Source organism: Tenrec ecaudatus, chromosome X (genome assembly GCF_050624435.1).
Source record: "Tenrec ecaudatus isolate mTenEca1 chromosome X, mTenEca1.hap1, whole genome shotgun sequence".
Lineage (NCBI taxonomy): Eukaryota > Metazoa > Chordata > Mammalia > Afrosoricida > Tenrecidae > Tenrec > Tenrec ecaudatus.
This window is the reverse complement of record NC_134548.1, coordinates 128065307-128353664: the sequence shown is the minus strand read 5'-3', so window position 1 is coordinate 128353664 and position 288358 is coordinate 128065307. Positions and strand designations below refer to the sequence as shown.

The 288358-nt window shown below is 40.8% G+C and overlaps 1 protein-coding gene, 3 non-coding genes and 1 pseudogene across 4 annotated transcripts; 4 read left to right on the top strand and 1 right to left on the bottom strand.

The window, feature by feature from the left end:
- The first annotated feature begins 139200 nt into the window (after positions 1-139200).
- WDR44 (WD repeat domain 44) lies at positions 139201-237053 on the top strand. Its single transcript, XM_075538518.1, has 20 exons — positions 139201-139697; positions 177155-177188; positions 186216-186290; positions 188123-188753; positions 189463-189593; positions 192515-192610; positions 193920-194056; positions 195992-196075; positions 201654-201760; positions 203597-203748; positions 207361-207499; positions 210773-210837; positions 219668-219781; positions 225691-225813; positions 227898-228089; positions 228269-228370; positions 228596-228711; positions 230019-230146; positions 230529-230663; positions 235985-237053. The coding sequence occupies exons 1-20, from the start codon at positions 139615-139617 to the stop codon at positions 236077-236079; spliced, it is 2739 nt and encodes a 912-aa protein (XP_075394633.1). The 5' UTR covers positions 139201-139614; the 3' UTR covers positions 236080-237053.
- LOC142435269 (U7 small nuclear RNA) lies at positions 156870-156930 on the bottom strand. The gene has a single exon (XR_012781362.1). It is a non-coding gene; the product is annotated as a U7 small nuclear RNA (small nuclear RNA).
- On the top strand, positions 175875-176042 carry LOC142435515 (U1 spliceosomal RNA). Its single transcript, XR_012781558.1, has one exon. It is a non-coding gene; the product is annotated as a U1 spliceosomal RNA (small nuclear RNA).
- On the top strand, positions 182441-183034 carry LOC142434126 (signal recognition particle 19 kDa protein pseudogene; annotated as a pseudogene).
- A 27829-nt stretch (positions 237054-264882) lies between the features above and the next one.
- Positions 264883-264989, top strand: LOC142435192 (U6 spliceosomal RNA). Its single transcript, XR_012781297.1, has one exon. It is a non-coding gene; the product is annotated as a U6 spliceosomal RNA (small nuclear RNA).
- Positions 264990-288358: the final 23369 nt, after the last annotated feature.

Here is a 288358-nt window from a genome sequence, read left to right as displayed (position 1 = left end):
AGAGTTGACCCAATGGCTGCGGGTTCGGTTTGGGTTTGAGATGTCAGGAGAAATTATATAGCATTTCTGATCCTCAGGTTTCTCACTAAAAATTCCTCATTACACCTCAGGGTTTCTGTGATGATCAAATAAAAGATGTTGAAAATACTTAGCATCGCCTTGCTAAAGTAATGACATTTCATCGACGCTTGGTGATAGCAATAATTATCATTGTCAACACATTTAGGTGCTCTCAACCATGTCTCTAGTAGAGAGGAGTGTTTCCTTTGCCTATATCCCTACTCGTCGTAATCCAATTATTAATTATCATTACAAAGTAGAGTTAATAAAGAGAATTCTTTCAGACTGAAGTGAGCTAACCACATTCCTCCTTGCGATTAGAAACACTTCCCAAATTGTGTTTCCCACCCCCCAATAATGCCCCTGAAATGATACCATGGGTGCGATTTTTTTAAGTGGTACGTAAACAGTTACTTATTTCCAAAGGAAATAAATACTCATATAATTTAATGCAGGTGGTACTTAATACACAATTCTTTCAGCGAGTCAACAAAAGAGCAAACTGTTAGTTTTTCACAGGCATGCGCATCAAGTCGCTTACTGGGCCTCATGCATGTGGCTCTTACCTCCCATATTTTATCTGTTTTAGTGCTCTCCTCTCTCGACCATGGGCCATTGGAAGAGTCTGGCAGCACAAACACATGGAAAAATGCTTAATGAAGCGCATATGTGCAGACCCTGCACTCTGCTCTGAGAGGTGGAGGGGAAAGACTTGGCATCACTTGCTCATGCACTTGGGCAGCTGTAGGGCTGGACCAGTGCCGTCCCGATTCCCCACTGAAACGAAGGACGCAAACTCTGTTTTCAAGAAAATAATGCCTAGCACTTTTGCCAAACAGTTGTCTCCAAACAGTACCCTCCCTACAGAACACTAATAATTTTGAATCTAGGAGTCAGTGGCCTTTGGAAAGGTTACCTGTGTGCCTGTGTGATGTTTAACCTTTCTCATTTTAAGCCACCAGTACTGTGGTCATTTACTTGGGCTTGAAAGGGCAAGGCCTGACATTTGGTCTTTGGTGGACTGAGCAGGCCGCTTGTAAGCTTAAAGGTTTTGCCTAGTGAGATCAGGTTTTTTCACAGAGGCTATTTGCAACTTCATGCTCTGCCTCACAGAATTCTCAGTGTTTGCCTTTGCTCTGCAGTGGGCCTAGCAACTCAACGTTTGTTCCTCAGTAACTCAGAAAACAGAAGATCTTAGGGTTGAGGTCTTCTCCCCCCTCCCCCCACCCCAGCAGCTGTTATGAACAGTTCATTTTCACTAAGGGTGCTTATAAGCCATCTGAATGACAAAACATCAGTCTTTGGGGAGCGACAGAACACCCCACCACCTTGTCAATGGCCAATGTTTTCTTTCATTCTCTTCCTGGTTGGGGGAAAAATAGACACATACACACATATTTGACAATAAGCTTGCGAAATGCATTTTCTATGGATTTGTGGAAATAAATATCTCATTCAGTTGGGGAAATTAAACTTGTTGGGCTTGCACTGCAGCTTGGCAGGCCTCTTGTTGACTCCCTTGTGGCTTTCTTAGAACAGTTGCTCTAAATCCAAACTGTTTCCACGACGCTCAAGTCCCAGTCCTCCCCCAGCTGTCCCTCCTTCACAGAGATGACCTCATCACCTTTTCGCTGCAAACATTGCGGCCATGAAGGCTCCCTGGTTCCCCTTCTTCCTCCAAACCACACAGCGTGTGTTGTGTTCGTCTGTACTCGCCCACAACCCTTCTGTCTCGAGGAAAGAGGTGGCTCTCTTGATCCCATCCCTCCTCACTCCTAAGAGAAATCAATTCATCCATCGTCTATTTTCACTGGCTCCTTCCCCGTGGTCTCTAAACGTAACACAACGCTCCTCGGACTTTGACCCAAACTGCCAGTGTAGGAAAGGAAGTCAAAAGGATCGCCACTGGAGTGCCGGTCCCCACATGCCTGAGTTTATTCCCAACCAAATGTATTCAAACAGGTGCCCACAGCCAAGATGGCTGCAAACAAGTTCTCTCCATCATCCACTTGTCTTTAGTCTCTTTGGGGGGGGGGGGGCCTTCCAGAAAATGCCCAAGCGTTCAAAGCAGTGGCTTCCAGGGGGACCTGCTGGGCCCGTTCCATTCAGTAGATGATGGTGGCTGTGTGTGAGGATCCCAAAGAAGTCCACTGTAGAGATTGTCTCGAAGGACACGGGATGATGATGGGGACGTACTGGGAAAATATTTTCAGAAAATGGAAAACTGAAGTGGCAAAAAAAAAAAAAAAAGCCAGCAAAGAGACACTGCACAATTGGGGTGAGCCCATCATTGACCATGCACCACTTTGTGCTCCAAGGGTAGCAAGGGCGGTCCTATAAGACTTTCATTGGGAAATTTTACCCCATTCTCCCCACGTCCCTAATCTTGTCCTTCAGGTTTGCAAAGACTATTTCAAAGGAATACAATGTGAGTCCCTGTAGGATGCCCAAACTGCCACTTGGACATGCTGCTAATGGATGAGCGCAGCATTCTTCTGGACACACACTGCCTTTGGACGTGTGTGCAGATCGAGATGGAGGATCTGTCAATGAGCAGCCATTTTCATAAGCAACTTGAGATTACTATACATTGGCCCCTTTTATATTTTCTTAGCTTTGCAAGACATATCTTAATTCTGCAGGCATAGTTCTGCCGTACCCAATGAGGGTTGTTGAACTTTGTGCCCTGTATCTTATCTTCATTGTTTTCTTAGACAGGATTAAGTCTCTGATGTTTCTTAATATGTTTAAGCAAACACCTCATGTGTTTTCATTTAAAAAACTTTCCCATATGTGAATATTCTCCCTATCTCAATAGTGTTATAAATTCTATATCAGTGACTAGTTTAAGGACACTATTATTGGTATTACCAAAGACCTCATGGAGGTTACTTCTATTATTTCTCAAAAAAGTGATAATGCTGCCACCAAAGTGGAACGAGGATATACATATTAGATCTGTGAATGGATTTTGAGCTCACATTTAACCATAAGCCCTAAGCAAAGAACAATCTATTATGATGTGGCCATGCTCAATACTTGCCCTCAAGAAGGGATCACTGAAGATATGGGTGCTACAGCAAAGTGTGGTGAAGAAACTAGATGGTGCCCGGCTATTAAAAATAATAGCATCTGGGGTCTTAAAATCTTGTCTTAAAACATGCAGCCATCTAAGTGAGGTGCCATCTAAGTCCACACGGAAGAACACCAGTCAGTGTGAACCAATTATAATAAAAAATAAAATCCAAAATCAGAAGAGGGACATCTATCTGAGCTTAAATTCTGAGCACCCACTTTGCAGAAGGCTAAGGAAGACAAGAAAACCCAAAATCTATTTGCAGATCCTTAATCCACAGGAATTAAGCCCCCATTGAACTCCTTCGTACCGTTGAGCAGGGGTGTGAAAAGCTTGCCCTTGGCGACCCTATATAGATTTCTGAGGCTGTAAATCTTCATGAGAGCAGATAGCCTCATCATCCCCCCAAGGTGCAGCTCATTGGTTTGAACTGGGGAACTTTGGGTTAGCAAAACTTACCTGACAGCACCACCAGGACTCTGTTGAAATTACAAAGATAAATGGTTAATGCATCCTACTCGCAAATAAAGCTCAGTCTAGTATAGTGATATGACAATAAGTAAATTGAACACTGTTGGAAATTGATAAATGTCTTGAAAGGCGTCCAGATAAAATATATTAGGATTTCTAGCTACGGAGTGACCATTTTTGCCCTGTAGAATCAAAGCAAGCTTTGTGACAATAGCATTTGAGTAGCCCTTGGACACATGAATCCTTGTGCAGTCTAAACTGATCAAGGACTTAGCTGCAACCAAAAGGTTGGTGCTTTGAATCTTATTAAAGGCACCTTGACCAAAAAGCCAGGTGATCAACTGAAGATTTAGCTGCTGATAACTCTATGGAACACGACGTGAAGAGTGTGATTAATGCCATTGAATACTATGTGTAGAAACTCTCGAATTGGTGCATTTTTGCATATTCTCAACAACAAAAAAATATTTCTTAAATTGGGGTAAAAACTATGGGCGATATGTATTTATTACAAAGCCTTCCCAGCAGATGGCAGGAAAGGGCCATTTTCAAACAATCAACATATTACAACAACTTGCTGACAGGTGGAAGCAAAGTCTCTTGAGGAAGAGGCATCCTTTTCTAATTCACACCAGGATGGCATGTGGGCTCGTGATGATCCTGACGGAGGATGTGCAAAAGGGACAAACATGGAGCGTCAACATGACATAGAGAATACATCCATGTGACTACAGCTTGAGATGCATGCGCAAACACAGCGGGAAAAAGTTGGGAAAGTGGGCTCTGCCCAGATTAACACTTGAGTATCAATACAAGAATGTTGGAATGGGTTCAAATGGTGTCCAGAAGTTTCCTTGGGAGCATCATATAATGTAGTTTTGAAAGGCAAGGCCCTGCAAAGTGGAGCATCCATTCAAAGGCGATTGGTCTTCGAATGTAGGCAGGCGCATCCCAAGCTACGTGCTCAGACACTCTCTTTCTTCTGGATTTTAGTGACAACAATGGGCAGGTACAGAGCAGAAGCAGAGTGACATGCAGAGTTTATTTGAGGTCTACCATTTCTCTATCACTCTGACTCTTCTGTTCCCCTGACCTCAAACATCCAGGATGGAAAACTTACAGTCCTGAACACCTGCTCTTTCCTTTTCTTGCCAATTACTTCCCAGTATACATTTTTCCCTTGTGCCATTTTCTCCTCCTCCTCCTCCTCCTCCTCCTCCTCCTCCTCCTCCTTCTTCTTCTCCTCCTCCTCCTCCTCCTCCTCCTCCTCCTCCTCCTCCTCCTTCATAAGAAAAGCTGGATGTTTGGCTGAGCATATGAGTCCTTTCACTCAGCTATAGGACAATATTCTCAGCTTTCCTTGCATGCAACTAAGTTTTGGTTAATGAAACCCAAGTTAAATGACAACTCGAAGAAGTCCGGAACATACAAGTAATGGCTGGAATTCTAGTGTCCATCCTAGACCATAAAGACACATACCCTAGAAATGGCTGGCAACTAGAAAAAGTCTAAATCTCTGAACAGTTCATGGAACTGCCTGCTATAGTATCCCTGGACTGCCTTTCTTAGTTAAGCCTTCCTTATTGGGGTTTTTCCTCTTGTTTGCATTGAAGATCATCCTAACAGATGTAGACCAGAGTACTGTATATAATTGAGTATAAGCCAACCCGAATATCAGTCAAGGCAACTAACGACCACAAAAGCTGCATTAAAATGTGATGAAAACTCGACTTATACATGAGTATATATGGTATAGTTCTATATTTTAGGAAACATGTTAGAATAGTTTCCCCACTTGGAACAACTCAGAAAGCACTATTCTGATAAAGTTCCACTGGCAAGAGATTTTAATGAAAGCTACCCATAGAAACTAGAGCTAGAAAAGAGTCATTTGGTACCCTGGCAATTATCAGCTACATTAGCAGGAATCACACTCATCATCACCAGAAAACTGCTCCCCAACAGATGTTATAATATAATAGCACTGTGTTATGATTATACCTTGAAGTCATTTTCTTATAATTTTTAATCCAATATGCATGATAGGCACATGAGCTGCATAGGAGGCAAGTAAGTTAATGTTTATGTTATTGCTGGTGTCAGGAATAAATTGATTCTTATGGTCATAGGATTTCTCCAGCGGCTTCTCTCATGTTTCCCCAAGCAGCTTAGTAATCCCAGCCCTCACTTCCATGACTCCTCAGAATGGGCCTGACCCTGCACTGTGAGTCACTGGCAAACCAGAGGTTGCCTCAGAGCCCTCAACACAACCAATCGAAATTATGCACGCTAGCTTTCTTCTTTTCAAATATAACTTTCCATTTGGACAAATCAAGCACCAAAAAGAATTTCCAAAGCGTTTTACAAGACTGTTCAAGACTCAGACCAAGAGACTGCTCAAGGCCCAGATCAAGGGGAAAAAAATTAGGAGAGGGGGGTAATTTTTATTTTAGCTTGCTTTGAAGTAAGAGGAAAATGTACTGACCTAAATAATATTTTTATGAGATGGGTCATTGTGTCAGTATTTACAGCCCTTCAAACCCTATTTAATTTTCCCATGCCTCATCTGCAAAGCATCTTGTCCAAGATCACATACCAAATCAGTGACACCGTCATAATGAGGCCTCTAGAGCTTGCTTCCCAGTTTCATCTTTGAAATAAGCCAAGTGACAGAAGAAAGGGGAAAACTGGGTCAGAGAAAGAAAGCTGGCCTGGAAACTCTGTGTTTCAAAATCAGGCCAATGACACAATGACATTTTCAACTAAACAGAAAAATAAACTGGTGCCCTAACATCTTTGTCAAGGATGGAGAGAGGGACACATTACAACGGTAAAAAGGGTAAAATTGCAAACCTGCCGTCTTTGGAAACCTTTTATCTGATGAAGCTCCATCCTTGGTTAAATTCTAGTAGAGTTAGAGAAACTAGCATGTTAAATAACAAAGGAGCACATGCAAAACAAGCGTGTAGCTTCCTCATCATCTAAAGTGCTTTCCAGCCCTTTCTTCTCTTGCCTCCCTTGCTTTAGATTCTAAGTCTGTACTCTGTGTCCGCCAACCTGGATGACTGTCGACAATCACATAAATGTATAGTGCTCCATTCATAATTTTTGAACCTTGGCTGACCACAGAGTCGAGGTGATCCATTTTGCTGGTTCTTTTAACTTTTGTTCCCTCTATACTTTATTCTCTCTCTGGTCCTTACTATTTCTATTGCATTCCCCTTGCAATCTTTCATCTCTATCTTCTTTCTGCACACACACACACACACACACACACACACACACACACACACGAAGCAGGAACCCAGAGTGCCCCAGTGCTTTCCCTGTCCCATGTGGGGGATATGGAAAAAGTCCAATTTTTCTGATTTCTGGGACCCAAAGGAAGTACTGTGGGAGGGGGAAATATGATGATATACTCAAGTAACGTTATTCACGAGATAACTGACTAAAGTCAAGGAAAAGTTGTTCGCACTGCCGAGAGGATGTCTAATTGCCTCAGCTTCTCCGACAGCAGTAGCTGATCCGAAATGAGCACGTGACTCTTTCTCCTTTCTTATCCAAACTGGTTCCTCCATACCAACCATAGCGCCCTCTCTGGCGAGCCGATGCAAGATTTCTGGCTGCCCCACATCATGGGTAGCTCATCCCTGCGTGCCAGTGTGTGAAGAAGGCTGCCGAGAAACTCATACACTGCAGTGTCACCAGGTGTCCAGAAAAAGGGGAAGAGATACATACGGCCTATCAAGACCCTGCTTGACACTTCCCAGTCCTGAGCCACCCCAATAGCCGCAGAGCAGAAACCTGAATAGTGGTCTCCTACGCACAAGTCAAGAGCCCTGGGGCCGTTGTGGGTTACATGTCGCACTGCTAACCACCAGACCAACCCATTCAATCCCAAGAGTCACTGTGCAGGAGAAAGATGGGGCTTTCTGCTCCTCAAAAGATTTGCAGCCTCAGACACCCACAGGAGCTGTTCTACTCTGTCCCTCTGGGTCGCTTTGAGACAGAGTAGACGTGACGGCAGTTCGTAGTTTCAGTTGGTATAACCCAAAACTCATGGGCTCTGGACCCTAAGTGGGGTCAGGGGAACTTGCCCTCCAACTCAGGTCCACCCCGAATTCGTCACCGGCAGACCTTGGGAAAGAGCAAACTTGCTCACCCTGAGTGGGGGGTTATTCCTTCTTGTTCACAGCTGCTCACCACCCCCATCACCTTCCCCATTTGTTGAAGTCATGGATGCCTGCTCTCATCTGAGCTCTGGGCCTCTGCCCACACGTGTTCATTGACCAATGTCAATACGTGCATTTGCCTCCAATTTTGGTGACATGTACGGCTCCCCTCCAAGACAAAGGTTTCGAATCTTATCCAGTTTAAGGGTTTGCTTATTTTGTTCGTTTGTGCTTCTGAAATTTAAATACAGTTCCTTTGTTTTAATTATAAAAGTGCCACATGCTCACTGTAAAAGACAAAAACGAGCAGCCAACTAAAAGAAGCCTCTAAAAGAAAACCATTTAGGTCCATAATCCATTTGAGTTTGGGTTTTTTGTTTAGTTTTGTTTTTTGCTTCACATTTGTCTACATGTAGAAATCCAATATTCCCAGCAGCCTTTATTAGAGACTTGATAAAATGTTTCCTCAAAGAGGACATTTAAATGGATAACAACATATGTAAAGAGATTCACTGCCATTATCCATTATAGAGATACAAATCAAAACCACAATGAGATATAACTTCACCCCACTAGGATGGCTACAATTTAAAATAATAATGATAGAAAATAACAAATGTTGGCAGAATTGGAGAATTCGGAACTCATCTCCATCCTTGTGGGAAATGAAACATGGTACAGCTCTTATGGAAAACAGTGTATCGGTTCTTTAAAGAACCAAAAATAGAGCTATCATATCAAAAAGACGTGAAAGCAGAAGACTCAACCAGGGACATGCATACCCATGTCCGTTGTGGCACCATTCACAATAATCAAATGGTAGAAACCATCTAAAATGCTCATCAACAGATGACTAGATACATATAGACATGCAATAGGCTACTATTCAGGAGAAACAACGTCTTGATGCATGCTATAATACAAATATTAATATAATAATAAGTAATATAAATAATAATACAAATGGAGCTGGAAGACCTTATGCTGAGTGAGATAAGTCAATTACCAAAGGACAAATGTTGTGTAATCTCACTGACATAAAAAGCCCAAAAGAGGTAACAGAGAGGGAAGAAAGGAAGAAAGGAGGGGGTTAATGAAACTATCACATCGATCAAAGTTTCCATAGAAGAATCCTGAGCAAAAGGGGAGGAAAAACACAACAGAACATTACATTCTCTTGGACTCCAGTGTTCTGAGATAATACTTACACATTAAGCCAAGAATATGTGTAGGAACCAAAGGACTCCAACAACTGGAAACCATCGGCGGTATCTTAGGAGCTGGCGAGTTTCTGTGAATGAGGGGCGAGCAAGGCCGAAAACAAAGGGAAGATGGTTGCACAGCTTGAAGAAGGGCCTCCGTGTCACCGACTGGCACACATAGAAACTCGTTAATTGGCATAGGGTTTGCTTTGCCTGTTCTCAACACACAAATAAAAATAGGGCTGCTTTCAATGTACCAAGACGGCAGTCCGTTTTAAGTCTTTTTTTAAAAACTCCCTCTCCATCTATCTACAAGTGGTAAAAAGTTGAAGTTTAGCCTGCTTGTGATTTTCAAATAAGGGGATGCCTCCACCTTCTGGTCAAATTTTGAAGTACACCACAGAAAATCAACTCTGAACCTCATTTTCCATTCACTGTCCAGTCACATAATGGTTTGGTTTGTTGGTTGGTTGGTTGGTTGGTTGGTTGGTTGGTTGGTTGGTTGGTTGGTTGGTTGGTTGGTTGGTTGGCTGGTTGGTTTTTGTAAAGAATTGTCCTGCTGAAAACTCATAGGGGAAAGGAGGTAAAAATATGCAGATCACGACATTCAAAATACTATAAATCATCTTGCATAATATGTTCAAAATATCAATGTGGACAAAGTTAAGTTAAAATTAGCTTGGTCATTGGACTTGGTTCTGGATAGGAAGTGACACCAAATGCAGTAAAACAACAAATAAGAGTACTAGAGTCCTGTCTTCTTGATACCAAACACGAAACATAATAATAAAAACCCAACTCACAGCCATCTTGTCAATTCTGACCCATCGCAACCCTATAGAACAGTGGTTCCCAACGTTCCTAATGCCCCGACCCTCATGTAGTGGTGACCCCCAACCATGAAATTGTTTTCCTTGCTACTTCATCACTGTCATTTTGCTACTGTTATGAATCAGGCCACCCCTGTGAAAGGGCCGTTCGACCCCCAAAGGGGTCTAGACTCACAGGTTGAAAACTGCTGCTATAGACCCAGTAAAACTGCCCCAAGACTATGAACATTTGACATTGTAAAAAGCTTCCTCTTTCTCTTGTGGAGCTGCCAGTGGTTTTAAACTGCTAAACTTTGGTTCACTCACTTTGCCACTGAGCATCTACTAGGTACTATGTGCCAGACACCTATGGTATTGAATTGATTTTTGATTCATAGCAACATTACAGAACAAGATAAAGCTGCCCCTGTGAGTTTCTGAGATGGTAACTCTATACTGGAGCAGAGAGCCTCTTCTTTCTCTGTTGGAGCTGCTGGAGGGTTTGAACTGCTGAGCTTGTGATTAGCAGCTCAGTCCATAACCCACTACATCATCAGGGCTCCTTATGTAGTAAAACCAGTGAAAACTTCAAGTATGTTCTACTCATAGAGAGCAATAGAAAAGGGCACCTATTAAAGGCGGGAAATTTGCAAGACCCAGAAAAGCCATGGATCTCCAGCGCTCATGTTTCGTTGCATAACGAATTTGATCTGCACACAACTCTTTAGGGTAGAGGGGCCCCTGTGGTGTAGTGGTAACTAATTGAGATGCTAATTCCAAGGTCAGCAGTTTGAAACTACCAGCCACCCTGTGGGAGAAAGATGGGGCTTTCTACTCTACCAGAACCCCATAAGGGCAGTTCTAGCCTTTTCTGTATGGGTGCTATGAATTGGAATCGACTCGATGGCAGTGAGTTTGGGGTTTGGGCTACAGAGTAGAGAGTATCATTTTCTAGATAAAGAACCTAAAGTTTGGGGCAATTAAGTGGACTGTTCAAGACCTTGCATCTAAGTGGCCTCTCTAGAGATCATATTTTATTTAGTTGCGCTTAAAGGAAATGACTTGCGGTCATGGTCTTGTCCACAGGCATTCTCAAAATAGTCAAAGTCAAGACAAGGCCTCAGTTTCTATTTCTCTAGTCACAGATGTAGAACCCAGTGGCTTACCTCGCATGGTCCCTCCCTCCTCTGGCACTGACCGTGAGGGTGAGTTATAAAGTTGTGTAACAGAAAGCTTCGGCTTTGTGTCACTTCACCAGTTATGTCATGCCTTCGACTCCTCCCAGTACCACTCCCCACTCTAAGTCCCCTCGAACATGATCCATTTAAAATCACGTAAAAAATGGCATCCTTTTTAAAATCACCACAGTGAATACAATCTACATTACAATTGTGCCTAAAATAAATATTTTTTCCAAAATTCTGTCTCCTGTGTTACTTTTTTTAATGTTTTGGCAAATGCTGTATGGGTTTGGCTCTGTTTTTTACAGTTTGAGCATGCACTTTTCTTCATGAAAAACCTTAAATGGTATTCTCATGCATTTTTAATGTTGATGTCAATGTTGATATCGAATTCTATTATTGGTACCTTCTTCAAATTCTATTGTGGGAAAAAGAAGTGGGCTGTCTTTTTCTGTAAAGATTTGCACTCTCAGATACACTATATGTGTCTAAGGGCCGTATGAACTGAAATGGACTCACTGGGAGTAGGTTTGAACTACTGGTTTACTTAAGTGTGTGATGGGGGTGTCAATATTGATACCACAGTGTGGTAGTTACATTATCTGGTGTCAATTGGGGACGTAGAGGGGTGGAGTGTACTCAGGAATTCCTGTATTTCTTCCTTGAAGATGGAAGACACACTCTCTCTCTCTTCACTCCCTGGAAGATACTCTACTGACAAGACATATGGAACTACGCGAGTGCCCTTAGCTGGAGAAGCCACGTGGAGACCCTTGCCAGTGCTGAGATGCTTACACCGTCACTGAATCCAAAGACATTCTGCCTACTGGCCTGTGATCGTCATGAGTGTCATTGCATGTGTTTTGTGAGTCTACGAAGGACCTTATAGATTGGTATCAGAGATATGGGTTAATATCGGACTTAATGGTCATGGACTGGACTGGGTTGGGATATTTTCTCAATATTCAATTGCTCTTGCATATAAATCTCTTTCTTATACACATATGCGTGCTTATGAATTTGTTTCTCTAGTCTACCCAGACTAACACACATGGTCAAATTCCTTTAAGGAAAATACACTGTTTTATTCCTTCATCCAACACAAATGTATTAAAGCCTTTTGTACTTACTCTCTGGAAATCCAGCAATGAAGAAATCAAATATGGTCCCCATTCTCACAGAGCTTTAGAGAACTCACTATTCACATTAGAAAGAGAGAAGACGATTTTCCCCCAAGGTCGACTTCTCAATCTAGTTCTAAATATAGTATCTTCAAACAAGAGTTTCCAGCATGCATACCCCCTTCCAACTAGTAGGCCAAGAAGAAAAAGGACAACCTTTGTAATTTTACGGACAGAAAAGAAGATCTCTGAATATTACAATAGTGGGGAAATAAGATTATATTTGCCATTCAAAAAGTACCAGAAGAAATCTTCCTCACACTGCCCAAACAAGGAAATTAAACTGGACAAAGGGCTGCTCTGGAAGGCAACCTACCATGACCATGTTACCTTAGGAATTGGGGTTTCTTGTGATGCTGTAAACAATCAGGAAGTAGCTGACTTGACATAAATGAGAACCTAGGAGAAATTCTTCCTTACCTTTCTGAGTCCATCTTCCTTGTCCAAGGAGTCCTAGTGGGTTTGAACGGTTGCCCTTTCAGTTAGCAGATGATTGCTTTGACCATTAGGCAACCAGGACTCCTTGGAAAAGTCACATGAAGGTGAACCCCCAGCCACTCCATGGGAAAGATAAATGGCAATGTGCTTGCATAAGGATTCCTGGTATTGTTGTTAAACGGATGCATTTGAGTCGGTTCCAGAGTTCCACGGAAGGAACCCCTGCCTGCTCCTGCACCAGCCTCTCAACTGTTGTGATGTTTGAGCCTCGTGTTGGAGCCACTGTGTCAACCTTGCCTACACCAATGACTTGGGTCAAATGCACTTAGTTTTAGTCCTCATAGTGATACCTTTGCTTCTGAACACTGTAAAGAAGTCTTTTGCTACAGATTTTCTCAATGTAACATGTCCTTTGATTGCCTTATGCGGCTTCTATGGGTGTTGGTTAGGAGCCAAGTAGAAGGAAAGCGTTGACAACTTCAATATTGTCACTGATCATAATGTACTTCATGGAGCCAGTTGTAAGGATTTTTGTTTTCTTTGTGCTGAACTGTAAACCATACTGAAGGTTGTGGTCTTTGAGCTTCATTGCCGTTTCAATGCCTCTTCACTTTCTGCGAACTGTGTGCCATCTGTCTATCACAGGTGGTCAATGAGTCTTTCTCCAATCCTAATGTCATGTTCTTCTTCACATAGTCTAGATCCTTGGATTATTTGTTCAGCAAATCTATTGGGTCAGTATGGTGAGAGGACACAACCGTGATACACATCTCCCGGTTTTAAACCATTCAGTGTTCGCGTGGTCTGTTTGTCCAACCGACTTGTGGCCCATGTACAATTTCCACATAAGTACCATTAAATGTGCTGGTATCTCTGTGCTTCTCAATGTTATTCATAGTCTTCTGTGATCTGCACAGCCAAGTGCTTTACATAGACAATAGCACACAAGTACGCATCATTTTTTGCATTCTCTGCTTTTGGCCAAGATTCATGTGACACACTTACCCTCATGAAGGCATCACTAAAGATATGGTTGCTACAGCAAAATGTGAAGAAACCAGATGGTGACCTGTTGTCAGAAAGAATCGCGTCTGGGGTTTGAAAACAAACAGCCATCTAAGTGAGGTGATAGCTAAGTCCACGCAGAAGAAGCACAGCAGGCGATGCGGACCAAGGATGGTAAGTGACAATATCCGAGGCAGGAGGAAGGAACGGTATTTTGAGTTTGCAGAAAGTTATGGGTGAACTTGGTTATGGGTGAGCAGAGGATATAAAACAGATGCTTACAGTGAAAGCCCAAAATCGATTTGCAGGGTCCTCACTTGGATTAAGCCTCTGTGAATTCCTTCTCAACATTGACCAGGGATGGGAATAGTCTTGCTACCACACAGGGTGCATTGGAAATGCAGATGTAGTTAGGTTAAAATTTAACACCTTATCATTTGTTCTCCCTTTGGACCCATCTTAAATTTATTCTAGTTTTTATTATTTTCTGTTACCTTTTCAATTGCAGTTTTTTTCCTATTTTTATTTGGTTATTGTTATTGGGGTTTTGCTTTGCTTTGTTTTTGTATGCTTTTCTGTACTGGAATCCAGAATAGGCAAATGTACAGAGACATTAATGGCATTAATAGTTCCTTGGGGAAGTGGTAGGACAAAAAAGAATCAAATGCTGTGTCACTCACTGTGGTGGTGATTGCACAGCCACTTTTAATATGTTTAAGTTATTGAATGGTATGATGTGTGAATTATATGTCAATACCAAGGTCAAAATTGGACCGTGAAAAGATGCCTCTGACATTGATAATGACAGCCCTCATTTCTCATCCTCTTCTGAATCCAGCTTGATTTTCTGGCAGTTCCCTGTCCATGTATGACTGCAACCATCTTGTAAGCATCTTCAGAAAAGCATAAAGATCGCAGTCTTGGAAACGATAGGTTGGAATTCCACTCTGTCCTGTGAGTCGGCCTGGACCAAATGGCAATGAATTCAAATTAAATGCTTGAACAACACCTAAATCGTCGAGTCTGGGTGCATCTCAGCAATTCAACAGTTTTCTCAGCCTCGTTCCTCTGTACTTCCCTTTTATGATTCAACGTCTTTCTACTCCCCTTCTCTTCTCACATTTCCTGGCGATGTCTGCAATTCTTAATTCCATATTAAACAAACTTCACTCCTAAGTTTTCACTTCTCTGTTTTGCTCTTCCTACTTCCTGTTGCTAATTGAAAGCTGTCTCTACCCTGCAACACTACTTCACATAGAGTCAAATCAGAGCTGGTGGGGCTTCCACTGGTCCAGGGAGAGGGTGAAAGACAGCTATGTCAATATTCTCCTTATACCCCGCCCACACTCACAGCATTTTCCAAACGAGGGGTCAGCAAAATTCGTCTTTACAGGACCACATAGTAAACAGTTCAGCCTTGGCAAGCCATACTGTCTCTTCCACAACTACTTAGCTCTGCTGTTGCAATGTGATGGGGAGCCCTGGTGGTGTAGTGGTTAAGTGTTGGGCTGTGATCTGAATGGTGGGCAGTTCAGAAGCTCCCAGGGAGAAAGGCTTGCCTTTCTATTCCCATGAAGTTATAGTCTTGGAAACCCATAGAGGGTCACTGAATCAGCGTTGACTCAATGGCAGTGAGTTTAGTTTTGGATTGCAACCATAGAACATATTTAAACAAATAGGTATAGCTGTGTTCGAATACACTTGATTTACAAAAAGAGGTGGCGAGACATGATTTGACCTGTGGATAGGTTATTGACCTCTATTCTAAATAATTAGTTTTTGACATGCACAGTGGCATCACTAAGATGGGTGTCACTCAGTGCTCATGGCGTCACTCTGCTCTGGACAGCCATCTGTAGCAGACCATCCAGGGTCTTCTATAATGTTTGTGATCAATTTAAATATAGAAAAGTATGTGATAAATGTTGAGATAGTTAGTTTATTGTGGCAACTTTGCCAATAAGCACATGTGGGGTTAATTAAAGGGCAGAGAGAGCAATGGCTCAGTGAACATCCCTTTTTGTCTCTTGCTCTTTGCTCATTGGACCAGTGTGTGGCTGCCTTGCTTGTTCTGTGCTGTGCCTCAATTTGCAAGCTACACTACCTGTGGGACACTTAACCCGTGGAATGTGTTGCTGTAATTTGAGATTCTTTCAAGACCTGCTTCACCATGCTACTGGAAGGTACATCTCTTGAGCAGGGGACTGTAGAACCCTGTCATGTGGCTGACTGTTGATGACCTGCCTTGATGTTTGCTGCCTGTGGCTGGATAGCCTGAATTACTCTACAGAGGACTACCTGGCAGCCCTCAAGACTTGAAGGACTGCCAGTGTACTAGCTGTCTCACGGAAGTGAGTTGCACTGAGCCACTTGTACTTCATTATAGATTAATTAAATGTTTATTTCTTTTTTAATCATTTTATTGGGAATTCATACAATTCTGATCACAATCCTTACATCCATCCATGGTGTCAAGCACATTTGTACATTTGTTCGCATCATCATTCTCAAAACATTTGCCTTCTACTTGAGCCCTTGGTTTCAGCTTCTCATTTTCCCCCTTCCTCCCCATTCCCCCCTCCCTCATGAACCCTTGATAATTTATAAATTATTATTTTGTCATATCTTACACGTCCAAAGTCTCCCTTCACCCACTTTTCTGTTGTCTATCCCCCAGGGAGGAAGTTATATGTAGATCCTTATAATAGGTTCCCCCTTTCTACCCCACCTTCCCTCCACCCTCGAGGTATCGCCACTCTCACCACTGTTCCTGAAGGGATCATCTCCTCTGGATTCCCTGAGTTTCCAGTTCCTATCTGTACCAATGTACATTCTCTGGTCTAGTCAGATTTGTAAGGTAGAATTGGGATCATGATAGTGGGAGGGGGAGGAAGCATTTAGGAACTAAAGGAAAGTTGTATGTTTCGTCGTTGATACCCTGCACCCTGACTGGTTTGTCTACTCTCTATAACCCCTCTGTAAGGGGATGAACAGTTGCCTACAGATGGACTTTGGGTATCCACTCTGCACTCCTCATTTACAATGATATGATTTTTTTTGTTCTATAATTCCAGATACCTGATCCCTTGGACACCTCATGGTCACACAGGCTGGAAGGAAATGGAGGAAAGAACTAGGAGGCAAAGGGTATTTATAGAAGTCTAAATACAGCCATGTACATATGTAAATATGTTTATATAGGATGGTGGGGAAATAGATCTACGTGCATATATTTATAAGTTTAGTATTAAGGCAGCAGATGGACATTGAACCTCGACTCAAGTACTTCCTCAATGCAAGAACACTTTGTTCTATTAAACTGGCATTCCATGATGCACACCTTCCCAACACAATCGCTGGAGACCAATGTGTGCATAAGCAAATGTGAAGAAAGCTGATGGTGCCAGGCTATCAAAAGATATAGAGCCTGGGTCTTAAAGGCTTAAAGATAAAAAAAGCAGCCATCTAGCTGAGAAGCAACAAAGCCCACATGGAAGAAGCACACCAGCCTGTGTGAATGGTTTATTTCTTATGCTTGATTATATATATATATATATATATATATATATATATATATATATATATATATATAATATACACACACAATTATTAGTGTCCTGGTATTTGGTATGCATCCATTGATCTGGCTAATACCTTCTTCTCAATACCAGTCTAGAGAGACCACCAGAAGCAGTTTGCCTTCAGTTGGCTAGGGCAAAAATATACCTTCACAATCTCCTTTAGGGGTACACCAACTCTTCTGCCCTGTGCCTTACTTTAGTCCGAAGGGACCTTGAACGTCTGTCTATTCCACAAAATGTCACACTGGTCCATTATATTGATGACATTATGCTGATTGGACCCACTAAGGAGGATGTGTCAAAGACTCTAGATTCATTGGTACAATATCTGCATAGAAGAGGTTGGAAAATTAACCCAACGAAGATTCAGGTACCCTCAGTAAAATTTCTAGGGGTCCAGTGGTGTGGGGCATGTCGACATATTCCTACTAAAGTGAAGGATAAGCTATTGCATGTAGCGCCCCCAACGACTAAAAAAGAGGCACAACGCCAAGTGGGCATCTTCCGATTTTGGAGGCAACATATACCACACTTGGGTGTTTTACTTCGACCTATTTATCAAGTGACACGAAAAGCCTCCAATTTTGAGTAGGACCCAGAACAAGAGAAGGCTCTTCACCAGGTTCAGGCTGCCATGCTAGCTGCTTTGCCACTGGGACAATATGATCCAGCTGACCCAATGGTGCTAGAGGTGTCAGTTGTAGATAAAGATGCAGTATGGAGTCTTTGGCAGACCCCTATTGGTGAATCACAGCGTAAACCTTTGGGATTTTGGAGTAAAGCCCTGCAATCCTCTACAGACAACTACTCCCCCATTGAAAACAGCTGTTGGCCTATTACTGGGCCTTGATGGAGACTGAACGCCTCACCATGGGCCACCAAGTCACCATGAGGCCTGAACTACCTATCATGAACTGGGTATTGTCTGACCCACGTAATCATAAAGTTGGACGTGCGCAGCAACACTCCGTTGTTAAGTGGAAGTGGTATATACGAGATCGGGCCAAAGCAGGACCTGAAGGGACAAGTAAGCTGCATGAAGAAGTGGTCCAAATGCCCACAGTCTCCACTCCTGTCACATTGCTTCCTTTCTCCAAGTCTGCACCTATGGCCTCCTGGGGAGTTTCTTACCATACTTTAACTGAAGACCAAAAAAGTCATGCTTGGTTTACGGATGGCTCTGCACAAAATGCAGGTGCCACTCGTAAGTGGACAGCAGCAGCACTACAGCCCCTTTCTGGGATCTCCCTAAAGGACAGTGGTGAAGGGAAATCTTCCCAATGGGCAGAACTTCGAGCAGTGCACCTGGCCGTTCAGTTTACCTACAAAGATAAATGGCCAAATTTGAGACTGTATACTGATTTAGGGACTGTGGCTAATGGCTTGGCTGGATGGTCAGGGAATTGAAAAGAACATGATTAGAAAATTGGTGACAAGGAGGTGCGGGGAAGAGGTTTGTCGATGGACCTCTCTGAATGGGCCAAGAACGTAAAGCTAATCATGTCTCATGTGAACGCTCACCAAAAGGTTACCTCTGAAGAAGAGGACATTAGCAATCAAGTGGATAAGATGACACACACTGTGGAGACTGGTCCTCCTCTTTCCTCTGCCATTCCTGTTATCCCAATGGATACATGAACAAAATGGACATGGTGGCAGGGATGGAGGTTATGCATGGGCTCAGCAGCATGGACTTCCACTCACCAAGACTGACTTGGCCATTTCCACTGCTGAGTGCCCCATTTGTCAGCAGCAGAAACCAACATTAAGTCCAAGATATGAGACCATTCCTCAGGGAGGTCAACCAGCATCTTGGTGGCAGGTTGATTACATAGGACCACTGCCATCATGGAGGGGGAAGCATTTTGTTCTGACTGGAATAGACACCTACTCTGGATATGGATTTACCTTCCCTCTTCGCAATACTTCTGCCAAAACTACCATTCATGGACTTACAGAATGCCTCATCCACCGGCATGGCATCCCACATAGCATTGCTTCAGATCAAAGAACTCACTTCACAGCAAATGAAGTACAGCAATGGGCCCATGCCCATGGAATCCACTGGCCATATGTTCCTCATCATCCTGAAGCAGCTGGCTTGATAGAACGATGAAATGGGCTCCTAAAGACACAATTATGGTGCCAACTAGGTGGCAGCAACTTGTGGGGCTGGGGCAATGTTCACCAGGAAGCTGTATATGCTCTAAAGCAGTGGCCAATATATGGTGCTATGTCTACAATAGCCAGAATTCATGGGTCCAGGAACCAAGGGGTGGAAACTGGAGTGGCACCATTCTTTATTACTCCTAGTTATCCACTTGCAGCATTTTTGCTTCCTGTCCCAGCAAACCTGTGTTCCTCAGGCCTGGAGGTCCTGGTCCCAAAGGAAGGAACTCTCCCACCTGGAAACACAGAATGGATTCCACTGAACTGGCTATTGAGAATGCTCCCTGGTCACTTTGGGTTTCTCATGCCTTTGGATCAACAGGTCAGGAAGGGTGTCACTGTACAGAGTGGTGTGATTGATCCTGACTAACAAGGAGAAATTGAACTGGTGTTACATAATGGAAGTAAAGAAGAATATGTCTGGAATCCAGGAGATCCCATAGGCCAACTCTTAGTGCTAACATGCCCTGTGATTAAAATAAATTGCAAGTTACAGCAACCCAATCCTGACAGGATGTCTAATGACCCAGACCCCTCAGAAATGCAGGTCTGGGTCACCCCACAAGGCACAAAACCATAGCCAGATGAGTTGCTTGCTGAGGGCAAAGGTAATACAGAATGGGTAGTAGAAGAAGGTAGATCTATCTATCAGTTAAGACCATGTGATCAGTGGCAAAAGTAAGGGTTGTAATGTTCAGTGTATTTTCTTTACATGTGCTTATTGTATATATTTCCTTTGTTTGTGTATGATATATCAGATACAATTGGACCCAGTGTGCTTTCATTTATATGTATGATTGATGTTTGATGATAAGTATAAGTGTGATTTCATTAATTTCCAGAAATTATATATGGCTAAAGAATTGTGTATGGGTGCCAAGTTGGCAAGGGGTGGATTGAGGTAATTAGTTTATTGTGCCAACCTGGCTGATAAACACGTGTGGGATTAATTGAAGGGCGGAGAGATAAATGGCTCGACAAGCCTTGTCTTTCTTATCTCTTGCTCTTTGATCATCGGACCAATGGTCGGCTGCCCTGCTTGTTCTGTGCCTCAATTTGAAATCTACACTACCTGAGGGACATCTAACTCATGGACTATGTCACTGTAATTTGAGGTTCCTTCAAGACCTGCTTCGCTACACCATTGGAATTTACATCTCTTGAACTGGGGACTGTCGAACCCTGTCATCTGGCTGACTGTTCGTGACCTGCCTTGCTGTTTGCTGCCTGTGCCCGGATAGCCTGAATTGCTCTACAGAGGACTACTTAGCAGCACTCAAGACTTGAAGTTGTGTCTCACAACTGTCTCATGGTTGTGAGTTGCAATGAACCATTTGTACTGCTTTATATTTAATTGTTTATTTCTTATGTTATATATCTATCTATCTATATATATATATAATTATTAGCATTGTGGTTTTGTTTCTCTAGAGAACCCTGTCTAACACAAATATAATAAATTGCTAAAATGTTCTACTTCTTAGACTACATGAATCTTAACAAAATTGTCTTATAAAATATTTCTACATTTAACTACGTTTTTAATATGAGTGGGAAACAATTTGTATTTTTCTTCTTATCTTCCTTTCATTATTACATCATTCTCAAAAAAGTCATTGATATAAGTTCACATATTAAATACCACAATATTGTAGCCCAAACACCAGAAAATTGGACAAAATGAGCAACTATCAAGACAACAGTAGCAACAAAAAAAAGTTCATGTTTATAGCATGTGTGGGATATACAGATGAGATGTGATTTGAAGAGTCATTGTACTTAGGCAGCTGTAGTCAGACCACTTTAGTAGGTTCATAAAGTACATTAGGATTCAGGTTTATCCTTGTAGATATATTAGTACATGTAAACTTGGCTTACAAAAGATGTTTATGTTATTCAAACTAACTATAGGGGTATTTTTATTTTTAAGTATTTTTACTAAAAACAATATATTTCTCTTGAAACACTGCACAAATTGAATAGATAGGCATTTTATTGTCATGCCTTCAGGCAATGTTACCTAGTGCAATGTGCCCCTAACCCCTACCACATGGGTGACTGCAATAGGCCCACAAAAGAATTCTCTTTATTAAAAACTACACTGACTCTCTCCCAGCTATTTTTCCTTCCTCTTATGATGTGCCCTACTGCTTGTCCACTCTCATTTATCAAGAACTCTGGCATGGGGTCACTATCCCCCTCTCCCCCCATCATGACCCTGGATGATTTCCAAATCCGTAGGATGATCACCTTTTTTTCCAAGTGTCTTGGCTTCTTCAATTCCAAAGACATTCACCCCCATTCCATTTTAGCAATCCATTCTTTTAAGAAACAATCAACCTTTAATGTCTTCAAATCACTACTTCACTCTGACCACAATTCATCCTACAGGTTTTTCAACTCTGCACTCCTCGGTAAGTCTTCTCTATGACCTGACACCTCTCCATTCTCTCCTAGGTAGTCAGCCCCCACCTGTTCTCCCTTTTTCCAAACCAGGCCAAACATCATTCTACTCTCTTGCTAGCATCCTCAAACCCTGTGGGATACAAAAGACTTTTTCCCAGCTTTGTCTCCCCCAAAGATAAGTCAAACATTAGAGGCTGTTTGCCAGCATATGGTAGGAGATAAGATGCATTCTGCCTTCAGATTACTGTCTGGTCCCAACACAGGTGGAGCCAATTGCCTGCTGTTAAGGACAATGTAGGTGTGGCTCACATCTTACTGGTAAGGATAGGAGAGCCAGAGAAATGGTCAAACCTGCTCAATCACATCCAAAGTTAGGCTGCCATCCTGAATCTAGGATCCGGCCATCTTGTCACATGTATACCCCCCAATCCCTGCCCTTCCTATTGTGTGTATGTCCCTAGTTCATCCCCCACTCATTACTCAATTGGCTATAGTACAACCCTTTCCTGTGATGCATGTCTTTACCTGTAATTAGGGGGTTTGCACGCCCCCCCACAGATATATAAGCCTTGGTTAGTAATAAAGAGGCTCTCCGCTTTCCCTGTCCTCTCTCCCCCAGTCCTCACTCCTCTGTTCCTGCTCCCCTTGTCCTGCTTCGCCTCCTCCTCTCTCCTTCCCTCCAGTCTCCTATCTCCACATGGACTACCAAGTGGGGCTGAAGTGAGCATGCTACCATGAAATGTGTCTGACTCCTTCACTTACTCTCTCTTCTCTTTCTCCTTATTCTCTATGATTTTATTATAATCTATCTATCTTTTTAACCATACAATTGCACCTATTGAACCCACAATTAGTTGTGAGGGGCTGGCCTTTCCCCCACAAAACCCCTTGATCTCTTGTTCTACCACTGTAGTTCTGTGACTCCCAGACTATATCCTACTCCTGAATCAAATCCGTTTTCTGGCTTCTATGATTCTTTAGTCAAATTGCTGAACTTTACCAGCTATTTGGACTTTACCACTGTATAATCGGAGTTGCTTTATACGCATGATTTGAGGCCTTAACTTGCCCCGCATAACCTACAGTCCATCATTTGTAATGTTGTTTCTCCCTCATCATATTCACTTTAGACAAAGCAAAAAGGTGCTATAAAAAATTTCAGCATTAGACACCAGACAGATCTCTGTTTTAAATCTAGCTCCACTCATACCCTCCCTCAATACAAAAACACTTTGTTCTAACAACCTGGCATTCTGTGATGCTCACCTTCCCGACACAATCCTTGAAGACAAAATGGGTGCATAAGCAAATGTGGTGAAGAAAGCGGATGGTGCCCGGCTATTAAAAGATATAGTGTCTGGGGTCTTAAAGGATTGAAGATAAACAAGCAACCATCCAGCAGAGAAACAACAAGCTTTCATGGAAGAAGCACTCCAGCCTGTGCGATCATGAGGTGTCATCAGGACCAGGTAACAGGTATCAGAAGACCTCTAACAATCAAACAAACAAACCATATGGTTAAGAATGAGGGGGGAGAGTGAAGAGGATGATGTAGGACATGAAAATAAAAATCTGTAACTTATCAAGGGTTCATAAGGGAGAGAGTGTAGGGGAAAATGAGGAGCTGATATCAAGGGCTCAAGCAGAAAAAAATGCTTTAAAAGGGATGATGGCAACATATGTACAAATGTGTTTGACACAATGGGTGAATGTACAGATTGTAATAATAGATTTAGAAGGCCCCAATGAAAGTATTTAATAATAAAAAAGAGTGAGGGAGGTCGGAGCAGAAACCCTAAACCCATCTGGTGACAATGGCATACCCTCACAGAGAGGTCACAGGGAAGGGATGAGTCAACCAGGGCACAGTAAAGCACCAATGAAACACACAATATCCCTCTGGTTCCTTGCGGCTTCCTCAACCCCCACCACCATGACCCCAGTAATGTCTCTAACTTCAGACTAGACTGGAGCATGTACACAGGTGTAGATAAGAGATAAGAGTTTACGGACACACGCAACCCAAGAGCAGAAATGGGAATAGCGATACCAGATGGGTAGGGAGAAGGTGGGGAGGGGAAGAATGGGAACCGATCATAATGATCGACACACAACTACACACCCACTCTCCTGGGGAAAGAACAACGGAAACCATGGGGAAGGTTTTTGTGGTCTTTGTCAGACATTAAAATAATAATAATTTCTGATCTATCAAGGGGTCACGGTGGGGGAGGGAGCAGGAAAAAGAGGAGCTGCTACCAAGGGCTCAATAGAAAGTAATTATCTAGAAAAGAATGATGGCAACATATGTGAAAATATGCCTGATACAATTGATGTATGCATTGTAATAAGACTTGTAAGAGGCCTCAATAAAATGATCAAAAATAAATAAATAGATAAATCAAGCTCCACTATTTACTAAATATATGGTTTTAAGGAACTTATTTAGCCTTTTTCAATTCAGTCTTTTCACCAGAAAATAATTGCAATAGTGTCTAATTATAGGTTAAATAAAATCACATATTCAAGCAATTGTTAGAGAATATTAAAGATGTCATGGACTGCCAGACAGGAGAAAGATGAAGTTACCTGCTTCTGTAAATATTTACTGCCTTAGACGCCCTATATAGGGTTCCCTGCTACAGAAGTAACTCGATTACAGTGGGTTTGGTTTGGTTTGGTTTACTGTGAACTGCTCGAAGAACAACTCTCTTTTGGAAGAAGTACAGCTAGAATACTCCTTAATAACAAGCATGACCAGTTTTTGTGTCATGTACTTTGGACATTGTGGCAGTAAGATTTTATGTCAACTTGATTTCATATGAAAGTCGAGAGGTGGAGGAATTACTGAAGTCCAAATGAATGCTAAGCATGCTACTGGGACAAGAGGAAAGTAAAACGAAATAGAGGAAAGAACTAGGAGGCAAAGAATATTTATATAGGTCTAAATACAGGCATGTATATATGTGTATATATTTATATATGATGATGGGGAAATATATATGTTTGCATACATTTATAGGTTTCGTATTAATGTGGCAGATGGACATTGGGCCTCCACTCAAGTACTCTCTCAATGCAAGAACACTTTGTTCTATTAAAGTGGCATTCCATGATGCTTACCTTCCCAACACGATCACTGAAGACAAAGCGTGTGCATAAGCAAATGTGGTGACGAAAGCTGGTGGTGCCCGGCTATCAAAAGATATAGCATCTGGGGCCTTAAAAGCTTGAAGGTAAACAAGCAGCCATCTAGCACAGAAGCAACAAAGCCCACATGGATGAAGCACATCAGCCTGTGTGATCACGAGATGTCGATGGGATCAGGTGTCGGCATTAAACAACTAAAAATCATATCATTATGAATGAAGGGGGAGTGCAGACTGGCGACCCAAAGCCCATCTGTGGGCAACTTGACATTCCCTTACAGGAGAGTCGCGGGGAGGAGATGAGCCAGTCAGGGTGCAGTGTAGCAATGATGAAACATACAACGTAACTCTAGTATTTTAAAGCTTTCTCTCCCCCCTCCCACCCCCACTATCATGATCCCAATTCTACCTTAAAAACCCAGTTAGATTGGAGGATGTAGAGTGGTACAGACAGGAACTGGAAACACAGGGAATCCAGGATGGATGAACCCCTCAGGACCAGTGATGAGAGTGGCAACACCGGGAGGGTGGAGGAGGAACCGATTACAAGGATCTACATATAACCTCCTCCCTGGGGGATGGACAACAGAAAAGCGGGTGACAGGAGACATCGGCCCATGTAAGACATGACAATAATAATAAAATACTTTATAAACTATCAAGGATTTGTGAGGGGAGGGCAGAGAGGGAGGGGGCAAAATGAGGAGCTGATACCAAAGGCTCAAGTAGAAAGCAAATGTCTTGAGAATGATGGTGACAACAAATGTACAAATGTGCTTGACACAATGGATGTATGTATGAATTGTGACGAGTTGTATGAGCCCCCCCAATAAAATGATTTAAAAAGAAAAAAAGAAAGTGCAGAGGTAAATAAAATTTATCACTCGGGTCACAGTCTGATGATGCCTCCTTGAGGGTGGGACCTCTTTATGAGGAAGAAACTGGGAGCCTCTCCCTCACCTTCATCCTTGGTGGCACTCGGTGTCTGCCTCCAGGGGTTGCCCCATGTTCATCATTTCCTTCTAAAGCCTTACTAGAAGCACATTTAACACCCACATTTCTAACAACATTCTGTTGCTGCTACCGTATATATTCTTTAAGGAAGTGGTTCTCAACCTTCCTAATGCCGTGACCCTTTAATACAGTGACTCATGTTGTGGTGACCCCAACCATAAAATTATTTTCATTGCTACTTCATAGCTGTAATTTAGCTACTGCTATGAATCAGGTGAGCCCTGTGAAAGCATCGTTCGAACCCAAAAGGGGCCGTGTCTAAGGTGATAGAGTGTTTTCTCTAAAGCTCTCTTTACTTCCTTCTGAATCCTCATCAAAATAACCTGTAACATCCTTAATTCTACCAGCAGTCTCTTTAACACAATCTAGGCTTTTATTGTTTAAAAACAATGACAAAATCCACTGTCATTGAGTAGATTTTGACTCACAGCAAACCTAAGGGACAGAGTAGAATTGCTGCTTACAGTTTCTGAGACAACAAACCTTTAGAATAGACTACCTCATCTTTCTGCCAAGGTGGGTTTGAACTGCTTTCTTTCTGGTTAGTAGCCCAAGGTTTTATCCACAGTGACACCAGTGTTCGCCTGTCACGCTTAGGCACCTTAAAATTCTTGCAGCCCTAATCTACCCAATTCCAAATTCGCTTCCACAGCAGAAAACCCATCAGCTTAGACTGAAGAGGGCAGAGAAAGAAGAACACCATTTGCCTGTTGGAATTCCACAGACAGGACACAGGTCAGAGCAACATCTTTTATCCTCCAAGACAAGAAAAGGACCATCCCCGGAGCGTCCCAAAGATGAACAGAAAGATTGGAAGGAACATGGGAAGCAGGTCCTTCTCAGTTACAAATGGTAAGGCCACAGTCTCCTAGGTTTCAAAGAATTGAATCTTTGCCAAATCAGTTCCAAAGGGTGGAGTTGCCAGGGGGCTGGAGTTACCACGCAAAGCTGAAGAGGAGGGGCTGTCATGATCAAGAGGCAGAAGAACTGAGCTCGCTAGGATTAAGAGGCAGGATCACCACTCAGATGAACTAGGAAAATGGGGCCACCTAAAGCAGAGGGAGCAGAGGACATGAGCAACAAAATTTAAGGCCAGAGCTATGGGTCTCCACCCCGAATCTAGAGGGCACAACAGAGTCTGGAGGGTGTGGTCATTACCCAGCCAGTTTCAGAATACACAGAATTCTTTTTAAGCCTCGAGAACAAATATGATTGGTTCTACTGGCTTCGCACTTGTTCGGTGCCAGTAATCCGTTCTTTATCTTGATTCTCTCAGGCGTGGTGGATATGTCCTCTTCCACGATGCTGCCTTGGAAACAGACAACGTGTAATCTAGATTGCCCTGGTTCACAGCTGAAGAGGAACTTTCCCTAGAATAGAATACACTGAACATTTGACCCATATGTAATATTGATAATTCAGAAGATGAGATTGTGGATTTACAGTTTCCTGAAGACTCTGGGGATGATATGATGGGGTAAATGTATTCTTCATGTGGCCAGAACATGAGTTTTGGAAGACCCAAGGACAAAATATTATGGAATGAATTGTCCCCCTAAATATGTGTTGTCAATCTTAACTTTTGTGGCTATGGTTACCTTGCCATTTGGGAGTGGGTTGTGTTTCTTATGTTAATGAGACAGGATTCCTGTAAAGTGTGTCTTGATTCAATCTCTTGAAATACAATGGATTAAATGCAAGCTAAATAGTGGAGATTTAAATCTTTTAAAAATAAAACCTCACTCCCATTGGGGTGATTCTCCCTCATAGCGACCTTTGAGACAGGGTAGAACTGCCCCTGTGGGTAGCTGGAGCAGTAAATGTTTTTAACAATTTTATTGGCATATAATTCACATATCATACAATTCAATAGTTCAGTCACATCAAGAAGAGTTATAAAATCATCCTCATAATTATTTTAAAACATTTTTCATAATTATTAGTTCTTCATTTCCCTTCAACCTCCCCTACCATACTTCCAAGGAACCATTAATCCTGTTACAGATATTTACAATTTAAGCTCTGATAGCAGTTTCTCCTTTAGATTTAGATTATATTTTCACAATCATTGGATTACACAGGCTGGCGTGCTTCTCCTTTTTTAAAAAAAATATTTTATTGGGGACTCTTACAGCTATAAAAACAATCCGGACGTCAATTGTATCAAGCATATTTGTACATATGCTGCCATCATTATTTTCTAAGCATTTACTTTCTATTTGAACCCTTGGTATCAGCTCCTCTTTTTTCCCTCCCTCCCCCTCATCCACCTTCATGACACCGTGATAGATTAAAAATTGTGCTTCTTCTATGTGTCCTTAGTTGATGCCTCACTTAGATGGCAGCTTGTTTAAAAACAAGCTTTTGAGACCGCAGATGCTATTCTTTCTGATAGCTGGATACCAGTTAGTTTCTCCACACTTTGCAATAGCACCCATGTCTTCAGTAATCTCTTCCTGAGAGCGAGCATCAAGCAGGGCTATATCATAAGAACTAATTGTTCTTAGATTGGGGCTACAATTAAGTGCAAGTTCAAAATCCATTCACGCATAGATGGTTTGCCTATGTCTCTGGTCCCCCCTGGCATCATTGTCATCACTTCCCCTGCCATCAAGTCAACGCTGACTCGTGGGTTGCAAACTTTTATAGCAGAAAGCCTCAAGTCATCTTTCTCCCATGGAGCAGCTGGGGGTTGAAACACTGACCTTGTGGTTAGCAGCCCAATGCAAAACTCACTAGGGCAGTAGGTCTCCCTGAAAGCACAAATGAGAAAAATCGAAAAGTCAAGCCCCATGAAGATCACCCAGGAGCAGAATCTGAAAGAGACAAGGATCTTCCTCTGGAGCCTATAAATGAAAAAAAAATTCCCTAGAGTTAGCTCTCTGAATATAGACTTCTAGCCTCCTAGGTTGTGAGAAATAAACTCCTGTTTGTTAAAGTCACCCATTTATGGTAGTTCTGTAATTGCAGGACCAGGTAACAAGGACAGCTTCCAAACCAGAAATAAAGAGAATATAGAAAAATGTACTAATACAGAAAAGTTGGACAAAGGAACAGATGAAGAGAGAAATAAAAGGAAATGGTTGGTAAACAGAACAGGAACTAAAAATAATCAAATTGTAGAAATTTCAAGTATGTATATGATAACACTTTTAATATGAATTTTAAGAGCCAATACTACTTGTTTATAGGTAACTAAATAATAAATGTATAATTTACAATCCTTGTTATCTACAAAAAAGAATGGAAATTTTATCAAGGAAGGAAATATAAATAATCCTAAATCCATACACTTGCTTATATTTTCAAAATCCGTTTTTTTAAGATAAAACAAAACATGCCATTTACATTTTAAAAGGTGGGTGCTAGGTACCCAGGTATTCATTCTATTCTACTCTTTTCTCATATTTGAAATCTTTCACAATTAAAAATTAGTTTAAAAAGAAAGAAAATCAAGGCATAAAAATCATGTATAGGCGTATTTTATATAAATAAAATGACATATCTATGTTTGGATAAGAATGTAAAAATATCTGGAAAATATGTATATACTTAACTATGAACAGTGCTAGTCTTTAGACTCCGGATGGTTGAACTAAAATCTACTTCCAGCTCTGTGATTGAGGATAAGGCAAAAAGTATTACTACAAAATCATAGAAACCTTTATTAAACAAAGAAACAAATTGTACATATCTTCCACGTAGGTCATGAGGGCGACGTTTCCATCTCTCTAATCCTACTCCGAATAATCCTCACTCTTCAATTTACACCACACCAAAATTATAGCTACAGCATTCTCGAATATCCCAAATTGTGTTCCTTTGACATGTTCTTTGAGTTTGGGGAATAAAAGGAAGTTTGAGAAAGCAAGATATCAGTTGTCGCATGGTGGCAAAAGGTTTCCCGGTGAAATTTGCAAAGGACAGCACTTGCTCATGATGGAAAAATATTCCTCTTATTACCTTTCCTGGTCTTTTTTTTTTCACCAATGCAGGTTCCAATTGTCTTAAAACTTTGTCTAATAAGCCTCCAAGATCGTCTTGCATCCTTCAAGAAAAATCTGTCAATAGTACCCCTTTGCAATCTCCAAAAGCAACCCCAATAATCTTCTTGAAGGTAACGGCTCCAGTAAGATCTCCTCAGAAGCTACTGCTGACTAGATCTTCCTCTCTGGATTACATTCATGGATCCAAGATTCACCCCTAATTACAGTCCATTCCATAAATCATCTTCATTAGCTTTGATCTTGCTTAAAAGATGGATAGATCAGCTATTTTAACTAGATGGTCTGCACACAAGAATTTTGGTACCCTTGGAGATAAAAGCTTGCTAAAGCCAAGAAATCCACTTGAAAATTGAAAAAGCTATCTCCTAAATTCTGTTGCTGTCACATCAGTAGTAATTCTTTTCTTTCTTTTTTTTTAATTAAAAAGTTATTTTATTGGGTGCTTTTACAACTCGTACAACAATCCATACATCAATTGTATCAAGCATATTTGTACTTATGTTGCCATCAGTCTTTTCTAGACATTTACTTTCTATTGACCCCTTCGTAACAGCTCCTCTTTTTCCCCTCCCTGCCCCAACCTTGTTACCCCTTAATAAATTATAAATTATTATTTTTTTCATATCTTACATCGGATCACTATCACCCTTCCGCCACGGTTTATGTTGTTCATCCCCCTGGAGGAGGGGGACATGTGGTTTTGTGCCGATCATTGCTATCTGGTTCCCCCCTCCTCCCTTATCTTCCCCCTACCATTCTGATATCACTACTCTCATTCCTGTTCCTGGATTCCCATTGGCTACAGATGGGTGTTGGGTCTCTGCTGTACCCCCACCCCCTCATTCTCAACAATATGGTGTTTGTTGGTTTGCTTCTTTGTGTGTTATGAGTTTTCTGATGTCTGTTTCCCGGTCCTGACAACACCTCGTGATCTCACTGGCTTATGTGTTTCTTCTATGTGGGCTTGTTGCTTCTCTGCTAGATAGGCCCTCATTTAACTTCAAGCCTTTAAGACCCCAGATGCTATATCTTTTAATAGCCAGGCACCATCATCTTTCTTCACATTTTCTTATCACCCATTTTGTCTTCAGAAATTGTGCAGGGAGGGTTAGCGTCAATGAAAGTGTTCTTGCACTTCAATGGTAATTCAAAAGTTTTACCACTAATGTCTGGATTTCAGCCATATTTTGTTCATTCTTGCAGGTAAATGAACTTCCCTCTCTGAGTTCATCTTTCATTAATATACCTGATTCATCTAAAAACTGTTCTTTAATATGAGGCAGCAGTCTCATACATTTGTTGTTGCAAAATTTCAATTATTTTGGAAAGGTGTCCACTTGAATTTTGTTTAAATTTTCATACTAGCCCTGACCTCAATATTTTTTCCGTTGCATAAAAACTACCCCCCTTTTTGTAAAGGCACCCTAACCAAGCTAAGACAGGGTATTGAAAGAAATTGTCAGCATCTATTCACTGAGACGATACAGAAAAATGTAGAAACACATTCTGTTTGAAATAAACTCATGCATCTATGAACTAGAACCTTAGCAGAAATACTTCCTGACTTACCCTGATAGATTGCTGCTTTTTGTTTTGTTTTCTACTATACATACATTACTGTTATGAGCAGAAACAATAACCGAGTTTTATTCTTCGAAAGTAAGGACAATGAAAGAACAGGGAGTCTGAGCACAACTGTGGTCTATATTAACACAGGTGAACAAAAACACTAGATCAGCACAACTCAAAGCAACAATAATTAAAATCAAGGAAAAATACTGCTTCCAGAATTGAGTATTATGCTGCATTTCATCAAAATGTTGCGAGGAGCTATTAACAAGCTGATGCAAAAGATAGATATTGTCTTGTATTCTTGTAAAACATTTCCATTATTAAAACAGGTAAAAATGAACAAATGAGATGATATGATTATGACTAAAAGGATATCTGTGCTGTCCTGTGGCAGCTGGTCTTAAAGATTAGGCCATTTCTGGGCAGTAATTAGATAATGCTGGCTTTGTTGATTTGCAGTAGAAGGTTAATCCAGGCAGTATGTAGTGACAACAAAGCTGTGATGCTGTTGGCATGGTAACAAAATGCTTGAAAGCCTGAAACAATCCTCTTGCCTGTGTCTCATGCCAGTAGCATGGTTCATTTCTTGTACAGGGGATCGCTTTGTTACTTTCCAGTATAAAAATCAGCATAAATTATTAATGAATATAGAACATCATGCAAATTGTGTGTAGAGGGTTAAATTCAAAGTGGAAATCATAATTCCAAAGATACAGGATAATCATACTCTTTCAGTATTATGTGGCAGCATCATTGTGAACATGTTTTATAATATGTACCCATGATTGGGCTCATTATCTTTAATGGAAATGGAGACTTGCCATAACCATAGCTCATAATCCGGTTGCTGAGCTGGAAATGAATCATATGCTAACTGTTAGTAAAGAACAAAGGGGGAAAAAAGATTTTTCCTTAATGTCAAATGTGTGGGGCTTTCCCAACATAGGTAATGGATTTCTTATTAAAAAATTTTAAAAGCCCACTGGCTAAACATTTAGAAATCATTTTAGATCAATAATTTTCCAAAGCGAATGTGAAAATTACCCAAAATGGCCCCTCAAAAACACAGGACAGAATAAGGTTTTGAACCTCTAAATGAATGCCTTGATTCACATGTAGGATAAGTACCGTATATATTCGTGTATAAGGCGAGTTTTTCAGCACACAAAAATGTGCTGAAAAACTGGGGTTTGGCTTATACACGGATCAGTGGTACCCCAGCAAGGTGTAACACCTCGCTGCCCCCCACCCGAGGTAATGGGGATGAGCGCCCATTATCCGGTGGGTGATTGCCATTTCTCTGCTGTTCATTCAAAGTCCCGCTGACACTGCAGGGCTTTGAATGTTTGTTTACGCACATCTAACCAATCAGAGCCGTCCTATGATGTGTATCTTTGAATAAGCCTTTTAAAGATCGTGTGCAAAGGATGTGGCATGAATGGATGTCATTTGGTCAAGCCTGACTAACAAAGGGAGGAAATCTCATGAAGCCTGACATAGAGTTAATAGCAAAGTGGGTTCGAGATGCATGGGGAGACATTCCAGAAGACATGGTGTGACGTGCCTTCCAGAAATGTAGTATTAGTAATGCTATGGATGGCAGTTAAGACTGCGCTTTGTATGAAAATGACAGCAGTGATGGTGATGACAGCGATCTCAGTGAGGACAGCGTCTGTGATGACCTCACACTAGCTGAAGCTCTGCATTGGGATACGGATGATGATGAGGAATGCAGTTTTGAAGGATTTTAACTCTTTACATTTTAGCTTGCTTGTTGATTGAGCTCAGGGAATAGTACTCTTAAGGTATCATTGTTGAAAGCTTATTGTTTTAGTTAAACCTATTTTCCATTAACTGTGCTGGTTTCCTAATGTTAAATGACTTGTCCTTTTATTTATGTTTTTATTTAAATACATTACCCCACTGATGTCTCAATTTTTAGTAATTTTATTTTCATTTGTTTTGATTATTGAAACTCACCAATAGCTTCTGCATTTTCCACCCTAGGCTTATACTTGAGTCAATCAGTTTTTCTGGTTTCCCAGGTTATAATTAGGTACCTCGGCTTATACTCAGGTCGGCTTATATTCGAGTATATACGGTAGTCTCTGTTGATGTCCTGCATCTTATGCAAGAACTGCTACCAAATTAAAAGTGCTGAGAAATGTGGTAGTACTGATATTCCTCAATTTTCTACAGCTAGCTAGATGTCAGGTTGCTTTTATGAAAGACTACCTTCCTACTGTTTTCTCTTCTTGTTTGATTCAATCAAGTCAGTTCCAACTGATAGCAACCCTATGCAGCACTGCCTAGTCCTGCACCATCCTCATAATTGTTATGTTCTCAACCATTGCTGCAGCCACTGTGTCAATCTACCTCCTTGACGGTCTTCCTCTTAGTCCACCACCCTTCTCTTTTACCAAGGATGATATCCTGGGGCTGGTGTCCAAAGTACATTAGACAAAGTCTGGTCATTCTCATTTCTAAGGAACATTCAGGCTATACTTCTTCCAAGACAAATCTATTTGTTCTTTTGGCAGTCGATAGTATTTTCAATATTCTTCACCAGCACCATCATTCAAATTCACTGATTCATCTGCAGTCTTCCTTACTTATCGGTCAACTTTCTCATGCACAGAAGGCAATTGCAAACACCATAGTGTGGGTCAGGCGCAACTAGTCCTCAAAGGGACATCCTTGCTCTTCAACACTTTAAAGAGATCTTATGCAGCTGATTGACCCAATGCAATATAGCCTTTGATCTCTTGACTGCTGCTCCCGTGAGCATGGATTGTGAATCTAAGCAAAATGTAATCCTTGACTACAGCAATCTTTTCTATATTAATTGTGATGTCTGCTGACCCTGTGCTGATTTTGGTTTGTTTACATAGAGATATATTCCATACTGAAGGCTGAAGTTCTTGATCTACGCCAGCAAATGCTTCAAGTCTTCCTTGAATCCACAAGCAAGATTGTGTCATCTGCATACCATGGGTTGTTAATAAGACTTCCTCCAATCCTGATGACACAGTCTTCTTCATATATTCCAGTTTCCCCGATGATTTTGTCAGCAAATGGATTGTGTAAGTATGGTGAAAGAATCCAACCCTGATGTTGGCCTTTCCTGGTTTAAAATCCCACAGTATTCCCTTGTACTATTCAAAGACTCCCTCTTGGTCCATATAAAGTTATCTCCATGAGCACATTGAAGTGTTTTGGACTTCCCATTGTGTTCTATGCAGGGCACACTTTTTATGACCCATACAGTTGAGTGCCTTTGTAAAGTTGATGGCACACAAGTAAACATCGTTCCAGTAGTCTCTGCTTTCAGTCAAGATCCATCTGATATGAGCAATGATATCTCTCTTGCCATGTCCTCTTCTGAATCTGGCTGAAATTACTGGAACTTCCTTCTCCATGTACTGCTGCAATCATTGTTTGAATTATCTTTGGCAACATTTTACTTGCATGTGATATTGTTTGGTCTTTTCACTCTTGTCTTTTCTAATGACCTTTTGCTTTCTTTATGCATGATGTTATAGATGTCATCCCACAGCTTCTTGGGTCTTGTATCATGAGAACTCAATATGTCAAATTTGTTTTTGAAAGGTACTAAAAATTCAGGCAAGATAGACTCCAGGTCATATTTTGGCTCTTTCTTACTTGTTTTGATTTTCTTCTACTCAAGCTGAACTTACATAAGACCAATTGATGGTCTGATCCACAGTCAGCACCTAGCCTTGTTTTGGCTGCAGATATTGTGCTTCTCCATCATCTCTTCCCACCGATATAGTCAAATTGATTGCTTTGTACTCTATCTGGTGGGACCCATGTGGACAATTGCTGTCTATGTTGTTAAAAAATGTATTTGTGGTGAAGAAGTTATGTGTCTTTTAATAATCTATCTTGTAATCTCCAGCTTCACTTCTATCACCAAGGCTATATTTTCAACTCCTCTTCCTTCCTCTTTGTTGCCAAATTTTTCATTCCAATTTTCAACAATTATTAATGTAACTTGATTGCATGTTTGACCAATTTCAGATGTTGACAGAATTCTTCAATTTCTTCATCACTAGCTTTAGTGGTTGGTTCATAAGTTTGAATGATGACTGTATTAACTGGATTTATTTGTATGCATATAGATGTGGTCCTATCACAGACAGCCTTCTACTTAAGCGAGATTTTGAAATGCTCTTTTCGTTGATGAATGCAATGCCATTCCTCTGGTACATCAGTTGGTTTTCTGCTTCAAAATGGCAAACACCAGTACATTTCAGCCCACTAATACCTAGGATATCAATCTTCCTATGTCCCCTTTCATGTTTTCACCAACCAAAAGAAATCTGAAGAGGATTTTTTTTCCTTTTTAAAAAGGAGCAAAGTGACAGTATAATTCAGCATTTGTATTGCAGCGTGTAAAGCGCAAAAGTGGAGTCGACAAGCTCCTTCCCTTGGGACTACACTGGGCATCTCAGCATCAAGCCACTAGAGCTGGGAACTGTGTCCGTGAACACTATATGGTAGTGTGATTTTAGGTTTTCGGTGTTATTTGGTATAACTTGGTTGATTAATTTTGAAGACTAGAAGTGCTCAAAATTTTTCCAATGTAAACTAATGGTAAATGCTCCTTCATGTCACACAATTTCAGTTTATGAAGTTTTATAGAAAATGCTCTAGTTTCAAGAAAAAAAGACATTCTTTACTTTCAGATAGCAGAAGAAACCTATATTTGTTAAAATTTTAAATGTTTATCATCTTTGACATGACCTTTCTTCTTTGAGAGAATTATTTTACAGAACACCATAAAAGCACAAAAAGTATGCAGTATAATATTGTATGTATTATTTTTGTAATGTCTAAGGACTGATAGCAATTAAAATGCTCCTATGTGCACACAACAAAATGCAATATATGTGTGTGTGTTTGTGTGTGTGTGTGTGTGTATATATATATATATATATATATATATATATATATATATATATCCTATAAACCAAACACACTGCCATTGAGTAGATGCTGACACATAGTGATCCCCAGTGAATTCCAAATGTTAGTCTGGGTACTTTAGAAAACAAATCCACATAAACTCATATGTATAAGAGAGAGTTTTATATAAAGGGAAAGTTCACATCAAGAAAACATCCCAACCCAGTGCTGCCCAAGCCCACAAGTCCAACATTAAGCCACATGTCTGACACCAATCCACAAAGTCCTCCTCCATCTCACAAAACACATGCAATGATGCCGACTGCAGGAGGAAAGTCAAGTTAGTGTACGTGTAAGCATCTCAGCACTGGCAGGGGTCTCCACACGGGTGTTCCAGCACCCAGGCTGCATCAGGTAGGTCCATGTGGCTTCTCCTCAGGGATGTCTTGCAGGACAGGAAGTGAGCCTTATCAGTTGAAGCAGGGAACTGGCTAAGGCAGCTGCACCGTGATGCGATCATCAGAAAGCAAGAGACCCGAGAACTCGAAAGGAGAGGCTCACCGAGCCATTTACTTCTCCGCCCTTCAATTAACCCCATATATGTTTATCAGCCAGGTTGGCACAATAAACTAACTAAATAACCAAGACTATAACTGTTAACAGGAGTAGAAAGACTAGTCTCTCTCCAGCAGAATTTCTGGTGGTTTCAAACTGCCCACCATGTGGATCTCAGCCCAACTTGCAACCACTATACCACAAGGGCTCCTTATATGTTACTTATACAGATACCAGAATGGAAAGCATTCCACGAAATATTGTGATACAAATATGCTGCAATAAGATATGGAACCATACTCAGGTCAGTGTTTCAAATACATATGGAAATTGTTATCTGTACAGAGGAAAGGAAAATCAGATGAATGTGGAGTAAACTGTTGACAATGGGGCTATGGAAGATTGTACTTCTTTAGCTAATGTATTCCAGTATTGTTTGAATAGTTTAAAATGCATATATTAATTGTTTTAAACATGGAAATTAAATTTATTGGACTGATAAGACTGAGTCTTTGTACACAAGCAGGCACAAAAACATTTTGAGCATTTTGACTTACATCAAATTGTTCAAAATTTTATCTAGAAATAGACTAGATTTTACAGACATGATTTTTGTTTAATCATAAGGAAATAACTATATCAGTAGGTTAGGTAGATCATACATTGTTTTATCTACATGACATTTACTATGTTAAATTAAAATATTATCTTTTAGAAAAGCATTTAAATGCATAAACTTTGAAGTATTTACAATTTTGCTATTCATTTTTTTAAGTTTTATTGGCATTTCATTCACATATTTAACTCAATAGCTAACCATAATAAAAAGAGTTGTACAATCTTTACCACAATCAATTTTAGAACATCTTCTTCTTCCTTGTACTCATTGTTATTTGGGTTTTTTTTTTCAATAGTGGCAAAAATATACAGAACAAAACATTCTCTAATTTAAAAACCTCTACATGTATAATTCAGTGCCTTTGATTAAACTCTACATGCTGTGTAACCATTATTGATATCCTTTTACAAATTGCTCCACTACCATTAACATAAACTCAATGCCCCCTAAGCAAAGCCTCTTCCTCCTTAACCCATGATAATCACTGGTCACGTTTAGTTTCTTTTTTTCCTTTTTAGTAATGTTCTTGACATAAAATTTACATAGCATACACTTCTATAGTTTAGTCGCTTTTTAAGAGAGTTGAATATACATTATCACAATCAGTTCCAGTGCTCCCTTCCCCCTCCAGCATTCATTCCCCTCAACCTCTACACACATCCCTCCCCCATTAACCATTGCATCAGCTTTTTATCTTTATGCTTCTACTATGTCCATGCTTCTTAAACTGGGATACCTAACAGAAACAATTAAAATATGAAACAAAACAGAAAGATGAAAATAATAATATAAAGATAAAAATAAACAGTAAGAAATGACTATCAATAATATTTAAGAAGCCAGAGAATAAATTTCTGTCAAATAATGAGCAAAAAATATTTAAGCCTAGAACAAATTCAGGTTGGTTCAAGAGAGAGGTCAAATGACCATATTATACTGTACTTTGAACCACCATAATCAAGTTTACAAAAATCTCTGTCTAAAATGGGTGCATAAGCAAATATGGTGAAGAAAGCTGATGGTGCCCAGCTATCAAACTATATAGCATCTGGGGTCTTAAAGACTTGAAGTTAAACAAGCAACCATCTAACATGAAAGCAACTAAGCCCACATGGAAGAAGCACACCAGCCTGTATGATCATGAGGTGTCAATAGGATCAGGTATCAAAAGATCCCAAAAAAACATCTATATCTATATGCATTAGGTGAGTTAGAGTGGAGAACTAAAACCCATCTGTAGACAATTGGGCATACCCCTACTGAAGGGTTACAAGGAAGGGCAATTCAACCAGAGTGCAGTATAGCACCAACAAACACACATAATTCTTCTATTTCCTGAATGCTTCCTCCCACCCAACCCCGACTACTGTGGGATTGCAAAGAGACTCCCCCCCCCTTTGTCTCCCCCAAAGATATGCCAAACATTAGAGGCTATGTGCAAGCACATGGTGGGAGGACAGATACTTAGAGATATCATACCTGAAGGCATTAGGTCGCTGCCTGGTCCCACCACAGGTGGGACCCACTCCCTGCTGTTAAGGACACTGGGTTCCTTCTCCCTAAAGGCTTGAAGCTATCAGTCTGCTCCACTGTAGGTGGGGTTCACACCCTACTGATAATGGTTTCCATTGAGAGCCAGAGAACAGGTCAAACCTGCTCAGTGACATCCAATGTTAGGCTGTTATCCTGAATCTAGGATCCCCCCATCTTGTCACATGTATACCCCAATCCCTCCCCTTCCTATTGTGTGTATTCCCCTAGATTGACCCCCTCTCATTACTGTATTACCTATAGTACAACCCCTTCCTGTGATGTATGTCTTTACCTGTAATTAGGGGACTTGCATGCGCCCCCCCCCAAAGATATATAAGCCTGGGTTAGAAATAAAGAGCTCCATCCTCCCCCTCTTCTCTCTCCCTGGCTCTCTCCCCTGTCCTCTCTCCCAGTCCTCTCTCCCCTAATCGCGTGTCCCCTCTACCCCTGTCCTTCCCCTCCTTGCCTTCCTCTCTCCTGCCCACTCAGCCACGCTGTTCACAGACCTGGCTGTTGAGATCATGGTTATCCAGGAGGTGAGCATGCTACCATGAAATTTGTCTGACTCCATTATTTCAATCTCTCTCCTATCTCTCATATTCTTATGACTTTATATGTATATATATATATGTAACTGTACAATTGCGCCTATTGAACCCACAATTAGTTGTGGGGGGCTGGCCTTCCTCCACACACTACCATGACCCAGTCTTACTTTACAAATCTGGCTAGACCGGTGTACACACATTAGTACAGATAAGAGCTTTCGACACATGAAATTCAGGACAGATAAAACCCTCAGGAACAGTAGTGGGAGTAGCAATATCATGAGGGTAGGGTATGGTGGGGGGGTGGGGAGAAGTGGGAGAAAGGGGGAACCCATCACAAGTTTGTATATATACTGCACCCACAGGGGGTCAAATAACAGAAATATGGATGTTTAAAGGAAACAACGAGGAGTGTAAGACATGAAATAACAACAATGAAATATAAATGATCAAGGATTCACGGGTGGGGGCGGGGAGGAGGCAGGGGGGAAATGAAGAGCTGATACCAAGGTCTCAAGTAGAAAGAAAATGTTTCAGAAATGTGATGATGACATGTACAAATGAACTTAATACATTTGAATGATGGATTACCATAAGATTTGTAAGAGGCCCTCATTAATATGATTTTTTAAAATCTCTCTGAGAAGCAACTAAGTCCACATGGAAGAAATATACCAGCCTGTGTGATCAGGAGGTGTCGATGGGATCAGGAATCAGGCATCAAAGACCCAGAATAAAAATTCATATCTTTGTGAATGAGGGGGAGTGCAGAGTGCAGACCCAAAGACCATTGGTAGACAATTGCGCATCCCCCTACAGAAAGGTCACAAGGAAGAGACAAACCAGAGCATGTACACTGGTACATATAAGAGCTGGAAACAGGAAATCCAGGAGAGATAAACCCCTCAGGAACAATGATGAGAGTATCCATACCAGGAGGGGAAGGGGAAGGTGCGGGGAGAAAAGGGAAACCAATCACAATGATCTACATGTAACCCCCTCCCAGGGGGGTGGACAACAGAAAAGTGGGTGAAGGGAGACATAGGTCAGTATAAGACATGAAATAATAATAATTTATAAATTACTAAGGGTTCATGAGGGAGGGAGGGAAAAAAACGTGAAGCTGATCCCAAGGGCGCAAGTAGAAAGAAAATGTTTTGAAAATGATGATGGCAATGAATGTACAAAAGTGCTGGACACAATGTATAGATGTATGGATTGTGATAAAAGTTGTACGAGCCCCCAATAAAATGATTTTTTTAAAGAATAAACCCCAAATCAGAAGGAGGGAACGGTATCAGAGCTGAAATTGTGAGCAGCGGGTTTCCAGAAGGCTGTGATGACAGTGAACGCCCAACATCTCTGCGTCGGGTTCACACGTGGACTAAAGCTCCGGTGAATGCCCTCTGACCATAGCCAAAGGATGTGAACAGCCTTGCTAAGTGACACAGAGCATTGTCAACCCAATGATGGTAGAGGACGTTAGGTTAAAATGTAATCTCTTATCATTGGAGCTTTCTTTTGACCCGTTTTAAAGTTGCTTCGATTCTTAATATTTTCTGCTTGCTCCCTGATGGAGGTTTTTCTGTTTTCTAGTCATTGTTGACAGCTTTGTTTGTTTGCTTTCTGTTTGTATTTTTCTGATTTTCTGTATGTGAAGTCCAGGGTGGGTAAATCTATAGAGAGAGTACCTAGATAGGGGCACAAGAGGGGAGGATGGGGGGAAATCGGGAGCTAACAAAATTATGAGTATGAGAAGAAAATGTTCTGAAATTGATTGTGGTGATGATTGCACAAATCCTCATATGATCAAACTATTATACTGTATGGTATGTGAAGTATATGCCAATAAAACTGATTTTTCTTTAAATCTCAGCCCAATAGTAAAGCTGTTCAAATTCCTCTCCCGTGGCTCCTCTGGCAGAGGGAATCTGCCAGAACTGGATCTGACTCGACGGTCTGCAGATGTATTTTAGGCTCCCACTGACCTCCATTGCCTTCTACAAATGGGATGTTCGCAATTTCAGCTCTGATACTTTTCCCTTCGTCGTATTTGGATTTTGTATTGTTACCTTTGGATCACACAGGCTGCTGTGCTTCTTCCGTGTGGACTTGGTTGACACCTCACTTAGATGGCTGCTTCTTTGAACAAAAAAAACCTTTAAGATCCCAGATGCTATTCTGATTGAGAGTCTGGCACCATCTGCTTTTTTCACCATACTTTGCTCTAGCACCCATATCTTCAGTGGTCTCTGCATGAAGAGGAGTATGGAGCAGCGACACATTATAAGAACTAACTGTTCTTGGATTGGGGCTAGAATTAAATGGGAGCCGAGAATCCATCTGCTTGCCCACTGGCTTAGCGGTCATATGACAAAAACCAACATGAACAACAACAAAAAAGAAAAACATTTTCAATCGTCCCGTGAGATACAAGGCAATTTCATTGATAATATCAATATTTTATCCAATAGCATAGAATTTAAGGTATTGTTGATATGAGAAGTCTATGCAAACGTAGTCCAACTGTGAGCTGAAATCCATGAGTTGTTGTTTTGTACAGATTGATTTCTTAATTGAATGACCTCTGTTTCCACAAAGATATCTAGAGGAAAGTTTTCTGTAATATTCCTTACAAGGGGAGATCCTTGCCTATCAGATTCATATCTGTCATATTAATGCAAGGGGAGCATTGAAATGCTACTATATAGAGGCTCTGTTTTCCTTTTCATTGGACACCCACTAAACCAAGGGTCCCACCCAAGGTCGAACAACTGCCATTTCCACAGTCTTGGGGTGGCCATCCTTTGCTTCCTCTATCATCAGGGAATTTCAGTCCCAAGTTCAAGAGCTATAGGTAGTTTTGAGATAGGGGCCAGTACATTCCGTCGGGTTTCCATGTCAAGTCCTTGCAGTGTGGCCCTTGGGATCACATGTTCCCCGGAAGGTTAGCGACTAAGGTCATCAAAGTGCTTCGACCATGGCGTGGTACACTGAGGATTGGGTAGATACTTATTCTACCCAAGAACATTGAGCCAGATTTCAATAAACCCGTTTTTATAACTTGCCTTATAAAAATACAGAGGAAAATCACAAAATGAAAATAGAGAATCAACCATCAACACTTATTAAAATCAAGTCTATTCTGACTCAGGGACCCCACAGAGCAGGGTCAAACTTCCCCTGTGGGTTTCTGAGACTTTAACTATTTACGGGGGTAGAAAGCCTGGTGCTCTTCTGTGGAGAGGCTGATAACCACAGAGCGTATGAAAAGAACTATTATGTCATTATGCAGTCAGCTCCATACAAATAATTTTGCAAACCTGGGTCAAATGGATGATTGCCTAAGAAATTTTTAATCACTAAAAATTACTCAAGAAGAGATTGAAAATTAACCAGTTTAAAAAAGAATTCAAAAATTGTGTTTTAAAAAAAGACCCCCCCCAAAAGCATGAGGCCCAGAAGTTTCAGATAAATTCTGCCAGACTTTCAAGCAATGGAAAACCCAAATGTTATTTCAATTTTCAACTGTTCCATTTCACAGAGAATTCAAATGGTGTTTTTCAACTTTCAAAGAAAGCCATCGATCAATCCTACTTGAGAAAATAATGCAAAAATTCCTTATGAATATAAGTAAATAGAATTATATAGTCCATTGAAAATATCTGATCAACTGGGTTATTTTCTGAACGACAAATATAATTTGGTGTCAGAAAATCCATTAATAAACTTCACTGTGTGAACACATAAGAGAAAAATAATATCATTTTATAGATGCTAAAAATATATATTTCATGAAATTCAGCATCCATTGCTGATTTTAAAATACTCTTCACAGAAGAGGACTAGATATACACTTGTCTAATATTATGTCATTTAAAACTTTTGGTACTGGTCCATAAATAGCTAGACAGACATAGTTATGAAACAGTGCCCAGTCCAGAAATAGAGCCAAATATATATGGGACTTTGAGTAACAGTCACATTTCAAATCAGTGGAGGAAATGATTTTATCCAACAAATGGTGTAACGACAACTGGTTAAACATTTGGGGAAAATATAGGCCAGATTCCCAGCACATTCCCTGAATAAATTCCAGATAGGATTAAAGTGGTTTTTCAAACAAAACTTATTAGAAAATATTAAGTGGACATATTTATGAACTTGAGAATAGGAAGATCCACAAAATGCAGAAGCCATAAGGAAAATGTTAATATATGTCACATTAAGAATTCAAATTTTCTATTGAATATTCTATGTATATCCCACTGCAATAAAAAATACTAAAAAATTTTAGTTTTCTGCAGGGAAAAATATTTCTTATCCAAAATAATTTTAAATGGCTCTAAGAATGAAAAATAACCTGGGATTTTTTTAAGATCTTTTTTTACAGCTCTTATAACAATCCATACATCAATTGTATCAAGCATATTGGTACATATGTTGCTATCACTATTTTCTAAGCATTTACATTCTATTTTAGCTTTTGATATCAGCTCTTCTTTTTACCCTACCTCCCCTCATGCCCTCATGATCCCTTGATAAATTATAAGTTATTATTATTTTTATATCTTACATCAACTGCTGTTTCCCTTCTCCTATGGTTTCTTTTCCCCCTCCTCTCCCCTCCCCCCACCGTTCCCCTCCCCTCCTGGTATCGCTACTCCCATTTCTGTTCCTGGGGTTTATCTGACCTGGGTTCCATCTGTCCTAAGCTCTTAGTGTGCATACTCCGGCCGAGCCCTCAGTGAAAAGCAGTATTAGGGTCACAATAGTGGGGGTTGAGAAAGCTTCAAGGCACCAGAGGAATACTGTGGGTCTCATGGGTACTACATTGCACCCTGGTTAACTCATCCCTTCCTTGTGACCCTTCTGTTAGGAGATAACCCATTGTTTACAGATGGGTTTCGGGTCTCTGCTCCAACCCCTTCATTCTCAACAATATGTTTGTTTGTTTGTGGTCTTCTGTTGCCTGTTATCTGATCCCACTGACACCTCATGATGGCACAGGCTGGTTGGTGTGCTCCTTCATGTGGGCTTGTTGCTTCCCTGCTAGATGGCTGCTTGTTTCACTTCAAGACTTTAAGACAACCTGGGGATATTTTTTAATAATCCTGAATTGAAGTAACATTTTCGAAATAGAACGCAAAATCCAGAAGCTATAAAAGAAAAGATCGACAAATTTTCGTTGATAGAATTTTAAAGGTCTGCATGGCAAAAACACTGCAAACAAAGTCAAAGACAAGCTGGACAGATAATGGCCATTCATAGAATGCTGAAACTATTTTGAGCATTTTGATGGACTTAGATCAAAAATACAAAGTCTTCAAATAATTGTGGAAAATGGATTTAAGCAATGAGAATTTTTTCCCCCATAAAACTTTGAAGCTTCTTTGTGTAAGTAAAAACTGATAGAAGATCCAGGATTTTTTGTCTTCTTTATGATAAAGTGAAATGGTATATTGTAAAACTCAGTATCATTGTCCTATACCATAGATAAAGGACTAATCTCCTTAGTACATAAAGAAGGTCAATACTAAAATGGCAAAATATATGAACTGACGTTCATAGAAAAGAGATATATATTGTTTTTAGAATGTGAAAATTACTGAGATGAAAGAAATGCACACTAAAATTAGGTGGGTGTTTTTTTTCAACCTATCAGATTTTCAAATATTCAAATGTTTAGTAACACTACTTTCGACCAGGATATGGAAAAATAGTATTTCCCACGAGTGTGGAAGTTGGTGCAACCAGCATGGAAATAAATGTAGCAATATCTATCAAAATTAAATTGACCCAGTATTTATATTTCAGGAAACGTATTCTACCTTTATATTCTTATATTTGCAAAATGACATATACCAAGAAACATTTTGTGCCAGGCAACACTGCCGCAATAAATGAAGATAAAAAGAAAGATAGTTGGATCACTGATCCACGCATGGCAACAGCTATTATCAAGTCAAATGGTGCCTTGCCTTGGAGCAATCTGTTGTCAACGGCCTCTTTCAAGTTCTTAAATTTAAGAATGTCACTTTAATGACTAAGATGAACTTGACTCAAACCATTATAGTTTTCAATCAGCTCATCTGTACACAAAGGTAGTGACTAAGGAAGACAAAAGAACAATTTACATATTCAATCGTAGTGTTGACAAAGCATATTAGCTATATCACAGACTCACAGGAGAAAGGAGCCATCAATCTTAGAGAAAAAACGACCAGAAAGTGCCTGAGAAGAGAGAATGACAATTCTTTGGCTTACATACTTTGAATCCATCATCGGGAGCAGCTAGTTCACAGAAAAGGACACCGTGCTTGGCAAAGTAGAGGATCAGCGAAAACACAGTGACTGCGGCAGTAGGCGCAGGCCCCAACCATCCCAATGGTAGGTGTAGTCGCCATTAGTTAGAGGTTACTCAAAGGCATTTAACAAGACAGGAATATTTGCTGAAGTATTTTCACAATAACAACGATTGGAAACAGCTGACAGCTCGTCAAATAGAGGACAAAAATAAAAGATCCGTCATTGAAGTGCTCAGCTGGGCGTCTTGACATTGGCAATTAGAACCCAGCTGTTGGTGGCAGAAAGATGTGGCGTTCTGCTTCTGTACAGATTCACAGCCTTGGGAACCCTGTCCTAGAGCTCCATGAGTCAGGGTCAATGAGTTTGGGGTTTGGACACGCTTTTACTGGTGATCTCTGGGAAAAATACATGAAACATGTTAGCAGTAGCACGTTCTGAGAACAGGAACTATGGAACTGGGCACCACGGTTCAGGAAAGGATTTGCTTCTCACTGCACACTCTTGCATTGCTTCGCTTCTATCTTCATTGTTATTTTGTTTATTTAATAAACACAGAGAAATTACTAGATGCAAAGTCATGTGAATTTTCCTAATATTAACTCGTGCATTTTTCATGACAACTTTATGAATGTAGACATTAGCATTGTTGTTGTTGTTATTATTATTATTACTTTACGGTCTAGGGACATCAATTACATTCTTGAAGTTGCACAAACATTGTCACCTTCCCTTTCGGAGTTGTTCCTCACTCTTTAATGTAAATTCCAGGTTCCTATCGAATTGTTCAAGTTTTTCTTGTTGTCAATTTGATGCCATATAAGTAATTGTTAAAAGAGCATAATGCTGAACCCAGATATTCTTTATTTGATAAACTAGACTATTCTTTGACTCTAAGAAGATCTCAAGGAAATTCTGTATTTAAGGATTGTCTCAGGGCAATAGTTTCAGGGGTTCATCTACTCTCCGTGGCTCCAGAAAGTCTACAGTCGATGACAGCTTGAAATCTTATTCTTCATTTCCCTGTTTTTGACCAAGATACTTCTGAGGAATCTTCTATCAAACTATTCAGGAATGGTAGCTGGGCATCCTTCGGTTCTTCTGGTTTCCTGTCAAGAGAGTCAGCAGTTCATTCAGGCAATTGGGCACCCATTCCATAGCCTCTTCCTCTTCTGGGCTCTCCTTCGGTTGCTCCAGGTGAATAGAAACCAGTTTCATTTTAACTGCTGTTTTGGTATAAAGAAGCATATAATCAAGGATAAGTAGACATAATATATGTTCATTATTTCAACAGTTTATTGGCATATAACTCACAGACCATACAATAGTTTTATCACATGAAGAAGAGTCGTGCAATCAGTTCTAGAACATTTTCATTTTTTTCTTCATTCTTGTACTCATCATTATTAGCTCCTTATTTCCTTCCAACCTCCACTGTCATAAACCTCAGGACCTAATTTTTTCTCTTTTTTTACATTTTATTAGGGGCTCATACAACTCTTATCACAATCCATACATATACATACATCAATTGTATAAAGCACATCCGTACATTCTTTGCCCTAATCATTTTCAAAGCATTTGCTCTCCACTTAAGCCCTTTGCATCAGGTCCTCTTTTTTTTACCCCTCCCTCCCCGCTCCCCCCTCCCTCATGAGCCCTTGATAATTTATAGATTGTTATTTTGTCACATCTTTCCCTATCCGGAGTCTCCCTCCCCCACCTTCTCTGCCTTCCATCTCCCAGGGAGGAGGTCACACGTGGACCCCTGTAATCAGTTCCCCCTTTCCAACCCACTCACCCTCTTCTCTTCCAGAATCACCCCTCACACCCCTGGTCCTGAAGGTATCATCCACCCTGGATTCCCTGTGCCTCCAGCCCCCATATGCACCAGTGCACTGCCCTATCCAGTTCTTCAAGGTAGAATTCCGATCATGGTAGTTGGGGCGAGGAAGCATCCAGGATCTGGAGGAAAGCTGTGTTCTTCATTGGTACTACATCGCACCCTGACTGACCCATCTCCTCTCCTAAACCCCTCTATGAGGGGATCTCCAGCAAATGGGCTTTGGGTCTCCACTCTGCACTTCCCCCTTCATTCACTATGGTATATATATATATATTTGGCATGATGCCTTATACCTGGTCCCTTTGGCACCTCATGATCACACAGGCTGGTGTGCTTCTTCCATGTGGGCTTTATTGCTTCTGAGCTTAAGGACCTATTAATTAAATTACTGTCTCAACACATTTACCTACCCTGGATTTCATATACAGAAAAAATGCTTTTCAACTAACAGTACTAATACGGCGAAAGAGATACAAATCTCATTTGAAAAGAAAGCAGGAAGTATTAACATCTAAAATGGATCACGAGGGAGAACCAGTGATCGGGTGCTAGATGGGAGCCTCACCGCGTCTACAGTGATCGACTTTGCCATGCATTCTGCATGACAGCAACGCTAGTCACATCCCTGGCCTGTGGTCAGAGCGGATTCACCAGAGACTTCCACGTGTATTTCCCTTTCACAGGTTTTATTCATGAAGGAACTTTAAAATGGATCAGAAGGGAGAGCAAAATGTTCATTAATTTGCTTTTTTATTAAAGTCCAATTAAAACACTTCTATGGGGCCTCCAAAAGTATAACCAGCACCAGGCACTGAGCTTAATGGAAAAAGTGGTTCTGCAGGCATAGAAAGGCTAAGTAATTTGCCCAAAGTCATGCAGCCAGTAAGTGGTAGAGCTGGGACTGGAACCCAGGCAGTGTGACTTCAGAATCTGTGCTGTCAACCTCTGTACTAGTTGTTAGCTCCTATCAATTGGTCCTGATTTCATGCTTCAGAATAGAAGTGCTCCGTAGAGCTTTCTTGACTGCAATCTATTCAGACGAGCAGATCACTAAGCCGAAGTCCTGCGGAGCTGCTGTATGGCGTTTAAACTGCCACTTTTGGAATAGTTGCTGATTGCAAATGCCATGTGCCATCCAGACTCACGAATCACAGGGGAGAAAGTTGGTAGCTGTACATGTGCTGACATGGCATTACTTATAAGATATATTGCTGTGTGGAAAAAAACCATTGTGGCAAATAGCATGCAAGACATGTGTTTTTCCAATTTACACTCGTGCATACACACCTACCCACACAGTTCTGTAGCAGACTAAGAGGTTGAGGACCTGATACACTTTTCATCGTCGGGTCCTTTGCGCTGTTGGATTCTTGTAAATGATGAGTACAAATTACTTTCTAAAGTCAAAATTTGGCTTAAAAATAACCTAGCTGTCACATTAGAAGTGAGCATTCTTTGACCGAAACCAGATTAGGAAACAAATAATGTACAGAACTTATTAGGAAAATCCGTCAATAGCATGCCATTCAGGAAATGGGGGCTTCGATAAGAGTTCCTACACTAATCCCTGTGTCCTTTCAACCAAACCTCCTAGCAGCCTTTTTTCATTCTCTTTGTAGAGATGAGGAGACTAAGGCCTGAACACGGTTAAGGGAGTAAAGACATCTCAAAGAAAGGAACCCTGCCGTGAGGCTGCGTTGACACTGTCACAGTGACACTGGACTCAAGCAGAGCTACTAAGGGTGATGCAGAACAGGACAAAGTCACAGGAGTGAGAACCAACTCCACAGCAACTGGACACAACAACGATTTACAACTACTCAGTCAATGAATACTATATCTTTGTACTTCCATGTAGCGCTTTCGAGGTGTCCCTGCTAAATTCCATCACATTAGCCCATAGGACCAGTGAGCTCAGCCCATTTCGTACCATAATTCTGGCATCCAATGCATTCATCTCTATGACACTCTTCAATCTGTCAAGGATGCTTTCCATTTGTACATACAAGTTTGGGATGAAAACATTTAACACAAGATAGGGCTTAACCAGACTCCTCATGGTAGGACAACGGAGTCCTTCAGGATTAATTATAACAATTCATCTCTTTGATTCCTCATTACCAAGCCAACAATCATTCCATTCGCATCCTACCTTTCCTTTTCCATAAGATATCTGGAAATACAAAGGTTTTGCTACAAAGAGTCCAGAATGTTATTTGCTTGCTACCCTGAAACCCTTTTCATAAAATTAATAAGGGATTGGTTCCTTTACCAAGTTTTTCAGTTTTCTGAATTTTACAAACTTTCCAGGTCCCCCAACCTTTAACATAAACTTTCAGAAAGAGCCTCTGATTTTTTTTTTACTCCCAAGCCTAACCATTTGAACAGGATATTTGAAAAAGCAGAGACATCCAGCCATTTCCTCCCTGGAATCAACCCACTGCCACCCAAAATAGCCCAGACACTTGAACACAGCAGCTGGCAGAAGGCTGTCTCTAACCAAAAAAGGGGGAGAGAGGGGAAGGGAGTTAAGTGCATGCCACAGGGAACTAAAGAAGCATTCGTCATAAAAACCACTTGCTCTATTTCTTTCATTTTTTTTTAGGGTGCTCGAGTCTCTACAGCTAGATGCCCCAGAGGCCAGAGCTTTATTAGAGGTGAGCTTATACTCCCTGGCTCGTGTGGCCAGCATGCTCATGCCAGGATTTACACGAAGGCAGTTTAATTTAAAGGCATACAAAGAAACATTAACACGTCAACCAAGTTATGCATAGACAGGAGGGAAGGATGAGACTGGGAACATGAAGAAACTGTTAAGCTTGCAGGTGACTGTTTTGGGCAGCCTTTGCCAGGGAGCAAAGGGTAAAGTGTCAGTTTTATCTCAGATGTAAAGACAGACCCACAGTGTTTTAATCAGCTCCCTGGAATGGGCCATGAAATGTGTTGGTCCTATCCTATTTGCCTAAGAACCACACAGCTTTTACCCCTACCTCTCCACGCGTGTTTTTATTTTAAACCAAAGTCAAATTCATATGGGTCTGTATTCACTTCAACAGCACATTATAACAATAGGAAGCGTCAGTCATTTTTTTTCAACAAAGATGCAAACAATAAGTAAGAAAAATTCATCCATAGCATGCAAAACACTAAACAAAAATTATTTCAGGTGGCCATCCTGTTTTGCAGATGAGTTTTAGGTTTCCATTACACTACACAACCATTCACAATTGGGTTATTACAATTTAGCTTTGGATACCTTTTCCTTTAACACATCAGAACCGCACAGGTTGGTGTGCTTCTTCCATGTGGACAGTTGATTCCTTGCGAGATTACTGCTTCTTTGCATACAAGCCTTTCGAACTCCAGACACTATTCTGATCGATAGTCGGGTAACATCTGCTGTCTTCACCACATTCCCTTATGCACCCTTATCTTCAGTGATCATTTTAAGAAGGTGAGTATCATGTGAGGCAATATTAGCAGAACAAACCTTTCTTGAATTGAAGAACTCAAAGTCCATCCACTTATGGAACATGCATCTTCAAAATTGCTTGCTCTATTTCTTGCTAACACAAGCTGTAGACAAAGTGTTGCAGAAGAACATATTTTCTGAGTTTCTCCATGGTCACACACTACAACATTGATCGTTCACATAGATAATGCTAACTTCACACATTTGATATGTTTCTAAAAAGTTATAGTAAAGTAAAATATACTGAACAAGGACTTCGTTTTCACATTGACTTATCCTACCAAATTGTACCTACATTGTCCTGGAAAAAAATTGTCCCTTGAATACTTAAAACAAAAAACTTACATATGCAGTAGTCCCTTTGACTACATGCTTTGGTTAAAAAAATTGTGATTGACACTACAAATAATAAAATATTGTATTAAAAAGTCAGAATAGAATGACTGAAAGCAAAGACATAATGTAATGATAGCGATGTTGTTAATAAGATTACTTGGCAAACATTTTCTCACATATTGTTTCACTAGTGAAAGCTCAATTTTTTTACCATGTCTAATATTTCCCCCTTTTCTTTATTTTTGTTTTCTCTACATTTATTTTATGTTTTATTCTCATATCCTTCACACATCATACAATTTAATCATTCAACAATATTATGAAGAGTTGTGAAACCATCACCATAATCAATTTCAGAATATTTTCTTCTGGTACTCATTCTTAGCTCCGCATCTCCCTCCATCCCCTGTCACAGCCCTAAGAAAATAGTAACCCAGGTACTGTCTCAATAGATCTACTTATCCCAGATTTCTTATACAGAAAATCAAATCAAACACATACAGGAAGCAAAAATAAGAGACAAAACAAAACAGCAAAACCTCAGTCGAAAAGAAAGCAAAAAATATTAAAAACTTAAAGAACTTTAAAATGAGTCAGAAGGTAGATCAAATGATAAGGTGCTACATTGTAGCCTAACTACATTTGCCATAATTGATTGTCAACACTCTCTGTCTGATATCAAGGCCATTCCACGTCCAGGGACTGTGGTCAGTGGGGATTCACTGGGGGCTAAATTCATATGTGGACCGATCAAATGGCTTTTGGACTTCCACCGTCATTCATAGCTTTCTGCAAATTGGGCATTCACAATTTAAACTCGGATACCATTCTCTCCTTCAGATTTGGGTTTCGTTATTTATAATACTTGGATCATACCAGCTGGTGTGCTTCTGTCATGTGGACTTAGTTGACAACTCACTTAGAAGGTAGCTTGTTTGAAGGCAAGACTTTTGGATCCCAAAATCTGTTCTTTTGGATAGCTGGACATAATTTGGTTTCTTCACCACACTTTGCTCTAGCACCACTATCTTCAGAGATCTCTTGATGAGGTCAAGTATAAGTAGGGATAATTGTTTTTAGATTAAAGGTAGAATTAAGTATGACCCCAGAATCTACTCACATATCTATGGTTTAATATGTCTCTAGCTTACTTTACATTATCATTTCATGACCGAACATTATAAATCATCTCCCTAGGGCATAAGATAACTCTAGTGATCATACCATTAATTTAGCCAATGGTATAGATTTTAAAACATTGTTGAGAGCCAAGAGTTATATAAGTATAGGCCAGCTTCTGACACCAATACATGAATTGTTCAATAGTACAGATAAAACTCATGGAACTGACTGTGGCAGCAATTATATAATTCTGCTTGACATAATTGAACTATGGGATGTATTAACTCCCAATTAATAAAGATTTTTAAGGCAAAACCCTTAAGTTACTGGGCACAACTTAAACAAACAATGAGGATTGGTGGCGGGGGATAGACACGTTGCCTGTGCATTACCATAGAGAAGGCATAGGGAGAGAAAGGCTGCTTTCCTGAGGCTTATCTGAGGTTCATAGGTACACTTATTAGGAACACAATAGAACAATACTCTTAAGCCTCAGCTCTCATGTGTGTGTCCCACTGCCGTTGATTCTATACAGGGTTTCTGAGTTTGACTAGCTAATTAAAAATTCTCACACAGCTAAAAATAACTATCCTAATCATATATTACACTTGGTAGAGCATTATTCCGACTTAGTATGCTAATGTACCCAATTCACACTTTCAGATTCTTGTTTTTATAATTGAGAAGCCATCTTAGAAATTCTATTTTCTGTAATAATAATCTCGACTATTTTAATCAATTTATTGGGAGATCTTACAGATATTACAACAATTCATAATTCAATTAGATCGAGCATAATTGAATAATTGCTGCCACCATCAGTTTCAAAACATTTTTTTTCTTCTTGAACTTTAATATCAGCTCCCCTTTATCTTCTCCTTCCCCCACCCTACCCCCAGGAACCCTTAATATACATGTAATATACATATTACATACATATCATATCTTACACCATCTAACATATCCATTCACCTATAATTCTGTTATTCATTACCCTCAAGTGGGGTTTGTTGTAGTTACATAATCTGTTGTCAACTTGAGACTTAAGAATGAAGGGGTGGAGGTTAGTCTGTCACTCAGGCTTGATGACCTCATTTGGAGGTGCTAAGAAGCTTGCTGGAGGCAGGACACACAATCACTCCCTATCAAGAGATTCTTGTTGACAAGCCACATGGAGTCAGAGCCCTGGAGCCAGAGGAGCCATGTGAAGACCCACGCTGGAGATAGAACATGTATACTGGTACCGATAAGAACTCGCAACACAGGGAATCCAGGACAAATAAACCCCTCAGGACCAATAAAGGGAGTATCAATACTAGGAGGGAAAGGGACTTGGGGGAGCAAAGGGGAACCTATCCTTATTGGCTCGCCACTCACCTCCCCCTGCCTGTTCCTCTTCCTGCTCCCTATCAGTTGCATTGCTGTCTCCTTGGGCTTGCTTATCCTATCTTATATAGATAGGCACCAAAAGGAAAATAGAGAGACTATACAAAGAGTTTCAAGCCTAACTGTTGTCCTGACCCAGAATAGATACATATCTCTGAATAATCTTGGCTCTTTCATGAGGCATGTACTAGTAAGTATACACTAGAAAATTCACCTGCATTTTAATTGTCTCTGTTTTACCCACAGGGTTTGGGGTTTTGATTTTTTTCCCCCAAAATAATTGCTCTTCCCTATGTTGTGGTTGTTGTGAGATGCCATTGAGTCAGTTCCAACTCATAGTGACCTTGTGTACAACAGAACAAAACACTCCCGGGCCTGCACCGTCCTCCATCCTTGTTACAGCCACTGTTTCAATGCACTCTGTTGAGGACCTCCCTCTTTTTCTCTTCCCAATAGTTTCTCAAAGTCTCTTTTGAGGAACACCCCCCTGATTGTCACAAAACCAGTCCTACATTGATTCCCCCACACTATATGCAGATTGTCTATTTTTTCCTCTCACTCCTGAATAAATAAATCTTTCTTCCACATCCCAAACCAGTTTCCGCTTTTATGCTGTTTCTCTTGATTTAGGGGTGGCAACAATGATTATTTCTGGCATTAGTCATGGTCTTCCAGAGAATAAATAGCAGGACTATAATTCATGCTTTACTGCAATTGGTAAATCAGGCAAGTGAAAAGCAGCAGAAGCCCATAATTTAAATTCTCTTTGGATTGTTAATCTAAGACTCTGACATTTGAATTAGGATAAGTAATATATGGTTAAAATTAAACCATGAAGCAAGCCTATATAAATTACTATAAAATCTAACTCTATCTAGCAGAAACTCATAAATTTAGGATTTAGATCGAAAGATATTCTTTTTTCTTTTTAATTTTATTTTATTGGGGGCTCTTACAGCTCTTATCACAATCCATACATATATCCATTTTGTCACACACATCTGTACATATGTTGTCACCATCTTTTTCAAAACATTGTCTTTCTACTTGAGCCCTTGGTATCAGCTCCTCATCTTTTTCCTCCCTCCACCCTCTGTCACACCCCCATGAACCCTTGATAATTTATAAATTCTCTTTTTTTTCATGTCTTACACTGACTGCTGTCATTCAGGATGCAGTATAGCACCAACAAAACACACAACTTTCCTCTACTTCTTGAATGCTTCCTCCACCCCCCCACCACCACCACCCCTCAGTCCACTATCATGACCTCAATTCTACCTTACAAATCTTGATAGACCAGAACATGTACACTGGTACAGATAAGAACTCACAATGCAGGGAATCCAAGACCAATAAACCCCTCAGGACCAATAAAGAGAGTAGCAATACTAGGAGGGTAAGGGAGTGGGGGAGCAAGAGGGAACTGATCACAATCATCAACGTATGGCACCCCTCTTAGGGGGATGAACAACTGAAATATATTCTTAATCCATAATAATAACACTTGAGTACTATAGTGTATATCATGTTAAATAGATGTATATTTTGTTTTCATTTATATTGCCTGTTACATAGATCAGAACATTCTGATTTTTTAAGCCAATAATCTGCAGTTGATTATTTATTGCTCTGAAAACATATTTTCCCATTTAACAAAATTCCACAATACATTTTTAGGTTACCAGATCTACACTCCACTTATTCTAAAAAGCAGGAATTTTATCAATACTTTTCATAGCTTTGATTTAAGTCTAGGTATTTTCTTTCCCCGTCCCTCTTTTTTCCTTTCATGTCTACTTTCTAAGAATCATAGATTAAATGAAATTGCATGAGATTGAAAAGTAGTTAATACAGAGAATAATTACCAGACTGTTTCAGGTGACAATGGATGGTAGTCTTTGATTATGTATCCTCAAATTTCATATCAAGGAATGCCCCACTGGAGTGGAAGTCACTGTTTCTCCTTTCTGATACCACTCTCCTCCTCTCCTGGTTCCCTTTCGTCTGGTACTATATACTCTACCACTTCCTAGTCTCTCTTCCACTCAGTCACAGTGCCACATCACCTACGTTCTGATTGGCAAATAGAAAGGGGGGTGGGAAGAGATGCTACTAAAGAGAAAAGGGGGATACTCTTGAACATGTGCCTTGTATTCGACACCGCGCCTAGCGTTTCATATATGTCATCTCACAATAGCCCTACAAAATTTGAGCTAATTCTACATAGGACAGAAAAGGAAACTGAGGTGAAAAGACCTTAATAAATGTGTCTAGTGCTTACACAGCTAGAAAAAAAATCCTACTGGGAGCACGAGAAGTGGGAAAACTTAAGGAAAGGTAAATTCTTCTCACCTTACTCATTATTTCCTCTTTGTATCGCTCAACCTTAGGGCTCATCTTCATGATGACAAGAGTATCAGTTACATTAAATTATAACATTTGATTTTATCTAAGCTGATGTCACAATGTAGGTTCAGACATAAATGATGGAATGGGAAGATTTAGGGATTTTCATTTTCAGAGATATGGAAAAGTATATTGCCTTGAAATATGCTACAAAATAACTAGAAAATGTGTAGTTTGCTAAAAAGAAACCTAATTGATTTATAACATAACTCACCCAGTAAAGTAATATCGGAAATCTCTAAAGGTCATACATAGCAAATAATAATAGTAACGTTGACAGCAAGACAGTGAGTGGAAGCTAGTTCTCAGGTGCCCTGGCTACTTTTGCTCAACTAGAATCAGCATTCAAAGAGACATTAAATGAGAGTTTTCATATTTCATGACTGTCACAAATGATAAAATTCAAAAAGCACGAATCATAAGCAAGATTTTTTAAAGAAAGAAACCCCACACTTAAATATATTACAGTTAAAGACCAAAACAAACACAATAGTTTAAGGCAGCTAGAGAAAGAAGAGAGATTATCCATGAAGTAGAAACATTTAAGCATGCATTAGGCATCTCTACAGCATTGAGGAAAAGCCAGAACAGGATGAAATAATATGTTCAAGTGCTGAGAGAAAATAACTGTCAATCTGGAATTGCACAATCAGTAAAGCTGTCAATCAAGAACAGGTGTAGTATGAAGACATCTTCAGGCAAATGATTAAAACTTGCACCCAAGAGTCCACATGAAAGGAAATTCTAGTGAACGTCCTCCAGAAAGAAAGAAAATGAACCCAAAAGGATTGAAATTCAAGCAGAAATGACTTGAAAGGAAATTAGTAAGCATGTGGCCAAAAGGATATTAGTAAATTTGTAGTCAACGCCAAATAACAAATGATTATCTGAGACAGTAATGACAGTGTCTGAATTGGATTAGGCAACAACAATATGCAAAATAGGGAAAGAGGTTGAGTAAAGTTAAAGCATCCTTACCTTCTTGTGTTGCAGACTCCAGGAAAACATGGCCACCAGATTGCGCCCCCTAACGAGAACTCTGCCTGTCACAGCCAAAATCCAATAGGGAAGGGCCTGCCTTCTGGGAAATCAAATGCTCGACCTGAATTCTCAGTGCTCCGAGATTATGTTTTATTGTTTTATTGTTTTATTTTTAACACACCCCTACCCCCACAAACTCAGAGCTCAGCATAGCAGCAAATCTCTGAGGCTCCCCCTCCCCAAATTTGGCAATCCACCAATGCATGGGACGCATCTCTTCCCAACCTCCCCCTAATTAGAAGCCCTCTCTCACCTAGAGCTCCCATTCCCCCTAACTTTATGACTCTGAGAGCCCTGCATGGAAGTTGGATCAGATGGTGTGGCATGGTGTGGCATTGACATAGAGTTCGGTTCCGCATGACTAATCAGCTACCTGTGAGCCGGGATGCATAGTAGCTAGTTTCTGGGGGTCCCCCTCCCCGAGTTCAGCAACCCATTTGTGTATGGACTCACCTCCCCTGATTAGAAGGTCCTCTCACCTCGCCAACCCCGCCCCCCCACCCCTGGCACACCTGCATAGAGATGGGAGAATGTGGTGTACACAGAATTGCCATACTAGCTAATCATTCTGTGAGAGTCAGGATGCTAACTGACACAAAATGTGAGGCCCTTTGTTATACAAGAACATTGATCTTCAGCACACACCTTATAGCATGTAGTGCGCCAATAAGTGACCCTGGTAGATTATCAGATACACTCTCCACCTACCCAACCCACCACTACCTCAAGACCCCGCTTTCCCTCTATCAATGAGACATGTTTTCACACAAGTTAACACGTACTAGTGCACCTTATGAAATCCTCTTTTTCAATTCATTAAAAAGTGCTATATTTAATCAGAAGACCACCTATTATTAATGCCATCACTTAAACGCTTCTCTCGTGCTCCTAGCACCCTTATATACTGCACACCCAACTCTCCACTTGATCCTCATCCTCATAAAATATATTTCCAACCCCTTTCTGATCTTTCAACTCTAACCCAAAGAGCCAACCATCACCCCCCACATGCAATCCAGAATCCCACACACCACCTACAGCTAGACCACCATGCAGCACTAACAACAGCCAACACTAGTAACCACACAAAATCAGGATAAACAAAAGCCAACAGCTAAAGATTACCCAAACCCAACAGAAAACACAGGGAAAAGAAAGCCTAGGACCACCAGAAAGAGAATACAGGATAATGGTGATTAGGACATCCATCCTGAAAACAGAGGAAGCAGGCCAGAAGCTAAACAATGAGATAACAGAAATAAAAAGCTCGGTACAAGAACTGAGCAACAGAATGGAAGAAAAGGCAAATCGAATCACTGAACTTGAAGATAACCACACAGACTACATCCAAGGAGAGAAAAAAAATCAACAAATAAAGGAAAAGAATATGAAGAAAGCCTGAGGATGATGTGGGAGAAAATGAAGAGAAAAAAATATACAATCACAACCATAGCCCAATTTAAAAAAATAGAGAACAACAAATAGTGGAGAGGGTTTGGAGAAAATAGAACTCTCATACACTACTAGTGAGTTTGTAAATATCTACAACACTGTGGAAAGTGGTATGGAAATCCCTGAAACAACTGGCAATAGAAATACCATACAACTCAGCAATACCACTACTGGGTATTCTGGTAGTCTGGGATGACTACAGAAACAAATTTATAGAATTTCATATGTGTATTGAGAAAGCTTTATGTCAAAGAGCAATTGTATATTGAGAAAACATCCCAGCCCAGTCTAGATCAAGCCATAAGTCCAATATTAGCCCATATGCTCGATACTAGTCCATAAATTCCTATTTAGACTCACGCAGCACATGCCATGATGCTGAATGCAGGAAGATCACAGGCCAGTGGGTAGATGGTCTTGTGCATCCAGGGACAATGAAAGCTTCTCAATTCTGATGCAGGTCTCCACGTGTCTCCTCCAACTCTCCTAGTATCTCAACAGCAGGAAAGGGAAGGCAGAGAGAGTGTGTCTGCCCTCCAGTGAGCTATTTATCTCCTTTGCACTTCCAAATGAGGTCATCAAGCTGCGACCTGATTGACAGCCTAGACTCCACCTCTTCACTCAAGTTGACAGAAGATTATTTAACTGCCAAATGTATCCCCCCCTCCCCACACAAAAAAAGAGACAGGTCAAGAACAAATGTATTCTATCCCATGTTCATTGCAGCATAGTTTACAATGCAGGAAGTTGGGAAGACGACCATTTAGTGACTCCCATGTCCTACCAGAGTGATAAGCAATACCGAGGGGAAATCAAGTCCAGAGGGAGGAAGGGAAGCATACATGTCTTAGAGAAGTCGAGTGCATTTCTGTTGGTAGAAAAGGGAGAAAACCAAACTCCTAGCCTAGCGCCTGGGGGGGGGGGGGGGACGCAGAATGACTAACAACACTTTTACAGACCTCAAGGAGATAGCATGCATGGGACTGTGCTCCCAATAGGACAGGTTGGTCCAAGTTTCTGTACACCCCCTAGGGACCCAGACTATTGACCACAGAATACTGGGACATTAAACCCTGGATCTTCAAGGTTCAAAACATACTCTAAAGGCCTACTAGAGGGATGCAATGTGGAAATCCCATTAGGTGAACTGGGTTGTACCTCAAACACACCTGCAACTTGAGGCATGAAATCACATGGTGTGTGAAGAAGCAGAGGACAGCTAAACCAAGAGTACTGATCTGTTGGCAGGGGGACTATCATTGACTTACAACTCCAATGCCCTACTTGCTGCATTAAGATATGTAGTACTCTGGCAGACCTGTGTCTGACATGGTCAGTGAATATTATTCTAAGTTTTGCTTGACCACCAACTCCCATTGTTTGCATGACTTGTACCCAGTTACTGAAGGACTGAATCTGTGCGAGTCAATGTATTGTGATTTCTACTTAGCCCTCTCTCAATAGTGCTTTTTATACAATACCAGGGGCTAAATCAATGACACTATAAGCAGAAAGCCCTTATACTGCAGGGAGATGATCGATAAGATTCTCTACAATAAATTAACGAAGATGACTCTAAGGTGAACCAGAGGGAAACAGAAAACATGGGTTTTGAATGCATTTTGTGCTCGCACTTAATCCTAGCTCCAATTTAAGAACAATTTGTTTTTAATTTATGACTCTGCTCAAAATGCACCTCATGAAGAAAACACAGAAGATCTGGGGACTACAATAAAGTATGGTGATGAAATTAGATGGTGCCTGAGGGTGTGGGAGGTGTGGGAGACCCACCCAAGTTTATCATGTAGTTGTTTGCCAAAAAATAGAGGAGGAAACCCTTAACTTTTGCTCTTGGATTTAAGTCAAAGTACTATGAAGAAATTGTGTAAAATCAGTGTGTGAAATTCAATGTTGTTTTTCTTGGTCAGTGACTTTAAAGAAATTGAATAAGTTTTACTGTGTGTGTGTGTGTGTGTGTGTGTGTGTGTGTGTGTGTGTGTGTGTGTGTTTGCTGGTTGTTTTCCTTTTCTAAACTACTTTTCTATGCCCACTTAAAGTATGCTTCTATATATTGGCTATTACAGTATTTTTTAATAAATCATTTTTGGGGCTCATATAACTCTTATCACAATCCATACATACATCAATTGAGTAAAGCACACTTATATATTCATTGCCCTCATCATTCTCAAAAATCACCTTCCATTTGGGTTCCTGGAATCAGCTCATTTTCCTTTTTTCCCTCCCCCTCCCTCCCCGCTCCCCCCTCCCTCATGAACACTTAATAATTAATAAATTATTTTTTTTTCTTATCTTACACTGCCGGGCTCTCCCATCACCCACTTTCCTGTTGCCCATCCCCCAGAGAGGAGGTTATATGTAGATCCCCAAGATTGGTTCCCTCTTTCTACACCCCCTTCCCTCCTGATATCGCCACTCTCACCGCTGGTCCTGAGGGGTTCATCTGTCCTAGATTCCCTGTGTTTCCAGATCCCATCTGTACCGCTGTGCATCCTCTGGTCTAACCAGGATTGCAAGGTAGAATTGGGATCATGATAACTGGTGGGGAGGAAGCGTTTAAGAACTTGAGGAAATTTTGACTTTCATTACTGCTACACTGAACCCTGAGTGACTCATCTTCTCCCCACTACCCCTCTGCAAGGGATGTCCAGTTGTCTACAGATGGGCACTGGGTCCCCATCACACACTCCCCTCATTCACGATGATATGATTTTTCCTCTGCCTTTGTTGCTTGAAACCTGGTCCCCTTGTCCCTGTATGATCACCTATGCTGGTGTGCTGCTTCCGTGTGGGATTTGTTGCTTCTGGGCTAGATGGTCGCTTATTTACTTTCAAGCCTTTAAGTCCCCAGATGCTGTATCTCTCAGTAGCCGGGCACCATCAGCCTTCTTCACCACACTTACTTATGCACACATTCATCTTCAGCGTTTATGTGGGGAAGGTGATCACACAATGGTGGTTTGTGTTATTTGGTGTCTGCTACCAGATCCCTTAAACACCTCATGTTCACTTAGGCTGGCTATTACAGTATTTTAAAAGGTGTTTGAGATATTTCTTTAGCTATGTACAGTCCAACAAGAGGATGTGTTGTATGATTCAAAAGGACAACCAGCATTTCTTAATTCCTTATTGATATTTAAAAACCAAGCATGTACTGCATGAAGACATCACGGCCTTTTACTCTTCTCTTAAATAAACTCCAAGGTGACTGGAGTTATAAAGCCAAAAAAAGAAAAAAGGTTGCAGCAGCTAAGCAAATGCTGAATCAAGAAAAAGAGCATTTGAGTAATAGACTTTTCCCCCTCCTGTCCACACCCCTTTTCCTCCTGACTCAGCTACAGCGAAAGAACACCATCATTTGGGCTCTCGGGGAGAAATTCCATTTCTGGATCTGGAAAGAACAGGACACATTTTGCTGGTGTGTCACTTTTAGCCTGTCTGGTGCTGCCTGAAGGAATGGCACAGGGCAAACCTGGACATTTCCCCTGCCTAAGGGCTCCTGAGGGGCCAAGAAGGGAGAAGGAAGTAATGACTAGAGTCGGTGGCTGACTGCCCTTATAGATGCTCTTATAGACTGCCCTTATAGATATAGTGTTAATTGGAGCATAAAATTAACTCCTAAATGCTGAAGATGGCAACACTTTGTCTCACATACATCAGACACGCTATCAGGAAAGACCAGTCCCTGGAGAAGGACATCATAATGTTAAAGGAGAGGGGCACCGAAGAAGAGGAAGGCCCTCAAGGAAATGGAATGAAACACTGGCTGCAGCAGTGGACTCAAACACAACAACTGTGAGACTGGCGCAGCACCGAGCCGAACTTAAAAAAAAATAAAGACACTCATGAACATAGTGAAAACACCTACTCTACAGAAGACAAAATAGAGTACTGAGATCTCCTATAATCGCCCATAATTGCAACATTTATGTACAACAAAAAACGTCTTCAAAAGAGTAAAAAGAGAATCTACAGATCAGGGGATGGGGAGATTGGCAATAAAAATAGGATAAAAGGCTAATCTCAAAAATCTATAGAAAACGGCAACACCTAAATGAAAAGAACACAAGTAATCTATTTTTAATGGGCACATGATATGAATAGACAGTTAACTGAAGATGATATCAATGTGGCCAACAATCATATAAAGAAATTCGCTCAATCATTAGCTATAAGAGAAATGCAAATTAAACAATGATGACATACCACACCACACCGGCATTGATGGCAAAATCAAATGAAAAAAAACCTGCAAATAATAAATGGTGAAGAGACTGGAACATTCATACCCTGCTGGTGGAACTGAAGAATTGTACAGCCACTGGGGCAAAAAAAAAAGACTATGGCGCTTCCTTAAACAAACCCAAATAAAAATAGCATACAACCCTGTGATCTCTCTTCCTGATATATGCCCCCTGTGGTAGTTACATGATCTGTTGTCAATTTGAGACCTAAGAGTGAAAGGGTAGAGTTTAGCCTGTCAATCAGATCACAGTTTGATGACCTCATTTGTAGGCGCTAAGGAGCTAAACAGCTTGCTGGATGCAGGACACAGGCTCACTCCCTGCAAGCTGCAAGACATTACTGAAAATGACCCTGATGGAGTGACACTGAGGCAGCCAAAGCCCAGAGCTGCAGGAGCCAAGTGGAGACCCATCCCAACACTGAGATGCTTCCACTGCTACTGGATCCACAAGACTTTCCACCCACTGGCCTTTGATCTTCCTGCATCCAGCATCATTGCACGTGTTTTGTGAGTATGAAGAGGAATTTATAGATTGATATCGGACATATGGGCTAATGTCAGACTTATGGACTTGATCTGGACTGGGCTGGAATGTTTTCTCAATATTCAATTGGTCTTGTATTGTATATAGAGCTCTTTCTTATAGAAATATGAGTGTCTCTGGATTTGTTTCTCTAGTCTACCCAGACTAACACCCTCCCCTCCCAAAAAATAAAGAACAAAACACCAATAGATGAATGCACAACCTTGTTTATTGCAGAGCTATTTACAATAGCAAAAAAGATGGAAACAAGCAAAAAGCCCATCTGTAGAAAAAGGGATAAATGGTACATATCATTTATCTATGGTACATACATACAGTGGAAGAGTTTACCACCCATATTTACAAGTAATGAAGGATGACACTGAATCTACAGCTCTGGGAGAGGGACATATCTGATCAGAGCACACGGGAGCAGATGAAGGGGGAGGAGGAGAGAGTGGAGCACATCCTGGCCCACCAGACCTTGAGGACAATATTCCCGATTAGAGCAGCCAGTCCACAGAGAGGACCACATGGCCAGTCCAACTATGAGACACAATGTCCCTCACTGACCCATAGCCCTACCGGTGACACAGTATGGGAATTGTGACTGATCTGATCCTGCCACACCGAGGCAAAACACTAAGGGGGTGCAACAGAACAGCAAGAGAATGGAGCGACGAGGTCCCCAGGGAATGCCGAAGGTGGACTTTGGGGCCAGGGCTTGGTGCCCAAACAGTCTGGACTGGAAAACACTCTTAAAGGCCAACAAACAGTCCTTGAACTATCTACAAGCATTTCTTTCTTGTTGTGTTTTGTTTTTTGTCATTGGATTGTTGTTGTTTTGTTGTACATTGTTGCTTGGTTTTGCTCTGTCTTATTTTTTTGCATGTTATTATCTCTGCAGGTCTTCCTAAAGAAGATAGGCTGAATGAACAATCTGGAGGAGAAAACAACGGGAGCAACAGTTTCGGGGGGACATGGGATAAGGGGAGGTGGGGAGAAAGGTGTTAACAAACCCAGGGACAAGGGAACAACAAGTGATCCAAATCGGTGGTGAGGAGAGTGTAGGAGGCCTGGTAGGGTGTGATCAAGGGTAATGTAACCAAGAGGAATTACTGAAACCCAAATGAAGACTGGGCACGTTAGTGGGACAAGAAGAAAGTCAAAGGAAATAGAGGAAAGACCTAAGAGGCAAAGGGCATTTATAGAGGTCTAAATAAAGGCATGTATATATGCAAATACAATTATATATGAGGATGGGGAAATAGATCTATGTGCACATATTTATAGGTTTAGTATTAAAGTAGCAGAAGAACATTGTTGCAACTCCCTCAATGCAACAATAATTTCTTCTATTAAATGGGCATTCTATGATGTTCCCCTGCCCGACACAACCACTGAAGACAAAGTGGGTGAATAAACAAATGTGGCGAAGAATGCTGATTGTCCCTGGCTATCAAAAGATATAGTATTTGGGGTCTTAAAAGCTTGAAGGTAAACAAGCGGCCATTTAGCTGAGAAGCAACAAAGCCCACATGGAGGAAGCACACCAGCCTACATGATCATGAGGTGCCAAAGGGATCAGTTATCAGGTATCAAGAACAAATAATCATATCTTTGTGTGCTCACCTCCATGATATGATCGCTGAAGACAAATGATTGCATAAGCAAATGTGGTGAAGAATGTTGATAGTACCCGGCTATCAAAAGATATAGTGTCTGAGGTTTTTAAGACTTGAAGGTAAACAAGTGGCCATCTAGCTCAGAAGAAACGAATCCCACATGGAAGAAATACACCAGCCTGTGCAATCACGTGGTATTGAAGGGATCAGGTATCAGGCATCATCAGAGCAAAAAATCATATCATAGTGAATGAGGGGAGGAGTGTGGAGTGGAGACCCAAAGCCCATTTGTAGGCTACTGGACATACCCTTACAGAGACCACTATTTTTAAAGAGAAGGTTCTCACAATGAGAGAAACATCATTATTTGAGGGTTACAAGATGGATTGGCACAGTAGCTGCAACAATGGACTCAAACATAAGAACAATTGTGAGGATGGGGAAGAATTAGGCAGTGTTTCATTCTGCTGTACATAGAGTTTCTAGGAATAGGAACATGCTCAGTGTTATCTAACAACAACAACAACAACAACCGTTTACAAATAGTACTCTCCATCCTACTGTGGGGAGTAATGACTGGGGTCTTAATAGCTCCTGAGTGGCCACTTGTAACCATTCGTCTTGCCCTACTACTAGATATAAAAAGTAATGCAATATTAAAGATACATAGAAACAATTAATCCAATGGACTAATGGACAACAGAAACATTCGTCTCTACAACCCTCAGATAAGAACTAGATGGCACCTGGCTACTACTACCTCTGTGAAAAGGATTAAATTACAATGACCTTTAGAGTGGGAGAAAAATGTGTTTATTAATCAGAGACTGGTGGAACTCCTGACTATGGCTCTGGAACGGAACTCACCCTTCTGTGTTAGAATAAGTAGCCATTTAAGATCCAAAAGGAAGCATTTACCCAAGGACAGTGATTTAGGAAACATGGGGAAGAAGTGGGACAAGCAATGGTACATTGAGGGAATTGAAGTGGAAGAGTTTAACAAAAATGTATATAAGTTGTTGAATAGAAAACTCTTGTTTTACTCTGTAAGTCCTCACCTAAACAACACAAAAAAATTTTTAAAACAAAACATACAGCTGCAGCCGTACATCAACATGGATCTGGTAGAAATTCAAGTGAGATTCCAAAAAGGTTGCGGTACTAGAGCTATTATTGTTGGTGTCAGATGGACATTGGCTGAAATCAGAAAACACTAGAAACATGGATATCTGTGTTTTGTTGACTATGCACATGCATCCAACTACATACGTCATATCAAGTGATAAAAATCTGAGAAAGAACAGAAATTCCAGAATACTTAATTGTGCTTATACAGACCTAGTACATTTAAAACGAAGAAGAAGAGCTTGTACCTAAGTCAAGAGCCAATAATTCAGAGACAACAAGGAAACATGGCATGGTTTAAAATTAGAAAAGGTGGGCATCAGTGCCCTATTCTTTTTTCATACTTATTCAATCTGTATGCTGAGAGGTAATCTAAGACACATAAGGAATGGAGAAAGATTCATTAACAATGTATGATAGCATATGACATAACCTTGCTTGCTGAAAGTGTAGAGGACTTCCCTATGGCTTACACCTTCCCATAAGGCCACCAAAACCCCTCACAACTGGAGCAATAAGTAACATTGTGATAAATGGAGATAATGCTGAAGTTGTCAAGGATTTCATTTTACTTGGATCCACCACCAATGCCTAAGGAAGCAGCAGCCAAGAAATCAAACATGGTGCATTGAGGAAATCTAATGCAAAAGACCTCTTCGAAGTGTAAAACAAAAAGAGCAACGATGTCACTTTGAAGATTACAGTTCCCCTGACCAAGCTATGATTATTTTCAACCGCCTCAGATGCGTGCTAAAGCTAGACAATGAAAAAGGAAGACCAAAGAAGAATGGAAAAACGTGTGATACTGTGTTGGCCAAGAATATTAGATATACCAAGAACTGATAGAAGAATGAACACATTTATCTTGTAAGAAGTAAAACCAGAATGCTCTTTAGGAGAAGGGATGAAGAGAATCCTCTCTCTCTCTCTTTTTAATCATTTCATTGGGGGCTCATACAACTCTTATCAAAATCCATAAATGCAGCCATTGTGTTAAGCACATTTATACATTTGTTGCCATAATCATTTTCAAAACATTTTCTTTCTATTCGATCCCTTGGTATCAGCTCCTTATTTTTCCCCTCTGTCCCCCACCCTCCTTCCCTCCCTCCCTCATGAACCCTTGATAATTTTTAAATTATTATTTTTTATGTCTTACACTGATCAATGTCACCCTTCCCCCACTTTTCTGTTATACGTAGATCGTTGTGATTGGCACTCCCTTTCTCTCCCCACCTTCCCCTTCCCCTCCTGGTTTGGCTACTCTCAATATTTGTTCTGAGGGGTTTATCTGTCCTGGATTCCCTGTATTTCCAGCGCTTATCTGTGGCAGCATACATGCTCTGGTCTAGCCGCATTTGTAAGGTAGAATTGCGGTCATGATAGTGGGCGGGAGAAAGCATTCAAGAACTAGAGGAAAGTTGTATGTTCCAACAGTGCTATGCTACACCCTGACTTACTGGTCTCTTCCTTGTGACCATTATGTAAGGTGATGTCCAATTGTATACACATAGGTTTGGGGTCTCCACTCCATACTCCCCCTCATTCACAATGATGCGGTTTTTTGTTCTGAGTCTTTGATACCTGATCCTATGGGCACCTCATAGTCACACAGGCTGGTGTGATTCTTCCATGTGGACTTTATTGCTTCTCAGCTAGATGGCTGCTTGTTTATCGTCAAGCCTTTAAGACCCCAGATGCTATATCTTTTGATAGCCGGGCACCATCGGCATTCTTAACCACAATTACTTATACACCCATTTTGCCTTCAGCTAGCTTGTTATGAAGCTGAGCATCACAGAATGCCAGGTCATTAAAACGAAGTGTTCTTTCGTTGAAGAACTACTTGAGTAGAAGCACAATGTTCACCTGCTACCTTAATACTAAACCTGTAAATATATGTATATAGGTCTATTTTCCTATCATCATGTATAAGTATATTTACATATATGCATGCCTGTGTTTAGACCTCTATAAATGCCCTTTGCGTCCTATTTCTTTTCTCTGTTTCCTTTTACTTTCCTCCTTTTCAAAAATCATGTTCAGCCTTCATTCGGGTTTCAGTAATTCCTTTCAGTTTCAGTGCCCTTGATCAAGCCCTTCTATGCCTTCTCGCCATCAATTTCAGATCACTAGTTGTTCACCTGCCCCTGGGTTGGTTGACACCCCCTTTTTTTCCCCCACCTCCCCCTCTCCCATGTCCCCCGCGAATGATTGGTCCCATTATTTTCTCCTCCTGATTGTTTATCCCATCTATCTCGTCTAGATAAACAAGAAAGATAATTGTCATTTATTTTGAACATTTAAATAAACAGGAGTAATTCCTAGGAAGAAAGCACTCAGCTGAGTAGAGGACCTGCAAATCAGAGAAAGAATCCAACGAGATGGATTGACCCAGTGGCTACAGCAATAAGCTCAAACATAGCAATGGGTTTGAGGGTGGAGCAGGGCCAGGCAAAGTTTCACTCTATTGTACATGGAGTTGTCATATACATAGAAGCCAAGGGGGCAGTACCTAACAACAATAGCAACAGACATGCCCTCCAAGAAATGCTAAAATAAATGCTGGACATTTAATCGAAAGGACACTAAACAGTCACTGACAGCTATATACTAGAGTCATCAAATATTTCATTGAAAAATTCCATGATCAAATTGGCTAAGTGACTTTCCCCAAGTAGTAGCTCAACTAGAAAGTAGCTGGCCAAGGTTCAAATCTTATGTCTTTTTTTATTCTGCAATTCCACTCTCTTTCTATTCCATCATGTTGTAAAAAATGTGTTCATAAGGGTGGCTAATAAAAAATGGTACTTTAAAAAAAGAAAAAAGAAAAATCCATTATCTTTTTTTTCCATTTTCCAAGGAACTTTTTGAAGTGGCCTCATAAAAATAATATCACCAATAAAGGCAATTTCATGATCCAGTTTCACTATATATTAGAGTTGGAAGTCTGTTTATTGTATTTCACATTATTTAAAGATGAATGCAGACAATGTAATTATAAATCTCTGTTACTGGACATGTAATGTATAAAGATACAATTTTTGTCAAGCATACTAGAAATGGAAGAGTGGTACAGGAATAGAATTTTAGTATATTTTGAAATTAATTTCAACTAAATTTCATAAATATTGGAAGCCAAATATGATGGACAAGTTAAAAAAGTATTTCTACAAAGTCATAGAAATTTTATTAAGCAAAAATATCTAAAATGTGATGACAGCATTTTTTTATTAACAAATTATTTTGCTGCGGGCTCTTACAGCTCTTATAACAATCCATATACCAATTGTGTCAAGCCCATTTGTACATACGTTGCCCTCATCATTTTTAAAACACTTTCTTTCTACTGGAGCCCATGGTATCAGACCCTTTTTCCCTCCCTCCCCTGCCCTCCCACCCTCACGAACCCTTGATAAATTAGAAATTATTACTATTTTCATACCTTACACCATTCGCTGTCTCCCTTCACCCACCTTTCTGCTGTTCGTCCAGAGTGTGTGTGTTGGGGGGGAGTAGTTATAGGTCGTTCCCCTTTTCTCCCCCTTTTCCCCTCACCTTCCACCTACCTTCATGATATCACTACTCTCATTTCTGATCCTGAGGGGTTTGTCTGTCCTGGATTCCATTTGTCAAGAGCTTTTATCTGTATCAGTGTACATGATCCTTTCTAGCTAGATTTGCAATGTAAAATTGGGGTCAAGATAGTGGGGGGGGGGCTGGCATTAAAGAACCAGAGGAATGTTATGGGTTTTCTCGGTGCTATATGGCACCCTGGCTGATTTGTTCCTTACTCTGTGAAGGGATTTACAATTTTCTACAGATGGGTTTTGGGTCTCCACTCTGACCCCATTCGTTCACAATGATATGTTTGTTTGTTTGCTTGTTTGTTTGTTTGTTTGTTTCAGGGCTCCTGATGCCTGATATTTGATCTTGTTGACACCTCATGATCGCACGGGTTGGTGTGCTGCTTCCATGTGTGGATGACATTAGCTCTTAATGGATCTTCTGTCTAGATCCATACACTTCTGAAGGCAGTGTTTCCATCTTTCTCATCAATCCCCAAAGAATGCTGCACTCTTTGATTAGACCATGGCAAGCCATCAGTTTGGCCTACTAGGGGGGCTCAGATGGCATTCCTTTTTAATGTTCTTTGAATTTGGGAATAAAGAATAGTTTGAAGGGGTAAGATCAGGGCTGTGGAGTGCATGAGGTAAAGTTTTCCAACAGCAATCTTGTAAGACAACCCTTGTTGCTCTTGAAGAATGAACAGGTACATGGTTGTGATGGGCAAAAAAATCAAAACAAAACCAACTTCTGTACAACTTCCCACACCTTTTTCTCATCGACAGTTTTCAATTGTATTAAAACTTCTTCCAATTAAGTCTTCATGTTCATCTTGGGTCGTTTGAAGAAATATATCAATAGCACCCCATTGGACTTAAGGCTGAAACTCCATAGTGTGAGAAGCAGATGACTACTAGCCCAAGGACATAGCACATTGCTTACAACCTCTTGCCTTGAGGGTGCACAATGAATGGTGTCCTGAAACTACAATACTTAATATGTAAAGGAATTCTTTGCTTCCTTATGACGTGTATTAATCTGGTAGGTGTGGCTCTGCTGTTGTGAGTGAACACTATTGGAAGATTTGCCCTATCACCAACCCCCATTGTCTGTGTAAGTAGTGTCCAGTCACTTAAGAGTTCAACCTGTATAAGTTAACAATGCATGTACTGTAGTTCATAGCTGGCCTATACTGGTATAATTTCTTTTTCTCAACAGTGTTTTAAATTCTATTCCACCAGCTAACAATACCAGTGCATAGTGGTTATGCATTGACCTGTTAACCACAAGGTCAGGAGTTCAAAAGCCATCAGCCAACTCTGCTAGGGAATGCAGAGGCTTTCTATTTGTGTGAAGAACTGCAGGCTCAGAGACTCACAGGGGCAGATCTACCTTGCTCTATACAACCAATATGAGTCAGCACTGAGTGATAGTTGTGGAATTGATGCCCCTGACAGATGATTTATAATGTACCATAAAATGACAGGAACCAAAGATGCATGAGTGGATTTGGGCCTTGCACTTACTTCTACCGCTGATCTAAGAACAATTGGTTCTTATTACAAGGCCTTGCTTGATGTTCACCCTCATGAAGAAATTATTGAAGATATGAGTCAGTTCTATAGAAAAATGTGATGAAGAAACTAGATGATGTCTGGCTATCAGTAATAATAGAGTGTCTGGGGGCCTTAAAGGCTTGTTTTCAAACAAGCAGCCATCTAAGTGAGATGTCGACTAAGTCCACATAGACGAAGCACAGCAGCCTGTGTGATCCAAGGATTGTAAACTATATAATCCAAACTAATACACCTTACTATCAGAGCTTAAACTGTTGATGCCAGGTTTGCAGAAGGCTATAGGTGATAGTGGAAGCCTAAAATCCGTTTACGGGGTCCACACTTGGATTAAGCCTCTGGTGAATACCCTCCGATCATAGTTGAGGGTTGTCAATAGCCCTGTTATCAGGCAGAGACCATTGCAAAGTCGATTGTGGAAGACATCCTTAGGTCAAAATGTAATGTTTGCTCTCCCTTTTAACCCATTTCCAGTTTTGTTTTGCTCTGTTAAATAGCAAAGGGGAAGTTCAAGTGACTAAAGTCCCTATTAAGTCCCCTCTGACCATGGACCAAGGACGTGAACAGCCTTGCTATCATTCAGAATACACTGGAAAGGGGGTTGTTGCAGATACAGTTAAGTTAAAGCTCAGCAACCTTTCATCTGATCTTCCTCTGAGCCATGTAAATTTGCTCTAGTCTTTAATATTTTCGGCTTTATTGTCAATTGAGATTTTTATATGTTTGACTTTGTTATTGTTATACTTTTTTATTTAAAAAATGTTTTCCTCTTTAGTAAATCCAGGATGGGTAAACCTATAGAGACAGTAACTGGGTTAATGGTTCCTTGAGGATATGGAATGTGATGTTGGGGGGAAATGGGGAGCTAATAACAAGGAGTACAAGAATGAAGAAAATGTTCTAAAATTATTGTAGTGATGATTGTACAACTCTTCTTGATGTGATTTGACTATTGAATTGTATGGTATATGAATTATATGCCAATGGTTTGTAATAAATAAATGTTTACTGTTATAAAATAGTACCCCTTTGAAAGGAGCCTAGATGTCTTAAAGACTTGAAGGTAAATAAGCAGCCATCTAGTTCAAAAGCACAAAGCCCTCATGGAAGCACACCAGCCTGTGTGATCACGAGGTGCTGAAGGAATCAGGTATCAGGTATCAAAGAATAAAATATCATATCATTGAGACTGAGGGACAGGGCGGAGTGGGGACCCAAAGACCATTTGTAAGCAACTAGACATCCCCTTACAGAAGGGTCATCGGGAGGAGGCGAGCCAGTCAAGGTGCAGTGTAGCAATGATGAAACATACAATTTTCCTCCAGTTCCTAAATGCTTCCTACCCCCTCCCCACCATCATGATCCCAATTCTACCGTACAAATCCAGTTAGACCTGAGGATGGACACTGGTACAGATAGGAACTGGAAACACAGGGAATCAAGGGTGGATGATCCCTTCAGGACAAGTGGTGAGAGTGGTGATACCGGGAGGGTGGAGGGAAGGTAGGGTAGAAAGGGAGAACCAATTACAAGGACCTACATATAACCTCCTCCCTGGGGGACAGACAACAGAAAAGTGGGTGAAGGGAGACGTTGGACAGTAGAAGACATGACAAAATAATAATAATTTATAAAATATCAAGGATTTAGGAGAGGGGAGTGGTGAGGGAGGGGGAAAATGAGGAGCTGATACCAAGGACTCAAGTAGAAAGCAAATATTTTGGGAATGATGGTGGAAACAAATGTACAAATGTGCTTAACACAATGGATGGATGGATTATGATTTTAGTGGGAGTTCTATCCAGATTATCAGGCAAAAGAAAAAGAAAATAAACAAAGGCATCTAGATCAGAAAGGAAGAGTTACTTTATTCTTATTTTCAAATGGAAATATCCTATATATAGAATATTCCATTTTTTTCATAAGAAAACTGCCAGAGCTAATAAATCATTTTGGCAAGGTGGCAGAGTCCAAGGTCACCACACAGACACTAACATTCTGAAAAGAAAATTAAGGAACCAACTTTATTCACAATAGCATATAAAAGAATAAATTACAAAAAAAAGAATAAAATACCTAAGAATAATTTCACTTTATTTATTGCGCACTGAAATAAGTTAGAGAAGGGATGAATAACTGGAAAACATTCTGTGTTCATCGATTGTTAAGAAAACAGTGTTAAGGTGTCGACACTACTTAAAGTGATTACAGACAACACAATCCCTACCAGAATTTCAAAGGCCCCTTTTCCTTATAATTTTTTTTCCTGAAAGTATATTTCTGCTGTGTAGCAGAACATACAGCAATTCAATGTCTACAATTTAAGAATTTCTACAGGTCCAATTTAATGACACTGATTACACCCTTCAAATTATGCAACCATTCGCCCCCTCCTTTTCCAAAAGGATCCTTCCACATTCCCTACTCTAATCTTAAAGTAGCTGTTTTTAAGTTTACCCCTTATAGATAATCCTTGAAAGACCGCAATGCAGACATTTTTTATTAGCTGAACTAAACTCTTGCTTGATGTTCAAGCTGAACTGAAGGTATTAGTGGAAAGCAAGGCTCCAGAACTTGGCAGAATACCAAATGAAGTGTTTCAACAAACGGATGAAGCACTGAAAATATTCCTCTAGACTAAGAAATTTGAAAAGCAGCTACACGGTCAACTAACAGGAAGAGGTCTATATTTCTGACCATTCCAAAAACAGGTGACCCAACAGCATGCAGAAATTGTCCAACAACATTATTAATGTCATATGCAAGTAAAAATCTGCTGAGGATAAATCAGAAACAGTTGCAGCAGTACCTTGACAGAAAGCGGTCAGAAATTCAAGCCAGATTCAGAAGAGGACATGACATGTGGGATATCATTGCTGATGTTGTATGACTCTTGGCTCAAAGCAGAGAATACCAAAAAGAGGTTTACCTTTATTTTGTTGGCTTTGCAAAGGCCTTTGATTGTGTGAATCATTACACACTATACATAACATTAAACAGAATGGGTTTTGACCAGGGGCAAACCCTGATTTTTGATTTATAATGATAATTTGCATTGGTTAAGAGTAGAAATTTTATTTTCAGAAATGAAAAAGTCCATCCTCAATTTTACATTGAATTACACGGAGCCTGGGATAGGCAGTACGATGTTGGGGGTGGGGGGCGGGGGGAAGAGAGTAAAATGAGAGGACTCAAGCTTCTCTCTCTACCTTCTTTCCCCTTACTTTTTATTGTAAATTTGGTAAATTTTAACACAGCAGATCAGTTTTCCATTCAACAGTTCATACCCATTTTGCAATCCTCACATTATAACATCCCTTAACTCACTTCTGTGTGTTTCCCCATTCCAGTCCTCCTACTATCCTAATGCCTCTGAATTTTGCCCTTAAGTAAATGTGACCCTTAAATCTCTTGCGGCCAATCTATTATTTGGCTGAAAACTGAGCCATGGAAGTGTTAAGAGTCATAGTCTTGGGAGTCTCACCATTCTCTCTGAGTAAGGCTGGTCCTTCCTACGATTGTGAGTCCTGTTCCACATATTTATCCCACTCTGTCCAGGACCTTTTAATGTGATCCCTTTCAGAGCAGATGATACGAGGAGCTGACACCATCTATTTCTTCTAGTCTCAGGATTGTGGAGACTGATGTCTGTGTGGTCCATTAGTTCATTGAACGAATTGCTTCCATGGCTCTTCACTTTTCACTTCCCTACTTTAAAACCAACATTATAAAATTATCCTTATTCGAATATGATATGATCCTATATGAGGGAGCTTCCAAAAGTTTGTAGAAAATTAGAATAGAAAGATAATAATTTTTGACAAATTTTTTGAAACCCCTTATATAGAGAAAATACCCAAGAGGTAAATATACCCAAAAATCTGCAAGTAAACTTCTAGTACAAGGTCAACAACAACAAAAATTAGCTGGATTTTTATACACAAGCAATAAGAATTCTGGAAGGAAAAAGAGAAACCATTTCATTTACAATAGCATCTAATAGAATAAAATACTTTGGAATAAATTCAACCACAGATGTGAAGGACTTACACAACGAAAAGTATAAAAACCTGCTGAAAGAGATTAAAGAAGATAAATTAAAATGTACCCCATGTTAATGAATTGTACAACCTAATATTATTAAGGTGTCAATACTACTAAAAGTGATCTCTAGATTCAACATAGCCCCCATCAAGATTCCAACAGCTTTCGTTAAAGAAAAACTAATCCTTAACTTCATATGAAATGCAAAGAGGTCCCAAATAGCAAAAGTAATATTGAAAGAGTAGAAGAAAGCAGGGGGGAGGGGAAAAGAGAATATTATATAGCTATAGTAATCAAAACAACCTACTACTGATACAGCAATAAGTACACATATGACTGGAGTAGAATTGATAATACAGAAATAAGCCCAAAAAGTAACTCAAAGAGTGCTACCACTATGGTTCCAGTTCCCAAATTCCAAACTTATTCCATTAAAAATGCTGGATTATATTTCTGAGATATGTAGATAGCTACAGACAAGTTCTACCAATAATACAACGCTCTCAGGGTCATTGGGGCCACCTCAGGAAAATAGGTCCAGTCTAAACAGTGACTTCCAAGGGGGTCGATTTGACCAATTAAGTTCAAGGAAGAGAGGTCAGTTATGGGGACCATTTCAGGTGATTCCAAAAGAATAATGTAAGAAAAAATTACCTCAAAGGAGACAGGATGATCACAAGGTATTATGAGGGAAAAGTTTTAAGAAAATCAAAAATTATATTGTTGTGCAAAAAGCCAGGAAATTGTTGAGGAAATCATATGGGTGTGGGGGCATGTCTGACCTCTGGCTACACAAAGAAGAGAGAGAATTGAACTCCACATCAGCCCAAGGCCAGTTACCACAAGGCAGATGTCAGACATGCCTCCACATTCCATTCTTTATTCTGACACTAACAACCATGATACCCACACCCTCACACACACACCCAAATACCCGACTTCTCTGCTCGGTTCAATAATTCATTGCAGTGGCCATAAAGAACTCACAGACAATACTTCTGATTGAGGGAATTATTAGTGTCCCTGTCAGGTAATCATTGGACTGCTGACCACAAGGTTAGTGGTTCAAAACTACCAGTCACTCCCTGGGAGACGGATTCTGCTCTCTAGTCTCATAAAGATTTATAGACTTAAAACCCCTTTATAGGATTGCTAGGAGACAGAATCCAACTTGATGGCAATGGGCAGTACAAATGTTAAGGACATAGTTGTTTTGTCTGAAACACTCTTCTCTACCATGCTAACAGGCATGTCTTGGCAGGCATGTCTTTCTCTCGTCTTCGGCTTCTCAACCATGTGCTCCCTTGGCCTCTGCTTTGTTCCATGGGTCAGGAAGCCAGTCACTTTGGCTCATGGTCTCAGTGCTATTCCTCTGCTCTTCCTCATGCGTTCTGCAGACTCCACTGCTCTGGCTCATGATCTAGGTGCTTTGGTCTCTGCTGCCTCTGCCACTTCAGACAGGGATCTCAAATGTGCTTTGCTGATGATTCTTCTTTCTTTGTGGCCATGGGATTCCCTCTCTTCCAGCTGCTTTTTTTTCCCCGCTTCCTGCTTCTGAAATGCTTAACTTACATACCTCGTGGAATAGAAAAACCAACTAGTCCCCTTTATTAGTGTTTCACACACCCTATTTGCATGGTCCCACTCAGTCATTTAGTGGGAGTTACAGAGGCATGGATAGAAGGGCCATACCAAGTCATTTCCCTTCCCCACAGTTATATCTAGGATTAGTTTTTCTCCATTATGACAATGCACCTGCTTGTTCTTCAAGGGCAATAAGAGCTCTCCTACAAGAATGTCATTAGGAAGCCTAACCCCATCCACCTTATCGCCAAGGTCTTGCCCCTACAAATTTCTTTTTGTTCGCTAAGTTAAAAAAAAACCCTTTGAAAGGAAAACAATCTTGAGTCCCTTGAAGAGGCCACGTTGGTTTGTCACGGGGTAAATCTAAGAGTAGAATGCTATAGGGAAGAGTTAGAGATGGAAACCCCACCTTCAGAAGTCCCCAGACCTAGATGGAGGATGTGCTGAGAAACAATACTTTGCATGTTTATATTTTTGTTTCATAAAGGTTTCTGTGATTTTGCAGCAATGTTTTTATGCTTATCCTGTTATCTGTTGCCAATGGGTATCACTTCCCATACTCCATCAACCAAACCAAATCCATGATGTTGACTCTATTCCAACTCATAGCAACTCTACAGGTCAAAATAGAACTTCCCTTTGAGGTTTCCACGAGCCTTGGTGGCACCTAGTGATTATATGTTGAACTGATAACCATAAAGCCAGCAGTTCAAAACCACCAGCCACTCCTCCAATGAAAAATGGGCCTTTCTACTACTATAAACTGTAACAGTCCCAGAATCCCACATGGACAGTGCTTCCCTGTACTAAAAGGTCTCTATAAGTAGGCATAGCTCGATAGCAGTGACCTTGACTATAAGGTTTCCCAGGCTAAAATCTTTATGGCCTTGGTAGAAAGACATGACAGTTTGCTTCCGTGAAGATTTATTGGTCATAAACCACTCCCTGCACATTAACTGCCACAATCTGTTCCCTGCGCCTACCCAGAAAAGTATATTCTTGAAAGCTTAGAAGTGCAAAGGGCTAAGACATCTCCAAGATGCTGGATAAAGTATCAACTATCTTGGTGTGGAAACTCCCCTGAAATATTAAGAATGCCAACCAATTACTGGAGTTCCCCCAGTTTTCCACTCTAATACTAACAGATCTAACAAATCTTCAGAATGGGACCTTTCACCGAGTCACTAGCTGCTGAAAGTCTTATTTATTTCTCTCTTTACTCGCTCAACTTGATGGCAGTGAGTTTTTGGACCCTAAACTAACATGTTCTTCAATTTTTATAACCAATCTCTAGTTCTACAGAGAAAGCCATTTAATTACACATTTTAAAAAAACAGCTAATACTTTACTCTGTACCTATCTCTTTAGGAATGTGACTTTTGTTTGGAGTTAAGAACATATTGTGTACACAGGAATTATTGTCTTTTGGGTGTAACTGCAGGACTTCAAATTTCTCAAATCCCTTTGATGCTAAGATAGCAAGACCAATGGCTAAAGCAACTAGACAAATCAGAAAAGTCTGCTTTTTACAAATAAGAAGGGTAGTATTTGTAGAGCTATTTGAGTCTTACATTCTATATAGGCTGGACCACTTAGCAGGCAACTTTTATAAAGATGGGAAATCAATTGAAGTATAGATACTTTTTTCATATAACAAAAATCTAACTGTTGCATTGTGTAAAATATTTCCATGAGTAGAATTCAATACTAAATACAATTATACATGCATAGAGTCTCATTCCCATCTTTTCCTTTCATTGTGTTCTCAACAAGTTTTTTATTGCGATAAATATATTTAATCATTTTATGAGGGATTCATACAATCCTTATCACAATCCATACATACATCAATTGTGTAAAGCACATTTGTACATTCATTGCCTCACCATTCTCAAAACATTTGCTCTCCACCTAAGCCCCTGGCATCAGCTCCTCATTTTCCCCTCCTCCCCACTCCCCCTTCCCTCATGAACCCTTGATAATTTATAAATTATTATTTTGTCATATCTTGCACTGTCCCACGTCTCCCTTCACCCACTTTTCTGTTGTCCGTCCTCCAGGAAGGAGGTTATATGTAGATCCATGTAATCGGTTCCCCTTTCTACCCCACCTTCCCTCTACCCTCCAGGTATCACCACTCTCAGCACTGGTCCTGAGGGGATCATCCGCCCTGGATTCCCTGTGTTTCCAGTTCCTATCTGTACCAGTGTACATCCTCTGGTCTAGCCAGATTTGTAAGGCAGAATTGGGATCATGATAGTGTGTGGGGAGGGGGGAGGAGGAACATTTAGGAACTAGAGAGGAAAGTTGTGTGTTTCATCTTTGCTACATCGCACCCTGACTGACTCATCTCATCCCTGAGACCCTTCTGTAAGGGGATGCCCAGTGGCCTACAAATGGGCTTTGGATGCCCACTCTGCACTCCCCCCCTCATTCACAGTGATATGATTTGTTCTCATGATGCCTGATCCCTTCGACACCTTATGAGCGCACAGACTGGTGTGCTTCCTCCATGTAGGCTTTGTTGCTTCTCAGCTACACAGCCGATTGTTTCCCTCAAGCATTTAAGACCACACACACTATATCTTTTGATAACCGGCCACCATCAGCTTTCTTCATCACATTTGCTTATTCACTCACTTTGTCTTCAGGGATTGTGTCGGGAAGGTGAACATCATGGAATGCCAGTTTAATAGAACAAAGTGTTCTTGCCTTGAGGGAGTACTTCAGTAGAGGCCCAATGTCCATCTGTTACCTTAATACTAAACCTATAAATATATGCACATAGATCTCTTTCCCCATCCCCATATATAAATATATTTGCATATGTACATGCCTTTATTTAGACCTCTATAAATGCCCTTTGCCTCCTAGCTCTTTCCTCTATTTCCCTTGAATTTCCTCTTGTCCCACTAACATGCTCAGTCTTCTTTTGGGTTTCAGTAATTCTTCTTGATTGCATTACCCTTGATCACGCCCTACCAGGCCTCCTACACTCTCCTCACCACCGATTTGGATCACTTGTTGTTCCCTTGTCCCTGGGTTTGTTAACACCACTACCTTTCCCCCCACCTCGCCTTATCCCATGTACCGGGGAACTGTTGCTCCCGTTGTTTTCTCCTCCAGATTGTTCATCCAACCTATCTTATTTAGACAGACCTGCAGAGATAATAACATGCACAAAATGAAGACATATATGTTCATATATAGATAAACGTACAAAATATTTCGAGGGAAAATTCATTACACTATTCATGATGATTACCTCTCTAAGGAAAATATAAGTGTGGAGCAGATGAAGGAAAACTAAACGTTTAAAATGTTAACTTCTGTTTATTTGTATGAGTCTATAATCTCTATAGGCATATATCCAGAGATTCCTTGGGAATTTTTAATACACAATTTTATTTTTGAGTATTCATGAGAAATTTATACCAAAATATGTACTTGATAGTATACAAATGAATATAGCTTTGACTGAGACCTCTTTTAAACAGAGAGGATGACGGGAACGGGCTAAAGCCGAGCTATGAACTACGTTAACCCCCTCCCCAGAAGAAGGCGATACAAAGGACAACACTGAAGATATAGCCCAGGGAGAGAGGTGGGTCTGTCCAGACCACACAGGAGCTAAGAGTAGGAGGAGGAGGAGAGACAGAAAGAGAGAGAGAGAGAGAGAGAGAGAGAGAGAGAGAGAGAGAGAGAGAGAGAGAGAGAGAACCACATCATAGCCCACTTAGCCCCAGGGAAGACATCCATGCTCAAAGCAGCCATAAGGCAGGCCCTACCATGAGTCCAAATGTTCCCTCACAGAAACATAGTGCTATTGGGTACAGAACTGGAAACATTATGTGGAAAGTGTACCTGGTCCACCCCATGCACAGTGGGGTAAAACTTGAAGGGAGTGTAACTGGGCAGCAAGGAGAGCAAAGCAACCAAGTCCCCAAGGAATCCTGAAAACAGACTTTTCTTGGGGACAGGGCTAAGTACCTCATCAGACTTGATTGGAAAACATACATAGGGTCTGCAGACAGACCTGGAACTATGTATTGTTTTTTGTTCTCCTGTTCTCCTTTCCTTGCTTGCTTGCTTGTTTGTTGTATTAGGTTTTGTTTTTGTTTTCCTCTTTCTTTTGCCCCATATCTACCTACGTAAGATAGGCAGGATAAACAATCCTGTGGAGAAAACTACAGGACCAGCAGTTCCAGGAGGACCTGAGAGAGGAGGGATGGGGAGGGGGAGTAGGAAGCAAACAAACTCAGAGATGAGGGAACAACAAGAGATCTAAAATTGATGGTGAGGAGGGCATATAATGCTGGGTAGAGCTTGATCAAGAGCAATGTATCTGAGAGGAAATACTGAGAGCTGAATGGAGGGTGAGCATTATAAATCTGGCTAGATCGGAGAACACACATTGGTACAGATAAGAGCTCTCAACACCGGGAATGCAGGAAAAATAAGCCTCTCAGGAACAGTAATGGGAGTAGTGATATCATGAGGGTAGGGGGTGGTCAGGGAGAGAGAAAGGTGAGGAAAAGGGAACCCATCACATGATTGGATATATAGCCACCCCACCTAACCCCCCGAAAAAGGGATGAATAACGAAAATGTGGGTGAAGGGACACAAAGGACAGTGTAAGATATGACATAGCAATCACAATATGTAATTGATCAAGGATACAGGAGGGTGGGAGGGAGGGAGAGGGGGTGAAAGAGGAACTTATATCAAGGGCTCAAGCAGAAAGTATTTTGGAAATGATGGGGACAACATATGTACAAATATGCTTGATACAGTTAATATATGGAATGCTATAAGAGCTGTAAGAACCCCCAATAAAATGATGGGAAAAATAAATAACCACAGTAAAAAGGGGGAAAAAAGAGTAATCCAGATGACTTTTTTCAAAGCTGCCTATGGATAGTATGAGATCACAATTATATTCACAAAATCATACATCACTGACTCCACTTCCATCTGCTCTATATAAGTTATAAATAGCCCTTCTCAAGTTCTTCCTGAATATTTCTGGGAATAAGTACCCAGAGGGCGCCTCCCATATGTTCTCGAAATGAAATCCTCTTTGCTGCTATGTAGTGCCTGCCATCTTCCTCCAGGAATGAAGTCTCCAGCTCCTGTCATCACCAAGAGTGGCTAGTCTGCTACCAACAATGCCCATTAATGCGGCAAGAGCTGATGTCTCTGCTTGTCAAAGACACTGACGTATCACGGTAAACAAAGCAACTGCGCTCAACCATGCCACTGCCAGTATTACCAGCATCTTGATGTTGCTCTTGCCCTTTCCTTAGCCCACATCCAATCCATCCATAAATCCTGTGAGTTCTCCATGTAAAGCAAATCTCAATTATACTGACTCCTAAATTCACTCTCATCTCACAGGCCAAAGCAACTACCTCTTACAAATGGTATTGCAAATACTTTACTATGTGTGTTCCTATTTCCATTCTTCTTCCCCTCCAATTCATTTTCCTCAATAGTAAATAGGAATGATATTTTCAAATATAAATTAGGTCTTACCATTCCCCTGCTTAAAACTTCTCAGTGCCTCTCAGCCACATAAAATCCAGACTCTACCGTGGCTTACTAGGTTCTACATGATTTTACCCCTGACTTCCTCTAGAACAATCTCGTGTGCCCTTCGTTCCTATTCATTAAATACGCTTTATCCACACCAGACTCCTTTCTGTTCCTGAACCATGCGAAGCTTACTCTTGTCTTGTTCATTGTGTTCAAGTCAACTCAGACTTAATGGAGACCTTATATATAAAAGAACAAAATGTTGCACAGTCAGGCATCATCTTCATGATCTTTGTTATTATTGAGTCCATTGCTTCACCTACTGCGTCAATCCATATCACTAAAGGGCACCCTTGCCAGTGGCTCGGTCTGCCTAGATACTCTGTAGATGGGTTGGGGGTTCCCACTGTCCTCCATGGAATTCTTCAAATTTGGGTGTTTGTAATTTTAGCTCTGATACTTTTCTCTTCACCAAATTTGAATTTTGTAATTGCCAGCTTTATATCACACAAGCTGGTAAGCTTCTGTGTGAACTTAGTTGGGTACTAGTTTACATGGCTATTTGTTTGAATACAAGCCTTTAAGACCCCAGACACTATTTTGATTGATAGCTGGGCACCATCTGCTTTCTTCCCTACATTTTGCTTTAGCTCCCTTCTCTTCAGTGATCATTCATGAAATTGAGTAGCAAGCAGGGCCAAGATGTAAGAACTAAATGTTCTTGAATTAGAGCTGGTATTTATTGGGGGCCCAGAACGCATTCCTGCATCTGTGCTTTTTAAAATTTTCTGTCACTTGGAAATTAACCCATATGTCATATCATTCCCTAGTTCAGTCGTGTCAAACATAATTATGCAATTTCTTCTATAATCAGTCTCTAGACATATTTTTTTTTTCTTCCGGCACAGTCACGCTTTAGAATAAGTTCTTTGACAGAGGGCTCCTTCATTCCTCATATCAAGAGATTCCTGGAGGGTCAATTTCAAGCCAACGAGTAACTGTTTTAACAGAAATCCTGATTGCTCTCTGGTTAAGGAACTCAGTTACTAACCAAAAGGTCTTGTACTCATGGGAGAAAGATATGGCTATCACTTTTGTAAAAATTTCTTTGGAAACACGTTGGGGCCGTGATTCTCTGTACTATAAGGTAACTCAGGAACCCTGGTGATTTAGTAGCTACTTGTTGAGCTGCAATATGAAAGATCAGTAGTTCAAAACCACCAGCCACTCTGCCAGACAAAAACAGGGATTTTTGCTCTCACAAACAGTTACGCTCTAGGAAAAACACGGGGAAGTTCTGCCCTGTCCTACAGGATCCCTATGAGTCAACAATGACTCAATGGCAGTGAATTTGATTTTTTTTTGTGTGGTTTGGCGGGGGTGGAGGGTTTATAAAGTCATTAGGAGTTGGAATTGATTAGTGAGTTTGTTATGAGGTTGGAATGGTTTTAGCTCAAGCTGGGACCCTTGCTGCCTAAGTTTGACACCATCCACTAAATTTAATTTTCAATGAAATATTATTTCAATAAACCTAGTGCTCTGAATATTCATTTCATGATCACATTAACAAAGATGAGGCACTTTTGAAAGATGTAATATGTGCTTGCTGTCACTAGAGGGCTGTCAGGTAAGGTAAGCAAAAGAGGGAAAAAGAGAGAAAATCTACAGGCTTTCAGAGGAGTTGTTTACTCCCACGACTCCTATCGTTTTGATATTCTACTGACAGCCTGGCCACTTTTCAAATCTCCAACCCTGTATCCTCAAGTGCATCCTAGAAATTTCTTTGGAAATATCCACCACTTCACATTTAACTGGACGCTAAATTCCAACACATGACTCTCAACACTGACTTTCCTCTCTGACTTCCATTTCTCAGTGATATTTCCCTTATCCCAGAACCCAAACTAAAAACTCTGTGCCTTCTTTAGCTGTGTGCCCCCTTCCTTGTGTATCCAATCAGATTTCCTTACACCCATTTTTGTTCTGTTTTAGCCCCCTTGCCATGGTCTTAGTCAAGACCTATAGGACTTCTCACCTTGATTACTACAATAACTTCCTAATGGGTCTGTCTGATCCAGACTGGCATCATACATGTCTTTCTCAGCATTGCTACCAGAGTGACCATTGAAAAACAAAAAGCTGATAACTACCATGGAATTCTTCTGCATAAAATCCTTCAACATATCACGTGAATGTTGTTGTTGTTAGGTGCCATCCAGTCTGCTCCAACTCATGGTGATCCTACGTACAATCTGGTCCAGCACTATCCTCACAATCATTGCTGTGAAACCATTTCATTACTGGTCTTCCTCTTTTTGGATGACTCACTACTTTACCAAGCACGATGACCTTCTCTGGAGACAAGTTCCTCCAGATAACATGTTCAGGTGTATTAGATAAAATCTTGGAATCACCACTTCTAAGGAGCATTCTTCCAAGACAGATGTGTTCATTCTTCTGGTAATCCAGGATACAGTCAATATTCTTTGAAAGCACTATAATTCAAATGCATCAGTTCTTGTTCAGTATTCTTCATTCAATGCCCAGCTTTAACATGCATTTGAGGCAAGTGAAAACATCCTGGCTTGGGCCAGGCAAACCTTACTGCTCAAAGTGACATGTCTGCTTTTGTAACAGAGGTGCCCAAGGCATTGCATTGTTTGAGTTCTTGACTGTTCTTTCCATGAGTATAAATTATAAAGTCAAGTAGAATGATATCCTTTACCACTTCAAATGATTCTCCATTTATTATAATGCTTCTTATTGCCCATTTGTGTGGAATTTTGTTTCCATTCTGTTGCTATCTAATTCATACTGTAGGCTGTAATCTTTGATCTCCATAAACAAGTTATACTCATAGCAGAGGTTGCTAATGACCTTTCCTCTAAGCCTGATACCAGCAATATTCTTCATATAATCCAGCCTCTCGGGTTACTTTCTCAGCATACTGATTGAATAAGTATGTTGAAAGGATGCAACCATGACCACACCTTTCCTGATTTTAAACCACACTTGTTCTGCTCAAATAACTTCCTCTTGATCTATGTACAGGTTCTGGGTGAGCACAACTAAGTGTTCTCGAAATCCTATTCTATTCATTGCTAATGATACATTGTTGTGATCCACTCAGTTGAATGCTTTTGCATAGTCAATAAAGCACAGGCAAATATCTTTCTGGTATTTTCTGTTTTCAGTCAAGATTCATTTAATATCAGCAATAATACCCTTTTACCATGTCCTTTCCTGAATCCAACTTGAATATCTAGTAGTTCCCCATCAATGTACTGCTGCAATAATTTTTTATTAATCACCAACAATATTTTATTTACATGTGATATTAATAATAGTGTTCCATAAATTCCATATTTTGTTGATGTGTTTTGAATGGCCACAAATAAGATCTCTTTCAGTAAGTTAGTCAATTTCTTGGCATAAACGAGTCAGTACTTCTATCTGTTGTTGAACCATATCAATTGATCGTGAATTCCTGAACCTTGTTCACACCAATGCCTTCAGTGCAGGTTGTACTTTTTTCTTCAATATCATTTTTTGGATATTTTCTCTCTTCTAGACGCTGAGGTCATAAGAGAAGAAACCACATCTTGTTCGAATTTGGAGCTGTAATACCTGCTGAGAGTTCCCTGGTAGGCACAAATGATTAAACAGGTTGGCAGTTTACACCCACCCAGAGTAGCCTCCAAAGACAAGTTGCTTCTAAAAGGTCACAGCGTTGAAAATCCTGTGGAACAGTTCCATGATGCGTTCGTTCATGGGGTCACCATGAGTTCGAATTGACAGGATGGCAACGAAAAGGAACAAGCTGTTGAGAATCGAGGACACCCATTGCAGAATGAATGAATGAATCCTACCAGTAATAGAAATTCAAGTTTCCATGAATATGTTTAACCTATCTTAATTATATGTAGTTCTTTTTGAGAATATATGATGTAGAACTTTATAAGAACTTCATAATTATCTTGCTGATTAGACTAAATATTGTCACCGGTAGTGTAAAAGAACATGTTTGTCTTCACTGACATAAAGCTCAAACTGTTCACAAATATTCTCACAATCACTTTAGCTTCCTGCAACTATCAATTAATAAAACTCTTCAGAAGCTATTTATATTATTAGCTATCCCTGGTTTCTGAGGATGAATTTACTCTTGGCATGCAACCACATACCAAAGCCTTGTGGTAGATACAGAGTGCAATCAATCCACCTAAATTTTTCCTTTTTTAAATAGAACTCGATCCTGAGACCAAGGACAATTTATCCCCAGAAGAGCTTCCCTAGATGGCTCCATTCCACTATCGCATCCTTTTTTTTAGTATATGTGCTGCCGAAGCGAGCACTATCACATTCTTAGCAACAGCTGCTTAGCTAAAAAGTCCTGAGGGTAGCTCAGCTAGCCTAGTCCAAACAACTTGAAGACATTGCTAGGATTACAAGCGAGATCATTGGGAGACCATAGAAATAGAGTCCACCTGTTTTTGCCCTTCCACAACAAAGGAGACACCAGAATACGCCAGGCTTTTTTGGAAGGCGGCCAGTCATTTTCACTCAGCATTCCACATAGTGGAACAACAGTTTGAAGCTCTCTGGCCATGGTGGAAAGTGAAGACCTAACCTGAATTGAAGACGTACATCAGCACGCAGAGGTTCTACCCTGTCCTATTGGGTCTCTATGAGTCGCAATAGACTTGATGGCTGTGAGTTTGGTCTTGGGTTGTTACGCTGCTTTGGCAGGGGTGTCTTGTTAAAAGGCCTTTATCTTCAACAAATTTTACCTAGTTCACCTTGATGCACATATATATTCCTGATCGAGGACCACGATTGATGTTGTTAGATGCCGTTGAGTCAGTTCAACCCATGTACAACAGAATAAACCCCTGCCTAATCCTGTTCCATCCTCATGCGAGCCCATTGTCACAGCCACTGTATCAGCCCGTCTCCTTGTGGGCCATGCTTTTTTTCATTGCCCCTCTACTTTACCAAGCATGATGGCCTTCTCCAGGGACCGGTCTCTCCTGACAGCATGTTCACAATATGTGAGAGGAAATACCACTATCTTTGCTTCTGAAAAGCTGTCTGGCTCAACTCTTCCAAGACAGATTGGTTTGTTCTTTTGACAGTCCATGGTACTTTCAATACTCTTCACCAGTGCCAAAATTCAACTGGATTCCAGTTTGAAGCCTTCATTTTTCTAATAATCTTCCCATCTTTCACACCTTTGTCTCACGTTGTTAGGAGACACTCATCTCTGGGAAATGCACAAAGTGCTTGGTAAAGTAGAAGGTCGCTGAGAAAGAGCAAGCCCCTCATGGACAGGGATTGACCCAGTGGCTGCAACAACAGGTACAGCAGTCCAATGCCCTTCTAAGGATGGCACCGAATTAGGCAGGTTGTTGTCCTGTGATACCTGGAGTCACTGTGAGTCAAAACTGACTTGATGCCATCTAACAACGATAACATTTCCACCTTCCATCCTGATATTTTACGATAAAGATTTTAACTTCCTTTACTCCCCTCTAAAGGGTTAAACTCCTTTGTTATCTGGTCTTCAACAGACATGTTTTGTTTGAAGGTTTTTTTAGACTTTGGATTGAAACAGCACTAACTTCCTGACCACCTCTCATCACCCACTTGGCTAGTTTCCCTCGGGCTACTCCTAGGATGTCCTGTTTTTCTCTATCTCCTCCCTGCGAGTGATAGAGGCTCTGCTCTCACACTGTGCCTAGCCCCTGCCCCAGATAACATCCTGAGTTGTCTGCAGTTTGTGTCGCCTTTTTCCAGACTCTCTTCCTGGTTCCTGCAATTTCTAGCTCTCCCAGGCTTCTCCAAGCCCTAACACTGGACATCCAAAGGTTTTCTGTCTCCCCTTTTCTTTCCAAATATTACTCCATATCCCTCACTCGCACAGCTCATGGTAACCACTAATCTTTGTCCTGATAGTTTGATCTACTGTAGATTTTTAGTATGTGGTTGTTAGTTAACATCAAGTCGATTCTCACTTAGGAAACCCCATGCACGCAGAATAGAACCCCATCAGATTATCAAAGTGTCATCAAGTACTTGCAAGATACCTTTACACGGATATGAACCATCAACTGTTTGACTAATAGTTCAGAACTTAACTGTTTGGTTCACTCAGTGATCACATAATATTTATCCTTTTGTGCCTGACTTAAGCCACTTAGTATAATATTTTCAAAGTTCATATAAGTCATGGTATGCATCAGGACTTCATTTCCCTTTATGGCTAAATAATACAGCCTTGTACGGATTATAGGGTCGGTATGAGTCAGCACTGATTCTATGGCATTGATTTTTGTTTGTTTGTTTGTTTTGTATTAATTATACACAGGGTTTCTGTGAGTCAGACAACTTGATAGCACCTAACAACATAGATATACCATAGTTTGCTCCTCTGTTACTTTGTTGATGGGTGATTGTTTCCATCCTTTGGCTACTGTGAATAGTGTTACAATGAACATTGGTGTGTACATGTGTCTGTTGGAGATGTTTTCAATTCATTTAGGTATATGCTTGTATCCAGGAGTGAAATTTCTGGGTTATAAGTCAATTTTTGCACCAGTGGCTGCAGCATTTTACATTCCCACCAACAATACTTATTATTTTTGTTTTTGTTTTGTTTTTTAATAACAATATCCTGGTGGGCATGAAGTGGTATCTAATTGTGGTTTGTTTCCATTTCTCTAATATCTAATAAAGTTGTAAATTTTGTGAATCTTCTTTAGAAATGTTTTTCTAATTATTTACTCCTTTTAAAATTGATGTTTGGCTTTCAGTTGTTGAGTTATAGGAACTCTTCACATAACTTGAAAGAGTTATATAATGTATTACGTATCAAATGTAAAAAACAGAACTCAAAGTCACTGCCATTGAGTTGATTCTGACTCACAGTGACTCACAGTGACCCTACCGACAAGCATAGAACTGCTCGCCTATGGGTGTCTGAGGCTCTTTATAGGAATACAAAGCCATATCTTTCACTGAATAATTCAAATACATAGGTGCCAAATATTTACTCTTAATCTGCAAATCGTCTCTTCTTCATTTGCCTGATAAAATACTTTATTAGCCCAGAGCTTTTTTTCTAAGAATTTTATTTCTTTTTTTTTTTTTTTTTTTTTTTAACAATTTATTAGGGGCTCATACAACTCTTATCACAGTCCATGCATATACATACATCAATTGTATAAAGCACATCTGTACATTCTTTGCCCTAATCATTTTCTCTTGTTTTCTCTTCTTTTCTTTTTTTTTTCTTTTTTTATTTTTTACATTTTTTTTTCTTCTTTTACATTTTATTAGCGACTCCAACAACTCTTACCACAATCCATACATATACATACATCAATTGTACAAAGCACACCCATACACTCCCTGTCCCAATCACTCTCAAGGCATTTGCTCTTCACCTAAGCCCCTTGCATCAGGTCCTCCTTTTTTTTTTCCCCCCCCCCTCCCTCCCTTTTCCCCCCTCCCTCATATGCCCTTGGTAATTTATACCTCGTTATTTTGTGATATCTTGCCCTATTCGGGGTCTCCCTTCCCCCCTTCTCTGCTGTCTCTCTCCCAGGGAAGAGGTCACATGTGGCTCCTTGTAATCAGTTCCCCCTTTCCAACCCACTCACCCTCCACTCTCCCAGCATCGTCCCTCACGCCCTTGGTCCTGGAGGTATCATCCACCCTGGATTCCCTGTATCTCCAACCCTCCTATGTACCAGTGTACAGCCTCTGTCCTATCCAACCCTGCAAGGTAGAATTCGGATCATGGTAGTTGGGGGGAGGAAGCATCCAGGATCTGGGGGAAAGCTGTGTTCTTCATCGATACTACCTCACACCCTAATTAACCCATCTCCTCTCCTAAGCCCCTCTGTGAGGGGATCTCCATTGGCTGACACTTGGGCCTTGGGTCTCCACTCTGCACTTCCCCCTTCATTTAATATAATATATATACACATACATATATACATATACACATAAATACACATAAATACACACACTTATATCTTTTTTTTTTTTTTTTGCATGATGCCTTATATCTGGTCCCTTGGGCACCTCGTGATCGCACTGGCCGGTGTGCTTCTTCCATGTGGGCTTATTTGTTTCTGAGCGAGATGGCCGCTTGTTCACCTTCAAGCCTTTAAGACCCCAGACACTATCTCTTTTGATAGCCGGGCACCATCAGCTTTCTTCACCACATTCGCTTATGCACCCATTTGTCTTCAGCGATCCTATCATGGAGGTGTGCAGTCAATGATATGATTTTTTGTTCTTTGATGCCTGGTAACTGATCCCTTTGGGACCACTCGATCACACAGGCTGGTGTGTTCTTCCATGTGGACTTTGTTGCTTCTGAGCTAGATGGCCGCTTGTTTATCTTCAAGCCTTTAAGACCCCAGTCACTATCTCTTTTGATAGCCGGGCACCATCAGCTTTCTTCACCACATTTACTTGTTCACCCATGTTGGCTCCAGCTGTTGTGTCGGGAGAGTGAGCATCATAGAGTTCCAATTTAATAAAAGAAGGTATTCATGCATAGAGGGAGTGTTTGAGTAGAGGCCCAAGGTCCTTCTGCCACCTTAATACTTGACCTATAAATATAGACACAAAGATCTATTTCCCCAACCTCCTATATATATTTGCATGTACATGTCGTTGTCTAGACCTCCATGAATGCCCTTTGACTTCTAGCTCTTTCCTCCATCTCCCTTGACTTTCCTCCTGCCCTACTACCATGCTTCATTGCCACCTGGGCTAGAGTATACCTCTTCTCTAAGCAACCTTACCCTTGATCATTTCCCACCAGGCCTGCCACTCCCCCTTCTCTACCCTTTGGGGTCCCATGTTTTTCACTTGTCCCTGGGTTTGTTAACACCACTTCCTTACCCCCCCTCCCCCCACCCCAAGTCCCCCCGGAACTGTCGGTCCCGTTGTTTTTCCTCCAGATAGTTCATCCAGCCTGTCCTATTCAGACAGACCTGTGGAGTCACTAACATGCACGAAAACTAGACAGAGGAACACAAAGCAACAGTATATAACCAGACAGCAAAACAACCAAAACAAACCACTGAAAAAGAACAGAACAATACAGTTCGCAAGAGAAAAGCTTGTAGTTAGTTCAGGGATCTTTGCTGGCCCTTAGGAGCGTTTTCCAGTCCAGTCTGTTGGGGCACCACGCCCTGACCCCAAAGTCCACTTTCAGCATTCCCTGGGGACCTTGCCACTCCATTCCCTTGCTGTTCCGCTGCACTCCCCCAGTGCATTGCCTCGGTGTGGTGGGATCAGGTCAGGTGCAATTCCCACACTGTGTCTCCGGTTCTGTCCCCTGTATCGCCCTTAGTCACTGAGGGGCATCATGTCTCATAGTAGGGCCAGCCATGTTGTTCTCTCTGTGGACTGGCTGCTCTACTCAGGAACCTCATCCTCACGGCCTGGTGGGCCAGGCTGTGCTCCACTCTCTCCTCCTGCCCCTTCATCTGCTCCCGTGTGCTCTGATCAAATATGTCCATCTCCCATAGCTGCAGGGTCAATGTCGTCCTTTGGAACAAGTTCTTTTCGGGGGAGGGGCAGGAATCCACTTAATTTATGGTGCTGGGGCCTGCCTCCCAGACCTCTCCACCGGTTCCGTCCTCCACGCCGGGATAATGCATTCACACCTTGCGACACTGGGTTGAAGTCTGGTCCCACTTTCCCTGTGGAGATATAAACAATACCCTCCCCTTGGGTGGATTAATGCCCCATTTCTGTCATGCTGATTGTACTTACCTCAGGGGACTCATGTTGTACCTGTCCCTTTGGGACTGGCTTACCTCGCTTAGCATAATTCCTTCCAGCTCTTCCCATGAAATAACATGTTTCATGTGCTCATCGGTGCTTTTCAGTGCTGCATAATACTCCATTGTGTGTATGTGCCAAAGTTTGCTAATCCACTCGTCTATCGATGGAAACTTAGGCTGTTTCCAAGTCTTTGCTATTGTGAATTGTGCCGCAATAAACATTGGAGCGCATATGACTGGTCGTGTTTTATTTGCTGCTTCAACCGGGTATATGCCCAGTAGAGGGATGGCTGGGTCGTAAGGTAGATCAATTTCCATTTTCTTTAGGTATCGCCAGATTGCTTTCCACAGTGTCTGTACAAATCTGCACGACCACCAGCAGTGGAGGAGGGTTCCTATTTCACCACAGCCCCTCCAACACTTGTTGCTCTCTGATTTACTGATCTGGGCTAGCCTCAGGGGTGTTAGGTGGTATCTCATGGTTGTTTTGATTTGCATTTCTCTTATGGCAAGGGACTTCGAGCACTTTCTCATATATTTATTGGCCATATTGATCTCCTCTCTAGTGAAAGTTCTTCTCATTTCTTTTGCCCACTTCCTTAGGGGGTTAACTGTTTTCCTCTTTTTGCAGGTCATGATGGTGTTGTAGATTTTAGTAATGAGCCCTTTGTCTGACGTGTCATTACTAAAAATCTTCTCCCAGTCTGTGGGTTGCCTTGTCACCCTCTTGGCAAAGTCTTTCGAGGTGCACAGGTGTTTTATTCTTATTAGATCCCATTTGTCGATTTCCAGATCACCTGTGTGTGTCCCCTTCCCTGTTGCAGTGAGCCTATGTGCTCCCTGGGCCAGTGCTCTGAGATTAGTCCCGATTCCTTCCTTAATGGTCCTGATGGTTTGGGGTTTGACTTCTAGATCTGTGATCCACCTTGAGTGTATTCTTGTGCATGGGGTGAGGTAGACGTCTTGTTTCAACTTTCTACATGTGGATATCCATTGTTTCCAGCACCACTTATTAAAGAGGGCATCTGCTTCCCACTTGACGTTTTTGGGACCCTTGTCGAAGATCAGTTGTCTATATGCTGATGATTTTACTCCTGGGCTTTCTATTCTTTTCCACTGGTCTGAGTGTCTATCATTGTGCCAGTACCATGCTGTTTTGACCACTGTAGCTGTGTAGTAGGCATTAAAATCAGGCAGGGCGAGTCCTCCAATTGTGTCCTTCTTCTTGAGGAGTTCTCTGCTAATTCTGGGTTTCTTCCCTCTCCATATGAAGTTGGTGGTCAGTTTTTCCAATTCTTTGAAGAAGGTTGATGGTAATTGGATTGGTATAGCATTGAACTTGTAGAGTGCTTTAGGAAGAACTGTCATCTTTACTATGTTCAGCCTACCTAACCATGAGCAGGGGAGCTTCATCCATTTGTGAAGGTCACTTTTGGTTTCCTGTAATAGGGTTTTATAATTATGCTTATATAGGTCTTTAGTATTTTTTGTTAAGTATATTCCTAGGTATTTCAGTTTGTTCTTGGCTACTGTGAAGGGTACTTCCCTCTTAATCGCCTCTTCCATGGCCCTGTCCGATGTGTATAGAAACCCTACCGACTTCTGTTTATTGATCTTGTATCCTGCTACCCTTCCGTATTCCTCTATTGCTGTAAGTATTCCAACTGTGGAATTTTGGGGGTCTTCAATGTATAGGATCATGTCATCTGCAAATAACGATAGTTTCACCTCCTCCTCTCCCAACTGGATCCCTTTGATGTCCTTCCGCTGTCTTATGTTGTTAGCCAGAACCTCCAAAACGATATTGAATAGAAGAGGGGACAGGGGGCATCCTTGTCTTGTACCCTTTTTCAGTGGTATTGTTCTTGTCTTTTCTCCATTGACTATGATGTTGGCTGTTGGTCTTTCATAGATAGCTTGTATGAGCTTGAGGAACTTACCTTCCAATCCTATCTTCATGAGTGTTTTGATTAGGAATGGATGCTGGATGTTGTCAAATGCTTTTTCTGCATCTATGGATATTATCATATGGTTTTTATCCTTTTTCTTCTCAATATGGTGTATGATATTGATGGATTTTCGGGTGTTAAACCATCCCTGCATCGCTGGGATGAATCCTACTTGGTCGTGGTGAATGATATGTTTGATGTTCCTTTGTATTCTATTGGCCAATATTTTGTTAAGGATTTTTGCATCTATGTTCATTAGAGATATTGGTCTATAATTCTCTACACTTGTGGGGTCTTTTCCCTGTTTGGGTATCAAAGTAATGCTGGCTTCGTAAAATGAGTTTGGGAGCTTGCCGTTCTTTTCTATGTTCTGGAATACTTTGTGGAGGATCGGTGTCAGCTCTTCCCTGAATGTTTGGTAAAATTCTGCTGTGTAGCCATCTGGCCCTGGGGCCTTTTTCCTTGGTAGGTTTTTGATGACACTCTCTATTTCTTCCTTCGCTATGGGTTTGTTGAGGTTCTTGATCTCTGTCTCAGATAATCTAGGGATAGATTGTTTTTCTAAATATTTATCCATGTCTTCCAGGTTTCTGAATTCATTAGAATACAAACCTTCATAGTACTTTGTGATTATCCTTTTTATCTCATTGGGGTCTGTTGTTATTGCCCCCGATTCATCTCTTATCCTGGCTATTGATGATTGTTCCTTTCTATCTTTGGTAAGCTTTGCCAGGGGAGTGTCAATTTTATTAATTCGTTCATAAAACCAGCTTCTAGTTGCGTTAATCCTTTGCATTGTTCTTTTGTCTTCCCACTGGTTTAACTCCGCCCTGATTTTTATTATTTCTTTTCTCTTGCTATTGGAGGGGTAGTTCTGTTGACTCTGTTCTAGTTGTTGGAGGTTTTGTGTTAACATATCTGTCATACGCCTTTCTTCCTTTTTCATGTATGCATTCAGTGATATCAAGCTACCTCTGATGACTGCCTTTGCAGTGTCCCATAAGTTTTGATATGTTGTATGCTCGTTCTCATTAGTTTCTAGAAATTTCCTGATATCCTCTCTGATCTGGACCTTAACCCATTCATGTCGCAGGAGATCGTTGTTTATTCTCCAATTGGTGACCCTTGCTTTTCTGGGTGCCCTCCTATTAATCTCCAGCTTTATGGCATGGTGGTCTGAGAAAGACGTCTGGATAATATCTATGTGTTTGAATTTACTCAGGCTGGCCTTGTGCCCCAGCATGTGATCTATTCTTGAGAAAGATCCGTGTGGATTGGAGAAGAATGTGAAACCTTTTGCTTTTGGATGAAAGGCTCTATAGATGTCTATCAGGCCCTGTTGTCTAATTACATTGTTTAGCTCTCTGGCCTCTTTGCTGAGCTTCTTTCCCTGTGACCTGTCTTTCTCTGATAGTGGAGTGTTGAAGTCCCCCACTATTATTGTTGTTTCCGTGATTTCTTCTGTCATTTTTTTAATAGTTTGTTTGACGAAATTTGCCGCACCATTATTAGGTGCGTAAATATTCAGTATGCTTATTGCTTCCTGGTTTACTGAGCCTTTGAGCATTATGTAATGTCCCTCTTTGTCTCTTTTTATGTTTTGGATCTTGAGATCCATTTTGTCGGAGATTAAGATAGCCACTCCTGCCTTCCTGGAGTTACCATTTGCTTGGTAAACTTTCTTCCAGCCCTTTATTCTCAGCATATGCTTGTCTGCTTGCTTAAGGTGTGTCTCTTGCAGGCAGCAGATTGATGGGTTATGTTTTCTAATCCAATCCTCCAGCCTCTTTCTTTTAACATATGAATTGAGCCCATTTGTATTCAAAGTGATTATTACAATCTCTGGCTTCATGGTTGCCATATTCTGTTTTGTGTTTTGGGTCTTTGCCTATCTTCCTTCATATCAGTGTACTGCGCTTGAGTGGAGGGTTTCTATCCTGTCCTCTTTTCCATCTGAGACCGTGTTGTCCTGGTGCGTGTTGCTGGCATGTTGGCTTCTAGATGGAGATGGGCTATATGGTGGTCTCCTGGAGGTTCTAGTTGGAGCTTGATCCTCTGGCCATAGTGAGTCAGCCAAATATTTACTCTTAATCTGCAAATCGTCTCTTCTTCATTTGCCTGATAAAATACTTTATTAGCCCAGAGCTTTTTTTCTAAGAATTTTATTTCTAACACTTTCATGGTTGTAATTCTTATATGGAGGTCATGGATCCATTTTGGGTTAACTTTCATATATGGTGTGAGGTGGGGATCCAAATTCACTCTTTTGCTTGTGGAAATTTGGTTCTCCCTGGACAATTTACTGAAAAGACGATTCTTTCCCCCACTGAATGAACTTGGTACTCTTGTTGAGAACCAATGGACTACAAAAGTGTGCCGTAGTTTATTTCTGTATCTCAATTCTGTTCCACTAGTCTACATCCCTATCTCTATAACAGGACCATGGAGTTTTGATTACTATCGCTTTCTTCTGCTTGATATTTGAGAAGTGTGAATCCTTCTACTTTATTCTTCTTCAACAGTGCTTTGGCTATTTGGGACCGTTTGCGATCCTATACCTTTTGGAAGATTGGATATTCCATTCCTGCAAATGAGAGTGATTGAAATTTTAATAAGGATTGAATTCATAATTCAGTTTAAGGAGAATTGACATCTTAACTATATTAACTCTCCCAATCAATGAACATAGAATGTCCATTCATTTGTTTAGGTCTCCTTTAATTTGTCTCAGCAATACATTATAGTTTTCCATAGTCAAGTTTAACCCCTCCATGGTTAAATTTATTCCTAGGTATATTGTTCTTTTATACGCAAGCGTACACAGAATTGTTCCTTTATCTTATTTCAGAATAGTCACCACTGAAGTAGGGGAAGCGGACTGGTTTTTATGTCCTGATCTTTTACTTGGCCACTCTGCTGAGTCCACATGTTAGCTCTAGTAGATTTCATGTGCATTCTTAGGGACTTTAAACGAGGGGCTACCTACCCCCAAAAAAATGCTCATTTGTTTTTTGTTTTGTTTTTTAACGTGAGCAGGATAGTGCATTAGCATTTCATTCCACTGGGTCAGACTGTTAATCAAGCTTTCTATTTAGATCAGTGGTTCTCAACCTTCCTTATATCATGACCCTTACACTTCCTCATGTTGTGGTGACCCCCTAGCCATAAAATTATTTTTGTTGCTACTTCATAACCATAATTTTGCTATTGTTATGAATCGGGCGATCCCTGTAAGAGGGTCATTCAACCCCCAAAGGGGACGTGAACCACAGGTTAAGAATTGCTGGTTTAGAGGATCTGAAAAGATTGTGTAACAGTGTGTGACCAAAAAGGCCTGATTAGTGGCAGACAGAGAACTGGTTTGGCCACCACACCAATGCACTTGTTCATTCATACAGCCATCTTGGTGTGCCAGTTTTTGGCAAAACTCTTACCCCATGCACCTGACTCACCTGACCTCTCTCAGTGCGACTTCTCTTTGTTTCCGAGAATGAAGAGAACATGAAAGGACATTGATTTGATAGCATAGAAAAGGTGAAGAACAAAATGAGGGAGGTGTTGTCAGCTATCCAAACAAATGAGTTTGAAAAGTGTTTCCAAGGATGGAGTCACAGATGTGACAAATGTATTATGTGTACTGAAGAGCATTTTGAAGGTGATAAGGTTGTTTTGTTTAATTTTTTTATTTAAATACATAGCTTTGGGAGGGGAATTATGGTTTTTTGGTTTGTTTGTTTGTATGTTTGCTTTGAATATACATATGAGCATAGTATCTGCAAATAGATACCTTTACTTTGTCATTTATGATATCGATGTCTTTTATTTATTTTCCATTTGTGTTTAGGTGCTATTAAGCTGATTCTAACTCACAGCAACCTTCTGAACGACCCCACAAATTACTGCTCAGTCCTGCACCATCCTCATAGTCATTGCTGTCTGAGCCCATTGTTGTTGGCATTAGATCAATCCATTTTGCCAAGTGTCTTCCCTGACTGAAATTCTTCCTCTTTTTTTTTAAGTCAAATGCTTTCTTGAGTGTAGCTATCTGGAGTACTGTAGAACATATATTACCTGTAGATTCAAAGAGGAGCAAGCCACATTGTCCTCATTGTCAAATGTGTCAGGCTCCCGCCTGTGTGATCATGAGGTGTTGAAGAGATCAGGTATCAGGCATCAAAGAACAAAAGCTCACCTTCCCAATACAATCGCTGAAGACAAATGGGTGCATCACCAAATGTGGTGGAGGAAGCTGATGGTGCCCAGCTAACAAAAGATATAGTGTCTGGGGTCGTAAAGGCTTGAAGATAAACAAGCAGCCATCTAGCTGAGAAGCAGCAAAGCCCACATGGAAGAAGCACACCAGCCTGTGTGATCATGAGGTGTGTAAAGGATCAGGTATCAGGCATCAAGGAACAAAAAATCAGCATTGTCAACGGGGGTGGGGTGCAAATTGGCGACCCAAAGCCCATCTGTGGGCAAGTGGGCATCCCCTTAGAGAACGGTCTCGGGAGGATACAAGACAGTCAGGGTGCAATGTAGCAACGATGAAACATACAACTTTCCTGTAGTTCTTAAATGCTTCCTCACCCCCCCCCCCTCACTATCATGATCCCAATTCTACCTTACAAATTTGACTAGACCAGAGAGGATACAGATAGGAATTGGAAATACAGGGAATTCAGGACAGATGAAACCCTCATGACCAGTGATGAGAGTAGTTATACCGGGAGGGTGGAGCAAAGGTGGGATAGAAAGGGTGAGCCGATTATAAAGATCTACATATAACATCCTCTCTGGGGGACAGACACCAGAAAGGTGGGTGAAGAGAGATGTTGGACAGTGTAAGATATGACAAAATAATGATAATTTATAAATTATGAAGGGTTCATGATAGGGGGAGCAGAGAGGGAAGGAATAAAATGAGCAGCTGATACCAAGGGCTCAAGTAGAAAGCAAATGTTTTGAGAATGATGATGGCAAGAAATGTACAAATGTGCTTGACACAATGGATGTATCTATGGATTTCAATTATAGTTGTATGAACCCCCAATAAAATGATTTTTTAAATGTTTCAGGCTCAGCATGCATAATAAAAATTAATGAAGTTTCATAAGAGTAATATGTTTTCTGAAAAGATTCTACAATTTAGAGTAAGATCTTAATCACACAAAAGGGAAAATTGTTCACGTTTTTTTGAACCTGCATTTTACACAGGCATGCAGGATTTTAATTTTTTAAAATAATTTTGTTTGTAGAAGATTCCCAGGGCCCCTGTTCCTCTTTTTTTTTAAATGACCCTCCACTTTCCCAAGCATGATGTCCTTTTCCAGGGGTTGGTCCCTCCTGATAACATGTTGAAGCCCACAGCAGTCCTCAAATTGGCATTGCCATTTTAAAGAGGTCTTGTGCAGCAGATTTGCCCAATGCAATATATCATTTGATTTGACTGCTGCTTCAGTGAGTGTTGATCAAAGACCCCAGTAAAATAACATCCTTTAAATCGTTAACGTTTTCTCAGTTCATGTCAACGTTGCATATTGGTCGGGTTATGAGGATTTCCACTATAAGATACAATGGTAGTGGGCATTCTTGTCTTATTCTTGATCTTGAGGGTAAAGATTTCAGGTTTTCACCATTGATTATTATATCAGCTGGGGTTTTTCCTAAATGACCTTTGCCAGATGAAAGAATTTCCATTCTGCTTATAGCTTGTTAAGTGATGTTTTCACAAAAGGATGTTGTCAAATGCCTTTTCTGCATTGATTGAGATGATCATATGGCCCTTTTCCTTCATTTTATTAGTGTGGTACATTATATTGATTTCCCACCTTCTGTCAATCTGTTGTGCTGGGGAGGGTTGTGTTTTTCTGTGATGTTGAAAACTAAGCTTCCAGTGTTTCGAATACCAGCAGAGTCACCCGCGCAGAACAAGTTTCAGCAGAGCTTTCAGAGAAAGAACAGACTAGGAAGACAGGGTCGGCAATCCCCTTCTGCCAGAGTAGCCACAGAACACATCTTGAACTGCAGCGGAACATTGTCTGATGTAGTGTCAGCAGCACTATGAAAGACAAGCATTTTACTTGGATCCACAATCAGTGCTCATGGAAGGAACAGTCCATAAATCAAACGATATAGTGCCGTGGGCAAATAGGTTACCCAGGACCTCTGTAACATGTTAAAAAAAATCAAAGATGCCACTTTTTGAGGACTAAGGTGTGCCTGTTCCAGGCCACAGTATTTTCTTTCTTTCTTTCTCTCTTGTTTTCATTAAATGCATGTTTACTTTAGAAAGCATAACTTGCACAGTGTAAATCTAGACAAAAATCATACACTACTTTTTCAAAGATGTTTTCAGTGCCCTCTTCCCTCTCTGTGTTGGTAGAGAGGCTCTACGCCTGCTCACCCCCAGCCAAGTTGGTGTTTTTAGGCTTTTTTTTAGGCATCTAAACAAAGGCTATGCCAAACCCTGTATTTTCCACTATTAAAACTCTCCCAATCTAATGGCCTATTCATTCGATTATTTCATTCTTTGTCATGTATAAATGGCTGGTCAGGAAATGAATCCCTGCTGTTGCATGAGAAAGTTAATCTGTTACAGTTTTCAGGTAACTTGACGACTTGACTCAGTTAACTTTCAGAAAGTGGACTCCAGATGTGTGCTGGGCGCATTCAAGCAGAGGCTTACTGGCGTTGGTGAGCCAGATTCCCTGACCCGCCCTTAATTGGCACAGGGTGTGGCCAGATAACAGTTCTTCCAGAATTCCACCCTCTATCCACCTGACTTAGTGGTTAAGCTTTGGGCTGCTAGAAGAAAGATGGGGCTTTCTGTTCCTGTTAAGAGTTTCAGTCTTGGAAACTCACAGGACAATTCTACCCTGTCCTATGGGGTCGTTATGCATTGGCATCGGCTCCATGGCAGGGAGTTTGATTTCTTTCTTTCTTTCTTTTTAATCCATCTAGGAAAAAGACAAATCTGAAATCTTAGAACCATCCATAGGATTTTCAATTGCCTCGTATGCATGTGAAATCTGAGTGATAAATAAAGAAGACAAAAAAGAATCCATGGGTCTGATATATTGCATTGGTCAAGAATATTGAAAGAACCCAGAAGAACAAACAAACCTGTCTTGGAGGAAGCCCAGTCAGGAAACTACTTAGACTCAAGGATGGCAAGACTTCGTCTCACGTACTTCAGACATGTTAAAAGAAGACACCAGTCGCTGGAAAAGGACATCATGCTTGGTAAAGTGGAAGGTCACTGAAAAAGAGGAAGGCTGTCAACATGATAAACTGACATAGTGGGCTACAACAATGGGCTGACGCATAGTGACAACTGTGAAGATGGCACAGGTCTGGGCAGTGATTTGATCTGTTGTACATTGGGTCACTATGAGTCAGAACTGATACAACAGGCCCTAAAAACAATATCATCACTCTGATTCATTTTCACATATTTCATTCTCTAAGTAAATGTCATTTGGTAGATAACACACCCAAAACACATCTTATTTCTTGGAGTCTTGATGTTTGTGCCTGCTCCTGGGGTTTTAGGGGCTGTTGATCCAGAACCCTGCATTGCATGGACCACACTAGCTCTAGTTTCTTAGATATGGTATGCTACTGTATTTTCAGCTATTATGTTATGCTAATTTACCAATTTAGCATCCTAATTTTAAACTTTAGAAAAATTCATACCTACAAATTACAGTATAAGATTGAAAAGGTAAGAATATTTTTCAAAGTATTGACTAATTTACAAAGAAAGCTGTATATGTACCCATAGTGGCTATTTGTTTACTTATTTAGCTAAGGTCAAGTGGTTCGAACCCCCCAATCCCTCTGCCGCCTTTAAAAGATTAAAGGTTTGGAAACCCCAAGGTGCAATTTGTTTTCTTTCCTTTAGAGTCTCTATGAGTTCGAATCCACTAGAAAATAGAAGGTTTTCCTTTTTGCTCTGCGAGGCTGTGCAGTATACCCAGAGTGCAAATTCTGAAAGAAATTGAAAAGGCGCATAAGTGGAAGATGTGAGGGCAATTGAGAGCATCAAACATGTAAGACTTCATAGAAATTTTCATAAATATTTTGCAGCTCTAAAGATTTTGTCTACAAATTATACAGTAAACATTTCAGAACACATTTTCATATATAGATATCAGTGAATAATTCATGCTAAATGTTTTAGAAGTGTGATAGACTCCAAGATATTTTATTGGAAAAATTTAAACTTTTGTTTTAAGAGTTTCTGGTCCAGGTGGAGAAATTGTACCATCTTATAACAAGGCTGGAACATTTTAATTTTAATAAGAGTTTTAAATCTGACAGAGCTATTTGGGGTTTCAGAACATTTGAATCTCTATTTATTATACTACACTCACAGCAACCCTATAGGACAGAGTAGAAATTCTGTGGGTTTCTGAGGCTGTAAATCTTCATAGGAGCAGAAAGCCTCATCTACTGAGCTCAAAAAGCTGACTTCCTAGTTAGCCATCAAGCACATATGTCATCAGGGTTCCTCAGCTACTGTACTAAAACCCCAAACCAAGCCCACCACCATTAAGTTGATGCCAACTCATAGCAATTCAAATGTATAGTAACTCTCATTTATGGCCCTCTTTTTAATTAAAAGAATATTTTATTGGGGGCTCTTATAGCTCTTCTAACAATCCGGACATCAATTGTATCAAGCATATTTGTACATATGTTATCATCATTATTTTCTAGACATTTACTTTGTATTGAGCTATTGGTATCGGCTCCTCTGTTTTCCTTCCTTCCCCCCTCACCCTCGTAACCCCTTGAATAATGATAAATTATTGTTATTTTCATATCTTACACTGACCAATGTCTCCCTTCCCCCATGGTTTCTGTTGTTCATCCCCCAGGGGTGAGGATGGTTATGTGTCGATCATTGTGATCATTTCCCCCTTCCTCCCCACCTCTCCCCAATTCCCCCTACCCTTCTGGTATTGCTACTCCCATTCCTGTTCCTCGATTCTGTGTGTCATGAGCTGTTATCTCTTATCTGTACCTGTTTGGCCCCTTTATAAGCTAACAAATTAAAACTACAGTTGGATTTGGCGAGAATTTTTGTATTTATATTCAAAAAGGTTTGCAGTTTCTATCTCTCTCTCTCTTTCAATCTCACTCTCTCTGCCTCTTTATCTGGTTTTAGTATCTGAGTAAAATTGGTCTCATAAAAATTTTGAAGTGTTCCTTCCTTCCTTCCTTCCCATACTTTTTGAAACATTTGAGACTAATTAGTGCCAATTCTTTTTTTAATCATTTTATTTGGGGCTCATACAACTCTTATCACAATCCATAAATACAGCTATTGTGTCAAGCACATTTGTACATTTGTTGTCATCATCATTTTCAAAACATTTTCTTTCTACTTGAGCCCTTGGTATCCACTCCTCAATTTTTCCCTCCCTCCCAGACCCTCCCTACCTCGTGAACCCTTGGTGATTTATAAATTATTATTATTTTGTCATGTCTTACACTAACTCATGTCTCCCTTCACCCACTTTTCTGTCGTCCATCCCCCTGAGAGGGGTTGTAGGTAGATCATTGTGATCTGTTCCCCTATCTACCCCCATCTTCCCCTTACCCTCGTGGTATGAGGGGTGTATCTGCCCTGGATTCCCTGTGTTTCCAGCTCTTATCTGCACCATTTACATGCTCTGGTCTAGCTAGATTTGTAAGGTAGAATTGGGGTCATGATACTGAGGGGGGGCATCAAAGTTCTAGAGGAGAGTTGTATGTTTCATCGGTGCTATACTGCGCACTAGATGGTTTGTTTCCTTCCCCCAGCCCTTCTGTAAGGGGATGTCCAGTTGCCTACAGATGAGCTTTGGGTCTCCCCTCTGCACTCTCCCTCATTAACAATGATATGATTTTTTTGTTCTTTGATGCCTGATCCCTGATCCCTCCGACACCTCATGATCATACAGGCTGGTGTGCTTCTTCCATGTGGGCTTTGTTGCCTCTGAGAGAGATGGCCACTTGTTTATCCTCAAGTCTTTAAGACCCCAGACTATCTTTTGATAGCTGGGCACCATCAGCTTTTTAGCCACATTTGCTTATGCACCCGCTTTGTCTTCAGTGATCATGTTGGGAAGGTGAGCATCATGGAATACCAGTTTAATAGAACAAAGTGTTCTTGCATTGAGGGAGTACTTCAATAGAGTCCCAATGTCCATCTTCTGCCTTAATACTAAACCTCTAAATATATGCACATAGACAGATAGTTATTGACAATTATATCTTCTTGATAAATTGATCCTCTTATCATTATGTAACTTTCTTCTTAGTCTCTATAGGAGATTTTAATTAAAATCTATTTATCCTAATTTTCATATAGCTACATCATCTTTCTTTTAATTTTCATTGGCATGAAGTATTAATATATACAAAACCATTTGTCATTTCAGCCACCTTTGCAGATAAAATTCGGTGGCATTGATTACATTTCTCATGTTGTATACTCATCACCTCTATATTTTTCAAATTACTCCATGATCATTAATAGAAACTCAGAGCCTCCTCATTTTCCATCTCCCATCCATGCTGACCACGCATAAACTCTACATATTTATCCTAGATAGTTCATAAAAGTGAGATGTGTACATAAATATATATTTGTCCTTTGTGACTGACTTATTTCACTCAAAATAATGTTTTCATGTTATAACAAATGCTAGAACTTCACTTCTCTTTATGGCTGAAATAATATTGCATTGTATCATAGCTCACATTTTGTTTATCCATTCATCTGTTGATGGACATTCAGGCTACTCTCACCTTTTTACTTTTGGCAATAGTATTTACTGAACATGGGTTTGTCTGTGTTTCTGATTTCACTTGTTTTGGATGAGGATTCTAGTTTCTCCACATCCTCACTGTGTTAGTCTGAGTTGACTAGAGAAACAAATCCAGAGACACTCATATGTGTGTAAAAGAGAGTTTTATATCAAAGAGAATTGTATATTAAGAAAACAGCCCAGCCCAGCCCTGATCACATCCATAAATCTGATATTAGCCCATATGTCCGATATGAGTCCATAAATTCTTCTTCAGACCCACACAAGACATGCAATGACACCGAATAGAGGAAGATCACAGGCCAGTTGTTGGAAAGTCTTGTGGATCCAGTGGTAGTGGAAGCATCTCAGTGCTTGTGTGGGTCTCTATGTGGCTCCGTCAGCTCCAGGGCTCTGACTTAATCAGTGTAACTTCATGTGGCTTGTCATCAGGAATGTCTTACAGAGAAATTGTGTCTGGCCTCCAGTGAGCTACTTATCTCCGTTGCACCTCCAAATGAGGTTATCAAGTTGAGACCTGATTCTTCAAGTTGATAGAATATGTAACTGCATCACTCATCAACATGTGCTATTTTCCTTTTTTAGTTATTTTTTATCATTCGGCATTTTAGTAGAGCTGTAGTTCCTCACTGTCATTTTGATTTGCAGCCTGCTGCTATGCTGATTAACAGATTTTAGTGGTGTTTCCAAACACTTGAGCAGGGAGGGAGGACAAACAATGAGGAGCTGATACCAAGGGTTCAGGTAGAAAGCAAATGTTTTGAGAATGATGAGGGAAACCAATGTACAAAATTGCTTGACACAATGGATGTATGTATGGATTATGAAAAGAGTTGTACGAGCCCCCAATAAAATGATTTTTTTTAAAGATGAACTAAGAAAAAAGGCCTGGTGACCTACTTCCAAAATATCAGCCATGAACTCCTTATAGATCCAAAGGTCCAATCTGCAACTGGTTATAGGGATGGCACAGGACTAGGTGACAGTAGTCTCACTAGGGTTGATGGCATCCAGTTCAGTAACAGGGTGGGGCCAGATAGTAACCTCCCTCATTAGTGGAGTGCCCAGCCCTATCATGCTCCTTTCCCATTGACCAAGGCAGGGACCGCCTTCTCCACCCAATGGTGGGGTAATGGGCAGCACCAACCCTAGTGATGCCACTTCCTCAGCAGCTGGAGCCTCCCCCTTGGCTTCCTCAGCAGCTGGAGCCTCTCGCTGTAGCACCAGCTTGCCTGCCACCATAGATCCTGGAACTATTTTGGTGTCACCCCTTTTCACAGTGTCAGGAGGGAGTCTGCACACCTCTCTCTAATGATACCACTACTGGCAGAATGTCATTGCAACTTACATAATGTTTTCCAGGACTCAGAGTCAAGTCAATGGCAGCCAACAGCAACAATGACTAAAAGGGTAGTCAGCAACAACTAATGATCTTGAGCATCTTCTCATGTCCCTGTCGGCTACTTGCATATTTCTGGTAAAATGTCTAATTAATGAAGTGTTTGTTATAACTTTTCCATTTCTTCACTTCCAACATATTTGTATATTTTGAGTTAAAATGAGTCTCTATTAGGGAACGTATTGTTGGTCTTTTTAAAAATCTATCCACCCATCTGTGTTATTCAATTCAAAACTTCAATTAATCCACATTTAAATAATTATAGACAAAGCAGAACTTACTTCCATAAATTTGTTATTTGCTTTTACTGTCTATTTTGTCTTGTATTTCTTTGAATACTGCACTTTTATAGGTTTAGTTAGTGTTTTTAGGTGAATCAAGTTTATTACTTCATCATCTCCTTTTGTATGTATTTTAAAAGTACTTTTATTTGTGGCTACCACGGGGATTATATTTACTATCTTAAATTTATGAAACCCTAGTTTAATTTGATACCAAATATAATAATATAGAACAACACTGATTCTTTTTAAAAAAAAACATTTTATTAGGGGCTCATACAACTCTTATCACAATCCATGCATATACATACATCAATTGTATAAAGCACATCTGTACATTCTTTGCCCTGATCATTTTCTTTCTTTTTTTTTCTTTTTCTTTTTTTACATTTTATTAGGGGCTCATACAACTCTTATCTCAATCCACACATATACATACATCAATTTTATAAAGCACATCCATACATTCTTTGCCCTAATCACTCTCAAAGCATTTGCTCTCCACGTAAGCCCTTGGCATCAGGTCCTCTTTTTTTCCCCTCCCTCCCCGCTCCCCCCTCCCTCATGAGCCTTTGATAATCCACAGATTGGTATTTTGTCATATCTTGCCTTATCCAGAGTCTCCCTCCCCCCCCCCTTCTCTGCCATCCATCTCCCAGGGAGGAGGTCACATGTGGATCCTTTTAATCAGTTCCCCCTTTCCAACCCACTCACCCTCCACTCTCCCAGCCTCACCCCTCACACCCCTGGTCCTGAAGGCATCGTCCACCCTGGATTCCCTGTGCCTCCAGCTCCCATATACACCAGTGTACAATTTCTGCCCTATCCAGTCCTGCAAGGTAGAATTTGGATCATGGTAGTTGGGTGGAGGAAGCATCCAGGATCTGGGGGAAAGCTGTGTTCTTCATCGGTACTACATCGCACCCTGACTGACCCGTCTCCTCTCCTAAACCCCTCTGTGAGGGGATCTCCAGTGGTCGACACTTGGGCCTCGGGTCTTCGGGTCTCCACTCTGCACTTTCCCCTTCATTCACTATGATATATATATATATATATATATATATATATATATATATATTCTTTTTTTTGTTGTTGCATGATGCCTTATACCTGGTCCCTTTGGCACCTCGTGATCGCACCGGCTGATGTGCTTCTTCCATGTGGGCTTTATTGCTTCTCAGCTAGATGGCCGCTTGTTCACCTTCAAGCTTTTAAGACCCCAGATACTATCTCTTTTGATAGCCGGGCACCATCAGCTTTCTTCACCACATTTGCTTATGCACCCGATTGTCTTTGGCGATCGTATCATGGAGGTGTGCAGCCAACGATATGATTTTTTGTTCTTTGATGCCTGATAACTGATCCCTTCGGGACCACGCGATCACACAGGTTGGTGTGTTCTTCCATGTGGGCTTTATTGCTTCTGAGCTAGATGGCCGCTTGTTTATCTTCAAGCCTTTAAGACCCCAGTCACTATCTCTTTTGATAGCCAGTCACCATCAGCTTTCTTCACCACATTTACTTGTTCACCCGCTTTGGCTCCAGCCGTTGTGTCAGGAGAGTGAGCATCATAGAGTGCCAATTTAATAAAAGAAAGTATTCATGCGTTGAGTGAGTGCTTGAGTAGAGGCCCAAGGTCCTTCTGCCACCTTAATACTAAACCTATAAATGTAGACACTTAGATCTATTTCCCCATCCTCATATATATATTTGCATGTACATGTCTTTGTCTGAACCTCCATAAATGCCCCTTGACTCCCAGCTCCTTCCTCCATCTCCCTTGACTTTCCTCCTGCCCCACTACCATGCTCCGTCCCCACCTGGGTTACAGCTATACCTCTTCTCTACACAACCTTACCCTTGATCATTCCCCACCAGGCCTGCCACTCCCCCCTCACCACCATTTTGGGTCCCATGTTGTTCCCTTGTCCCTGACAACACTGCTTCTACACTGCTCCTCCATCCCCTTTATATTGTTAATGTCATGCATTTTCTATTTACACATCATGTGCTCAAAACCATATATTTGTAATTATTATTTATTCTCTGTCTTTTATATCACATACAACAAAACAAATATAGCAACTGCCTTAGTTATCTAGTGCCACTGTGCAGAAATACCAAAAGTGGATGACTTAACAAACAGAAACTTACTTTCCCACAGTTGAGAAGGCTCAAAGTACAAATTCAAGCACCGGCCATGAAAGAAGGCTTTCTGCGTTGACTCTAGGGCAGTGGTTCTCAACTGCTTAATGCAGTTCCTCATGTTGTGGTGACCCCCCAACCACAAAGTTATTTTCGTTGCTACTTCATAATTGTAATTTTGTTACTGTTATGAATCTTAATGTAAACAGCTGATATGCAGGATGTATTTTCATTGTTACAAATTGAACATAATTAAATGTAATTAAAGCATAGTGATTAATCATAAAACAATGTGTAATTATATATTGTGAAATATTTATGTGTTTTCCAATAGGCAACCCCTGTGAAAGGGTTGTTCAACCCCCAAAGTGGTCGTGATCCACAGGTTGAGAACCGCTGCTCTAGTGGAAGGTTCTTGTATCCTCTCCACATCTGGAGGCGCTGATGCCACTTGTAAATTTCTATGTATCTTGGTATCAATCTTCCCCCATGTCTAGGACGTTCTCAGAGCTCTTCCTGGCTCTTCTTTCTTGGTGATACTCTGTTCTCTGCTCACTTGTTCAAGCTCGTTTATATCTCAAAAGAGATTGACTGAAAATACACTGTAATCCTGTATATTGTATCCTGCCTCATTAAACATAACTGCCTAAAATCCCGCCTCATTAAATATAACTGCTATAATCCCGCCTCATTACTGTCATAGATATTCACAGGTTTCCCCGATGAATCTAGTTTTAAAACCACTGCAGTAGTTGGAATCGACATCATGGCAGTGAGTTTGTTTTGTAGTTTTAGCAGTAAGAGATGCTGATTACGTGACTTTGCTTCCTCAGTTGTCAGTGTCTTGACTGGTCATCAGGCAAAGCACCCACACTCGTCAGTGCAAAGCTCTTTATCTTCAAATTTCTGAAGAGAGCAATAAGTATTTGCTGAGAAGGACGAAATCAGAACTCGAATGTGAAGAACTAAATAGCTATTCACATAGGTGTGTGGGCTCACAAATACACACATAAACATACACCTTGCTTGCTCTTTAACTTGAATAGAATTGGATACAGAAACTCTAAGGGTCTCTAGATATTTTAATATCAATCTCCAAATTCTCCTTTCTAAGAAATGAGCCCTGGGTAGATTCTTCTTCCTGTTTCTGAAGACCAGCTACATCTCTGAAGGTGCTAATACCCTATTCTCACTGAACTGAGAGACTAAATTCTTGCTTTTAGGATGCTTATTAGGAACCCTGTAACTTTCTCTAATTATCAATAATTAATTGATTTTTGGTGATTTTTATTTCCTTCCAATATATTCTTCAAAATTCTGGCTACAGGCTACATTAGCTCATTATAATTGACAATATTTTCAGTTAATGCCTAATCTAATGCTTCAAAAATCTAGGGCTGGCTAAGAAGGAAGGGTGTAATGAAAATCACCTGCGTACATAGTTTTTTCAAGTGACACAACCTGTGCTCCCTGTAATAACTGGATTCTCTCATTTTTAAAGCACCATTCTCTAAAGTGAAACTACCGTGGCAGTATTTTAAATATCTCTTGTTGGGGAAAATCATTTCTGGCATGGAGTCTAAACTGACCCATAACACACTTCCCCTTAAAATCATAAACATCCTCCACTGCCATCCCAACACGTAACCCTGGGGCAGCATCAGCTCAAGATCCAAACAAAACTCAAATTCACCACTATAGAGTCGATGCTGACACATAATGACCCTATGAGGGCAGGGTAGATGCCTTTCTGGGTTCCAGGACTAGAAATCTGACCAGAGTAGCAAGCTCTTCCTCTCGAGGAGCAGCTGGTGGTTTTCAAATTGCTGTCCTTGCAGCTCACAGACCAATGCATAACCCTCTGTGCCATCAGTGTTTCTTCGGCCCCCACACACCCTTATTTTCCAAGACACAAAACCTAGTAACAACATTGCTCTACCACAATGGCCTAATCAACACCGTCTATTAGGCAGTGATTCTATCCAGTCCATTTTCCACTTTTGCCCAAGATACCTCCTTCATGAAAATCTCATAAACACTTACTCCACCTGTATGAATCTTATCTAACAGAATTGACTTGAAATAATCTGGCAAAGAAGCCTCCAAAGAAATGTCTCCTGCTCTGGAAAATCTTATCAAATAAATGATGACAATGGAGAGAGGAATTACATCCTTAATACATCCTTCTAAAGGGATAGTGAGAGTCAATAAGTATCACATGAAATCACCTTGAGTCAGAATCAACTTGATGGGAAACTACACCACCACCAAAGATATGTCAGCAATAGCCCAGAGGGAAATAGAAGCTATGATTTGTCTTGGGACTTGTGAAAAGTGACCCTAAATGTTTGGGATCAAGCCCAAAAAGAGGGAGAGAGACTGCATATACTTCCTATATATAGAAGCCGAGAGACTGCAAAAGTAATCTGAAGCCAATCTGAGAGACGTTATTAGTTTATTTGCCTTAGGGAACTTACAGGCAGGGAAAGCAGTACGGCATCAAGCAGTGACCAGCTGGGCAGGAAAGGATCTGCTAGGAGAGTCATTGAAAGTGCTCTTTTTATACTAGGTAATAAACAGCTTTGCCCAACTACTGAAACTATTAACACCATGACATTAGATACCCGAAACTCATTGTTAGTATGCTGTTACTGTGTACACCTGACTGTGTCTTTCTGCTTTGGCTAAGCAGAGGGAGGTAAGTTGGGGGCCACAATAGGAATGGCTGTTTAGCTGAAGTGAGGCCATTGTGGAACATTAGCTAGTTTTCCCATACTAAGGAATAGTTTTAGTGGGCCACAAGTTCAATGGTTCAAGCCCAGGAGGCACATCATGGAAGAAAGATGAGGCTGTTCTCCTAAAGATTTTTGTCTCCGAATTCTTAAGCATTTTTCCTCTGTCCTATGGAGCCACTAAAAATCAGAAACTACTTGATGGCGATGGGTCATGTGCAAGGGACAAAGGAGACAAAATCTGGGACCCAAGCAAAGTTAGAAGTTGAATCTAGCACACACTATCCTACTCCTGTGTTAAAATCAGACCCCCAAAAGGCAGAACTGTTCTTGGACAAAGAGGAGGATGCACTACCCACAGGGATATTTGAGAGGACTTCAAAATATTCATAGAAAAATGAAATAAAAATATAATGCTAAATTTCCACAAACTCTTTGACACCCTCTCCTATGTGCTTGTCCTGGTTTTACCTCTAGGCAGAGGGACAATTGAAGAGGGGAAAGTGGTGTCATGGCTAAAGTGCTTGACTGCTAACTGAGAAGTCAGCCATTTGAAACTACCAATAGCTCCATGGGAGAAAAAATGTGCCACCCTGCTTTTGTAAAGATTTATGTTCTGGGAAATCATTTGGGCCATTCTCTGTCCTATAGAGTCACTCTGAGAGAATCAACTCAGTGATGGTGGATATAAATTTTGTGACCTCAGTCATCTAAATGTCTATTCATGCAGGTCTGGCACCAGAATTCACACACCTTGCATGGCCTAAACAACTCACACCAGAGCTTAGCTTAAAGTTAAGTAGGATTCCGACATGACTCGCAGGAGCAAATGCAACCATTCTTTGGAGAAACGCACTTTAAATCCAAGCCTCAAAGAGAAAACTTCAATTAATATACTCTCACCGATAAGTACTACCATGAAGATAAAGAACATATGAAATACAGTCAAAGAGACATGGAGGGTACTATGAGAAGGACCAACACACATCTAATGGGAGTTTCAGAAGGAGATATTAAAGAAAACAGGAGAGAGACGATGCCTAATAGATAATGGTTAAGACTTTCCCAAAGTTAATGAAAGGCACAATTCCATATGTAATTAGCATACGAAAGGAAAATGGATGCACTTGAATGATGGTTTTGGCAAAGACTATTGAAAGTACCATGACCTGCCAAAAGAACCCACAGATCTGTCTTGGAAGATGGACAGTCAGAATGTTCCTAAGAGCCAACGATGGTGAGACTTCATCTCACACACTTTGGACATGTCAGAAGACTAGTCCCTGGAGAAGGACAGAATGCTTGCAAAAACAGGGGGGCAGCAAAAAAGAGGAAGGTCATGGACAAGATGGATCGACACAATGGCTGTAACCACGGGCTCAAAGAGAAGAGCAATTGTGAGGATGGCCCAGGACTGGGCAGGGTTTCGTTCTAGTGTGCACAGGGTTGCTATGAGTCAGAACCAACTTGCTGGGACCTAACAACAGGCACCTCATCTCTTTCCAAATGCACAATTCATCTTGCTGCTAGCAGAGTCTGAGCAATGAGACTATTGGGAGTCTCAACTGTACATTTGGGTCACAGAAGTCAGATTCCAGGTACAGGTTACTGAAGCTCTAAGTCAGAACTCAAAGCAATAGATAAGATGACAGGAATAAGAAGCTAAGCACAGAACTGAGCCACACTACTTTTTTTATCCCGATGCCTCGCTCAGAGTCTGGCATATCCATTGCCAGCAAGTCAATTTCAACTCACAGCAACCCCATAAGGTTTCTGGAACTGCACATCTTTACAGGAGCATACAGACTCCTCTTTCTCCTGAGGCAGAGGATGGTGGGTTAGAACTATCAGCCTCGCAGTTAGTAACTCTGCTTCTGCTTGGTGCATAGTAAATCCCATAATAGACACCTGTTGAATGAATAAATGGATGATCAAGCAACCAACTTGAGACAAAGTAATTATACTAGAAGTCCATTAGTAAGCTTGACATTGAAACAAAACCAAACTCTAAACGCAAGCAGGCTTGAAGAGTGAGGAAAGAAGCAGGGATTCCGTCCCCACGATCACATATTAGGGTTGGAAGTATTTTTGCAGATGGGGTGGATTTGAGAGTGTTGGTGGGTGTAATTGTAATTGTGTGCTTTCGTGTGCAAATACATGGCTAGGATGTGTTGAGTATGTGTGAAGCTAGGGATTTTTTCATATCTTAAATACATGAAAGTTTATTTTTTTAATTCACCTTTTCTTCTCTTTTACCATGTTGTATGTACCTTAATACTTACTCCCATATTACTTTTTTCCCCGCAAGTGTACTCTCAAGAACTTCTCCATAGAGAAAATGGAATTTGTTGATATATTACTTTTGTGCTATCATGACCTTTGAGTCTTAACCAGGAAAGGGGGGATAAGGATATTTGCCCTGTGTTAGTTTGCTACTGATATATAATAGGTGACTACAAGTATGGTGGCTGAAAACAATGCTCATTTATTAGCTCACAGTTCTATAGGTCTGAGTCTGGACACATCACAACTATGGTTTTCGCCCAAAACTAAGACACAGCTGTTCTCATCTGAAATTTGAGGTCCTCCTGCAAGTTCATTCCGGTTGTTTGAAGAATTGAGTTTCCTATAAACCAAAAGACTGAGGTCTCCATTTCCTTGATGGTTGGCAGCCCTCAGCTCCTAGAGGCCACTCATATTCCATATCACCTAATCCCTGTAGGAATTTTATAACACAGCTGTTTTCTTTCTTCAAGGTAAACCTGAGTGCACATCTCTGACTGCCTCTTCCTTACCAGTCATAGAAAACTTTCTGATTTTTAGAGTTCATTAGACTAGGTCATGTCTATCTGTATCATCTTACTAGCTTATTATATGCTGAATAGGGACTTTAATTACATCTGTAAAATTCCTTCGTAGCAGAACCTAGATTAGTGTTGGATTGAATGTCTGGAAATCTTGGGAACCATCTTAGAAAATCAATCCTGCCTACCACAACTTCTGTAGTTGAGATATACCCACTTAGACCCAGAATGCTATTTTCTTTAAACTCAAACCCAACCCACTGTCTTCAAGTCAATTTAGATTCATAGTGACCCTATATAGGATTTCCAAGGCTGCAAAACTTCACGGGAGCAGATAGGCTCGTCTTTTTCCCACTGAGTAGTTGGGGTATTTGAACTACTGGACTTGAGGTTTAGCTGTCTAATACTTACCTAGGGATCTATTTACATTCCTCCTTCTTCCCTAAACCTTCTGACCTTGGGCCTAGGACAAATGTAGTCCTTTTGATCTCAAATGGTTGATAATTCTAAGAAGTGCATATCTCCCCAGTGTGATTGTTCCCTCTATAGACCGGTCTATTGTTTAGGGGAAAATAGGGCCATGGGGTGTGCTCATTTCCAGACCTGAAGGATGGCTAAGGGCCATAGTCTCGTGTGTTCCACAAGTCCCTAACCCACCAGTAAGCCTGATCTTCTTCATAATTTTGAGGCTTGAGGCTTTAAAAATAATAATAATTTAAGGAGACCATTTAGTAAGTCTTAAAAGAGACAAAGATGAGGGAGACCATTAGCACCAGGCTAAAATGGCATCTAAGGATTAAAGTTGGGATTCTAGTTAAATAAGACATGGAACAAAGGAAACTGACACAAATTCATGATTGGTTGAAGATCGATACATCAGAATTACAGATGAGACTACAGCAGCAGGAATAAGACCATGATTGGGACACATACATTATGTTGGTGAGAAGGGCTTACAAGATTAGTCCAGAAACTTCAGACTAAAGCCATCACGGTGAGACGGAGAGCATGACACAGGATTATGCAAACCCCTGAACTGCCCTCAGTATGGTTGCCTCCATATGATTTTGAGCTTTGGTCCACATTTTTATCCCACTTTATCCAGGATTTTTTAATGTGATTCCTTTCAGAGCAGTAGATAGTGAGAGCTGGGCACCACTTAGTTCTTCTGGTCTCAGAGTTGTAGAAATTGGAGTTCACTTGGTCCATTGGACTAATTGTTGCCATATGTCTTCAATATCCATCACTCTTCTTTCTTCCAGACAGGGAACAACTAATAATTCCATCTGAGATGGTTGCGTGAGCTGTTAAGACCCTCGTTGTTGCTCAGGACAGTCAGATGTAGACTATTTTCTGTGAACTATGCTATGCCAATCCACTATGGTCCGGAGGCTTCAGGCCCAGTGATTCAAGGTGTTTGGTTGTGTCTAAGAAGTGTTCATAACATTGTCCCCTGTATGCTCCACCACAATCATGGATACATTGCAGCAAACATATCCATTTTCAGAAAATACGCAAATATCCTCTGTCAAAACTATATATATTCTTAAATATACTCCCTCTATCCCTCCCTATTCTGCCTGTATGCCTATCTATGTATTTATTCAGAGTTCACCATTTTTTTAAGATCATCTTATTGGAGGCTCTACAGCTCTTATAACAATCCATACATCAATTGTATCAAGCATATTTGTACATATGTTGCCATCATTAATTTGTAAGCATTTACTTTTGATTTGCGCCCTTAGTAGCAGCTCCTCTTTTTTCCCTCCCTCCCCCACTCACCCTTGTGACCCTTTGTTAAATTATTATTATTATTTTCATATCTTACACTGACCGATGCCTCCCTTCCCCCATGGTTTCTGTTGTTCGCCCCCCTCCCTGTGGGGCGGGTTATGTGCCAATCATTGTGATCAGTTCCCCTTTCCTCCCCTCTTCTCTTCACCTTACCACTACCCCTCTAGTATTGCTACTCCCATTTCTGTTCCTGAGGGGGTTTATCTGACCTGGATTCTGTGTGTTGCAAGCTCTTTTCTGTATCATTGTACAGGTTGCGGTCTAGCCCAAAGTGGAAGGCAAGACTGGGCTCATGATATTATGGGGTGAGGAAGCCTCAATGAACCAGAGGAATATTGTGTGTTTCATCGGTGCTATACTGCGCCTTGGTTGACTCATTCCTTCCTTGTGATCCTTCCATGAGGGGATGTCCTATTGTCTTCAGAGGTGTCTGGGGTCTCTGCACCAACTCCCCTCATTCTCAACAATATGGCTTGTTTGTTTGTATGTTTATTTGTTTGGGGGTCTTCTGATGCCTGTTTCCTGATCCCTTTGAAACCTCATGATCACATTGTGTGCTTGTTCTATGTGGGCTTATTGCTTCTCTACTGATTGGCCCTCTGTTTAACGTCAAGCCTTTAAGATCCCAAACCTTATATCTTTTTCCACCACATTTGTTTGTGCACTCATTTTGTATTCAGTGATTGTGCTGGGTGCATCACAGAATGCCAGGTTGTTAGTACAAAGTGTTCTTGCATCCAGGGAGGACTTGAGAAGAAGCCTAGAGTCCATCACTACCTAAAGTATTGCCACATAAATATGTGTACATAGGCTAATATCTTTATTTTTATGAATTAATATATTTACATATGCACGCACCTATGTTTATACCTCTATCCAGAGCTTTGTTTCCTAGATCTTTCCTCTGTTTCTCTTTACCGTCCTCCTGTCCCACCAACACGCTTGACCTTCTTCTAGACAATTCCTAGAATTCCTCTTAGTAATTCCTCTCAGCTAGCTTGCTATTGCTTTAACACCCTCAGGATCTCTACATCCTCATTGTTGATTTTAATTCCATAGTTGTTCCCCTGTATGTAACCCTGTTTGCTCACTGCTCCCTTCCTCTGCCTCTTCCACACCCCAAGTCCCTCTGGAACCATTTTCCCATTGCTTTCTCTTTGGCCTTACTTCCCATGCCTATCTTATATAGGTAGGCAAACCAACAATAGTGGAAATAAAACAAACAGAAAACAAAAGATTGAATAAAAAACAAAAGGGAAAAATGTAACTAGCATGAAAAACCGAACAAACATGCATAAGTTCAAGTCTGTCCCCTGACCTTTATGACTCTCTCCCCACCAGTCCTGGGGCATTCTGGGAACTTCCCCTACTAGCCTGAAGTCTATTTTGGGGGCTCCTCAGATGCTTTGTGGCTTTTCTTTGCTCCCATTGCTGATCTGTGATGTTCCCTTCTTGGTTTGCTCCACTGTGGGGGGACCAGACTGGACTCACTACCCGCCATGTGTCTTCAGGATTGTTCTCTGTCCTGGTTTGCTCCTGCAAGGGGACATCATGTCTCAAGCTGTCGTCAGCCCTACAGTCCTCTCTGTGCCTTAGCAGCTCTGTGCAAACACATCCTAGTTCGCCATTCTTGAAGGATTGTGCAAATAACAGTATTTACCTCTGCTGCCTTTAACTCCATGTCTTCTCCTGCTCCACCGTTTTTCGCTGACCTACCTCTTGGTGTATATTATCTTCTCCTTCATCCAAGCTAACACGTGTCTGTTCTCCTAGTCAACATTTTTTAAATTATATGTTAAAAAATGGTCTCGGTAAATAGTAAGTTTGGGAAAGTTTGTAGAAGGAATTCATGCATCAGATATGAGGTATAAGCTAGTGACCTTTGCAGTTCCCTTCTAATTGTAAAATTCCATGAAATTCAAATTGTTACTGTTGCATGTGCATGTTTGTCTACATGTGTACCCCTGATAATTGATGTTTCTATATGAATGTTTGCCACTTGATTGATTTGAGCAGTTAAAACACATATATAAGGATGCCATCAAGAGAAACAAAAAATGATCTCTTTTCTTCTGATCAGGAGGTAAATTTTTGAAACAATGCTCATCTGTCATAGTTCATCTCTCTTTAGATAAAGTCATGTATACTACTTATTACTTTGAAAAATATGGTTGTTCTATATTACATAGAATCCCTATAAGTTTCACATCAATTCACCATTTCACACTTGCTTTAAAATTTCCAAGGTGTCAGACCTGCAGTGGAGAAAATGTCACTGATTTGCTTTGTAGGAATTTTTCCAACCTCACCTTTTTTTTTAACATTTTATTAGGGGCTCATACAACTCTTATCACAATCCATACATATACATACATCAATTGTATAAAGCACATCTGTACATTCTTTGCCCTCATCATTTTCAAAGCATTTGCTCTCCACTTAAGCCCTTTGCATCAGGTCCTCTTTTTTCCCCTCCCTCCCCACTCCCCCATCCCTCATGAGCCCTTGATAATTTATAGATTGTTATTTTGTCATATCTTGCCCTATCTGGAGTCTCCATTCACCCCCTTCTCTGCTGTCCGTCTCCCATGGAGGAGGTCACATGTAGATTCTTGTAATCGGTTCCCCCTTTCCAACCCACTCACACTCTAGTCTCCCAGTATCGTCCCTCACACCCCTGGTCCTGAAGGTATCGTCCACCCTGGATTCCCTGTGCCTCCAGCTCCTATATGCACCAGTGTATAACCTCTGCTCTATCCAGGCTTGCAAGGTAGAATTCGGATCATGGTAGTTGGGGCGAGGAAGCATCCAGGATCTGGGAGAAAGCTGTATGAGGGGATCTCTAGTGGCCGACAAATGGGTTTTGGGTCTCCACTCTGCACTTCCCCCCCTCATTCACTATGGTAAGTTTTTTTTTCTGATGATGCCTTATACCTGATCCCTTTGGCACCTCATGATCTCACAGGCTGGTGTGCTTCTTCCATGTGGGCTTTGTTGCTTCTGAGATAAATGGCCACTTGTTCACCTTCAAGCCTTTAAGACCCCAGACACTATCTCTTTTGTAGCACTTGTGAAGCAAATTCAGAAGCTACGTGCTTGCATTACCTGCTTTAGGCCAAAACGCATAGTCATGCACTGTGTTAGAAATAAATTCCAGGTCTTAATTTTGTATACACATTTAAATTATATATGGTTGGCAATAAATTTTCTTTTAATATTCTCCCCTTGTTTACAAAATAACACATCTCCACTATAGGGAATTAAATAGTTACAACAGATTTCCCATCTTGGAATCCAAGGAGCACTTCTACCCAATCTCACCGGGTTGCCATGTGTTGGAATCAACTCAACAGCAGTTGGTTTTACATGAAAGTGTAAATAAGACACACATCTCTTATTATTTTATTCAACAACCAAAGACAATTATCATCATCAACTCTTTGTGAACATTCTTTCAGAAGTCTTTATGCTTATGTACACATATAGTTAGACTATAATTTTACATAAATAAGATTATACGACACATATTTTGTAATCCATTTTTTAAGTTTTTTATTTAGTCATTTTATTGGGGGCTCATACAATTCTTATCACAATCCATACATCCATCCATTGTGTCAAGAACATATGTACATTTGTTTCCACCATCATTTTCAAAACATTTGCCTTCTACTTAAGCCCTTAATATCGGTTGCTCATTTTCCCCCTCCCTCCTCACTCCTCCTACCTCATGAACCCTTCATAATTCATAAATTATTATTACTTTGTCATCTATTACACTGTCCGATGTCTGCCCCTGCCTTCTTCTCTGCTGTCCCTCTCCCAGGGAGGAGGCTCTACGTAGATTCTTGTAATCAGTACCTCCTTTCTACCCCACATTCTCTCCACCCTCCAGGCATTGCCATTCTCACCACTGGTCCTGAAGGATTAATCTCTCCTGGATTCCCTGTGTTTCCAGTTGTTATCTGTGCCTATGTACACCCTCTGGTCTAGCCAGATTTGTAAGGTAGAATTGGGGTCATGATAGTGGGGGTGGGGTGGGGAAGCATTTAAGAACCAGAGGAAAGTTATGTTCCATCGTTGCTACCCTGAAAACTGGTTCATCTCCTCCCCACAACCCTTCATTAAGGGGTGTCCCATTTGCTACCAATGGGCTTTGAGTCTCCACTCTGCACTCACCCACATTTACACTGATATGATTTTTTGTTCCTTGATGCTTGATACCTGATCCCTTCGACAGCTCGTGGTCACACAGGCTGGTGTGTTTCTTCCATGTGGGCGTTGTTGCTTCTGAGCTAGATGGCCACTTGCTTATCTTTGAGCCTTTTAAGACCCCAGATGCTATATCTTTTGATAGCTGGGAACCATCAGCTTTCTTCACCACATTTGCTTATGCACACGTTTGTCTTCATTGATCATATCAGGGAGGTGGGCACCCACTGATATGGTTTTTAGTTCCTTCATGTCTGATAACTGGTCCCTTCTGTACCTAGTGGTCAGACAGGCTGGTGTGTTTCTTCCATGTGGGCTTTGATGCTTCTCAGCTAGATGGCTGCTTGTTTATCTTCAAGCCTTTAAGCCCCCAGATGCTATATCGTTTGATAGCCAGGCACAATTAGCTTTCTTCACCACACTTGCTTATGCACACGTTTGTCTTCAGGGATCATATCAGGAAGGTGGGCAGCCACTGATGTGATTTTTAGTTCTTTGATGTCTAATAACTGGTCCCTTCTACACCTCGTGGTCAGCAAAGATGGTGTGCTTCTTCCATGTGGGCTTTGATGCTTCTCAGCTAGATGGTGGCTTGTTTATCTTCAAGCCTTTAAGAGCCCAGACGCTATATCTTTTGATAGCCGGGCACCATCAGCTTTCTTCACATTTGCTTATGCACACATTTTTCTTCAGCAATCGTGTCAGGAAGGTGTGCATCCTCGATTGCCAATTTAATAGAACAAAGTGTTCTTGCAATGAGTAAGTGCTTCAGTAGAGGCCCAATGTCCATCTGCTGCCTTGTACTTAACCTATAAATATATGCACTTAGATCTGTTTCCCCACACTCATATAAATTTATTTACATATGTACATTCCAGTCTTTGGACTTCGATAAATACCCTTTGTCACCTAGTTCTTTCCTCTATTTCCTTTTACTTTCCTCTTGTCCCACTATCATGCTCAGCCTTCATTTGGGTTTCAGTAATTTCTCTCGGTTACCTTGCCCTTGCTGAATCCCTACCAAGTCTCCCACACCCTCCTTGCTACTGATTTTGGATCACTTATTGCTCCCCTGTCCCTGGGTCGGTCAGCACCACCTCCTTGACCCCTCCTCCCCCTTTCCCATGTCCCCTGGAACCATTTATCCCATTGTTTTCTCCTCCAGAGTATTCATCCAGTCTATCTTATCTAGATAAATCTGTAGAGATAATAATATGCACCAAAAATCAAGTCATAGCAAGATAGGCAATGAGTGAGAACAGAGCTATGACAACAAAAAAGGAAACCAATTACCAATAGAAGAATAAAGTAATTAAAAGAAAAAAATTTTAAAAGAAAGAAAAACCTATAAAAAGATCAAGGTCTGATTTTTTATCTCTAGGCGTGTAATATCCATTTTCAATGAACATGTGAGATCTTGTTATATCCCTGGATCCAGAGACTCACCCTCTTAGTAATTTGTGTAAGGCCGTTGCTTGGACAAACAAACCATGCATCACATACCCCATGTGGTCCTAATGAGGTAGTTAATTATGGTAATTTTTCCCTACGTCATGTAGGGTGGGAATTAGGTGACTCAGGTTTGCTAAATGAGTGTTCATTATACTCTTAGATAGCAGAATTTCATAAGCCCAATGGACATACTCTGAGATTTAATACATCTACCTTGAGAGAGAGAACAATTCTTCCTTTGGGACTGAGCTCTATTAGAACATTATAAACTGAAATTGTCTGCAGCACCTTCCCTGACTATGAGAAGGAATGTGCTTGAGTAGGAAAATTGAAACCAAAGCACAGAGGGAAGCAAAGATAAGAGATGGACCAAGAGAGTATTGCTGTCTCTTGAGCCCCGAATCTAGCCATGCTGGGATTATCTAGATTACAAATAATTCTGCTATAAGGTAACATACATATTCCTAAAAATGAGTCCACTGTGCACAGTTGTGCAAGAAAACACATAGGACTATCGGGGAAGATGGGATTGGAGGACAACATTCAAAAACTTGATCTGTTCATACAATTTAGCAATCGCAATCCTAGATCTATACTCCCAAAGAATTGAAAGCATGGATGAAAACAGAAACCTGTACAATGGAACAGTACTCAGCCATTAAGAGAAAACAAATCCTGGTATACGAAGTCTATTAGCAGGTGAAATTGAGTCAATTCCAATTAATGGTGGCCATATATATGTCAGAGTGTAACTGGGATCCACAAGTTTTTCAGTGGCTGATTGTACTGTTGATTGTCAGGGCTTTCTTCCAAAGTACCTCAATTAAAACTTCTGGTCTGAAGCCAAGGGCATTAAACATTTGCAAACACACCCAAGCATTCCTTACACATGATAAATATGGGGGAAATACATCAATACCACATTAGACGTCACGCTTTATTTTATTTTTTTTAAGGCCTGAAGTTTGCTTGTGGAATTGGTGTTGGAAGGGTTACAGCTTATGGGGCAATGTGAAGGAGTCCTGGTGGTGCAGTGGCTGTGAACTGAATGGTCTCAGGTTGGAGAAAGATGTACAGTCTTGGAGACCTAAGGGGGCTAACTTTCCTGTAGGGTCCTTATGAGTTGGAATTAACTCCAAGGAAATGGATTTGGATTTGGTACCCTGGTGGCTTGGTGCCAAAGGTTGGCAGTTTGAGTGGGAGAAAGATGTGACAGTGGCTTCCTTTAAAATTATTCTTGGGGCAGTTCTACCTGGGCCTACAGTATTGCTATAAATCAGAATCAACTTAAAGACAATGGGTTTGGGATAGGGAAAGGAACGTTATCTGAAATTGTATGAAAGGCCGCCACAAGAGATGTGGATGGGTGTAACTCATCGCACACAATGGTTAAAGTAGTTGGTAGATGCTTAAAGTACAAGTGTTGTAGTAACACAATTTCATATCAACTTAATAAAAGAATGAAGGGGTGGAGTTTAACCTGTCAATTAGGTCACAGCTTGAAGATGTCTTCTTGTAGCCGTGCTCTAATCATGAGGATTCTGGGAACTCCCTCTCTTTCTCCCTGGAGATGGGAGGCACTCTCTCTCTGCCTTGGTCTTCCTAATGACAAGCCACAAAGAGCCACACTGATGGCAGCCAGAGCCCTGGAGATGCTTCCACCACCACTGGATCCACAAGACTTTCCACCCACTGCCCTGCGATCTTCCAGCATTCAGCATCATTGCATGTGCTGTGTGATGCTGAAGAGGAATCCATGGGTTAATATAGAACTTGTAGGTTAATGTTGAACCTATGGACTTGATATGGACTGTGCTGGGTTGTTTTATTGATGCATAATTACTTCTTGATATAAAGTTCTTTCTTACATATATATGAGTGTCAATGAATTTGTTTCTCTAGTCAACCTGGTCTAACACAATGAGTGTGTATGCATTTCTTGTATTATATTTTAAAACAGTTTTATTGGCATGTCATTCACACATCAGACCATTTAATAGTTCGATCACATCAAGAAGAGTTATACAATCATCTCCACAATCAATTTTAGAGCATCTTCTTACAGAGTGGGATGTCTTTGGGGCATTTATTAGCAGCCCTGAAAGAACTGTAACATGTCCTGATTGAATAACTCTCTGCTGAGAATTTCTCACCTGTTAGGTTCTTTAATAAAGTCTTTAAACATGAATGTTGTCCGTGAGTTCTGTGTGATAATTGCAAAGCATTATAGAACTAGTAGCTGAAAATAGAGGATGTTACATGTGATACAATGGACTTGAACAGTACTGTACAGCTACATAATGTTCACTACACATAGCAAAACATTGTAAATCCCAGGTTGTCTTTTCTACGTCTCTTAATTCATTTATAGACTCCCTTTTCTACTTAAGGTTCTCACGAGCTCAGGAATTAAGACTTTATTTTAATATCAATATAAGCAAACCATCATGTTTTGCCTGACCACAAACTTCAATTGTTTGTACAAATAGAGTCAAGTCACATAAGGATTTGTTCTGAGAATAATCCATTTATTGCATTATGTAGTCCGCCTACACTTGGACAATCTTCCTTTCTCGCTAGTGTTTTGAAATTAGTACCATGGGCTAATCAATGACACTTTAAACAGAAAACTCTTATGCTCCAAGGAGATGGCCGAGAAGATTCTCTACCATAAATTAACAAGTATGTCTCTAGGGTGAACCAGAAGCAGATAGAAACATAGATTCAGGAATGCATTTGAAGCTCACACATAATCCTAGTTCAAATCTAAGAAAAATTCGTACAGCATGGCCCTGCTTGATACTTGCCTTCAGGAAGGAAACACAGAAGATATGGGTGCTAGAGAAAATGTGGTGAGGAAATTGGCTGGTGGCTGGCTATCAGAAAGAATAGCATCTGGGGTCCTAAAGGCTTGTTGCTAAACAAGCAACCATCTAAGCTTGAAATATGGTGAGGGTGTTTTTATTTTCAGCTTTCTAATTCTAGGGTCTTTGCAAAATAGAGCATTATAATGAAACGTACAAAGACCTGGAGTTCATGGCAATATTGTTTCTCCTACATTTAAAATATATGCCCTGAGTTTTCACTTTAGTTCTTATTTTTAATAAAAGGTGATATGCATTAGTATTCTTGTTGAAATCATAAGTGATTACCCTTGAGGTTGGGGCAAATTGGCCACAAGTTTATGACCCGGGTGTGTTATTCTTGCCACAAGAAGAGAGGGAGCATCTCATAGTAAAGTTTTTCCCATATAATGGCTGTGACTTATAACCTTTGGAACAAAAAATAGACTTGAGACTATAAAAAACAGGAAGTCATACCAGCATAACGATCTTCCTTTGCCTCAGAACTGTGTATTGTTTATCATTATTGGGAATGAGCCAGGTAAGAAAAGACCATATCATCATTTCTCTCTATACAAGTGATTTTGTAGCTTTATATAGTTCTATTGTGAAACTAATTAAGCAAACTTTAAATTTATTGTACTGTCAATACTGGAGTAACCTAGAAAATAGTATCCCATGAACCAAAGATTGCCAAAATTTTTCTGTAAATGGCCTGACTTGAAGGTCATGCAATCCCTGTCCCAACTACATATTTCTGTGGCAAAAGTAGCCATACATAATACAGAAGCCAATAGACATTGCAATGATTACAAGTGCCATGTGATTACATAAGTAGATATGTCTGCATTGGAATATATGTGTATAAGAAGGCACATGTGACTATAGGTGTATCTGTAGCAACATGCTTATGTACATTGTATATATTTATAGGAAAGTAAAAACATATCGCTACTGTGAGTTCCAGTTCATATACACACGAATGCCTTTAAAAAACCTGTTTTAACATGTCTCGGGAATCAGTTGACCGCTGTAAACAAGTTTCTCTCAGTATGAGTCGGAATCAACTTGATAGAAGTGAGTTTTAGACTGATTCTGTTCATTCAAACAGTAGCTTCCAGTGGGATCTGTTGGGTCAGTTAAATTCAAAGCAGACAATTTACGGAGAAGTGGGCTATAGAGACAGTTTTTTGAAATCTGCAATAGATTTTCTCAAAGTACACAGGACGATTACAAAGGTATATTAGGAAGATATTGTAAGAAATCGAAAAATGCATTGGTGGAAAAAAATGTCAGGAAACAGATGCCAAGGAAGGTCTTCCATCATGGCAATGGACCTGCTGGTTCTTCTGCTGTCCTAAGATAATTTTGTTAGAAAACCTTATTCCATCAAGCCCACTGCCCTAGCCTTGCCCCTGTAGACTTATTTTTTCTCCAAATTCAAAGAATGTTTAAAAGAAAGAGGATTTGAGTACTTCAAGAATGTCAAAATGACTTTTTGATGTACTGAATTCTTCAGATAAGGGTCAAAAAAATTGGGAAAATTTCCATCCGAAGTGTATAGACCTAGATGGAGGATGTGTTTTTTAAAACACACAGGATTCCAGAAGACATTGATTCAGAATCGTTGGAGACAAAATGGGTACACACCAAATGTGGTGAAAAATAGAGGATGGTTCCCGGCTATCAAAAGATACAGCATTGTGGTCTTAAAGACTTCAAGTCAAACAAGTGGCCATCTAGCAGAGAAGCAACAAGCCCACATGAAGGAGCACACCAGCCTGTCCAATCATAAGGTGTCGATGGGATCTGGTAACAGGAATCAGAGAACCAAAACAAACAAATAAGCAAACAAACAAAAGCATACTGTTGAGAACAAAGGGGGATCAGAGCAGAGACCAAAAACTCATTGGTACATCCCCTCACACAAGGGTCACAAGGAAGGGATGAGTCAACCAGGGCGCAGTACAGCACTGATGAAACACAAAATTCTTCTGGTTCCTTGAGGCTTCCTCACTAACATACCTCACTATCATGACCCCAGTTCTGCCTTTCAGTGTGGCCTAGACCAGAGAATGTGCACAGGTACAGATAAGGGATAAGAGCCCACAGCACACGGAATCAAGGAACAGGAATGGGAGTACTGATACCAGGAGATGAAAAAAAGGTGGGAAGAGAAGGGGAGGAAGGGGGAACCGATTGCAATGATCCACACATAACCACACACACAAACACACCAGGTCAACGAACAATAGAAACTGTGAGAGAAGGGAGACAGCAGTCGGTGAAAGATATGAAAATAATAACAATTTAATATATCAAGGGGTCATGGGGGTGGGAGTGGGGAGGGAGGGAAAAAAGAGGAGCCAATACCAAGAGCTCAATTGAAAGCAAATGTTTAGAAAATAATGATGGCAACATATGTGAAAATATGCTTGATACAATTGATGTATAGATTGTTATAAGAGCTTCCAATACATGGATCTTTTAATTAAAAACATATTTTAAACACACGCGTATAGACATTAGCTTTACTTTTTGATATTTTTGTTTAAGAAAGGTTTTGCTAATTTTGCAGCCATACTTTCTTTTTTACTCACTGTTACATAATAAACCACACGAGGGTACAGTTAATTAATTAAACACGTCACAGGATTGGTTGATTGGGTTTGAAGGCTTTGGACCAGTCTTGTGGGACAATTCAGTCAATTGGCATAACATGGTTCATAAAGATAATGTTCTACATCCTCGTTCAAAGAGTAGTGACTGGGGTCTTAAAAGTTCAAGAGTTGCCATCTGTGATATAACTATTGGTCTCTGCTTGTCTGGAACAAAAGAGAATGAGAGAAGTCAAAGGAGAATATAGCCTACAAGACTAATAGCTCACATGAATCATGGCCTCATCCAGCTTGAGGTAATAAAAATTAGATAGTGCTCAAGTACCACCACCTAACAGTTTTGACCAGGGACACAGTAGAAGGTTCAAGATGGAAAGGGGGGAAATGTAGAACAAAACTCAAATTCCTAATAAAGAATAGAATTACTGGATAGAGATTGGAAGAATCCTTGAGACTACCACCCATAGATACCCTTTGGCTTATAAAATAAAAAAACATTACCCATGAGTACAATACACCCTCGAAAAAAACTTTATGAGAGCAAATGGTCAACATTTACCCTCAGACAAAAATGCCTAGCTGAAGGAAGGCAGAGAAGCTAGATTGATGGATCCTGAACAAAACACAATGGGCATAGTGGGAGTGTTGACACATTATAGAAAGTGTAACCAATGTCATGAAACAATTGCACAAAAGTTTTGTTGCATGGGAACCTAATTTGTAAACTTACACCCCAAAAAGTACTTTTTAAAAATCACTTTATTTGGGACTCATACAGCTCTTATCACAATCCATATATACATCCAATGTGTCAAGCACATCTGTACATATGTTGCCATCAAGAATTTCAAAACATTTTCTTTCTACTTGAGCCCTTGATGTCAGCTCATTTCCCCCCTCCCTCATGAATCCTTGTTCATTTATCTTTTTTTTTTCATGTCCTACTTGGGACATGGGAGGGGATTATACGTAGATCATTGTGATCACTTCCCCTGCTCCCCCCACCTTCCCTTTCACCTTCTGGTATCACTACTCTCATTAGTCCTGAGGGGTTTATCTGTCCTGGATTCCCTGTGTTTCCAGGTGTTATCTCTACCTGATACATGCTGTGATCTAAACAGATTTGTAAGGTAGATCGTGGGTGGGAAGAAGCATTAAAGAACTAGAGGAAAGTTGTATATGTTTCATCGGTGCTATACTGCACCCTGACTGGCTCATCTCTTCCTTGTGGCCCCTCTGTAAGGGGATGTCCAATGGTCTGCTGATGGGTTTTGGGTCTCCACTCCATGCTCCCCATCATTCACATTGATAGAAATTTTTGTTCTGGGTTTTTAATGCTTGATACCTTATCAATCGACTCCTCAATATCACACCGGCTAGTATGCTTCTTCCATGTGGGCTTTGTTGCTTCTCAGCCAAATGGCCAAGCTTTTAAGACCCCAAATGCTATATCTTTTCATAGCTGGGCAACATCAGCTTTTTCACCACATTTGTTTTGTTTATGCACCCATTTTGTCTTCGGCTATCATATCAAGAAGATGAGCATCACAGAATACCAGGTTATTAGAACAAAGTGTTCCTGCATTGAGGGAGTACTTGAGTAGAGGCCTGGTGTCCACCTGCTACCTTGATACTTAACATATAAATATAGGTACGTAGCTCTATTTCCCTATCATTGTATATGAATATATTTATATATGTACATGCCTGTATTTAGACCTCTGTAAATGTCCTTTGCCTCCTAGTTCTTTCCTCTATTTCCTTTTACTTTCTTCTTGTCCCACTATCATGCTTGGCCTTCATTTGGGTTTCAGCAATTCCTCTCAGCTACAGTGCCCTGATCAAGCCCCACCAGGCATCCTATGCCCCCCTCACCATCAATTTTAGATCACTTGTTGTGCCTTTGTCCCTAGGTTTGTTGAAACACCCCTTTTTCCCCCACCTGCCCCTCTCCCATGTCCCCCTATAATAATTGTTCCCCATTGTTTGATCCTCCAGATTGTTTATATGACCTATTTTATCTAGATAGACATGCAGAGATAATAATAAGCACAGAAAGAAGACAGAGCAGAACACAACAAAGAAAAAGAGCAAAAACAACAGCAACAAAAAATGACAAAAAGAAAAAGCCTATAGTTTATTTGTTGATCTTCAGTCCGATGGGGTGCCGTGCCCTGCCCCCAAGGCCTATTTTTAGTATTCAAAAAAGTTCTGTTTTTGTTTTTAATTAAAAGAGACAAGCATATCTATGTTCTGATAAAAAAAAACTTTTTCAGATAAAATTTTAAAAAAACAAAGAACAGCCTGCAGGATATGTCCCCACAGCCGTAAATCACCCACCTCTGGCCTTGCATTGATATTTATCAATGTTGGGGTTCTGTTGTTTTTTAATGGAACTTTGGGTCAATCTCTGGAGACTGAGTGAAATAGGAGGCGGCCCGAATCTGAACAAGCCCTGCTCCATCTAGAATAGCTTCATTTTTGAAATGAACTTTCAAGGGGGTGATGCACCCAAATGGTTGGTGGTTTTATGGAAGACGGGCCTGGTGAACTGCTTCCGTAAAAAGTGCAAGCAAGAGCAATTCTACCTTGCAACACCATATTGAAGTAAAAAGTTCCATTACTAAGGAGGAAAGCTTGCAAACTACTTCTGTGTACCAAATCTACATCTAAGATCTGCAGTTTTAAAATAAAAGAACAGGTGGTTCAAGCTAAAGAAAATCTATTGTGAGATCCTTAAAAGCGATGGGAGATATGAAAATGTGTTTGGATATGTTCGGCAATTCACTTTCACGTACAATTAATAACCACATTTATATTCACAAGGAGATTCTAGACCATTTAGGTGCATTAAAATGATACCATTGGAAATACAGAGGTGTTTTAAAGAGTTTGTGGATAAAAGGAATTAAAAGATAATAGAATTTTTCTATGACTTTTTTGAGCCTCCCTCATAAACTTTACTATAGCTCTTGTAAACACATCTACATTTAAGAGAATAAATACATGCTTCTTCTATGTGGGCTTTGTTGCTTCTCAGCCAAATGGCCAAGCTTTTAAGCCCCTGATGCTGTATCTTTTCATAGCCGGGCAACATCAGCTTTCTTCACCACATTTGTTTTGTTTATGCACCCAAATCAAACTCAATTAAGGTCCCAGAGACTACTCTCTTTTATTTATACTAAGATTTTTTAATATATACTAAGATTTTGTTGCAAGTAATATTAGCTGACATAAACAACTCATTGGCCAAGATTTAAAATACGACAGAATGTTGCACGTATGTATGAATTAACCCTGTTTTATTCTTAACTGACATTAACTGTGAAATTCTTCATCAAATTAAAAAAATGTTTAAGTTTTCATGCCAATTGAATTTAGGCTTTTTTCTAATTATTACACTTAAGGCACCTTAAAAGGTTCGAGAGGCAGATTATAGACAAGAATCAAGTTGTCTTCTTCACCTTTGAACTGCCCTCAGCACCTAGAACATTGTGTGAATGAGTGAATCATAGAGTAACTAGATTTCACGCTTGGCATTTAAAAATATTTTTAAAGTTTAACATACAACTAGTTAATACTGCTGCTAAATATGGAAAGTTAATCTTTTTTTTGTTTGGTTGGTTTTTGAAAGGAATTTGTATGTCACTAACGAATCTAAGTCCAATCATATCATTGTAAATGATGGGGAGTGTGGAGTGGAGACCCAAAGCCCATCTGTAGGCAATTGGACATCCCCTTACAGAAGGGTCACAAGGAAGAGATGAGCCAGTCAGGGTTCAGTATAGCACCAACGAAACATACAACTTTCCTCTAGTTCTTTAATGCCCCCCCCTCACTATCATGACCCCAATTCTACCTTACAAATCTGGCTAGAGCAGAGCATGTACACTGGTACAGATAACATCTCAAAACACAAGGAATCCAGGACAGATAAACCCCTCAGGACCAATACTGAAAGTGGTGATACCAGGAGGGGAAGGGGAAGGTGGGTGGGGAGAAATTGGGAGCCGATCACAATGATCTACATATAACCACTTCCCAGCGAGATGGACAGCAGAAAAGTGGGTGAAGGAAAACATCAGTCAGTGTAAAACATAAAAAAAAAATAATCATTTATAAATTACCAAGGTTTCATGAGGGAGGGAGGAGAAAAATGAGGAGCTGATACCAAGGACTCAGGTAGAAAGAAAATGTTTTGAAAATGGTGATGACAACAAAAGTACAAATGTGCTTGCACAATGGATGGTTGGATGGATTGTGTTAAGAGCTGTATGAGCCCCCAATAAAATGATTTTTTAAAAAAGAATGGACATCTTTTTCAGTTTTACTTTTCCTCCTTATATATGCACTCACACCAGTGTTTAGATCTGATGGGTAAGCAATCCACGGGGTTTCTAACGCTGTAGCCCTTCTCTCTTTTTCTCTCTCTGAAAGTTAATCTTTGAGGAGGTAGTAAGAGTTTAAACGCGGCTAATTTATATCGCATCTCTTCCTGTAATCCACAAGAACAGAAGGCTTCTTCCCTGTGGCTGTTTGCCAACTGAGTACATTTCCACTTGGAGCAACCCTTTGTGACAGTAGAATGACTCCATGGGGGTTCCTAGGCGATGATCTTTGCGGGAGCAGATTGCTAGGTCTTTTCTTCCATGAGCAACCAACCGGTCAGTTTGTAGCTGCGCCCCTAAACCATTGCACCACATGGATCCTTTCCGACCCACTCAGCCCACACACAAAGTCCCCCAAACCCAAACCCACTGCCAAGTAGATTCTGACTGATAACCACTGCCCCTTTGGCTTTCTAAGACTTTGCATTTGCACGGGAACAGACAGCCTCATCTTTTTCACGCAGAGCAAGTGTGAGACAGATTAAGGAGAAGGCTGGATTCCTCCCCCGTTTGCAAGTTCAGATGACTTGGAAGGATTTCTTCAAGCCGACATGTATGGGCTCAATCATATGCCACATCCAGTTAGCATTTTAACCTGCTGCATATTACAATAGCCTCTGTCGTTTCCAATTTTTACCCCAACCCCATCCCTGCCATAATAATAATGTGTTTTATGTCCACACCCTCGCTCTGCAGCAGTCACACATTTGACCAGCTGAAATAAGCCCTAAGAACAGGAGCAGACCAGATACCCGTGACCTCAGGTTGAACCCCCAAACAAAGAACACCTGAGCAGAGGACTTGAACCTGAGGAACTAACTGACTGGCACATGCATATCATCCCCTAATAAGTGATGACAGTCTGCCAAAACTCCTTTACCTATGACTCAAGTGTTGAAGTAGCATGGTAGGTTAGCCTGTGGTCAGCAATTCAAAACCACCAGCAGTTCAGTGGGAGAAAGACAAGGCTTTCTATTTGTGCAAAGAGTTAGCACAACAGCAACAACCAAAACTCACTCCCCAGGAAGTTTGGTCATCAGTTCTGGGGAGAACTGCTCCTGTGGGTTTCCAATAGTGTAGTCTTTATAGGAGGAGAAAGCCTCTACTTTCTCCCCTGGAGAAGCTGGTGGTTGGCATCTGCTGACCTGGGGCAAGTGGCCCAATGCGCAGCCCACTTCTCCACCAGGGCTTCTTGTAAAGAGTTAGTCTTGAAAACACACAGGGGCAGTTCTACCCTGTCATAGGGTCACTCTGGGTCAGAATCCACTAGAAGACAGTGAGTTTGAGTTGTGTGAACAATTTATTACCACAATCCTACCAACGTAGACCCAATTCCCAGGATTTTCCACTTCTGTTCATGAATAAGCATAAGGTTTTTCCTACTTCAAAAAAACACAAAAAAACCTCACTGCCATCAAACTGATTCAACTCATATCAGTCCAATGAGATCTTCCCACCCAAACTCCCTAAAATTTTCTTTTCCTTTTGTGTTATTCTGGGCAGCATAGAAAAACAAATCCACAGAAACTCATACGTATATAAGAGAGAGTTTTATATAAAGGGTAAATGTACATCAAGAAAGCATCCCAATTCAGTGCTGTCCAAGCCCATAAATCCAACATTAGTCCATATGTCTGATACTGATCTACAAAACCCTCCTCAATCTCACAAAGCACAAGCCATGATGCCAAGGCAGGAGGAAAGCTAAATCAGTGGGCGTGTAAGCATTTCAGCGCTGGCAGGGTGTCTCCAGGGCTGCTCCAGCACCCAGGCTGCATCAGGGTAGATGCATGCGGCTTCTCCTCGGGGATGTCTTGCAGGAAGTGAGCCTTGCCAGCTAAAGCAGCTGCACACTGGCTCAAACATCAGAGAACAAGAGACCAGAGAACAAGAAAGGTGAGGCTCACCGAGCCATTTATCTCTCCGCCCTTCAATGAATCCCATATGTGTTTATCAGCCAAGTTGGCACAATAAACCTTAACTGTCTCACCTTTGTTCAGCCAGACTTTGGTCTGCGTTGCCTGAGGGTCCCTGCCAGTGTCTCCTTGAGGTACTACTCTCTGTGTAGTTGTTAGGTGCCAGGGAGTTCATTCCAACCCAAAGCCACCCACCTACCAGATTGAAACACTGCCCAGTCCTCTACTATCTCCACAATGGTTCCTCTACTTGATCGCGTGGTTGCAGCCAGGATTACAATCCACCACTTAGAGGGCCTTCCGTTGTTTTGCTGCCCTCTGCTTTACCAAGCCTGCTGTCCTTCTGCAGGGACTGGTCTCTCCTGACAACATATCCAAGGTATGTATGACAAAGTCTAACCCTCCTTGCCTCGAAGGAGCACTCTGGCAGTACTTCTTTCAAGATTTGTTCATCCTTCTGGCACTCCATGGTACTTTCAGTATTCTCCCGAACCACAATTAAAGTGCATGAATTCTTCTTCATTCTTCCTTATTCAATGTCCAACTTTCACTTGCAATAGGAGGTGAATGAAAATACCATGGCTTGGGTGAGGCACATTTTATTCCTCAAAGGAACATCTTTGTTTTTCAACATTTTTGTTTTTAAATGAGGTATTCTTGTATTTCCTGTTAGCTTCCCAGGATTTACTATTTACCAGAATGTAGATCCTTTGCAATGATTTAAACAAGTTTTAAATCCTCTAGTGGTTCGCAACCTTCCGAATGCCGCAATCCTTTACTACAGTTCCTATGTTGTGGTGACCCCCCCAACCATAACATTATTTTCGTTGCTACTTCATCACTGACATTTTGCTACTGTTATGCACCGGGTGACCGCTGGAAAAGGATCGTTCAGCCCCCAAAGGGGTTGCGACCCACAGGTTGAGAACCGCTGCTCTAGCCAGTTCATTATACATTCAAATAGTTATAAAGGGTGTACATTCCGGTAAATTGTAGACCCTGAGACTTTAAAATTCAAGTCTTCAAATTGCTTTTTACAATACATCCAACAAACGATACCTGTAACAAGTGAATAATGACCGCCAAACATTTAAATAACACAGGAAAGAAAAATTGGAACCCTTCAGCACTTTAAAGAAGTCTCGTGCAGCAGATTTACCCAGTGTGATGCGTCTTTGATTGCCTGACTGCTGCTTCCATGAGCACTGGCTATGATCTAAGCAAGACAAAATCCCTGATATCAATCTTTTCTTCACATATCATGATGTTACTTATGACTGGCCCAGTTGTGAGGATTTTGGTCTTCTTTATAAGGAGTTGTAATTGAAATAAATGAACAAATCCTCGATGTTTATCAGCAAGTGCTTCAAATCCTCCTCACGTTCAGCAAGCAATGTTATGTCGTCTGCCTATCACAGGTTGTTAATAAGCTTTCCTCCAATCCTGATGCCACATTCTTCTTCATATCACCCAGCTTCTTTGATGTTTTGCTCAGCATGGAGATGTAGTAAATATAGTGAGAAGCTACTACTCAGAGACACACCTTTTCTGATTTTAAACCATACTATATTCCCTTGTCCTGTTCCCACAATTGCTTTTTTTAAAAAACAATTTGTCATTCATCCACATTTCATAAAATTCAATAGTTCAATCATATCAAGATGAATTATACAATATTTACCACTATCAATTTTAGAACATTTTATTCTTCCTTACACTCACTGCTATTTGTGTAATTTTTTTTCAATTTTTCCAAAAGTATACATAATAAAGCATTCTCCAATTCAACAATTTCCAAATGTATATTTCAGTGCCATTGATTACACTCCATGTTGTACAACCATTATTGATATCAGACTATAATGCTGTTTTTAAATACTTTTATTGGGGGCTCTTACATCTCTTATCACAATCCATACATTCCTCCAATGTGTCAAGCACATTTGCACACATGCCGCCATCATAATTTTCAAAGCATTCTCTTCCCACTTGAGCCGCTGATATCAGCTCCCCAATTCTTTCCCCCCCCCTACCCTCCCTCACGAACCCTTGACAAATTATAGATTATTTTTTCCATGTCTTACATCGTCCTCCGTCACCTGTCACCCACTTTTCCTGGGAGACGGTTGTAGATTGATCCTTGTGATCGATTCCCCCCTTTCCCACAACTGCTTCTTGATCTATGTACATGTTCTGCATGAGCACAATGAAGTGTTCTGGGATTCCCAGTCTTCTCGAGGCTAGCCCTAGTTTGTTATGAGGAAATGTCTTGTCACAGTCAATGAAACACAAGGAAATATCTTTATGGTATTCTCTGCTTTGAACCCGAATCCATCGGGCATCAGCAATGATATCCCTTGTTACATGTCCTCCTCTGAATCTGGCCTGAACATCTGGCAGCAACTTGTCAATGTCTAGCTGAAAACATTGTTAGATGCTCTTCAGCAACATTATACTTGCATGTGCTATTAATGGTACTGTTCTATAAAATGAGCATTCTGCTGGGCCACCTTTCTTTGTAATGTGTACAAATACCTTTCATTCAGTTGGCCAAGAAGCTGTCTTCCAAATTTCCTGGCATAAACAAATAAATACTTCCGGTGCTTCAGCAGCTTGTTGAAACATTTCAATTGGTATTCAATCAATTCCTGGAGCCTTGTTTTTGGCTCATGTTTTCAGTGCAGCTTGAACTTCTTCCTTCAGGACCATTGGTTCTTGCTCATATGCAGGGCTGCTTAGCTGATTCGACCTTTCTTTAAAAATAAGAACCTAGCCCACTACCAAGAGTCACTTCTGACTCGGCAGCTCTATGGGGCATGCTCTTGTCTCCACTTCAGTGTTTTCCTTCCACTACCATTCTGATAATGGAGACTATGCAAATGGCCTGAGATGATGTCAGAGTGAGAAACAAATGTACTTCTTGATCAGAAGGAGAGTTGGTATCAGTTTGTAAGTTAATGAGGCATATGATTCTAAGATACAGTGGTTCTCAACCTTCCTAATGTGGCAGCCCTTGAATACATTTACTCATGCTGTGGTGACCCCCCCCCCCCAACCATAAAATTATTTTTGTTGCGACTTCATAACTGTAATTTTGCTACTGTTATGAATTTGGCGACCCCTGTGAAAGGGTCTTTTGACTCCCAAAGGGGTTGCAACTTGAGAACAGCTGCTCTAATACATCTTTTTTGTTTGCGGGCATGAGAAGATTGACTTCCTGCCTCGTGATTCTTAACTGAGCAAGGGAAAGAACCTCATCTGTAGGGTTTGAACCACTGACATTTACAGTTGGCAGCTGGATGTGTAACCCATGCCACCAGGAATTCTTTGGCTTCTTATTAAAAAAAAAAACACCTCACTGCCAACCAGGGGATTTCTATTCATAGAGACCCAATAGGACAGGGTAGAACTGCCACCATTTATTTCCTAGACTGTTACCCTTCTTTAAAAAGCATTTTATTGGGGGCTCGTACAGCTCTTATCACAATCCATACATCCATCCATTGTGTCAGGCACATTTGCACATTTGTTGCCATCATCATTCTCAAAACATTTGCCTTCTGCTTGAGCCCTTGCTATCAGCTCCTCATATTTCCTCTCCCTTCCCACTCGCCCATCTCCTCTGAACCCTAGACTGTAACTCTTTATGGGAATAGAAAGCCCCTTCTTTTTTCCCAGTGGCGTTTGGTTTCGAACTGCTGACCTTATTTACATTCAGGAGCCCAATGTGTAACCACTACACCACCAGGTCTCCTCGGTTCCTTATATCTTTATTAAAAACAAAATCAGAAACCTAGCCACTGCCATGAGTCAGCACTCACTCGGAAAAGATTTATGGAACATGCCTGTCTCCCCACTTCAGGGTTTTCTGCGGCCATTCTGATCATGGAAGCTATGCAAATGGCCTGAGATGATGTCAGTGTGAGAAACATGTAATTTGTGATCACAAGGAGAGTTAGTACAGTTTTAAAGCCAATGATGCATTAGGAAAGAACCTCTAGCTAATTTTTAAAAGTATCTTTCGATTTACATCAAGGAACACTGAGTTGCGGAAGGTCAAAATGAAGTTACTGTATGTTAGCGTGGGCACTGCTGCCTGCGTAGTACATACCACATAAATCCAAACCCAAACTCACAGCCATCTAGTTGATTCCAATTCATAGTGCCCCCATGGAACAGGGTAGCACTGCCCTTGAGGTTTCCCTGACTGGTGGTTGCACTGCTGACCTATCAAGTTAGTAGCCCAACACTTAACCACTATGAGTAGAAAGTGTTATCTCTCTCCCACAGGTGGTTTCAAACTACGAACGTTGTGGTTAGCAGTCCACGCCTAAACACTATGATCAGGGTAACTTAGTGGGAAAATTCCATTTCTTTTTAATTTTATTTCCCCACAAACTTCTCCCCCCCACCCCCCACAAACTTCTTAAAGCCTTCTCATATTTACCATTTGACTTACTCCCATCTTGGGCATTAAGAATTTCTCGCACATGAAATATGAGCTGTGACATATATTTGTAGGAAAAAAGTAGCCAGTAACAAATCCATCTTTACTCCATGGAAGTACCACATTCCGGACATATCTCTTAAGGACCCCGCCCTCTGGCCCATAGGATTATGTCTAGAGATCTCAATTAGAGATCTTGTAGTACACAAGCTAGTTATTTATGTAACGCCAGAGGTGGTGGCCCTGCCTCTGCCCTCGGGTGGGTATTCCGGGCTCAGATAAATTAAGAAGAAGTAAATACAAATCAAACGGCCACTGCAACATTTACTTATATATAAAGGAGGGGGGCAGTGAGCAACAATAAACACAAAATCTTCAAATGCTTCTCTTCGGAACTGTAAAGTCGGGTAATGCACTCCAAAGAACCCTACCCAACTACGAGGGCACCCTCAGAGCCAAGTTACCACGTTGCTCCTGCGCAAACTCTAGACTCCTCCCTTATGGAGGCGCACCACCTCCCTGCCCGGCTACTTCCGGCTTCGAACACCCTCCCCGCGCTTGCGCTGTTCGGATAGGCTTCTGGGGCAAAAGTAATCCGAGTGGGGCCTCTCTGGGACTGCCCCCGCCTCGCCCCTAGCCACGCCCCCTCCGTACCCCCCGCTGAAATCTCGCGATGATAGGTACTCGTCGCTATTTTGCGGGCAGGCAGCTCTCCCAGCAGCTGTAATTGCTGCTGCGGGAGAAATTGGAGCTGCCGTCCCCAGCGCTCCCGCCCTCCCCCACTGAGAAGAGCCACCGCCTCTGCGAGCGCTCGCACCACACACCTATCTCCAGGAGCCGCGGCGGCAGCGGCAAGAGCAGCAGTCCCCAGACCCACGGCCGGTCTCCCCAAGTGGACGCTCAGCCGGTCCATCCCGCAGCCCGGCGGCTGAGGCGGCCCCCTTGTCCCTCACCGGCTTTACACTCCAGATCTGCTGCTGCCTCCTCATCCTTGCTCGGGAGCCGCCTCCCCACGGGCTCGCCGGGGTGGAGGACGACCCGGAGGAGACGAGAGTCACCCTCCCTCCAGGCGGCGCCGGCCCCCTCACCCGCGGGTGTGTCTTCTTATAAATGGCGTCGGAGAGCGACACGGAGGAATTCTTTGATGCCCCTGCCCCTGAAGATGTGCACCTAGGGGGCGGCTACCCCGTAGGGTAAGTAGCAGGAGTGATGGCCCAGAAGGCGAGCATCCCAGTTCCCCGGCTTTTCCCGCGACTCACACCTCTCAGTCCCCGACGCTCCCCCCCCCCCCCGGCCCAGTTACCCTCAGACACCGCGAAAGCCCAAGAAGGAGGCGCGAAAGAAGGGGGTCGCCCTCCTGGAGTAGGCGCGTCTCCTACCCACTCCCAGCGCCTCTCTCTAGACTTGCCCGGTTCTCTGCGAGGTGGGACAGCTTCGGTGCTTGAGAGCTCGCGACGTGTATTCATTGGGTCCACGTCTTTCAAACATCCTTCTGGGCCCCTGGAACTGCCCTAGATGACGGTGGCGGGGGTTTCTTGCACTTGACTTTTTTTTCTGTCTTTCTCCATCGTCGTCTTCCTTTCCCCACTGAGTTACCTAGTCCTCCCGAGATAGCTGTCAACGCTCCCGGATTTGCGGTGCTCGTTTCCTTGCACAGGAGAAACAGCGGAGGAAAGGTGGGGTGGTTGAGTATGGAAAGTCCCCTAGTTTATGGGCTCAGGACAGGGGCAGTGTTATGAAGAGTGCAAGAGTGCCTTCCCTCAGGGCCCCGGAAATGGAAGCTGGGTCCGAAATGGGCCGCGGGACCTCTGGGTGCACTGGTCGCGCGACTCCGGACAGCCCAGCAAGTGCTGAGTAATCTGGCGGTTGGAAGGCAGGAGAGCCACCGCACCAGGGTGCTTTTCTCGAAATGGGCCAGATGTTTTGGTGGGGGGGGGGATTTTGAGTCAGCAGTACAGTTAGTTTGGACTGCTTCGCTTGACCAGGATGTCCACTGACCCACTCTTTCACTTTTCAAAGTTGCGCTTAGGGCGAAAGCAATTTCGACGCCCTTTAAGGGAGGGCTTGTGTGGAGCCACAGGCTAGGACATGCCTTCGCAGGCTGGTCACACTAGGGCATGGATCAGATAGATGTGGAGGTTAGTGGAAGGCTCTGGTAGGGTTCCAGTTTAACCAACTGCCTTGGATCCTCCTGCTGCCAGATGAAGGAAGAGGCCCCCCCTCCCCCGTTAGTTGCTATGTAAATTGGCCCTACATTCTAGAAGGATTCAGCCAAGTGATGCTAGTCAAGTCATAAAGACAAGGGTATGAATAGATTACTGGAGGAGGGAGGGAGGGAGGGTGTGTGTGTGTGTGTGTGTGTGTGTGTGTGTATCTGTGTGTGTATCTTGCCACACGAACCTTATCATTTTTTTGTGGGATTTGGGGCTAGTGTTGAAACCACTTTTGGGAAAAATATATGGGAGTCTGTTTCCCTACAGTCTTGGAAAATCGCCGTGAGTTGGGATAAACTTGATGGTAGTGGGTTGGGTTGGGTTTTGGTGAGACTACTTTGGGCAGTCTGGAGATGGCACTGAATCTGCTTCGATTTCATTATCAGACATGTTCCTTGTTTGATGGTAAACCCACCCTTTTGAGCTGTTGAGTCTATCCTGACTCATAACAGCTGCCCTATAGGACAGAGTGGAACTGCCCTATCGGGTTTGGGGGGTGATAGTAGATAGAATATGTATTTGGACTTAAGTGTGGCTTCCCTTCAAGTGAACTTTTGTTTTTTGTGGTTTTGAGAACTCTCAAAGTAATGAACTGGCAATTCAGGTTCCATGATTGAACTTGTGTGTGTGTGTGTGTGTGTGTGTGTGTGTGTGTGTGTTTGGGGGGTGGGGGACAAAGTAGCATAATCCTTTACTTGCTGTAGTTGATTTAGAGCAGGGTTTCTCAACCTGTGGGTTGCGACCCCCTTTGAGGCTCAAATGACCTTTTCACAGGTGTCGCCTGATTCATAGCAGTAGCAAAATTACAGATATGAAGTAGCAATGAAAATAAATTTATGGGGGGGCCACCATAACATGAGGAACTATATTAAAGGGTAACATTGTCATTAGGAAGGTTGAGAATCACTGATTTAGAGCAACTTAGAATCTTTTTCATCAAGTAAAAGAAGTGTAAGTCTGAAGGACACTTAATCTGTGTGTGAACGCCCTCATCCATACCTGCCACAGAGAAAGAGCAGAAAAGTCGACTGCTTGATCTTTCTCCTTCCTCCCTTGGAATTAGCAAATTTGTTAACTTTACCCGTTGCTTAGTTTGAGAGGAAGTACCCAGAACTTGGAGCTATTTAACTTTATCTAAACTAGATGAGTCATTTTGATAGAATTGAGAGAGTCACTTGTTCCCCATTGGGAAGTACTTTGATCCTTTGATATACTGGGTGAAAAGTTACAGAAAGAGAAAAAGTCTGTTGGGACCCAGCTTTCGAATTTTAACTCTCAGTTGTCCAAACACTGAGCATTCTGAGGTCTGTGGATAAAACTCCAGTGGCAATTGGTGGCTTGCAGGGATCCATGGTGTATTATGAGGGACCAGAACTAACAGGGCTGAGAGGGAAGAAAAAAGTTGGGGTCTTCTACATTTTCCCCTCTCATTCCTGATCCATAGGTTTGCTTATTTACATAAGGTATAGTAAGAAGACTTGATTGGGCAATTAGCAGCCACCTGGAAATGCTGCAAGAAATCTTGATTTGTGAAAACTGGCTGTCACTAGATATTTGGTTATCTGGAGTGTCACACCATATAAACTCCCAAGAGGTTAATAGACTAAATCTGGGCACTTTAAGAAATGTTTAAAAAAATAAAAGAAATGTTTCTTACTATTGTGTTTTCAAGAATACAAAGACCATTTCACCAAAGCCCATGACATTGAGTTCAGCAGTTGAATTCTTTCTTATTTTATTAGTCTGCAGAATGCAGATACATAATCCATTTCCTAAAACTGATTGATATTGATTTCTTGCATTTCTGCCCCAAGGGTGTCTTCAACCATGTATTCTACTTTTTTCAAGCAAATTTAGTAAGTAAAAAAAAAAAATCAGCGCCTCCCCCTTTTGTAGAGACTTTCCATTCTAATATAGCCTAACTTTTCTCAGAAGCAAGTCATTTCCTTTTCCCCAGCTTTACTATGTAAATCACAATTTTCATACTTTTACTTTGTTTGATTTTTAAAGGTGAGGTTTCCTTAGTTTTCTGTTCACTTATACCTGTGAGGAACCTTAGCCTCACAGAGGTTAAGCGAGTTTTCCTGGGACATACAGCTTGTAAGTGGCAGACCTGAGATTTGAAACTTTCTCTTAGGACTCCTCCGTAGTAATTTTTTCTAGGTCCATCATAGCTACCCCACACTGGGGAAGGGGTTGGGGGACCCTTCGCCCAGGTTCTCTGAAGTAAAATGCTGTCCACACCAATCTGCTGAATTGACTATAGGTGTCTAGTTAAAACCCATAGCCGAACTTTTTCTTTCCTTTGGTTGGAAATCCCTAAATTTCTTTCAGTGATTGTATATTTTTGTTTTATTGGGTAGGGGTTTTCTAAGATCCTGGTATGTTACCACTAGAAAGGGACACGAGGCATAAAGTCTTTCCTAGAATATGGTGGCGAAGACTAAAGCCCAGAGAGGGAAAGTGAATGGCTTGGCCAATCAGGGCACAACACATTAATGGCAAGAGAGCCGAGACTAGAACCCAGTGCAGTCTCCGGGTACGGAGATTGTTTCTGCTGGGGTGCTGTCCTTTGATAGAGCAGGAAATGGAGGAGGAAGAACTGTGGTGTAGTGAAAAAGAGTTGTGGACAGTGAGTCATTTCATTTCCTGCTCTTTAAATTGAGATGACACTTAGAACTCCCCCAACTTGAAAAGTCTGTTTTATTGAGGTTTTATAGTATGCTTTTATCGATAAGCTAGAAGTTATTGGGACATCTTCCCAGGATTTCATTTGACTTGGTAATTTACCAAACTTGATGGGTTTTGATGCATAGTTCAAAGAGTCACACATTTGAAATTAAGTATTTACTGAATCAATTATCTATGGGATAAATGCCTCTGTTAAGTAGTGTGTATTATGCATATACATACAGTTGTCACCTAAAACGTATTATTAAATAAAAATTACATTCTGGTGTGTGTGTGTGTGTGTGTGTGTGTGTGTGTGTGTGTGTGTTTCAGTGTCAGACATTTTTTAAGGTTTTAGGGAAAAAAAGGCTAGCATTGTAAAATTCTTAGAGATGGAAGTGATAAGAGATGAGTTTGCCTAGCCTTCCATTTAAGTGGTTTAGAGAAACCTAGGGTCAGAGAGGGGAAGTGGCACATTGCTGATTAGTTGCAGACTCGAAACTAGAGCCCATGTCTTCTGATTCCTCATTTATGTTAGGTTGCCATGTCAGTGGGTAGAGGGGGTATTACTTAATATTCTTCCTATAGGTTTCTGGTACTTACCCTGTTTCGTGGGCTCCTATTCCGAAAATTCCTGCTCCTATCGTATTTGTTTCTCAGTGCTTTGCCACCGGAGAACATTGACTCTGTGAAAGGGCCCTAACTTTTGCCCTCTACTTTCCCCCAAGTCAGGGTGGGAAAAAAAGGTAGCAAAATAGCTGATCTAAGAATAGTGGCTAGTCTCATGTTGTTATGCTATGCTATGTTATGTGAATTTCACAACTTTAAAAGTGTCACCTGCTGTCTACCAGGTGTAGATTGAAGTAATTGCAAAAGCATATACCTTGATTTTAAGTCATGGGGGCTGAGATCAAACTGTCTTAGAGAATTATTTTAGTCTACAAAGCAAAAGAAAAAGTGCGTAGTTGCTTTTGTTGGAAACTCAGCTTCTCACTTCAATTAGCAGAAAATATTTCTCTCTGAAGTGAAGGTTGATACACTTTTAATTTTTTTAAATGTGTGCAAAAGGTTATTTTAGGGAAAAGATCTTTAAAAATGAGTGTTTGCTCTCAGGTTGGCATTTAATTAAGCTAGATTGTATTTAATTGCTATTGTTTTTTGGATTGGTGGGAAAACATTTATAAGTGCAGTTTTATTGCCCCCAACTAACATTGAGCAGTAGGAAAAACTCTTCCACATATTAACTAATAAATCCAAGCTCTGAACTGTTGATTTAAGGAGATAAAATAACCGGTAGTGATATGTCAGTTTAAGGGCTTAATCTAAATCTTTACAACTTTTACTGTAAATTGAAAACTATACTGATTTTGTAATAACCTAACTTAATAAGATAGGGTTGATAAAATTTTATCTGTTTAAATGTCTAAACGAACCTGGTGGTTTTCACATATTGAAGTTAATTAATGGTGTTATTTAATAGGAAATGATTTTTAATTATTGGCATTTTCGACTTACTGTATAGGCTTATTAGCTTTACACCACACTCCATGTGTTCTTTTCAGTTTATTCTTTTGCTTTTGCCAATAAGTCAGGTGAAGTTGCCAGGCAAGCTCCCAGAAGAGACTGTTTCCATATTCTCCTGCAGTCTGGTAGATCCTGTCGAGGGCAGCAGTGGTGTTGTAGTGGAGGTAATGGTGAGGAGAAGGACGATGAGGTCCTGGAGGTTAGAAGAGGTGGAAGGTAGCCCCAGCATGGAGTACAGAGTTTTAAGACAACTGTGATAAGGTAAATCACATCATTTAATATTGTCTTAGATGCACACCTACATATATGCAGTGTGAATTAACTCGCTCCTGTTAGAAACTAATAATCTTTAATACCACAAACAAAATTTTAAAGTACCATGTTTTTTTGCAAACTCTGCAACCCATAGATTTTTCCTATTCCAGTGTTAGTTTTTGTCTCTTAAGACTGAATGCATTGTATCACTAATATCCAACAACTATCCCTTTGTAATAGTAGCAACTAGAATACATTTCAAGATCAAGAATGACCATTCAACAAATATATTTGCAGAGGTCATTTTAGACTTTATATCATCCAGAACCACCACTAATCTGGCAGTTTGTCATACTCTGGTGACTTGTGTGTTGCTGTGACGCTGGAGGCTGTGCCATCAGTATTTCAAATGCCAACAGGATCACCTAACAAGCTTCAGTGGTGCTTCCAGAATAAGACAGTCTAGTTAGGATAAATTGGTAAACTACTTCTGTCATGATAGAAACAGATCAGTGAAAAATGAAATGGAGAACTCAGAAATTAACACATTCATCTATGGACAACTGATATTGGACAAGGGATCAAAGTCCATTAAAGGGATAGAAGCAAACTCTTAAATAATAAACGCTGGCAAAACTAGTCATCAACCAATAGAAAAATGAAATTGGATCCATATATAAAACTTAAATCAAAATGGATCAAAGACCTACATGTTAAACATTAAAAGTATAAATGCCCAGGGGGAATATTATGCAACCTAATCTTTCATAAAAATGAGGATAACCAAAAACATTACAACAGGTGTACACATAGAAGACAAAATAGGCAAATAGAATGTCATGAAAATTAAAAACTTGCTCATCAAAAACAGGACTTTGTTAAAAGAATAAACAGACCAAGAAAACACAAAGGTTTCGATGAGCACCTTGAAAAGATAAGTAAAATATTTCAATGAAATGTGCAAAGACCTGGAGTTAGAAAACCAAAATGGAAGAACACACTTTAGCATTTAGCAAGCTAGAATAAGGGAAGGAAAGAATTCAAACCTCAAGATTCAATAGTTAAGGGTTTTGTTGGGGAAATCTCATAGCAACCCTATAGAACAGAGAACTGCCTCTTCAGGTTTCTAAGACTTTAAAATGTTTGCAGAAACAAGACAGCCCCTTCTTTCTCGGCAGAGTGACTGCTGGCTTCAAACCACTGGCTTTGTGTTTAGCAGCTCAATGCATAACCACTGTGCTATAAATGCATTATAAATCACATTTGATTTAGTAGAAGTGGGTTTGGATTTTGTTTGAGTTCATTTTGGTTATGAGCAACATATTGAATACACAGGAAACATCAAAAGAAGATGGAAGGAGTACAAAGAATCACTGCACGATAAGGAATAGGTGGATATTCTACTGTTTCAGGAGTCGTAGCATATGATCGATAACTGAAAGAAGAGTAAGTCCAGGCTGCACTAAAGCCATTATTGAAAGCGGAGCCTGCAGGGATGGAGATTGAGATGAAGTGCTCACTCATCTCTCCCAAGAAATTCCAAAGAAACATACCAGCTACCTGCAAAACAAATGGGAGACATTCGTATTTGTGCCTATTCCAAGGGAAACTGATCCAACAGAATGTGAAATTATCATGCATTGTTATGAAAAGCACATGCAAGTAAAATTTTACTGATGCCTTCGTCTTCCAAATTGGAAGTGGTTGATCTATCAGTAATTATGCCAATATTGATATTATTTTCATACGTGACAATAACAAGTCATTTAGTTTTATAAAACCAAAGTAGAATTATACTCATAAGACATTGTATGTGTGTTTTTGGGGGGGGGGCAGACCAATTTGGAAATACTCTATTCTGTGTCAAACTGAAATGACAGGTGGTTTGACTGTTTTTCTCAACCTAATGCTACCCCTTTCACTCCAAGCTTTCCCCTTCCTGCTTTATCTAGTGGCATTAGTATAGAGAACCCAAGGGTTTATTGGTTAATTGATAGAATGAGACTACAACTGAGAAAGGGACAACAGGAATGAAACATACCAAGGGAGGGGACTTCTGGGAGAAGGGAAAGAATGATTAAATTGAATATAGTGACCACTTTGGTAAATGAATGGAACCTTGGTAGACTGCTAACTACAAGATTGGTTGTTCACCAAGCCAGGTCCTCCGTAGGAGAAAGAGGCTATCTGCTCCCCTAAGGATTTCCAGCCCTCCTAACCCTGCATAGGGTCCCCAGGAGTCAGACTCAACTCAATGGCAGTGGGTTTGTATTTTTGGTGGTAAACCCATAGAGAGTTACACTCTTGTAAACAGGCAGCTTTATCCTGCCCTGTAGCTTCCTTATAGACAGGATAGAACTGCCCATTTTTTTTGGAAGTCAGCTGGGAGGCGTATCACTCAGATTAATGTCTTACAGGTGAGCAGAATGAATTAAGTGGGTAATGGGTTGATAAAGCTATTAACTGAATGAATGTGAGTAGATTTCTTAAAGTGTTTTCATATTAGCATATCATGTTGGTTGGATTGTCTTAGATGTTAAGGTTAGTGACTGAGCTCCAGCTCCTTTTCTTTTAAGTGAACTAAATACTATTACCTCGATTTTGTTTCGGGTTCATTCGTACCACTTGGTTTATTGAATTTTAACCTTCGCTTTATTTTGCAGTGTACGGATGTCCACAGTTTATGTATAGCAGTGACAACAGGTTGAGGTTGGGATGGCGCAAGATCTCATGGTGTTCTATTCTCATAATTTCTTCCACTTCCCCCTAAATCCACCCCACCCCCATCACTTCCTATAAGGGAATGAGGAGGGAGAAAAGGGGAAAGGGCAGTTGTTTGGATTTATGGGACTTTGTAACCTAGCGAGGTGGTGCTAGTTATCCTGCGATCATAACAATCCCTTGTCACCAACTTTTTTGAAGGATGAATGAGTTCACTGTAAGTGCTATAGTATGTATACACAGGTGATAATGCCAAAATTAAAGTTTGAGCCATTAGTCTTCAAAGTGCTTTTGCTCAAATTATCCTTTCTAATTACTCAGTAGTTCTATGAAATAGGACCATTTCTGTGAATTAGCTATGGAAGTTACTACACTAATTTTTTAAAGACGAAAACCTGGCAACTCAGAAAAGGTAAGGACTTGCACACACTCAGTAATAGGTGGGCTGAAGGCTAAAAATTCCCACTATGTTATAACTAGGCGAATGGTCTTGAATGAAGATTTAAAACATTCCATTTCTTTGTGTTCTAAATGAAGGACATTTTGTGATGCTATGTTTTAAATGTGAGTCATTTAAGTGTAAATGAAGATAGCTAGACCATTTGAGTGTATTTAACATAGTCCGGAAAACTGTGAAAAACAAAAAGCAAGAAAACTTACAGTGTGGCCTCTAGTCACCCTTCAGGCCAGGAAATGAATTTACCCCCAAGGCTCAATTTTCTGAAGAAAGATTGACAGGGTTTACTAGGAGAACAATAGCAGTAGGGAGGTATATAACCCTTAGAACAATCAACCATTGGAGATCAAAAGAGCTGCATTTGCCTGGGGACAAAGTTCAGGCCTGAGGGTTAGGAATGAGAGAAGTGGAAATGAGAAACAGGGAGTGGAAATACCATACTTGATGCTACTTGTGAGGGCTGGAATCCCTGCCGTGGGAGATAAACTGTGTGAATTGTTGAATGGAAAATAAAATGAAAACAAGTATTTATTATGCGCAGCTTTTTGTTTCTTTTTCTTTTCTTGCCATGGACTTCATTTATCTTAAAATTTAATCGTTCAATCATATTAAGATTTGTGTAATCTTCACCACAATTTCAGAACATTTTCTTCTCATACTCATTTTAGCTACCCATGCCCCTATCCAGTTCCTCTTTCTTTAAATCTACCTAGCTTGGATTTCATATATAGAAAATCATGCAAAGCAAACCATAAAACCCCCAACAACAATGACTACCCAGAACATAGGAAAACCTCAATCAAAGAGAAAGTAAAAAAATATATATTAAAAATGGGAACATCTTTAAAATGGGCCAACAGGAAGATCAAATGGTAGGATATTCTATTTTAACCTAACTACATCTGCCATAATCGACTTAACAATGCTCTCTGTATGATACCAGGACTATTCCTATCCCTCCACGGACTAGGCTTTTCTGTTTATGCTGTGTGATGAAATTGATTAAGACATAATAACCAAATCAGAGGATGACCTTGCCTACTGACAGAGCGGGAATCCCAGATACTACTTTGCTGCTAAGGGAAAAGCCCTCAGGAAGTGAGCACTGCCGCTTGGTCCTCTGTGCCTCATTAAAAAAAAAATCTATAACCCAAGTTTTTTTTCTTCGTTAATTGTTTATAGATTGTTCTAATTTCTTTAGTTTGGCTCTAGTAGTATGTTGTGAGTTTTTTTCTTTGGGAATAATTCTGGTTCAGTTTTCTTGGCCACTAGCCACTAACTGAATGAAAACACAGTGTTTTGTTCTTTATTCTTTCTGTCTTATAGTCACAATGATTGCATGGGGTCATTATTAACATTTTCTACCTAATCAGACATTTTTGTCTATCAAATTAACAGGAAGAAATGCATTACTAATAGCTAGGTAATTAGAAAAGTCACACTATCAGTAATTAGTATTTAAGATGTAAATAAGATTGAATAATGTCATTGAAAAATAACAGGTGTTAAATTTGGAACTACAGAATGTTTTGTGAAACATATTGCTATGTAATTTAAGATTTTTTGGAACAGTTAGCAATCTCTGACATTTAATAAAAATATAAAAATCAAAATTCGAGTACATAAGATAATGGAAATATGGTTTATAACTTAAGGTTATGTAATATTGAATTTTACTGAAATATGCTCAGCTTTCTATTATTCACAAGATTGAATGAGAACATTAATAATTTAAGGCTACCAATTATACCAAAATATCAGTTCAGTCCTTAGTTTACAACTTCATTTCCCACCAAACCTTTTCATAAAGATAAGGACCGTTTTTATATATGGCGCCCTGGCGGGGTGGTGTAGTGGTGCATGTTGGGCTGCGATTCGCATGGGCATCAGTTCAAAACCATCAGCAGCTCCGCTGGAGAAGGACTGGGCTTTCTACTCCTGTAAAAAGTTAAAGTCTGAAACTCACGGGGGTCACTGAATAAGCATTGACCCAATGGCAGTGAGTGAAATATCCATGCGTGCCTGCATGTTGTGAGTACACGTTTGCCGAATACTTCCTGCAGAAGATGTTGTGTGCTATCAAGTTAATTCCACCTCTCAGCCACCCCGTGTGACAGAGTAGAACTTGCCATATAGTCTATAATCTCAGTGGAAACAAACTGCCTCATTTTTTTTTTGCCACATCCTTCTTCCACAGGGCAACTAGTGGGTTCAAACAACTGACTTTTGTTAGCATATGAAGGCTTAACCACCTAGGCAACTTAGGTACAAGAAATATTTTTAATAAAGAAAAATAACTGAATACATTTTTGCACATCTGCTAATCTTTGGTACTAAGCAATGAGGAATCTCACCGTCTGATTAATCAGTTCACTGATACTAGGAACAGTTGATTTTCATTTGTAAATGGAGGGATGTTGTGGCAGGGCCAGTCCTTAGGGCTCTTAATTTTTATTTATACTTGACTTTAGGAATTATTGACACTTACTTATTAAGATTAGTTCACTGGATGTTCTAGATAACTTTCAAAATCCCATTCACCTATTAATTTGATAAAGCTCTTATAATGTGGCCCAATACTTTAATTTTTACAAAGTAACTTACAGTGTGATTTAGAAAGATTATATTAGATGTTAACTTCTCAAAAGCAAAATACTAAACTCACTGCAATCGAGTTGATGCTGACTCATAGCTACCCTGTAGGACAGGGTAGAACTGCCCCTGTACGAACCAGCATACATTTAATTATCTATATTTTTAATCGTTTTACTATGGGATCATACAAATCTTATCACAATCCACACATACATCAGTTGTGTAAAGCACATCTGTACATTCATTGCCCTCATCATTGTTCTGCAAACATTTACTCTCCACCTAAGCCCCTGACATCAGCTCCTCATTTTCCCCTTCCTCCCCAGTCCCCCCTCCCTCATGAGCCCTTGATAATTTATAAATTATTATTTTGTCATATCTTGCCCTGTCCGACGTCTCCCTTCACGCATTTTTCTGTTGTCCGCTCTGCAGGGAGGAGGTTATATGTATAGGTCCTTGTAATCTGTTCCCCCTTTCCACTCCACCCTCCTGGTAGCGCGACTCTTACGCATTATCATTAATAGCACATGCAAGTGCTCTTACCACTGGTCCTGAAGGGATCATCCGCCCTGCATTCCCTGTGTTTCCAGCTCCTATCTGTACCAGTGTACATCCTCTGGTCTAGCCAGAATTGTAAGGTAGAATTGGAATCATGATAGTGGGGGAGGGGGAAGCATTTAGTGATCATCGTTAGTGATCTATTTTTGTCTGGGTTTCATAGAAATCACTTCTTTTACAGGTAATGGAAGTGATTTTTATAGTAACTCACTTGAGAAAATTGGAGCATCATGATAGTTGGAATCAATGTTTCAGTATAGGTATTTATTGAGCGGCTGTAAATATGCAAAGTAGAATGTTTTTAGTGTGGAATTCTTGAGTGCTTCCAGGGAGCTGATTTATTTTCTTGTCAATAGATTGACAAGGCATTCTTTTAAGACTGGTAGCTACATCTGTTACATAGTTTTTGAAAATCATGTTATCATTTTACACAAGGGAGAATTACGTAAGGGCAGGGCCTACTCTTTAGTTTGCAATTATCTTATATGTGAACAGATTTATATTTTATGATAAAGTTTCCTTGATTTTTTCTAAAGACCATTTTTTAATGTTCCCACAAAACCTACTTTCACCAAAGTACAGTACAACCCTTGTGCTAAATTTTCTTAAAATCTATTTTTATTAATATCATTTATCAAATAGTTATTAGGCATGTTTTGAGTATAGTCTGCTTCTTAGTATTTATAATTTTTATGTACTTTCACAGGATAATAAAAGCAGTAGCCCATGTCTTGATTCAGTTAATTCCCTATTAGATAATTGTAACTATAACATTAGCTTTTTGTTAATCTTGTTAATGAGCTATATTACCATTTATCTAGGGATTTGAGTGATTTCTATTTCATCCTAAGGAGCGCTGGCAAGCATAATGTGTTACACATTGGGCTCGTAACTGAATGATCAGCTTCCATAAGATTCCCAGCATCAGAAACCCACAGGGGCAGTTCTACATCCTATAGGGTTGCCCTGAGTTGAGTTCTACTCAGCTTGATTACCATGAGCTTTTGTTAGTACTCAGTGGAAACACGCAATTTGAGGATGTACTAGGAAAATTCCACATCTTTCTCCTGCATAGTGGAGGATGTATTCAAACTGCTCACCTTGGATTAGCAACAAGTGCTTCATCACTGTGTCAGTAGGACTCTATGGTAATGTTGTTGTTAGGTGCCTGACTTACAGTGACCCTATTTACCACAGAATATAACATTGCCTTCTCCTGCACTGCCCTTACAATCTTTGCTGCCATGTTTGAATCTACTGTTACAGCCGCTGTATCGATCCATCTTGCTGAGGGTCTCCTCTTTTTTGGTAACACCTACTTTAACAAGAATGATGTTCTTCTCCAGGGACTGATCCCTCTTAATTCAGAGGCTCTCTAAAGTACATGAGACAAAGTCTCAATATCCTTGCTTCTAAGACGCAGTCTGGCTTTACTTCCAAGTCAGATGTTTGCGCTTATGGAATTTCATAGTATTCTTAGTCAGCATTCTTCACCAACACGATAATGCATAGTCATGTCAATTTTTATTCCTTATTCATGGTGTGAGTCAGACGCACCTTAGTATTCAAAGTGACATCTTTGCTTTTTAAAAACACTTTTAAAAGGTTTTTACAGATTTACCCAATGCAACATGTTCATTAATTTCTCGATTGCTGGTTCCATAGGCATTGATTGTGGATTGAAATAAAATGAAATTTGTGACGACTTCAATATTTTCTCTCTTTGTCATGATGTTGCTTATTGATCTGGTTGTAAGGATTTTTGTTTTCTTTATACCAAGTTGAGTTGCAATCCAAACCACGGATCTTCATCAGCAAGTGCTTCATTTCCTCACTGTGAGTAAGCAAGGTGTGTTAGACAGGATTCTCTTGAGAAACAAAACCAGATTGCTAATCATTTTATATATATTTATACAGATAGATATATAACATAAGAAATAACAGTTAATTAAATTATAAAGCAGTACAAATGGCTCAGTGCAACTCATTCCTGTGAGACACTGGCAGTCCTTCAAGTCTTGAGGACCGCCAGGTAGTCCTTTGTAGAGAAATTCAGGCTATCCAGGTACAGGCAGCAAACAGCAAGGCGGGTCACCAACAGTCAGCCCAGATGACAGGGTCCGACAGTCCCCAGCTCAAGAGATGTAGATTCCAATGGTGTGGCCAAGCAGGTCTTTAAGGAACCTCAAATTACAGCGACACAGTCCACGGGTTAGGTGTCCCACAGGTAGTGTAGCTTGCAAATTGAGGCAAAGAACAAGCAAGGCAGCTGCTGCACACTGATCCAATGATCAAAGAGCAAGAGACAAGAAAGGCGAGGCTTCCTGAGCCATTAATCTCTCTGCACTTCAATTAATCCCTCATGTGTTTTTCACCCAGGTTGGCACAATAAACTAATTACCTCACAAGGTTATCCACATATCATGTAGGTTATTAATGAGCCTTCCGCCAATCCCGATGCTACATTCTTCATAAAGTCTTCTCAAATGGTTTGCACAGATTGAACAAGTATGGTGAAAGGATATAATCCTTATACACACTTTCCCTGTTTTAAAATCACACAGTATTCCCATGATCTGTTTGAACAGCTACATCTTAGTGTATGTACAGGATCTGTGTGAATATAATGAAGGGTTGGAGCATTCTTATTCTTTGTAGTACTATGCAAGCTTTGTTATGACCCCCACAGGTGAAATGCCTTTATGTAGTCTACAAACCACAGGTATTCTTTATGGTATTCTCTGCTTTTAGCCAAGGTTCATCCGACTTCTTTGTCTTCTCTGACTCCTGGAGTATTCCAACCCATAGCAACTGGCTAGGGTAAAGTAGAACTGCCCCTGTGTTTCTGACACTAAATCTTTACGGAAACAGAAAGCCTTATCTTCCCCCTGCAGAGCTGCCTATAGTTACAAACTGCTGGTCTTGTGGTCAGCAGCCCAAGTTGTAAACCTCCATGCCACCAGGGCTCCTTTGGTAGTAGCTAACTGTAGGACTATGAGGATGGGCGTTGTACTAGTACACATGAATTGCAAGACCAATTCATTTAAATACTGCCGTTTTTTTCAGTTGCAGTTCTCTTCAGGGCTTGAAGGTGTCTCTTGGCTTTCTAGCCTTTCTGGGGAGTTTTCAAACCTAGTACATATGTAATCTGGTGAAGTTTTCCAAAAGAATATGACTAAGTCACAGAATCCGTGGACAAGGGGGATTCACAGTGATCACAGAACAAGAATTTTTCAACAAACTTTTTGAAGCCTCCTAAAGATTTCAACTGCAGTTGAAATAACTAGCTACTGCGTACCAAGTGTTTAAAACTATACAGAATTAGAGCAGAATTTTTTTAAAAGAATAAACCAGTGTCATGGTCTCTGTTTGAACTATTTGAATTTTGTTCAATCTTGGACTGTGTGGTGTGTGTGGGTGTGTGTGTGAGAGAGAGAGGCAGAGGGAGAGAGTTGTTGCTGCCGCCGCCACCTAAGCTAAGTGAGGAAAATCTTTATGCTGGTGTTTTCAGAGCCCCAGAAACCTTCTGATCCACAGTGTAGACTTAGTACCCTAGTGTTGCCTTAGTTTGCCACCAGATCTTCCCATTTCAGCTTGCTTGGCATTAGAAATCAAGACCCTTTAATTAATTACCTGCTTCCTTTACTGACTGGCTAAAGCCTTAACTCTGCTCATATCTCACTTTTAGGGTCCTGAGAATCCTGCACTTTTTCGTACAGGCAAATCGTTCTTTGATTTGCTGTCTTGATCCAGTCATTAGTTATGCTCATTGTTATAGTTTCCTTATAGCAAAGTCAGAAAGAGGAAGGGGGGTGGTTGTTAGGTGCCATCCATTCAGTTCCAACTCAACTCAGAGTGACCCTACACACAACACAACAAAACACTGATCGGTCCTGTGCTGTCTTCACAATTAATGTCATTGTTTAAGTTCATTGTTGCAGCCACTGTGTCAATCCATCTTGTTGAGGGCCTTCCTCATTTCCTCTGCCCTTGGACTTTAATCAAGCCTGATATCCTTTTCTAGGGATTGCTCTTTCCTGTTAACTTTTCCAATATGTAATATAAAAACTCACCATCCTTGCTTGTAAGGAGAACTCTGGCCATACTTATCCTAAGATAAATTTCTTTGTCCTTTTGATGGTTCATAGTACTTTCAGTATTTGATCCTTCTTTTTTTATTTAATGTCCAACTTTAATGTGCATATGAGGCAATTAAAAATACTGCACTTACTCTCACTTACTCTCACTCTCATTCACTCACTCACTCTCTCACTCTCTCACTCACGCTCACTCTCTCACTCTCACTCACTCTCTAACTCTCTCTCACTCACTCTCTCACTCACCCTCTCACTCACTCTCTAACTCTCTCACTCACACTTACTCTCTCACTCACTCACTCACTCTCCCACTCTCTGTCTCACTCACAAACTCAGTCTCTCACTCTTTCACTCACTAACTCACTTACTCACTCTCACTCTCAATCACTTACCCTCTCACTCTCTCACTCACTCTCACTGTCTCACTCTCTCACTCACTAACTCACTCTCACTCACTAACTCACTCAGTAACTCACTCTCTCATTAAAAAAAATACCATGGCTTGGATCCGGTGCACCTTATTTCTCAAAGTAACGTCCTGTATTTTCAGTATTCTAAAGTCTTGTGCAGCAGATTCACTGGATTCATTTGATCTCTTGACTCTGCTTCTATGAGCGTTGATTATGCATTCAAGCAAGACAAAATCCTTGATAACTAAAGCCTTTTCTCTATTTATCATGATGCCACCGACTGTAAGGATTTTGGTTGTCTTTACAATGAGTTGTAATCCATACTGAAGGCTGTAGCCTTTGATCTTTTATCAGCAAGTGCTTCAAGTTCTCCTCATTTTCAGCAAGCAAGATTGTGTCAACCTCATATCACAGGTAGTGAGCCTTAAACAAAGTCAAGCTGTAAGGTAAGTCTTTGGTTAAGCAGACCAACTGCATTCTAACTGACTCAACTGTATACTCCTTCTATGGCATTGTGACCCTTTTCCTCTTTAGAAGCCTATTAGGAAACTTTGCAACCTGATTAGATTTTTTCCCCCAGTGGAGTCAATCACCTTCTTATCTTGGTGCCTAAAAAAACATGTTCAAAAGAGTCACTCATCTTACTTAAAATAAGAAAAGAGGCCTTTGTCAGTTCATTTTCTGTATGATACCTAGTGATTTTTGTCTATTTTCATGCAGTATAACAAGAAGTCTGCAAATGGTGATGTTCAAGTATGAGAGAACCATTGCTGTAGTGTTGAATCCAATTTACAGTTACCCTACGGGACAATGCAGAACTGCCTCATAGGGTTCCTATGGCTGTATTCTTTTTTTTTTTTTGGGGGGGGGGTTTCCGGGAAGACCAGAAAACCTGCTAGACAAATTCTAAAAGAGCTGTAGCACTTTCTATGGCTGTAATCTTTACAGATGTCTACTGCCACATCGTTTTTCCAAAGAGTTCAATTTTCTTACTTTCTTTTTTTTTTTAATGAACCATTTTATCAGGAGCTCTTATAAAAATCAATACATGATGGGGGGGCTGATACCAAGGGCTCAAGTAGAAAGAAAATGTTTTGAAAATGATGATGGCAACATGATGTGCAAAGGTGCCTGACACAATGGACATATGTGTGGATTGTGTTAAGAGCTGTAAGAGTCCCCAATAAAATGATTTTTGAAAAAAAAAGGAAATAAACAGGGCAACCCCTTCCCTTTTGAACAATTTTTTTTAATTTTAAAAGAAAGAGTAATAAAAAAATCAATATATCAGTTGTATCAAGCACATTTGTACATATGTTGCCATCATCCTTTTTTTTAGAGTGGTTTTCTCATTTTTTTGTAAACATTTTATTAGGGGCTCATACAACTCATCACAATGCATACATATGCATATATCAATTGTATAAAGCACATCCGTACATTCTTTGCCCTAATCATTTTCAAAGCATTTGATCTCCACTTAAGCCCTTGGCATCAGGTTCTCTTTTTTTATTCTCCTCCCTCCCCGCTCCCCTGTCCTTCAAGAGCCCTTGATAATTTATAGATTGTTATTTTGTCATATCTTGCCCTATCCTGCGTCTCCCTTCGCCTCCTTCTCTATTGTCTGTCCCCCAGGGAGGAGGTCACAGCCATCATCCTTTTCAAAACAGTTTATTTCTACTTGAGCCCTTGGTATTAGCTCATCTTTTTTCCCTACCCCCACCCTCCCATCCTCCTGACTCCTCAAGACATTATAAATTATGATTATTTTCATATTGTACACTGTTCTCTGTCTCCCTTCACCCATGTTTCTGTTGTTCGTTACCCCCCCCGGGGGGGTAATATGTCAATCATTGCAATAGGTTCCCCCTCCTCCCCCTATCCTCATGGTATCACTACTCCCATTATTGTTCCTGGGGGGTTTATCTGTCCTTGATTGAGTGTGTGGAGAGCCCTTATCTATACCAGTGTACATACTCCAATCTAGCCAGATTTGTAATATAGAACTGGGATCATGATAGGTGAGGAGAGGGGAGGCATTAAAGAACTAGAGGAATGTGTGTTTCATTGGTGTTATACTGTACCCTAGCCGGCTTGTCCCTTCCTTTTGACCCTTCTGTGAGGGGATGTTCAATTGTGGACAGATGGGCTTTGGGTCTCCACACCAACCCCCCTCGTTCACATGGATATAGTTGTTTGTTTTGGGTCTTCTGGTCCCTGATCCCATTGACACCTCATGATCACATAGGTTGGTGTGCCTCATCCATGTGGGCTTTGTTGCCTCCCTGCTACATGGCTGGTTGTTTAACTTCAAGCCCAGCTGCCCTGCAGGAGAAAGATGGAGCATTCTGTTCCCATAAATAGTTGCAGTCTCCGAAACACACAGGGGACAGTTCTACCCTGTTCTGTAATATTGTCAGCATTGACTTGATGGGAATGAGTTTATTCTTTGAGTTCCTGGTTTTTTAGTTGAGTACAAAACAGGTGATTAGTGCAGATGATTCTGTTTGTGGATCCCTCCCTATTTTTCTGATGGAAGGCTCCACGATTGTGTATGCACGTTTTCCAGGTTACGCCCCTCCCCCCAAGCTCAAGAAGCAGAATGATCTGTTTATAGCTCATAAGTGAGAAGTTAGATGGAGGATGACCTATGAGAGCTAGCTGTTAGAAACAAGAGAAGCCCGATGTTTTCCTTTTAAAAGTCGATTTGAACACTTACAGTGTGATTTTAAGCCTTACTACCCTAAAGTCATAACATATGAACTGTGAAGATTTGAGTTTAAGATTAGAAAGGGTGATCCAAACATTACCTGGAAAGAAACCACTTGCTAAAAGTGCTGGAAAAACAAGATAGAGTCCTTCTGTTGTCTCCCATGTGAATGCCTGATTTGAAATCATAGGATGTTGCAGCTAGCAAGGAAAGCAGTGTTTATGTCTGGGGACTCTAATCCGTGTTAACTTTTATTTGTTGCCCTTTAGGTTCAGGAACTATTAGTACTAGATGTTGTGGGAGGACCTGCGAGCAGCATGCATTGATAAGAATTGAGAAGCAAATTCTATCTCAGATTGCAAAAGCCTCATCAGCCTTTTTTTTTTTCAGCCTTTTTTTTAAATATAAGAAATACCCAATTTGAAATATTTCTAACAGTCTTTTTATAAAATGAGGCGAGTATCCCAAAATGAAGATCTCTGTTGGCGTAGTGGTTATATGTTGGGCTGCTCACTGCAAGGGGAGCAGTTTAAAACTACCAGCCACTCTTTGGGGGAAGGAGGATGCTTTCAACTCCTCTAAAGAGCTCCAGTCTCAGAAACACACGGAGGCAGTTCGACCCTGCCCTGTAGGGTCTCCATGCCTTGCCATTGATTCGGCGGCAGTCAGTTTGTTTTGTTTTTATCCTAAAATATATTGGTAGGTGTCGTAACTGAGTCATTTTTTAAAACTATCACTTTAATTAGGGTTTAGCTAGAAAGTTGTTGTTCATCTTTATTTAATGTATATAGATTCACTTCATTTTTAACTCATTGAAGAAAATTTCATTAAAATGTCTTTGATAAATAATGATATTAAAGTATTTGCATGCTAGAGATTTACCCATTTGTTGCGATAGCCATTTCGTTTGTTTTAAGACAATATAATGAAACTTTTAATTCACCTTCCTACTCTATACTGAGCATTTTAGGTACATGTACCTAATACCATATTTATAGTATTTGCATTTAGGCAAAACATAAATGTTCTATCTGGAAAAGCTTTGGCTGAAAACCCACATGCATTTCCGCTACCCTCACCCCCACCCCCATCTGTGAACTCTACTGAATATGTAGATGCGATGTTTATACAGGGACAACAGCCATGCATTTCTTCCCACTTTGTTTTTTTATCACACACTAGCAGCTAATAAGGTTAATTATTCACCTAATTAACTTGAGCATGAGGACAGGGTTGCCAGATAAAATACAATGTGCCCTGTTACATTTCAGTTTCAGATAAACATACTAAAAGTGTACCCCATCAGTTACCTGAAATTGGAATTTAACTGGGGGGCTTGAGATGTGGAGTTGCTCAACCTGGAAGCCCTATAAGAGGATTAGTGGGTATGGGCCCAATAGTGAGATTTAAGTGAATCGAAGAGGCGTGTCAGTAAATGGAGTGTTGACACAGATTGGAATACTAAGATCGTGAATGCAGCGTGTGTGGTTTTACAGCCCAACACCTTTTCATTCAGTGAAAACTCAGAAATGGAACAACTTAACAATATGTTTGTAGGGGTGCATGTATTATACAACTATTTTTTCTATAACAAAGTAAGGAACAATACAATTTAGGATAGCAGTTACCTGTGAGGAGCGGGCAGATCTTTATCATGTAAGTATGAAGCATAATTGGAAGAGTATCCAATTGCAGTGATATGGTGCGCCACAGTTCATTTTCTTATTTCCTTCACAATTGCATATCTATGATAAACTACATATGTTCTTTTGCACATATCATTCTTTGTGGTTAAATTAATAAAATAGAATTTCAATAAGAATAATGTTCTGTATGCAGTTTCATCTTATGTAGTTTTCAAAATTAAATCAAAATCTTAAGGTCAAGAGACATTCACCAAATTTACAAAGATCCAACGCAAACCAAACCAAACTCACTGCCATGGAGTCGATGCCTACTCACACAGTTAGAGCTGCCCTGGCTGGTGGCTGAGGTTGTAAATCAGTTTCCCCAAAGGGACTGGCACTGCCCCGCCCCCGGGGGGTGCATTAGAATGATGGAGGCACTACAAAAGCAGTTACTACCTACACTTTTTTTTTTTTACTACCTACACTTTATCCTGGATTATGTAACAAAAGCTTTTCATTGATGGTGAGTGCTGACTAAATTTTTGTCCTGGAAAGAGGTGACCGTGAGCCAAATAAGTTTGGGAACCTATGCTGGAAATCTTTTTTTTCCATTTTATTAGGAGCTCTTACAGATATTATAATAATCCATAGTTTAATTATATCAACCATAATTATATAATTGCTGGCACAATCATTTTCTTTCTTCTTGAACTATTTGATATCAATTCCCCTTTAGCCCCCGCTTCCCAGGAATCTGTGTGTGTGTTTGTATCTTACACTATCGAATGTATCCATTCACCTACCACTCTTTTATTCGTTCTCCTAGAGTGGGGATGGGGGTTATATAGTCATCTTTGCTATCAGTCCCCTCCCCCCTCTTTCCATGCCCTCAGGGAATCATTCCCCTTACTATTTCTAAAGGGTTTATCTATCTTGGATTTCATGCATAAAACAATCTTAATGATACAAATTAACATACTCAGGTCTAACAAGATTAATGGGGTAAAACGAAGATCACAATAACAAGGGGAGGAAATGTTAAAGAACTAAAGGATAGTTATATGTTTCATCAGTGCTATACTACACCCTGGATATATCATCCCTTCCATGTGGTCCTTCTGTGAGGGACTAGACTGTCCAATTATCTTACAGGTGGATTTTTGGTCTCCACTTTGCCTGTGTTCCTTCACATCAATTTGATTACGTGTTTTCAACTTCTGATACCTATTCCCGTCGGCACCTCATGATCACACAGGCTTGTGTGCTTCTTCCCTGTAGACTTTGTTGCTTCCCTGCTAGATGGCCCCTTGTTTATCTTCAAGCTTTTAAGACCCCCCAGACGTATTTTTAAATACCCAGGCACCATCAGCTTTCTTCACATTTGTTTATGCAACACGAAAGCTGATGGTCTTTGGGCCTCTACCTAAATCTTACCTCAGTACAAGATCGGTTTGTTCTAATAATGTGATCATGTGTGCTACTCATCTTCCCAACGTGATCACTGCAGGCAACATGGGTGCATATGCTGTAATTCTTTACAGAAGCGAAGCAACTCCGAGGTTCAAACTGCTGACCTTGTGGCTAGCAGCCCAACACAGAGTCATCCGAACCACCATGGCTCCTGCACTAAGATCAGGACACGTCATCGATAGATTCTAGGTTGATTGACATGCTTATTGGAAACCATCTAAAATAAATTTTTCATTTTTATTTGCTTTTCTCGGTGACAAAGCTTCGTTTTAATCTTCACTTAGAAAAATCTCTGACAGTTAAAATGTACTATATGCCAAATAGAGAGAAATAAAAAGCAGCTAGGTTGTGCACAGAGGTTTAATTAGATCATAGGTTCCTAAAACTTACTAAAATTACTTACTAAAAATTACTGTGAATCCCTCTGGCCAAACCTTTTGTATTATAGCCCATAGTCCAGAACGAAGTGGCATTACCTGTGTTTGCAGCCCTCTCAATTGCTCCCAGGGGAGCAGTTTTGCCCACCTTGGGAAACACTGGATTTTATAAAGTGGCCTAGTAAGTATAAATTTCAGGATCCTTAGAACAAAACAAAATCACAAGGGGTTCTGCTCTCCTTGATTATTATTATTTTTAAAATTTAACACATGCAAGTGGGTTTCCAGCTAGCTCTGCCATGAAAGGATGACTTGAACAGAGTAGAATGACCATCAGGAAACATAACGAAGCACTTGCAGTTTCCTTCTTGCCGGTTACCGTCAGGTTAGCATCAGCTCCTGGCAATCTCATGGAGGTCAGAGTAGAACTGCATTGTCAATGGCTGGTTCTGCAGAAGTAGATTGCCAAGTCTTTCTTCAAGGTGCCTCTGAGTGGACTCACACCTACAACCCTGCAGTTGGCAGCCAGCCCTTTAACTGCAGAATGCCTGCAGTTCTCTGTAGCCTAGTATAACTGTATACTGTAGAAATCACTGGACGGGCTCTTTCAGGAAGCCTTTCCCATTATCCATGCCTTCACTTACACACTTACTTGCGGCTACCCCTTCTCATGCTGCCAGGATATCATGATCACATGTTGGCATCTCTCCTGGAAATGGCCCCCCCTTGTGTTGGGCTAATTTATTCACGTATTTGCCTTACCCTGGGATTGTGACCTCTTTGCAGGCACAGGTTGAGTCTTTTTTTCAGCACCTGACAGTACCTGGCACATGATAAGCAACCAGTAAGTATCTGTTAACTGAAGGAAGGGCTCCCCTAACCCAGCTCTCTCCCTCGTTTCACAGGTGTGGAAACAGGTTTGGAGAGATTGTAGCTTTAGAAATACTAATTCTTAGAAACAAGCAATATCAGGTCATCTGTTCCAAACGTACACAATATCCCTGTTAAGATGTCATTCAATTTTTGCTTGAAGACTCTGTGAGGAAAATAACTCATTCTCATTTCTAAACTCCCATTACTGAGATCATTGGGCTCAATCAAAGTCTTTCTTCTTGTCATTTCTACTCTGAGTTCTGTTTCTACCATATGATAACTCAAAAACGAGGGGCAGCTACTTTTCTTCCTTAACTTCTCCAGCATGGCCATCCTTAGTTCTTTATATCTTTCCACTAAGTTTCTAGAACATTCCCTACGTTTGTGTCTCTTGAGTCTACCCTGGATTATCAGTGTTTCTTTTAAAATACAATTTCCCAAATAGTACCTAGCATTTTTAAGTGTGCTCTTACCTGTGAGCAATAGAGTTTACCATGCTCCTTGCTGTGAACATAAACGTTTTGTTAATGCAGTGTAAAATCACAATGACCTCTTTGGAAGCTGTGTCAAGAGTCTTTAAGTCATCAACAAAAATACTGAAGTATTCTTATGCATGGTTTGCTAGTTAAGCCTTTATCTCCCCTGTCATTCACATTTAATTGCATGTATCCCTACTATATATAATGGCACGTCACAAAGTTCATGGAAACAAATGGAATAGAACATAACCGCGTGCTTCCACAGAACTTTCTGCAACCCCCTTGCATTTCATTCTGCTAAGATGTTGTAGCCTGTATAAATATTTTTGGGTCCAGTCCACCAATTATATACCCTACTCCTCCAAACAGCATGTCACCTGAAAATTTGCAAGACATTAGTAAGAACATCGAGTAGGCTAGAGCACTAGGGAAGTTATTTCCTTCTCTTTTATTTCATGGCATTCTTAATTAGTACGCCTTCCTTAGGAAATATTGCTAAACCAGTTCCAAACCCACCTGAGTCTTCTAGTCTAAATCTCTGTTGTCTACAGGACTATCTTAAGAGAGTTATCAAAGTTTCTGCTGCAATCCAGATATTGTACAGTATTTCCTTTTATATCATAAAAATAAATTGAGTTCATCTTTCATCATTTGCTCTCTCTAATTTCTCCTATCCCTTAAGAGTATCTTTCCCTTTGCCCCCGGCTTGTAAACTATTTAACAGTGTTTAAGAATTTTGTTTGAAATTGACACCAAGTGAGTTTGTAGTTTGTGGCATCAACCTGTTTTTCGGTGCATATAGTTGGAAATACTCTTATATTAGAACTTTTCATTACAGTATCCTCTTCCAATGTGTGAGGGGACTTCAAAAAATCCATTGGAAAATCCCACTATCTATTAATTTCCACAAACTTTTTGAAGTCCCCTCACATATCAGTGTTTTCAGTACCGCATCCTCGTCCATCCATTCTTCCTGATTCTTCAAAGGCTTCAGATAGGGATTGAGCCATCTCATCTATAACTTCTCAGAGTGCTCAGGAAGAATGAACTCATTTATAATCCTTAGGTGCTTTGATCGCCTTGAATGCTTTGAGTTTCCATTTCCTCATTCCACAGTTTGTTTTCCCCTTTCTGATAGGACTGTTGGTAATCCTAATCTTAATTGGGAAAAACACAACAAAAACTATTTGAAACAGCCTTTTACCCTAGACTATTTGAACTCAAATCACAGCCCTGCATTTTCTTTTTGTTCCTGTCATGAATATAAATTAACGCGTTGTCTGTTGGTTTCTGAAAGTGCACTTTGCACCTTTCTCATACCATTCTTTCATGTTTTGGCAATTTGCCTTGGATAGGTACTCATTCTGTCCCTCCAAACTTTCCTGCGTTTCTTTAAAAATTATTCTTTATGGGCAGAGATTGTCAGCAGCAGCTTCAGGATTCAAACACAGGTCTCCTGATTCTAGCTCATATTCTTTCTCTGTAGCAAAATTTACACACCTTCTACTTCCTGATTGATTTTGTTTCCCTTTTACTCTCTGGGATCCCCAACCCTCCCCTGAGAGGTTTGCAGTATTTTTCGATAAATGCAGGATTTATTAAGTGGCCAAAGTTTCACTTAATTGCCGGAGTACTCATGCGAAACCATGAAGGGACATTAGAACTATTAAAGTAAATTGAGAGTCTGCAGATTTAAATCCTAGTCTTAAAGTGGGCCTTTTGATCTTAGCATAAAATCCAAGTGGGTGGGCCCCATGTCTTTCTTGTTTACTACAATCCATGTCCAGCACTTCGCCTAGTGCGCATTAACTGAACAGGTTACTTGAACCTTCTTTGGCACCATTTTCCATACACTTCAGTCTAAATAATTTTAAGGTGCCTTCAAACGTGTACAATTTTGTGTTTTAAACTGAGTTTCTTTATCCTTTTAGGATTTTTGAAAACATAATTACATGGCATTTCTTCAACAATAACAAAACAAATTCACTGCCATTTAGTCGATCCCAACTCATAGCAACCCTATAAGAGAGGGTGGAATTGCCTCTGTGAGTTTCCAAGACTCTTAACTATTTACGGGAGTAGAAAGCACTGTCTTTCTCGCAAGGATCCAATAGTAGTTTCAAACTGCCACACGTGCAGCTCACTGCCCAGTGTGTAGATGACCTCAAAGGTGGGATCCTCTAACATCTGTGGCAGAGAGAATCCACTGTGCTTCTGCTCTGTCCAAATTGCAAGTACTGTGAATTCTGTTAGACCAGTTTTTGTTTCTGCAAAGTAGGTTAATGTCATTGACAATACCAAATTAGAGCTGGGATTAGAGTTGTTTAATCGGGTTCATTAAACTTTGTTTGCTTGTTTATTCATTTGTATTGCTGAAAGTGTATTGAATGCAGTACTCTGTCTGATGTTAGAGTTTGTAAAGGGTCTAGATAATGCTTTTGGTTGACCCTGGGTGGACATCTTTTTTACTTGGGTTCAAATTCCTGTGCCTAGCAACCAGCTGAGAGCTCTGGAGGCATAGTAGTTATGCATTGGGCTTCCAACCACAAGGTCAACAGTTCAAAAGTGCCAACCTGCTGAGGAAACATGAGACTTTCTACTCCCATAAACAGCTAACATGTTCAGAAACCCACAAGGGGCAGTTCTAACCTGCCCTATAGGGTCACTGTGAGTCATAATTGACCTTCTGGCAATGAATTTGTTTTAGGAACCTGCCTTTAGGAATAACGATAACTGTATTAGCCATGAGAATTTTGGCTCAGGTATCGAAAGGTTGCCACTGAATCAGGTCAGCATTTAAAAATAAATCTTATATCATCCTACAAAATTACCAGAGTAACATTTTTAAATCACATAAATGTATGGAAACAGTATTGTTCAGATAGCAAAATTACATGAATATTGCAGGTTAGTACCTTAGCTGCAAAAGGAAAGCTATTATAGTTACAATGCTAGATGAATTAGGTGCTGGAGAAAGCATTAAACACATACACCTTTATATTTCAACATGAGCATTGTTAGCATAAACGCAATATTAAATGGTACATAAAAGGACATTTCTTATAGAAAACAGGATTTAATAGATTAATTTTTTCTAATATTATAAAGTGATATTCTGGAAATTCCCTGTATAGCCAAAACTTAAGTAAAAGCCACACTAAAGTATTTTCATATTGATCTCCACGTCCCGTGCATGTGTATTTTAAGTAGAATAACCAATACTTAGTTTTGAAGCTGTTTCATGAAACTTGTTTGTCATTCGTTGATTTCAGAAAATGCAACGTGTTTGTAATTAGTATTATGTTTGGGGTGAGAGAGCATGATTTGTTAAGCAAGGATTTTAACCCTTACAGGTTTTATGTTACTTTCTATTAACTTTTCTTTTCAATAGTTCAATCATATTAAGAAGGGTTATGCAATCATCACCACAATCAATTTTAGAACCTTTTCTTCTTTCTTGTACTTGTAGTTAGCTTCCCATTTTCTCCCCACCTCCCTGCTATATTCCTAGGAGGTTACTAATCTAGCTACTATCTCTATAGCTTTACCTATCTTGGATTTCGTATACCAAAAATATATACAAAACAAAACACATTTATTATTTAATTAAGTTTTGTTAATCAGGTATTTAAATACAGTAGCATTGTTTGCTTGAAAAGTATCCTATGATAAATTCTTTTTAAAAGAAAATTGAACTTTTGAAATTCATAGTTTGATTGGCTAGGTTTTCTTTAAAGTGGAATGTACCACCTAATATATCACCTTAAACATACTGGTATACTTGGAGATTTTCTTAAAGTATTTCCACTTGTGTGGGGTTTTAAAGTATTGTTATATGTCGGCACGTGGACTTTTTTTGAGAAAGAAATGCTACCTTAGCCTGTAAAAGGGAGGAATCTAATTTTTATGTAGATACCTAGAAATCATTTTGAAGGAATATTTAACTTACCATAATGTTACTGTGTGTGTGTGTGTGTGTGTGTGTGCCAAATTAGGAACACGTTTCCTATAATCTCTCTCAAAGGGTATGAGATGTAGATCATTAACCATGGCATAAGTTATATCTTGACTCCCAGACTAATGAAAGTCCTTAGAATATCCTAAAATTATTGAAACTCTTAAAAACCCTTGCAGCTAGCTTCTAGGATTGTCAAGAGTAAAACCGAATTTTCTTGACCCATTTTCTCCAACTATTCCCAAACTTGAACATGAATAGTTGGTTTCTTTAGGCATCCAAACACTCGAAAAATATAATATTCTCTCTACTTTGAAGTTAGAGAACAAGTTAAAGAATAGAGTTGAGTGGTTGTCTGGGGTTACCAAAGATTAGTAACACCTCACTTATCTGGCAGGCATTACTTTGGTAATGACAATTTTCAGATACAGCAGAAAATAAGAAGTAAGCCCTTAAAAGTTTTTGAGCAAACCCCCCCCCCCAGAAAAACCCATTAAAAAAAATAAAAGTCCGCATTACAGTCATGGCCATAACTCATTGGGAGACCCTTACTCACCTAGTCTTTCTTTATTATATACTTTCTTTACTATAAAATGCCCTTTTTTTGATCATCTGGTTTGCCATCAAGGCAGAGTGTGAGAAAGGGAGAGGGAGGAAAGCTCCTAAAAGCTGACTCACGGCCAGCAGTCAAAAGTGATTACTTAAAATGAGGAAATGCACAGTCCAAGTGTAGGAGCCAAGGGGCCTTTAGTGTGAAGATAGAAACCCCTGTGCTCTAAGATCCCCTGAAAGCACCATCATATTAAAATACAGTATAATACTTGAGCATAATAATTACGGAGTCATTAAAAGGAGGGAAAGTATATACACCTTGTTTAAGAAGGATCTCTGGTGGTGCAGCCAATTAAGCACTGGGCTGATAATCACATGACGGACAGTTCAAGCCTAGCAGCCAATCTATGGGAGAAAAGAGATGCAATCTGCTCCTATAAAATAAACCCTATCGATGGGTTGCAATACATCAGGTGAATGTCTAAGAATATGGTGACAAGGGAAAGATTACTGAAGTCACAAAACTTATTACCCTGTTAATGCACTTATTTACAGGTTGCTTTTGAAGTTTTAAATTAAAAATAGTTAAAATATTTCCAAAAGTTTGCCTGTCAAAGAGAACCTTAATCTGTCATCTGGAAACTTGACATATGAGCAACAACATTTCATTCCCAGGCAGTGCCAAATCAATTAGGTGTTAATTGTAGTTGTTAAAGGTAGGTTTGAAATTCAGCCTTTAGTTTAATCAGTACAATCTAACTCAAAAAGCAGCCCTGATCACCTCTACTTTGATGTGTATTCCCAGTACCACTTACACCAATGTTGTAACCATCATGATTTAAGAAATAAGCCCTTAAAAGTCTTTCTGATCCAGAAATGAAGCTATATTATTGAAAGTTGGTGAAGAGAGTGGACGCTGGAGTCAGACTGTCTGGTATCAAATTCTGGCTCTATTATTTACTAGCTTTGAAATCTAAATTAAAGCCATGTGCTGCATGATACGCATGCATCTGTTCAGGCACTGTGTGGCCCCCTATATGTCCTTATGATCCCATAAAGTCCTAAAAGAGTTCCAACAGCCTGAATGGGACACCACAAACACAGCAGCTTCCTGTATGTTGCATGCCACTTAAATCCAAAGCTACTGTGCTGCCAAGTGTTTATAATGGTGCAGTGCATCCATCACTGGTAATATGAGGGATTACCAAGAAAAAAAAAGGAAAAAAGCTCCACTGAGCAGAACTTTCCTAGTACCCATTCTTCCTGCTAGGTGAACATTGAGCAATTCCCTCTGAGTTTATGCACCCAGCGGTGTCACCTGGGAAGGTTCTCTCTGGTCACAGTGAATTTCTTCCTAAAAGCAATTTCACTCAAGCCTCATTTTTTGCGATGGCCGATTTAAGAGAAGAGCATGAGGCTGTGAAATTGTGTTTCCTGTTCAGGAAAAAATGCCATAGAAACTGTTGTGATATTGAACACAGCATACAAGGAGAGCACTGTGAGAAAAATTCAAGTGTATGAGTAGTTTTCTCGTTAAAAAAAATAAGAAAGGAACAATTCACTTTATCCTAAGAAACAGTAAATCATTATGTAAATAGGCTCCTATTTACCTAATGATTTACTTATATAAATATTTATATAACAATGACCATACTTTATTAACATACTTATGCAGGCTTCAAACCTGAGTATCTTTTGTTCGTTTTTTGTTTAACAACATCACCAATTTGTTAATGCAGGCATGATCCCCTCTTAATCACTTTTTTCATTTGTTGGTTCTTTTTTTTTATGTTATCTGTTAAAATGGGCTCCAGTTGAACAATCTGTAGTGTGTCTTCCTTGTGCTCCCGAAATAGTTCTTAGGCTCTCTGGTAGTTACATAATCTGATGTCAGTTTGGGATTTAAGGGGATTAAAAGTGAAGGGGTAGAATCTAAGTCTGTTAATCGAATCATAGCCAATGAGCCGTCTGTGTGGGCACGGCATTCTGGGAAATTCAGTATTCCTTCCTGGAGGTGAGAGACACTTCTCACTCTCTCCCTTGGAGACTCTCTACTGACAAGGCTCACTCCCTGCGAGACATTTCTGAGGAGAAGCCACATGAAGCCACTCTGATGCAGCCAGAGCTCTGGGAGCTAGAGGAACCACATGGAGACCCCTGACAGCGCTGAAATGCTTGCAACACCACTGGATCCACAAGACTTCCAACCCACTGACCTGTGATCTTCCTGCATTCGGCATCATTGTATGTGTTTCTTGAGTCTGAAGAGGCCTTTATAGATTGGTATCAGACATATGGGCTAATATCGGACTTAGGGACTTGATCTAGACTGGGCTAGGATGTTTTCTCAACGTTCAATTGCTCTGGTATATAAACCTTTCTTATACACATATGAGTGTCCATGGATTTGTTTCTCTAGTCTACCTGGCCTACCACAGGCTGCAAACTACTGATAGACTACTAGAGTGCCCTTGAGAAACTTGGTGAACCTCACTGTCTGTGAGCTTATGGAGTAACTAGAAACTACTAAAGAAACTACCATAGGAGCACTGGTGACAGGCCAGTAATTTGAACTCGCCAGCCATTCTGTGCAAGACGAATGTGGCAGGATGTGTTGGTAACGATTAATCTTAAGAAACCCTGGAGGCAGTTCTATGTCTTACAGGGATGCTATAAGTAGGAATTGATTTCATGCCCGTGTGTTTAGAGAAACTACCATATATTGTGTGTACCCTATGTACTTTCTCACTTAAAAAATAAACAGCATTACCCTCTTTTACAGATGAAGAGATTGAGGTTTAAAAGTGTTAAAGAATTTGCTCAAGATAACACACAGGTTAGATGGTAGAAATGATAGTTAAACAAGATCCATCTAATCACAAGCCCAGGCACTTTCAACTGTATCTTTTTGCCTTTCAAAAGGAAGTAATTTCTTTTCATAGTTTATAAACGTATATATCCTCATTAGAACCAATGTGGAATAATTCCGTGTGGGCTAACAATTGGTCTGTAACTTAGATTCTGTGAATCAGCACCCAGAAGGTGTTTTTTATGAAACAAGAAACAGAAATATGATGTCATATTCTTCTAGGGAACCAGCAGCTAAACAACTTGGTCAAATTTTTCAAGAAGAAGCTTAGGAGGGTAGGAAGATTTTCTTCTCTTCTCTACTCCTAAGTGGTTTTAATTCATTAATTGATTGATTTTTAACAGAAATCATAATTCCTCTTGCTTTTTTTTCTTTTTTAAACATTTTATTAGGGGCTCATAAAACTCTTATCACAATCCATACATATACATACATCAGTTGTATACAGCACATCTGTACATTCTTTGCCCTCATCATTTTCAAAGCATTTGATCTCCACTTAAGCCCTTGGCATCAGGTCCTCTTTTTTCCCCCTCCCTCCCAGCTCCCCCCTCTCTCATGAGCCCTTGATAATTTATAGATTATTATTTTGTCATATCTTGCCCTATCCAGCATCTCCCTTCACCCCCTTCTCTGTTGTCCGTCCCCTAGAGAGGAGGTCATATGTAGATCCTTGTAATCGGTTCCCCCTTTCCAACCCACTCACCCTCTACTCTCCCAGTATCACCCCTCACACCCTTGGTCCTGAAGGCATCATCCACCCTGGATTCCCTGTGCCTCCAGCTCCTATATGCACCCGTGTACAACCTCTGCTCTATCCAGTCTTGCAAGGTAGAATTCGGATCGTGGTACTTGGGGGGTGGAAGCATCCAGGATCTGGGGGAAAGCTGTATTCTTCTTCAGTGCTACATCACACCCTGACAGACTCATCTCCTCCCCTAGACCCCTCTGTGAGGGGATCTCCAGTGACCGACAAATGGGCTTTGGGTCTCCACTCTGCACTTCCCCCTTCATTCAATATGGTATATATATATATTTGGATGATGCCTTATACCTGGTCCCTTTGGCACCTCATGATCGCACAGGCTGGTGTGCTTTTTCCATGTGGACTTTTTTGCTTCTTAGTAGAGGCCCAAGGTCCTTCCGCCACCTTAATACTAAACCTATAAATATAGACACATAGATCTATTTCCCCATCCTCATATATATATTTGCATGTACATGTCTTTGTCCAAACCTCTATAAATGCCCTTTGCCTCCTAGCTCTTTCCTCCATCTCCCTTGACTTTCCTCCTGCCCCACTATCTTGCTCCGTCCCCTCCTGAGTTACAGCTATACCTCTTCTTTACGTAACCTTACCCTTGATCATTCCCCACCAGGCCTGCCACTCCCCCCTCACCACCAATTTGGGTCCCATGTTGTTCCCTTGTCCCTGTGTTTGTTAACACCACTTCCTTACCCCCCCCCACCTCCCCCTATCCCAAGTCCTCCTGGAATTGTCGGTCCCGTTGTTTTTCCTCCAGATAGTTCATCCAGCCTGTCCTATTTAGACAGACCTGTGGAGATAATAACATGCACAAAAACAAGACAGAGGAAAACAAAGCAACAGTATACAACCAGACAACAAACCATTGACAAAGAACAAAACAAAGTACATCAAGAAAGAAAAGCTTGTAGTTAGTTCAAGGATCCTTTGTTGGCCTTTAGGAGTGTTTTCCAGTCCAGTCTGTTGGGGCACCCCACCCTGGCCCCAAAGTCCACTTTCAGCCTTCCCTGGGGACCTTACCGCTCCATTCCCTGCTGTTTCGCTGCACTCCCCCAGTGCTTTGCCTCGGTGTGGTGGAATCAGGTCAGGTGCAATTCGCACACTGTGTCTCCGGTGCTGTCCCCTGTATCACCCTTGGTCACTGAGGAGCATCATGTCTCATAGTAGGGCCAGCCATGTTGTCCTCTCTGTGGACTGGCTGCTCTAATCAGGAACATCATCCTCACGGCCTGGTGCTTTTTTGTTTTTTTTTTAATAAACTGCATTATTGGGATATAATCCAAATATAATATTTGAGTCATTCAAGCATATTAAGAAGAGCTATACAATCAATATCCCAATTAATTTTTAGACATTTCCTTCTGTCTTACATTCCTTGTTATTTTTTTTTCCTTCTAGTCCTCTCTGGCAGGTGGTTTTCTTTTTGTTTTTCCTGAGGAGTATTCAGAATGTTACACGCCTAGAAAATTGAGCACCTTCAGGCCTTGTTGTCTGATACCATGTGTGTTGTTTTAGGCATCAATTTATATGGTCGGTCAGTCAAGTCTCTCACTCACTCACTGCATAACCTTGGCCCTAATTAACTGCCGAAGGAATTTGGATAATTATAGCACTATTCAAGTGCCATACAAAATTATGAACTTGAAACCTAACCCTGCTATATTTGGTCGAACACTTAAACAACTCAGCCTTAATGGCTAGAACGTCTTCTCTTTGGTGAGGCATGTGATGTTAATTGGTATTGCTATCGCAGGCTTTACATGACCCTCAAGGAGCCCCGAGGCTTAGTGGTTACATATTGGGCAGCAGTCTGCAAGGTTGGCAATTCAAAACCACCAGTCACTCCAAGGGAGAATGATGGGGCTTTCTACTCCCATAAAGAATTACAGTCTCAGGAACTCACAAATGCAATTCTACTCCGTTCTGTACGGTCACTATGAGTCAGCATCAATTCCATGGCAATGAGTTGGATTTTGGTTTGGATATGGCCAGATGTTCCCAAGCCCTGCTCTAGATAAAAATATTTTGACATAGAAATATGGGTTTGACTAGAGACACAGTGCAGGAATTGGGCCCAATCTCACCCCATCCACCGAAGCAAAATACTAAGGGTATGCAGCAGAACAGCAAGGGGAGCAGAGCAAGGAAGTCCCCAGGGAATATAAAAAATAGTCTTTGGGGCTAGGGCATAGCACTCCATCAGGTTCTACCAGAAAATACTTCTAAAGATCAACAAACAGATCTTGAACTATTTACAGGCTTTTCTTTGTTTTTGTAAAAATTTTTGGTGGTGGTGGTGGTTTGTTTTCTTTTGTTGCTTTGTTGTGTTCTGTCTTTTTTTGTGCATATTACTATCTCTGCAAGTCTATCTAGATAAGATAGGTGGAATAAACAATCTGGAGGAGAAAACAATGGACCCTACAGTTCCTGGGGGACATGGGAGAGGAGGAGGCAGGTGGGGAAAGGAAGTGGGTATTAACAAATCCAGGGACAGGGGAATAACAAGTGATGCAAAATCGATGGTAAGCAGGGTATAAGAGGCCTGGTAGGGCTTGATCAAGGGCAATGTAACCCAGAGGAATTAATGAAACCCAAATGAAGGCTGAACATGATAGTGGGAAGAAGAAAGTAAAAAGATATAGAGGAAAGAACTAGGAGGCAAAGGGCATTTAGAGATGTCTAAATACAGGCATGTACATATGTAAATGCATTTATATATGAAAATGGGGAAATAGATCTATGTGCATATATTTATAGGTTTAGTATTAAAGTAGCCAGGTGGACATTGGGCCTCTACTCAAGTACTCCCTCAGTGTAAGAACACTTTGCTCTATTAAACTGGCATTCCATGATGCTCACCTTCCTGACATGATTGCTGAAGACAAAGCAGGTGCATAAGCAAATCTGGTGAAGAAAGCTGATGGTGCCCAGCTATCAAAAGTTATAGTGCCTGGGGTCTTAAAGGCTTGAAGATAAACAAGCACCATCTAGCTGAGAAGCAACAAAGCTCACATGGAAAAAGCAACCAGCCTGTGCGATCACAAGGTGCTGAAGGAGTCAAGTATCAGGCATCAAAGAACAAAGAATGAGGGGGTGTGCGGAGTGGGGACCCAAAGCCCATCTGTAGGCAACTGTACATTCCCTTAGGGAAAGGTTGCTGGTAAAAGGCGAGCCAGCCAGGGCACAGTATAGCAATGGTGAAACATGCAACTTTCCTCTAGTTCTTTAATGTTTCCTCACCACCACCCCCACTATCATGACCCCAATTCTACCTTACAAATCCGGCTAGACCAGAGCATGTACACTGGTACAGATAAGAACAGGAAATCCAGGACAGATAAACCCCTCAGGACAAATAATGGAAGTAGCGATACCAGGAGTGTGGAGGGAGGGTGAGGTAGAAAGGGGGAACTGATCACAAGAATCTACATATAACCCCCTCCCTGGGGGACACACAACAGAAAAGTGGATGAAGGGGGATGTCATGCAGTGTAAGAAATGACAAGATAATAATAATTTATAAATTATCAAGTGTTCGTGAGGGGTGGGAGGGGAAAAGATGAGGAGTTGATACCAAGGGCTCAAGTAGAAGGCAAATGTTTTGAAAATGATGACAGCAACAAATGTACAAATGTGCTTGACATAATGGATGATGTATGGATGGATTGTGATAAGAGTTGTATGAGCCCCTGATAAAATGATTTTTAAATGAAATATAGATTTGCAGAGAAGCCAAATATTTGAGGTGACAAAAATGTCCCTTTCAGGAAATTGTCCCTTGTTGAGGAACCCTGACAATGCAGTTGGAACCCACGAGCCTCTCCGAAGAAGAAAGATGTGGTCGTCTGCTTCTATAGAGATTTATGACTTTGGAAACTCTGTAGAGTTGCTGTGAGTTTGAACCAACTCAACAGCAGTGGCTTTGGTTGTTGTTTTGTTGTTGTTTTTTTTTAATCTTCAAGTGCCTTGAAACAAACAGACTGTTAAAACTCCCTACACTAAATTAATGTCTTAAAAATGCTAGTATCTGATACATAGCAGGTGTTCTGCCAATATGTATTGAATAAAGAGTTTGATTTTCATTATAGGACTAAAGAAAAGTTTTTTATCGGTATAAGTTTTGCCGTAGAGGTCAAGAATTCCTACATCTGATAAGAAGTAACCAATTTTGTGTCAAACAATGCTGCTGGTATACTTACCTGGCAGGGGAGACACCATGACCACGAAGGTGGTTTTCCCAGGGCGAGGCTTATCCATTGCACTGCGGGTGTGCCGACCCCTGCGGTTTCCCCAAATGTGGGAAACTCGACAGCATAATTGGTGGTAGTGGGGAACTGCGTTCGTTTGCGCTCTCCCCTGTAATAAAAAAAATGCTGCTGGTGTAATGGGACTCAAGAATTGTTTCCCTTTGTCTGTCACAAAGAGGTGACCTTGAGAGAAAGGCACACTTAATCTCTTGGGACTTTGGTTTCTTTGTAAAAAGAGGCTATGTGATTCGAAGGTCTTGAAAGGGCCTTCCAACCCAAAGTTGTATTATCTGAGATCATTTCCTTTAAAGCTGTCCTTACTGCTTAATCCAGAAGTATAAGCAAACGCTAAGGCGTGCCTATCTCTTATGCTTAGAAGCAGCTATCAAACTGCCTGTATTTGAATAAAAACATAGGGGCTTGTGAAAAGGGCTGGTGAAAAATGATATAGAACAATTATATTTAGAGTAGCCGGTGTTTGAGAAAACTTAGACATGCTGGTAGAAAAATGTACATGTAAATAAATTCATATGACACTTTTTATCCACACTCAAAGGCGTGTAGATAAAAACAGATTTTTCCTATCAATTTGGTACAAATTTTAGGATAATTTTTAGAGATATTAAGAAACAGTCTTAATAAACCATCCAGAGTATAAATTGGTACCACCATTCCAAAAGTTCATGGAAAAGTGGGATTCAAAGGTGATGGAATTTTCCCACAAACTTTGTAATGCCCCCTTTTCTGTGGGGTTATCAATTGGATTCTGCCTATGGCAACCCCCTGTGTGTCTGAGTAGAAATCTCTAGTGTTCCCAGTGGCTGTTTTTTGCAAAGTAGATTATCACGCCATTCTTCCAAGGTGCCTCTGGGTAAACTCAAACCTCGAACCTTACAATTAGCAGCTACGTGTGTTACCCATTTGTACCACTGAGGGCCCCACCAAAATCTCTAGGTGGTAAAATTGTGCTATCACTTTAATGTTCCTCACTACTTTCTTGTTTTCCACATTTGCTATGTACATCCAAGCCTTATCAATCACAAAATATTATACAAGGAAGATTCAATAGGTCCGTGGGAAAATTGCATGCTTCATTTGTTCTCTGAATTTTTTAAAGCCCCCTTATACGTGTCTTTTAAGTTGGGCTTGTCTTCAATAAGTTTATGGAAGTAGTCCCTTCTCATCTCCACTACTTAATAGTTCCTTACTTTTATTTCTCAACAGGTCTCCAGAGAAGGTTGGGTTTTCAACATTAAAGGTAAGTTGTGCTTCTTCGAAGTTTAAATGTGTGTCTCTAAATTGCATACATTTTTCATTTGAGTTTTCTATGTAATTTTTCATTTCCTTGCTGTTGCCTTTTTGCTCCCTGAATACTGTTATTCGATCCTTCTAGTTATAATTAGGTACTCTAGAAATATATAAATATTGTACTTATAAAAAAGGGACAATACAAATTTTTCAGATTTCCACTAACTTTTATTTGACATGATTTTTAGAACAAAAGAACACTATAAATTCTATTGCTTTTTTTCTGGGTTGCATGTGTGTGTTTTGATTTAAAAATACTTGCATGGCAAAAGTGTGCAGTTATCAAAACTTTTATATACTGCATGTGAGCATGTATATTGGTAAAATCACTATCTTTAAAAATCAATCCAAAACAACAAAAAAAAAGAAAAACAAACAAAAAACCAATCCCAGCCCTATATCCAAGCAGAGGAATTTGGCACTGATACATTATACCACTAAGAGCCATTTTTAAAGACAAGAATATCACTAAACAGAACTATTTCTATCAGAGTACATAATGTATGTGTCTGCATGTTGTTTGCATGTATGTATGCATAACCTCAAACATGCTCTTTTTTTGTTTCCCAGTTCCTGTGCACTTAAACACAGTGAATACTGGTCTTTTGAATAAACTGTAGTATATCCATGTGGCATTTCATATAGCAGTGGGAATGAATCGAATAGTTATTTATACACAGTGAAAGTGTTAATTAGGGGGAATAGGCAATTCACAGAAAAATACATGCAAGTAGATTCCATTTATGTTTAGTTCAAAATAATTCAAAATTAAGGATATATGGGCTAGGCATGTAAGCATGGTAAAACTATAAAGCAAAATGAGAAGCACAAAATTTAGTATGTTACTGCTAACGAGGGAAGAATTTGCCAGAGAGAAAAGGATATACATGAGACCTGAAAGCTAATAATAATGTATTTCATTTTTCTTAAACTGAGTAAGAAAATTCATAGTCTAATTCTTTGTAATATTTCATAAAACTGATTTTGTATTTTCTCTATATTTGCTATAACTAATTTATAAAATTAAGTCACTCACATGGTTAAACTTCACTCGGTGCAAAAGTGTATATGGTCAAAATTTAGCTTCCCACACATCCTTGATCCTCCACTTCCCAAATATCATGTCCACAGGTTTTACATGTCTCTTTCCTCTGTAGAAATGTTTAGTGTATTGTCATTAACTCAGTTTTTACAGATAACTTGAATAACATTGGCTACCAGTGTGTTAATTAAACAAATAAATAGGAAACTGGATGTGATTCTCTTTTTGCTGTATATTTTTAAATAAGTATAAATTCACAAAAAGGAGCCCTAACAGTGCTTGTGAATAAGGTGTAAGGCTGCTAACCACAGGGTCAGTAGTTCAAGCTCACTAGCTGCTCTGTGGGAGACAGATGAGGCTGACTGCTCCTGTACAGATTTAGTCCTGGACACTCTATGTAAGGTTCCTGTGAGTTAGAATCAACTTGCTAGCAGTGGGTAGGGTTTGGGCTTGTAGTTCACAGGAAACTGTAATGAGAGTACAGTGATCCTCTGTTTATCCTTCATCCAGTGTCTTCAATGGCTATATAATGTTGACATTGGAACTATGGAAGTATATAGTTCAAAGTCATTTTATCACATGTATATATTTGTGTAACCAACACCGTAAGGATTTCCCACATGGATATCCCTTTATAATCACACCCACGACCTCTCCCACATCACCCCTAACCTCAGGCAACCAATAATCCGATTTCCAGCTCGCTAATTTTTTCATATTGAGCATATTATTTAAATGGAATTCTATATATGACATTTTAAGATTGCCTTTTTTATTCAGCATAATTCTCTTGAATCCCATCCAAATTGTTGGGTGTATCAACGATACATTGTTATTATACTTAGTAATATTCTATGGTATGGATATATTCAAAATACCAAGTACATCTGATGTGTAACAGTATATTTATCAATGTCTTAGGCAAAGACTCCTTAAGAAAGGAAGGAGTCTTATGTAGTCTTGGTTGTTGTTTAATTTTTATGGTCTCCAAGAAGAGATATGTATTCAAAATGAGGTCTGCAGAACAGAATAGACCTGCAGTTGTGGTGAGGTGTGAAGGTGAGCCACAGTGACAAGCTGAGCTGCAGGGCAGGCTAACAGTCCCACAGGGCAGCCTCGGAATGTTTTCATCTAATGGCCTCATCTTTGGAGCCTACCCAGGAGGATAAATGAGGTGTGTTTCCATACAAGTACGGGGGTTACGATTCCAACGCATATTTGGGGAGCCACAATTCAAGTCTATAACATCCTCTCTCCTTTTTAAACACTAGTTTTTGCTTGCAGTTCTCTGGGTGTACCAGTTACTGATGAATCTGAGTTGATCCTAGTTGCGCTGCTTCTTAAAATTGAAAAACTCAAATCTTATAACCAAATATTACAAAAGTGATGTAGTTAGCTTTTAAATACACAACACAGAGGGTAAAGTAGTATAAAGCATCTCAACCCAACCCAACCCATAGCTGTTGAGCTGATTCTGACTCCCAGCGACCCTATGGATCAGAAGAGAACTTCCCTTAGGGTTTCTAAGGCCATAATCTTTATAGAAGCAGATTGCCGCATTTTTCTCCTGTGCCGTTGCTTCTGGGTGCCAACTGCTTTAACCACCGCATCACCAGGACTCTCTATAAATCCTGTAGAACTTTCATAATCTGCCTTCTCTTTTAAGGAAGCATGTGTCTTGACGTTCTAGAGAGAGGGCTTGATAAATGGGCACGCTGGGGTTTCCAAGTCAGTGCATTGCAGTAACGGCTCAGCTACGTGAGGACGGTTTCAGGTACATTCCATTGGTGTTAGCCACGAGCTTGACTTCCTTTGCTTTATCAAAACAAAAAACAAAAAAACCTGGATCAGGGTGCTAGGACAAGGTCTTGAACCTTGTATATCACTGGGGAAGAATCAGAGTTGTCTAATTGGGCTTTACTGAAACATCTGATTAACTTCACCAGAGACCAAGTTCGCTTAAGTTCCCTATCACTTCTTTAAACTTGTGACCTAGGATTAGTTTTTCCTATAGGGCTTGATATCTTTCAGGAGTTCAAAGTCCAAGAGAGTTTTGTTCAAATAAAAGCAAAAGTCTAGTCACTGCTTGGCAGTTTTGGTCAGTGACCTTTGTAAGAACTTCATTAAAGGAAATTAAATTGAGGTATAGGAATTCTTCTTCATGTGTATGTTTGGATTTTTCTACTTAATGTTAACAGTTACTGGAAAACAGTTGGCTAAAATGCTTAATTGGTAGGGCAGCTTAAGATGAATGCTTACATGTACCCTTTATTATTTTTTAAATCACTTTATTGGGGGCTCATACAATTCTTATCACAATCCATACATACATCAGTGTGTAAAGCACCTTTGTACATTCGTTGCCCTCATCATTCTCAAAACATGTGCTCTCCACTTAAGCCCCTGGCATTAGCTCCTCATTTCCCCCCTCCCTCTCTGCTCCCACCTCCCTCATGAACCCTTGATAATTTATAAAGTATTATTATTTTGTCATACCTTATACTGTATGACGTCTCCCTTCACCCACTTTGCTGTTGTCCGTCCCCCAGGGAGGAGGTTATATGTAGATCCCTGTAATCGGTTCCCCCTTTCTACCCTACCCTCCTGTCACCCTTTATTCTTAATGAGCATCAGTTTTCATGTATTCTCTCTTGCTTTCCCTCATCTTGTGAAGGTTATTGTATTAACTGGTTTTGATTAGATTTGCTTTAGTTTAAAACTGGGGTTCCATTGGAGGGCTTATCAACTTTAAGATATGTGTATAAACTGAAGAAAAGCCAAAGCGGGCATTTTTCCACATGTGTTCAGCAAATGATCGCTTGGTGCCACACATTCTTTTTAAGTGCTGGGTAAATAGTGGTGGGCAGATCAAACAAGATCTCGGCTCTTGTGGACCTTATGTTCTAGTTGGGCAGGAAGAAACAAAAAAATGCAAGCTAACAAGGTCATTTCAAATAATGATATGTGCAATGTAGGAAAAGCTAGGATACTCTGATAGAAAGGTAGGGGAGTGATTACACAACCTTGTAAGTATTCTCAAATATTTAATTGTATGATACATAAATTATGTAAAAATCATTTTAAAAAGAAAGGTAGGGAGTAAGGCTTGTTTAAAATGGCCAGAGAAGGCTTTTCTCAAGCAATAATTTGAGCTACTACCTTAATAGCAAGGGAACCATTTACTTTGACCAAAGTATAACTGTAGGGGAGGCATGGGAGAGGGACTGAGAAATACAGAAGGCAGAAATACTGTTCTCGGGAACCAAATATTCCGTGGCAAAATTCAAATAATTGAAGCACTGGTTGGTTCACTGCCCTAATGGCCGTTTTATGTATAAAAAAAGATAAGCACTGATAATTTGTTATTTCGTAGTTAATACTAAAATAACAACAATAAAAGAGGTACACAAAACTACATTAGGTTATAAGAAATCATTTTAAAATATTAATGAAAATATTAAGTAATACCTGACCAAAATAAACAATAAAACTGCCATTTGAGATATTTCCATATTGTTTCTTGATTTAGCATCCTCACTTGAAACATGATTACCTTAGGTTTTATCCGAGCATCATCAGCTGTGTGATTTCTCCTTAACTGTCTTTTCACAAGGAGTCGGATCCCATTCCTTTCGAGGTAGGCCAATTAGACTATAGTCATAGAGTTTGATAGATTAGGAACAGTTAGGAGACTTCTCTGAACATACCATGTTCATCTTTGAAAAGCCACTTTCTGCTTCTGATGAACTTACAGCAATTGTTCTATTTTTAGCTCTTTGAGCACTTTCAGCAATTGCGTAATTCACTCAATCTCATGGGAATGTGGGGCACAATGAAAAGCTGAAGCAACTGGCAGCAGGTCACCATCTGGTTGTTTGGCACTTTTTTCTTTGTACATTATTTGTTTACTAAAGTAACAAATGCAAAGGAATAAAAATTAAGTATTTCATCAAAAGTGTAGTGAGTTTTAGGAAATGACTAAATAAATACAAGCATAGCTCCGCCTAATGTTTTATACCTATGAATGGGATGGATATTACTACAGGCATTCAGAATAAGCTGTTGCACCGAAGAGTGTTAAAAACGAGTAAGGGGGCTTCCGGCCTGTCTTCTCTTTACGAGTTGCAAGCTGGTGGGCTGTGTGGTCTCCCTTCGTGGAAATGGCCAGCGCCAGACCGCGGGTCCCTGCTGGCCAGGACAGGTTCATCTGCATCTACCCTGCTTATCTGAACAACAAGTAGACCATCGCGGAGGGGCGCTGCATCCCCGTCAACAGGGCTGTTGAAAATCCTACAGCTTCAGAGATTCAAGATGTATGCTTAGCAGTTGGACTTAATGTATCTCTTGAGAAAAATAAAATGTACTCTAGAGAGTGCAATCGTGATGCTCAGTACAGGGGCAGAGTCCGGGTCCAGCTGAAACAAGAGGATAGCAACCTCTATTTGGTACAGTTTCCATCACGTAAGTCGGTAATGTTGTATGCAGCCGAAATGATACCTAAGCTAAAAACAAGGACACAAAAAACAGGTGGGACTGACCAGAGTCTTCAGCAAGGAGAAGGAAGTAAAAAAGGAAAAGGCAAGAAGAAGAAATGATCTGGAACGAGAATCAAGTCTATGGTTCTCCGGTAAGACACATGGATGGAGGCCTCCGTTGTCTACCTGAGAGACACCGAAGAAACTTTGCTTGCATCTGGAAGGAACTGTGACTTTTTGTGCCTCCCAGCTACTGCATCCAAGTTGACAATGAAATAAATACACATGAACATTTTCTTTTTTTTTTAATGTGTGAGAGTGAGTGAGTGAGTGAGTGAGTGAGAGAGAGTAAATGAGTGAGAGAGTGAGTGAATGTGAGAGAGAATGAGTGAGTGAGACCGTGAGAGAGTGAGTGATTGAATTAGTGAGAGTGAGAGTCCACATGAACATTTTCATCTTGCTTTTAAACAATATAAAAGAATTTCCCTTCAGTGCATTTTGTGGATGAAAGAAGAATATTTTTTAAATGGAACAATGAACTGTACCCTAAGTTACCTGAAATTCTGTTTATCCTCTGTGAAAACATGTTTGAGATAAATTTAATAACATTTGAATCATATAATTTGTTCATCTTTTAAGTTAATGAAAAAGTTTGACACTATTAAAAAAAAGAGTAAGGGGGAGGGGGAGGGGGGTCGAAAAGGAAAATGAGCTGATTCCAGGAACCCAAGTAGAAGGCAAATTTTGAGAATGACGAAAGCAACAAATGTATAAGGGTGCTTTACTCAATTGATGTATGTATGGAATGTGATAAGAGTTGTATGAGCCCCAATAAAATGATTTATTTTTTAAAAAGAGTAAGGGATGTCTCTGTGTGGTTTCCGCATCGGGTGGCTGCCCAGACACCCGCCTTAGAGAGAGCCCTGATTACAAAGTGTTCTTTCAACAACCGGTCTGCTGAACCCAGACAAAAAAATTCTACCAAACCAGTGGGAACTAACTGAATCCCACCTCTGCATATATTGTCTTCAAGGGCTGTTATTGTTTGGACTTTACTTGGTATTTCAATTTCCATGTACCATTTTATTTAATAGTCTAAGATTGTGTTACTTGCTACGCCCTAGGAAGGGTTCTGTGAAACAACTTTCAGGTTGATGATATCAGACGTCCTGTAGACATTTCCCTAGCACCTTAAAATTGTTAGCATTATAGTAATCTTTTGGGAAATGTAATAGTGATTGTATCCCGTTGTTTGTGTTACCTTAGTCTTTGTTGTGTGCCTTAGGTCATTTACCTCTCAAAAAAATGATCATGATGGCCTTATTCTAACAAGCTTTGTGATGTGCGCCAAGGGGTAGTGAGGAGGAGATGGGCCACTTAGGGTTCAGTGTAACAACAATGAAACTCAAAACCTTCCTCTAGTTCCTGAACGCTTCCTCCCCTCCCAATCATCATGTCCCCAATCCTACCTTGCCTTGCGGACCTCGTTGTACCAGAGGATGTACAGCGGTGCAGTGGGGATCTGGAGGCACAGGGAATCTAGGAGACGAACCCTTCAACACCAGCGGTGGGAGTGGTGACACCAGGAGGGAAGGGCATGTAGAAAGGGAGAACCGATCTCGGAGATCTATGTGTAACCTCCTCTCTGGGAGATTGGCAAGGGGGAGGCGGGTGAGGGGAGACGCCGGGGAGTGTAAGATAAGATATAATAATTATAAACTATCAAGGGACCAGGGGTGGGATCGGGGAGGGAGGAGGATGGGGGGAAAAAAAGGGAAACCGAGCTGATTCCAGGAACCCAAGTGGAAGGTGAATTATGAGAGTGACGAGTGCAACAAATGTATAAGGGTGCTTTGCTCAATTGATGTATGTACAGATTGTGATAAGAGCCTTATGAGCCCCAATAAAAAGATTTTAAAAAAAGAAAATGATTAGGGCAAAGAATGTAGGGATGTGCGTTATACAATTGATGTATGTATATGTATGGATTGTGATAAGAGTTGTATGAGCCCCTAATAAAATGTAAAAAAAAATAGGTGAAATCACAATAGAAATAATTGAAGAAAAAAAAAGAATTTACTTCCCCCCCAGTATCAGTAGTGGTATTTAAAATTACTGTAAAATCAAATACCCACTGCTCTCGAGTTGACTCTGACTCATAGCAACCCTATAGGATAGAGTAGAACTGCCCCTGTGGGTTTCTTAGACAGAAATCTTTTTTAGAGTAGAAAACCCCATCTTTCTCCCTGGATTAGCTGGTGTAATCAAACTGAGGACCTTGCATAACCCACTTCTCCACTAGGGCTCTTTGTGAATTTTTAAAAATAATTTTATTAGGGGCTCATACAACTCTTGTCACAATCCATACCAACATCAATTGTGTAAAGCACATTTGTACATTCATTGCCCTCATCATTCTCAAAACATTTGCTCTCCACTTAAGCCCCTGGCATCAGCTCCTCATTTCTCCCTCCCTCTTCGCTCTCCACTCCCTCATGAACCTTTGATAATTTATAAATTATTATTATTTTCTCATATCTTACACTGTCTGACGTCTCCCTTCACCCACTTTGCTGCTGTCCATCACCCAGGGAGAAGGTTATATGTAGATCCCTGTGATCACTCCCCCTTGCCACCCCACCCTTCCCCCACCCCACTAGGGCTCGTTTTTTAAATGGCTGTGCTTCTGTAAGTATCTGGACATTGACATTACTGTACTTTTAGATGACAAGAGAAAAAATCTGTATTATGTCAAGATTTGAGAATATGCAATTGCTGTTTTTACCATAATTATTTTCCAGCAGACACGCAGTATTCATTTCTTCCCTCTCTAACCTCCCAAATATATATATATATATATATATACATGTACATATGTATATATGAATGTATACGTATATATATGTGTGTATGTATTTTTGGTGGGTTTACTTTTTTTCACCTAAACATTTTGGGGGCTTTGCTTAACTTTTGATTACACTTTTATTGTTTTTAATGAAAACCTATGGAATTTTAAGTAAACTAATCTCTGAGGGTGGTTTTTTTGTGTTACATACTGGGACCTTTGTATTAATGGAATAATACTGGGGGGAAATAATTCTGATTCAACTCTGCTTATATCTTTAATCCTTTTAAGTTACAAAGGTACTTAGTTGTTTTGTCTCCTTATACAGTTGGGTTTTTTTATGTTCAAAATTAGGAAAGCGTCCACATTTAAGGGGAAATAACTTATTGAATTAGGAAAATAAGTTTCCTAATTGTGATTGGTAACTTTCTTATGCAAATTGCATTGTTCCAGTTGGTATATATATATATATAATCTCTAGATACTCATCAGTACACAAACATCTATGAGTCTTTGACTTATTACACTTTATTTTCTAATCTGTACCTACTTAAAGCTGATTTTTTTAATCAGAAAAGATCGCATCATTTAATTTATCTTTTCTCTTTTTAACAGGAAGCAGAGAACCCGGCATACAAAGTTGAAAATGAATCCTCTGTACAAGAATTGAAGCAAGATGTATCAAAAAAGGTTGGCAAGCTATAATTGGTTTTAAAATCAGACATCACATTTAGTGGTGTGTATACATAACATGCAAACTCTTCCATACCATTTTTCCATATTTGCATATTATGGATGTTAAGTAACTGTATCTTGAATCCATTGTATCTGTGATCTAAAATATATCAAGCTTTTAAAAGTCATTTTCTTAATTCTATGCAATTCCTAATTTACTCATATACTTGAAGCAAAAGTTTGGTCATATTTTTATTTTTTAAGCTTATGTTTTTATTATATTAAACTGTAGCTGCTTCTGAGGAGGTTGTTATTTGAAGTTAAGGGTTTTGAAAAGCTCAGTACAGTATGTTCTGATATCTTCACAAAGCATTACTCTGATAATACCCTTGATACCAATTAAAGGATGCGTCTTCAGAGATTGTTGTACCTGAAGACTAAACGTAAGATAAAATACTTGAAAATGGATGGTTTGCCATCTCAAGGTGTTCAAATCCCGAGTGTTTCTGTGTTCTATGTACTGTTCAAGACAGTTTTTAAAAGCCAATAAGATGATGAAATTCCTAATCTTCTACTTCATATTCCTACTTCTATGAAAAGCAGATAATCCAGCTACTTCAGAAGGTCTATATGATGATTTAACGAGAATGTGGATATTTGTCTAATTCACAGTAGGCCCTCTTTCCTTTCTTTACTAGAACTTGGCTTTATTTTCTTCTCTTTCATTGGCTTCGTCCCCTCAGCTTCTTCCCCTTTGTAGTTTCTTGAAAAAGTCGATGGCATTGGATATACAACCTTATCCTGTTTTTAACCCAACTGTAATCTAGTTTCTGTTTTCTCTCCATCATTGGTATTCAGGGACCATCTGGTTGACAGACTAAATGGGCTCTTATTTAATATTTTTCTAGTGAGAGTAAAGTAGGGCTGGGATTTGAAACTTTAAGTTTGAGATCACCGATTGTGTAGAATATGTAGAAATCAGGGTGGGCACTATGGAGCAGCAGTAGTATCCAGTTCAAGTGAGTGTGGTTTTTCTGGTAAACCCCATCAAAAAGAGTCTGAGCCATTATTTTTCTTTCTACAGCCATAGGAGAAAGGTGAAATTTCACTTGTTAGTACTGACTGATTAGACAGGGGGGTTTTCCCTAAATATTTTTAAAAGGCACAGATTGACTATTTTTCTCGGCTACAGAAAAAAGATTAAATGGGGAAAAGGGTTGGGTGTTGGAACTCTTTTCGTGGCCCTGCCATTCGCCCAAACAGTGCAGCAGTCTGTTTAAGAATGCTAATGTGAAAGAAAAAAAAAGAATGCTAATGTGTTTCGTCCCAGCTAGTCTTCTGTTGGAGATAAACAGCTTGAATTCTTATACTGGTACCATTTTGAGTCTCATGATTTTGTAAATGGACTCAAACCAGCAGATTTATTATTTCCATGACTTTTACATAAATGAGTAAGCAAACTACAATGTTAAGAGCCTTAATGTAATTTTACGTTTGAACATTGTTTTGCAAGATTGATTGTACTTTTGTGACTACATGTGCTTAACACAAACTCCTTCATACTTAAGAATATAGATCTGAAGTCATACTCCTAAATTTATATTCTAGCTTTAACATTTGTTAGCTCTGTGATCCTGGAAAAATCATTTGAACTCTCTGTGTCCTAAGTTCCTTTTTTGTAAAATGAGGATAGCAAAAGTGCTATCACATAACATTACTGAAAACCATAAATATTCATAAAACGTTAAGAACATTTCCCGAAAGTAAATATTGTGTGCATGTTTGCTATCGTGTTCTTAGAAAAGAACTTTTTTTTTTAAAAAAACTTACTTTGAATCTTTTACCAGATTATTGAAAGTATTATTGAGGAAAGTCAGAAAGCCCTTGAAGATGACCCTTTGGACGAGAAAGAGAAAGAACTCTCTAATCAGGCAAGTGAGAGCCCTATCGTGACTGGAGCAGACCTTAGCAATATGCCTGGACGGTTAGCTATAGATCAAGTACTACAGGAAGATTCCAAAAAATTAGAGAGCCATAATACATGTGAGAAAACTGAATCAGAATCTAAAAAATGTTTTCCTTCTGATGACGCTGATGAGAAACCAGCAGATGAAACCACAAAATCAACTGAAATAAGTTCAACTGAGCAGCTTCATATGCCTGAAACTGATGCTGAAGTATTGAACAAGGAAGTCGTGGAGGCCAAACAAAGTGATGTTCAAGAACCTACATCCTCAAATTCCTTCTCTAATAAAGATTTTGCTACAGCAGAAGAAGCTGCTCCTGCCAAACCTCCAAGACAACTTACTCCAGAACCTGATATAGTGGCTAGTACAAAGAAGCCTGTTCCTGCACGCCCACCTCCTCCAACTAATGTCCCACCTCCCAGACCCCCACCTCCTTCTCGACCTGTTCCACTGCCAAGGAAAAAGAAAAGTGAATCTGAATTTGAAGCTCTTAAAACTCCGGATCTAGAAGGCAAGTATCAATTGAGAAATTCCGTTTATACTTGTATATAAGCCAAGTTTTTTTTTTCAGCACATTTTTAAGCAGTTTTTGTGGTTAAAATTGGGTGCCTCCGCTGATATTCGGGTCGGCTTATACTCGAGTATGTACGGTAACCACTTTTGTGGAAATTTTTCTATGTTGTAGCTACTAAGGTTTTTTTGTTTTTACCTGTTAATTCTGTGAAAAGCCACATTGACGACCATGCTAGAAAATGTTCACATTGACAGTAACTTATATTACTATCATTAGACATTTCTCAGTAGCCTTCTAACTTTCATAACTGTTGCTGTTTACGCAAGGCCTGTGATAAGAACATGAGATTGTTCAAGTGGTGCGGTGCTTAAAGTGCTCAGATGCTGAGCAGTTTGAGCCCACCAACTGTTCCATGGAAAAAAGATAGGATAAGCTGCTTCCATAAAGATCTACAACATTGGAAACGCCATGCACCAAGTCTCTGTCCCATAGGGTTGCTATGAATTGGAATCAGCTTGAAAGAAGTAGATTTGGTTTTGATTTTGAGTTCTCCACATATAAAGCAAGACTAATAAAACAGTTTACTTCATAAAGTTGTAAGAATCTAACAAAAGTTAAAACACTGTATAAGCTAGATATAAGCTTTATGAGCCCTTTATAAGCCATATATAAATGATAGTTATTGCCGTTGCTATTGTCATTGTAGTTGCCAAAGAGAACATCATGTCTGACACCCTCCTAACTCCAAGCATCGCTTCAGAAAGCACAGCCAAGGATTCTCAGCCTTCTCTTGATTTGGCAAGTGCTACCAGTGGAGATAAAGTAGTTACTGCTCAGGTTGGTGAATTCCGGTGTTATTTGCTATTGGCTTTTACAGCGTTCTACAACAAACTAGTTTGTTGCTGGTTCAACACTTTCTTCTCTTCAGTCTAGCTCCACTCATAACAAGCTCAGTGGCCATAACAGACTCGTTAACATGAGTCTCAGATACTCCATTGAGACAATTTTAAAAACCCAAAACATTTCTCAAAGGATTATTATAAAGATGAGTTGAGTTAAATTATGGCAAGTACATGGTATGTAGTACACATTGAAAACAAGACTGATGCTATTTGTAACATGATTGATATTAGTAAACACCAGCTATAATCTTGTTGTACCTGACCTATATTGATCAAAATTCTGAGCTCTAAAAGATAGTTTCCTTTAACTGACCATGAAAAACACATTTTCCCAGGCAATGTGCATGATAATATGGATTTTACCGTATTCAAATTCTGGGGCCCCAGGGCTGCTTAAAGTGGCCACCGTCATGGGGTGAACGTCAGTAAGTCCGCAGGTTATGAACCTCCAGCTTTAGGACAACTCATACTTGCCCAATAATGTCATGCAAATTTGCCCTTAATTCTGAAATGATTGCCCTTTTAGCAACACTCTTTTCATCATAGTCACCTTCAACTTGCTGCGTGCACAGCTTTTAAGCATTGAAAAGGCTTCAAGCTTTCTCTTGCACTAAATACATAAGAATCATATGCATCTGGTCCAACTTAAAAACACACTTAGGAATATATTTGATTGATCGAAGGGTCTCTTGTAGTAGACTATAAATAGTTTTTCTTAACCTTAAAACAAGGTTCTCACTGCACACTGTCATTGAGGTCATGCTGACTCATAATGACCCCCTAGGACAGGGTAGAAACTACTCTTGTGAGTTTTTGAGACTCCAACTCTTTATAGGAGTAGAAAGTTCCGTCTTTCTCCCTTAGAGGATCTCGTGGTATCGAATGGCTGACCTTCTGGATTGCAGCCCAGTGAGAATAAACACTACGTCACCAGGGCTCCTTTAGAACAAGGGTCAGCAACAGCCTATTGTAGGGTCCCTTGCAGTCTCATGACTAGGGGTTTGTCAGAGGTGCCAAGCCCACCGAGTGACTCTGTCGAGAGGGTGGCACCAAATTGACTAGCTACCAAATGTCTGTATAGTACTTCAGCTAAAAGTTATATTTAACAAAAAAAATCCCTATAGTTCCCTATAACAGCAACAACAAAATTGCATAGGCCTCTCTGACATGTGTCACTATACCGACAAGTCTAAAACTCTATACTAATTTGCTTTTGGAGTCTTCTAATATACTCAGTCGGGAGCTGTCATTATTACCAAGTTTGAACGACATTTCAAACTACGGTTTCATAGGCACCCATTGCAAGCACACGCTGTTGTTTTCATTACTACCAGTGTTTCTATAGCAGTAGTTTTGCCAAATTCTCTGGCATGGTGGTATGTATATGTGTGAACCCGTGTCGATAACTTTTTTAAAGAATAAAGGAATTAAAGGAAAGGGAAAAATGTTTTTAAAAGCTTCTGCTTAGCTACTAAGGAAACTAATTTTTTAGTTCTACGTAGAAAAATTTTTGCAAAACAACTTTATTGTTAGTGTGTTAGTGTTTCGTTGGGTTGACTAGAGAAACAAATTCATAACACTCATGTGTATAAGAAAGAGCTTTATATCAAGGAGTAATTGTATATTCAGAAAATAACCTAGCCCAGTCCAGATCAAGTCCAATATTAGCCCATATGTCCAATACCAGTCTATAAATGCCTCTTCAGACTTATGCACCACATGCAATGTCGCTGAATTCAGAAAGCTCACAGGCCAGTGAGTGGAAAGTCTTGTGGATCCACTGGCGGTGGAAGCATCTCAGCGCTGGCATGGGTCTCCACATGACTCCTTCAGCATCAGGGCTCTGGCTCCATCAATGTAGCTTCATGTGACTTGTCAACAGGAATGTCTTGCAGAGAGAGTATATCTCCCACCTCCAGGGAGGAACACAGGAGTTTCTAGAATCCTCTGGGGAAGGCCATGCCCACACAGAGGCCTCATTGGCTATGACCTGAATGACAGGCAAGACTCCACCCTGCCACAACCTGACAGATTCTGTAACTGCCACAGCTAGTATTCATCTCATCTTAAGAAAAATCACATTTAGAAAAAATGTAAATTATCAAGGGTTCATGAAGAAGGGGAGAAGTGAGAATCTGATATCAAGGGCTGAAACAGGAAGAAAATGTTTTGAAAATGATGACGACAACAGATATACAGATGTGCTTGACACAACGGATGTATGTGTGCATTGTGATAAGAGCTGTAAGAGCCGCCAATAAAATGATTTATAAAAAATACATTTAATCAATTTACAACTATAGCATGGATTATTCTATAATGAAAATTGTTCATAAATATTACTAAGAATATGGTATGATCATGGTACAAGAAGCAATCTATGGGTGGGCGGGGTTGGGGGTGACACCATGAGTTATCACAGTGGGTGGCACCAACCTTAGTGATGCCACTAGTTGCTGGGATAAGAATGGTCTTTAAATTTTAGAAGATTATTTTTAAAACTGGAGAATGTGTGTATGTGATACAAAAAATGAAAATTGTGTATCACCTGGTTCTTTAAAAGTTTGTTGACTTTTGGTCTTAGTGATATGAATTTACACCCTTGATTAATGACAGTTTTAGTACTGTCATTCCATTAATAGTGAATTTCTTTGGGGTCAGAATCGAGTAGAACATTGATTTGTTTTCAAGTCTACTGATTTTTTTCAGCATGCTGGGAAAGAGAAAGGACTGCAACTGAGTGTTCCATTCAGAATGTTCGTAGACAGTACTTTAGAGCTGTGTGCAGCTATGAATAATTGAAAACATATAGAAATTGACTCACTTTACTTTGTGTTTATAAAATTATAATTGCAGGAAAATGGAAGAGCACCTGATGGGCAGACAATAGCAGGTGAAGTAATGGGCCCTCAGAGACCTAGATCCAACTCTGGGAGAGAGCTTACTGATGAGGTATGCTTAGATATTTTTTGCTCTTTGGTTCTTAAAAACAAATCTAAAAGTCATAATCTAGGAAACCAGTGAAAACCGAAGATTGTCTAGGGTTTTGTTTCATTTTAATATGATGGAACCCTGCCCTAAACTTGTCCTTTCACACGGTTATAAAATAAATGTATTAAGAGCAAGGACCATATTTTATAGAAAGTAGACTTATAAGAAACTTGATATTATAGGAAGAACATGTTTGATACCTATTAGATTGTATACAGTATAGAACCAATCAATGCTTACTTCTTACCCTTAAAATTACTTAGTATGATTCTCCAAATGTAAAATGGAACTCACTGCCATTGAGTTAATGTCATCTCATAGAGACTCTGTAGGACAGAGTCCCTGTGAGTTTCTGGGACTGTAACTTTTAACGAGTGTAGAAAACCAACTCTTTCTCCCTCAGAACAGCTGATGGTTTTGAACTGCTAACCTTGCAAATTCAAGCTCATTGTGTAACCACTATGCTACCAGGGCTCAGGTTAATTAATTCTTAATGAAAATTTGAAGCAAAATTTGTCTTTAATTTGAGCAGTGCATTTAAATATTGTACTTTTCGGAAAACAATTTGATAGTTTCTCCACTTATTAAGCATAGAGCTGCCATACCCAGGAATTTCACTCTTAGATGTACCCAAGAGCAATAAAACCCTAAGTAAACATAAACCATTGTACACAATTACTGTTGAGGCTCCTTTTCCCCAACAAAAGCCAAAAAGCATAAACCAACAAAATGCGCCCATCAACCACTGTTGGATATATGAAATACAGTATAGTCATACAATGGAACAGTTTTCAGCAATAAAAAGAAGCACAGCATACCATATGGATAGATCTTGAAACATTATGCTAAGTGAAAGAAACCAGTCCATAAAGGCCCTATTTTTATAATTCCATTTATGTAAAATGTCTAGAATAAGCAAATGTAGAGAGACAGAAAGTAGATTGAGAGTTTCCAGAAGCTGGGGAGGAGAGGGTGTTGAGGTGACTACTAATAGGATCGGGGTTTGTTTTGAGAGTGTTGAAAACATTCTCAACTTAGAGAAGGATAATTGTTACACAACTCTCAATCTACCCAAAATTGTGCTCTTTAGATAGGCATATTTTATTTTATGACATATTAATCATATCTCAACAAAAATGTTTTAAAATGATTATAAACACTATTGAATATATCAAAAAAGTCCTTAGCATACTTACATCTTTGGGGATTTAGTAGACTCAAACTGATAATTTCATTGTAGATCATCTGATTGTTATTTTTTTTACCTCAGGAAATTTTAGCCAGTGTAATGATTAAGAACCTAGATACTGGAGAGGAAATACCCTTGAGCCTTGCAGAAGAGAAACTGCCAACAGGTATTAATCCTCTCACTCTGCACATCATGAGGCGGACTAAAGAATATGTAAGGTATGCTCTAACAGTCTGAATGGTGAAGATAGCTGTTTGTGTACTGATATTCTTGAATTGGATTTCTTTTCGTTCTTCTGTAAGTCTGGAATTACTGACGGTGTGTGCTAAACTTTGTTCTCAGGATTGCACAATTACCGTATATACTCGAGTATAAGCCAACCCGAATATCCCCTGGGGCACCTAATTTTACCCCAAAGACTGCATTACAAATGTGCTGAAACGCTCGACTTATACTCGAATAAATACAGTACTTGGGAAATATAGTACAAATCTTCATCGAACTTCCTACTATTTCATTTCTCCTATTTTTCAAATGATCTGTATTATTCCAGAAACAATATAAGGAGTCCTGGTGGCACAGTGGTTAATCATTTGGCTGCTAACTGATAGTTTGGTTCCATGAATCTCCCCAGCAGCTCTGCAGAAGAAAGGCCTGGCAATCTCCTGTTGGGTTTACAGCCAATAAGTTCCTATAGCACAATTCCTCTGTCAAATTGGTGTACCACGAGTCGAAACGGACTTGATAATCAAACTCATTGACATTGAGTCAACAAAAGACACATCATAAACAAACATTTTAAGATAAAAAGCCAAATGAAGTGAACATCTCATTTTGTGACAGAGTGGTGCTGCCTGGTAAGCTTTGGGCTGCTAACTGCAAGGTCAGTGAACGTAACCCACCAGTTGTTCCCTGGGAGAAAGAGGTCGTCTGCTCCCATAAAGAAGCCTTACATAGAAGGTTTGCTGTGAGTTGAAATGGACTCGATGGCAGTATGCTGTTATCTTTATAGGGCTAAAAAAGAGAGAGAGTTAATTGCTTGTCTTTTCTGTGAGATGTAAATGGGTCTAAGGAATAATTTTTATAAAAGCAAAGGTTTTTTATTAACCATAAAACCAAACCCATGGTCATTGAATCGATTCTGACTCATAGCAACCCTATAGGGTAAAGGAAAATCCACTTCCTAGGGCTTCTGAGCATCGTAGCTGGTGAGCTTGAACTGCTGGCCTTTGCAATTTAGCTGTCCAGTGCATAGCCTATATACCACCAGGGCTCCTCTTTGTTTAGTATATATATGATGAGTGAAGAAAGAAGATAACTAAATGTTCCTTTCTGTTCTGCATAGTTTTTTTCCCAGCAAAAAGTATTGTTTGTGGTAATATTTCATAAGTTCCTAAAACATTCATTTACATTTTATATATTGCCATTTGCTTTTAAAGATGATATTCTTCCATCTCTATAGTCATTGAATTTTCAAGGTCACAATCTTAATTTAAACCATTTTAACATGTCAGCCAAAGTATTTTTTTATTCTGATCAAGATTCCATCATAAGTATAGAGATTTTGAGATATACAGGAGAAATAGCTTTTTAAAAATCACTTCATTGGGAGCTGTTACAATATTCCATACATCAAGTGTATCAAGCATACTTGTACATATGTTGCCATCATCATTTCCAAAACATTTTGTACTTGCTCCCTTAGCATAAGCTCCTCTTTTTTCCCCTCCTTCCCCCACCCTCGTGAATCCTTGATCCATTGTGTATTGTCATTATTATTTCATATCTTACACTCTCTGCTGTCTCCCTTTATCCACGTTTCTGTTATCCATTCCCTTCATGGTGGGGGCTATACATCCAACCTTGTGATGGGTTCTCTCTTTCTCCCCTTTTCCAATCACCCCCTACCTTCATGATATCACTACTCCCACAACAGTTTCTGAGGGGGTTACCTGTCCTGAATTCCTTGTGTTGAGAACTCTTATCTGTACTGATATGTGTTCTCCAGTCTAGCCGGATTTGTTAGGTAGAACTGGGTTATGATGGGGGAAGGGGGCATTCAGGAACTAGAGCAATGGTGTGTGTTTCGTCAGTGCTATACTGCACCTTGGTTGATTAGCGTTTAAAAAAAAAACTTCTTCCCCTCCTTACAGTAACGATGCAGCACAGTCAGATGATGAAGAGAAATTACAGTCCCAGTCCACAGATACTGATGGTGGAAGGTTAAAACAAAAAACGTGAGTTCTCGTGCATCTTATTTCATGCTTTTATTACAAGTGTGAGAATCAGCATACTATGTGAAATCTGTGCTCTGTCCAGTTCGTGTGGCTGCCCACAGTCAATACTCCCTGTCTCTACCCAATGGGTTCTGTCTGGGTCCCATGAGGCTCGCCACATAAAGTTCATCATCTCGAAACTGTACATTATCCCCATATGGCTTTTGCTAATGGTAGGTGCCAAAGTGTTATTAGGAGAATGTGAGCGTCCTCCTTGAAGTTGTCCATTCTCTCTTCATCTCTGCAGACTGTTTGTCTTTTTAAACTCAACTGTAAGAGATTCTTCCTGACTACTCTAGTTCATAGTATTTTTAAAATCAAATTCAATGATACCTATGGTCTTAGTTACTTACTTTTCCTCTTTATAAATATATATTATATTTATTTTTAATTTATGAAGCAAGATAAGTACATATTAAGTGTCTGTTGTAAAAGGATTAGTATCACCCTTCTGTGTCACGTTTTATTTCTCCTACTAAACTGTAGCTTGAGTGGGTAAAATAGATTCTGCTCGATTATTCACAAGTTGAAAGTTGCTGGGTGGTACAGAAAAAAAGGAGCCCTTGTAGCTTATTGGGTTACAAGTTGGCTTTAAGGAGTCGGCCACACCAGCCGCAGAGCCAGTCGCCACAAGGCAGAGATCGCCAGAACTTCACCCAGCTCGCAGAGCCAGTCACCACAAGGCAGAGATCACCTATACCTGCACCTCCATCACTGTTTACAGTATGCTGACACCATCCATTCCTCCCATGCACTCTCTCCTTCTCAACTGGGCTCAATAATTCATTCCAATGGCCACGTACAACTTACAGACATGCCCACGATATGGGGCATGACAGTCTCTTCTCAGCCTGTTTGGTCTATTTAATGCCCAAAGGCATACCACTCCACTTTAAGCCTCAGCCCAAAGGCACCCACCTCTAGCTCCAGCTCTGTGGTCAGCAAACCCAGCTCCCCTACTTACATAAGTGACCAGAGCCAGGTCACTCCACAAGCCAGTCTCCTGCCCCAAAGCATGCAGCTTTACTTCCTCTGTGAGCTGGAAAATCCTCCACTCCTCTGATGTCAAAGGTGTCCTCTGAATCAAGGTGGTTCAGTGCTTACGATCTTAGGGTGCAAAGGGTGTGCTCTCCCTCAAGGTTCTTTTGATGGTAGATGAGCTCCCCCTTTCTGGTTCTGAGAAGGCTGATTTTGTACCTGGCAGGATGGTAATCACAGTGAACCCTGTTAGCAATCACTCACAGCTGAATCATGTAATCCAATCATTATCTGGCCCCACTTTCTCATCCAGACCCATCTGGGAAATAAAAGTCATTTGGTAGGAGTAACAAGGGCCTTTAGCTAAAAGAGAGCCATATTAAGCAATTCACTGCATTGCAGACTGATAACCACAAGGTCAATAATGGTGGACCAACCAGCTGCTCTATGGGAGAACTATGAGGGTTTCTGCTCCCATAAAAATGTAGCCTTGGAAACCCAAATGGACAGTCCTACTCTGCCCTATAAGGTCGCCATGAGTAAGAATCAAGAAAGTTACTTTGGTTTTTTGGTGATCTAAATGATGAAGCACTCAGTTACTAATCAAAAGGTTGGCAGTTCAAACAGTTCAGACAAGCTTGGTGATCTACTTCCGGAAGGATACAGCCATGAGAGCCCTATGGAGCAGTTCCGTTCCACCCACATGGGGTGGGAGCTCCATGCATAGGAGCCAACTCGATGGCAACTAACAACAACAACATACACACATCACTTAAGTTAAGTGACAATAAGTCAGCCTTAAGGCCAAAAGCACATTCTGCACTGGAGCCTGTTCTTTTCCACATATGGGAGATGTATGAGAGGAAGCAATGAGATTTTTTAGAATAGATGTGATCAGATGCACGTACATGATAACACCTCAGATACTCAACAATGGCAACTCTCAGGAACCTAAGAAATTAGGAATTACTCAGGAGACAGGTGAGCAGACAGGAGAGCGATCACAGTTCATGCAAAAAGCTTCTGCATCTTTGTAAGAAAAAAGCTCTTAAAGTTTATTCAAAGCCATTGCACTTCAACCTAATTTTAAAAATCTTGTCATCAGTTTTCTGAACTCACAGCAAATTGTGGCCACATATAAATTGGCATGTAAGATATGTTAAGTAATATCCTGACTGAGAAAAGACACAGAAATGATCAAAGACATCATATGTAGAACCACTGTTCTACCCAGCACTGCTCTCCATTCAGAAGAAATGGTAATATTTACACTGAACACTAATGTGAACTTTAGGGGCAGATTCTAGCTTCCCTGAGCCCTGCCCTGCTGCTTTGAAGGCAGCGGGTGAGATGAAAACCATTATCATGGCACACTAGTAGTCCATTTAAAAGGCCCTAAATAATATTGAATGGAACCCTGGTGGCTGTGTTGGGTAAGCATCAGACTGTTAACTGTAAGGTCAGTGGTTCAAGTCAGAAAGAAAGCTTCAACCAAAAAGCTTTACAAATTCTATATTGAGTCACTGTGAGTTGGGATTGACTTGGTTGCAGTGTGTGGAATATATTAAAGATAGTAAGTGTGGTAAAGAAGGCTGATGGTGCCCTGCTATTGAGAGAGATAGTGTCTGGGGACTTAAAGGCTTGAAAGTAAACAAGTGGCCATCTAGCCCAGAAGCAACAAAGCCCATACGGAAGCAGCACACCAACGTGTGTGATCATGAAGGGCTGAGGGGACCAGGTTTCAAACAACAAAGGCAGGGGAATAAAGTCACATCACCATGAATGAGGGGAGTGTGTGATGGGGACCCAATGCCCATCTGTAGACAGCTGGACATCCCCTGAAGTGGGGTAGTGGGGAGGAGATGAGTCACTCAGGGTTCAGTGTAGCGACAATGAAACTCACAACCTTCCTCTAGTTCTTGAACGATTCCTTCCCCCCAATTATCATGATCCCAATTCTACCTTGCGGACCTGCTTAGACCAAAGGATGCACAGCGGTGCAGTAGGGATCTGGAAACACAGGAACTCTAGGACAGATGAACCCCTCAGGACCAGCGGTGAGAGTGGTGACACCAGGAGGGAAGGGGTGTAGAAAGGGAGAATGGATCTCGGGGATCTACATGTAACCTCCTCTCTGGGAGATGGGCAATGGGAAGGTGGGTGAGGGGAGACGCCGGGCAGTGTAAGATAAGATAAAATAATAATTTATAAACTATTAAGGGTTCATGAGGGAGGAAGGAGCGGAGAGGGAGGGGGAGGGGAAAAAGGAAAATGAGCTGATTCCAGGAACCCAAGTGGAAGGCGAATTTTGAGAATGACGAGGGCAACGAATGTATAAGGGTGCTTTACTCAATTGATATATGTATGGATTGTGATACGAGTGGTATGAGCCCCAATAAAATGGTTTATTAAATTTTTTTTAAAGATAGTAACAAGGACCCTGTTCATCAAGGAGCGTAGGAGTGAAATATACATTTTTAATCCAGAAAATGTAACTTGAGTTAAAGGTAACAAAAGGTGTTTGGGGGTTTTAAAAATTATTTGTTTTCTTTACTTTTTTATTTCTAGTAGTAATGTGGGAATGAGTAAAACAGAAAATGAAATCCTCTCTTAAACTCACCTCTAGAAATAATCAGTGTTAATGGCTTGGTCCGTTGTCTGTGGAATGTTTTTCCTCACAAAAATGAAATTATACTAAACCTGTAGTTTGTCACCTGCCCTCTCAAAATCTAATATGTCATTGACAACTCTTCCTATCCATACCAATAGTGCATAGCCTGCAGTCTTTCTGTGAGCCAGACATGCTGAAAAATGGCTGAGAAGACATCATTCCTGCCGTCATAAACCTTATGGTTAAATGAGACCAGCCCTAAACCTGTAATTACACAGATACCTCTAATTACATTTGTAGTAATTGCTCGAGAAGGAAAGTGTGGCGTGCTCTGAGACTATATTGTAATGGCAAAAACCTAGTCGGAAGAGTCAAGGAAGACTCTTTCGTGAGGGCTGTTTAAGCTGAGGTCCAAAAGATGAACAGCAGTTCGCCAGGGGAGGAAGGTTCCAACAGAAACAGCCATGCATGCAAAGGCTCTGAGGCGGAAAGAGCTTGGTATAAGTCAATAACTGGTGTTTGCCTCGTTTGTTTTCTCCTTTTCCATTGGGAAAGCATTAATTTTTTTTAATCTTCTGTTGATGAAAATTTCACTCATTTCCACTTTATATATTCCAGATACTGCTGCCACAAACATTCATTTATATATATATATATATATATATATATATATATATATATATATATATATATATATATATATATATATATATATATATATATCCTAGCGATATTTTAAAGTACTACATTTAGCATCATAAATTGCTTACAATAGATTGTCTCTGATTTGCCTTTTTAATTTTATTATAAACACTGTGTGCTAGGCTTTGTGTTTCATATCCTTAATCTGTGAAATTTGAGTCTTAGGTAGTTGAAAAAGAATAAGTAAGTTGTATTTATAGGCAAGATGTACATACTTAGGTTACACTGTGTATCTACTAAGAAAGTATAATAGCCAAATTGCATTACATCTAAAATCTGATATAAAAGTGATGGGACAGGGAAATCTCTTGAGTTACTAAAGCCTTCTATTTTATAAGTACCTCTTTATATTTTATTCTTATTGTTAAAATTTGCTTTTAAGAACAACTCTCTCGAAAGCAATTTTCCTCAAAATGACTTTCATTTGAGATTCATCTCACCCCAGTCCCACAATATCAGATTAGCATGGGGTGGGGGGGTGCAATTATATACACTTTTTTTTAGTGTGCAGTTTCTTTATTTATTTATGTTTAATCATTTTATCAGGGGCTCTTACAACTCTTATCACAATCCATACATACATCAATTGTGTAAAGTACATTTGTACACTCATTGCCCTCATCATTCTCAAAACATTTGCTCTCCATGTAAGTCCCTGACATCAGGTCCTCATATTTCCCCCTCCCTCCCCGCACCCCTTCCCTCATGAACCCTTGATAATTTATAAATTATTATTTTGTCATTTCTTGCCCTATCCGACATCTCCCTTCACCCACTTTTCGGTTGCCCGTCCCTCAGGGAGGAGGTGATATGTAGATCCCTGTAATCGATTCCACCTTTCCACCGCACCCTCCATCCACCCTCTTAGTATCACCGCTCTCACCACGGGTCCTAAAGGGATCATCTGCCCTGGATTCCCTGTGTTTCCAGTTCCTGTGTATACCAGTGGCAAGTACATACACTTCAAACACTCCTTCACACACAGCCCTCTCCCAGAGTTGACAACTGTTAGTCATAGTTGAAATTTGGTGCTCTAGAGATTATGGCTTATCAATTGCAGGAAGCGCCTTCCTGTATTTTCTATATAGTCATATATTTATTCCATAATGGAAGGGATATGAAACTTAAAGAAATGAATTATTTCAAAATAATGTACTCGGCCAGTTACTCAGCTAACGAGCTCTTGTATGACTGGTTAAGTTAATGAGAAATGTTTTTGGAGGATATTTGTATTTCTGTTTTGGTTAGGACTCAACTAAAGAAGTTCCTAGGGAAATCAGTCAAGAGAGCAAAGCACCTTGCTGAAGAATACGGTGAACGTGCTGTAAATAAAGTGAAAAGTGTTCGAGATGAAGGTAAGCAACATAGAGCATTTTAGCATTTAAAATAAAATTTTGGTCATCTAATCTTCAGTTTATAAGAAGCAACCTTTTTCAAGATGAATAACTAATATTGAATATCTTAGTGATCAATTATTCCCATAAATTCTGTATTTCCTAAACCTGAATTTATCCCTACTTTGTGAATGGGGCAACCTGAAAGAGTTGAGTGTTTTGCAGTCCATTATAAATATATTTGTATGGGGTTTGTATTAGGTGAAAGTTTACACAGCAAAATAATTTCATCCTGTAATGATTTTTATACAACTACCTTTGTGCCTTTGGTTTTAATATTTACATCTTCATTCACGTTATTCTGTTTGCATGTATCCAGCTTTCCCCCCCTCCTTATCAGTTTTGCTTTTGGGTAATTTTGGCTGTTTGGTCTCAAAACATTTTGTGGGAAAAGTTCCTTATGTTTTCATTCCACTTTTCTGTGAACGTTTTGTAGCCCTCTCATAAAATGTTTTGTTTAAGGGAACACATTACTCAATGAATTATTATTATTTATTTTTAGATCATTCTGTTATTTAGCAGAATGAATGAATGAAGCTATGAGAAATAACTTCAGTTCCAAGTTTCGTGTTATCTTAGGGCCATAGTTTCTGGGGTTCCTTTAGCCAGTATTTGACCTTTAAGTTTTGACCTTTAAGCAGGTTTGACCTTTAAGTGTTGTTCTACCATGCCTCCTATAAGGTTTGTTATATATGTGGATTTATATGCAGCACACACAAACATGGAAACAAGGCATGAGCATTTACTTACATATGCCTTCCTATACACATATATACATCCATGGCTACCTACATAGCCATGCATACAGTTTTTTATTGATTTTGCTGTTACAAATCATGTATTATAACACTTATCCAAAATTGACCATTTTTTCATGTCTTTCTTAGTGCCTTTATTTACCTTGGTCAGGTTGTGCAGGCTTCATCCATATTTCAGCTTGCCCTGCCCAGCACCGCAAGTAACAAGTGGCTACTATCTAGAAAGTGATCCCCCGCCTCCCTCTCATCCCTGGTAGCCATCAACTAAATTTCTCTGTGTATATCTGTTCTTGACTTTTTATAGTAGTGGAACTATGTAGCATCTTTTTGTGACCGACTTATTTCACTCACCATAATAGCCTCCCATTTCATCCATGTTGTAAAAGGCTCTTTATTATTTATATTTATAAATTATATTTATAAATATTTTACAGCATTTCAAAGTTTGCACAGGTCTTGACTGTGCCATGATTGTTGTACTCATTTTTCTTTAACAAGCGCTTACATGGTACTTGTTCAGTACAGTCACTGTTCCGAGCACTTTCGCCTGTACTTACCTAGTCTTTATGCAAACTCTATGAGGTGAGCTTCGTTATTTGTCTGGGACAGAGAAAGGTTGAGCAGTTTGCTTGTGGTAGAGCTTGATTTGGATAACGAGTCGAGCTAATAACAAGTAGTGCTCCATTTGAACCCAAGCAATTTGACATGAGTTCCATGTTCTTCAATAATGTGTACTTAGTAACGAACATTTTTGCTTCTTCCATTTACTTGGTAAGCAGTGGGTATGGAAATATGATAGTAGTTGTATGTATATGAAGGCACCCTGCCTGGGTGCATAGTGGTTAGAGCCTGGAGGCTTAAAACCCTCCCTCCACTCTATGGGAGAAAACTGCAGCAGGCTGCTTCCATAAAGATTTGTCGCCTTCAAGCCCGTATGGAGCAGTTCTGCTCTGCCCAGATCCAACTCCATGGCAGTGGGTTTAGTTTTGGGATATCTATATTAGCTAGTAATCATTTCTGTTCATGCTTTTCTATTCAGTGTTTCATACTGATCAAGATGATCCTTCATCAAGTGATGATGAAGGAATGCCGTACACGCGACCAGTTAAATTCAAAGCAGCACATGGTTTTAAAGGGCCTTATGATTTTGAGCAGATCAAAGTGGTGCAAGATCTTAGTGGTGAACATATGGTAAGCGACTTTTTTACGTTTCAGGATTGGTACTGTTTTCATTGAGAGAAATGCTGTCACTGATGTGGAACGCTGAACTCTTCTTTTGAGTGTAATATTTTAGCCCGACTCAAGAAGAGCCAATCTACACTAGTATGGTTTAGTGAATAGGTATGGTAAAGGTCAATCTCTAAATTATTGTTGGAAAAATGAGTTCTTGAATGAACCTCTAGATTTAGCTTTTTAAAAAATGTATACAAAGCTACCCCTCGTTTAACCATTGAATTAGGGGTTGCTCTGGAAATGGTTAAAAATGTTCCCCAGTGTATTTTAAATAATTGACTTGTGTTTTTTCTTCAGAAACAAAGAATATTCTGTGAAGTTAGGTTCTTAGCTAAAACAAGGAGATACAAGCAGCACAGTTGAAATGTACCAAATCAGATGAAAGTATGTAAACAAATTGTGTTGGCAGTTGCTCCTGAAAGTATTTGAAACCAGAAAGGCAGCAGTGAAACTCAGCACTGGAAAAGGATGCTGTGTGTCCCTGATCAGCAAACTTAACCCGCCATCATCTCTCAGCATCTGAGATTGTTTCTAAGTGGACCATGAGTTATTTTTCTCGTCTTTTTTTTTTTCAAGGAGCAGAGCCACAAGCCTTTATTATACAAAACATGAACAAGGCAGGGTGGCCATTGAACTGACCCCTGTCATCCAAGGGTGGCATTACAATCACTTCTACACAAGCCTCTGGTGCCAGGGAAAAGGCGCTGGGTTCAAGTCCCCACGGGGGACGTTATGTTGGCACAGGGGACAGTAGGGACAAAAGTGCTTAAGGTTCTAGTTGCTTTTTAAAAAATAACAAGTACTCCATGAGTGGCTCAATTTGGCCTAAAGGAGGCAGTATCACACTAGTTAAAGTGAATTACCCCTGGATCCCACCTCGCAAAGCTTGCTGCCCTCAAGTGACCCCAGTGGTAGGGTTGAGGACATATGTGAGGGCTGCCAGGGTGTCCCCCCACCATCACTTCAGTTCCATCTCCTGCTTATCTACCTCCCTTCACAGGCATGCCACCAGCAGGGCAAGAGCTGAGTTCCTGGGTGGGTGGGACTTAATTGATGCCCTTGGGTGGCTCCTCCCCATAGGTCACAGGCAGGAACTGCTCCTGGGATGGCCCTTGGGCAGGCTGGCTTCCGCTGAGCCTGTTCTCCCTGAGGTACCTCTCTAGGAGCACTCGGGTGGGCTGCTTCTCCACCTGCCCTCGGGGAATGCCCTGGCCCAGCAGCCAGCCCACGAGCTCCTTGCGAGTGGGCCTGGGCCCCTGCAGGCCTTGGCGGCAGTGGAGCTGGCTCCTGCGCGCCAGCAAGTCCACCTCAACACAGGTCTGGAGGGCCTCCATTGCCTTCATCACCGTTTGGCCTTTCGCCGCCAGCACGGCCAGCAGTGAAGGACGCAGCTCCTCCGGGCCCATGGTCAGCAGGAGCCTCTGCAGGTCGAGGGTGAGGGCTCTGTCCTCAGGGTACGGAGCAGAGGGTGGGTCCTGATAGATCCAGCTGAGCATGCCCAACTCGTGCACCAGCTGCGTGCCACCCTCCAGCGTGGCCCAAGGCTGGAAGTCCATCTCACTAGCACGGAAGTCTGAGAGAGCTGGCCAGCGCTGGCGCCAGGCTCTCAGCAGCCAGGTGAGGAGTGGCTGGCAGCTGCCCTGCAGAGTCCGGCGGTAATAGTTGAAAAGGCCATCACTGGTCAGGTTCCCCAAGGTGGCCAGCTCTGCTGAGGTCAGGGACAGGACCTGGCCCCCCTGGTCATACACCCGCAAGATCCAGGTGATCATGGGTTCCTGACCATCTGTGTCCGTGTGCTGCCAGAAGCGCCTTGCCATGTCCATGAGGTCACTGAAGGCATAGCTCTCATTGCCCCGGCCCAGATAGGAGGACACCAGCATGCTGTCAGCCATGGCCGCCGGGTCTTCAGGGCAGGGAAGTTCTCTCAGCTCCCAGATTGCACCTAACCGCCTTCCGTTGCAAAGACTATTTTTCTCTTCTTGCTGAGAAGAGAAAATAATGTTGTTGAATTTTCTTCTATCCATCTATACTTGTGCTAATCCCTTATATTTAAAATCAGCTCTTGATTATCAGACTGACTGGGAATAAAGGAAATGTTATGTATAATCAAAGAATACAGGAATTTTAAGATTGCTGATTTTTAAATGCCACCCTTTTAATGACAATTGGCTTTATACTAACCTTTAAAATTTGTCGCTATGTGGAAATAACAGTAAACCTTGTTAGATGGCATCCAGATTATATTTTAGCACCTAAAATCTTCACATAAAATGGCTGAGTTGATTATAGCAACTAAAGAATCTTGGTAAATGCCATTGTGTTGAGTTGGCTCTTTTGTTATTTCTTCTTTCAAGTAAAATCCCAGTGAAATAGGCTCCAAATCATGAATTTCTGAATCTATTTGAGTCTTATGAAAACAAGTACTATTCCAGTAAATGAGCTCGTGCCTCTAGATTAGACTATCATCTTGGTGCACATCCATGTGTGTGATGGGAAGTCTTCATTGGCACTGTCCGGTAAGCGTTGGACTGCTAACTGCAAGGTTGGAAGTTCAAACCCACCAACTGCTCTTCAAGATGAAGCTGTCCTCTCCCCCATAAACATGTATAGCCTCTAAAACCCTCTATAAGGGGTCACTATGAGGCAGAATTGACTCTGGTAGTGGGGTGGACGGTATTGATAGAATTTGACCTTCACAATGTAGAGAGCTTCTAGTTCTCTTACACCATATCCCTGGCCCACCCACACACACACCCTCCAACACAGATTTCCCCACTGTTTTCAGTACAAAGGATTCCAACCTTCTCCTGCAACTCCAAGGGGAAAACAGATCGTGACTTTACAATTCCAACTCTACAAGGGTCATTACTAATGTGAGCCTTGCTCTTCCCTCAGTTCTGCCTCTTCTCTCCCCCACTCACGTTGCTTTTTCAATTAGGAGGCTGAGCAAAAAAACTAGGATGTGTGCTTTTGCAACTACGATTCAGATCTGACCACTTCACCAGTTAGCCAGTTGCTGTGGAGCCCACTCCAAGTCATGGCAAGCCCATGTATGTTAGAGTAGAACTGCATTCTGTACAGTTTGGAATGATGCCTTTTTCTGAAGTAAACAGCCAATCCTTTCTTTTGAGGCACCTCTGGGTAGACTCAAACCTTCAACCTTTTTGATTAGTATTAAAGCATAGCAGTCCAACAGCTGCTAACTCAAAGGATAGAGATTTCAATCAGCTCACATGTGCCTTGGAAGAAAGGCCTCTGACAATGTGTTTCTTAATAAACTAGCCATTGAAGACACTATAAAGCCCTTCAGCGCTCCTATTTTAATTAAAAATGTAAACAGGATTTGGGGCTTCGTGTAATTTATGGTAAACTGTATTATCTATCTTCTTTCCGAGAGTCCCTCTGTGTGGTGCTGTTAGCACTGCCGTACTCTTAGCTTTAGCCATACATGGTGTTAATAATTTGAAGATTGGATCCGTAGGTCTGATTTTGCAGAATTTTTAATATTTGGTTTAAAGTAACATCTCAGCTTTTTAAGAAATAAACTTGAAATTTCCTTTGTTCTCATAGGGAGCTGTTTGGACCATGAGATTTTCTCACTGTGGCCGATTACTTGCTTCAGCTGGACAAGACAATGTAGTGCGAATATGGGCTTTAAAAAATGCTTTTGACTATTTCAACAATATGCGAATGAAATACAACACTGAAGGTATTTTTTTTTTCATTTACTGATGAGCTTTTAAAATACAGAGAAATCTAGAATGTTCCCATTGTGGGCACACCAATGCACTTCTTATTTGGCAATCATTTGCAGCACCCACTTCTTTTCATAAAAACCACAAACCTCAAAGTAAGATGAGACATCAAGAGAAAAAAAAACCTTTAAGCCCATTGTAAATAGTTATCCAGGAAGAAAATAATAACAATCTATAATTTATAAACTGTCAAGGGGACATGGGGGGAGGGAGGTGGAAAGTGTGGAGCTAATACCAAGGGTTCAATTAGAAAGAAGATGTTTTGAAAAAGATGACAACATATGTACAGATGTGTTTGACACAATGGATGTATGGATGGATTGTGTAAAGTTTTTTTTTTTTTTTCCAAGATGAAGCCACACTTTATTGAATACTCTAAATAGTAAACACTTGAAGGGGTGAGGAGGGGGTGAAGGGGGCTTCTCGGGGAGCGTCCAGGGTCGGAGGTGGGAGGCCCTGGGCAGTTGGCCTGCTCAGAGGGCAGTGGATGCTCGGAATTTGTGGGTTAAACAGAACACGGAGGCCGTTAGGGCCGTGCACTGACGGGCCAAGAGTTTCACGCTCAGGTCATGGTAGCCCCTCTCACAGGTCAGCTTCGCGGCCTCCACAAACTGGCAGTAGGTGTCAACCACGTCCCTCAGGTTGCCGGCCGCCTCCCTGTGCCGCGCAGAGCAGCGGCTGCAGTCCGTGAGCTGGAAGCACAGGCCGGCCAGCTGCACCAGGTGCTGGAAGGTGGCGCGCACCATGCCCTGCATCTCCTCGGGGGACTGGTCCAGTCTGATCACGCTCTGGCAGCTGGACAGCAGCTTCTGGGAGCCCATGGGATTGTGTAAAGTTTTAAAGAAAAATAGTTATCACAATACTTTTTGGGCATAGTACATCCTTATATTAAGCAAATTAACTTATTTTATCCAGAAACCTGTAGTTAAAACCCAGTTTAATTTTTAAAACTTGATTAATATAAAAAGAGAATGAGATTAGTATATGCGAGGGGGCATCCAAAATTTCGTAGGAAAATTCCATTATCTTTCAATGGCATTTTGTTTGAATTTTTATAAGCCCTCTTTTACCTCTAATAATAATGATTAAGATAACATTCTTGGAAAAGCCTATGTGATTTGTCAGCATCAAAGGGATTGTGAAAAGGTGTTCAATGGTAAAGAAAGACTTGAGTGTATTAAATGCATGCTGATTACTATGATAAAGCTGTGTATTGTCTAGACAAAGACATGTACATATGCAAATATGTATATGAGGATAGGGAAATAGATCTATGTGCCTATATTTATAGGTTTAGTATTAAGGTGGCGGAAGGACATTGGGCCTCCACTCAAGTACTCCCTCAATGCAAGAATACTTTCTTCTATTAAATTGGCACTCTATGATACTCACCCTCCCGACACAACCACTGAAGACAAAGTGAGTGAATAAGCAAATGTGGTGAAGAAAGCTGATGTTACCCGGCTATCAAAAAATATAGGGGTCTTCAAGGCTTGAAGATAAACAAGCCGCCAAGTAGCTCAGAAGCAACAAAGCCCACATGGAAGAAACACACCACCAACCTGTCTGACCACTAGGTACAGAAGGGACCAGTTATCAGACATGAAGGAACTAAAAACCATATCAGTGGGTGCCCACCTCCCTGATACGATCAATGAAGACAAACGTGTGCATAAGCAAATGTGGAAAAGAAAGCTGATGGTGCCCGGCTATCGAAAGAGATAGCATCTGGGGTCTTAAAGGCTTAAAAGGTAAATAAGTGGCCATCTAGCTCAGAAGCAACAAAGCCCATATGGAGGAAGCACACCAGCCTGTGCGATCATGAGGTGTCGAAGGGATCAGGGATAAGGCATCATCAAAAAAAAAATCTCACCATAGTGAATAAAGGGGGAAGTGCAGAGTGGAGACCCAAAGCCCATTTGTCGGCCCCTGGAGATCCCCTTGCAGGGAGGTCTTAGGGAGGAGATGAGTCAGTCAGGGTACAATGAAGAGTACAGCTTGCTTTCCTCTAGTTCTTAAATGCTTCCCCTCACTATCATGATCTGAATGATACCTTCAGGACCAGGGGTGTCAGGGGCGATACTGGGAGGGTAGAGGGTGAGTGGGTTGGAAAGAGGGAACTGATTACAAGAATCTACATGTGACCTCCTCCCTGGGGGACAGACAACAGAAAAGGGGGTGAAGGGAGAGGTTGGACAAGGAAAGATATGACAAAATAATAATTTATAAATTATCAAGGGCTCAAGAGGGCGGGGGGAGCGGGGAGGGAGGGGGAAAAAGAGGACCTGATGCCAAGGGCTTAAGTGGAGAGCACATGCTTTGAAAATAATGAGGGCAATGAATGTACAGATGTGCTTTATGCAATTGATGGTATGTATGGATTGTGATGAGTTGTATGAGCCCCTAATAAAACGTTTTAAAAATGTGTATCATAGTATCAGTTGTGTTCATGAAAAGTGGGGATTTTTAAGTTAATAAGATATTTTCCTGAAGTTTTTAATGTGTGTAATAAATTTTCTTTACACCCCCATCAACCCAAGTTGTAAACAAAAAGTGAAGGGATGAGAGAACCAGGTAGTGAAGAGAAGACCCACTAACAATGGAGGTAGAAATGAAACCTCAGGTTCAGACCCACATGTCCATAAACCAAAAGAACCACTCTGTCGTTGAGCTGGTTCCGACTCATGAGGCTTTCAGCTCCCGACGACACCCACAGGAACAGCTCTATCCTGTCCCTGTAGGTCCCTATGAGTGGGACATGTCCAAGAAGTATTCCTTAAACTGCCAAGCTAGACCTTATATGCCTTAATCGATTCAGAGGGCAATGTGTGCATTATGCTATAAAACATAATTTAAGAGGCTAAATTAACAAGAAGTTAAACATTCTTAGTCTCAGTAAAATTTTCTCATCCGTGTTTTTGTTGTTGTTCTTCTTCCTGGAATGCAAAAGAGCATTTCCAGTTGCCTTTGCCACTTATCCTATCCCAGACAGCCACCACCTCTGCCCCTTTATTGTTGATCTCACTATGTGTTATGACTAACAAGAATTTATTAATTATGAATAATGACATTTTAATAATAAAAATATTTTTGTGCTTAAAGAGTTTAGAAGATGTATTTTTCTAAAAGGCTGCATTCTCTGACTGCTATTATGTCTGAGTGTTTTGCTTCATGTTATGGTTTGTATACACATACATGAAATTTTATAATTGTTATGTTGTTTTTAGGACGCGTGTCTCCATCACCATCTCAGGAAAGTCTAAATTCATCAAAATCTGATACAGACACAGGGGTATGTTCATTGTTTTATGAAAACTCTTGTAAAATGGTATGGTTTTCTTTGTTGACCCTAAAGTACTTTACTGTTTATCAGAAATTGTGAAAAAACGTAATTAAAAATTAAGGCTTTTGGAGTCAGAAACAAGAGTTGTCTTCTATTAGAATTAGTACATGAAAAATTGGATGTTTAAAAGTAATAACAAACTATTACTCAAGCAGCTAAACTACTGATAGAAACTTAAATACAACATTTCCTTCATGCAAACCCATATTATGTATTTTAAGGCTAGTAATAATGGACACTTGAAAAAGAAGTACTTATGAAAAATGCTGTCTTAAAACAACCAGCTATCTAAGGGAGGTGTCAGCTAAATCCACATGGAAGAAGCACACCAGCCTGTGAGACCCAAGGGTTATAAATTATAAAACCCAAGATCGGGTGTGGGGAGTTGTATTTGAGGTTAAATTCTGAGCACCTGGTTTACAGAAGGCTATGGATGGCAGTGAAATCCCAAAATCCAATTACGGAGTCCCCATGAGAACTAAGCCTCCATTGAATTCCGGTCGACCATTGCCCAGCCATTGCATTGGAAAACGGAATCATTATAGTTTGCTTAACATTTTAACACCTTCTCATTTGTTTCCCCTTTTGACTTGTTTTTAATTTCTACTTTTATTATTTTCTGCTTTCTTTTGTACTGTGCTTTTTCTTTGTTTTTATTGTTGGTGTTTTGTTTTGCGGGGAGTAGGGGGGCTCTGATTTTCTTTTTATGAAATTCAGGATAAGTAAATCTATATAGAAAATAACTAGATTGATATTTTCTTTGGTTATGGCAGGGAGGTTAAGAGAAAAAAGGGAGCTATTAATAATACATAAAAGAATGAAGAAAATGTTCTAAAATTGTAGTAATGATTACACAATTATTTTTACTACATTTAAATCATTGAATTTTATCACATGTGACTTATAAACCAATAAATCTGTTAAAAAATGTAAGTAGTAAAGGAAACAGTCAAAATATTCCCAAATCTTAATTTTTCAATCTTGGTTTAATTGCTTTACCACCATTTCAGGTAGTTTTACATATCTTCCTTGTTTTCACTTAGTCTTAGAGCTGAAAGGTTAAAAACAACAACTAATTTTGAACATAAAAAATAGAATATAAAATGTTATCATAAGTAGTCACCAGTATCTCTTGAGTACTGAGCTGAGATAAACAAGGGAGAACACTACTCCACCCTTACTTTCTGGGATTTCATTGACTTTTGGTGTTTGGCACTACCTTTTCCCCACTCAAAACATACTCCTCATTGTTTCCTGTGATTTCAGTTCTTCTTAGTCTCTTCTTAATGTCTCTCCTCTTCCATTTCTCTTAATGGTGCCCCTGGCCAGGCCATTCTCAGTCTTTTTGTTAGGTGATTTTTTACTTTGCACCTGTATGCTGATGACTCAGTTTGCTCTCTTCAGCCAAACTGACTTCAAATCCCATCAGTCTTTGTTTCTTTTCAATGGTCTAATGTGTTTTAAACAGGAATGAGACTTTACTGTGCATGCTATCTTGAAACCTGCCTTTTTCGCATAACAATATTTAGCTCTATTTCCATAACTGTCATTTTGCTATTGTTATGAATTAGGCGACCCCTGTAAAAAGATTATTGACCCCCAAAGAGGTCTTGACCCAGAGGTTGAGATCCCCTGCTCTAGGGCAAGGTAGAACTGTCTAACTGTCCCTGTGGGTTTCCAAGACTAAATCTTTAAAGGAGTAGAAAGCCTTATTTTTGTCCTGCTTGTGGGTTTGAACTATAGACCGTGTGATCAATAGCCCTTTTCATAATCTACTATGCCATTTCATATTCTTAACCAACCTCATTTTACCGATGAAGAAAAGCTGGCTTGAGCTGTTTGGTTAAGTTGCCAATTTAACACAATTGGTAAATATAGCACCAGAAGTAGAACTCGGCTCTTATCGGCCTATATGGGTTATGTTTGTAACCATCATGTTCCACCACACTATTGGCATCTTGAGATCTGAGATTGCATCGTCCGTTAGGCCATAAGTACTTACAGAGTGCTTTCTAGGTATTAGCACTCTGCTCTAGAAGCTGAGGACTTAGCAACCAGCAAAAATGAACAAAAACTTCAGGGTTTTTTGGTGCTTAAGCTCTGTAAATTCTAGTGGAAGGAGACTGAGAAACAAGATAAGTAAGTAGTAAAGTTATCAAAGGTGATAGGCTACATGAGAGGGGAGGGGGCAGATAGAGTGGAGCCAAAGGGATCAATAAGATAGACAAGTAAAGCTTCATGGAGAGGTTGTCATTTTAAGCAAACCTGGAAGGAAGGAAGTGAGGGAGTAGGAAAGGAAGGGGTAGAGAATGGGCATAGGCCGCAATGGGGTGTCGGAGCAGGGACACCTTTGCAAGGACTTGAGATTGTCCTCCAAGAAACATGAAGTCCAAAGGAGAGTTGTTTTTAACAAAGAATAATGTAATCAGATGTCTGTTTTCAAAGGATCAGTCCAGCTGTTATACTGAGAATAAATAAACTCTTAAGAGTGGCCGTTGTGCAGCCTCTGAAACCCACAGAGGCAATCGACGCTATCTTATAGGGTCGTTATGAGTCAGAAGCAACTAGGCAGCAGGGAGTAAGTGAGAGGGAAGAGTGTCCCTTGAGACTTACCCTAGTCCCGACCCTTTCTGCCCCTTCATTGTTGATCTTGGTACTTACTAAGACTAATAATTTATTCGCTATAAATAATGAGGCAATAAGAGCAGATAGAAACAAGTCTTTTGGGATATCCCCTCACAGAAGGGTTACAAGGGAGGGAAAAGCCAGCCAGGGTACAGTATAGCACTGACAATACACACAACGTTTCTCTAGTTCTTAAATGCTCTTCCCCGTCCCCTCCACCCCACTATCATGACCCCAGTTCTACTTTACCAATCTGGCTAGACCTAAGCATGTACACTAGTACATATAGGAGCTCTCGATACCCAGAATCCAGGACAGATAAACCCCTCAGGGCCAATAATGGCAGTAGTGATACCATGAGGTTACTGGGAAGGTGGGCGTAGAAAGGGGGGGGACTAACAACAGAAACGTGGGTGAAGGGAGACAGCAGATGAAAATAAAAATAATGTATAAATTATCAAGGGTTAACAAGGGTGGGGGAGGGAGGGAGAAAAAGAGGAGCCTATACCAAGGGTTCAAGTAGAAGGAAAATGTTTTGCAAATGTTTGAAGGCAACATATGTACAAAAGGGCTTGATACAATTGATGTATGGATTGTTGTAAGAGTCCCCAATAAAATGATTTATTAAAATAAAATAGTAAAAACAAGTATTTTTGGTACTTTAGTTATGCTTCTCTTGTTTAGAAAATATTTTTTCCAGAGTACTATATTCTGTAATAATTAGTTGTTACTGTGTCGTGATTTTGGTGTTCCAAATAGTCAGCACAATAATTGCTGCATAACCCACAGATTACCATGGAGTTGGTTCTAACTAATGGTAACTCATAGTTTCCAAGGCAATATAAGTCTTTTTGAGAGCAGTATCAAAAGCTCACATGTTTCACAGCAATTTAACATCAAAATCACATATGTAGATAATAAAAATATTTAAATCTGGATTGGACATTAGATTACAGATTAATATTTTAGAAGTGTGGTACTGGCATGGTGGCTCAGCAATTAAGAATGTGAATGCTAACTGAGACATCCACAAGCCAAATCCATTAGCTCGCCCCTGGGGAAATACATGGCAGTCTGCTTCCAGAAAGACTTACAGCCTTTGGAACCATATGGGGTACTTCTCTCTCTTCCGTAACATAGCTATGAGTCAAAGTCAACTCAATGCCAGCAGAGGTTCGGTTTTTTTACATGGTATAGTCATTATGTTTTAAAAGAGGCTTACCAGAAACAACTAATGAAGTGGTTACTGCTAGAACTAATGGTATTTAGATTTTGTTTTAAAATGCCTCTACAAAAATAAGCAGATGTTGGGAAACTGATAAAATATGATAAATATATTGACAATTATTAAATCAGGTGATAGATACAAACAGGTTTTTTAAGTCCTATGTACATTTACATGTATTTGAAACATCTATGGTAAGTCAGAAATATATAGAGGAAAAATTACATTTTTATAATTTTACTTTTGATAGTTTATCACAAGAAAATAATCAGATATATATGATATATACTAATATATACTATATATTAGTATATATACTAATGATTAGTGTATATCTATACTAGTATATATAATTAGTATTTGTATATACTGATTTACATATTAGTTATCCTATATACTCGAGTATAAGTCAACCCGAATATACATCAAGGCACCTAATAGTACCACAAGAACTGCATTTTAAATGTGCTAAAAAACGCAGCTTATACCCGAGTATATCCGGTATCTTAAAACCAGTTGTCATCAACTCAACCCCAGCACATGATGATTCCAGGGCTAATTTTTGCACCGATCTCCAGACCTTTCTTCTGAGGCACACTCTGAGTAGGCCTGAGCCTACACGTTTTTTATTAGCAGCCGAGAATGCATGTTTGTAATATGCACCATCCAGGGACTCGTTGGTGTTCTACAGTAGCTAAAACTTGAACAATCTAAATATTAACAGACAATAGAAACTAGTGTAATCCGTGTAGTAGAACACTATGAAGTCCTTAAATGGTTTCACAAGATTACTTAATGACATTTTTAAATGTACCAAGAAAATGTAAAGAAAAAAAATAGAGTGGAAAGCAAGGCAGAATACTGTCCCAATTTTGACCCCGAAAGTCTCCATAAAAAGTTACTGATAGGGGAATTAAAGGAAATTAACTAAATTAGTAGTAAGTTTATTTCGAGGTGGTAGGACTTTAGGTGGTTTTTATTTGATTCTTTCTACTTCTCTGTATTATTTTCCAGTTTTTAAATCAACTTACCTAATTTTATTCAAGTCCAACAACAGAAAGGGGTTATGAAAATGTCAGGTGTAATCCTTTTGTTTGGACCCAGTCATATTCCTTATACGGAGATCAGGAAATAGTCAAATAAGGAGAAAATGCATATCCTGAAATGCTTATGGAATTGATTTTTATATTAGGGAAAATAACGGAAATACCAAAATGGCCAACAAATGGAAAATGCTCCAGTTATGGTACATCTATCTCATGCAGTCAGTTCTTTTTCCCCCAAAAAAGGAACTAAATACAGGAATTGTTTGTGGTTTCATAAAAAGGAAGATAGCAAATTATGTACATAATATGATCTCAATTCTGTTTTTAATCAAATATTAAAGACAACCAACATGGTAGTACATTATAGATGATTTTAATGTGTCTACTTTATTTCTGAATTGCTTATACTGAGCACATATTGCTTTATAATTAAAAAGACAGTCAAAATGTTAGTATATTATGTGACTTTAATTTTAATTCTAGTTTCTATATTTCCTAAACTTTCTAAAAAAAGAGCATCTGTTACATTGTAGTTTTTTAAAAACATTACTTAAATGCCTCAGAAAAGGGGAGAGTGGAGGGAGAAAGAAATGGACACTTAGGAGTAGAGGAGCCTCAGAAAGGATGCTAATGAAAACGAAGTGAAAGAAATAGCTGGGTTTTCTGTAACGAGGCAAGCCTGTTGAGTTTTGTGTCTTCCAGCTTTGCTTATTAGTCTGGCGACAGAATTCGGGTGAGTAATCGCCATCATCTAGGATTTAGGAGTCCATGATGCTGTTTCTCCTCCATCACAGTTGATGGGAAAGATGCTTTTGCCAACAGTAAAGTTTCTAAACAATAAGAGTAGTAGCTTGTATGTCTCTCTGTGGCCACTATCCTAATGATGACCCTTAAACTTGCCAACTGCTCTTCCTGCCTCAGTCTGTCCCTCCCACTCCTACATTAGCGCCCAGAGTTCTCTCTAAAGTACTAGTCAAAAGGTGTTGCTTCGTCTGTGTTAGCTGTCCACTGCCTTCGAATAGCTGAACTTTGAAGCCACCAACTTGGGGCTCTTTTAGGTTGTGGGCTAAACATAACTTTCCACCCTGATCCCCTCCGTATCCTTTTCAGTTTTTTGCTTGCGTGTTGTTCTTTTTTTCCCCAATCTTTATTTTAGCATTCTCTGTATCCCAGCTTTGCTACCGCTCCATATTTTGTGCTAAAACAGTGGTTCTCTGTGTAAGGGAACAACATGGGACCCAAAATGGTGGTGAGGGGGGAGTGGCAGGCCTGGTAGGGAATGATCAAGGGTAAGGTTACTTAAGGAAGAGGTATAGCTGTAACACAGATGGGGATGGAGCATGGTAGTAGGGCAGGAGGAAAGTCAAGGGAGATGGAGGAAAGAGCTAGGAGTCAAAGGGCATTTATAGAGGTCTAGACAAAGACATGTACATGCAAATATATACATATGAGGATGGGGAAATAGATCTATGTGTCTAGATTTATAGGTTTAGTATTAAGGTGGCGAAAGGACCTTGGGCCTCTACTCAAGCACTCCCTCGATGCATGAATACTTTCTTTTATTAAATTGGCACTCTACGATGCTCACCCTCAGGACACAACTGCTGAAGCTAAAGTGGGTGAACAAGTAAATGTGGTGAAGAAAGCTGATGGTGCCCGGCTATCAAAAGAGATAGTGTCTGAGGTCTTAAAGTCTGGAAGATAAACAAGCAGCCATCTAGCTCAGAAGCAAAAAGCCCACATGGAAGAACACACCAGCCTGTGTGATCACGTAGTCCCGAAGGGATCAGTTATCAGGCATCAAAGAACAAAAAAACATATCATTGGGTGCACACCTCTATGATAAGATTGCCAAAGACAAGCAGGTGCATAAGCAAATGTGGCGAAGAAAGCTGATGGTGCCCGGCTATCGAAAGAGATCGTGTCTGGGGTCTTAAAGGCTTGAAGGTGAATAAGCGGCCATCTAGCTAAGAAGCAAAAAAGTCCACATGGAAAAAGCACACCAGCCTGTGCGATCACGAGGTGCCAAAGGGACCAGGTATAAGGCATCATCCAAATATATATATATATATACCATAGTGAATGAAGGGGGAAGTGCTGAGTGGAGACCCAAAGCCCATTTGTCGGCCACTGGAGATCCCCTCATAGAGGGGTCTAGGGGAGAAGATGGGTCAGTCAAGGTGCGATGAAGTACCAATGAAGAACACAGTTTTCCCCCAGATCCTGGATGCTTCCTCCCCCCAACTACCATGATCCAAATTCTACCTTGCAAGACTGGATAGAGCAGAGGTTGTACACTGGTGCAGATAGGAGCTGGAGTCACAGGGAGTCCAGGGTGGATGATACCTTCAGGACCAGGGGTATGAGGGGCGATACTGGGAGAGTAGAAGGTGAGTGGGTTGTAAAGGGGGAACCGATTACAAGGATCTACATGTGACCTCCTCCCTGGAAGACGGACAGCAGAGAAGGGGGTGAAGGGAGACTCCGGATATGACAAAATAACAATATATAAATTATCAAGGGTTCATGAGGGAGGGGGAAGCGGGGAGAGAGGGGAAAAAAGAGGACCTGATGCTAAGGGCTTAAGTGGAGAGCAAATGCTTTGAAAATGATGAGGGCAAAGAATGTACAGATGTGCTTTATACAATTGATGTATGTATATGTATGGATTGTGATAAGAGTTTTATGAGCCCCTAATAAAATGTTTTAAAAAAAAAACAACAGTGGTTCTCAACCATGACCCCTTTGGCGGTTGAACTACCTTTCACTGGGGTCACCTGATTCATAACAGTAGAAAAATTACAGTGATGAAGTGGCAAGTAAAATATTTTTATGGTTGGGGGGGTCACCACAACATGAGGAACTGTGTTAAAGTGTCAGGGCATTAGGAAGGTTGAGAATTGAAATGTTTGAGGGTCAAACAAGTTAGATGAATTGTATCCCCACTTTGGTTCTGCTGTATACAGGTGGCTTGATGCCCTCTATGAGGTTACTTTAATCTCTGTAAACGTCCCCTGATTTCTTCATGCTCATAATGTTAGTACCTCCTTCCGAGCTAGCAGAGGAGTCATCCAGGTTATGAATGCAGAAGCCTGTGATAACCTGCATGCATGGCACACAGGGCAGTACTTTCTACCTATCTCTGTCAGGATGCTTTTGAGTTCAATTAACAGATACCCAACTGAGAGTATCTTAGACAATGAGCAATGAAGCCTGGAGGTAAGGCCGTCGTTCCAGGGTTGCTTAGTGCAGCAGCTCAGCCATATCAGGGACACAGGGGTCTCCCATCTTTCTGCCTCACTCTTCACCTCTTGTTTTCTTGGGCTTGTTCCCGTAGTGGTCCACAGAAAGCTGTTAGAATCTTATGTGTCTCAGGCAAACAACAGTGTTCAGAGACAGAAAAGGGTGAAGTCCCTATTATATGTCCCTTTCTCAGACCTAAAATATATCTGGAAACTTCCGCTTCACCTCCTCCCTGCCTTTACCCTGTAATGGTTCCCTTGTGTCTAAATGGCAAGCATTGTAGCATATGCCTGTGTCTAAACCAGGCGTCGCTGGGAAATGGAATGAATAGCTCAGAACAATCTTGATTCACTCCCTGGTGCTGGCTCCCTTTCAAGTTTCCTGAAGGAGTAAATGTTCAGAAAAAGACCTAGTCGAGGCCATTAGGGAGGAAAAAGATTGTGGTGGCACAATGTTTTCAGGAGTGGCCCTAGTCTGTTGCAGCAGGGAAATAAAAAGAATAGCCTCAGAGAGCGTGGAATGATCGTGGGCAACGATTTGGGTCACCTCACACAAAATGAGCAGACAGTTGGGGTGGGAAGAGTCAGAAATATTTTTCTTTTGCACCTCCATTTTACAGCTTCTCTTTCTGCCTAACCAGGTCTGCAGTGGAGCCGACGAAGACCCTGATGATAAAAATGCGCCATTTCGGCAGCGCCCCTTTTGCAAATATAAAGGGCATACTGCTGATCTTCTTGACCTTTCATGGTCCAAAGTAAGAAATCCTATTTTCATTGCATATGAATTCTAAGTAACTGTGACTTTTAGGATAAAACCAAATGTTTCATCTGTGCGATTGTCACACCGTCCAGTGTTTGAATGTTCATTTTTACACACACACTGTGGGAGTTACCTATAAATCTAAGTCAAAAAGAAACATCAGTTTAAACTAATAAAAATATTTCTATTATTAAAAGACTTCTATCTGAATCTTTGTATATTTGATAAGCAGTAACTTGGCAAACTAACCTTAACAAAAAGGATGGACTACTGAGGCCAAAAGAAATAATGTGAGGGTTATGCCTGACCTCCTCCAGCTCCCAAGATCAATTGCCACAAGGCATGCCTCCCCACTACATCTCCTTCTGGGACCTATTCTGGTACCAACCCTGCCTCCCATGTACTCTCTACATTTTGCAAATATAAAGGACACGCTGCTGATCTTCTTGACCCTTCATGGTCCAAAATTGGTTTTGATCATCTGTTGCTATGGCCACACAGAACCCAAAGACAATACTCACGATTATGGAATTTATTACGGAAGTTAACAGGTTACGATCCAGCGTCAGAAATACTCAGTATACAGTTGTTCAGTCAGGACAGTCTCTTTTCTGCCATTCCCTCGGGTGGGCTTCTCTCTGGTGCTCACAGCCTCTTAGCCCAGCCTCTGCTTCTGCAATGCTACAAAGCATGGTAGGGCTGCCATTGAAAGCTCAAAGGGCATGTCACTTCACCATAAGCTTCAGCCAGAAGGCACTCAGCTCCACCTCAATAGGTCAACATAACTTTCATAAGCCAGCCTCAAAGCATGCAACTTTATTTGCTCTTTGGGTCAGGAAATTCATACCACTCTGTTTCATGTTCTGACTTCTGGTTCTGTTGCTGGTCCTCTGGTGTCAAAGCTGTCTCCTGGCTCAGGGAGCTTCAATGCACAAGGGATATCAGTGTCCAAAGATGCACTGTACTCCTTCCTGGCTCTTCTCTTTTGCTGATAGTGAGAGTCCCCCCACTGCTTCTGAGATGGCTGTTCTTATACCCAGGAGAATAGCAATCACAATTAAAACCCTGTTAAACAGTAACTCACAGCTGAATCATTTAATCCAATCAGTGTCTTCTCCCATCTTCATACCCAGACCCATCAAGAAAATGAAGGTCATTTGTGAGCGTTACAAAGGCTATGGCTGGAAGACTCATTAAATAACGCATTGCATTGCAACTACGAAAGTGAAATCTGATCAAGCTAATCAACACTCCTTTGCAGCTAGTTGGCTGAATGGTGCAATTTCTGCTTTGGGTTTTTAAATTGTAATCTATAAATCCATTGTGAATCTTCATTTTGTGACACACAGCCCCCACCTTTAGAGCAAAATTATTTCAGAAACAAAGGGGCTATTTTGCTACCAATTAGATATCTTAGCAGTTTTGCCAAACTTTGAAGAGCTATTTTAAATTTTATGTACTGTGTTCTGGCATGGAGCACATGTCAGATTTTGTGCATAATTACATTATGCATAATGGTGTTGCATTCGTGGACAAAAAGGCTCTATTTTGAAGCACTATGCTGTGCAATGGGATAATGTCTATCCACTTACCAAAAAAATTCAATCAGTACGAATATTATTCAAATTTATGCACCAACCGCTAAAGCCTAGTGATAAAGAAATTTGAAGTCTACTGACATCTTTGGTCTGTAATTGATCAATCAGGTAATCAAGAGTCATTGATAATTATTGGTGATTGGAATGCAATTGTTGAAACCAGAGAGGAAGAACAGTAGTTGCAAAATATAGCTTTGGTGACACAGACTAAGGTGGAGATTACATTATAGAATTTTGCAAGACCAACTAGACAGGAAAGAAAAGATCAAAATGCATATCAGAATAGATGCTGAAATAGGTACTTATGCAAATAGAACAAAGGAATAAATAGTTTTAAAATCAGAGAAGGCATGTGTCAAGATTATATCCTCTCACCATACTTATTCAATCTGTATGCTGAGCAAATAAGCAGAGAAGCTGGATTATATGAAGGATTGTAAGCGTCAGGATTGGAGGAAGCCTTATTAAGACCCTGTGATATACAGGTGACACACCTTGCTTGCTGAAAGTGAAGAGGACTCGAAGCATTTGCTGATAGATATCAAGGATTGCAGCCTGCAGGATGTGAAGAACAGCCATCTCAGAAGCAGTGGGGGACTCTCACTATCAGCAAAAGAGAAGAAAACATAAAACATTAAAAAAAGAAAACATAAATCCTCACAACTGGACTAATATCGAACATCATGATAAAAGGAGAAAAAACTGAAGTTGTCAGGGATTTCTTCTGCTTGGATATGTGAAGGGGTTCCCCACCCGCCACCACCAAAAAAAAAAAAATAACGGATAAAAGCTCTTCTGGGCAGAGCTTTCATTTTCCCACTAGGTGAGCATTGAGCAACTCGCTCCAAGTTAGTACACCTAGTGGCGCCGCCTGGGAAGATTTTCTCTGGTCACAGTGATTTTTTTTGTAAATGCAGTTTTACTCAAACCTTCATTTTTTTGTAATGGCCGGGTATGGCTGTGAAATTTGGTTTCTTGCTGGGGAAAAATGCCACATTTTTCTTTTGTGATGTTGAACTGTTGTGATGTTGAACACAGCTTACAAGGACAGCACTATAGGAAAAACTCAAGTGTATGAGTACTTTTCTCATTCAATAACAGGTGAAATGTCAATTGATAACAAACCTCGTTCTGGAGGTCAGTCAACTTCACAACTTGTACATTTGGTGTTCATCCCACCAGGTCAGACTGTTAATCAAGTCTTTTATTTAGAGATTCTGAAAAGATAGTGTAACAGTGTGTGACCAAAAAAGGCCTGATTTGTGGCAGACGGGAGACTGGTTTTTCCACCATGACAATGCACCTGCTCATAACAGCCATCGCAGTGTGCCAGTTTTTGGCAAAAAAATGGCATGCCTCTCTTGCCCCTGAGCTTGCTCACTGTGACTTCTTTTTGTTTTTGAAAATTAAGAGGGACATGAAAAGATAGCAATTTGATGATATAAAAGTTGGTAAAGAATGAAACGAGGGAGTTGCTGTCAGCCATCCAAACTAATGAGTTTGAAAAAATGTTTCCGAAAATGGAAACACAGATTTGACCAATGTATTGAGCATAATGGAGAGTACTTTGAAAGTAATAAGGTTGTTTTGTTAACAAAAATTAAATGCATAGCTTTGGGGAAAAACTCCATTTGGGGGGAGTGGTACTCCTTGTATAATCAGTGCCCTGGAGAACAGCCTTCGGAATCTTAAAAGGCTTTACATTGTGTAAATCTGCTGTGTAAAACCTCTTTAAAGTGCTGAAAAACAAGGTTGTTATTTTGAGGACTATGTTGTTCCTGACCAAAGCCCTGGTATTTTCACTTGCCTCACATGCATGTGAAAGTTGAATATTGAATAAAGAAGACTGAGGAAAATTCAATATTTTAAAAATTATCATGCTGGTGAAGAATATTGAAAGTACCAGGAGCTGCCAGAAGAACAAACAAATCTGTCTTGGACCAAGTACAGCCAGAATGCTCCTTAAAAGCAAAGCTGACAGGACTTGGTCTTCATATACTTTAGGACTGTTAACAGGGGATACCTGTACCTGAAGGAGGACATCGTGCCTGGTAATGTTGAATCGCAGAGAAAACGAGGAAGGCCTTCAACAAGATGGATTGCTTGGCACAGTGGCTCCGACAATGGGCGCAAACATAGGATAGTGCAGGACTAAGCAGGGTTTCATTCTTGTACATAGAGTCACGATGCCTCATAACCCACATGAAGGCACCTAACAACAACAATAACAAACTTTCCGCTTTCTTTGTATGAAAATGTCAGTATCATCATCTAAATTCCATTAAGAATTTAGGGCGAGGCAAGCATTGCATAAAAGCCTTAAATTGAGGAAAAAAAGTTAATTGAGTTTATAAAATAACTCCACTGAAACCAGTGATGTCGTTAACATTTTAACTGTATTAGGGGAAACCCTAAATTTTGAATTATTCAATTTATGAATTGGTGCACCTATCATAACTTTTTAGATATTCTGAACGTTTTTCCTAACCCACTTGTTATAATGTCTTGCTCTTTGTTAACAAGCTTGGTCCTCACATTGGTTACAGGTAGTCTCATTTTTTAAATGAATCATGCTATTGTACTCCTTCCCTGCCCATTTCATTTCAATGAGTTCTGAGAAGATGGAAATCTAAGATGTCCTTAATCTGATAATCACATTCATCTGGAATAAGTCTGTAGCACATAAAGAATCTTGAATTCACTTTCATAATGCAAGCAATTTTTTTTCGTGCAATGCCACATTAACTGGAAGACATTGGCTCTCCCGTGACCACCTTCTTGTCAAAATCAACATGTTTTCTTTGAACTCCTTATACTTAACCTTTCTGTGGCATTTGTTGATTTGATGCTATTGATCTTTCTGAAAATGCTCCTCTTACCTTTGAAACCCTGTGCTTGTTGGTTTTCTTCCAGTCTCTCTGACTTCTCCCCTCACTTCCTTCGTGGAGGCAGCAGTAAATAGTCAAAAGGGCCTGAATCTTTAAAAGAGGATATTGGGATTTGACCTCAGATATTTCCATTTACGGGAACTCTAGTGGCACACTGGTTAAGGGCCTGACTGCTAGCTGAAGGGTCAATGGTTATAACACTCCAAGGGAGAAAGATGTGCGAGTCTGCTTCTGTAAATGTTATAGCCCTAGCAGCCCTGAAGTGTTGATACCGACTCATAGCGACCCCTATAGGGCAAAGTAAAAGTTCCCTGTGAGTTTATGAGACTGTAACTCTGTACGGGAGTCAAAAGCCCTGTCATTCTCCCAAGAGGTAGCTGGTAGTTTTGAATTTCCAACCTTGTGGACGTAAGCACCATGCTATTGGGGGAGGGGGGTACTCCTGTAACCGGCTGTCTACAAAGTACTTTACTTTGACTCCAGACATTTGTACTGATCACTGTTTTGTTGTCACTTGCCTAAAGGCAAATAGCTGGGAAGTAGGATGGTCAGGATCGCAACAAAATGACTCTTCTGATAATTCACCTACCTCACATGGTTTCTCTAGAGTACTAAGAGCAGTACTTATATATCAAAATACTCAATATATGTCATTGTTACCTTGATGTGCTTAATAACTTAAACCACACTCCAAAAAACTAGGATCTTATTTGAATGTGTTGCATGGTTCAGTTCTCTATTTGACTAAACGATGTTTAGAAGTTAAACAGCTTTTGACAGATGGGTATTTGGTTCTGAATGATGGTCCATCCATCATATTGCCTGAATCAGTTAGTTACCAGTACTCTCTTCTAGTTTTGAAAATTCGATAATGTATTCTGAGACACTTGACAAATTCTAACTACCTTGCCTAGGATGTGACTTGTCATTCCCATGCTGCGTTATAGGACAGTTTTTTTTAAAGACATTGCAAGTGGCATTTAGGGATCCAAATGCGAGTTGAAGTTCACCAGTATTATCAATATGAAACAAAGTGAATCGATGTCTTGTATTCAGAGCTATGACAACTACTCCAAACCTGACTAAAGTCACTGCCTCGAGTCCGTGTGGGCTTTGCCCTCTGCCTGGGGCACAGTCAGCTTCTTTGGACATGCATCAGAAGATCTGCTCTACCCCAATTTCAGAATAAATAATGTGAACAAGTGTTCAAATCAATGAACTATGGTAATTGTTTAGGGAGAAGAAAAAAAGAGATCTTCAAAGTGAAATGAATAGTCTTGTTCTATCTAATGTGGCATATGAAGATCATTACAAACCTCTTACAGCACATCTTGAAAGCTCATTTTTCTTGTGTGAATAGGTTCATGGGTTCTTTTTCTCTTAGGGTGGTAAACTAATCAATGTCCTTTTCTCCACAGAACTACTTTCTGCTGTCTTCTTCAATGGATAAAACCGTCAGGTTGTGGCATATTTCCAGACGAGAATGTCTTTGCTGCTTTCAACATATAGATTTTGTCACTGCCATAGCTTTTCATCCAAGAGTAAGTATTAGGTATCCCTTTTGTTGTTGCTGTTACACTCTTAGGACATGAGGCGACCTGGCTTCTCTAGAGGAAAATAGGCTACCTACTGCTGCCCAGTCCGTTCTTCTCATTGTGACACTGTTGGACAGGGTAGAACTGCAGCCTCATCTCTCTCCCACAGAGCAGCTGGTGGTTAAACCGTCAACCTTGCGGTTAGCAGCCCACCGTATAACCCACTGCACAACCAGGCCACCTTAACTAGACTACAAATGATCCACAGCCATATAGTTAAAAACAACTTAATTCAGGGTTTCATTGCTGTATAATTAATGAAGGAAGTAAATATTTAGCTAAGCTGACTGAACGTGGATTATTGTATTCTAAATATACAGTAAAAAGTTATTAAAATAATTTCTGAGCCATGACAAGGTATAGATAAAAATAAAGGCATCCTATTAAAGATCAGAGATGTTGAAGATGGGAAAAGTTGGTAGATGGATAAAAAGCAAGAGAAAAATGTAGGTGGGAAAATTGGGAGAGGAGGTGGAAAGAGGAAAGCCTATAAGAATCGAAACCAAAATTCAGTTGTAAGAGATGCTTAGTTCCTATCACTTGTCAAAGTGTTGTGCAATCAATGTCATTTCTCATTCATTTGCAACGGCTATATTACCTTTTGTCCCCACTGTATAAGCGCAGGGGAAGTTACCGGCTGAAGCTGACTGCTAATAACTATATTAAAATATATGAACTTAGAGCAGACCCACCAGCTTTCACATTGATGAGTACATTCCCAGTCATATCCTCCTCTGTGTAGGGTTAACACCCATTATCTTTTTTCCTATTGCCATTTTAAAATTTAATTATTTAAAAGCATATATTAAGAATCTGCAACCTGAAATATTTTCCCGTGCATCATTATCACTTCCACCCATTTTCAAATGTTTTTCAACACTCCAAAGAGAAACTCACCATCCTTTAAGTAATAACTCCCTATGTTCTCCCCTTGTCCCTCATAACCACTGGCAAACTTTGGTCTCTATGCATTTACCTGGTAAGTGTAGTTATGCAATACTTGTCCTTTTGGGTTTTATTCGTTTTAATAATAATAATGAACAAAGTAGAGATTTTGTTTCTTGTGTGAGCATCCCCATTACTTAATCTTCACTTCTTATGGTACCAAAAATTAGAGCAGCTTAGTGATGGGGTTGATTTCAATTAGAACACGGTTTCTCAACCTTGGCACGATTGACATTTTAGACTAAGTCATTCTTTGATGAGGGCAGAGGGGGAAAGGCTGTCTTAGCCATTTTCGTATGTTTTGCAACTTCTCTGGCCTCGATTGGCTGGATGCCAGTAATGCAAGTTACCTTCCTCACAGTTGTAGCGCGTAGCTATTGCCAGATGTCCTTATGTGGTCTTAGTTTTCCAGTTGAACCCTGGGTGGCAGGTCATATTAGGAGTTTCAATCGTGAGACTCTATCTGCTGAGGTCTTGTCATAGTCCCAAATACTGTCTAGGCCAGTGGTTTGCTGGCATTCTTTTATCCAAATGTTCATTGTAGCCTAAGGAAAGAGAAGGATCTTTCCCAACGGGGTTCCAACCAGATGTCCTTTTCTGTCCCCTCCCCACCAGAAAAAGTCTGTGATTAAGTTAAATTGGAAACACTACTATAACCCCCTTTTGGAGATTCGGAGTGCTTATTAACCTAAGTTCCAAGACTCCTGTTCAGCTCTCTTCTCCCCAAAACACCTTCAAACACACATCTGTGAACATCTACCAAAATCAAACCCACCTAGGCTTCGAGGCTGTGAGTCTCTACTGGAGCAGAGAGTCCCATCTTTGTCCCACAGAGAAGCTGGTGTGTGTGAACCACTAACCTTGTAGTTAGCAATCCAGTGCTTAGCCCTACAGCGCCACTGGGGTTGATCAGTGATTAGTGCGTAAAGTGAATAAACTAATGTTTGCTTGAGGGCTACTTTAACGGTTTTACACTGACATCTGCGTGATTGAAACATGGCTTTCAGTGGACTTAATCTTTTGATGTGCTATGGATTTCTCTTGCTGTGGTCAAATGAATGCCCTCTCTTTTGCCATCTTCTCAGGATGACAGGTATTTTCTAAGTGGGTCATTGGATGGTAAGCTCCGCCTTTGGAATATACCTGACAAAAAAGTGGCTTTGTGGAATGAAGTCGATGGTCAAACAAAACTGATCACAGCCGCCAATTTCTGTCAGAATGGCAAATACGCAGTTATCGGGACATATGACGGCAGGTGTATTTTCTATGATACAGAGGTAACTGATTGCTTTATATAATTTATGTACTTGAATACTTAGAAAAACACTTGTGATTTCCTCTGGGCTTTCGGGACTTTATCCGTCAACAGGGGCAAATAGTATTAAGTCTGTCTGACAATGGGATCTGATGACCTTCGTGATTTCTTCTAATATTTCATTTATGTTTGCTCTCTTAGCATTTGAAATACCACACACAAATACATGTCCGGTCTACCAGAGGGCGCAACAGGGTCGGCAGAAAGATTACTGGAATTGAGCCTCTGCCGGGGGAAAACAAGGTACCATGCTGTTTAGAACCGCTCCCCCCACACGCTCTGTACACTCTTGGCAATGAGATCTTAGTGGCTTCGCAAAGAATGCACTCCCTGCCCTATGGGATGCTGCTTTTCTGAGTTTGAAAGACATAACAAGTATTTGTTCTGCATGCTTGTATAAGCAGCCTTTTGTGGGATATCAGAGCTTAATGTAGATTTTAAATGAGATGTTTATTGATTTATTTGTAGATACTAGTCACTTCAAATGACTCCAGAATCAGGCTCTATGATCTCCGAGATTTGTCACTGTCCATGAAATACAAGGGTTATGTCAACAGCAGCAGCCAGATCAAAGCAAGTTTCAGGTAAATTCTCCAAAAGAGTTTCTGCTTTCACAATGTTTTTAGTGTCTTTGCACTCTGACAGCCTCTCTCATTTTATCATCACGTCACACTGTATGACAGAGTTAGAATCTTCCCCATTCTGTAGAGGAAGACCCAGAAAATTAAGTGATTCAGTGACACCATTAGTTATAGAGGCACGATTAGCAGGCTTCCTGGCCCATCTTTTTTTTTTTGCCCCTTTTATGTAAACTTTTAAAAAAATAATTGTTTCTGTTTTTCATTTCATTGTTGGAAATATATACCACAGAACATAGTCCAGCTCAATAATCTCTGTGCATACAATTTGGTGCGATCCTGCTCGCCCTACTTTTCCTGGCCGTTGGTTTAAAAGAAGGTTTACTTCCTCTCCCCATCTTGCCCCATGATTCTGACCCTCTTAAATACAATAGAACATTTGTTAGCACCCTAAAGCACAATGTTCTGTATTTATACCTTTTTGAAAACCAAGCCTGTTGCCAAGGCGTAACTTCTGACTCATAGTGACACTATATTGCGGCAGAGTAAGACTGTTCCCTCAGCTGTCACCTTTCCAAGAGCAGATCAGCAGGTCCCTTCTCTAGTGGAGCCATTGATGGGTTGAAACCAGCAACCTTTCGCTAGCAAACAAGCACGTAGCAACTGTGTCACCAGTACTCCATTGCAAGGATTGTTCACCACTTTTCCCATCGAAAGGTGCAGTTCAAAACCACCAGCCAGTCCACAGGTGAAAGATGAGGCTGTCTGCTCCCATCAAGCTATACAGGCTCCGAAGTCCACAGGGGCAAGTCGACTCCATCCTGCAGGGTTGTTAGAAGCTGGAACCAACTTGATGGCAGCTAGTTTGGTTTTATTTTTTTCCCTTCTTAACCTATTTCAACCCTTATCAGTTCTTTCCTTCTTGAATTACTCAGTAATCACCCAGTATCAAACCTTTGATGCCTGGCCCCTATTCAAAGTCTGAGGAGCCTGCATATCCAATATGCTCTATCAGATGCCTTTTGAATACTTTAAAGCAGGCGTCCTCAAACTACGGCCCGCGGGCCACATGCGACCCACCGAGGACATTTACCTGCACCGCCAGGTGTTTTTGCCCCATTTGTTTTTTTACTTCAAAATAAGATATGTGCAGAGTGCATAGTCTGGCCCTCTGACAGGTCTGAGGGCCAGTGAACTGGCCCCCTGTTTAAAAATTTTGAGGACTCCTGCTTTAAAGTAAAAAGTGGTGCTGAGAGAGTAAAACCTGAAACACACCAAGTTTTATTTCTTTTTCTTTTCACTCCCAAATTTAGCCATGATTTTACTTACCTCGTTAGTGGTTCCGAAGATAAGTATGTTTACATTTGGAGTACTTACCATGACCTAAGCAAGTTTACTTCTGTCAGAAGAGACCGAAATGATTTCTGGGAAGGTATTAAAGGTAAATATACCTACTTTTGCATGTCTTATTAGTGAATAATGTTAAAGTGAAGATGTACTAAAAGTAAATTTGTGTTGGCATAATCTTAGACACATTGGAAGTTATAACTGCATTTGCTTTGTGCTTGGCTTTACTTGTTTGATTTTTCTATTCTAAGGAAATACTTAACACTAGAGTAAAATTTGACAAAACATGGAACCTCGGAAAGATTATGTGTTAATTCTTTTGGAAATTCTTTTGGATATTTTTTGTTTGTTTTAATAATCCTTAGTTACTCTTCTGTTAAATTGAAAAGACAGTTGTCTTACAAATACACACCTGTTTTGTCTTGATGGTTAGTATCAAGTTTTCTAGTTATGCTGAAGTAAATGTTTTTTCTCAGCACATAATGCAGTTGTCACATCAGCAATCTTTGCTCCAAACCCAAGTCTGATGTTGTCTTCGGATTTGCAAGCTGAGAAATCTGAAGGCCACGAGAAAGACGAAGATCCCGGAATGCTAGAGGCCACATCCTCTGGTAGGCGCTGTTCTTGGATTTGTCCTTCATGTTTTACTTCTCAGCCTTTAGCATGCTTACCCACCTGGTACTGGGTATAGGAAATTTTCATGAGTATGAAGACTATTTCTTAATTATAACTTAGTGGCTGTAGGAAATCTATTTCTGGACATGTCAGTAACATGTTCTTTCTTTTCAATTTACCTAAGAATGAAAAATGAAATTTTTAGAGTTTCCTACTTTGTCATGGCCAACCATTCTGTTTGGAAAAAGACAAACAAGACATAGAAATGCAATACTTCCCCCCCAAAAAAAAAAAAACAACTTCTTTAAGAATCCGCTCTCCTGTGACAATACCAGAAAGGTGGAGGAAAGGTGGGGTAGACACATGGAAGAAGTACATCACCCAGTGCGATCACGAGGTGCCAAAGGGACCAGGTATAAGGCATCATGCAAAAAAAAGAAGATATATGTATGTGTATATGTATATATATATGTGTGTGTGTGTGTGTATATATATACCATATTGAATGAAGGGGTAAGTGCAGAGTGGAGACCCAAGGCCCAAGTGTCAACCACTGGAGATCCCCTCATAGAGGGGTTTAGGAGAGGAGATGGGTCAGTCAGGGTGCGAGGTAGTACCGATGAAGAACACAGCTTTCCCCCAGATCCTGGATGCTTCCTCCCCCCAACTACCATGATCCGAATTCTACCTTGCAGGTCTGGATAGGGCAGAGGTTGTACACTGGTGCATATGGGGGCTGGAGGCACAGGGAATCCAGGGTGGATGATACCTTCAGGACCAAGGGTGTGAGGGGCGATGCTGGGAGAGTGGAGGGTGAGTGGGTTGGAAAGGGGGAACTGATTACAAGGATCCACATGTGACCTCCTCTCTGGGAGATGGACGGCAGAGAAGGTGGGGAAGGGAGACTCCGGATAGGACAAGATATGACAAAATAACAATGTATAAATTACCAAGGGCACATGAGGGAGGGGGGAGCAGGGAGGGAGGGGGGAAAAAAGAGGACCTGATGCAAAGGGCTTAAGTGGAGAGCAAATGCTTTGAGAATGATTGGGGCAGGGAATGTGCGGATGTGCTTTATGTATGTATATGAATGGATTATGATAAGAGTTGTATGAGCCCCTAATAAAATGTGAAAAAAGAAAGAAAAAAAATTAACAAAATGGAAAAATAAAATAAATAAAAAATATACAAAGAATGAGAGGGGAAAAAAAAAGAAAGGTGGGGTAGAAAGGGGAAACTGATTATAAGGATCTACATATAGTCCCCACCCCAGGGGATGGACAACAGAAAAGTAGATAAAGGGAGATGTCTGACGGTATAAGACATGACAAAATAATAATGATTTATAAATTAGCAAGGGTACATGGGGGGACAGCTGGGAAGGAGGGGGAAATGAGGAGCTGATACTAAGGGCTCAAGTAGAAGGAAAATGTTTTGAGAATGATGAGGGCAACAAATGTACAAATGTGCTTGACACAATGGATGGATGTGTACATTGTGATTTAAGAGTTGTATGAGCCCCCAATAAAATGATTTTTTTAAATAATAATAATCTGCTCGCCTACAAAACTGTAGCCTACAAGAGGTCCTAGACTTGATATTTCTCACTTAGAGTTGTATCTCAGTGTCTTGGCACTGTATGAGCTGGATGAGTGAAGTAAAACAACTTAAAAGTGTTGTTCTTTCCTACTTGCCACAAATTAACAGCTTCTCGGGGTAGATAACAGTTTACAGGGCTGTAATTTCTTTCCATTTGAAGCATATGTTTTCAGAATGAGAAGCAGCTCCAGTTATATAAAATTCTCAAATTCTGAAGTGAAATGACACCACCAAGTAGTAGCGAGTCCCAATCATGTAAAAATGGTATCTGCTAGTCAAAAAGTATGGGGAGACCACGATTTAGACTAATTGTTGAGGAAGACAAGTTCATATTATTAAATCAACCAGAGGGTAGTTTGTTGAATGTGTTTATATACTCTAGAGACAGCCAGGCATTTTTGCGAGACAGACCCAACAATAGATATATATGGTGTACTAAGAATGCTTCCAAAAATATTTGAATACTAAAAGGTTCTCAAGTATTACTATTTAATTTAATCTCAAGACAGCCCTCTATATGCATATTTCTACTGTATGCATATTTCTACTATCCAATTCTTTTCTCTTGAAGAAAAATTTTGATAAACAAAGGTGAAGTTCACCCTGTCCTTCCTTTCATTTCAAAAGATTGAACATGACTCTGAATCCAGGTTATTCAACCTTTACCAGAGGACTAATGGGAAATCCTCTCAGGATCAAATCCAGCTGCAGCTTTCGTCAAAGCCTGTCTCTTTTCTAGTGACACGTTTTTACCCTCTATGTATTTTCTCTTATATATCTTAGAGCACATTCTAGCTTCCCAAATGTGATGAGAAAATGGAGGGTACATGAATTTGTGGTTTGTATTTTTACCTTCGAATGGAACTATACTTCAGGCACTTCACCAGATCCTTTGTTTGCTCCAAAGGCCAATTTATTAGGAGCTAATCGCAACATCGTACCTTCCCCAGTTCAATCATATCCCGCAGTGTTGTACACTCACTGCCTACAAGCAGTTTCCAAACATTTTCTTCCTGAACTCCTTGACAACAGCTCCTCCCCACCTCCTCTGCTGTACCTCCAAGGAACCCGTATTCTGCTTATTGTTGCTCTAGATTCACCTGTCCTTTTCTAAAGGTGTATGTAGGCAGCCCTGCTGATGCAATGGTTAGCTATTCAGCTGCTAACTGAAAGGTTGATGGTTCTAATCCACCAACAGTTCCTCAGAAGATTGACCAGACTTTCTGCTCCCATAGAGATTATAGCCTCAGACAGTTCTACTCTGTCGTAGAGGGTCACGATGACTGATAGGACAATAGTTGTGAGCTAAGGGACGTCTTTTGAACCCAGACATATAGCATCACAAAATACATTTCATTGCCCATCCTTTTTCTTCATGACATATTGGGCAATTTGAGCTTGTTTTCCTCATGTATAGAATGGTGGCAATATGGAGTTGACAGAGTTGTATGATAATAATTAAAAATAACATGTAAAACACTTAGCAAAATGCCTTGCATATAATATACACCATTGAGGTCTTCGCCAGGATTTTATATTACAAAGCCTTGTATGTATATGATTAACTCTTTTCTAATCTATCTCATATCCCTTCATCCTTTGCTGCTGCTGCTAGTGCACAGCACATGTGTGGAATATATTGAAAAGGTGGAAAAGAATATTCAGAGGCCTAGGATATGTTTTTAGCAGATCTAAGAGAAATCATTTTGCCTTGCTCCTTCGGCGCACACCACCGCAATTAAACTTTGCGTTCTTTTCTAATCAGTAATTAAATCTACAGTTTGCCTAATGTGTGCTACAGGCAGTTAGCGCTGAATTTGTTTTTTGAAATGTTTGTGACACAACTGACAGACATTAGAAGTAGGCATTTTTGCTTTTCAGCATAGCTGCATAACATTACAAACGAAAGAGTCAAAGTGCTGTAAACATACACAGAGCCATGTTAGTGTGTCATCTGTAGACTAAAGCATACAGTCAGCCTTACTGAACTTATTCTGCCATCTTTCCCACCCTTTGGACCAAATAACATGAACCATTAGACAGCATTGAGGCCTAGACTACCCAAGCCCAAGGATCCAGACCCCCAAGAACTACCTATATACTCGAATATGAGCTGACCTGAATATTAGCTGAGGCACCTAATTTTACCATAAAAACGGCACTAAAATGTACTGATCTAAAATCAATGGCAAGGGGAGAGTGTAGGAGGCCCAGTAGGGCTTGAACAAGGGCAATGTAACCCAGGGGAATTATTGAAACCCAAATGAAGGCTGAGCATGATAGTGGGACAAGAGGAAAGAAAGTAAAAGGAAATAGAGGAAAGAGCTGGGAGGCAAAGGGCATATATAGAGGTCTAAATTCAGGCATGTACATATGCAAATATATTTATATATGAGGATGGGGAAATAGATCTATGTGAATATATTTATAGGTTTAATATTAAGGTAGCAGATGGACATTGGGCCTCTACTCAAGTACTCCCTCAATGCAAGAACACTTTGTTCTATTAAACTGCCATTCCATGATACTCTCCTTCCCAACAAGATTTCTGAAGACAAAGCAGGTGCATAAGGAAATGTGGTGAAGAAAGCTGATGGTGCCCAGCTATCAAAAGATATAGCGTCTGGGGTCTTAAAGGCCTGAAGATAAACAAGCACCATCTAGCTCAGAAGCAACAAAGCCCACATGGAAGAAGCACACCAGCCTGTGTGATCATGAGACATCGATGGGATCAGGTATCAGGCATCTAAGACCCAGAACAAAATCATACGCAATGTGAATGGGGGGAGGGTGGCATGGAGTGGAGACCCAATGCCCATCTGTAGACAATTGGATGTCCCCTCACAGAGAGGTCACAGGGAAGAGATAGCCAGTCGGTGCAGTATAGCAATGATGAAACACACAACTTTCCTCTAGTTCTTTAATGCTTCCTCACCCCCACTATCATGATCCCAGTTCTACCTTACAAATCTGGCTAGACCAGAGGATGTTCATACGTACAGATAATAACTGGAAACACAGGGAATCCAGGACGGATAAACCCCTCAGGACCAATAATGAGAGTAGCGATACCAGGAGGGTAAGGGGAAGGTGGGGGAGAAAGGGGGAAATGGTCACAAGGATCTACATATAACCCCCTCCTTGGTGGACAGACAACAGAAAAGTGGAGGAAAGTAGACATCAGACAGTGTAAGATATGACAAAGTAATTATTTGCAAATTATCAAGGGTTCATGAGGGGGGTAGCAGGGAGGGAAGGGAAAAAATGAGCTGATACCAAGGGCTCACATAGAAAGCAAATGTTTTGAGAATGATGATGGCAACAAATGTACAAATGTGTTGACACAATGGATGGATGGATGGGTCCTGATAAGAGTTATGGAAGCCCCTAATAAAACGATTTTAAAAAGCGTTGTAAAAATAAAAACGAGTTATACGTACCCCCAATAAAATGATTTTTTTAATGGGCTGGGAAATTCTGCTTATACACGAGTATATATGGTAAATCCCAAGCTAGGAAATACCAGCTAAGACAGGTAAGTAAAAATGAGCCTCAGAGAGGAGAGGTGCAGTCTGTGAAGGGAGTTACAGGAAGGAGTTCAAACACCGAGACAAAAAAAGCCTGGGGAGAATCTGGAGGCTCTTGGGCATGGGGCAGTTGTGGTGGCAGGCTTCCTGTGTTCCTCACTACCAACAAAAAGTTTTTCTTTTTTTTGAAGGTGCGACAAAGGCAGACAACACAGAAGTTCTTCTCTCGGCTGACTTCACCGGAGCAATCAAAGTGTTTATTAATAAAAGGAAACATGTATCTTAATTTGCAACCATGTTTGAAGAAAAACATATCAGTAAATTTCTATATGTATCAGAACTGAAAAAAAGAATATTATAATGCTTCAGGCTGACATCTTTTTTAGGTTTTAATTGAAAGTTGTTCAAATATAATATATTTTTGGAGCGCCAATGTCGATGATCTAGTAAACTCTGGGCTTCCAGACTAGAAAAGAAAGTGACTAGGAATAACATTGCCAAGCGTTAGACTTATTGTTTTGCTACGTTTGTGTTTTTATGATATAATTGTGAACATGCACAATTTTCTGCATGAAAATATATTAATATATTAATCACATGTGTGTGCCTTTTGGTTACATGCACTAAAACTAACCGAGTTAAATTATTTCCGTGGCTCTTTTGGCTTCTTACCAGTGGGGAACAGGGAGTCTTGTTTCTAGCCGAAATTTCTTTTGCACAGATTTTCATTTTTTAAGAAAGGTGGTATCTTTTGTCTGAGTTATTGTTTTTGAAAAGGTTAGCTAGGTTTTCACTGGGTCACTAGCCATGTGTAAATTGTTTTTCTAAATTTCTCAATTTGGGGGACAAGATTTTTTTTGTGGTCTAAATTGTGGGCTTGAAAGTCTTTTCTTTGTATGTGTATAGGTAATTTTTCTTTGGCCACACTGGAGCACAATGTTTCTATGTAAAGAATTATTTTCATTCTTTATTCATGAGCACCAGGCTTTGCTCACTTAAAAAAAATGAAGCCGCATTAAGGAGTGAGTCTTCTTTTTTTACAATAATGTACAAAGTAAACTGTTTACATTTTTAAGGCGTTGTAGTTTTAAAACTTAAGCTGTTTTTGTTTTGAGTTGTTGATTTTGAAAGCCTTTGTAAATATTGATATAATGTACCAATGAAACAACATCTGGGGCAGCGTCACCCTGACAATGTTGTTGATGGTTAGCGTATGTTTCTGAAAATTAAATATGTATCATTAAAGGTTGGTCACAAACACTTGTTAAATATGCGGCTTTATTTTCAGTTGACTTCAGTAAACTGAAGAATGCAAGAAAGCTAAATGCTTGTTTTAATCATTTCACTTTTAATAAACAGAAGATCAGATTTGGGACTTCTAAATTATCATTCAATCACTGCATACCTTAATTTTCTTTCATTTTCAGATTTATTTTGTTGTTGAGACTATGCACAGCAAAACAGACCAATTCCACAGTTGCCGCGTGTACAATTCAGAGACGTTCAGAGCGTTCTTCGAGTTGTACAACCCCTTTCACCCCTTTTCCAACTGTTCCTCCCTGTCACCAGAGACGCACTGCCCTCTAAGTTTCCCGTCTAATCTTTTGAAAGCAAAATAGTTCGCGCTTGCTGCTGTCAAATTGATCTCGAGCTAGCACAGTACCTCAGGTAGGCGTTCACTTGAATTAAACCGTAGGCTGGTGTTCAGAAGGTGTCGGGGATGTTTGGGGTTGATGGTGGAAAGATGGTCTCGGTTAGCAGTTCCCCACATTCATCCAGCTATATGCTTTTTAGTAAACTTTGTTTTCCTGAAATGCATACTGCTTAGTCATCTGTGAGTTGGTATGCTCTTTGCCAAATTTGTTTTCCGATTATAAATTAGAAACTAGGGAGCAACAATCTTCCCCTTGTTAATCCAGCTTGTTTTGGAATATTCTGGATTTTCTAGGTAATGGCATGTTTGCTTTCATTTTGCCCTTATGCTTTTTCCACTTGCCAGTTTAATGCGCACGCTTTTCTCCCACATCCCCTTTCCTCGCTTCCCTTGTCTCCTCATTCTACCCTTACTTTTGATCTCCCCCTTACCCCACCACACCTCCCACCATCTCCTCCCTCCCCCCCCCCCTTATCTTGGCATTCATTCTTCCCTACCATGCCTGACAGATGAAACTGTCACACCTTGGCTTACTCATCAGTCACAGAGGGTCCTTAATCTCAAGCTCTGGGTGGCAGTATGATTGACTTCCTAATTCTTCTTGGATCTTGATTGTCTTCAATTCATTGAGGCAACTTGGTTCTTACTGATGTCTGCCTGAGGACTTGGAGTCTGCAGTGGTGCCACTTGTCCCAATTGCATATAATCAGGGTGCTAACCATATGAATTATTTCTTGGTATGTTCTATATGACGATTTGAATAAAAAGGGAAGGGCCTGGAACCAAGCATAACAAGATAATATTTACCAACACTTTTAAGTTTCCTAAATGTGTTCACTAGCTAGCTATATAATTTCACTACAAAATTACAACTCAAAAAGTAAGTTTGAAAAGGTAGCATCAAGATGTATGCAGACTGAAGATGATCCCTCCCAAAGTGCTGTGGAGACTCTATAACACACCTGTGGGTTTCTGAGGCTGTCAGGCTTTTCGGAGCAGCAAGCCTCACCTTTCCCCCCAGGAACAGTGGGTGGATTTGAACTGCTGGCTTCCTGGTTAGCAGCCCAATGGAGACCTGACTATACCACTAGGACACCCTATAAAATGAGAATACCAAAGTCTAATTGTAAAACTGTATTGAGAAGGCATGGGTGTGTCAAACTTAGTTGTTGGCCAGTAAATATACTCAACACAAGTAAATTTCTCATGATCTCTCCCTAGTTCCTAGAGTGCTTTCACACACACACACACACACACACAATCAGTTGATGGCCATCTTTTCCAGACTTCAAAAGTGCATGCGTGACAATCCTTGTGGGGATTGACAGAGGTCACTGTTCTTTTCCTCCAAAGACATTTGAATAAAAGACAGCCGCCATCGGTTATCCTCTTCCTAAGAGGAGAACCATTTAATACTTGGGGGAAGAAAAAGAGAACACAATCTAATGTTAGAGCATTGAAATGAGTGAATTTTATTTTTACAAAATTAAAGCAACTCCATTTCCTTATTTTCCCAATTACTTTGGTGAAAATTTCGCCATGGACTTGGTGTGCTGGGGGTAGTGAGGGACTGCAGTAGTTGAGGAACAAGTGAGTCCGATTGGACCTTTTCCTCTCTGTCTCTTGACCTTAATTGGAATTAAAATCTCTGTGAGGATGGCTTTGTGCCGGTGATTTAGACCAGCTATCCGGCATCAAGCTGAGTTTGAACTGAGGCATGCGGATGAACGGAAAAGAAAGAGCTATGTACACAAGGGAATTGGTTACAAAACAAACATCAAAGAACTTAAACATTCCTAAACTCTTATCTATGCAAATGCTACTTAACTAGTCACAGCTTCTTAACCTTAGAATAATAAAAGCACTAGGTTCACAGACAATCACACGGATATGCAAGATTCAAGTCAAAGAGATGTAAATAAGTGAGTTATCCCTCAATGCTTTTAGCAGCAAAGTCACAAACAACAGTCATTTTGCAATGCTTTTGTCTGCAGAGACACAGAGGCCGCAGGGGACTAAATAGTCACCCATTAGTAAACACCTTGATCAGCCGGATGCTGCCTACAGCTTTGAGCATGTCCGTTTCTCTGGTCTTTGGGTTATACAGCCGGACAGCTGTTTTCTGCCTCTTTGAGATGTATGTTTCACAGTAATACAGCCATCTCCGAAATAGGAATTTTAATTGAATACCTCTGAGAATCAGAGGCCAGATCTCCCTACGCATGTGAGAAATGGAGTTTTCAGATTATTTTTAATGGCCTTGCTTATTATAAGAAGAGAATGATGTTTCAGATTAAGGCATGTTAGGATTTAGTGGTTTTCAAGAGCAACACAGTTTCTAGCTACCTGCTTTGACATTCACAGGTGTATGTTGAGCATCTGCTATGTACAGAACTGCTGAAATGAGAAGAGCAAGGCAATAGGTAAGTGGTTTGGTACTCTCTCGGGGCTGAGGCCACAGAAAGCCTCTCCTTTGCTCCCTCCCTTCCTAATAACTCCTGGCAGCCACTGGTTTTTCAGTCGATCTTTGTTCACATAAGCTGTACCAACAGCAAGTACCAACAGCAAGGATGGTGAGGTCAAAGAGTTTAAAAGTTCAGGCATAAGTCACACAAAGGAAATGAATGGATGGTCCAGCGTAGGATCTTCATTTTCAGTAGTCTTTGTGGCATTATACTTCATGTATACAATTTAATCAATCATTTTTAAAGGGTGTGCGATCATCACCACAATCAAATTCAGAACATTTTCTTCCCGTACTCATTCCTGCCCCATCCTCCCCTACCATGCCCCTAGACAATTCTCGATCCAATTACTGTCCCTGGAGATCAACGAATCCCGATTAACTCTACAGAAAATCCTGCAAAACAGACAGAGCAAGCAAGCAAAAAGCACTGCCAAACAACACAAAAACCTCAATGGAAAAGGAAGCAGAAAATACTAAAAACCGAAGGAATTCTAAAGTGGGCCCAAAGGGAGATCAAAGGATAAGCATAAACATTTATCCTAAGACACCTGCCATGGTCTTGCTGTCTGATAGCAACTGCCTGGAATCTCTTCTCTCTTAAACCTTAACTGTCTTCTGTCTTAGAACCAACTCCTGGCTTAGCACCATCCCTCCCACAGCTACTCACTTGTTCCTTTCGTTCTGAAGCAGAGCCCTCTTTGTTTGGTTTTGTTTTTCTAGATCCAAGATCGAATTCATCATCTAGTCTCTCAGGAAATCCAGGCAGGTCTCCCGCCCCCGGGTTAACCACAGTCACTTTCCTGCTGTAGATCCATGCACATGAAATGCATTCACGTTGTGAAATGAGGCCAATAATGAGGTGGTGTGTGAAGAAGGTGAAGGGAGAAATTGACCACCATTGTCACAAGCACATCAGATAGCATCGTAGAGGATACCCCGGGGGTGTCCAAGCAGGTTTTGCTTGTGTATTTAGTTATTTTGCATTACTTATTTAAAATATTTTTATTTGGAATAGCTATAGCTTTACAGAAAAGTTGCAAAGAAAATACATAGTCTTCATATCTTCTTCACCCAATTGTATTATTTATGCATTTATATATTATTTATATATTTATGCAAACTAAGGAACCTCTGAAATAACAGAGAAAAGGGGCATCGGGCCTGGGTTGAGGACAAGCAATGTTTAACCACCTCCTCCATGACTAATGGCCTCCTTTGCTGTGACATGAGAAGACTGCATCGTACCCAGCTACCATGACTAAGCATGATGAAAGAGTCTGTAGAATTCAGATCAAAAGGGGGTAAATGAAGACTAGAATCTCAAATTTGCACTGGCTCATAGGGGCTGGATGACCCCCAGAAATTATGGACCTGTGATAATCTGTAAACCTTAAACTGAAAATACTCCCTCAGGTCATCTGGAAAACTAACAGTGGTTTAACTTAGTTTTTTTAAAAATTGCCTGCGTATTACACTCCAAATCTATCTATGTGAGATCAAAATGACAAACCAAACTCGCTGCCATTGAGTCAATTCTGTCTCACAGCGACCCTATAGGCCGTGTAGAACGGCCCCTGTGGGTTTCCAAGACTGCAACACTTCTGTGTCATTGATATCCCTTAAATATCCTTGGTCCTAATGACACAATGGTTAAAGCACTCAACTGCCAACAGAAAGGCTGGCAGATGGGGCTCACCGCAGGCTCGATGCAGGAGAGACTTTGGTAGTCTATTTCCCTAAAGATTTACAATCTACAAAATCTATAGTGCAGTTTTACCCTGTCCTAAGGGTCCTTCTGAGTTGGAGTCAAGTGGGGGGCACATAACACTCTTATTCCATGTACTAATTTGTGAAGAGTAGCGAACAATGTCATGATCTCGAATCCCATCTATATTCATTATTTCCGAACAATATTTATATTTGTTAAATATGACATATCTCATCCTTATTCTCAGGAGCTGACATGGGGCTCTGGATTGACTCATTTTTATTTTAGGCATTGATGGTTCACAGTTTGAACTGGTCCGTTGTGTCTCTGCTCTGCATGTTTAGGATCTAACTATGTGATTTTTGAGTTTAACCCCCCCCCCCCCAAAAAAAAGGCTGTCCGTGTCTGTACTTAGGGTGACACGACTGCAACTCTTTATGGGAATAGAAAGCCCTGTCTTCTGCAGATTGACTGGTGACAACAGCAAACTCACGGATTAGGTTGGTGACTTCGAGGGCAGTTAGTTTCTGTTGAATGGGAAGGCACACTCAAAAGGAGAAGAGGAATGGTTCCCCAACTTGAACGTCATTCATATCAATGAACTGTCCATGTAGAAATGGTTGGATTGGTCCATCGCCTGCTGTGTATGTTCTCAACAAATTTTTTAATTTAAGAAACCAATACTGCCATATTATTTTTAAATAAATTCCAGGCTTTATTTGGATCTCACCAGTTTTTCTACTAGTATTCTTTCTTAACCCCAGATACACTCCAGGATATGACACTGCATTTAGTCACAACATTAAAAAAATTTTTATACAACTAATTTTAGAACAGTCTTGGACTTGATGGAAAAGGTACAAAGACAGTGCCGGCTTCCCATAGCTCCCGTGCACCCACTTTCTCCCGTTGTTCACACTAGGGAACAAAGCGTTGGTACAGCACTCCCAAGCAAACTCCAGACTTGATTTGAATTGTCATCATCTGTAGCTAGTGCTCATCTCTGAGGTTATCCATGGAATCCTGTCACCCAGTCTCCTCGAGACTGACAGTTTGAGGACTTCCTCTCCGGTCCTTGTGTTGTGCATCTCCTTGTCAGTTGGTTGGATGATGGACATTTCGAAGGAAGACAACAGAGGTGATCACTTTGGTCTCAGTGTCAGAAGAACACAGCGTGGTATGAACTGTCTGAGGTTGTGTTCAGGTTTTTCCCATGGAGCACTTTGTCCTCCCCTTCCATACTGTAAAATAGTAAATGCTTAATGATTTGGATTTCTTTGTATTCAATTATTTCTTTGTATCAACATGGATTCATAAGTGCTTATTTTATCCTTTGGTTAAAATCCAGTACTGTACTATTTTCTTGTTCAATTTGTTTTCATTTGTTTGGTATATCCCTGGAGTTGTAGGGCAACTCCATATAACTCTATATATCCTATTTTTTCTCTTTTAAAAAAATTTATTTATTTTGCTTACTTGTATTGGGGGCTCTTACATCTCTTATCACAATCCATACATTCATCCAGTGTGTCAAGCACATTTCCACATATGCCACCATCATCATTTTCAAAGAATTCTCTTCCCATTTGAACCCTTGATATCAACTCCACATTTCTTCCCCTTCCTTCACCTGTCCGCCCTCCCTCATGAACCCATGATAAGTTATAGATTATTTTACATCATCCTCCATCGTCCCTCACCCACTTTCCATTATTTGTCCCCCTGGAAGGAGGTTCTAGGTTGATTCTTGTGATTGATCCCCTCTTTCTCCCCCCACACCTCACCTTCCCCTAATCCTCCTGGTATCTCTACTCTCCTTGTTGGCCCTGAGGGGTTTATCTATTCCCTGTGTTTCAGGCTCTCATATGTAACAGTGTTCATGTTCTGGTCTAATCTGATTTGTAAGGTAGAATTGAGGTCATGATAGTAGGGGGAAGGAAGCACCAAAGAACTAGAGGAAAGTTGTGTTTCATTGGTGCTATACTGCACCCTGACTGGCTGATAACTTCCCTGTGACCCCTCTGTGAGGGGATGTCCAATTGTTGACAGATGGGCATTGGGTCTCCACTCTATGCTGCCGTGCCTCCCCCCCATTCACATTGCATATGATTTTGTTCTGGCTCTTAGATGCCTGATACCTGATCCCATCGATATCTTACGATCACACAGGCTGGTGTGCCTCTTCCATGTAGGCTTTGTTGCTTCTGAGCTAGATGGCCACTTGTTTAACCTCAAGCCTTTAAAACCCCAGATGCTATATCTTTTGATAGCCAGGCACCATCAGCTTTCTTCACCGTATTTGCTTATGCACCCATTTTGTCTTCAGCGATTGTGTAGGGAAAGTAAGCATCATATATATCCTATTTCTTAAGCATCTGGCCATTTTGCATTTCCACCAGCAGTGAATGAATGAGGGTGTCAATTTCTCTGCAACCTCACCAACACTTGTTATTATCCATCTTTTGGATTCTAGCCCTGCTAGGGAGTGTGACATGGAATGTCATTGTGAATTTCCCTAATGACTAATGATGTTGAGCATTTTTCCATGTACTTGTTGACCATTTACATATCTTTGGAGAAATAGCTGTTTTAAATATTCTGCCCATTTTTAATTAGGGTTATTTGCCTTTTTATTGTTGCTCATAGTTGTTCTGGATACAATAGACTTAATTTATCAGATCTTTTGATGTGAAAAAAATGTTCTCCTATAGTCTGTAAATTGACTTTTCACTCTCTTGATGGTGTCCCTATGGAGCATAAAACATTTTTATTTTGATGTATCTATTTCATCTTTTATCATTTTTGCTTTTAATATATCTTTAGAAATCATTTCTTAATTCCAGATCACAAAGACTTACCTGGGAAAATTTCTTCTGAAATCTTATAACTTTGATTCTTTTATTAGGTCTAGGATCAATTTTGAGCTATTTTTAGTATATAAAGTACTATTTTGAGCTATTTTTAGTACATAAAGTACTAAATTTTATTCCTTTATACATGAAAATCCAGTTCTCATAATTCATTGAAGAGACTGTTCCTTTCCCAATAAGTAAACTTGGTACCCTTGTCAAAAAGTCTTTCAGAACCAAGTTTGAAACAGCTAACTTAGACTTTAAAAGCAGCAGAGGAAATTTTCAAAGGAAATGATTTTTAGATAATCACCTGACTTGCCTTAAACCAGTTTTACAATCAATTTATTATAATTGGTAATTCAATAAACAGGTGTGTTTTCTGAGTTCCCACTATACTGAGTAAGGTATAGTGACTGTTAAGCATTGAACTGTGAACACAAAAGTCGGCAGTTTGAACCGACTTCTTAGAACAATGTATGTGTATATATATATAAAATGTTACATGAAGAATGTGGCTCACACAGGTGTAGAAGCAGTTAAGTCTAGTCTGGTAAAAATCTATGGCTTAGATGTTAAGCTGGAGGCTTCTCCTAACTCATTCTGTCTCATAGCTACATAGTCTAATGAATCCAAAGTCACCAGAAAATATGACAGACCTCTGATGATAGCTCCCAGGGTCAGTAGGCAATATGGCAAGTCTATGAGCCAGATACTAATGATCACACTCACAAACCCTATGGAATAGGTGTACTCTGTCTTACAGGGTCAGTGAGTCTTAATCAATTCGATGGCAATGGACACTATACTGGCCACAAGAGAGAATAGATGAAAAAAGAATGTTCTTTCCTTCAAGTGTCACATTCACAATATCATTGATAGAAAAGCTTTCTATTAGAATCAGTACATAAAGCCTCTTTAAATTCATACAAGGGCATAACTAGTGATTTCAGGTGATAAGGCCCTGGCAATGTGCTTCCATAGATATTTCAGCCTAGAAAACCTTAAAGGGCAATTCTACTCTGTCACATAAAGTTACAAGTGGCAGTCACCTCACCAGCACCCAACCACCAGGAGTGAAGGGAAGAATGTTGCAACAGATGTCACTGTGTTGCTTCTCTGAGGGCCAAACAAGAGGCTCCAATTACCCAAAAAGAGTGCTAATGAGCTAGAATGAATTACCGTAATCTGCTGAATCCCCAAACACTTGTCATATTAACATATTATTCAAGAAGAAAGTAATCTGAGCGTTGACTAAAAGTCACAGTGGGAGCCAGAAATGAACTTGATGAATGCGGGTCAATCTCAACCATTAATACGATGGCCAGAGATAGCTTGAAATGGAACCTAGCCTTAGTGAGTCAGAGTCTTTTGCAAGGTGAATTTGAGATGAGCCCGAAGAGGAACGCACATTTGGTCTTAAAGGCAACTGTGACGAGGGTAGTGGATCCTGGAATCGAAGACGGCAGAAAGCAGGCAGACACAGGCTGCAATGCGAGTGAAAGAGGATGGAAAACCCTCAAACTGCAAGCGGGTTGGGATACATACATAGTGATTCCACGGGTTTTTTGTTGATTATTAGGGATTGACTTCGTATATGAAAGTTTATCGCAGGGCCTTAGAATTATCAAGTGCTTCACAAATGTGGAGTCTGAATTGAGTCTCTGGCAGTGCTCAGCACAATGAGAAAAAGGTTGCAGGAATAGAAGAAAGATCCTAAAGTAAGTGTCACTTCTTTGGCTCAATTTCTGCCACGGCACAAATACCCCTAACTCAAGGAAATAAACCATTCAAGAGACTACGTTCCAGCTGTGTTGTTTTAATGAGTATTCTCTACTTTGTCTCTAAGAGCCATAGAAATGGCTGCACAGAACTCAGACAATATTCATGAGTAACGGGCTTAGTACGGAAGTTGACAGATTGTAATGCAAGTGAGAAATGCTCAGGATTCGGTGGGTCATCAGGATGTGTCACAAATTTGACTAGGATGGCCAAAGTGCATACTGCTCCACTGTGTCAACCCTAAGGCATTCAGCTCCTTGGAGCAGCAAGCCCCGCTTCCCCAATGAAGTGCCTAGAGATGCCCTACTCCGTAAACAACCCTCCTGCGCAAAAGCACTCAGTGTTTCCTGCTCCGCAGTTTGGGAAGTCCATCATCACTTGGTCCCAGGTCCTGGCTCCTTGCTCCGCGGGTTGGGATGTCCATCATCACTTGGTCCCAGGTCCTGGCTCCTTGCTCTGCGGTTGCTGCTCCTCACATGCTATAGCTGTCTTGTAGCCACGAGTGTCACTGCACAGCAATCTCTGGTCTCAAGGAAGTGCTCCACTTCTGCCACCTGCTGGTCATGAGACCCCTCTTCCTGCTTCCCAGCGGGCTCATTTTACACACAGCAGGCTGGCGCTCCAGGAGGCCTGGTAGCATAGTGATTCTGTGTTGAGCCACCAACTGCAAGGTCAGCAGTTTGAAACCACCAGTCACTTCAAGGGAGAAAGACAGGGTTCTCTACTCCCATAAAGAGTTACAGTGTCTGAAAATAAAATTTAAAAAAAAAAAAGAGTTACAGTGTCTGAAACCCACAGGGGCAGTTGTACCCTGTCCTACAGGGTCACTATGAATCCCCATGCACCCCATGGGAGTGAGCTTGGTTTCCGGGGGAATGGTACACCAGGGAATCCTGTTCGCACGCACAGCTGAATCCCCATGGGTATCTTTCCCCACCTTCTTAGACTCCTGCAAGAAAAGGTCGGTTGGTGGGAGTTAGAGCCTTTGGCTAGAAGAGCCACACTAAGTAATTGTCTGCCCCTGCACAGTCAACGGAGCTCTCTCACATCTCCACGAAGGAGATGTGTTTTAAGGTTATAAAATAAGCAATTATGTGAAGGCATGTCATTCTTGTGCAAAAGTGTCAAGATCAGGACATTTATTTTCTTTTCCCAAATTCCTCTCCTTTCAGTCCAATGGAGTGCCCAGGGAGCTTGTCAAGTATACAAATTCCTGTTCACTCCATAGACCAGTGGCTGTCAACCTTCCTAATGCCACAAACCTTTCATACCATTCCTCCTGTGTGGGCGGATCTGCATGTGGGCGGACCCGCTTGGAGACAAATAGAGGAGCAGTGTCTTGGTTTCTAAGACCATCGGAAATAAGTGTTTTATGACAGTGTTAGGCGACCCCTGTGAAAGGGTCGTTAGACCAAAGGGGGTCACAACCCACAGGTTAAGAACGGCTGCCCTAGACCCACTGACTCAGAATCTAGAGAAAAGGAATTGGAATCTACTGTTAACAATTTTCTAGAAGATTTTTTTTGTACACTCAAGTTTGAGAAACATTGAGAAAGTTGCCCAGCTAATTCATTTACTTGGACAGAGGACAAGAAGCATACAAGAAGGGCTGTGGAATTGCTCAAAGCCTGCATACAATTTGCCAATTTCCGTGGCGCACTTCCTCTCACTATGGTCAATTGCAGACTACCAGTGGGACATCACCAAATGCAAACAGGAAGAGGTGTGCAGATGATTATTACCTCCCCTCGCCAGCCCAGGGAGGAACAGCCTCACCCGCAGGGACTTCCTTAGGTGGGCTCTGGATGGAAATCAGGGTACTGGGGCCAATAAGGAGCCCTGGAGGCATGTTGGGGTAAGCAATGAATCCTTGGTGCCATAGCAGTGACTCGTTGAGTTGCTAACCACAAAGTCAGCAGTTTGAAACCACCATCAGCTCCAAGGGAGCAAGATGGAGCTTTCTACTCCTGTAAACAGTTCGTCTCATGTCCCGGCCCGCGGGACGTTCACCGTAGGTCCTGGGGGAGAGAGTGGGAATTGGGGGGTACAAGAGGTACGGAGAATGAGGACAAGACAATATCCTGATCAAGTCCTGTTTTAATGAACAAAGAGTCACAGCTTATAAGGGCCAGCCAAGGGGGCAGCCTCAGCCACACATGCAGATTAGGCTACCTTGGCAACAGGCCAATCAGGGAGTTCAGGGGAGCCAGCCCTGCCCATGAGTCAGTAAGGGCTTACAGTCTTCAATTAGGTACGCAGAGGAGTGGCATGTACATGCAAATCAAGCATAGGGGAAGACGATCTTTAGCCCAAACAAAGGGATGCAGGAAATGGGTGCTTATCTAAAGAGCATTAACCCTTGTTTGCTCAAGCTTTACAGCTGCAGTGCTCTGTCACGTAGGCTGGGGTAGAAGAATGCCCAGAGCTCAGGCTAGTAAATTCCAAGCAAATGGCCGGGCCTCGTGGCTCCGGACAGTCTCAGAAACTCTGAGAGGCAATTCCATCTTGTCCCATAGAGTTGCTAAGAGTCAGCATTGAGTATGAAATGTTATAAGAGCTGTAGGAACCCCCAATAAAATGATTGTTTAAAGTCAGCATTGACTTGATGGCAGTGAGTTTGTCGGGGGGGGGGGTTGTTTTGTTTTGTTTTGGCTTATTGTACCGCTAGCTGCAAAGGTAACAGTTCAAACCCACCAACAGTTCCTTGGGAGAAAAATGAAGCTATCTGCCCTTGTGAAGATTCACAGCCTCGGAAGCCCTACACAGGGGCCACTCTGAGTCTGATCAACTCCACGGCAGGGGTGGGAGAGTTGCATAATCATGGGTACCTTGTTGGGAGAACCCTGAGCCAACTTGTGGTCTTCAATCATGAACATATCTCAGTGCCAATGGGCTCCCTTTCCCACATGTGTAGCCTCATTCTCAACTGTGATGAATCCATCTGCCACCAATCATCATGCTAATAATTTTGTGACAGTGTCCTTTGTTCACCATGTCCTATTTCAATGGCCCTGTGCCTGAGAATTCTTGGACACCACTATAGCTTGGTGCTGATGGTCTCCCTCATCCAGATGGTTTGTCTGTGTCCTGTTTAAGAACTAATCAATATCTATAAATTATATTCTTATTTGGCATCTCTTTGTACCTGAATATTATTTTTATTATACTTAATTTTGTTGTAGTTTTATGCTGTTTGAATCTTCATAGTGCCTATGTTTAACGAATGGCATGGCTTTCAAAAGTTAGTATAATCCAGCACCAGCACACCACTGGAAAGAACCTGGTACCATAATGGTTCCACAGGGAACTGCCAACTTCAAGGTCAGCAGTTCAGAACTACCAGCCACTGCAAGGGAAAAAGATGAAGCTGTCTGCTCCCATAAAGATTTACAATCTTAATCAGAAGACCACAAACAAACAAAAACATTGTTGACAACAAGGGGGGTTGGAGCAGAGACCCAAAACCCATCTGGAACCAATCGACATCCCCTCAGAGAAGGGTCACAAGGAAGAGATGAGTCAACGTGGGCGCAGTATAGCACTGATGAAACACAATATTCCTCTGGTTCCTTGAGGCTTCCTCACTCCCCACTATCATGACCCCAGTCCTGCCTTTCACTGCGGGCTAGACTAGAGCATGTGCACAGGTACAGACAAGAGCACATGACACATGAATCCAGGTCAGATAAACCCCTCGGGAACAGAAATGGAAGTAGTGATACTGGAAGGGTAGAGGGAAGGTGGGAGAAGGAGGGGAGGAAGGGGGAATCAATCCCTCAGTGTTAGTATCCCAAAGACGCATAACTACAAACATACCCGAGGGGGGTGAACAACAGAAACGGGGGGTGAAGGGAGACAGTGGTCAGTATAAGAGACGAAAATAATAATAATAATGTAGAATTTATCAAGGCATCACATGGGGGGAGGGAGAGGGAGGGCGAAAAAGAGAAGCTGATACCGAGGGCTCAAATAGAAAGTAAATGTTTACAAAATGATGATGGCAATGTATGTACAAATATGCTGATACAATTGCTGTGTGGATTGTTATAAGAGCTGTAAGAGCCCCTAATTAAAATGATATTAAAAAAAGATTCACAGTGTCAGAAACCCACAGGGGGCAATTCCACTCTGTTCTAGAGAGTAGCTATGAGTTAGAATCCACGCAGTAATGGTGAGTTTGGTTTCTTTATCTTTTAACCTAATAGGCTGGCACTTTCAGCACACAATTTGAATGGTCATAGTAAGTCTGTGGCATAGGTATTAGTCCCCATTTTACATGCTCAAGGAGGCTAAGTAACATCCTCAAAGCCACCAAGCTAGTAATAAGAGATAAGTAAAAGTCCCTGGGTGATGTAAATGGTTAACATGCTTAGCTGTTCACCATAAGGTTATAGGTTCAAGTTCTCGCAAGAGGCCTGGCGCACTACTTCTGAAAAAGTAATTGCAGCCACTAAAAATCAACATTCATAAAACCCCCACTGTTACGGGGACTGTGAAGTCGCGCAAAACCTACGAGGCAGCCACCGCAGCCTCGTGAACTCGAGAAAAAGACCTGGTAGCGCACTGGTTAAGCACTTCACGGATAACTGAAGTTATCGGTTTTAACGCACCCACTGTTCCATGGGATAACTGGCAAATTGCCTCTGTAAAGATCAGAGGCTCGAAAACCCCAGCAGGCAGTTCTAAGCACATTAGGTAGAAAATGAACACGACCACACCCAACCGTGCAGAGTAGCTTCTCCGTGTGTTTTTGAAAGACAATCAAATATCTTTGTCTTACAAGGAACCCAGTGGCGTAGTGAGTTATGTCTTGGTCTGCTGATCGGAAAGTCAGCGGTTCAAAGCCACCAGTCATTCCTCAGGGGAAAGATGACGCTTTCTACTCCCGTTAGTCATCGTCTCAAAAACCTTACAGGGTCAGTGCTAAAGTGGCCTGCAATCCACGTGATGGCAGTGAGTTTAGCAAGCTTTTACCTTAAAAGATCGTTGCTGGGGTGTTACAATTCCACTGACAGTGCTGTTTTACTCTAAAATATCTTTAAAGGACACAGTCACATCCTCTTTCAGTATGTGATTTTACGATGCAAATGTTTAGCTATTAATTTCAAAATATGTCAGAAGTTATTTGAGCGACACCAATTGAGGACGACTAGAAAGCGTGAAGGAGGAACGACAAGAGATGAGGCCCAAAAAGGGGGCTCAAACTGGCTGCAGGGTGAAGAATGGAGCGGGAAGCCTGTAAGAGCAGAGGCCGAGAGACCAACCTGAGAATAAAGCAGTACTCTCGGTCAAACATGACGAGGGCAGCTGGGGGAGCATTTCCTCACAGGAGGAACGTTTTCATGACTTCATCCTTAAGGTGATTTCCTACAAGGATGACACCGTGATGGTGGCAAGTACAGAGCAAATCAGCAAGACAAACAGAGCGTGCCGTGGGCTGGATTTACAGATGAACAAGAAGGAGCCAGTACTGTCTGGACTCACAATGACAGCCCTCCCCGTGTTGTTTCCCTAAGCACACAACACCAATACAGCTACATCTTGCTGGCTTCAATTGCCATTTGTCTTCCGTTCAATGGATTTGACATAACTGCACTCAAACTGATGTCATGAAGCAATGAGGTAAGTCTTCTCCCAATGCAAGTACAAACAGTGGTGAACTGACCTGAGGGGAGTGGCTGTGTTGAAACCCAAGAATGCAACTATAGAAGGAGCCTGTGTTTAGGCAGCGTTGTCTAGAGAAACAGAATCAGCGATATTTGTATATGTGTCATGAAGTTCTTCCTATCAAGAAGTCATCTGATATCAAGAAGGCATCCCAGCCCAATCCAACTTAAGTCCAGGGGTCCGGTGCTAGCCAGAGCCTTCTTCCCACTCCTGAGGATGCAAAATCATGAAGTGGAACGCAGGAAGATCAAAGGCCACTGGGTGCAGAGTCACATGGATCCAAGGTCAATGGGAGACACCTCCGATTTGGACTACCTGGGTTGTCACCCTACATGGTTGTCGCCCTGCCCCTGGAGGTAGACACGGAGCCCCAGGAAGCAGGAAGGTAAAGAAGAAAAGAGAGGGTGAAATTCCCAGTTTCTCCTGTATAAAAAAAAAAACAGCCACACCCCTAAGGAGGCATCATCAAGCTGCGACCTGATTGACAGATTGAATTCCATCCCTACACTTTCATACAAAATCAAGATGACATAAAATCTTCCTTCGACAGAGCTAAAACATTTAGTAAGCAAGAAAGTATCCTAGGCCTGGAACAACAAGAACAAGAGGGTCGTTTCTATTTTATTGCTTTCATAAATCTTCTCGAGAATACTTGATAGATCATCAATGTCTTAAAACCCAACAAATAAAAGTCACCAGCAGAAAGTGTGTTTTCCTGTCACGATAGGACATTTTAGGTTCAGGATCTATCATCATCATCATCCACCTCCTGGAACCCAATCCCCTGTCACTCAGTGCAATTTTTCCCAATTGCCTGCAGATGCTTTTCAGTGACTTCTGATCTAATGTTGCCATTATGACTCCCTGGGGCATCTTCATCGCCAGCACACTGTCCCCGCCTTACTGATGCCACTGTGGATGCTTTCGGGCCTTCTTTTCCCCCAAGAAGAGGTGACTCACGCATAGACTTCTGTCAAGGTCACCCACATCCGTTGTACTGATAGTGTGAACTCATGAATCCCAAACTGCATCCAAGTCTTGCTTGGATGTTGACTGCTATGCCTAGTGGCAGTACCGCGCAGGTGAGAACACCAGGTGTTGACTGCTATGCCTAGTGGCAGTACCGTGCAGATGAGAACACCAGGTGTTGACTTCTATGCCTAGTGGCAGTACCGTGCAGATGAGAACACCAGGTGTTGACTTCTATGCCTAGTGGCAGTACCACGCAGGTGAGAACACCAGGTGTTGACTGCATTATGGGCACCAGTGGAGTTCATATCATTTTCAACCTTTTTTCTTTGTGAGTAACCATGGTGTTCAAAATTAGTGAAGACTTCTTCTTGTCAAAGAATGCCCCCTGCCTGGCCCTAGAACATCTATCTACCCATACATACACAATAATGGTCACAGAAGCAGCAATCAAGAGCATATGTCCTTCACTGGGCTTCGACTCAAGTACTCTCTCAATGCAAGAAGAGCCAGAACGCTCCTGAGAAGAAAGACTGGCAAAATTTCATCTCACACACTTTGGATATGTTACTGGCCCAGTGCCAGTGAAGGCCCTTTGGAAAGTGGAGGGGCAGCATAAAAGAGAAAGGCCCTCAACCAGGTGCACTGACCCAGTGGCTGCAAAAGTAGACGCGAACACAAGGACAATGGGGAGGATGCCAAAGGATCAGGGTTTCTTTGTTTTTTTTACCTTTTGTTGTAAATATAGGGTCACCATAACTCAGAACCAACTTGAAAACCCCTACCAGCAACACCCAACAAACCATACTTTCACAACCTCCCAGTCCATCCATCCCTTTGTATTACAACCACCACACTGGTGGGACGTTTTTCCTGGGCCGTGATAGCTCTCTCAAAAATCACCATCAGCTGACATTTCACCCATTTCTCAGGGCAACCAAGGACTAGTACCCAGTGATTATAAAGACTATAATTTTCATACTTGAAGCAGCTCCACTTCTAGTGGCCAGAATGTCAAAGCACATCAGAACCTTGCCCATATCAATTATGTGCGTGCAAAGATACTGAGCTCAGAAATTTCTTTGGTGCCAAATTCATGAAAGTTGGCCATCTTTTTCTCCCTGCCATCTGGAAGGAAGTTGCTGGCCTTCAGTCATTCCCAGTATCATAGAAAAGACATTCCTTTCATGAGCATACAAATCCAGGTGAAACTCCTCTTGCACTGTGGGATTTCCACTTTGATTTGCCAGAGTCGTCCCTTCATTTGGAAGGGCGACAGTAGAGACAGCCTGATCCGGTTGCCTCTGAGAAATAATCCACTCTTTCCAGTCGTTCTCCAGCTCAGCATGTTTCTCTTAGCCCCACTGTGTTGCACAGTTTTGCAGATTCGGTTTCTCCTTTTTCCATTTGTGAATGGACAACTCTCCAACCTTGAACTCTCAAGCTGCCATCCTATTGCTTGGTTCTTCTGCCCTTGCAATGATTTTAGATTTTTGAGTCATTGCAGGACTCTCAGTTAATTCCTGAAATGACCCTGAAGGGTTCTAAGACGTAGAGTTACAAATTGAAAAACAACATGTGTACAGTACAAGCAAGCGCTGGATGGGACTAATAGGCAGGTTGCCAAAATCAAACGTGAGGTGTACAAGAAGCAGGGATCTTTTTTATATGGTTTCAATAATCAAACATGTAGGTCGAACATGCAAGTCCAAGTGAAAGCTGAAGAAAATTCAAACAAGTCCACAAGAGCCAAACACAGCCTGAGTCTATCCCGCCTGCTTTGAGAGCACGCCGCAAGAACAGATGCATATTGAATACTAATGACCAAAGACCAGACAAGTTGTGAGTTGGCACCTGTGTGAGTCTGGGGAGACTAGAGAAACAAATTGATAGACACTCATATGTGTATAAGAACGAGCTTTATATAAAGAGTAATTGTACATTGAGGAGTTTTTAAGTCCAATATTAGCCCAAATAGCTGATACTGTATTAGTTTGGGTACTTTAAAGAAACAAATCCACAGAAATTCATGTATAAGAGAGAGTTTTATATAAAGGTTATACAAAGGCATCAAGAAAACATCCCGACCCAGTGCTGCCCAAGCCCACAAGTCCAACATTAACCCTTATGTCCAACACCAATCCACAAAGTCCTTCTCCATCTCACAAAACAGACACAATGACGCCGAATGAAGGAGGAAAGCCAAATCAGTGAGTGTGTAAGCATCTCAGCACTGGCAGGGGTCTCCACATGAGTGCTCCAGCACCCAGGGCTGCATCGGGGTAGGTCCATGTCGCTTCTCCTTGGGGATGTCTTGCAGGAAGTCAACCTTGCAAGCTGAAGCTGGGAACTGCAAAGGCAGCTTCACCCTGGTCCAACATCATAAAGCAAGAGACCCGAGAACTGGAAAGGTGAGGCTCACCGAGCCATTTATCCCTCCGTCCTTCAATTAATCCCACACGTGTTTATCGGCCAGGTTGGCACAATAAACTAACTCAGATACCAATCTATAAATTCCTCTTCAGACTCATGCAAAACATGCAATGACAGCAAATGCAGGAAGATCTCAGGCCAGTGAGTGGAAAGTCTTGTGGATCCAGTGGCAGTGGAAGTATCTCGGCACTGGCTTGGGTCCACATGGCTCCACCAGCTCCATGGCTCTAGCGTAGCTCTGCGTGTCTTGTCAGCAGGAAGAGGAAGCAGGGAGGCTGTGTGTATCTGGCCTCCAGTGAGCTATTTATCTCCTTGGCTCCTCCAAATGAGGTCATCAAGCTGTGACCAGACTGACAGGCTAGATTACACCCCTTCGCAAGTTAACAGGAGATTATGTAACTGTGACAGCGTCTTGAAGAAAGCAAAAGTTCATTTAAAATATGAGAAAGAAAGGAAAAATCAAACTGAATGATGCAGGAGTCTCTGAAACTGGCTCTTGAACTAAGAGAAACTAAAGCAATTGGAAGAATGTGTAAAGGAGAAGAACTGAACAGAACATTTCAAAGGTTGGCACAGAGAGACAAAATAAAGTATTACAAATGAACTATGTAGAGACCTGGAGGTAGAAGACCAAAAAGGCAAAGCACGCTCAGCATATCTCAAGCTGAAATAGCTGAAGAAAAAATTCAAGCCATTAGATACAACTGTGAAGGATTCTGTGGGCAAAATATTGAATGATGCAGGAAGCATCCAAAGACAGGAATAGCAAAAATAATAATAATAACTGGTTGACAGGGAGCAACATATGATAAAGAATGTATTTTACTGGAAGAAGTCCAAGCTGCCCTAAAGGCATTAGGGAACAAGCAAGACTCCAAGAATTGACACATACAAATTGGGGTACTTCAACACACAGATGCAACACTGGCCTATGCTAAGAAATTTGGCCAACGTCTAGAAGAGTTCCATATTTGTGCACATTCCAAAGAAAAGCGATCCAACAGACTGAAGTAAGTATTGAATAATGCTAATATCATATGCAAATAAAATCTATTTTATTGCAAATAAAATCTTGCTGAAGATAATTTTTTAAATGGTAGTAACAGTACATTGATAGGGAACAATCAGAAATTTCCAGCAGGATTCAGAAGAGGAGAAAGGGAGTTATCATTCCTACTATCAGATGGTTTGAGAATACCAGAAACATGCTTATGTGTGTTTCATTGGCTATACAAAGGCATTTGTCTGCATCATAAGATATTATAGATAACATTACAAAGAATAGGAATTCCAACATTAAGTTTTCCTCGTGAAGAACTTGTACATAGACCCCAAGAGGCGTGTACATAGAACAAGGGTATACTGGGTGGTTTAAAATAAAAAAAGATGCGTGTTACGGTGCAAGTTTCCTTTCACCATATGTATCGAACTCGTATGCTGAGAAAATAAGGACAAGAAGCTGGATTGTGTGAAGAACTTGGAAGAACAGGCATTAACACCCTGTGACCTGCAGGTGGCAGCCTTGTTTGCTGAAATGGAAAAGGGCTGGGAACCCTTACAGATGAACACGGAAGACTTCAGATTGTATTGTAGGTTGCACCGCAACAGAGAGAAAACAAAACTCCTCACAGCTGGACCAATAAGCACCTTTATGACAAACCAAGAGGAGATTGAAGTTGTCAAAGACTTCATTTTGCTAGAGTCCATAGCAATGCTCATGGAAGCAGCAGTTCAGAAAGACGACATATTCACTGGGGCACTTGGCTGCACAAGACTTCTTGAAAGTGTTGAAGAGCAAGGATGTCCATTTGAGGACTAAGGTGCACCGACCCCAAGCCATGGTGGCACTTGCAATCACCTCGTATGTGGGAAAGTTGGGCAGTGAACAATGAAGACTGTGGAAGAATGGATGCCTTTGGTGTATGGTGTTGGTCGAGGGGCTTGAAAGTACCATGGGAACAAATCTGTCTTGGAAGAATGCCAAACTCACTGCCATCGAGTCAATGCTGACTCATAGCGCCTCTCTTGTGCTGTACCTGTTTACAGGAATTGAAAGCCCAGTCTGTCTCCCGAGGAGCTGCTGGTGGTTTCAAACTGCTGACTATGGGGAATCGCAGCCTAATGCCGAACCACTACACCACCAAGGCTCCTGTCTTGAAAGAAGTGCACTAAAATCGCTCAGTCGAAGGGAGGCTGGTGAGACTTCGTTTCCACACTTTGGACATGCCACCAGGAGAGAGCAGTCCTGGGAAAGCAGGGGGTCAAGGAAAAAGAGGAAGCCCCTCAATTAGATGAACTGGCCCACGGGTTGCAATAACCATAGCAACGGCTGTGAGGATGACTCAGGGCCAGGCCGTCCTGTAGTTGTTGTTCCTGGGGTCACTCTGACCTGGAGCTGACCGGACAGCACCTCAAAGCAACAACGAAATACGACGAGAGTGACTCATGATTTTTTCTATCAGACGTGGGAGTTAATAAGACATAACTCCACTATGGAATAAGCAGCCCTCACATGGCATATTCGTTTACTTTAAGAGAACTTGATGGGATTTTCCTATTGACTTGCCAAGGCAAGTGAGATAGTATATGAGATTTGCTTTCTTGCCTCCTTCACCCCAAAACCTGAGTGGGAAGAGGACTGTGGTAGCGGTGCCAGTGCCGACGGAATGGCAATTCCTGTTGACATTTCCTGAATGCAGGCTTCATCCTGGGCATGCTTCTGCTTGGTGGTCTATGAAACGCCTTGATTAGGGTCGAGATTCTGAAGACCAGGATATATGGTAATGATCCATTTAAATTGTACAATTTCAGATGACCAGAGCACTATCTAACTCAATCCCTGATTTCTTTTTTTATACCTTTGTTATACAGAAATGATAATGATCAAAAGTCACATGTTCAGACTAGTGAATGAGGTGAAGATTCACTTCTGAAAGTGACACATTCATGGTACATACATGGGCCAGAGATTTTCAACATATTCTCATCGTGTCCACACTTTATATGTGAGCATTTGTTATTTATGTGGGTCTACGCTTTGTGACAAATATATCACCAAGCGAGCCATTGCTATTGATTAAAAAGATACCCCAAACCCATCCAGCTCCATCACCAAACAAAAGGGGATTTCAAGTCTTTTTAAATGACCTAGTGAACACCACTGAGTTAGTTTATTGTGCCAACCTGGCCGATAAACACATGTGGGATTAATTGAAGGGCGGGGTTAATTGAAGGGCGGTGAGCCTCGCCTTTCTAGTTCTTGGGTCTCTTGCTTTGTGATGATTGGACCAGGGTGCAGCTGCTTTAGCAGTTCCCTGTTTCAGCTGGCAAGGCTGACTTCCTGCAAGCCATCCCCGAGAAGAAGCCACATGGACCTACCCCGATGCAGCCCTGGGTGCTGGAGCGGCCATGTGGAGACCCCTGCCAGTGCTGAGATGTTTACACATTCACTGATTCAGTTTTCCTCCTGCAGTCGGCATGGTTGTGTTTGTTTTGTGAGATGGAGGAGGACTTTGTGGATTGGTGTTGGACATATGGGTTAATGCTGAGCTTGTGGGCTTGGGCAACACTGGGTTGGGATGTTTTCTTGATGTGCAAATACCCTTTATATAAACCTCTCTCTTATACATGAGTTTCTGTGGATTTGTTTCTCTAAAGTACCCAAACTAACACAACGACTCGGAGTTCCTTGGTGGTGCAAACAGTTAACATGCCCAGCTGCTAACTGGAAAGTTAGAGCTTCGAGTCCACCAAGAGGTGCCTCAGAAGAAAGCCCTGGTGGTCTTCTGAACAATCAGTCATTGAAAACTATGGAGTTTAGCCTTACCCTGACACACATAGGGTCACCATGTGTCAGCAGCAAGTCAACAAACAATGGTTTGGGTTTGGGTTTTGAAATACTACTTAGAAGGTGACATGGTAACAGCTGGAGCCAAAGAAGTAAGGTAAGACTGGGCTCTGGAGAACACTTGGGGAATTCAAAATTTATAACTACCCTGTTTCCCCGAAAATAAGACTGTCTTTTATTAGTTTTTGCTCCCAAAGATGTGCTAGGTCTTATTTTCAGGGGATGTCTTATTTTTTTCATGAAGAATAATATAGTACACATTTATTGTTTTATTAAAAGAGACCTCACACTTCCTGTTTGCTCCGGCTGCACTTGGCGCCGCTATGGTCCGGAGTCCGGAGTTACGGTAGCTTCAGGGGGGGGGGGCTTTTTTGGGGGGAGGTCTTATTTTCGGGGGTGCCTTATATTTCAGCGAGAGGCAAAACTGTAAGTAGGTCTTATATTCGGGGATGTCTTACTTTCGGGGAAACATGGTAGACGCTCTTTGAATTGTAGACCTTTTTAAGAGATCCCATGCCTTTTTATCCTCCTCCCACATTCAGCATCCCTTGAATCAGCACAGAATGAATGAAGTCTGTTCTCATCACCTCTCTTTCCTGTGGATGAAAAGTTTTGGTTAATCACTTTTCTTTTTATAAACTTTGAAAAGAAATGGGAAAATAGTACTTTGGAATACTTGCTGCCTGCACACACACCCCCATTCCTGAAAATGAAGTTCTGAAATATATTTTTTGTAACAAAGTATTACAAAATTTAAGTAACTTCTGCATTCAAGTAGGTGAAATGTGTAAGAGAAAAATGTTCAAACTTCCTTTACAATGATGGGGGACACCAGACCAGAAAGTGTGTTCTGGCTCTGCCACCAGTTTCTTCTACCCTGGGCCTCAGTTTCCCTAGCTGCCAAATAGGCTGGACATAAAGATATCACAAGTCCTTCCGGCTCTCACTGGGGCGCTCTCACCACCTAAGATTCCCCACCACTACATAACACCTTGTTTCTCGGATTTTAAGAGCATCATGTAATTTTAGTTTGCCGCCACTAGAGGGGAGGGCAGCGAAAGGAGATGCAGCTCAAACCAGTTGTCTTTGTGCATGTGAGACATGGGGAAACATGGATGTTTTCTGGACCAAAAAAATGAAATTGGGATGTCTGTTGCTTTCAGTTAGTTTTGCTCTTGTGCCCCGATATTATGCAAGTATCAAGAAAGCCTGGCCGAACAGTGTCCCCCGCTAGTCCATATCTTTATTCAATCTTCAAGCTACACCCCTTCTCATATCTCCAGGTGAGAATGTTGACCTCCACTTGCCTGCCCCACGTGGTTTCTCAGTCCTCCCCGGGAAATGGCCCACGTCCCAGAGAGGCAGCCTTCCACAACAACCCTCAAGTGTCGCCTTGGTGTCTGCCATCCGCGTGGCCAAGTGTAATCGGAAGAGCCTTCACGTTGGAGAAGCGGCTGATCCCAAGACTGGGGCTAGGTAGACACGCGATGAGCCTGGAGGTCGCAGAAATGACTTGGTATAATGCTTTTCTGAAGTGTTTCCACAGAAATCGATGGCTTGTCCTTTTTGCTTTGCGATAACAACCAGGACATTGCTCTTAAGCTCCGCTTACACGCATCAATATACAAGGCTAAAGCTTGCACTTTTTCACTAGCATTATGCAAATGTGCTCATTTATTTTGTGACCTTTCTAAGGTGCTTCAGCAGAGCTGTCCCCTTATTAGCCAGTTAGAATGACCTTTCCAGGTGCGTGGTTTCATCTGCACGCTCTCTAAGTACCTGCCAGTGATTTCCTTGCTGCGGATGTTCAGAATGGCACCGGTTTTGTCAAGCTGTCTGCCGTGTTAGCTACAAGATACTGGGACGTGATCTTTGCGAATCTATATTAATAGCTTTTGGGAGAAGGGAGTATTAATTAAAGGAAAAGAAGGCCGAGAGCTTCTTTTTTATTAATCTTCCACTGTTACAAAAAATGTTATAATTTAATGTAGAAAGATTGGACCCGATCATTTTGGGGTTATAGACACATGTCAGTCATTTACAACTCTATCACACATCATTCTGTGATTAAGATGTATAATCAATGTGACTAAGGATTCTGATGGTCTTGTATATGAGGTCCAGGTGCGACTGGACTAAGTGAAACCAACCCTACTGAGGCCACCACTGGAACTTGGAACAGATTGGCATGCCAGAGATTACGGAAGTGTTCAAAACAATTGATGGGTGGTATGTCACCAGGACAGGAACCAGCTTGAAGGGGCCGTGGGCCAAATCTGGGACAAAGTGAGAAATAAAGAAAAATTAAGTACGGTAATAAATAGTGAAACACTGAAAAAATAGAAAGCCTCGAGTCCACACTCTTAGGAAACAGGTACGTGAGTGAATGAATGAATGTGCTTATAGCCGGGTGACCGGGAAGTGTGGAGGGAGTGCCAGTTAGAACATCAGCATTGGTTCCGAGAAAATTATTTTATTTTTTATTAGGAATAGGACATTTGCATGGTCTCTGTGTTAGTCTGGGTAGACTAGAGAAACAAATCCATGGACACACATGTGTATAAGAAAGAGATTTCTATACAAGAGCAATTGAACATGAAGAAAACATCCCAGCCCAGTCCAGATCAAGTCCAAAAGTGCGATATTAGCCCATATGTCTGATATCAATCTATAAAGTCCTCTTCAGACTCACGAAACACATGCAATGAAGCCAAATGCAGGATGATCACAAGCTAGTTGGTAGAAAGTCTTTGGGTCCAGGGGCTGTGTAAGCATCTCACTGCTGGCAGAGGTCTCTTTGTGGCTTCTCCGGCTTCACAGGTCTGGTTGCATCCATGTGGCTTGTCTTCTGTAAAGTCTCCCAGAGAACAGCAGAGAAAGAGAGGTGTCTTCCACCTTCAAGGAGAAAGTACCAGATTTCCCAGAATTCTCAGGCGAAAGCCATGGCCACAGAGGTATCATTGGTTCTCTCCAGATTGACAGCCTAGACTCCACCCCTACACTCTTAATCCTTAAATTGACACCAGATTCGGTGACTACCACAGTCTCAAAGTATTATCTAAAGGACTGCGTATTAATTGTCTAGTAGTAAAAATAACTGTGCTGGGAAAGAACTAGACAACACATTGACCAAGTTAACATCATCAAGCGAGAGGCAGATGGATCTGTGCCTCGAGACGTGAGTGCTACCCTGAGAACAATCCAACATCATTTGAAACCAATTATGAGGACATATTTGATTCGAGCTTCCCAAACTTGGCTCATGATTAGAAAGACCTGGAGATCTGGTGAAAGTACAAATTCCCTGGGCTCCACTTGCAACCTAATGAATCAGAATCTCAAGGGGAAGGAGCCCAGGGATCTGTAGCTTCACTATTCCCAGGCGATTGCAGTGATCCCCAGGTGATCGCAGTGATCAACCAAGTTTGAGAACCTAGGCATAAGATAAACACTAACTGAGAATCCTTTTATTGAAACAAAGAGGCAACTAGAGACTGTGTACTCCTCTACAAAATCAGTCCTAAAAGATAGTCTGGAAATGGTTCAGAGGAAAGGAAATTAAAAGCATATCTGATCCTAGACTGGGTGGATCCTTATGGGAGCAAGGAGACTGCTAAAAAGGACATTATCAGATCAACTGACAAAATTGGCTTCAGGAAGGTATGCATCAGGAAGGTATGCATCAGGAAGGTATGCATCAGTGTGACATGCACTGCCGTTAATAACGGTATTGTGATTATATACTAGAGTATCCCGATCCTTAGCAAATACGCCCTGAAGCATTTACAGGTGTAGGCTGTTGCCAGGTGCCATCAAGTGGGTCCTGATTAGCGTGACCCTATGTAGAGTGGAGTGGAGCGCTGTGCCAATTCTTCTCAGTGCGGGGCCTCCTCTGCTTCCCTGGACCTTTACACTGCCAAGCATGACGTCCTTTTCCAGGCCCTGGCCCCTCCTGATAATAAGTGCAAAGCACCGAAGAGTAAGTCTCGCCATCCTAGCTTCTAAGCAGCATTCTGCCTGTACTTCTTCCAAGACAGACGGGTTTGTGCTTCTGCTATATTCGATGTCCTCTGTCAGCACCACAATCCAACAGCAACCAGTCTTCTTCAGTCTCCCATATTCAGAGGTAATGGGGTTTCCCGGGTAATAAGGTGTCATTAGGGGTAATGGGTCGCAAATCACGTACCTGACTCAAATGTTTCAGGGGGGGCGGGTATATGTGGACAGAGAGAGAGAGAGAGAGCATGCACAACTGAGTTATCATAATACCAAGTCAATTTGGGTAAGAGGAACACCTGTGTTCGTTGTACTATTCTTATCCTTACTACTACTCTATAATTGTGACATTCATTCTGATTTTGACATGTTATGTTTGTAAGGAGCCAATATGTCTGTTTCCACTCAGAGTGACCCTATAGTATATACAATCAAACGAAACACCTCCGGGTCACGTGCCAACCTCAATCATGTTGGAGCCATTGTCACAGCCACTGCGTCAGCCCATCCATTGGAGGCCTTCCTTTTTTCCCTGCCCCTGCCCCTCTACTCTAACCAAGCATGATGTCCTTCTCTAGGGAGTAGTCTCTCCTGATAACATGTGTACAGTCCGTGAGATGAAGTCCTTGCCTCTGAGGAGCATTCTGGATGCACCTTTTCCACGACAGATTGGTTTGTTCTTTTGGCAGTCCATAGTTTTTTCAATATTCTTCTCCAAAGAAAACAAATATATTGATGCAAATAATGGACAACAGAGAGGAGATCCAAAGCCCATCTGTAGACAATTGGGCATTCCTTCACAGAAGGGTTACAAGGAAGGAATAAGTCAGTCAGGGTGCAGCAAAGCACCGATGGAACACACAACATTCCTCTAGTTCTTTAATGCTTATACACACACACACACACCCCACTGTCATGACCACAGCTCTACCTTCAAAATCCAGCTAGACCAGAACATGCACAATGGTACAGATAAGAGCTCTTGACACACAGAACTCAGGACAGATAACCCCCTCAGGAACAGTAATAGGAGTATTGATACTATGAGGGTGGGGGGAAGAGGGAGAGAAGGGGGAGAAATGGGGAACCATCTATAATGATCAACATATAATCCACCCCTGGGGAATGAACGACAGAAACATGGGTGAAGGGAGATAGTGGACGGTGTAAGAGATGAAAATAATAATTTATAATTTATCGGAGAACCATGAGGGTGGAAGGGTGGGGGAAGGAGGGAAAAAAGATGAGCTTATACTCAGGCAGAAAGAAAATGTTTTGAAAATGATGATGGCAACATATGTACAAATTAGTTTGAGACAACTGATGTGTGGATTGTTATAAGAGCTGTAAGAGCCCCCAGTAAAACGATTTATTAATTATATATATATATATATTCTTCTCCAACACTGCAATGAATACCCATCGATTCTTTTGTGATCTGCCTTGTTCAATGACCACCTTTCATAGGCATGTGAGGTGACTGCAAATGGCATGGCATTCCGTGGGTCATCTGTCAAGTAGAGATCATGCAGTATTACCCAGGTATGGATAGAGATGTGTCCCGCACAAGTGTGTTTGCGGCATTCCTGGCCCTCCTACCTGTGGATGGGATCCATTTTGGAAACAGGGGTTTTCTTTTCATGATGTTAATGAATTCATATCAGTGTAGAGTGAATCCCAAACCTAAACATTTCTGTGCTATAAAAAGACTAGAACAGTGCTTGCTTCGGCAGCACATATACTAAAATTGGAACGATACAGAGAAGATTAGCATGGCCCCTGCACAAGGATGACATGCAAATTCGTGAAGCGTTCCATATTTTAAAAATTTTTAAAAAGACTAGAACACCAGACATTGGGGTGGGGTGGGGCAGGCACCAGGCCAGTCTCTCCAAGCCAAGAAGTCAAGGAATGCTCCGAAACCCTTTATGTGGTCGCTAGGTGTCAGAAGTGAGTCCACTTTACTGGATCATGATTTGTTTTGTTTGGTTTGGCTTTTGCTTTGGTTTTATTCCAAAAGGGAGGTAGATAAAGATTCTCTGCATAACATTTCATTAAACTCGTGGGTTTTGTTTTACAAATATAAGCTAAATTTGCTTTCTCATCCATAACCTGTCCAAGTTGGTTTTAATAGGAAAATACCATTAAAAAGAACTCAGCTTCCCGTCAACTAACCGCTCCAGAAGATTGGTCTTGTTGCTTTATATTATTATCCTTCTTGCCACCCCATCCCATTCCTTCCAGATGCGCTGTTGGAAAAATGGGCATTTGTAGAATTGGGCGGAAGTCTTTAACCAGATTATAAGGTCTCCCTGTGCTTGGCTAGGCTTTGCTCCCTTCTGGGGGCGCGAGTCCCAAGAGGAGAGATGCAAGGGGCTGAAGGCCTCCAGGAAACAGCAACCAGAAACTCAGGAAAGAAAGCCAGGCAAGAGGGGGATGCCAGAATCTCGCCTGTAGCTTTCATCTGAGTGGTGAGGAAAGGTCCAGGGTGGGGCAGATTAAGAGATGGACTCCAGGTCAGAGAAACCCCTCGGATCAGAAATGGGAGTAGAGATACCAGGAGGGTAGGGGGAAGGTGGGGAGCTGAGAAGAAGAGGGAACCAATCACAGTGATCAACGCATACCTCCCCCCAAAGGGATAAACAACAGAAATGTGGGGGGAGTCAGCAGTAAGTGTAAGACATGAAAATAATAATACTTTATAATTTATCAAGGGATCATGAGGGGGAGAGGGGTAAAAAGAGGAGCTGATACCAAGGGCTCAAATAGAAAGTAGATGCTTTGAAACTAATGATGGCAACATATGTACAAGTGTGTTGATATTACTGATGCAGGGATTGTAACAAGAGCTGTGAAAGCCCCCCATAGGATGATTTTTTTTAATAAAAAAGAAGTTAAAAAAATGTCCAGTGGGCATTTCTTACTCACGACCATCAAGTTGATTCTGACTCAGAAACTGTCCCTGGGGGTTTCAGAACCTGTAACTACCGGAGCCGAACACCTCAGTCTTTCTCACACAGAGCAGCTGGTGGCTTGAAACTGCTGACCTAACTCTGAATTTTTCTTCCTGAATCTAGCCTTCCCCCTCTTTGGTCAGTTCTCAATACAGCACAGTGATTCCGTTCCGATGTAAGATTCCTGCCTTGGATTCTCCAGTGGTTTACCATCTCACTTCAGCATAAAACATGAAGTCCTTCCTTTACGCTGACCTATCAGAACTTCATAGGCAGGCGTGGTCGGCAGTCGGAAACCACCAGCTGCTCTGCGGAAGAAAGTCCGGGTTTTCCGCTCCGGAAATCAGTTTCAGTGTCAGAAAGCCGCAGAGGATCTCCCTAAGAGTTAGCACTGCTGGCCATGGTTACTTCGCAGAGGCATCGCCATCGCCATGAGTCAGTAAGCTCATCTCTCCTACTCTTCCTCGATCTCAGAACTCCAAACTCCCTGCTGTCGAATTGGTTTATGCCAGCCACTGTCTAGGGCAGGGTTCCCCAGGCTGTAACTCTTTCTCCAGCAGAGTGATTGGTGGGTTCAACTCGGAATCATGGGCGTTTCTGAGAATGTCATCCTGGGAGTAGAAAGCTTCCTCTTTCTACTGGGCAGCTACTGGGAAGTTCCCACCGCTGACCTTGCAGTGAGCAAGCCCAAGGCGGCACCAGGACAGCCCCAGGCCTCCACAGTCAATGTCAACAGCCCTGCCTAAGGTTTCACAGGTGGGAGTCCTGACCAGCAAGAGAAAATCCTACTACAGTACCTGCAGAGGGGGCCGGCAGCACCCGCCTTTCATCTCCTGGGTCAGCACAGATGGGTTAACCATTAAACTCGCTGCAGAATCAAAATCTCCTTAGGAGCAGAGCCAAGGCCACATGCGCTGCCAGCTTCGCTGCAGAGGCGGCTGTCATTCTGCTCGGTGGCTTCAACACGGGACTGCACACGCATAGGGAGCAGGTTTCCAGGTGAACTGCACGCTGCCTGGTTCCCCTTGCGTTTCAGCGGATGAATGAATCATTTGCGAGGAGGCATAGATCCCAAACGTTTGTGGGGCCTCCTTATACTTTTCTCTGGTTAACAAAAAAAGTGTGTTGTATATCTGAAATACGAGTTTAACTAAGCAGCCTGCAATTTTATTTGCTTCAGCTGGCAATCGAACTCGGGATGCTGTTCGAAAGATCCACCAAAACTCAACTCGGCCACTGAGTTAATTCTGTCTCATAGGGACCCCATAGGACAAAGGAGAAAAGGAGAACGTCCCCTGTGGGTTTCTGAGGCTATCCATCATGACGGGAGCAGATAGCCTCATTTTTTTCACCGCCCCTGCGAGCAGCTGGTGGATTCGAACCGCTGATATTGTGATCAGCAGCCCACGACACCACCAGGCTTCCGATGCGCCAAACATCTCGCTTTAAAGAAAAGTCTGGGCGAACTTGAGATGCAAGAAATGACATTTCCTTATTTCTCACTTTACCTTCCTCTGATTTATCGTGAGGCTAAACAATTTTTCAATCCTTAATTTGTTCAAATATCCTGCTTTGTGGAAAGATCTTTTGTGTGTTGTGCATTTGCTTCATGGGGCTCTTTCTGCTTTTGTTATCGAAATGATCGGGAGCTCTCTGTGTGCTAAATATATTATTAATCTTTTGCTTGTCTTTTATTTCTTAATCCTTTAAAATGTACTTATAGAAAATTTATTTAAATGAATGTTTAGAATATGATGGTGGCAGCATGTATACAAATATGCTTGATACAATTGAGGTATGGAATGTTGTTATAAGAGCTGTAAGAGCACCCCCCCAAAAAAGATCTTTTTTAAAAATGTACTTACAGAGGTTTTATTGATTAAAGCTATTTTTTCCTCCCATACTTAAAACAATGTTTCCCCATCCAAAGATCTAGACAATATTCAATTATATTTTCTTCTAGTTTGATTGTTTTTTGTTTTGTTTTTACCGTTCCATGTATGTGAGAATAGGTCAGCGGTTCGTAACCTGTGAGCCTCGTCCCCTTTGGGGGTTGAACGACCCTTTCACAGGGGTCGCCAGATTCATCACAGTAGCAAAATGACATAACGAAAATAATTTTATGGTTGGGAGGTCGCCACAACATTAGGAACTGTAATAAAGGGTCTCGGTATTAGGAAGGCTGAGAACTACTGGGATAGGTGATGATTAATGATACTAAATAAGTAACTGATCATCTTTGAAGGAGAGGTTGAAATTCCTTGCTTTTAACATATCCCTGTGACTTAACCAGCACATACCAATAAAAACAGGAATCTTCTTTGTATGCCTGCTATTTGCTTACTTTACACTTTTGGATTTCTAAGGAAAGACATCTGAAAGCCTTTTCTTTACTTCCAAGTAATATATCTGACTTTCTGATGGATCAAATGATGACTGGGTTGGGGGTCCAAATAGCTTGCCTCTATTTAGATGTAGACAACAGAGTCAAATAAGATCAATACTTTCCACATAGGGTATGGTTTCAGGACCTAGCTTTTAGTAATAGGTTCTTGCCTATGCCATCAAAAACATAAGCAACAACAGACAAGCGATAAAAGGTATTTGCAACTAAATTTTATTTTAAATTTAGTCAGTAAAGCACTTTTTTTTAACAAAGTGAAGACACGCCCTACAGACCAGTTTATAATGTGGGGGAACCACATATCTGATAAAGGTTCAATATTGAGAATATATGAAGAACTACAACTTAACCCCAAAACAACTACCTCTAATACGGAGCAAAAGATTTGAATAGAGACTTCACCAAAAAGAAATGCAAATGTGCTCATTTGTTGTTCAGGAAATGAAAATCAAAACCTCAATGAGGTATCATTTCAACACCAGTAAAAATACTATAAGCCAAAGAAACATTCCACAACTGTTGATGAGGAGGTGGAGAAGTTGGAATCCCTGGCTGATGGGGATGGATATGGTACAGCCACAGTGGCGAAAAAGAGTTGGGTAGTTCTTTGAAAAGTTAAACATAGAATTACCGTATAATCCAACAATTCCAATCATAGTCAAATAGCCGGAAGAATTGAAGGCAGGCACTCGAACAGAAACCTGAACATCAATGTGCATTGCAGCACTGTTCACAAGAGTCAAAAGGTGGAAACAATGGAAATGTCCATCAGAAGCTGAATGGATCGACAATGTGTCTTAGAATAGACATATAATGGAGAAATTAAGTTCTAATATAAGCTACAAGTTGGATGAACCTTGAAAACATTGTTGGTAGGTATCATCAAGTCAGTTCTGACTTAATAGTGACACTCATCCTCAAAATTGTTGTGATGTTTGAGCCCATTGTTGCAGCCACCGTGCCAATCCATCTCCTTGAGAATCCTCCTCTTTTTCACTGCCTTTTTATTTTTACCAAGCATGCTATCCTTTCCCATGGGTGGGTCTCTCCTGATAACCTGTCCAAAGTATGTGAGACAAAGTCTGGACATCCTTGCTTCTCAGGAGCATTCTGGTTGTACTTCTTCCAAGACAGACATACTTGTTTGTTCTTCTGGCAGTGCACAGAAATTTTCATTGTCAACACCATAATTCAAATGTGTCAATTCTTCATCGGTCTTATTCAATGCTGAACTTTCACATGCCTAAGAGACAATTGAAAATACCAAATAGCTTGGGTCAGGTGCATTGTGATAATTAGATAATTTCACGTCAACTTGAAGATATATAAAAATGTAGGGGTGGTATCCAACTGTCATTCAGATCATAGCCTAGTGGTGCCTCCTTCAGGGTGTGGCCTTCTGGGAATTTATCTATCTATCTATCTATCTATCTATCTATCTATCTATCTATCTTCCTGCTGCCTGATCACCCTGAGAGCTGCCAGAACCTTGCCATGTTTTCACTGACCCTGAATCCATGAGACTCGCACCCACTGGCCTGTGATCTTCCTGCATCATTGCATGTGGCTGCATGAGTTGAGTTGGCTTGGGCTAGGATGTTTCCTGATATGTAAGTGCTTCTTGATGTAAAGCTTTCTGTTATACATAAATGAGTGTCTCTGGATTTGTTTCTCTAGTCAACCCGGCCTCACACATTATGGGACCTGGGTCGTGGGATACTAGAGAAACACATCACGAAGATGGAGACTGGAGGTTTCCCTGATCTCTGCCTTCTTATGGCAGCTTTCCTGCTTTGCCCAACTGGAGGTCAGCTATGACCACTCACTGTACTTGGTTGTTTTCTGGAATGCGAATGGGAAGTGAAGGTTTTGATTCTTAGAAGTTATCTTTAGCTATTCCCATCTGACATGGTGAAAATGAATGTTAAATTTGAGGTCCGGGGTGAAAATGCCTCCTGAACTTCTCTGAGGCAAAAGGTATACATCTTAGTCAAAATGACTGACAGAAAGCCTGGCTCTAACTTGATGGTGCTAGACGCCTAAGGCCATATTGCATATAAATGGATAATTTAGATAAGAAAGAATTTAATTTGACTTGTATAAGAATTGTATTTAGAAAAAAAAATGTGTTTAGGATCTGACTGTAGTAGGATTATATTGTTCCTTTACCTATTGTTATTGATATAATGGGTGATAGAAATGGTTATTGGGACATATGAATAGAGTGTTTGTAAGCCCCCAACCTTCAGCATTAAATTGGATCTATTCAATGGGTATCGGAAATGCCTGCAAAGAATGCTTAGAAAGGGTAATCCCCACCCAGTGCTTTGAGTGCTTAATATATTTGCATTTGAAAAGACTTGCCATTAGAGCTGTTGACAGACTGAAAAAGAAAACATGAGCTGCTTTGGTTTTTTAAATTTTGAAACAACAGTTTGCACCTGAAGCTGGAAAAATCTGGAGCCATGACAGAATTCTTCTCTCTAGGAGTAAACATTAAATGGAGCCTGCAGCCATCCTAAAAAGCTTGCTAGCTGACCTTCTAGAACCACTTGTTGAGTGGAAGTGGGAGAAATGCAGCAATAGAAAGATGAGTTGAGTCTGGCCACTGACACCCAGAAACCTTGTTCACAGGGATTCAAGGAGGGACAAGAGTGGACTGGCTGGTCTGAAGTTGAACGAGTTGTGGAGAACCTCACATGCCTGTGGCATCACCTTCCCCAAGGGGGCTAGGGTTGTTGAGAATTTGCGAAGGGGCCCATATTCAAGAGGCGAGGCAACCACTGGGCACCCTTGTGAGGCTAAGCAAGGTGGCTCATGCTGACCAAAACCCAACTAGATGAAGATAAGATTTTTGAACCTGTGACGTGCTGCATAAGGCTGCACAGCAGACAGGTTGAATCAATATGGTGAAAAGATGCAACCCTGATCACAACCTTCCGTGGTTCCCTTGTTATATTCAAATGACTGTTTCTTGGTCTCTTTACAAATTCCCCATGAGCTCAATGAAGAGTTCTATACCTTACATTCTTCAGAGTTTGTGTCGATCCATACAGTCGAATGCCTTTGGATAGTCAATAAAACACAAGTAAACATCTTTCTGGTAGTCTCTGCTTTCTGTCTTCTCTAACGGGACTGCAGCAATGCTATCCTGCATGACACATCCTCCTGTGAACCCAGTGAATGTCTGTGAATTCTGGCAGCTGTGCTGCAGCAACCATTTCTTAATTGTTTTCAACAAAAAGTAATAATATGATTGGATAATTTCCACATTCCATCGGGTCACCTTTCTTTGAAATGGGCACAAAGATGAATCTCTTCCAGTTGGTTGGCCAGGGAGGTAGCTGGCTTCCAGATTTGCTGGCACAGAGGAGTGAATGCTTCCAGCGCTCCATCAGCTTGGTGAAACATTTCAGTCGGTCTTCTGTGAAATGGAGCCGTGATTTTCACGGATGCCTGCAGTGCATGAATTCTGCCTTCTGCGACATCAGTTCTCGCTCACGGGCTACCTCCAGTGACTATATACTCCTGGCCATTTCTTTGGTTGCTTCTAGCCTCATTCAGGATTTTGCCCACAGAATCCTTCAATAATCCAACTGAAATGTCTTCTGATTTTTCTTCCTTCAGTTCTTTCTGCTTCGGATCTAATGAGTGCGCTGTTTCTCTTTTGGTTTTTCCAACATCAGGTCTTTCTGTACGTTGCATCAAAATGCTTTATTTAGTCTTCGTGAGCTGCCCTTTGAAATGCACGTCTTCCATTTTTTGTAGCTTCCCTACAAGTTACAGAGCCGTGTTTGGCTTTCACTTTGGTCTTTTCTTTCTTTCCTGTCCTTTGAATGACCTTTCGTTTGCTGTGTGATGTTCTTGTTGTCATGCCACAACTCATCTGGCCTTTGGTCATTAGTGTTCAGCTTCTGTTAGGGTGATGGAATAATATGGAAATAGATAGTGGTGACGATAGCACAATGTGAAGAATGTAATTAATATCACTGAATTAATTGTATATGTAAAAAAGTGAACATGGCAAATGGTTTCTGGGTGTATTTCCTACGATAAAATTTTTTTAAAGGGAAGGATGGAGAAGACTAAAAAAAAATTTTTTTTAAAGGATAGAAATACTTTCTCCTAGAATCTTGATTTCTATCTAAAATAGAATCCTTCATTATCATAACATATTACTGATAGTTATTTCATTTCAATTTTCAAAGAGGTGGTGCAGTACACAAATATTAGCTACATTAAAAAAAAACACAAACACTGAAGCACACGTCAACATGATTTCCATTAAGCTTCAAATATTTTCAAGCACCACTTAATTAACCTAACATCAATTTCCCCTCCTCTTTGCACTTACTATATTTAGGGTGCTATAGAACCGTATTGATAATACTTTCTGTCAGACTCAAAAACAGTGAAGTTGCTTCTTTTTCTATGTGCTAGATCAACTGTTTGCACCATTCCCTTTCCATGATCAGAAACTGAAAGCACAAAGTGAAATTCCTGTTTTATTCCTGTCATCTACACACTGTCTTCTTGTATCTGAATTTTTCTAAACAGGAAACAAACAAACGAAAAGCTGTTCTCCAGAGCACCCATTTATCATGTCATTTGAAAGACAGGTGGCTGTAAAACTCCAATTTGTTTCATAGTCAAGATGATCTCACTTTTAGAATTTCTCCAAACTCCTTTTTTTTTTTCAAACTCCTTTTATGAGTAGTTCTTCACCCAGTTTGCAGGGAATGTGAATGGCAGTCAAACCCAGAATCCGTTTGTCGGGTCCACACATGGATCAAGCCTCCGGTGGCGCCCCTCTGAACATAGTCTGGGGATGTGAATGGCTGTCTGATGAGAGAGACAGAGCGCGCTGTAAAGTCAGTTATGGCAAACCTTGTTAGGTTAAAGTGTGGTGCCATTGTGCGTAACCATTGTGCCAACCAGAGCTAGGCTTCAGTTTACTCATCTGTCACAGAGTCATAAGGTACCTGGGCCATAGGATTGCTATGAAAAAGAAATCCAAATGGATGTATGGATTGTGATAAGAGCTGTACGAGCCCCCAATAAAATGATTTTTTTAAAGAAAGAAAAATGAATTCATTATTACATGTAAAATGGATGGCGCATAGTGAGTGCCTAGTTATTCAATCATGTAGGTGATTAGAATTCCACCCGGATACATTAGAATGGCAGTTCATAAAATAGGATGTAACTAGGAGGGGAAAAAACCCTCTCCTTTCAGGCTAATATTACAATATTATAAGTAGTTTTTTATGGTGGTTAAATGATTTTATGTCAACTAGACATTCCTGCCTAGGAATGGTATTTAATCTGTGAATCAGGTCACAGCCTGATGATGCTTCCTTGGGGGTATGGCCTACTCAAAAGGAGGACCTGGGAGCCTCTCTCTCTGCCACAGTCCTTGAGAGATACCGGAGCCCGGCCATGTTTCCAGCAACCTTATATCCACGCAACTCTGGCCCCATCGGCCTGTGATTTTCCTGTATTCTGCATTAGTGCTTGAGTGTGAAGAAGGACTTATGGACTAGTATGGACTTGATCTGGACAGCTGGGATGGAATGATTGATGCATAATTACTTCTTGATATAAAGGTCTCTCTTACACATATGAGTATCACTGGATTCATTTCTCTAAGCAACCCGATTTAATACCTCATATAATACAGATTTCAGACAAACCTCTGCTCACAATTGTATTAGCAACAACAACAAAAAAGTGGTAGTGGGGGTACATAGATCCAGAAATGGGTGTTGGGCTCACACTAAATCCCAACTCCAACTTAAGAACAATCAGTTCTTACATCATGGCCCTGCTCGATATTCGCCATCATGAAATGATCCCTGAAGATAGGGGTGCCACAACAAGGTGTGGTGAAGAAAGCAGGTGGTGCTTGGCTATCAATTGGAATAGTGTCTGGGGTCCTAAAGGCTTGAAATCAAACAAGCAGCCATCTAAGAGAGCAGTCAACTAAGTCCACATGGAAGAAGCACACCAGTTTGTGTGATCTAAAGATGACAAATATAGAATTTGAACATGGTGAGCAAAAGGATCAGAGCTAAAATTACGACACCCAATTTGTGGAGGGGTAGGGAGGACGGTGGGAGCCCAAAACCCATCTGGAGAGTCAGACTGAGTCACTGGCAGATCCGCTCTCACCACAGGCAAGGGTCTGGAACAGCCTGATGATTAGGCAGCAACCATTGTCATCTCGATTGTGCTGATCGACCTTGATACTTGGTCGGTTGGCCATCCCATAGACGCAACCTGAATGTGTTTTGGGGGCAAGTATCTCTTACTGGTTCCATGACAGAAATTTCCCCCCTGGCTTTTTAAATGTTTGGGGGACTCTGTCCCTTCTTACGCATTATTTGTATTTTTGCCTATATAGTATTATGTTTTTATCCTTACCGCCTTGGTGCGATTTTGTTGGTTATTGTTTTCTGTTTGGTCTCCCAGTTGTGCAGCACAGGAGGAGTGGATGCATAATGATAAGGACTGGCACCAGGGGATATAGGGAATGCAGGGGTGGGGGCTGGGAGATTTGGGGAGTAAATAATGAAGACGGAATGGGGACAGACCACTAGAATTGGTTGAGATTGCATAATTCATCTTTAAGGCAATTTAACCATGGGGTGGAGGTAGGGGGAAGGATGCTCTAAAATTGGTGTGGTGATAATTATACAATTCTCCTTGACATGATTGAATAATTGAGCAATTGAATTATTTGATATGTAAATTACTTGCCAATAAAACTGTTGGGGGGAAATTATTTTTAGTACTCTATACTGAGAAGCTAGTTTTCAAAATATTTGAGCTGGATACACAAATAGTATCTAGGAAAACACGTATTTCATGTATATTTAGCCATTGGTCCAACTGGGGCTAGGCATCGCTCACTACTCTTTCCCATAGGAACCTGAGAACATATTAAGTAGGGGTGTTATCTTCTGAAGTGTGCTTATCCCATGAGAAACTCAGCACATACCCTTATTTGGTATTGCTTACTTGTCAAAACCATTTACAGGTGTGCACAAGAAAACATGGACAGAAAAGTACTGTCTGTAATAACGAAAAATTGGAAACAACCTCAAAGTAAATAAGAGAATGGTTAAATTCAAACGCTGGAATTAGATATTCATGTGGTAACATGACTAATACTCAAAACCTTAACAGTGAAATTTAAAAAGCAACTGTAGAATAACATGTACAATATACCAATTATGTTAAAAAATAACCAATCTATCTATTATTTTTTTGAATAAATGCATATGTAGTAGATATATAAAATCTAAAAAAGTACACATAAAACGTTAAAAATAGAAACTGATTGTGGTAGCAATTGTACAATTCTGCTTGACATGTTTGAATTATTGAATGATATATGTATTAACTCCTAATTAATAATACATATTTTAAAAATATTTTTTAATCTTTTAAAAACAAAAACCCCATACACCAGGAGTAGATGCCCAGACTTTTGCAAGCAGTTCCCTATAGGAGAGCAGGGAACAGGACAGAGAAGAGCCACTGAGGCGACTGCAGCCGCACCAATCCTGCTTTATTTCTCTTAAAAAACAGGAAGGACATGCACGGGAGCTTCAAAAGGTTTGTGGAAAAACTCTCCCTGGACTCCAGACTCACTGCCATTGAGTCTATTCAAACTCACAGCAACTCCAGAGGGCAGAGTACAACTGCTCCTGTGGGTTCCCAGACTGACTCTTGATGGGGGCGGAAAACCTCATCTTTCTCCCACAGAGAGCCTGGTGGTTTTGAACTGCTGACCTTGCAGTTAGCAGTGCAATGATCAACCAGCTGTACTACCAGGGCGCTACCATCTTCAAATTCCACTTTTCCATGAACTTAGTGCAACCCTCCCCACAGAGTGAACTATTACAATCTAGCAAGTCTGAGCAATAGTTCACCCTTTGCCAGCCAGGGAATCCCGTTTCTGTACATTTAAAATATTTCACAAATTCAAGACTTTTTTTAAGGATCAACAAGATGAAGTGATTGATAGAATGTGGGTGTGAAGTCAAGAATGGATGTCAAAGATGACTCAGGTTTCGTGTCTGGGAATGCTGTAAGTGGCAGAGAAGGAGAGGTTCGGAAAACTGGTTTTGCGAAACTATGAGCTATTTGAGGCACTCTGGTGACATCATTGTTCAAGTGCTGGGCAGCTAAGGGAAAGGTCAGCCATTTGGAACCCCCCAAATGGGGGAAACACAATGGGGAGCGGGGTCTATTCTGTCCTATACTCTCTCACTGCCATCGAGTCATTGCAACCTCCTTCTGGGTTTCTGAGCCTGCAAGTGTTTAGGAGACTAGAAAGCCCAGTCTTTCTCCTGCAGGGCTGCTGGTGGTTTTAAACTGCCGACCATGCGGATGGCAGCTCAACGTGTAACCACTCCACCACCAGGGCTCCACTACTCGATCCTATAGGCTCACTAAATATTGGAATCTGCTTGATGACCATGGGGTTTTTGTTTGTTTCTTAATGAGCTGCATCTTCAGACACATTAAGCATGCGAGAAAAGCAAACCATCCGTTTTGAAGTGCTCATTAGATTATATGAAGCTGAAGGGCAGGACAGGGAGCTAGCCTGTGGGACATTTGTCCCCACTCTTTCATCATGTCACAGCGAGCAGGCCACGAGCGTGTTTAATGAAGAAGGGATTCAAGAAAAAGGGATGAGGAGGAATGTTGAGCTGAGGCATGCGGATTGAAGATGGGTTATTGGATCTAGTGATGGCCGTCAGATGGAATTTTGCTAAGGAGTGTCGTGAGAGGCCAGATGACAGGCAGCTAAGGAAGGAGAAGTAGCGGTAAGACTGGGTCTTTCGGAAAAGAAGCAGTGAAGTGGAGGAGAGACTATATACGTATGTCTGAACTTGGTGACTCTTTGGGGGAATGGCTGGGCAATCTAGAAAAACTGCACCCTTGAAAATTCCCATGAAGTCAATTTTACCCTGTTGAAAATTGCTTCGTAACCACTAGCAGAAATGTAAGCCAGAGGCAAAGCCGCGGGTTGAAGAGAAATCTGGGCTCTCTTACATTGCCAAAGCAGCAGCAGAAGAGGAACTTCAGATGCAGGAAGTACAGAAAGGAAGGAAGATACAGGAGTAGCTTCTGCAGAATAATAGACTAAGCCCTTTCCCATATATATATTTGACCAATGAATACTCGTAAAATCATAATAGAGTGGCACTCCACCCGGAGCTCAAGAGACAAACAGGCTTCAAAAAGTGTGGGAAAAATGGAATAAAAAGATGATGAAATTTTCCCACACACTTTCTGAAGGCCACTCATCGCATGCTCACTGGAACTAGAGTAGACAGGCAAACGATGAAAGACCTGTATGTCACAGGTTTACATTTCTTCATACAATGTGACATGATAAAGGCAATGTTTACAAATGACAGCAGCGCTTTTGCATCTCATTACACATTTTCTTACTGGGAACAAATGTGCTAAATACAACTTGGACATTAATCATTCCACCAATTGTTATTGAAAGCCTAGTCTGCCAGAATGCTCCTTGGAAGAGAAGGTGGTAAGCCTTACTTTAGACACATTATTAGACGGGTCCGTCCCTGGAAAAGGCCATCCTTTTTGATAGACGGACAGTTAGAATAGAGAAAGACCATCAGATAGACACAGCGGCTGCAACAATTGTGAAGATGGCGAAGGAGGGGGCAACATTTTTTTCTGTCATCTATAGGGTCGCTAGGCTAACGAACTCACTTCCACTCTGGGTGTTCGAGATCTAGTGATGGACAAAACAGGTACCAAGCCGGCTCTTGCAGAGCATATTGTCTACTTGGGAGAGACAAACACTAAACACATTTCTCAGCAGTAAGCACTGTGAGGAAAAATAAAACCGGGAAGAGGAGAAGATAAAAGATGGCCTTAGGGGGCTCAGGGCAGGTGAGCCTGGCGAAGGCCTCGTTAAGATGTTAGTATTTGGGTCAAGAGACAGGAAGGAGGTGAGGGAAGGAATTCCCTGACTGACTATCTGGGTCAACAGCATTCCAGACAGGACCACAAGCACAATGTACTGAAGATGGAACATGCCTGGCATATTGGAGACTCAGCAAGGGAGCCAAGAGGCCAGGGGTGGAATAAGCTAATGGCAGAAGAGATGAGGGCACTGGAGACAAGAGTTTATTACCATCATGAGGACTTGGGCTGTTACTGAAAGAAATGGAGAGCCCTTGGAAAGCTTTCCACAGCGATGTGACCTGCATTTATTTTTAACCAAATCACCGTGGTTGGCTTAAGTGGAGAGCAAATGCTTTGAGAATGATTGGGGCAGGGAATGTATGGCTGTGCTTTATACAATTGATGTATGTATATGTATGGATTGTGATAAGAGTTGTATGAGTCCCTAATACAATGTAAAAAAAGAGGAGAAAAAAAAAAGAAAATGATTAGGGCAAAGAATGTACAGATGTGCTTTATACAATTGATGTATGTATATGTATGGACTGTGATAAGAGTTGTATGAGCCCCTAATAAATTCTTTAAAAAAAAATCACCGTGGTTGCTGTGCTGTAAACAAATTGAAGGGGGCAAGATTGCAATGGTCTCCTTAGACCATGTAGCGGGTGGCTGCATGGAGAAAGCAATGCTGATGGTTTGGATCAGGTAACAGCAGCGATTGGAGGTGAGACATGCTTGTATCCTTTTACGATGTAGCCAAAAGGATGTGTTGATGGCTCAGATGTAGGGTGTGAGAGAAGCCCAGAGTCTGGGATGGGTCCGAGGTTTTTGGTCTGAGTAACTGATAAAATCGAGTTGTCATTAATTGAGATGGGTAAGTGCTGTGGAATGATTTATTGGGGCTCTTTTTTCATTAGTCTTTGTAATGCCCACCAAATAACTGGGTGGGTGTGTGCAAATAAGTTGTAGAGGATTCGTATGAGAATGTTGGTTTTACCATTCCTCGGGGTATCAAGTGAGTGTCATGGAAGACACAGGAAGAGAGAGAATTCCAGAACCATTCAGAAAGGAGAAATACAAGCACCTCCCAAACCCCTGAAAGAGAGCAGTGGGGCTGTGAACTCAGACCAAGTAAAGGTGTGTGCCCCTGGCAAGAGCCTGGCTGGAGGAGTGGGATGTCTATGGGGCGTTTATCAACACCAGAGGAGTTTGATAACAGTTGACTGAGCAGGGAAGTGGGCAAGGGACCATGTGGCTGAGAGGTTGAGGACCAGAGAAACATGCCTGCCGGCATGGCTGAAAAGAGGCACTGCTGTGGGCAAATGGGCTGTATCCCTAATGTTTTCTGATCTTGACCCGTGACCAGTTAGTTGGTCCAGTTGTGAGCATGTTGGTCTTCTTTACATTGAGTCATAATTCATACTGAGGGCTTCAATCCTCGATCTTCATCAGCAAGTGCTTCAAGTCCTCCTCTCTTTCAGCAAGCAAACGTGTGTCCTCTGCATACTGTAGGTAAGTTAATAAGGCTTCCTCCAATCCTGAAGCTACATTCTTCGTATACTCCAGCTTCTCTGATGATTTGCTCAGCATGCAGATCGAGCAGGTATGGTGACGGCACACCTTTCCTGATTTTCAACCATGCTGTACTCCCTTGTTCTATGCATACAACTGCCTCTTGATTCATGTACAAGTTCCAAATGAGCACAAGGAAGTGGTCTGGAATTCCCATTCTTCTCAAGGTCATCCACAGTTTATTACAGTCTACAGAGTTGACTGCCTAAGCGTCATCAATAAAACACAAGTAAACCTCTTTCTGGTATTCTCTGGTCTCAGCCTAGATCCAGCTGACATAAGCATTGATATCTTTTGTTGCACATCCTCTTCTGGATCTTACCTGAACCTTCGGCAGCATCCCTTCAATGTACAGCTGCAGCTATTGTTGTACTAGCACTAGCATGTGATATTAATGACACTGTTCTATAGTTTGAGCATTCTTTTGGGTCACCTTTCTTCGAATAGGTACAGATATGGATTTCTTCCAGACAGTTAGCCAAGTAGCTGTCTTCCTAATCTCTTGACATCGACGAGTGAGTGCTGCTAGTGCTTGATCGGCTTGTTTGGACATTTCACTTGGTATTCCATCAATTACTGGACCTTTATTTTTGACTCATGCTTGCATTGTAGCTTGGACTTCTTCCTTCGCTATCATTGATTCTTGGTACTTCTTGAAGTGGTTGAAGGTTGACTAGTACTTTTTGGTACAATGACTGTGTATTCTTTCAACCTCTTTTGATGAATCATTCAATATTTTGCCCATAGAATCTTTCAATGTTGCAACTTGAGGCTTGAAGATTTTCTTCAGTTCTTACAGTTTAAGATATGCTGAGTGTGTTTACTTGTAAGAATTTAACATTTTCATTTAATTTACAAGTTCTATCACATAGTCATTTTATGAAAGATATTACTCAGTCTCCATGCATTTGATCCTTTCCCCATATTCCTCCTGTTTTTAACTTCTACTTTTGTAGTATTGGGATCAGGGAGATGCTTTGAATTATTGCAAATTTTAAAATTTACTGAGCTGTGCTTTGCAGCACAACATGTGTCCTGTTATTATTATTGTAGAACTTTCTATTTCTCTTTTCAATTTCATCAGTTGGTTTTATGTATTTTGGGACTCAGTTGTTGGGTATATGCATGTTTATTATGGTTGCTTCTTTGTGCATTGATCATTAAAACATTATATAATGTCCTTCTTTGTCTTTTATGATAGATTTTTACTTAGAGTCTATTTTATCAGTAATTTATATTGCTATACCTGTTCCTTTTTGGGATCTGTTTGCTTCATGCATCTTTTCATCCTCTCATTGTTTAATGTATCCTCTCTTGGTGTCTAAAGTATGTCTCTTGTATGCAGCATATTGATGGGTCATGTTTGTTTTTTCTTTATTTATCCATTTGTTGTCATTCCTTGTGTGTTGACTGATGCATTTCTTCCTTTCTTTTTTTCAAGAAAGTCACATAAAATATGTATTATGAAACAAAATATGCGTAGATTTTTAAAATGCATCAAAATAAGCTCATATTAGCTTGCTGTACATGTCCGAACATCTAATTTGAGACACTAAGAAAAAGAAGACATTGATTTGAAAAGAGCCCCTACCAGAAGATGAGTTCTGCTAAAAATCCAAACAAAACTTACATCAAACTTATGGAGCGAATTGGGTGGAAGAATGGTCAAAACACTGATGGTTTACAAAAAGGTTATAGCAGTTTACACATGCAACTCATTTTAAGACGATATCAGACTATATTTAAGCTGAAAGCTACAGCGACAGAACAGCCTTTTCCATTTGTTATTAAATGGTCTTCTTTGTGCCTTAATTGAAGAAGACTGACAATTAATAGCAGAAGCAAAAGCTAAAAACATGAATTTGGTTGCTGTTACAGACTGGTACATTTCAATTACTTCCGTTCCCTGTGATTACTGGTAGGTACACATTTACTACTGTCATTTTGTTATACATGTCTGTAGTGTTGACAGTTTCTTTAATTTTCTGTGCACATTTTTTTCTTCATGGATTTCCTTTTCCTATTCATTATTGGTGATTTTGTGTTTACTGAGTCTTCATTATATTGTTTATTTCCTTTCTTTGGGTGAATAGGTTTATTAATTTTCTTAGTGGTTACCTTTATCTTGCTAAGGTTAAAACATTCAGTTATTTGTTGTTATTTTCTTCACTTACCCTCCATATGGTAGTTCTACAACAATACTAGCTTTTTCCCCACCTTTTTGTTTAGAAGTTGTCTACCTTTTTGTTTATTTATTCCACCTTTTTGTTTAGAAGGTGGCAAAACAATTTTAAAGTTTATATTCTGATCTCTGCATATGCCCAAATCAAAGGTTCTGCATAGTTCAGTGAATGTGGGTGCACCTCCCCCCACCACGCGCCACACACAAGGGCTTCATAAAGTTCATGGGGAAATTTTTATCTTTCAATTCAATTTTTCATATGTTTTAGATATAAAATGGAATCTCACAACCATCGATCGAGTCCATTCTGACACATAGCAACCTTATAGGACAGGCTAGAACTGCCCTTGGGGGATTCTGAAAGTGTAACAGTATATTTGGAATAGAAAGCCTCATCTTTCTCTTGTGGAGTGGCTGTTGGTTTATAATCCACGGGCCTTTCATAATCCTTAGGTGACGAGTACTGTACTAGACCTGGGCTTTCCGCAATGGTAGCCACTCACCACACGTGGGTATTGAACACGTTAAATGAGGCTAATGCAACTGAGGAATTGAAAATAATATGCAATTTCATTTAATGTATCAGTAAATATACAAAAGGATACTTGATGCAGTTCTGAAACAACTTAAATATATTAATCTACTGTTTTCAATGGTCATTTCATGAAATGAAAGTGCCTACTGGGAGAAGTCAAAGGAGCACTGGTGGCGTAGTGGTTACTCGCTGGGCTGTGATGTATAAAGGTCATCAGTTTGAAACCACCAGCTGCTCTGAGGAAGAAATATGGGGTTTTTTCTACTCCTGTAAAGAGAAACAGCCTCAGAAACTGTCAAGAGCAGTTTTACCCTGGCCTATAGGGTCGCTATGAGTCAGTGTCAAATCTATGGCAGTGAGTTTGTTTTGGGTTTTGGAGGGGGACTCAAAAAGTATTGCTGAAAAAATAATCTAGAAATTGTTATAAAACAAAAATATAAAAATATGAAGCTATCGTTTTCCAACATGTCCTCCACCTATACACTTGAAACGATGCCGTTTCCATCTCTCTAACCCCTTTCAGGAGGACTCCGTGCTCTTTGAATGGAAGCTGTGCCATGCTCCAGGCACTCGGATCACATTCCTTTTCAAGGCTCCTGGCCATTGGGGGGGAAAAAAAAGGTGTGAGGGCAAGGTCAGGGCGCTAGGGTGGATAGGGTAAGATTTTTCACCAAAATTCTCATAAGACAGCCCTTACGCCCCTTGAAGAATGAGCAGGTGCGTTGTCATGGTGGGGAAAAAATCCTGATGATCTGAAATGTGAATCCCCACCTAGTTTACAATAAAAAAAAACTGCCAAAAAAAGAGATAAATTCCTTTGCTCTGTGTGAATTTCTTGACCTTTTGGCACCAGTGCAGTCTTCAATGTTCTTAAAACTTCCTCCTAATAAGTCCCCCATGATTGTCCTGTGTCCTTTGGGAAAATCTATCCCTTGGGAATCCCAGTAAAAGTATCCATAAACTTTTGACTTGAAAACCTCCGACTGGAAATGAACTGGCCCGGTTGATTTACTTGGAAGCCATTGTTTTGATTAGGCTTTTTTGTTGTTGTTGTTGAGGGAGCCAGGCTTTCAGAAACCAATGTTTTCTCTTACAGTTTAGGAGGCAAAAGTCCGAATTCGGGGTGACAGCCCTAGAGGACATTTTTCTCTCTGTGTCAACTCAGGGGGAAGGTCCTTGTCTCCTTTCAACATCTGTGCATTGGGGACCTTTTTGGAAGGCACCCTAATGAGGCGAAAGGAGCTTTGGTGGCGTCGAGGGTAAGGCATTGGGCAGCTAACCACAAGACCAGTGTTTCAAATCCACCAACCTCTCTGACGGGGCAAATGAAAGCTTTCTGCTGCTGTGAAGATGTATCGCCTCGGAAACCCACAGGGGCAGTTCCACTCTGTCCTTAGGGCCACTAGGAGTCAGACTCGCCGTGATGGGAGTAAGTAAACAAGACTACAACTAATGGATCACTCATGGGAGTAAATAAACAAGACTACGACAAGTGGATCACTGAGAGAACTTGTCTGTGGCAACCCTCTAATTGCACAGGCAAGTGTTAAAGCCATTTTGTTTGGACTTAGTCCATGTAGTTATGAACCTGAACCCTAGTAGTAGTGCATTTTGATTTAACCTTGTGTTGGGAATTTCTGATGAAAATTTAGCATGTGAATTGCAATGGCAGGGTGCAAAAATCTTTTAAACAAAACGTAAAAGACTTACCATTAAAAAAGTAAGCAGAATATTAAAATAATTAATTAAAAATTATTTTATTGGTGGCTCGTACAATTCTTATCACAGTCCATCCATCCATCCATCATCCATCCATCCATTAATTGTGTCAAGAACAGTTGTACATTTGTTGCCATCATCATTCTCAAAACATTTTCTCTATACTTGAGCCCTTGATATCAGCTTCTCATTTCCCCCCTCCCTCTCTGCTCCACCCTCCCTCATGAACCCTTGATAATTTATAAATTATTATTATTTTGTCATATCTTACACTGTCTGACATCTCCCTTCACCCACTTTTCTGTTGTCCATCCCCCAGGGAGGAGGCTATAGGTATATCCTTGTATTCGGTGAACAAAAAATCATATCAGTGGGTGCCACCTTTCTAATATGATCACTGAAGACAAATGTGTGCATAAGCAAATGTGGTGATGAAAGCTGATACTACTCAGCTATCTTAAAGGGTTAAAGGTATTAAAGGCTTGAAGATAAACCAGCGGCCACCTAGCTCAGAAGCAACAAAGCCCACATGAAAGAAGCACACCAGCCTGTGTTACCACGAGGTGTCTAAAGGATCAGGTATCAGGCATCAAAGAACAAAATTTCATATCATTGTGAATGAGGGTGAGTACAGAGTAGAGACCGAGACCCAAAGCCCATCTGTAGGCAGATGGACACCCTAAATTAATAAATGTAATATTTATACATTGAAATGATAGTATTTTAGCAATGTTGGGTTAGTGAAATAATATTATTAAAATGAGTTTCACCTGTTTCTTTGTGATATTTTGAAAATATAGTTACTGTTATGTGCTGTTCATTCTGACCCACAGCAATCCTGTATGGCGACTAACCTCACTGCCTTCCAGTCAATTCCAACACACAGTGACCCTGTATATGGAGGTTCTCGGAGCAGAGAGCCTCACCTTGCTCCTGCAGAGCAACTGGTAGATTTGAAGTGCTGCCATTGTGGTTAGTAGTCCAATGCTTACCCCACGGTGCCACCATACACTTTCATGTCTGGCTTGCATGATACAGTATTTCTATGGGGAGTCTTGTTCAAGTCACTGAAGAGAATGCAGTGGACTAAACGGACAAAAAGTTTTTCCCTCATGAAATTTAAATTTTTGTGTGGAAGACAGATGATCTAGAAGTACTTCGGAGAGAAAATCCAAACCAAACCAAACAACTTAAATGCCATTAAGTTGTTTCTGACTCATAATGACCTTATAGGGCAGGGTGGGACTTCCCCTGGGAGTTTCTGAGACAGGAACCTTTTCCCTGTCTTCGGTGGTTGAGAACTGCTGACCTTGCAAAGCGCAGAGAAGGGAGGGCGACTTAACCATGGAAGTCAAGGGAGGCATCACTGAGAACGCTGACATTGGGGAAGACCTGAAGGGGGAATTGGAGTGAGCCATGAAGCTACAAGAGGGAAGAACATTCCAGGTAGAGGGAACAGCAAGTGAAGATACCCTGATGCCCGGTAAGGCCTGGCATTAGGAGGAACCACAGAAGGCTTTTGTGAGGAGGCACAAGAGGAGCTGAGGTAAAAGAAGTAATGGGGAGGACAGTGTAATTGGGCATGGAGCAGGCCAAGTAGACTCTGGTAGTTCAGCTCCTGACATGACTCTCAGAGAGCCTGATTATCAACAGCCTTGTGTAATCCCTCACCCCTTGGGTTGATCCCGTAAATAAACAGAATACAGGGAAAGCAATGGGCTGTCATTTCCAAGATCTCATTCCCAAAGGCTGAGACATTCCTTTTGCTGGGAGTCTCTCATCTCTAGTTGGCTCCCTTGCACAGAGGTAGCTGCCAGGTTGTAAATAGCCCCATGGAAAGATCGTGTGGAATTGAGGACAGCCTCCGGCCAACAGCCAGTGAAAACTGTGGCCCTCAGTCCAACCGGCAACGGTCTGAACTCTGCCCATAACCACCACCCCCACGCGAGAAGAGTGGTGGGTTCTTCCCAAGGTCATATTGAGATGAGTGAGGAGGTCCCTATGGACACCTGGATGTGACTAAGCCACAGGCAGATCCCTGACACCCAGAAACTATGAGGTAGTAAGTACTATTTGAAGCCACCGCTTTTAAAGAGTGATTTTCTTTACCCCAATTGATTTTGGTTGCTGTCCGCCTCCCCCAGTCCAAACATCTCTACGTGTGTAAGTCAGTGACATTGAGTATATCTTCCGAGGAGGGCACTAGTTTCACCCTTCTTTTCCTAGTTGCTTCTCCCCCATTAACAGGACCTCACTGCCCCTGAAGTTTCGTTGACCTTGGGGGATGGTGTTGTCAATTTGATCTCATCTGGATTAAAAACCAGGAACCCTCACTGACTCATCGTGACCGGATAGGACAGGCTAGAACTGCTCCAGTAAACTTCTGAGATTGTAACTCTTTACAGAGGTAGAAAAGTCTCCTCTTTCTCCAGAGGAGTGATTGGTCGTATCACACTGCTGACCTTGCAGCTAGCAGCCTATTCGCTAGGCCACCCGGGCTTCTCCCGTATATTCAGTTCTTTTGAAAAGCCCATTCATTGCTCAAGGCAAAGGCTTGGCCTGCGTAGCTAGCAAAACATTGCCCATAGGCTGAGATGGTGGAAGTCATAGAAGGCCTGGATCTTTAGAAAAAGAATAGGAGTTATGTTGTAGACATGCTTCACATGAGATCCCTACTAGACAGCCACATGAGGATGTTACATTGATATAGGAGTCTGGTCTTTAACTTTGAGAGTTTTAAGATGTTAAGTTTCAGTTTGCCTTTGCGTTGATTCTGGCTCATGGTGCCTCCATGTGTATTAGAATAGAACTGTGTATCAAAGGTTTTCCATGGCAGGTTTTTAAAAAATAAATAATTTTATTTGGGGCTCTTACAGTTCTTATAACAATCCATACATCGAATGTATCAAGCATATTGGTACATATGGTATCATCATTGTTTTAAAAACATTTCCTTTCTACTTGTGCCCTTAGAATCAACTCCTTTTTTTACCCTCCCTCCCTCACCCTCCCAACCTTGTAAACCCCTGTTAAATTATAAATTATTAATTTCATATCTGATACTGTCCGATGTCTGCCTTCACCCACGTTTCTGTTGTTCGTCACCCTGGGTGGGGGGATTATACATTGATCATTGTGATTGGTTCCCCCTTTTTCCTCCCACCTCCCCTCTATCCTCATGGTATCACTACTCCCATTATTGTTACTGAGGGGTTTATCTGTCCTGTCAAGAGCTCTTATCTGTACCAGTGTAAATGGTCCGGTCTAGCCAGATGTGTACGGTACAACTGGGGTCATGATAGTGGGGAACGGGGAGGTGGAAGCATTAAAGAACTAGAGGAATGTTGTATGTTTGTCAGTCTTCAGATGTCTGATACCTGATCCCGTTGATACTCTGTGATCACACAGGCTGGTGTGTTTCTTCTATGTGGGCTTTGTTGCTTCCCTGCTAGATGGCCGCTTGTTTAACTTCAAGACCAGATGCTATATCTTTTGGTAGCCTGGCACCATCACCTTTCTTCACCACATTGCTTATGTACCCATTTTGATTTCAGCAATCTTGTTGGGAGGGTGAGCATCACAGAATCCATGGCACATATTTTGCAAGCAGATCACCTGGCCTTTCTTTTGAGGCACCTTTGCATGGCCTTGAACCACCAACCTTTTGCATTTATAATCAAACCCTTTGCAACACTCAGGGGTTCCCCTGTCCCCTTGCCCCCTCCCCAGTATTGGCAGTTACAACTTTAGTGACCTTATCACTCAAAAACCAAACCATGGGGTAGATTCAGACTCATAGTAACCCCATAAGACATGGTAGAACTGCCCCTGTGGGTTTCCAAGACTGTAACTCTTTACAGGAGTAGATATCTC

Bases quoted from the DNA above. Each gene is read 5' to 3' on its own strand.
- WDR44 (XM_075538518.1), top strand. From the start codon at position 139,615: ATGGCGTCGGAGAGCGACACGGAGGAATTCTTTGATGCCCCTGCCCCT. The intron at 196,076-201,653 runs GTGAGTTCTCGT...TGTTTTGGTTAG, and splicing joins GGAAGGTTAAAACAAAAAAC to GACTCAACTAAAGAAGTTCC. The intron at 230,664-235,984 runs GTAGGCGCTGTT...TTTTTTTTGAAG, and splicing joins GCTAGAGGCCACATCCTCTG to GTGCGACAAAGGCAGACAAC.